The 288,358-nt window shown below is 37.9% G+C and overlaps 20 protein-coding genes and 1 long non-coding RNA gene across 35 annotated transcripts in view; 9 read left to right on the plus strand and 12 right to left on the minus strand.

Moving 5' to 3' along the window:
• Window positions 1-76,389, plus strand: part of LOC306989947 — a 261,084-nt gene extending 184,695 nt beyond the window's left edge. Inside the window, exon 5 of the long non-coding RNA XR_013795785.1 lies at window positions 76,104-76,389. This is a non-coding gene — a long non-coding RNA (uncharacterized lncRNA). The remainder of the gene's footprint in view (window positions 1-76,103) is intronic.
• hoxb1a (homeobox B1a) lies at window positions 6,574-8,929 on the minus strand (the record flags this gene model as incomplete). The annotated part of the gene is made up of 2 exons (XM_079621207.1): window positions 6,574-7,533; window positions 8,302-8,929. The coding sequence occupies 2 exons, from the start codon at window positions 8,927-8,929 to the stop codon at window positions 7,217-7,219; spliced, it is 945 nt and encodes a 314-aa protein (XP_079477333.1). The 3' UTR covers window positions 6,574-7,216.
• hoxb2a (homeobox B2a) lies at window positions 20,691-26,974 on the minus strand. Its single transcript, XM_079594909.1, has 2 exons — window positions 26,455-26,974; window positions 20,691-25,633 (listed from the first exon to the last, which is right to left on the minus strand). The coding sequence occupies exons 1-2, from the start codon at window positions 26,945-26,947 to the stop codon at window positions 24,900-24,902; spliced, it is 1,227 nt and encodes a 408-aa protein (XP_079451035.1). The 5' UTR covers window positions 26,948-26,974; the 3' UTR covers window positions 20,691-24,899.
• On the minus strand, window positions 30,770-80,149 carry hoxb3a (homeobox B3a). 7 transcript variants are annotated; one of them, XM_079594281.1, is made up of 5 exons: window positions 79,813-80,149; window positions 52,506-52,718; window positions 38,644-38,710; window positions 32,230-32,827; window positions 30,770-31,540 (listed from the first exon to the last, which is right to left on the minus strand). In XM_079594281.1, exons 4-5 carry the CDS (start codon window positions 32,717-32,719, stop codon window positions 30,780-30,782), a joined length of 1,251 nt encoding a protein of 416 aa, XP_079450407.1. In that variant the 5' UTR covers window positions 32,720-32,827; window positions 38,644-38,710; window positions 52,506-52,718; window positions 79,813-80,149; the 3' UTR covers window positions 30,770-30,779. The 7 variants fall into 7 exon arrangements, with proteins under 7 accessions (XP_079450407.1, XP_079450408.1, XP_079450410.1 ...); XM_079594282.1 differs by lacking the exon at window positions 79,813-80,149 and adding an exon at window positions 60,678-61,171; XM_079594284.1 differs by lacking the exons at window positions 52,506-52,718; window positions 79,813-80,149 and adding an exon at window positions 43,789-44,382.
• hoxb4a (homeobox B4a) lies at window positions 52,916-58,308 on the minus strand. The gene is made up of 2 exons (XM_079595175.1): window positions 56,815-58,308; window positions 52,916-55,768 (listed from the first exon to the last, which is right to left on the minus strand). The coding sequence occupies exons 1-2, from the start codon at window positions 57,236-57,238 to the stop codon at window positions 55,452-55,454; spliced, it is 741 nt and encodes a 246-aa protein (XP_079451301.1). The 5' UTR covers window positions 57,239-58,308; the 3' UTR covers window positions 52,916-55,451.
• Window positions 68,059-70,682, minus strand: hoxb5a (homeobox B5a). The gene is made up of 2 exons (XM_079595046.1): window positions 69,796-70,682; window positions 68,059-69,170 (listed from the first exon to the last, which is right to left on the minus strand). Exons 1-2 carry the CDS (start codon window positions 70,373-70,375, stop codon window positions 68,923-68,925), a joined length of 828 nt encoding a protein of 275 aa, XP_079451172.1. The 5' UTR covers window positions 70,376-70,682; the 3' UTR covers window positions 68,059-68,922.
• On the minus strand, window positions 71,223-76,081 carry hoxb6a (homeobox B6a). Its single transcript, XM_079595656.1, has 2 exons — window positions 74,054-76,081; window positions 71,223-73,012 (listed from the first exon to the last, which is right to left on the minus strand). Exons 1-2 carry the CDS (start codon window positions 74,481-74,483, stop codon window positions 72,756-72,758), a joined length of 687 nt encoding a protein of 228 aa, XP_079451782.1. The 5' UTR covers window positions 74,484-76,081; the 3' UTR covers window positions 71,223-72,755.
• A 2,058-nt stretch (window positions 80,150-82,207) lies between the features above and the next one.
• On the minus strand, window positions 82,208-86,546 carry hoxb7a (homeobox B7a). Its single transcript, XM_079623889.1, has 2 exons — window positions 86,010-86,546; window positions 82,208-82,957 (listed from the first exon to the last, which is right to left on the minus strand). Exons 1-2 carry the CDS (start codon window positions 86,431-86,433, stop codon window positions 82,701-82,703), a joined length of 681 nt encoding a protein of 226 aa, XP_079480015.1. The 5' UTR covers window positions 86,434-86,546; the 3' UTR covers window positions 82,208-82,700.
• A 1,088-nt stretch (window positions 86,547-87,634) lies between these two features.
• Window positions 87,635-90,519, minus strand: hoxb8a (homeobox B8a). 2 transcript variants are annotated; one of them, XM_079624627.1, is made up of 2 exons: window positions 89,566-90,519; window positions 87,635-88,777 (listed from the first exon to the last, which is right to left on the minus strand). In XM_079624627.1, the coding sequence occupies exons 1-2, from the start codon at window positions 89,987-89,989 to the stop codon at window positions 88,464-88,466; spliced, it is 738 nt and encodes a 245-aa protein (XP_079480753.1). In that variant the 5' UTR covers window positions 89,990-90,519; the 3' UTR covers window positions 87,635-88,463. The 2 variants fall into 2 exon arrangements, with proteins under 2 accessions (XP_079480753.1, XP_079480752.1); XM_079624626.1 differs by having other exon boundaries at window positions 87,641-88,780.
• Window positions 90,520-95,444: 4,925 nt separating this feature from the next.
• hoxb9a (homeobox B9a) lies at window positions 95,445-100,519 on the minus strand. The gene is made up of 2 exons (XM_079623879.1): window positions 99,860-100,519; window positions 95,445-97,349 (listed from the first exon to the last, which is right to left on the minus strand). The coding sequence occupies exons 1-2, from the start codon at window positions 100,371-100,373 to the stop codon at window positions 97,114-97,116; spliced, it is 750 nt and encodes a 249-aa protein (XP_079480005.1). The 5' UTR covers window positions 100,374-100,519; the 3' UTR covers window positions 95,445-97,113.
• A 4,653-nt stretch (window positions 100,520-105,172) lies between these two features.
• Window positions 105,173-109,301, minus strand: hoxb10a (homeobox B10a). Its single transcript, XM_079628804.1, has 2 exons — window positions 108,407-109,301; window positions 105,173-107,040 (listed from the first exon to the last, which is right to left on the minus strand). The coding sequence occupies exons 1-2, from the start codon at window positions 108,978-108,980 to the stop codon at window positions 106,769-106,771; spliced, it is 846 nt and encodes a 281-aa protein (XP_079484930.1). The 5' UTR covers window positions 108,981-109,301; the 3' UTR covers window positions 105,173-106,768.
• A 12,056-nt stretch (window positions 109,302-121,357) lies between these two features.
• On the minus strand, window positions 121,358-165,600 carry hoxb13a (homeobox B13a; the record flags this gene model as incomplete). 2 transcript variants are annotated; one of them, XM_079628787.1, is made up of 4 exons in its annotated part: window positions 121,358-122,038; window positions 122,418-122,963; window positions 162,969-163,025; window positions 165,369-165,600. In XM_079628787.1, 2 exons carry the CDS (start codon window positions 122,941-122,943, stop codon window positions 121,791-121,793), a joined length of 774 nt encoding a protein of 257 aa, XP_079484913.1. In that variant the 3' UTR covers window positions 121,358-121,790. The 2 variants fall into 2 exon arrangements, with proteins under 2 accessions (XP_079484913.1, XP_079484912.1); XM_079628786.1 differs by lacking the exons at window positions 162,969-163,025; window positions 165,369-165,600 and having other exon boundaries at window positions 121,665-122,038; window positions 122,418-123,081.
• Window positions 132,348-133,814, plus strand: eve1 (even-skipped-like1; the record flags this gene model as incomplete). The annotated part of the gene is made up of 3 exons (XM_079634294.1): window positions 132,348-132,372; window positions 132,812-133,050; window positions 133,386-133,814. 3 exons carry the CDS (start codon window positions 132,348-132,350, stop codon window positions 133,812-133,814), a joined length of 693 nt encoding a protein of 230 aa, XP_079490420.1.
• A 531-nt stretch (window positions 165,601-166,131) lies between the features above and the next one.
• atp5mc1 (ATP synthase membrane subunit c locus 1) lies at window positions 166,132-168,888 on the plus strand. Its single transcript, XM_079636350.1, has 5 exons — window positions 166,132-166,336; window positions 167,635-167,682; window positions 168,132-168,206; window positions 168,297-168,481; window positions 168,565-168,888. Exons 1-5 carry the CDS (start codon window positions 166,163-166,165, stop codon window positions 168,677-168,679), a joined length of 597 nt encoding a protein of 198 aa, XP_079492476.1. The 5' UTR covers window positions 166,132-166,162; the 3' UTR covers window positions 168,680-168,888.
• A 1,037-nt stretch (window positions 168,889-169,925) lies between these two features.
• On the plus strand, window positions 169,926-176,927 carry ube2z (ubiquitin-conjugating enzyme E2Z). Its single transcript, XM_079636315.1, has 7 exons — window positions 169,926-170,698; window positions 171,644-171,716; window positions 172,620-172,807; window positions 173,660-173,771; window positions 173,867-173,979; window positions 174,279-174,369; window positions 175,459-176,927. Exons 1-7 carry the CDS (start codon window positions 170,313-170,315, stop codon window positions 175,633-175,635), a joined length of 1,140 nt encoding a protein of 379 aa, XP_079492441.1. The 5' UTR covers window positions 169,926-170,312; the 3' UTR covers window positions 175,636-176,927.
• A 9,007-nt stretch (window positions 176,928-185,934) lies between these two features.
• Window positions 185,935-219,902, plus strand: igf2bp1 (insulin-like growth factor 2 mRNA binding protein 1). Of its 2 annotated transcripts, none has more exons than XM_079635952.1 (15): window positions 185,935-187,079; window positions 188,287-188,347; window positions 209,399-209,447; window positions 211,447-211,498; window positions 211,693-211,756; window positions 212,368-212,655; window positions 212,875-213,009; window positions 214,394-214,516; window positions 214,635-214,770; window positions 214,883-215,005; window positions 215,173-215,289; window positions 216,756-216,830; window positions 216,946-217,077; window positions 218,305-218,418; window positions 219,072-219,902. In XM_079635952.1, the coding sequence occupies exons 1-15, from the start codon at window positions 186,905-186,907 to the stop codon at window positions 219,216-219,218; spliced, it is 1,791 nt and encodes a 596-aa protein (XP_079492078.1). In that variant the 5' UTR covers window positions 185,935-186,904; the 3' UTR covers window positions 219,219-219,902. The 2 variants fall into 2 exon arrangements, with proteins under 2 accessions (XP_079492078.1, XP_079492079.1); XM_079635953.1 differs by having other exon boundaries at window positions 186,208-187,079; window positions 214,889-215,005.
• Window positions 219,903-225,878: 5,976 nt separating this feature from the next.
• Window positions 225,879-233,643, plus strand: LOC307003016 (uncharacterized protein). Its single transcript, XM_079621068.1, has 10 exons — window positions 225,879-226,035; window positions 226,879-226,975; window positions 227,458-227,581; window positions 227,666-227,823; window positions 228,068-228,124; window positions 228,266-228,408; window positions 228,666-228,831; window positions 229,424-229,563; window positions 231,431-231,593; window positions 232,313-233,643. The coding sequence occupies exons 1-10, from the start codon at window positions 226,013-226,015 to the stop codon at window positions 232,376-232,378; spliced, it is 1,137 nt and encodes a 378-aa protein (XP_079477194.1). The 5' UTR covers window positions 225,879-226,012; the 3' UTR covers window positions 232,379-233,643.
• Window positions 233,644-234,919: 1,276 nt separating this feature from the next.
• nr1d1 (nuclear receptor subfamily 1, group d, member 1) lies at window positions 234,920-242,725 on the minus strand. Its single transcript, XM_079635094.1, has 8 exons — window positions 242,241-242,725; window positions 238,441-238,755; window positions 238,267-238,355; window positions 238,015-238,159; window positions 237,026-237,741; window positions 236,748-236,933; window positions 236,425-236,635; window positions 234,920-235,847 (listed from the first exon to the last, which is right to left on the minus strand). The coding sequence occupies exons 1-8, from the start codon at window positions 242,290-242,292 to the stop codon at window positions 235,651-235,653; spliced, it is 1,911 nt and encodes a 636-aa protein (XP_079491220.1). The 5' UTR covers window positions 242,293-242,725; the 3' UTR covers window positions 234,920-235,650.
• An 8,110-nt stretch (window positions 242,726-250,835) lies between these two features.
• Window positions 250,836-252,185, plus strand: LOC307010531 (major histocompatibility complex class I-related gene protein). Of its 2 annotated transcripts, none has more exons than XM_079635316.1 (3): window positions 250,836-251,619; window positions 251,725-251,957; window positions 252,056-252,185. In XM_079635316.1, exons 1-3 carry the CDS (start codon window positions 251,511-251,513, stop codon window positions 252,071-252,073), a joined length of 360 nt encoding a protein of 119 aa, XP_079491442.1. In that variant the 5' UTR covers window positions 250,836-251,510; the 3' UTR covers window positions 252,074-252,185. The 2 variants fall into 2 exon arrangements, with proteins under 2 accessions (XP_079491442.1, XP_079491443.1); XM_079635317.1 differs by having other exon boundaries at window positions 251,377-251,619; window positions 252,059-252,185.
• msl1a (MSL complex subunit 1a) lies at window positions 251,983-258,013 on the plus strand. 4 transcript variants are annotated; one of them, XM_079635260.1, is made up of 9 exons: window positions 251,983-252,005; window positions 253,182-253,904; window positions 254,079-254,278; window positions 254,615-254,859; window positions 254,963-255,027; window positions 256,808-256,875; window positions 256,981-257,105; window positions 257,270-257,342; window positions 257,449-258,013. In XM_079635260.1, exons 2-9 carry the CDS (start codon window positions 253,293-253,295, stop codon window positions 257,537-257,539), a joined length of 1,479 nt encoding a protein of 492 aa, XP_079491386.1. In that variant the 5' UTR covers window positions 251,983-252,005; window positions 253,182-253,292; the 3' UTR covers window positions 257,540-258,013. The 4 variants fall into 4 exon arrangements, 3 of the variants coding, with proteins under 3 accessions (XP_079491386.1, XP_079491387.1, XP_079491385.1); XM_079635261.1 differs by lacking the exon at window positions 251,983-252,005 and adding an exon at window positions 252,089-252,185; XM_079635259.1 differs by lacking the exon at window positions 251,983-252,005 and adding an exon at window positions 252,446-252,568.
• A 995-nt stretch (window positions 258,014-259,008) lies between these two features.
• Window positions 259,009-275,875, plus strand: casc3 (casc3 exon junction complex subunit). 2 transcript variants are annotated; one of them, XM_079603865.1, is made up of 13 exons: window positions 259,009-259,269; window positions 260,116-260,140; window positions 260,370-260,425; window positions 263,378-263,584; window positions 265,086-265,231; window positions 265,389-265,565; window positions 267,019-267,851; window positions 267,935-267,996; window positions 268,750-268,858; window positions 269,012-269,128; window positions 270,589-270,794; window positions 274,411-274,572; window positions 274,903-275,875. In XM_079603865.1, the coding sequence occupies exons 1-13, from the start codon at window positions 259,084-259,086 to the stop codon at window positions 274,939-274,941; spliced, it is 2,325 nt and encodes a 774-aa protein (XP_079459991.1). In that variant the 5' UTR covers window positions 259,009-259,083; the 3' UTR covers window positions 274,942-275,875. The 2 variants fall into 2 exon arrangements, with proteins under 2 accessions (XP_079459991.1, XP_079459992.1); XM_079603866.1 differs by having other exon boundaries at window positions 259,048-259,269; window positions 260,373-260,425.
• Window positions 275,876-288,358: the final 12,483 nt, after the last annotated feature.

Consider the following 288,358-nt stretch of genomic DNA (forward strand, 5'->3'; position numbering starts at 1 on the left):
TCGATTGGTTGTGCTAAAAACATGACGGGTTTGGATAGTTGTGCGTTCTCATGCTCCTGCACTCCCTACTGTAGTTCAGCATAAGATGCAATTACGTGTGAGTGTATATGTGGTTGAAGGTCAAAGGCTGCTGGTGTGCCCTTGCTATGAACTGCTGTGATGGACAAGTAATGATGTCTACACGATTTTAAGAAGAGAGCACATACGTGGACTGAAGCCAGGTCCTGTTTGAGATTAGGTTTCCATCCTGTCTTCAGGTCATCACTATCTCATATACAAAAATACACTCCTACATACTGAATGTCAGAGCATCTGAAAATGAGAAGTCCCCCTCACACAGACACTATATCCTTGGTCATCAGTCTCTGGTTTGGTTTAAATGTTCCACGTGTCCGTCCTGTCCGCACCATCTCATCCAGACCTCTGATCTCTGGACCCACACACACCTGTGCAGACACACACACACACACACACAAATAATCTGGAGTCTCCACTGCCTCTTGAACCCCCTGCTCTGGTTTCTGACAGCTCTGAAGAGTTGCACATGTCTCTGATATAAGGAAGGCCTCGCTGAGTCTTGAATTTGAAATCCTGGAATGCGCACAAACATTAAAGTCGGCATGAAACGGAAGTTGCGACAGTCTTCTCTCCACTGTTGTGATGTATATCCAAGTAAAACGGCTTCTCAATCAAGAAAAAATGTTGGGCGATAACTTGATTTTGTCTATCAGGAATTGACTGATGGTTGTTGTTTGCTATTGCTGTGATGTCATGTGAGTGACAGGTTGCGCCGCCCTCACGCCAGTAAACACATCATCAGAGAAGAGATGAGCTGCAAGAGGGAGGAGAAGTTATTTTGATTAAAGATACGAAGGTGCATGAATTTTAAACAAATAATGATGTGCACGGATAAATAATTTATAATAAATACTGCAATAATCTATAAAAAATAGGAATTATCCATTTTGATTTCATAGTTACTTTAACACTGTTTTTTTTTTTTTTACTACTAAATCAATAACTCTGAATGCCACTTTGTTCCTTAACACAACAGTGTTTTAAGTGGCACAGCCTGGTACAGGGGTGTCCAATTCTGCTCCTGCTGAGTTCCAACCTCAATTCAAGGGACTTTGGAGATAAACTTATACACAGGACAGTGGCCTTCCAGGACTGAGTTTGGACACCCCTGGCCCGGGAGGTTCTTCACCATGTCCTCTTTTAGAAATTTCTTTCTGGCCTGTTATACGAGACTAAGCCTTTGTCCATCTTCACACTGTCATCAGTTTCACACGCTTCAGTTTCTGACTCATTCAGCATTTGATTACCAATTAAATCACGCTGACACACACACAGGCACATGTACTCCTGATCTCAGGTTGTGTTCTGGCGGTTACAGAAGAGTTTACAGTGATAACAGACACAGGCAGAGGGAAAGAATGACTAAGAGAAATGTGTGTGTTATTTTTGGAGAAAAGAAGTGGATGATAGAAAAAAACACAATCGTCATGGATACCAACAAACCTGTCAGACTTCTGCTATATATGGATTCCTCTTGTTACTGTTTGACTACACACACACATACACTGGCCCAAACACTCAGAGTGTAATGAATAGACAACTAACACACATTGTACCACAAATGTCCAATTTGTTTGTGTTTAGATCCACTGTTAATTACAGTAAACTACTAAACTGCTATTCTTGTACAGAGTTGTTGAAATTAAAAGGTGTGTGTGTGTGAGAGAGAGAGGTACTCTAATCTCCATTTGAGATATAAATACCTCATGACAACATGCTGTGTTTGTATGAGGTAAACTGGGCTATTGTGCAGGTCTCATTCAACACTCAGTCTGTGTAAAAGACAAGGGATGTAGGGCTACTCTTATAATCTAACTAGATTCGGATACCGCGGGCAAAGGAAACAAGACAAAAATGGGGCTGGGGAGTCATGCAAAATAACATCATAACTGACGCAAATTCCTAAACTGGCCTCATTCGCTTATCAACAAACATCTGATTCTTAGATGTTAGTCAAATAAAACGAATCCCAAATTAACTAAACATTCATAAATCTGTTTTAAGGTAATTTATTGCTGGTTTGCGCGCGGTTGACACTGGAATCTAAACAAAGACTTACGTCACAACAACATATCTATAATTTGGCTCGTAATATTAACGTGGTTAAATATATGAAATTATAACTTTATTATAGCCTATAATGTTAGTATTTTATCAAGTGCGCAATTTTATGAATGCAGCGTCCCTGGAAGAGTTTGTAAATTTGTTGAGCATTGTGTAACCTGTTAGAAGATTCCTGTGCTTCTGTTTGGTGGCCTGCTGGCCTTTTCTCTGGCCTTCCTCAAGCGTGAGGGAGGAATTTTTCTCTCCGATAACCTTTTGCTCTGAATTCAGCCAAGAATGTGAGAAGAAGCAGAATAGATGTCCTCAATCCTGTTTTCACCAGTTTTGAAACGGGCAGAACCCATTATCGTTAATGTTAAAAATGTGGTTTTATTTATTCATGTGATAAAAAAAAAAAAAAAAAAATTCCAGAACGATTATTCGACATGTAGCATATTAGGCTATTTATTATTATTAGATTCTAAAAAGCACCTGGTTGTGTTTTAACATTTTGCTTTAACACAGGTAAATTGGCGAATTGTTGGCATAAATTAAATCGTATAAAATGTTTCGCTATTTAGTCTATTAATAATTTCACGTTACAGAGGAGTCTCGTATTAACGCGTTTTTTTATTTTTTATCTAGATGAAATTTACGCAACTTTCGTCAGAATCCTAGTTTTCAGGGTGTTCTTGGGCGTCTGGTCAGCGCAGGGTCATGATAAGTTCACCGGCGTTTTTTAACACATTCAGTTGCATGAACCCTGACGGCCTGCTGAGTGGGTTGCGCTCCTTTCCACTTTTGATGGATTGTGAAGAAAAGCTTTTTTTTTTTTTTTTTTTAAGTTGGTCTTGCCACATATTTGACTACAGGGCAAACTTTCACGAAACTTTGCAGTTCAATGATGCGACGTAATATCTTTACGCGTTCTATATGGCCAAAACCATATTATATAGCTAACATTAATAACTTAATAATTTGGCTATAATAATAATAACAACGTGACTGTTAATGATTATTAGTTATTGTATTCTTGTTGTAAACAATTCAAATAATAATAGGCTAAATGATAGATAAATAAATAAAATTCGATTTTTATTTATAAATAATTGGTTCGCTATTGTTCAACTGAGACTGAATGTAAGCTTTAACATGCGGTTTTTTAAGTTTAATAAAGTTTTTCCCCATAGCTATTCAGAAGAGTGTTTCAGCTAAAATAGCAATACTACATTTATCACGAACAATTGCAAATAATACTAATAATAATCATCACAATAATAATAATAATAATCTATTTTTCAAATGCAATTGAAAGTAGCTGAATAAGTTACAGTTGCTAAAGTAGTAGCCTATTTAAAATTAAAAACAGACCTCGCAAAATTGAAAAGAAAAAAATGTATCTCGGGTGCCCTCATAAATAATTTAATGTGACCATATGGAAACTGCAAAGCAAACAGCCCAAAGTGTCACGTCAAGAGTAAATCATCTTCAGTTTACTCCAAATGTGTTTTTAAATATGAAATTTTTTCTGTGTAAATTGTGTATCTGGATAATTTGTTAATTTTTCGTTCATTTACCTGCCATTTTAAACACTTTTACTTTATAACCATGTTTGATAATGTAAAAAAAAGTGTTAAAACCATTCAGAATCTTATTAGAACAGATAAAAAAATATATATCCTTATATATGTCAATATTATTTGCGACATCCTGCTAAATGTTTTCTGTAGCTAATTCACGAAAAATAGCGATTATGCTGCATCAAAGGCCAAGACTCTAAACTATTTAAAAAGTTTTTTTTTTCTTCTTCTTTTTCTAAAAAGCATGCATTTACAGTTTGGTGAAAAGATGGGTAAATCAAAGGTGCTGACCGGGGGAGAGGGAAGACACGGGTGAACAGCAGTAAAATTCTAGAGAGACTATAAGTGAAGCCCCAGAACGGTGCTCGCGGCTCAAGACCTGCGCGTGACCCCAGCGAGATGGTAGCCCGTCCGCAGCTCCTGACAAGCTGACCTGCCTATTTCGAGTATTAGTTTGGGCCTGAACTCTGGGTGAACCGAGGCCAGGGGAGAAGCAGTCAGGGGATGTTTGAGGCAGGGCCCAGGGCAAACCTGTCCGCCTGAGCAAATATTGGGGTAGTCCGTCAGAGGGTCGTGGATGAAATGGAACTGTCAAGCCCGCGTAAACTTTGGGGAAGAGGTGAGGCCACAAGAGAGAGAGAACAAGGGGTGGAAAGTTAGGCAAACTCGTTTCCTTAAATGTTCGAAAAACGACCCCCAAACCTTTCCGACCCCCCTCCACTAGTTGTCTTCAGCACTTGTCAGCACCCTCCAGCCCAGAGTTCATTCCCCCAGTTATTTCACCGGAGTTTGCCCTCACTTGCTCACCTGCTTTGCTCTGCTTGTGTTTTTGAGGTGGCACAAAAGTAAACCGAGAGTTCCTAAAGTTTGATGTGTATAATTTGAACGAAAGTCTGGCTATAGAGCACTGATAAAAAAGCAGATGGTTATGTGATGCTCAAATGAGATTTTTTTCTTTCTTTATTTTACTATGAGCAGTGACTCGAAATTAGGTTACCCATTAATAAAGAATAATGTAGGCTATGTCCAGTCTTCATGACAGTCCTAAACAAATCATGTGGATACTGTATGTAAAACCATAATTTGCAAGAGGCAACAAGTCTACACAAATCTCAATAGGCTATACATGCTAAGTAGCCCTATTAAAATGAGGGACTACAAATTATAGTTAGTCTAAGAAACAACGACTGAAACGAATCGACTGTAATTAAAATACTTTGCTTTTGTTAATTTTTTGAGAATGTTATACAAGCATTTTGCTTTTCAAATGTTGGTTAATGTAATATCTACTTGCTATGGGACAGTGAAATAAGTTTTTTTTTTTTTTTTTTTTTTTTTTTGGTAAAGAGTTCAGGTAAAGTTAACGGTGACCTCTATTTAAACCCCCTACTGTAAGCATCACTTTACGTTTCAATGCAGAGCAGGGAGGTTGACCGCAGGGGTAGCGGCCGGATCAAAGGCCCGTTCATGGGGCTACAGGACAAACGTCCTGAACAGCGTGAGTGAAATCTGCACCAGCAGATGGTCCAGAGCCAATCATATAGAGCAATTGCTGTATCGTCTTTATTTCCTCTGTATTGATATACGTTGAGTCAACTCGTTATGATTAGATTGTGTAGCTATATTTTGTAGATAGGCTAATCATTAGCTCATCACAAAATGATATTTTTATGGAAAAAAATAAATCTTATAAAAAGTTACTAAAAGTGTCTTTCTTTCGTAATATTAAGGATATTGTGAATAATTTGTGGCGGATTCTAATGATATATGTAATAATCAAATATGATTATATTTTTGAACATTTCTTTAGCGTTGTTGCAGAAGTTAGTCTGTTGTCTTTCTTGCCACAAACACTCTGCCCTATAGCCTATGCGTTTCATTAACGGAAGCACCAGTCAGTTGGTGTGCGTGAATGCCCAACCCGGCATTGTCTTCATCTGAAGTGGACCTAATGCTACCAGTATTGCAAAAACCAAACTTGTCTGTCATGGCACAAGTTTAATTTTTTTTTTTTTTTTTTTTTTGCAGTAAATTGTATGTCTTAATAGCTATGTCTTTGTCAGTTACAATAATATTTTAGCAACCGATTTGGAGAGCTATAATGTGAAGTCGATATTTTTTTCTCTTTTAAGAATGCTTAATTTGTTAAGCACTCGTAAATGATAATTAAATGCTTGGACTATTCTAGTTTAATGAAAGTTTTAAAAAATGAATAGTTTTGAATGTACTAGGCAAGAAGTCAATTAATAACAAAACTCAACTAAAATGAGCCACCCACAATTATGTTTCGTTTAATTGAAAGCGTGTTTTTCCTTTAATTTGCTCAGGCTAAGTGCTATTTGAGCCACCCCTAAACCACTCAGTGAACGAGTCTGTTTGTATGTTTAGATATCCCAGAAGCGCAATGAGGTAAAAAGGTCATCGTGAACCACCCTGATTGCTCACCAACATTCCGTGCCGTGCTCCGAGCATCCTATAACACTACTGACTGGTGGTCGCTTTCTCACCCTCCAAGTGAAGAGGGTTGGTTAAACCCATGTCATCAATTACTCCATAGCTACTAACATTTTTTTCTAGTATGTTCATTTTTATATTTTTCTTATATTATTTACACACGCATACATGTAGGCTAATCTAGAGACTGGTTCAGTAAAATATTGTTTTTATTTGAGGTAGATAAAGAACTGACAAAAACATTTGATTGAGACATTTAGATTACGGAATCATGCAGACAGTAACTAATAAAACTCAGCTCGTCTGCGCATAAAAAATACTAGGCTAAACAATCTAATTCTGTAAATGTTTTAATAAAGAAAAGTAACACCCTGCATTGTCCTTTTGTTCTACAAACGGAACGGAACTTTCCCAAGGCGCTTGTCACATGTTCAATATCCAAATTTATGTAGTAAATAAGGCCTGACCGGCAACACAGTATTAATTATGTCTCGCTGTAAATTAACTGGAATATCACAGTGTACATTGAGAGGGAGTCGTTCACGTGTTCCGGTAAATTGTGCTGGTGTTCAGTAAAGGCCTACCCTGTAAACGCATAGTGCAAGGAGTCCGAAAACCCTTATAAGCTACAATCCACAAGACTCATGTATATGAAATGTGTACATCAAATAAATCATCATAAACGCGACAAAAACATCAATACATATTTTGACAACACAGTAAGCTCCCTGTAAATTCAGTTAGGTTCGTTCAGAGACTTGTAAACATCGTGAAAGTGCATTATATTCATAATCATTGTAGAAATACCCTGTATAACACACAACCATTTCCAATGAGTTTTGGAAATGTTGTTCTAGCAAACGGTGTAATATGTCCATTGTTGTGCTAAAAGTCTCTTTGCTTGTCACTCTTTTTTTTTTCTCAGTTTCCTAAAAACTAATTGTCCTATAATAAAAGAACACGAGAAAGTCTTTCTGGCACATTTTGGAATGCTTAAATTAATAGACTTTACGATATATTTCGAATCTGCTGTTCAATGCACCCACAGTTATTGTCCTCCGTTAGGAATCCGGACTTGGAGAAGCTCCAGGAGATGTTGAAGTTGAGTGATCAGAGTGATCCTCGAGGTCTTTAGACAGGGTGGATGAAGCAGGCGCGAGTCCCTCCTTCTCTCGCTTTTTCTGCTTCATTCGGCGGTTCTGAAACCATATCTTAACCTGTGTCTCGTTCAGCTCGAGCGTGGCAGCGATTTCGACTCTCCGCGCTCGCGTGAGATACTTGCTGAAGTGAAACTCTTTCTCGAGCTCTGTGAGTTGTTTGGTTGTGAAATTCGTCCGAATTGTGTTTTGCGGTCCCAGTCCGTACTCGGCCACTTTAGCTGCGAGGAAAAAGTGAAAGGATGGTTACATGACTGTTTGTCAAACAATTGAACACAGATAAATGAATCATTCTCATAATTATAATTAATTGCCTTATATTTATAGAAGAAGAAAAACGCCAACAACAATCAACTGTGCGCGTGCTGGTTGTTATTATCCTTAATTGGATGTGACTATTTAAATTGCAGTTCAACAAGTTATTCGGTATAGCAAACTTTTGCTGACCTTACCATAATTCCCCTGTCTGTACTTATCAATTTTGAAAGAACTCATAACGGAGTATATGGAATACATGTAATTCAATACTCCCCAAAGATGGCTTTATGACCACTCAATTTGTACAGTATGTCAAAATGGTGGCCCCTTTGCGTAAAAGTTGGTGCACTAAATCGTTGTGAGGCAAACACGACTGGGACAGGAGAGGGAAGCCTAAGAACACAATGGAGGCCAACAAAAACGAATGTTGCGCGGCGAGAACCGGGACAAACTAAAGATAACAGTGCTAGTGTATTTCCTATGACGAACGAAATGTATGTTTGATGCATTAACACAGGGGGAGACGGGTTGAAACTGAAATGAACAGGCCCGTTTTTAAAATGCATTTCATTTTTAGATATCTTAAGTAAAAAGTTTCTAATTTGTGTATAATGTGTTATACTTTGGTTATGTAGAGATCTGAAAGCTAATTTTCTTTATGTAAGGCATAATTTCTGTCGGTATGAGTGTACAGCACTATATATTTGCTTCAAAGAGGCAATTCAATCCACCTGTTTTAGGGGGGTTCCTTTTGACTTTCATCCAATCGAACGTCTTCCCAGGTGGCGACTGATCCGTGTCAGTCTCCCTCTCTTGGGAGGCCGATAAGTCGGCATAGGTGCCTTGTGAGTAGCCTCGCTGGTGGTCCTGGCCTTCGCACCCATGATGCTGATAAGGTGCGGCTGGAACGGCTCCCTGCGCTCCACAGTAGGCACCAGCCATGGAGCCATAGTGAGGACCGACATTTGAGGTAGAAAACCCCGATGAGTGATAATACATCCCATCCTGCTCAGGGTTTATGAAATACTGATGTTGAGCATAGTCCGGGTTGGCGCAGGCCTGGGTCCCATAACTAGTCCCCGTGCCACTGTAGGCGAGGCCAATGCCACTCTGATGCGTTTGGTGCTGGTGATGCGCGTAAACGCCGCTCTGGTGCTGATGTTGTGCTGTTGCTGGCTGGTTGCTCCCCCCTACGTAAAGTCGTCCATCAGCGTTATAACTGTCACTTGGGTGTCCGGTGAGGAAGGGGCCCGAGAACGCCTGGTCCGTGTGGTGGTATCCAGCCTTTGGCGAGTAGGCGTTCGTCCCACGGTTACAAATTGTGTACTCTAAGAAAGAGTTCATTCTGGAATTGTCCATGCGCTATTAATGGCGGAGGGTCAACCTGAGAGATCGGGAGAGCCTCCTGTCCTGCAAGCTCGTAACAGTATGTCATGCGGAAGGGGGGAAATGCTTACCTCTTGAGTATTTGCTCGTTCTTCCCTATACCACATCTTCACCTCAGCTGCTGGTCACGTGAGACGTCACGGCGCCAATGGTGAGGGGACCTCCAGAAGTTTGTCAGCGCACGGCGACCATCCATCACGCGCTTGACATTTGCATGACAAAGCCACTTCAATCAAACTAGCCCATCAATCTGATAACAGCTAGAATATGTCAAACCCTGCGTGAAAGGCTCTCCGAATGAGAGAAAGAGAAATAAAGAAAGAACGTTTCAGACTTTTGCATTGAGATTTAGGCCTTCATCTCTTCTCATCTCTTTACTCGCCATCTGCATTTAGTTTCTAGTTTTAATCGCGCGAGTTTGGTGAAGAATGCGTTATCTTCCTACTGTAATGTTTTGAAGTAGGCTAAGCCTATGTGATCTTGATTGTCCTATTTAATAAGAGTAATGCTCACTGTTGCCTTTAAGACTCGCCGAATGCAGAGTTCATTATGTGTGTTTAGAACGGAAATCTGTTTAACACTCGAATTGGAAGTGACGCCACGGTTCGCAGATCAGTCCTGGTTGGCTTTGGACCCGTCTAATTAAATCACTGAACTGATCTGTTACCTAAACGAAATTAGGTCGACAGCGAGCCTTCTGTTGAGTCCAAACAAGCAGGAAAGGAACGTCAACGAGTTATTTTGCTCTCTCTCTCTCTCTCTCTCTCTCTCTCTCTCTCTCTCTCTCTCTCTCTCTCTCTCTCTCTCTCTCTCTCAATGAATGCTGGTCAAAGTGTAGAAGATAGTATTTACAGTTTGTAACTTCAGTTTTAAAATTGTAAGATTATTAATCACGCGTTCTAAACCTAATCTCCCAAACTTTAGGGTTATATGTCAAACTAATGAGTTCGTCTGGTACATGCGGCTTGACGGGCGTTGGTGGACAGCAGGAGAAGAGAGAAGCTAATAATTAATTAAGATGACAATGCCGAGCAAGTCTTCCTCTTCATATAAAGCCCACGCTCAATATAGGGGGACTGAAGAAGTTCGAATATATTTGCTCATTAGTACATGGTGGTACAAGAGAGGGTAACAATATAACGCCCACAGCGATTTGTTATCTGTCGATTCACGTGCCAAGTGATTGTCTAGTTACGCAGCCCACTATTCCAATCGACTTTGAGCAGTTTTTTTAAGTACTGTTGCTGCTCTGTCCTACACTCAAGGGTCCTTGAGGCTTCAGGTCCCTTCGTTTTAAACGAATTCATCAGTTGATTGGTTACAGTGTTTTATACAGTTGAGTACCAACGTCATCACTGCGAGCAAGGCAAATACCAAAACAAACAGCAGTTTATGTTTCCACTTATCACAAACGAATGATTCAGATTTAACGACTCTTGCTAATGTCTTTTGACAAAAATAGTCTTGACGTTGCAACGATTTTTTAAATGACCTCACAAAACATACAAATTTATGAATTAGCAAGTTAGAATGTGTATAGGGATTAATAAGCAATAATGACAAAATATATGATAAAAAATTATAAAATAATTGTGACTTAAAAGTTTTTTTTCCTTTTCAAAATATAGCCTACAAGATAAAAAAAAACGTATAAAGGAGACTCCGTTTACAGTTGTTAAAATAGAAAAAAGGCATATAATAATAATTATTATTACACAGCAAAACGTTGTTTAGCCTATGTAATTGGCAATGTGAATTTAACACTGCAGTGTTTATTATTAGCCTATTGTTACGTGTATAATTGATACAGTAGGCTATTAATAAGTAAATTGTCATTAATTTAATGTTTAAGTAATTTAGTATTAAATCTGAACTATTATCAACTATTTGCACAAGCTTAAACGCTCTTCTGACGCAAAAAAGCACACCCTCGCGGATCGCTAGATGTATTCCTGCATAAGTGAGACTCTAGCAGCCAAAAACTAATGCGAGAAAAAAACCTGTTGATGATTTAAACATGAACAGGAGTCTTGGTTTTTACCTTAATTATTCTTAATATTAGCCTATATGTTACTGTATTGTAAATAGTCACGAGGCCGATGTCTTGATTGCGGTCATCAGGATTGTTCGCAATGGCTCGATTTGCTTATAAAATTATTTTCTTGATAATAATAAAAAAAAACTCTGTAAACTCAGGAATATCCTTAATATCTGTCGTTTAACTTTGATTTAGTTGTAGTATATGGTCGTGGATTGGTCGTGGATTGGCCATGGATTGGTCGAAATGGCGTCATTACATGTCACGTGTTTCTGAACCGTGAATATTGTTTGACTGAAATGACTGCAATACATTAAACAGTGAAACGTAGGCAAACGTATGTGATGATACACCACATATGTAATGTCAGTTGTGAATGATGCATGGGATCATTGCTATGCTGTTTAAAATGTAAAACTTTAAAACATATTTTTCTTCCTCAATTTATACACTCAGGCAGTTCTTTTCCTATTTTGATAGGCAAAACCTAAAATTGCAGCTCAGAATAATGGACCTCCCATCATAACAACCTTTTGAATTTTTTTTTTTTTTTTGCATGAACAAGTCATTAACTTGCATAATGAATGGCCCTTGAAGCCATTCAAATAGCCTATAGTTTTCTTTCTTCATTCCACACCACATGCTCAACATTGAGAGCTTGTACATTTAGCTGCACTTGTGTTAACCTTAACACCACAGATAACATCTTGTTACTAATTCATTTTACTATTTAACTTACAGTTCCTCAGCCCAGGCCTTTTAATATTCTCACTTAGATAGCTGGCTCATTTCCTTCACCCTCCAACCCTTCCTCGGTGTCGTCACTTGAGCAGCTGATGTGCGGTAAACCCATTGACACACACTGGCTTATCAACAGCATCATTTATTCATGTAGGTGGAGATTAAGATATTTCCATTGTACACGTAAAGTGCTTGGGGTGTTAAGAAAATCGCTATACAAATGAAATGATTTTACTCATGTATCCATCCTTTGAGAGGTGACACCTACCCAAAGTCAGTCACACCCTAATTTTCATATGCTACTCAGAGGTTAAATGGGCCGTCGGCTTTGTCTCCTAAATTATCCAAGTCGTCGTATAATAAACAAACTTAGGACATGCCGATTGTCTGAATTTTACTTCCAAATTGATCCAGATAATTTATCTCAATCCACTAGTGCAAACAACCAAATGGGTGATGGAGCAGTAAACAATGGCATCGGTTTGGTTTCTGCCAGATTATCTGACTTAAGTGCTCAAATGAGATTGCTAGAACTTAAGCCCCCTCTCCTCAACATGCATGCTATACTGTATATACTTCTCTTTCTAGTTGTCTCGTCTGACTGACTTACTTTTCCATTTTTTTCAAACATTCAGTGTAAATATGTGTGCGCACTTATTTTGCTAGTTCAAACATATTACCATAGCACTCAATCAATCAGTTTTTTAGCAGATGCAGGCACAATTATTCATCTTACTGTCCTCTTAGACAAACTATGCAAAAGATCTGCTGACATGATTCAGATACTGTGCAATACAGGCGTATCTAGAAAGAAAAATAGGAGTTTGTGTGAATACAAGCTGTTATTCTTTGTCATTCTTTGTTATTCTAATACAACAGGGCCATGCAAGGTCTCCACAAAGCACAGTCTATAGGTTGACCTTGTTTAGAGTGTCACAATCTGTTGTGTAAGGATTTGGCCTCGTTCAGGTTAGTGTCAAATGAATGCTTACAGTCAAGTCAATCTATCTATCTATCTTCAAATATCTCTCTTCAAATATCTCTTCAACTAAGCATTTCAAGCTCATCACCACCTTGAAAAAGTTCACAACCGTCTTCAATATGTTAGCTTTCCATTCTAAACAATAGCCCCCCCCCCCCTCCCCCCAAAAAAAGTAATTTTTGTCTTGCTTTCCAGTAAAGTAGAAATACATAGATAAATTCACTTGAGGCAGATTGTTTTTATCTTGTTTACTTTAAACAAGTGGATAAATCTGCCAGTGTAATAAAACAAAATATGCTGGTATTGAGTAATTCTCAAAACAAAAACAAAAAACGGGTAAAGTTACTTGGTAAGACACTGAAAGGAATTTGTTTCTTTTCAAGAATTTGTGTTTTAAAATAAACTGTGTTACAATTTTTAACTGGAAAACAGGTCAAAAAGACTTTTTCTTTTTGCTGTGAAGCATCCACATTATTTTTACACTTTTATTTTTACCTATGCATTACACAACACATCATTATACATATACTATTTAGAGTTTCTCCCCATGCAGCTATGTAAAATTAACCTCTCGCTGTCAAATCTCTCAAAGGGCACTCTCTCTTTGTCAACTATATGCAAATCAAATGTAAACTCTCTGGGCTGGGGTTGTCATTCCAGGTGGTTGAGTAGCAAAGTGGAGGTTGCCCATGTGTGACTAAATCTTAAGTACTTTTGCTAGATATGTACACACACATTTTCATAAAATCACTGGTTTAAAGTTTCATGTCATGGAGTCACGGACATATATGAGGTCTCGTATAGCATGCATTTATCATGTTATTGACCTCTATTCTCCTAATCAGTGTGAAGACTTTTTACTCATTTCTAATCTAACTTTAAAAAAAAACATTGTTGTAAAGGTAAAACATTGGTTTTCAAACAATAAATGATTTACTAATTTATAAAATTCCATTTTTATGCTCTTTAAATTGGCCTATGTTTTACAATGCAAGAAAGGTTATGGTAGTCTTATTAGCGTGCTGATCGGTTATTGAGAGATGTAACATGTACTGTTCCAAAAAAGATGTATTTGATATTTTGATGTACATGCATTACATGCTTTGTTTAAAATTTTGCATCACAGGCCTGGTTTCCTGACAGCTGGGGTTTAAGGGTCAAGTATGTAGATGGTCTATGCTGATGGTCTAGCTGGGTCAACTGATTTTGTAGCTCACAGTACCTAAAGCTCAAGTTTGATAAGTCATACATCCATACATCATACAGTCACAGCTGATGCCGTTACAAGATTAATTGATGTTTATGGCTGACACCATACATGATTAATACTAGAAATTAGATAGAATATACCACCACTAAAACTGGACTCGATTGTGAGTGTTTGGCGTGCATGCAGTTACGATTTGCAAGATATTGTTATCAATTTTGCACAATGTTCAGCTTCATGGAGTGGCCTAAGGGTAAGGCTGCTTACTCTGCGGCTTTTGTTTTATGATTAATTGAATTTTGTATTAAAAAAATATCAAAAGCCCTTATCTCTCATTCAGCATGATTGATATATGCTTATCATTGCATCACTACAGATTACAAACCGTCATATTTGTATAATGTCAACAAAAATCATTCAGGTCTATTATTTACTTTGTGTGATTGGGACACTTTCAGTGGCTCATTCAGGCGAAACAAATTATGAATTTTACATGTCGTAGGCAGCTAAATATGATAAGTGAGGACACTGTGCTCACTCTGGCCTAAAGCACTCTGCTTCTATTCCAAGCTTTCAGAAGGTCACATGACATTCTATATGTTGTTCATTGCCTCTTTACCGTATTGGTTGGCTGTCTGAGCAGAAAGCCATGGAATTCGATAGGCACTCTCAGAGTGGATATTCCATCTCCCACTTTTAAGAAGAGACTGACAATTGCATTAATGCAGAGCACTTTTCGATCCCATAGAAAAAGCAAAGCTCAAAAATAGTCTTTGCATAGTCTTTTCCACATGCTTTGCAGCAAGGTTGTTATTTGATCAAAAACAGTAAAAAAAAAAAAAATGTGTGAAACATAACTGCAACTTAATTTTCTTTATATTTTAATATTATTCTAAATGTAATTTATTCTTCTGATAGCATAGGTGAATTTTTCTTGCATCGTTCCTCCAGTCTTTAGTGTCACATGATCCTTCAGATATAATATGAAACATTTCTTATTATTATCAGTGTTGAAAACAGCTGTGCTGCTTCATTTTTGTGGAAACCGTGATATATTACCATTCAAAAGTTTAGGGTAAGATTATTATAATTGTTTTTAAGAAATTTTATTCAGCAAGAATGCATTAAATGTATCATAAGTGACAGTATTTATGGGACTTAAGGGACTGTTACAAAATATTTTTTTTTTTTTTAGATTTATGAGATATACTGTATATACTAGTTGTCACATTTTTTACTCATATCTTAGAGAGTGGCGATGCTTATTGAAAATTTCTTCATGAAGTCTTGACTATTTGAGACAGCCTGCCTCTATAGTGGCACATATGGGGTAATTTGTCACAATGCACCAGCAGTTACAGTTAATGTTGGTCTTTAATATTTAAAAACTTGAAGAAATCATGACATTGCCCCAACCTATAACATAGGTGAGTAAGTTTGTGTGTGTGAAGTTGGGTTATATACAATTAATTATTTTATAATTGTTATGCATGCCGATTTTACGATTTCTATCGTTTAGGGAACATTTCACATCAGCAAAATAAAGTGTAAAACAATGTGCTTTCTCAGGAAAACAACATTTGTTTTTAGTATTTATTAATGTATCAGTGTATCTAGTTGCAAAGCTTAATTATTAAAATAGTTGTTGGAGAATAAAATGACATCACATGATGCTGGTCACATGGTTTTGGCATAAACCATTTTATAGTTTTCTGGGAGTGTTTGGTTAGTAACATAGTTGACAGAATTTTTGTGGACATTAATAAAATGAAATTTTTTTTTTATTTGAAAGAAATGTTAAAAGATCAGGTTAAACTCAATCTATTTTTCTAAGGTCTTTATTGTGGAAATACATTTCTAGAATAATAAAAAATAATCTAGATAATCTTGATTTAATGGACTTAATGTTTATCCATTATTTTCAACTCAAGACCCACTCATTTCAAAAAGCAAACATTATAAAAACTAATTTAAGGGATATAAAGGCAATTTTATTCAAAATTAAAAACAGAGTGCATAAAATATTGGTGTGAGATGTTTTTGTTAGAAAAAAACATATCATCAATGGACAGGAAATGTACCCTTAATAATATAATTTCCCTGCTTATATTAATAGAAAGACTGCTAAAAAATATTCTGTGGTGAAGTAAATACTACAGTTTTTTTTTATATATACATGAAAAAGTTAGTTCAGGCAAGAATAATAAAAAAAGTAAATTCTACATTAGTACTCAATTCAAGCGTGCAGAAATGAAAACGTAAATATCAACATTATAAAGTTAAGTAAAACACACTCAACTTTTCTGATACTGGTGTCTCATCATGCACTGGGGCTTGAATAATTAATAAGGTTGATTTTTTTTTTTTTTTTTTTTTTTTTCATTGCTGTTGTTGTTAGGTTTAGTTACTTACATTTTGTGACATCTGGAGTTCATATACTCAAGATTTCACATTCATGCTCAAACATTATACTTTGAAAGTTACCGTCATTGTGTATTGTGTACTACAATGTTATATTGTTTAAGTAAAAAGTATTGGAAAGTAAACTTCAACTATAGAAATTACTCAAACTTTTACTTTTTACTTGCCAAGTTAGTCACTTATTTTCTTTGTTAATTGAACTTAACTTACTTAGAGTTTACTTAAAGGAGAACTCCGGTCAATTTTTAAGTTAATCTTGATCGTTATACCTTTGTGAGTACTGTCTATAGAAAAAATAGAATTGGTGCTTGCAACACGGAGCTGCTACCGCTAATGCCCAGAGCTCCCACTCAGCTAAAACGGCAGTTATGGGGGCATATTCATAAAGAGTGTTTTTGTGCCTCTTAACAGACACAAAATGCAATTAAAATGTCTGTCCAACATGAACAGGGTCCTTACATGACAACAAGATGTGTTTAGCAACTTAGCCATTGTTTAAATTCACCTAAATAGTGTTTTAGACGGCTAGCTGTAGTCTCGCGCGCTGAAGTCCCGTGGGAACTCCCGTTGTATTGTAGCCGGGATTTAATATAAAGTGGGACCTATTTTTTATTTCAATGAACTCAAAATGGTGAGTTATTTCAATGGAGATTGATTGGTTTAATCAACAGAAACTCAAAATATTGTTATCTGAACCACATTAAGTTAATTTGACAAAAGAAAAAAGGTTGCGATAACAAATCATGAAAATATTTGTATAGTGTACATTCTTGTAGGCCTACAGTTTAACCTAAAATCTTGATTAAAAATAATTGTAATAAAAAGTAAATAACTACTTAAAAAGTAGAATTGACTTAATTTTTCTTTTGCAAGTCTTTGCACTCATATTTTTAAGTAAATTTCACATTTAGGGAATTGTGTCAAATCTACTTAACTGAGTAAAAATGAACAAGGAATATGTCAATTTAACTTGGCCAGTTTGAGTAGTTTCTACTTTGAAGTTTACTTCGCAGTACTCTGTTTCAAGAACATTTTATTCTGAATCAAGCCATGCTTTTAAAGTGTATTCTTGTTACACTTGACAACATATCTACACGGTACTCAACCGAACAAAGAGACCCTTAATAATTTGTACACAATAACGGTAACAATCCATGGGTAGTTTTTGAGTATGATTGTGTCATTTTGAGTAGAACTCCAGATTACTAAACCTAACAACAAACGCAATGATAAAACAGTGTAAATGCAAATAGAAAACATCAGTGAAAAATGCAACCTTATTAATTTTCCATGCCTGATGGGAACACCAGCATCAGAAAGTTGAGAAGGTTTTACTCAATGTTATAACTTTGATACTTACTCAAAGAATCATTGTAAACATAACAAAATATTCCAAGTAAATACAAGTAATATAAGCTGCCTTCAATGGTGTGTCACTGGATACCTTATGTTTTTCGGTGACTTCTCTGTTGCTATAGACAAGATGACAGCATGATTGCTCCGAGGTATTGTCAGAACATTCTCTTGTTGGCGGGGTTAAGGGTAAAAATGTGTTATTGTTAGATACTGTACAAGTGTAAGTGAATGCCCCCTCACCCTCTGAAAGGATATGGACAGCTGTGAAGGGTCTGCTTCAAGCATACAAAAGCAAATATTCGCCTGTCTCTAATTCTGCTGTAGAAGGTTACCACATACTCCAGCAGTGTCATGCCATGCTGCTCTTCAAATGCTTTTGTCATTTTTACACACAAGGACTTTAATCCTTCTGCATTTGAAAATTCAGGTGAGCTTTCATGACCAAATCAACACACACAAATAATAGACTAACAAAGTTGATAAAAATCCTGCAAGTGCATCAGAGTCAAAAACAAGACATCAGTCTTAACATTTTGTTAAAAGCAGAAATTTGTGTAGAAAGACATGCAAGGTCTTAAGCCAATATCCAGTGTCTCATTCTTTGTGGCATGTGTTCATCACCAGCTGTCGCTGTCTTTTGAAAACATTTTGAAACATATATAGCCTACCATGCTTTCAGTGAGCTTCCTTGGTAGGCCGAATTTCGTTGTTTAAACGGTGCCAAAGAATAAATACCGCAAGAAATGTCTATGACAGACTATTCTATCTTGGCCTGTAATTAGAATTTGATCTTGTGCTGGCGATCTCATAAGAAAATGTATCTGTTTGTTTACAAGTTAGTTATTTCGTATGAATGTATACCTATAGCATAAAGGTCTACCCCAAACACCGCCCCTAAATCTAAAGGTGCCTTTATAGGCTAATTACCGTAACTATTCTGTTCCCCAAAACCATATTTCTAACGAACATTCGCAAACAGCATCGCAAATTTGTGTGGTTGGAACGACAGCTCTCGGCCTGTGGTTAGACGCATATTTTCTTGTTTGCATGACATATGTGGACTCAATAAATCCTTCTCTTGAGCCAAATAATCAAGCTGACAATTCAGTACAATCTCTATTATTTATTTAGAATACATAATATAATTTACGTCTTTTAGTTTGAGTCTTTTACATAATATAATTTACGTCTTTTAGTAAGAGATTTAACGCGTCATTTTTGAATAGTGCGCATGTGCGCGTGCTTTAGCCTATAGCCAAGAAGGAGCCTAGATTGAATCTGGAAGTAAAGCAAAATAACTGAGAAAAATGAGAAAGTCATCTGGTGCCATGTCCGTAATTTATAGAAAAACATCTAGGATTAATTTGACATCATTAACCAACGTGGTTGAACGACCAATTTGCGAGAATACGGTTTCGGGAAACAGTAGACTAGATAGTAGGCTAGATGTCTTTAACGATGCATCGTATTGGCCTACAATGGTAGTTAAGCATCTATAGGCTAAGTCCTTATACAGGAAACGCACCCCTAACTTGTAAAAAGCATTCACCTGATCGAATAACTTGTAATTACACCTAGACTCGTAATTTACTTGTAGCTATGCATGCGACCACTGCGGATTTATTTTGGAGTTAATAGCGCTGTGCAAGAAAAACGTAAATCCGAATACGTTGACGTTAACAGCTCTAATTTCAGTGTCATGTGTTGCCATATCTGCAACCGGTGTGTTTATCGTGCAATGTATACGCGAAAATGAGTTTTTACGTGCATAGGATACGCATGGGTTGGTTAGGGTAGGTTTAGTTGTGGGGTGCGTGTGCATATTACACGCAATGAAGTGCGTATCAAATGCACGCGAAAACTGCGTATCTTATGCACGTATAAAAACAAATTTTAGCATATAATTTGCACGATAAACACAATGCGTGCTATATAGACGTATTTTCATGAGATCAGGCTTAATGGTATGACATCCGTAAACGCAGCATAAGCGTCAGCAGTGGGGTGTAGGCTAAACCAACCCGATTTCACGGCAATTCGTACGTATTTTATGAGGTGGCTAATTCGTATGAATATGACCTCACTCGTACGAATTTGTAGGCTACGATTTTTGCTAAATCGTAGGCCTACATATATTTTACGATTTGCCCAATTCCTATGAATTCGTACGGTCACCCCTTTCGGCAAAATGTAGTTATATTTTATAAAAAAGTTTGTTGGTTTTTATCAGCCATTTCACCTATAGCGCTATCAAAATATATGTCCTTTATTTCTGTGAATATATTAAGCGATCAGACTTGATGATCTTGTTGAAAACCTTTGTGTCTTTGGATTAAAATGGATTTTATTGTATTCGCTGACTTGCTATTTGGTAGGGGTGTAACGTATTCAAACCAAACCGAAAAACCGCGATACACCACCTACGGTTCGAACCGCGATACTCTCATTTCGAACCGAAAGCGCCACGCCCCCTACTGCCCCGCCCAGCTCTCACTTCACCTTATGTCACAAAACTATTTTTTCTGACATTTGATTAAATAGTAGGCCTATTAGTAGCCTACACTTGTAACAACTAATGAAAGCTGTATTTTACTAAATATACACTAACTTTTGATTTCCAAGTGCATGTCACGTTATATTTGGTGATCGATCACGCTTGGCAGTTAGACTGCAGTGTTTCCCACACATAGTCTAATTCGTGGTTGGTGCGCCACACAAACACCGTCCGATATTACGTTTTTTGGCGGCCGCCAAAGTGAATTTTTATCCCGCCAAAGCCTTATTTGATCGGTGAGAGATGTAGATGATAGACTGCTGCGCTTGTGACAGGGCGCATGTTACTGAGAGAACGAGCAGAGAGAGAGAACATGGCCGCGCGCGCGCACTCGCACCGTAACTGTCTTGCACTCCCTCCCTCGCGCATATTAATCAAAATCTTGAATTGACAAGATGGTAAAAGGTCGGAAGACCGAAAGCTTCACGTGGAGCATTGGGAGATTTTTTTTCCTGAATTACCGGTGTGTATTGTGCTAAAAAATCGTTGCCTTCTCTGAAAAGCGTTCCGCACATTCAGCTGAGACAAACCACACTTTCAATAAACCTAAAAACCTATCCAGTGATTAAATGTTTTCTATGTTGACACAAATCTTGTGCAATGTCCTAAACTGCCGGGATAATCACACAACGCGTACACGTCCGCTAATGACACCTCCGATTCGCGCACTTATGACTCCTTTGAACCGATTCCATTTAATGAATGGATAAAACAACTGATATCAACAACTCACCAGACGTCTAAATCGGTAATACTTTACAATAAAGTTACATTTATTTAACTCTAGTTAACTACATTTAGTTAACATTAACTATTAATAAACTGCACTTCTACAGCATTTATTAATCTTTGTTAATGTTAATTTCACCATTTAGTAGCCTTATTAAAATCAAAAGTTGTTAACATTAGTTAGCCTAATGCACTGTGAAGTAACATGAATAAACAAAGGATGAACAGCTGAATTTGTATTAACTAAGATTAACAAAGATGAATAAATAATACAGTAAAAAGATAGTTAATGAGTTAAATTATTGTTATTAAGTTAAAAGTGAATAGTGTTCTTTATTCTTGCTTGTGCCCTGCCAGGAACCTCCTGCCCCCACAGCGAACCGAACCGAGGCTCCAAAACCGTGATATGAACCGAACCGTGGCATTGGTGTATCGTTACACCCCTACTATTTGGCCATCACTTTATCTACCTGCCAGCTTCACACCCATTCTGTTTCCTTTAGATAAGTTTAGAGAGTGTGTACATTCACAACCTTTGCCACAAAGGCTTTTTTAAAGTATGTTTCTCGTTTGTAAAGTTTCCTTTACAATTTGTCAGCATTTACTTTTCACTCATAAAATAGATCAAATAGAGAGACCAAGATAAGAGACTTATTATAGTTCTTTATTACATCATTATCAAACATTTATATAATGCTTATCAATCATGCAGTCTGTATAAATTTGTATGTGCAAATATCAACGTTTCATTTTTATCTGTTGTAGTGTAGGCTATTAAACATTACATTGCAGCTATAGGCTTTATATGGAACTAATATGTCTTGTTTTTCAGTGAAATGAGCTAAGAATGCATACCGAAACATTTCTGCGAATTTAACTGCTCAAGCTTTTAAATGTCACAAGAAAGGTTTCAATTGGCCTCATAATCACTCAAAAATTGTTTGTCTTCAGAGCATAAAGTGGTGCATCTTAGTGGTATTGTTGCATTAACATCCTTGGGGTTCATTTTAAATTACCATTTTGATCCATCTTCATATGATGCTTCATACGCATATGACCATACGCATAGTGGCAGCCTTATGAACGGAGAGTGTTTGCTAAATGAAAGCAAGAGTTACTACAAAAGGAGCTGTTTACAGAGCTCATAATCCAATACAATGTATTTACTCTGCTAACCGTAAAGTCTTATAAGGCCATTCTAAAATAAGCTAAGATAATGTTTTGCTGTTACCATTGTTATTGATGTTGCTCAATGACAAAGTACTTCGGTTTCCTAACCACTTCAGTGATTAAACTGAGCCTTCATGGTGGTTTGACTGAAATAGGGCAGGAGACATTTCCACTTTAATCTTGGCTAGTCCCCACTGCTTCAGGCATAGCAGTGCCCAGGATGCACCACTGTAAACATTGGCCCATTTTCTCATGTGAGAAAATCCCTATGCCACCACACCTCTTCTTATTTTAGACTTTGCCGGCCCACTGTGCTCTGCAAAATATATAAACAGTAAGAGCCATTCTGATAAATGCATAAGAGCTGGCAGACCACCAACCAAAGCATAGAGACTGAGATAAAACTCGACCTAGCCACACCTCAAATGATCAGGCTAATGTTGGAAAAATCAGCACCCGAGGGTTTAAAAAATAAATAAATAAATAAACCAAACTTGTGTGGCCTCAGGGCAGGGAAGAAGTTGTTTATCTTGTTTGGAGATATGTCGATAAGTCTCTGTCTCACCTGTCCCAGGTGATTTAAACAGAAGTAGGGCAGATGAGTCCTGTATGTGGCATCAGGATATTAAGAAATCCCAAACCAGGACCTGAACAAGAAATAACTGCATACTAAAAATCAAACTTGAGGCTTGACTCTGAATTTAGTGATAGATGCCAGCCAGACAAAATCACACTCATTTTTACTGATCAACAGTAGAGATATTTGCCTTTGTATCTATCCATCTGTATCTCATTCTCTCTCCCTCTCTCTTACACTCTTGACAACCAGCAAACTTTTCTTAAGATGAGATATTATATATTTTTGATCCCAGCACTATTTAGCACAAGCTGATGAAAGCAGGTGAGTTAATTCAATGTTTGGCTTTTGTACACATGCCGTTAAATTCTTAGCTCCCATATAGTAGCATTTCTATATGTGACCAGATCCACCTTTCCAGTAATATGAGCAGATGTTCCACACACACACACACACACACAGGGGTCCTTACCTTGTACTGCTAATGTAAACCCAGCAACAACAAACAAAATACCTATTCATATGTACAGAAACCTTGTTTTGCTGCTTTAAATTCATCAATGCTAAATGACAGAGAGATAACAGGAATCTGACCTGAGTGATGCAGACAAATATAATCATAATAATAATAATTGTTGTTGTGAATATTAATTTTATTAGCCTAGTTTTGTTGTTGGTGGTGTTATTGCGGCTGTTTTACATGAAATAATCACCATGTCATTGTAAGATTATCTCCCCCATAAGGGCTTGGGATAGATTCAGCTGTTACATAATTTGTTCAATATTTATTACAAGTTATAGAAAATAATAATACAAATATAATCTGTATTTTTAACTGATATATTTCTGGCCTGTGCTTGTCTAAACTGGTGGTTCAGCTGCAATGAGTCAGCTCGGAGCACCATGCTCGCAGCTGCAGCCCAAACTATCCATAATGGCTGCCGCTTTATTGTTCATATCCTTCATTGTGTTTCGAGCGCCATTTTGCATCAGGGTGCAGCTATGGGAACCCACAGCCCAGTCAACCGCTTGACCCCCCTACAGCTCATGTGCCCATTTTTTAAAACATCCATCTAATAAATAATATCCGTGCTGCTGCTTTTTTTACGTCTAATGTTATCAACCACAGCCCGTTTTATAAATAAAATAGCTTCATTTTTCAGATTAATGAAAATCACTGTTCTTGTTGCAGTCTTTTTTTTTTAAGTATCGTGTAAGAATTTTGGGAAAGTAGTATTTTGAAAATAGATTAAGAATATTACTACAAGATTTAGTAGCTTAGGCTATTATTTTTTCTTTTTTTTCCCCCTGAGCATATGCTGTTCCAACCTCTCTCTTGTAAGATTACTAATAACACAGAATATCAACCATCACAATATAATTATTACCAATTAATAATAATCATTATATTTGCATACTTTTAATAATGTTCTTCAAAAAAACATTAATTCAACCTATACGGACTGAATTGCATAGTTTGTTCACCATACAACAATACAAAGGAGAAAGAATAAATTCTGAAAAATGAATGTCATTAAAATAAATATCTATTACAATAAATAAATACAAATTTTATAATGAAAAAAAAAACGTTAAACCTTAGAGAATCAATCACACTCGCTCCAGCATATTTTATTTATTGTATTTTTATTATTTCAACTATGAAAATAACGTACAATAAATAAATTTGAAATTTACTATTAAAGAATCTCAATAAATAAACTAGTTCTAAAATTATTCAATAGGGACAACGCCCGCCTTGGGAGAATTCCTAAAAGCAGTTCAACTACCCTTATGTCTGACACAATTCCTGAGATTCCAATGATTGAGTTTCACTGAAAAAGTCCGCAACCATTCATCTGTTAGCCAAGATCAACTAAAATCCGAGAATCAAAAGGCAATAAAATACCTGAAACTTCGACAGGAGCCATTCGGATGTGTATTCAAAAAAAGATTACATCATCGTATTTTCAAAATAATGGACAATTTATTTCCGTGTAGGCTTAGCTTCACGCCTTTTTTGTTTTTCTTTTAAAAAAAATAGGTAATTTATTTTTCACTCTTTTTCTGTCATAGCCTATTATAGGAATGTTGCGGTCGAGAAGTATTCACAACCCTGCAATAATATGTAGTTCGATTGTTCTTGTATGCGTTTTGATGTCTTTTTTTCAGAACTGTAAATGTTGCAAATCTATAGTACAAAGGGTGCTCGTAAACAAGTCAAAATCTTCCTCGGAAAAGTCAACTGGACTGTCCAGTGAGCTCTGCAAACTCGGCGATAAAGCGTCCGAAATCTGTAGGCAGGAGTCCGTCGAAAAGAAATTCAAATCGGGTAGAGAGGTGGCATCCTGCGGCTCTGTGAACGAATGCTCCGGCCCAGCTGCTCGGCCCTCAGTCATTGTAGTGGGGTTATCTGCAGTAGGCGTTGGATACGGGGGGGAGTGAACCGCTGTGTCAGGAACAGATGCAGGCTCCGGCTGGTTCGCCTGGCCATCTTCAGGCGTGGGCTGACTTTTGTCCGCACTGTTCGTGTAGGAGGCTGTTGTCGGGCACGTCTCACTCTCGGAGACTGCGGCCGAGCCAGAACCAGATAATTCCACAGATTGGCTCGAATAAGGTGAAGCAGCGTCGGTTCCCTCCAGGAGCTCGAAACCGCTGGGCTCGCCTTCTTGCCCGTCCCGGTGGTGCGTAGTTTGCCGTTTGTGCTTCATGCGTCGATTTTGAAACCACACTTTGACTTGGCGCTCGGTTAGATCCAGAAGTGCTGCTATTTCAACGCGCCGGGGCCGACAGAGGTATTTGTTAAAGTGAAACTCCTTCTCCAATTCAAGTAGCTGCGTGTTGGTGTATGCGGTCCTCAGCCTCCGTGAACCGCTGCCATTATCCAGTCCACCTTGAGCCTCTGCAAGAATCAAAACAGAAATAAGTCCCATACAAAAGGCGAAGTCATCGAACTGTATGTGAGAAATTGTCCAGATGACAGTAAAATCCCAGTGTAGAACAGCCCTGCGGTTTGGGCTTGTCATGTAGCAATGACTGCAATGGTTAGGCATGTCTTGTGGTAATAGACCAGCTTGGTGTACAAGCGGTATTTCAGTAAGCCCCATATTTTGTAGTGTTCCACAGCATTCACAATATATATCCAAAATGGCTCCCCAAGCCATGAAACATGGTTATGAATGAATATCGAGTCGCAGCTGACATCAATTGCGATTAAATCGTTATTATAGATCAAGATCTACTATCTGCAGGATAGTAATCTTTCAGAATGTGCACAGTTGTGTAGCCTATATGCTAAGAAATGGGGGAGGGGTGCCTTTTTATATTTTTAAGACATTACAGCAACGGGAATTAAATGTGTATATATATAGGCTATATATATGCACAACAATCATCCATGCTTAATGGTGCTTGAAATGTAGACATCGAATGGAATTACACAAGTATTCCTAAATACAGGGAGCTCGTCAGACGTGAAATACTAGCCCATCCAAAGTAGGTTATACTGTATACATAACATATAAATAGGACAAAGAACAACTTCGACAGGGCTTTTTTTAAATTGTGTAAATATAGAAGCTTGAGAACTGTAATAATTATAGGTTATAATATAGGCAATAAGTTGTCGCTAGATCGACATCTATTAAGCCACGAATCATTCAGGAAAAATGTCCAAAATGAAGAAATGCAGAACAAACGCGGTCACTGCTTTGATAAACGTACCTGTCGGGGACTCCAGTCCCGCGGTTGTGTAGCCGGAGGATGCCTGAGAAGGGGAGGCTGCTGCAGCAGCAGTGGCTCCGGGCTTGGGGCACTTCTTCGAGGATTTTTTCTCTTTCATCCATGGGAACTCGTGGGCCAGGGGTGCACCACCCGACAGCGGGGCCGGGCCTTGCTGGTGCTGCGTCGGCGGTGCTGTTTGTGTCCGGAGCTGGAGGCCATTGGAGGCAGTTCGCTTTTGGCTCCTCGGTCGCGCCTGGTTGCCTGTGCAGGGACTCAGACTAGGGATGGTGTGCTCGAAAGGAGGTGGAATTGCTGTCGAGTCCTTGATTGATGAAGTTTGAAATGACTCCAGGACAGCGGGGAAAGACGTCAGGCACTCTGCAAGGGAAGGCTGGCTGTTGATGAACCCAATCTCCCTCTCAAATTCAAAATTCATCGCTTCGCCTGGGCAAAAAGGGCGTCCAGCGACACCAACATACGCAAAAAATAACATCCAAAAAGCTAGGATTTATTTTGCGTTCCTGCTATGACGGCATTTGCGGGCTTTAATAATTGTGTATATTGGTGATATTACTAGCGTATGGGGACCAGGGTCTACTAAACTGAAGACTATGGGCGAAATTGCAGCCAATTCCTGGTCACATGACTCATCTCAGCCAATCGAAATTCGGGGCCTGGTGGCAAAAGAAAGCAATATTTGTCTGAATTGATAAAAAAAAAATACAACGGGATATTATAATCCAGTTCTTATAGTAACATGGAAGAAATAATAATAAAAAAGGCTCCCGCTTGCCATGTGCTCTGACAGCCCAGTTTTGTCGTGCAGAGGTAAAGTGAGGGCCTCTTATGCTAGACGACAACAATCCAAATGCAGAACTACCGGTGATGTAATTCACAGGCCTTGTCTGATAAGCACATCCACAATATGGCTTCTTAAGTATTTACACTCAAGGGTCATTAATCTTAAAACTTTTGACAAGAGTAACAGACAAGAGATGTAGCTCTTGAAATATATTTTTTTTATCAAACACATAAATACGGATGTACAGGAGTGATGTTGAGATTGTCTGCCACATTTACCGAATAGGAGATTACAAACCATTGCCACACAAATAAATTATTTTGGTGTTTAGTTTTTTTTTAACGCTGAATTTGAAGAACTGCTGAAACCTGGGACCTTAAAGCGCGTAAGTTTGCACTAAATCCAGGTTAGAGAATTGTCAATTAATAATATGTTTCTATTGGCTATATTAATTTAGTTTTTTTTATTTAAAAAAGGTGTAGATAAGACATATAATACTGCACGAAAAAGAGTTTTCTAGGATGTGTTTGTATGTGAAACATTTATGTGACAACCAAAAGTTCATCATGAGGTCGCGTTTACAAATGGAAATTGCGTATCGCATTGAACACGTTCTATTGCAGATTGGACGACGAAAACAACAATATAATGTAACTTGATGAAAAACTAAGCAAAATTGGTTGCGTCAAAGTCTAAAACGAATGGGAAAAGGGGGTAGATATTTTTAGAGCAAGAGTAGAGAGGCTGCGAGGGTGATCAATCTTTTCGCCGGCAAAGCGCTTGACAGCAGCCACCCTCAAGAATTCGCCTTTTTCCTCCAAGATCACAACAAAGAAAAACCCCATTATACCCTCGTAGATTTGTGGATTTTTTTCCAGAATTATTTCTTTTTTTTCTGCATTGGAAACATTCTATTGGCGCGTCGCATTGATAGGATTATTAAAACTAAATTGTGTTTCAGCTAGCTGTAATCTGAAATTGACTTCGCAATAGTTCGGGATTTGCAACCCGGGCTTCTTTTCGTCGTTTTTCTCGTCTAAAAGAACAGTGGAAACAGATAAACCTGTGTGGGTGTCTGGGAATTTTAAAGGAAATACAAAGCAAGCTGTAGGCCGTGGGCGCTTCGGAAAGGCTTCAGTTTGAAAGGCCCTCCTTCACTACAGAATGGAGGTTGACTGCGATGGACTGGGACGCAATGATAATCTCTCTTTTTATTTGTCGTTTGTGATTTATGTTTATATTTCGGAGACTACTAACATAAACTATTATCGAGTAATTTTCTTTTTCTTTTTCTTTTTTCAACTGGATTTTTCCCCACTGCAAAACAATGATGTTCTGGGACGAATTGTACAACATTTTGCGTTAAATGCTTAAAGGAATTTATATCATCCGAGGGACATCGGGTTTTAATTCATTTCTTAAGATCTATCTATCTGGATTGCACGAAGTAATTTAAGTTTTTTTAATATTTGATACCTTAAGTTTGTACCATGTACCTTCAAATGTGACTATTTGTGCACTTTTCTTATTCTGATAAACGCGTTGATGTATTTTTATTAGATATTTATACACATTGAGGCATATAAATGTTTGTTACAGTATACAAATTGTAATCCAATACAACAATCACGTTAAATGTTAAACCGCTAAATGTGTATTTGTGTTTTGCGCATGCCATGGGAATTGTTTCATGTTATTATCACTGTTATTCTAATATATTTATTTTGTATTCACAAGGTTGCAAATTTCTGTGCTTTATTTTTTATACAATAAATTAATTCGTTTAGTTGAATCTAAAGCCTGGGTATGTTCAAATCAAATCTGTGTTAAATGAATGAGCTCATAAAGCAACGCAAATAATCGGTTGAGATTCAACAACCAGAAATACGTTTAGTCAGCATTTACCTGTATCTGTCTGGTTTAAATTTGGGATTATTTGTAATCATTTGTTTTAATTCCATAACCAGTAATACAGGGGTTCAGCGATTCCATTGGACCCCCTTCACGTGACCATTGCAGGCGCGGCCTCCAGGGCTCTTTCACAGGCCTCGAGGAACCCCCTCCCCCACCCCTTTCTGCCTTTGACTGTATCTGTTTGGTAAACTCATGAACTTATAGAGTGGAAATGAATAACATAACATTTTATTAAAGAATTGTTCAACAACCAACTCTTAACAAGGAAATAAAAGTAGTTACAAAGGACAAATGAAGTTCTCAAAATGTTTCGCTATATTTCGTCTAATTCTCGACTATGCGGGAACGGTTTGATTCCGTTCTTGCGCCCCCTGTACAAGTCAAGACATTATTTATACAAGGGTAACATAAACCTACATATCTCTAAAATACAAGAACTAAAAATTAATTTGTTACAATGACAAGAACACAGCGTCTTTTTATAACAGGTAGATACTAAAAAAGTACATTTTATCGATATAAATACATGGGGATAAATAATACAAAAAAGAAAGTATTTAAACTGGCTATAACAAATAAATATATATTTATGAATGTTCACTTGAACACACTTAGCGAAAGACGCTGATTGAAGGTCTTCCGATTCAAAATAAGATTTACTTTTCTTCCTCACCCATTAAATGTAAACTCTAAGTGCAACAATGATGCCCAGACCAGAGCGCATTAGGCGTAAACAGAGACGTCTGCGCTGTAGCTTGGTTTCCCGGACATGCATTTTTGTTCAAATATACCCTGTTTCCACGTTAAGTCAAGATATGAGACAATGTGGGCCTTTCATATTAGTTTGGACTAATGTAGGCAAACCCAAAGATTGGTAAAGATAGAGAACTGGGGAAGGGAGTATGAGGGAGAGGGAGGGGACAGCGAGTTGAGGGAATGAACTTTAATTTACTAGTATTCTCAACTCTTCTTTTTTACCCTGTGTCAAAGCCATAACAAAATTATATTTACTTCTCATTAATAGTGATAGGTAGCATAGTGTATAACGGACTTAAAAGAGATGAATATCTTTATCACCGTCTTGCTAAAGACAAGGTGCCACTCTGCTGCAGTTTTGGGAACAAGTTAATAAAAAATTGACATTTGTGTGACGTTTTAAAAAAAGAGGTATGTGAAATAAGGGTAGTGGACGAAAACAATCCAGTGGTTTTCTTGCACCATTAAGTTTAAATGTAGGGTATACCGTACCACTCTCCAAAGTGTGAGGAATGCAGTGACAATGCTGAAGAAGTACACAAACATTTAAGATAATGTAATGAGGTCATACAGCTAGACAGTCTATTCCTTGGCATAAACTAGCCACTTTTCACTTTTACACTTTTCAGTGTATCATTTTAAAGGGGTATTTAGACCTATGGATACTAAATTCAGGTATGTTCACGTATGAATGGAAGGACAACATTGACATAAACCGGTGTTCTAGTCATGGCAAGAAACCACTGGATCATCTTTTTCAACCCCATTGCATCGCCCCATGGGTTAGTCTGTTTCATTTTGTCTTCCTTTCATTTTTTTTTTTCATTTTTTTATTATTATTTGTCCAAACCTGCTACAGATGAGTCAACTTGGGTGCTTCTTGGATTCTACCCTGAGAAGGATGGTGCGCAGACAGATCCGTGTATGTCGGATGTGGGTCACACGGTCCATGGTGCTGGTTCGCCGACATCTGTGTGGCACCGTTGTAGTCCATGCTTGCCGACTGGTGGTGTGGTAGGTGATTGAGGCCATACATAGAAGGCCCAGTGGCAGGCATGGCATCAACATAGCTACCTCCCACATACACAGGGCTACCCTGCATGTTTGGTGTCCCGTAGGAGCCACTGTTACCCTGTAGCCCGTGTGGGTCATAATCCGGTGCAGTGTTTCCATACTTCTGTTGGGGTGGGCAACCTTTCATTGGGTTCTGATAGGCTGTTGACATGGCATATGCATTTTGATGGGGCTTGTTAAAAGATGGTGGGGAGGGAGCGTCATAACTGCCCATTGAGTGCATAGAGTTCATGAAACCAGCTGAGGACTGCATTGGAAGAGGTGGGCTTCCTGTGGGGGACGGCCCCCCTGAGGACGAGCCGATGCCTTTCAACTTTTGATCTTTCTTGTACTTCATCCGCCTGTTCTGGAACCAAATCTTGATCTGCCGCTCGCTAAGGTTGAGCAGATTGGCCATCTCCACGCGCCTCGGCCGGCACAGGTATCGGTTGAAGTGAAACTCCTTCTCGAGCTCCACCAGCTGAGCGCTGGTGTAAGCGGTGCGTGCTCTCTTGGAAGCTGCAGAACCCGGAGGGCTTTTCTCACCACCGCTGCTCTCCGCTGGGGTGAGAATGAAATAAAACATAATTACTCCACACGGAAATTGAATGCATCGTTCCCACTAATAAAGCCGGCCATGAAAAACTTATCCCCCTGATATTGGTTGTCAACACTTCATAACTTTGGCATTTATTAAGAGACGCATGCCCTTACATTGACCTTGTGTATGTAAATCACATTACATCTAAAGCCCAGGGCCAGAATCATACGGTGCACTAGGCAACGGTGTGTTTGCTACATGGTTTGTCTTTTAAATGGTTTACTGGGAGGATTAGAAAGATAGAAACCTCTATGTGCAAATTCAGAGGCTTGTGGGATAAATCTTCTGTTATCTGGACACAATAATTATGTATGACAAGTGATGTGGCATTACTGCAATCTAAAATCTAAACAATAATCTTTGTGTACTGCCGTTTCATCTTCTGCCGGTTTTATAGTCAAAGATATTCAGGGCATATAATCATCACAATTCTTAGACTTTTTTTTAAGCTGTACAAAAAACCTGGCTGGCCTGTCCCCTTGTTAAACATATTGAAAACTTTGAAACGAGCAAGGTCTGATTTAGTCCCACCCCTATTGTATCCCCTTTCAAGCTAATAATGTTGGCCAATATCTGTCTCGGTCAAGAAGGGTGAGAAGAGGAGAGAATAGAACAGAACAGAAGAGAAGAGGGGGTTTGGCAAACACACCGTTAGCTGAGCTTGCACTAGGGGAGCTGTTTTTTTGCTTGGTGTTCTGACGTGACTCCTTCATCCAAGGAAAGATTTGCTTCGTGAGAGTTGGGTTTGGGGCCAGAGAAGACGACTTGGATGACGATTTGGCTGTGCCCCCGCCGCCAGCCCCACCACCACTGCTACCGCCTGGCTGCTGGGTGGCATTTGAGGCAGCAACGTTTACAGCGTTCTGAGGAGGGGAAACCTGGGGGGGTGGGTGGTGTTCAGGTGGCAGACTGGGCCGCATGCAGCTGCCATTAAGCTCTTTCGTCTTGGCATGCTGAGGCTGTGGGGGTGCGCTGGTGCCGAGCGACTGTAGGGAGCATGCAGACCTTTGGTAGTCACCCTCAAGATGCGCTGAATTCTGGAAGGCTGGTGCCGGGGCATCATAGCCAAAACCGTTTGCCCCCTGGTACGAGTATCCTCCGAAAAGTGTCGAGTTGTCGTAGTAGGTCGTTTTCTGCATTTCCAAAAATCGAGTTACCGGCTACCAGGGTCCTGACGACCTTCTGGAAGAACATTGGCACTAGATGTCACGTGACGGTCTCTTTCCAATGGCCTCTTGGAAGCTGACCTGAAAGGTTATAAGAGGCACATAATAAGAGGGGCGCGAGGTAAATCCATCTTACTGCACTGAAAGACGCCATGACATGAATAGCATGTTCCCACAACACAGCCTGCAGATGCTCTCTCTCTCTCTTTCTCTCTCTCTCTTTACTCCCTCTCAAACTACTCATAAGGTTTTGAACTGGCATACTCCATTTAATAAAAATAATTGTTTGTTTGCATTGCATGTTATTTAAATTATACTTTAAATTACAGATTTATCCTGCCTTTGTTCTCCAAATAAAATAAACGTTTTGTGCTGTGGTCATTGTTCCTACTGATATGCAAGTATTTACGTAGGAAGGAAAATAAATCAATCAATAAATACATGCATACATAAATAATCTCTTGTCATAAAAATAAAGATGTTACAATTCACTGGCCAAGATGCATTTTAGGTGGTAATTGATGACACTAGGGCTCCATTCTAAGGTCTCTGATATTGTGTAAACACATTTCATATTTAATTTTTGCAATTGAAATAGAACTTAACAAACGCAATAAAAGACAACAAAGTAATAAACATTGACAAAACAGACGATCTCTGCGGACATTTGAGAGAGCTCTTGTCTCAAACACAAAGGGAATATTGGAGGGCTTTCTCGAGTTACAAACAAACGTATTTGGCCAACATTAAAACCTGACAAACCGGCACTCTGTTTCTTTAACGTCGTTGCTGGCCTTTATAGACGCAGAGGGAAAGCTTCACCGGAAGGTGTTATTCAGAATGGTCGCAGGACCAAAAATAGACAAATACAGCCCTTTAAAAAGCTCAAGACCTCGCAGCTTGGCTCTGGGGTTGCTGAGAGGATCGGGCGAAAAACGATCACTCAAACACTTACAGGCACCTGGCATTTATTCTCACTCACGCGCCTGGGTAGTAAATGTTATTTAAAAAAAACGAAGGCAAGCCAATAAATTGCATAAGATGTTTTAAGAAAGGACTACTAAGGCTTTTGCTTTATCAGATACTTGCAAGTTCAATTCACAGTGGGCAAAACCATTTTAACTATTTCGAGTCCTTTATCCATAGATAAAATTACCTTGGCATTTTCGATTAATTATGTGTACATTTCTATAAATGACACACAAATGTATTCGGATGACTGGAAGACCACATTAGTATTTTAATGCTGTCCTATATTTCGTTTGCTACACATGGCAATTATAATGAAGGCCTGATTTACATAAACCCTGTTTTGCGTCCTGTGCTTTTTTTCTATCGTTGTGAAAATCAAATGCAAAAAAAATAAAAATAAAAATGTTTTACTGGTTTATATGATTGTAATTGCATTTATCGTATAATAAAGTGTTCCAGAAAAAAAGCATGTGGTCTAACTAAATACTAGCTAAATTAATCATCCTTATAATTTTATAAAAACGTGTGTGTGTGTGTGTGTGTGTATGTGTGTGTGTGTGTGTGTGTGTGTGTGTGTGTGTGTGTGTTATATAATAATATGTTGTTGTTGTTTGTTTTAAAGAAAACTGGTTAAATATTTTGAAGCAACATTATGAGCTTTAGAGCTCACAAATACATTATTGCAGAAGCTAACTCAAAGAAAAAAAAATCCTTTGTTAAAATGGACTGGAATAGACAGTGAATTTGTCTTTCTGATATCTTACTGGTTGTAAAATGGACTTCCCTGCAATAAATGGATATTTCTAATTCTACGATTAATATTCTATTATTTAGAAATACATTTGTAAACATTGAGATGTTTGTGTTTCTGTTGAATAAAGCGTAAATGTGAGCTACAGCTTTTGGACATCAACTCAGTCTCAACACGTCACAAATGTCGGTCATTTATCTTCGAAGAGGACGGCCGGAATCCTAATCATTTACTCTAAGGAATTGTACAGGGGAGAGAAAGGGGAGAGGAAGAGGGGGATATAAAAACAGGCATAATAGATATGAAATCATATCGCTGTTCCATTTAATGGAACACGTAATGTCTTGGCCCTCTTGTTACGGTAACACAATAACCAACTTTTCTGTAGATCCAGCCCTAATACAATTACGGAGTCGAAAGCGGACGTAGTAGGAGCAGGACCAACCCATACGTCAACAAAAACAACACTGCTCGGGCGCCTCTTTGCTATTCGAAAATAAGTTACCTGATATTTATGTAAATATTAAACGGATAGCTTACATGTAACCCCCAAAAATATAGTAAATAGTATGTCGATTAGAGAGACCCACAGTCTTTGCATTCTGAAAGAACAGGCCTTAAACGTGCAAATTCAATATCAAATGAAAACACACATTGGTGCCAATCGAAGCATTTGCCGAAATCGTTAAAATCATTTGAATATTGCATACTGACGTTTAACCACGACGTTTTATTAGCTCGCGTAAAATCACCACCTCAGTCTTGAAAATAAACTCACGCTTTCCTACCAAAGCATTTATGAAAACAAACATCCCCCAAAATGATCTCCTTTGTTATGTAACAAAGCCAAAATTAGACTAGATAACACAATCTTTGGTGCATTTATTCAGAGGTAGCGAAAGAAAGCTCCAGCTTCAATGGAAGCTTAAAGCATTGTGAACTCTTCTTGAACCGCGTTTGGAGTCATACGGTCATAAATCACTAGGACACACATACCGCCATTCACAAACTGATAGCCTATTTCAGACCAGCTTACCTTAGCCTCTGACGAGAGACGCGCGGGCAGGCATCATATTTTCCACATTCGGCCACGCTGCAATCAATAAAGAAGCCCAAAGCTTATACCAGTTTCGATATTCCAGCCAGACAGCGCGCGTCAAACGCCGGGTATCTCGAGCACGGCTGCCCCGCGCCAGAGTGCGGGCGCTGCTGGACGATTCCCCTCGGCTCGCGAAAGGGGGAGACGGTCTAGCATTAAAGATCTGAGGTATGCGAGGGGGGCTGCAAATGGACAGGCAGCACTGCTCCTGGCCGCCCTGTCGACTGGTACGCCCTGCTCGCAGATAACAATGGCCTCAGATTTCGCCTTCAATCTCCCCTCGCCTTTTCCTCATGGAGCAAAATTGAACATCATAATCCGATGTGGGCTCCCGACTCGCCGAAACATCTCCCCGTCTCATGTCGGGGCCCGGGGTCTGCTCTCTGCTGGTATTATTTGCTCGTTTTTGCTAGGTTATTGTATGTAGTCAACACCAGGCCTTTCCAGCTATTGGAAATAACGGAGCAGGCTGGATGTGAGAGGCTCAAGCGTTAATCCCCATCAAACAGCGTCACCAGTGAAAACTTATGCTAATTGCAGGCGCTCGGGACAAGATAAAGGTCTACAACGGAAGCTGAAGAGTTTTTTCCCCGAGTCACTTTCACTTGTGTGGTTGAACTATTATCCTCTAGTAACATTGTTTAGCTGGCAACTATAGCAGAGAGGACCCATTTCTCGCTCCCTCTCTTACTCTACCGGTGTATATTAAATTACCAGGAAGTACGTTCTCAGCGCCGGCTTGCCTCTAGCTTGAGGCAGAAACAACATTCTATCTGTATTGTTAATATTTCATCACATCCCTGCCAACACACCCAACTATAATAACTTATGCGCAAAATATATTTAAAAAAAAAAAAACAATGAGGTGGGGGTGTAAGAACAAGAGAACAGACAACAGGCGGACTTGAAACCTGAGGGAGGGGTGTGAAAACAAATCACCAAAAAGAAAAAAAAAATGTTTTTTAATATTAAGAAGCTTTGTCGAGTTCTGGTCACACACGTCCTGCGAGTAGGCTATCATGGATGGCGCGTGCACGTTAAAAATAGACGAGAGAGTGTCATCTGTTTTTACTGTAGGCTATACATAATGAGAAAAATATCAACATATCCTTTAAGGGTGGAGGACAGAAGGGAAAAATACGATACGAGAATAACGCGAAAAGGAAACAAGGACGAAAGCCGGCGCGAGACCAAGATTGAAAAAAAGAAAAGAAAAAAAAACCACCAGGAAAGTGTTCAAGAGATATTGCTGCTACTTTCTCCTTAAGCCAAACACTACGTCTCCCTCTCTCTTACTCTCTCTCTATTTTTATTATTCAGGACACTACCCCCGTCGTTTATGGCTACGTAAGATTTATGACTTCCACCATACACAGGCAGCTGTAAACAGGCAACTTTAAAAAGATGCATTTCTTCTAGGTGCTTGAATAGAGAGCATCACCAACGGTGTGGGAGGAAGGCACAAGGCAAAAATGTAGGTGTCTGCAACTTTTTACTAAACGGTATTGTTCCTTATTTTGCAACCTTGCTAAAAGGATCCAATGGGGAGCCACTTAAAAGGGCACTAATTAACTAATACGTGGGCTGAGGCAACGAAATGCAGAAAACACTATTTCTACTCTTCCATTTTGCCATCTTTCAGCTGTGATGTAAACATTAACAAACTGTTATTGTTTAGACAGTGGGTCAAATTTTACAGTTCGGATTATGACGTGCTGGTTTTCATGGACTGGGATTCATATTGTTCATTTTCATAAAAAGGACAGCATATTGAGCTGCGCGGTGATGGATGTTACATTCCTCGTTCTTTTCCAATGGAATACAAAAAAAGACAACCACAGCCTCTGTGCATTATTCCATGGATGTACATCTCGAGAAACCAGGGAAAAAAACTACACTTCCGGACATTCTACCTCACACGGATACCTGGATACTCGTTTTAAAATTAAAATCAATGAGTTCGTTTAAATATATTTTAAATATAGCCTATTGTATGTTTGTGTTGGTATATTAAAGAAGTATTGAAATTGTTCAATTATACAAACAATATTTATATGCAGCTGTATGGAGCATTGTAGGCTGTTATTTCTACAAAATCCCATTGTTTTTTTTAAGAGTAGGCTAATAATGAAAAGTAAATATTGTTGCAAACCGTTGCTATAAGCAGTTTCATTCAGTATTGTTGGAACAATTTAAAGAGAAAATCGTTACGTTCGTAGGATAATGGTCTTTAAAAAATAATGGCATTAATGGAATTATTATACTTTTTTTCTTCAGAATGCTATGCCCCTGAAATTAATATGGCAAACAACAAGACAGCAAACCAGCTCTAGTAGCCTTTTGGCAAAACAATTAATGAGCTGCTGTTAATGTTGTTGTTTGTATGTTTATTTACATTGAAAAAAACATGTTGCGAGTGTTATTCTAGCGTGGGACTTACTGTGAGTTGCGAGTCACCGTTTGCTAAGCAATTATTTAAGGCGTCAAACGATTTCTCAAAGACTCTGCAAATAAATGTTACGCATGAACAGCTTCAAAAATAAAACAGCACGTAATCACCATCCCAATCCCTATAGTACTATATCATTGTAAACCAGATTTCTGTTTCAATCAGACATTAGCTGTTTTTTTTCCCCCCAGTTGCAACATTATATACATTTTAAAAACAACCTAGATGCAACACACTCGAAATGCGCATCGATCAATATAGCAAATAGCATAGGGGACAACAAAAGTTCACGATATTTGTTCCCCCAGTATGCAACGACATAATTGCCATCCAAATTTGGATCATTATATGCAATCAAACATGCATTTGTATGCTATTGCATTATATATTTCACATAGAATCCTGATGTTACACTGTATGCTTTGAAATGAAAACATTTTAATAAAGCATGGGAATTTTCTGATTTGTTTTATTCTTTGAATCAGTAGAAATATAAATTCAGATTTCATAATAACACCAATGTTTAATTTTTTTAAATGCAATAAGGGAAAAATAGCCTCTTTCCCAAACACATTACCAGAGGGTATAAATCACTGTCAAACTCAAAAAAAGATTGAATCACTTACCGAGATATTGTCCTTTATCACTTCTAGATTTTATGCAAGGATACAACTTCTTGATAACGAGAAGGAACTGTAGTAGAGGGACAGAAAAAAGAGAGATGCAATCAAAACGGGGTCGCCAAAAATCCAATAGAGAACACCAGACCTCATGTAGAGAAATTGACCTCGAAGACAATTTGATGGTTGGCCACTGTTGACCGACATGTTAACCTTAAATTATGTTCGGGAATACAGAGAGAAATTCGAGGCCAACGAAAATATTTACGCTGTATCCCAAAGTCCCTTACTTCTATTGATTTTCAACATGTATTGAATTAAGCATGATATTTCTAATCATTTAAAACAGAACCTTTGGCCCTCCTAACGGATTTACTGACAGCAGAAAGGGGTATGTTGAAAATCAAAACGATTCATTCTCAAAACCATACATGCGCTCTCATTTAAACACTTCAAAATACCCACAGATGAATAAAGGAATAAAAACGTAATAACAAGCATAACAAGCTGTCTTGGCCTTGTTATAAAGAATGGCCTACTTTTCTGTTCTGCAATATTATGCAATTGTTATTTTATAGTTATAAAACATATCAAGACAATTGACACAATAATAATAATAATAGACTAATAATAATAATATAAACATGTTAAAATACAACCATCATGCACAAATTACAAAAAAGATTGACAATAATTAAATAGAACAAGCGATAACGTTCGGCAACCATTGAGAAAACCATGAAGCGCGAGCCCCACCATTCTGGTATAAAATCCACCCATAAACTTGATAAACACAGCCCTTAATCCAAACGGGTGCCCTGGAGGACCGAAAATGGATATATACAGTAGGCGATGGCCTGAACTGAAATGGAATGAAATGGCCTTGCTGGTCTGCATAGCAGCGCTTATTAAAAGTGGAATAAAAACGTTGGACGGTTTCGTTCGCCGGCTCGTGACAGCTACCCCAAACACATAAATCAAAACGAGGATTCCCCCGACCTCCCCAACTCTGCGGCCTACAGCGCTATAAAGTTATTTATTGCATCCCCGCACTTACGCAGCCGTTGGCTCGATTCCATTCCCAGCACCCGGGCCCGTTTCTACCGCTGTCCGGGTATTTTTGGGTCGATTCGTCCCCGGTAACACGCCAGCGACCCGCAGCCTTGCTGGACTAACCTAAAGTTACCTATAAAGTGAAGGGTGCTCGTGCCCCAGCAAGCAGGAACGCTGCTGCTCTCAGAACAAAGGGAGGAGGCAGCTCCCAGCCAGAAGAGCTGATGAGCCAATTTTTAGTGAGGAAAATGGAAGAGAACGCAACCAGAGAGCAACGGCTTAGCCGAACCAGAACCAGCTTCTCCTCTGCTGCACGGAAAGCGTTCCAGTTGTGTATAATTATTGTCCAGGCTATCGAAGGCTCAGAAAGAAAACAACAGCCGGACTCACGTGCGCTCATTACTGCGGACTTTGCAACAAAGGGCTCCTGCATCATTTATATAAATGCATATTAAGTGGATACACGGGCAGTGGGAGACTGTGTTCGGTTTGTCAGACCGTTCAAATATAGCTAGTAGGAGCTACTCTCACACTCTGCATGGTTCACACTGTGAACTCATTTGCACCCATGTCTGCTCACTTCCAAAACAGTTATGCTACATTTTGAACTTTATTATCCCTCTCACCCTTGGATATTGCATCACCTCTTTGTATCTGTAATATAGTTCTTCGTTTCAAACATATATGCAACACGTATACGAACGTGGGAGAGTAAAACACGCGAAACTAAAAGAGGCGCGCGGCGTGGCTTTGACAGATTGGCACTGGGTTTGCAGCTTGACCTTTCCGTGGAGGTGCGATAACTCACCAGATTAATGATCAGTCAGAGGTACTTTGGAATCCCCTTGTAATGTCTTATATTTATGCATTAATCTCCCGTCCTGTACGTCCACAGGCTCTTGAGAAGCACGTATGGCACCTTCTGGAAGTCAGCGCAAATCCGACCTCATCCCATTTGTTGTGTAATTTACCAGGCGGTTGTGAACTGGCTATTTAGTAGTGACTGGGCGATACCATAAGGGCCCTCTCTCCAAAATCCAAAATAATGCCCTGAATCCTTCGCTCACGTGACACGCATGCGTCAGAATGTCTTTTTGAAGAGTTTTCCTGTCTTAATAAATCCAAAAATAGAAAATATGCATTTTCATTCATAATCCATTCAATCGCAATTAATAACTTCTGCCCCGTTTTCTTGAGTGCCACCCAGCAAAAAACACTGATATCGCTCCCCCATCACAGAATGTTGAGCTTTCATCAAGTCCGTTTGTTGGATTCCAGTGCTTTGAAAAGTAATGAGCTCGAACGCTTAGCATACCCAAATGCCGAGAGAGGAGGCTGTTTTAAGCTGGGAGCGGCTAGATATGTCTTCTTTTCTCTTGCAGTCTGGCGGATGACATCCAACTTTCAACACCACAAACTTCAGTGTGAGGCCGCTGGATGCGTTAGGCCTTCTGTGGCCAATCTTTGGACGATTAAAGGCGTTTCTGCTCTCGCAGGCTGTGGGAATGGGCAGGGGGCTTGGTTTCTGACACCCACGCATATAGCATCAACTAAAGATTTCTCGTTCGCCTTACTGACCTGTGCGCAATGCGCACAACAAAGACGCTCACCGGGAAGAACTTTTTCTCATATGCGAATTAATCATTATTTATTGCTCTGGACTGGGGTCAGGTGGTTTTCTGTGTGTACATTTTATGTTTGCGCTACTTAATCATATATTGTTTAATTGACTTGTCCTAAAGCTTTACCTTGATGAAAACATCGTCCAAGTGGACTTACTGGTAAGGCTAACTAAACGAAATACAAACCTGAAGATTAGGCATTACCGCGCAACGCCCTGTAACCCTCCATGCTCTAAAAGTACTCATTCAGATGGTCTTATATAAAAGTCAAACTTTCAGCTATTCTACCACAAAGTTAATTTTTAAGGACCATCTGTGCATAGGGTAGATAATGTTTAACTTTTTTTGAATGAAGACACTGACTGAGGAAGAGACAGGGTCTTTGGGTCAACCAAGGCCCATGCCCCCAGGGTCCCCAAAACTGCAAACTTCACAAATCTGACAAATGAGCAGAGAAAATAAAAATGCACCCTGTTAGAAGTGAAACAACAGTTGGATCTGATTTAAACTTTAAGAGTAAAAGATAAGTTAAATCAGTCATTCAATGATTTATTTTGTGGTCGCTGTTTAATAGGCGCTTTAGTAAAGCTCCACACACCACTGGTGTGCTATTGGTGCCCATGAAAATCACAGACTTTGATAATTATGACCGCAATAAACTATTCTGAGACTGGGAAGAAAAAAAGAAAAAAAATATATACTTTATATAAAAAGCGTTATGACCTATTTGACAGTCGCACTGTTCTTTAAATTGCTCTCTCTTACTGGTCCTCTCTCTTTACTGTCAGTGATTTATGATAAAATCAATTAAATTATATCCACTTCGAGTTTTGTGGTTTTATTCAGACCTGTGCGCTAGTTCACGGAAACCGCTGGTCACAATTTCTCTTTTGGGCTAACGACCATCAAGACAACAACAAAACCAAAAGTAGTACTTAGAGAAGAGATTTTTCAAAATGTGTCAAATCGCGCAGATTGACTCAGAGGGCTGATTCCTGAGCTTTTAGAAGCTTTTGATGCACATGTCTACAAGTGACAATGTAGTTTTAGCTTGTTTGATGTCAAACATTTGTGTCAGAACCTTTAAGTGATTTATAGTAAACATTTGTTAGCATTTAATTATATTATGTCCTCGTCCTATATGTTATATAGCCTATAGCAAATGTATCCTGTCTTAATTCAAACAAACGATATAATAGACAAACGTGTTACGGTTTTTTGTAGTCTCAATTATATTATATTATATTTATATATATATATATATATATATATATATATATATATATATATATATATATATATATATATATATGTGTGTGTGTGTGTGTGTGTGTGTGTGTGTGTGTGTGTGTGTGTGACTCGCATTTATTATAACTTCACCGTTTATCAGTAGTAAAATGTAACAAAGGTTCGAGAATGAAAATTCGTCGTTGTTTTTTCTTTTAAGAAATCCATGTTTAAACGACCAAGGAGCAGGGAGCACAGAAGAGACATTATGTTTCAATATAGCCGTCTACCTTGAGGCCACATTTGAATTATTAGCCGCTCTTTTATTACCTTTGACAGCTTGCGCCTACTATAAGTTGTAGGGACGCCACTCGTTTTACAAGCAGCAAAATTGAAAAATAATAACAAGAATAAATGGCTAAGGCCATTTTGGGATACACGTGGCGCGATCAGTGGAAAGCAAAGCAAATGTCGAAATTAGGAGCTGTTAGTAGAATAAGCAGCTCTCTATTTAGGTCATAAATCTGTCTTCTTTTTTCTCTTTCAGACCTCTGCGCGAATCTCCACACTTTTCCAATCAGTAAGAATTTGAGAAATTAGTCTAACTGATGAAACAAAGAACGTTACAGAACCACAAGAGTAATAAAAGAAATGTAGTGAGGTATGTGGGGAATGAGCCAACTTTTAGCCCTCATCGGTTACCTATTTGAAGGCAAGTGTCTCCGGTTGTTTGAAAACAAAGAAAAAAGTTTTCGAAGTCGGGCACACCCAGGGATGACTCTAGGTCACACAACGGATAATTAATGACTTGTCGGCAGAAGAGCTCGGGACACAAGGAAGAGTCCAGGCATGCGGCATCATTCGAAGCTTGCAAATCTTACCTGACATCCAGCATTCCTCCCGGTATCTCCGCCGAAGATGTGCCTTTGTTTTTTGGAATATTTACGCAAAACAACGGAACAGATTGGCTGCCGTGAAAGGATTGTTTTATAGATTTGAAATAATTGTTGTTCGATGAGAGAAGGTAACGTTTTATAGCTTCATTATCGATTTAAACGTTTACATAAAACAATAAAATGAGGCTACTTTGTGGATCACAGCGTATATAGGCGCGTTGGGAAACTGCTAATGCGCGCACAGCTCCACTCAGGCGTCCACAATCCCAATACTCCGGGAGCTCAGCGTTTTTCCTTCAGCCGAACCCCAGGCTTTGAGTCTTAGCGTGTGACTGCTCTGGAGCACCACTCACCAGCAGGCGAAAGATTCCACCTCTAGCCTCAAGCTGTCTGATTGCCTCTCGCTGCTTGCGCGGAGCAGGGTGGATTGACACGGTGAACTAGTGAACCAGTGGACTGACAGGACACACAGGGTGGAGAAGCCAACGGGGTTCGTTTGTCCAATAGGGTACTGCACGGCTACGGGGCCAACACATGGGCCATATGGTTATTGCAACCTGCAGGCTTCGGCAAGGGCGAACACGGTCAACCTCATTCCGATAATTGTTCCCTTTCCTGTCGACATCCAACACGTTTCTTGTCTCCTTTTTATTTTAAGGGAATTATGCCAAATTCCAATAGATATAAAAGGCGTTATAGGGTACTTGTTATTTTCTTGAGTTGAAAAAAAAATCATCTGGTAGGTCTGGCTTCAGTCGATTTTGCTTTACTATCTTTGCTCGAATGCCTAGTTCCTGCATTCACTAGCCCTACATTTCCAACCTCTAAGTTAAGTCACTGCACTTGGCTTTCGTTCTTCGAGGCTTTTGTGTGCTAGGTTGTACACTACCCACGCAGAGATAGCAGAAAACAACAGGCGCGTGCGCTCTCTCTCTCTCTCTCAGACACACACAGCAGACATAGATGGAAGTCCAATTATAACTATTTAAAAGTGTGATGATAATATCCATGCTATTCTTAGCCACTGCATAAAAAGGCAGACGGTGGCTCGAACATTTCCGGCTGAATTCTCTTATCGCGCTCCCCCATGCTCCTCAAATGGGTGAAAATCCCGCGTGTAGCCTCTGGATAGTGTTTCTCTGCTCATTTTTCATGTGCTTTCAATCGTTGCTCTGTGTAGACCGTTATGAATTAGAGAGAGGTTTGATATTGATTTATTTCCAAATGGGTAATTATTCGTGCATTAGGAGACAGGGGAAACACCTGGAAAACTCACCTAAGCTAACATAAAATAAATCGTAGCTACGTACAACTGCTACTGCTGGCCTAATAAAATGACGAATCCAATGAAAGACAAAAGGACTAAAATATTCAGTATGAGACCAAAACATCATTGTATTTAGCCACCCTGCTTAGTGATAGTTAGTTATATGTTCAACGATCATATCTATACTCGCTTTGATCGTTTAGTAATAGAAAATGCAGAACTAATCGTTGAACACCCAACTATGATCGTTTAAGTACAAATACACGACATTCATTTTATGTATTTTTATTTACTGCAGATGTCTAGCATTCCACTGAAAACTAGGTGGTTTATCTAACTTAGCCATGCCGAAGTTCTTTAATAATAATAATTGTTATTATTATTTATATTATTATTTATATCATCATTATTATTATTATTATTGTTATGTCTGCTCTATCAAATGTGGTAATGTTTGGTTTTAAATAAGTCAAAATTATATAAGGTTTGAATATTAAATAGCGAAACAGCAGCTTAGTTTATACATCGCTCCATCTTGTTAGTGTACATTTGGATGCAATAAGAGGACAATATGGCCGACATCCAATCCAAAGACTGAGGAAACTCGCTAGTGATGAACTATCGGAATACTGTCTGATAAACAAGGAGTAAAAAAGGCCATCAAGCATTAACACCCCCCATACACAGGCCAGTATCAGAACGCATAATAAATTGATATACAATTACCTGGATTTGCTTTCTTTATGGGCATTTAGATGGGTTTACTTCACGATTTCAATGCTGACATTTGCATTACTTGTAATATTTACGGCTTGCATACTAAGATTAAAATCTAGTTTTTTTTAGGCTATTAGTGTTAATATAATGTTTTAATTGTTATTAATTAAATGTACAGTGTGTGTATATATATATATATATATATATATATATATATATATATATATATTAATATATATATGGTTACAACATTTTTAGTTAATCTATATCACTGACACTTTTATGATAAACGTAACCGTATGACTACACTTGAAAAAAAAATTGTCTGCAAAGATATGGGGACTCTTAAGGTCTATCCAAACTGACTGGCATTTTGAATCATTTATTCAACCTCTGCTGTCACTAAACACGTGGAATCAGATATTAGATCCGCCTGGCGAGTCCCTGCACGAAAAAAATGTCCCATCTTTTCGCTCCCTGCGCATACTCCAAAATGAGCTCGGATATTGTTTTTGACACAGCGCCGGGCAACAAGGAGCGCTGCTGGAATTATACATTTTGATGGTGCTCGCCATGCCGGTGTGCCCATTAATATTTGATAGGAGCCAAGGAGTTATTCTAATTTTGTTACACAAAGGTTTGTACTACCCAGATGGAGAGGAGGTGAATAAAACAGTTGCAATACTATAAGGCAAAGGGGCAAATAACTCCATTATTATAATTGTTATTATTATTAGCCTATTATTATTTCTGTTGATCGGTTATTGCTGTTAACAGTAACATTAACAGTTGTCGTTACTTTTACCTTGAGCTCATAGATTACAGTGTGTTTGTGTCTTATGTTTGTGTGAATAAAACAATAAAAAAACGATTAACCTCTTTGTTTGTGGACGTTTTCTTCAGCGGCGCATGTGCGTTGCACAATTATTGCCATCTCTACGAAATAACATTAACACGTCATAAACAAGATTTACTACAGGTAAAGTCGCTCACTTGACAAGCCTCCTCCTCGTGCACAGATAAGGAGGGGGGGAATCCAGTTCAAATAGCATGCCAGCCAATGAGGCAGATTTCTGTGCTATTCTTTCAGTTTTCCTCGTATTAAAATCACTTGTAGAAACAATAGACTTGTAACAATAAAGTGGCTACTGAAAGCCTTCTGTAACTGAAGCTAATCGGAAATCCTAATCTTAAATCAGGCAATGTCAGTCTGTTAAAGTTTGTCCCACATAAAAGAGAAAATCAAAAGAAGGAAAAAAGATATTCTTTGTGTCAGTGACCCTCTTTTAGCTTAAAGGCAATTCAACCTCTGTCAATGTTCTAGTTAAGAATAAACTAAAGCAGTAGCTGCTCTTTTCTGCTCAGTAAGTACTCCAATTAGGTTTTTACACCATGAAGAAAAACAGCTGCAGTCCAGGTATGAGACCCCTGGCTATGAGTTTCCTGGCGGGCGCGGACACTTTTATGAGATTTACAAGGCGACGAGGCGTTCCCGTTTTGCCAAATTTAAACAAATCTTCCCTTAATTGGTAATTGCATATTCAGTAACTCAAGACCTGCAGCTACTTCATATTAGTCGCTGATCCATTGTCGTAAATCGTTCGCGATAATCAACTCGGGGGGCTTAAAGATGAGGGGAGAGAGGGCTAAGGCGAAGGGTTCGCGGGCCGTTTTCGAATCAGAAGTCGGCGAGCCTAAACGGTAATCCGGGGAATCTCTTCCTCGTTCCCGCATATCGTCGCTCGCCTATCATTTTCAAAGAGAAATGATTTATCGCGCAGACGGCCATAAACAACACAACTCCCTCACAAATACACAATGGCAGCCCCGCTGCCGCTGACACACATATCACTATAAATCAAGCGAAGTATCTGGCTGAAAAAACGGTACAGAGAGAGAGAGAGGGAGAGGGACATGCAAAGGAAGGGAGAAAGATGGTTTATGTGGGACGGTGAGGAAAAGAAGAGAAACACGCTGCTTTTCAAAAATATGTAGTAATATGAATGGAGCGCGGTGTAATGCAATGACATGTAGCATCACTCCTTTTGGCAGCTGAGTTCAAACGATGGAATGGGTTTGTGAGACATACATGCATGATGACAAGGGATGGCGAGGATGAGTATTTCTGGACGATATTTACCACAACACCACAAAACAGCAAATAAATGCAAGGAGTCGGGTAAGCCTGGAACGGTGGCGGCGGTCGAAGTGGCGTTCCCCGTTTCCTCGTATACTCACAAGCTTCGCACGGTGAGACGCTCCCCCGTCCGAATTTGTTTTATTGCAGCCTCCGTGAGGGTCTCTGCCTGTGCTTTTTTTCGCTCCGCTATAGGGCTTGTTTTTAAAAGGACAGTTGAATTTCACGTCAGACACTAGGAGACCATGTCTGCGATATTCCTGACGAATACATATCTATTCTGCAACCACTGCATTAATTATTTAATGAATCACGTGACCAGGAGGGGGATGGGGGCACCACGGCTTGCACGCTCGCGGGATTACTATGACCCAACTCTCCACAGCTACACTACATGCTGTTCTGTTCTTTTTATTCGTAATATGAAATTCTTCATACTATTCAGGACAAGGTAAATAAATAAAAAGTTTGTTACGGTACGAATGTGTGTGGTAAACGGTTACCTATATAGGCATGGATTATCATAATGGGGGAATTTTTAAGTGGTACAAGTTTTCTGTCTTTTATAACGCATTGCTACTACGGACATTTTAATTAAAATGTGTGTTTTATTTTCAGATGAGTTCCGTATTTAATTACGTTCATATGAAGCATCTTACTTTTGTAATCAGCATTTTATATTTAATTTAGTTTTGCTTGTTTTGCAGGAATTTTCATGTCCAATTATTGTCTTTAGCGTTATATTGATGTCTTGTTTTATTTCTTAATTGCAACACTATGAAAATGCATTAAAATAATGATAAATAAGAAAGAGACTCTCTGTGTGAGTATGTGTGTATGTGAAGAAATTCTTACGATAACAAGCACTCTGATGAATGGCTGTTGGCATTACAACTGATATCACATACCCAATTTTCATCACTGATTCTTTGCCAGCTTATTTAACTCTACAACTACGCGTTTGACATTTTATCGAAATTAAGTCAGTTCAACGGTTTAAACATTTTCAATGCAGAGAGCACATTTGCACCAAGTTAGTCGATTTATAGCTATGATTTAGCTCAAGTTTGCCTACACTTAACTATCAAACTGTTAATTTTTATTTTTAGTATTACTAATAATATTATCTGGAGTTGTTAGCTTGTGCAAAGACAGGTAACATGCGACAGATAAAGGAGGAAAAGTCTCTTGTGGAGACCCTGCCGTGAGCCCTAAGCAACAATGGTAGGGATGCCCTTCTGCACAGCGCTGAGGCAAAACGGAAACAATAGACCTGGGGCTGAGTCAAAAGAAACGGAGCAGTACAGAGACTTTGAAGGTCAAACAATAGCCTGACTTGCTGTGTGCTTCGAAGAAGTCTAGCAAATAATCTGCATCGTCTTTTCTATAGCTAATATCAGTCAAAACAGCTCGAAGGAACGAATAAAACGTGCGATCAAAGTGTAGCCAGCAGTGTAGCCTTAGTTTTATCAAATGCAATTAAACTCTTTGCCAAAGAATGTGAATGCAATAAAGATAAGCTTTGTGTGGAAATTAATCTCTGCAATTTTCGACGCCAATGTGCAATTGAATCCACGCATTTTCTCGTAGCCTAAGCAAGATAGCTGTGGCGGTGTAAATACAAACAAAAACATAGGATGAACTAGGCAATATGTGAATTACATCAATGATAACATTAAAGCACCACTGTCTATCAAAATTAAAGCATATGTGCCTCTGCGTTTGCTGCTTTGAAAGAATGAAAGGAATAATGATTGCACACGTGCAATGCTTTTGAAATATGGGACTTTGTTACAAATGATTCACGATACGTATTTCAGGTTTATATAAAAAAAAATATACGGGTCATTTTGTTGGGTCTATATTTCAGTAGCCTATTTACTTATAAATAAAATTGGGAAATACATGAAGGCTAATTCTCACAACAGAAATAAAAAAAATACAAATAATAAAAATCATTCTAAAGTACAACTCGATTGTTTTGTCTTTTGTCATGTCTTTAAATCTTTCAAGGGCAATGATTAGAGTTAGGCTACATTTTTTTATTATGGCCAAATCATCTAAAAAATAAATAAAACAAAATAACTGAAACAAAACAATTAAACAAATTAAATGTTTTTAAAAAAATTGCAATTACTTTCAAATTACATTATAATTAAAACCTGTATAGCTTTTAACAACTGCAGGTAATTAACCTTATTAGATGTAATATTTACTAAACATGTCAATATCAACAATAATGATAATAAAACAACTGGTTTCATACTTATTATTATTAGCCTATTATTATTATTATTATAGAAAGGGGGAGAGAGAGCTCAGATTATAAAAAGAAATCAGTCAATGAATATTCCAGATTTTTCAGTCGCTTAAGTAAACAGAGCGTTTGGCTAAAGGCTAGGTTTATACAGAGCGGCGGAGATTGATTTACGGCACTGACTGAGCATACCCTCTTTTATTGGGGACTGTAAATCTGTCAAAATCGGCAGAACGCGTGGTACCTTTAAAAAAATTATATTGTTTGATAGGGAGACTCGCAGGACAGTCGCTTGTTGAGGTCACCATGTGCATTTTCCATGTGTTAGTTTTTTTGTTTGTTTTTCCTGCAAGACAATTAATTAATTTAAACTAACCCATATAGCGTATTAAATGTAGCGTTATTATAATTATTATTTTCACTATTTTATATATATAGCCTATATTTTCAAGTGCTATCAGCCAACTTAATTGTTATAACTGTATGTTGAATCGCTGCAGCATGTGCGGTAGTGTTAGTTGCAGATTACATGAGAAGTCACGTTTTCAGAAGCCAAGAGTAACAAATAAAGCACCTGAATATTCCTCTTTAGTGAGCTGACTCATTACTCTTCGCTATCTCAGGAAATAATGGAATCTGTATCGCAGCAACCATTCAGTTAGTTAAATATTAATATCGAATGAAGAGAAGCCCGGTTGGAGAGATACGGAGAGTTAAAGAAATAAATGCACGCGTAATCTGCATTTTTCAAAACAAGAGATTAAACATATTTGCTGAATAGTTGTAGTAGGCCATGTGTAGATAGAGCGGGGTAATATTACAGTAATATTGATGAAATAGTAGATTAGTAATGCGGTAGAAAAGGGAGGGGTTGCGTTTAGCTGGCAGTGTTAACAATGGTGATTTGCCTTACTTAATATGTGTCTCTTTAAAACACACACACACACACAAAAGCGCGCGCACGCACGCACACAGGCTCTCAGCCCAGGCCCACAAAGCTGGCGCGCGCGGGCCATATATCTCTGTGACTATGCGGTGCTGACCTCCGCTCCGCGGCTTTTCACAATAATAATTCAGCAATGCGCGAGGGCTATTTGTTTCGCAATTAGCGGCGTGAGCTAAAACAGGCACCACACCATCACATCAGCGTTACAAGGCCAAGCCGCGAGCTTTCCAACAAACCTTGAAGGAGGGAGTGGAGACCAGAACAAGGAGAGCAAGAAGGAGGGGGCTTACATGATACAATGCGAGGCGTTGTCACACAAAATAGCCATCATATTTCTGAGGCGGAAGGCCCTCTTGGCCTCCCTCACAGTGTTACAGCTACTGAAATATATATATATAAAGGAAATCGTAAAGTAATCTCGCCGTGTGTATTCTGCAGGTCTTGACACGCATGGTGACTATTCAGGCCTTTCTCAAGCAGTTTGTGAGACGGGAGAGATGTTTAAGGATGGGTCTTTGCAAGGCCACGACTGCTGTTGTTTTAAGGGCCCCCGATAGTTTACTAGACTGTCTGAGGGAAGAGATAGCACGGTGCCCTCGGGTTACAGTGCCCCGGCCGCGCTGTTATGACAAACTCGCCCTAGGGCTTTGTTGACCATGTAACACGTAGCGCTGTCCTGTCCGCGCCGGGTCAAGGGTTTCAGAAGGGTCAGTCTGAGCCTTCGCAACAGACCTAATCGGTCAGAAAAACGTGTCCTCTAGTTGAACCCATTGCTGCCATTCTGCCTGCCTGCTGCAAGAATCGATTTTTTTCTGTCATCCCTCAACTTCCCTCAATATCGGTTTCTATATTTTTGTCTTTTTTGCCACGCTTCATGCCACACAGGTCCGCACAGGGAGGCGAAATCCGTAAACCAGAACCACTGGCCTTTTCTCCAATACGCACAATAGATTGATTTGCAGGGGTTAAATGGCGGTGAGCCAGTATCAGAGCACTCGTGCTCATCTAAGCACACAACATGCAATTGAAGCAATTTGCTACAAGTCGTTTGTTTTAGGCAAATAGTTGCTCTCGAGACATTCTCTTGTGCTTTTCATTCCTGTCTGACCAACAGACCATCGAATAATTTATTTTCGAGACCGGGCACTTTGCACCTGTGGCCACCCAACCTCTGTGATGAAATAAAAAGTCGTTTTAAGGTGGGGAAACACATACACATGCGCACACAAACAATATAAGGTATGCAAAATAAATAAAGTATCATTAACAATAGCCATTGGGGCAACATGTCCTATTCGCAGATGGGGGATGTCTTACATATTGCTTATCCAGATATTGCTCACATGTATATATGGCACAATGCAACTCATGCATATTCACAGTCTTGATGAGAGGCACATGCGCGTTCACGCGCACATGAACGGACAAACAGACGCTGACGTGCACATTCGATTTTTTTTCTTCCTTCTTCTCGATACCACTTCAGGACCAACACCCACAAATACACCATCTAACATTTCTACAGATGTCTTGCTCAAAAGTGAAAAGGAAAACATGCTACGAAGTTGTGATGGCACACACCTAAAAGTTATCGCAAACACACGACAGCCGGTTCCCAAATGCTACCCTTACTGTCAAAGCAGCCATAAAATCCATCCGTGGCACAACACGACAAATGTGCTTCTGCTACCCAACTGTGAGAAGGCCATAAAGCAATAAAACTCAAATAAAACAAAAGTACTTTACCTTGAACGCTGCCATCTCTCGTCCTGCGAAGATTCTCACTCGCGGTAACATTTTCAAGAGATTCTTCATGGGACATCCCTCGCCAAAAAAGTTTTCTTGTGGCATGACTTGGTGAATAGAAGATGGTAGAGAAGGGAGGGGGGGGGGGGGGGGTGTCTTCAAGTGCCCTTCAAGATTTCACTCCCCTCCTAGCAGAAGGTCCGAGCAGTTGTGCTGCCGAATGACAATAGGAGAGAAGACTTGTTTAAAGAGAAGCGGTGATTAATGATTTTTCTGTATAATTCTCGCATTTTTCTTTAGGCCTCTGTCTGCAAATAATAGCGGTGAACTTTTGAGGCCCTCAAAAGAAATCTGTTCACTCCTATTCAAACCACTGTGGCAGAACGTTTTTTTTTTTTTTTTTTCTAAAAAAATAAATAAAATATGTGTGACAACAATAGAATTCCAAGGTCTATACAGATGCCACACGCAAATGCCTCATTTTGAAGGGAGACACTTTTAAAATACATCTCAGTTTGGAAATAAGATTTGGGTCTAAATCACAAAATAATTTATATGTAGAGGCTAGCTATATCAGGTTTATTTAGCTGTAAATATTTATGCCACTTTATTAGCTCTCAATAAATTGCAGAAAAGTGTGAACATTTAACAATTTTACCTAGAGAGTGGACCTGATATGGTTTTACTGGCTCACATTTTTACTTTTTGAAGTGTTTGACGTTATGTCCAGACAGCATTTCATAAATAAAAGGGAGAAAACAGACAAATGGCTTTAGCTGGCTGTGTGGCGAAAAGGCCTCTCTGATATCAACAAGCAAGTAATAGAAAATCTTCACGATGCCACGGAATGCTAGCAGACCAATTTAAGGCCATACTTTTGTGTAAAGTTCAACGCCAGCAAACGGAATGTTATTTTCTCCGGCTCTATATTTTCAATACCTGCTCTGAGAAAAGAAAATGAAAATTAATACAAGGGCTGCGCCTTCCAAAAGAAGCCATTTGTCTTCTTGATTATCTATTTGGTTGTCAGGGTTTGAGCTATGGCACCGACCCGCTCCTTTGTAATATAAAAAACACACAGCTTGCGCTGGCAAACAGTCGCGAAACTGTTGTGCAAGAATTACACTCATTAAAGCATTAAAAGCCCACGAGCCGAGAAACTATTTAACTTCTGCTTTTTTTTCTAACATGGATCCATATTTTTAGGCGCATTCACGGCGTCGTTGAGCAGAGGGTTTGTGCACCGTTAAATTAAGGAGAGGCGAGACAGAAAGGACGGGTTTTGTGATTTAGAATAAGATTACAAGGCGTAATGTACCAGGATTACTCGCAATGCAGCGATATAAATCACCAGAGAGATATGCAGAGATCTCCAAGACAGGCGAGCGCTACAAGGCTAACGAAAATGCACAATGGCAAGCCAAATACAATTAAATTGTGTTTTTAGCAAAACACAATGGACGATGGTATCCACCTATAAGAAATATGCATTCAAAATAAGCATATCTGGCTTTAAAATACACAAGAAGACATGACACATGAAGAAAGATTATACTTTTCTGCCATTTATTAAATTTCTAGAGCTATTTACATGTAACAAAGGTAAACAGTGAAAGGTACAAGCAGAAAGAAGACAAAATACAAACATGTAAGAGGGGAAATGTACAATTCATCAGTGAGAAAACTGATCTTTGGAATGTAAAAAAATATATAATAAAATGTAAAATTGAAAGAAAGGAAAGAAAGAAAGAAAGAAAGAAAGAAAGAGAGAAAGAAAGAAAGAAAGAAAGAAAGAAAGAGAGAAAGAAAGAGAGAAAGAAAGAAAGTGTGGTATGTGCGCATGTCTACCATAAAACAAAAAGAGGGTGGTATAATGACATAAAAATAATAAACGAAAATATAGTATATTTTCTCATGCAATATACGCACCTTTTATCTATACAACCCTGGCCACACTTAACTTAAATTTCATTTAAACTTACAAACAAATGCTGAGATTAGCTATCGCAGATATTTGCCATTAAGTCAAAAGAACTTAATCTGATCACTTCATAAAACTAGACAAAAAAAATACAATTGAGGTAATTTAAATAGTACTTAGCAGTGCTCTCATTAAAATGCTTTGCGTTGTACCGGTTTTGGTTATACATATCTATCCATCCAGCTTCATTGAACCTTTATATTATATTTAAAACTACTAACAACTAATTAGTAATTTGCTGCTCTTAATCTGAAATGCGCTAAACAGGCGAGTGAAACAAGTCCCTGTATTTGTAATGAGCGACAAATGGACCACACGCAAAATAACCCTCAGTCCCATTGGCATTGCATTCGTAATGCAAATAGCAAATGCAAAATAACCTAATTGCTACAAAATACAAAACTTCATATCAGTTGAAAAACACTCCGCTAGTTATTTTTAAGCCAGTGGAATAATGGGAATTAGAAAAGGCTTCTTGACAAAACAGAGCGACTCATTTATTAAGCACAACGCTAGACGTCGAGGTAATGGGCAGGCCTACGGTTCATCCTTTGTACCACAGAGTAAACATGACAAATGGGGCCGAGTTTGGCGTGATTAAAGATGAAACACGGATCCATCTTCACCCAATCTGAAAACTATCTGCCGCCTTCTGTGCTTATGGAAGGGGCGAGTGAGCAGGAAAGGCGTGCGGGATAAAAATGGGAACTAGACTGGGAAGGCAACCCATAGTAGCATTTGAGTTCGAGTCTTCAGTCTCTTCACCCATTTTTAGTGTTTAAAAGATGAACATGTTCTTTGCTCCTTCCCCCCCCCCCCCCCCCCCCCCCACATCTTCCTCGTATTTTATCCTTGTAATTAGAGTGCAGGGGAGAGTCAGGAGACACAACGCGGGTAAAATCCACGTTCTACTCTCCATAAAATTAGATTTTGTAATTGTACGTGTTTTGGGCAAAAGTGGAGGGCTATAGACTTGACGGAGGTCCGCTAGCTCGGTTCTGATTGCTGCCCAATATCGGGCCGCCGCTTGGATTAGTGTTGGCAGAGTTGCTGCGTATTTTGGTGTTGGGAAGCTTATGGTCCTTCTTCCACTTCATGCGCCGGTTCTGAAACCAAATCTTAATCTGTCGTTCGGATAGGCACAGTGTATGGGCAATCTCCACCCTCCGTCTGCGGGTCAGATAGCGGTTGTAATGGAACTCTTTCTCCAATTCCAGGACTTGCTGCCGCGTGTACGCTGTGCGTGAGCGCTTTGGTTCACCCCCTGAATAGTTCGGGCTCACTGTTGGGATACAGAGAGCGACACGTTACAAAAAAGTATAACACTCGCGCGCGCACAGCCCCATACACACTCACATGTACATAGATATGTACACTCCAAAATCACACACACACACACACACACACACACACGCACACACACACACACACACACACACACACACACACACACTACAATAATATAGTGTAGTATAATTTTTATAACTTGAAAAAAATCCGCTCGTATGTGCAAGTGTACTGTGTGACTGTTAAAAGATCATTTTGTGCAAAATGGTAAACAAGAACAAAATTGTGGTTATTGTATTTAGAATAAGCAACTGAATAAGTGTCGGGACAGTGACATTCAATTCCAGACTTCATGACTCAAATTAAGTCAATAAAGCAGCACAAAATACAACAATAGGGATATTGCATTTTTGCATAAGAATCCTTAAAATAAATACATATTCAGCAATTACACTACAAGGGAACAGCATAATCTATAGGTGGCTAATGGGCGACTAGTGTTAACCCGTGATTTTGCGTTTGCCCCCTTTTCAGCGCACACCATGGCAGCTCTATGAGTACATGCACTAATTATCGCGGAATAATAGTTCATAAAAGAGTTCGACTGCTTGTATTACCTTTAATGTTTTATTATCGTCCTCATAACTATGAATATTTTAGCTCTTATAAGTATTTTTATACTAACAATTGTGAAGTGGCAGTGTAAAGTAGGCTACACATTAATCCGTCCAGTCACTTAAAATCAAATTACTAAAACATAAAACTTAACTTATGGATTACACGAGAACTCATAAACCTCTTCTCGGGAAGAAATTAGAACGAGAAAGTTGCATAGACACCGAAAGAGCTTAAAGAAGGAGTGCAATAAAAATTTATGGAGGGTGTAATTATATTGCCCTGCAAACAGACGATCGTAAATCTCGACCAAGGGCAACTTCATAAGGGGAGCAATAGATTTAACGCCGGACATTAGGCTTTCTAAAGTGGCTGAGCTGTCTGCGCACGGAAACGCACAAGTAAGAGAAGTTTAGCAGCACTTACCGATGTTTACGTGGACTTTTTTCATCCAGGGGTATACCACGGGATCTTTCCTTGAGGTGACCGTTGAAGTGTTTTGGCTAGTAGGAGTCTGACCGCAGGCAGGCGGAGGGCTTGGAGTTACCGAGTCGCAGTGATGGCTTGGTTCAGGGAGAGGAGTTGGGAGTGCGGTTGTGGGTAGAACGTGACCTCGTGGAGAGATGACCGCGGCAGGCTGCCCCGGACCCTGGCACGATGTGTAGGCTGGGTCGGCGCAGCCCGACCGCTGGTGGTAGATCGGCTCATGCTGAAACGAGGGGTCTTGCCTCTGGGCGCTGTAGTAGTCCGGAGAGTGACTGGGTAGGTAGTCGCTCTGGGAATATTCCTCGCAGGGTGGAAATTTGGGGTCCACATAGTTGGAGTTGATCAAATAGGAACTCATGGCCATTAATTTCTTTGAATTGCACACAAAATATACTAAAATTTATATGTATCCCTTTACTCGTTTTCCTGTTTCGTAGAACCCTCCTACTTTCTGTCAAGTGAACAAAGTTAAGGGTCCATGTGACATCGTCAGCCAATGGCGTGGATCTTCGCGATTCCCGGATAAGGAAATGGGATTAGTCAGTTTGGATCGCGCTCATCAACTCGCATATCGGAATAGTCCAAAATTCCATACTTTCTCATACGTTGCCGTGCGCTTGATGAGATAGTGAGTGAATCAAAACAATAACAAGCGAAAGCAGACACAGCGAAAAGGCATGCTGGATTCTAGCAGCCCCACAGAAAGTCACGCCCCCAGTCCCCCCTAGTTCATCTGCACATTGAGAACATGACTACACCTCTATAAAGAACTGTTCGGATTTGGCGCACTGAAATACTGCTAAATTTTGGCTAGTGTTCATGAAACGCGGTACCAGGGGAAAGTGATGCAAGGAAATCGCCTTGGCCAAGGTCTTAAATGCTCTCGCTAATAACGGTGAGAGAATGGTTGTGGCGTGAGCAGCGTGTCAGAGATGAATCTGGGCTTGTTTAAGATCGATAGAAAATTCATCAACTAATTCAGGTTACAAAGCCTCCTAAATCACAAAGGAGACCTTCTGCATTTAAACGTAGTCTGCAGTCATTCCACTCCAAAGAGCGCGTTTATCCTGTACGCCTAATCTACACACAATGAATAGTAATTTATGGGCTCGATTCACTATTAACACCAGCAGCAAATATTTCTCGTTGTTTACTCATAGTGATGTTAAAACACGGCATTCAGATGGTTATAAATCAGTGCAAATCTCTATATTGCTCTTTTCGATTTCTTTAAAAGTCTCACTAAATATGTGACCTCATAAAACGCCCTTCAAGTCCACACCACAATTTACAGAAAAATATAGTAGCTAAGAGAAAAAATATTTCGTCCCTGCTACAATATTTCCAGTACCAAACAGTCGTAATATTAATAACAATGATAAAACAAAAGTTAAAAAAATATCATCTTCTTTGCCCGTTGAAGTTGAATGTAGCCTATACATCAACTACATACTCCCCTAGATACGAATTTGTGACTGTGCGTCTGTTTACACAAATCCGGATCTACAGGGTATATATAGATGACAGGTATCTTCTTGACAGGTATTGAGAGAGCCTGCTCACCTTGACAGCGCCTTCCCAGTGTCAAGTTGTTGCACCTGGAACAGTCTGCCTCCAAGGATATCAGCAATCTGTCTCGCCACTTAATGGATCGGTGCTTCTTTTATAAACTTTGCTAATGGTTTGTGGTAAACACTGGAGTTTTTTTTATTTTTTTTTATTTTTTTTTTAACATTTATCCCCTAGATAGCAGCTAAACACACACATCTTAAGAGAGTAAAATTGTCTTTTTCCCCCATCTGTGGCCCAAAAACAACATTTCCTACCGTCGAACTCATGGTCTTTGTCTCTTCGATACTGAACAGTCGAAGCGCACAACTTTGTCGTGTAATATGCACGTTTCCTGTCAAAAACGTTTAAAAATCTGAAAAAAATAAATAAAACAAATGTTAAAAATTAATAAAACGTAATAAAACGGCTGGGACTAATACAACAATATAATATATATTCACGACAGTCTTGAATTTTGAAAAAATGTCAATGCGCATACAGGCCAGAAAGTAAATGCGACCACGACAGATCTCAATAAAGGTCAAAGAAAACTGGAGCAGCCACTGGAATAAAACATGTGGGGTTTATGGCAGGTCAGCTCTGCTTGCTACCGGCAAACACCAGTCAAACGGCGAATAAATAGAGAGGTGAGAGGGTATAAAACAATAAAATATGCACAGGACAATACCAATAGTTCTTTAACCCCCTGACACCAAACATTTTATGACTCCTAAAACAAGCGTTTCTCCCCCAAACACTCGACCCATCATTTCATGAAAAACGCTCTGAAATAAAGAACTTCTAATTCATTCTATGGAGTTTCCTTTTGTTTTAGGGATGCACCGATAATTTCAGGATGTTTTTTTTAGCTGTGCAGAAAAGGTAAGATTTCCTTATTTAACTCTACCATTAGAACGGAGGATAGTGTGAAAGTGGAAGAAAAAAAAACTAATAAACCGAAACCGGATTACATTTTAAATATTATAATTGTAATTTAAAATAATCGACATTACCTTATTTATTAGAGTAGCCAGCAGTATGTCTCGTCATTAAAACATTTTGTTTGCCACATTTCATAGTTTAGCGAAAAACCTACTGGAGTATAAACAGTGAAAAAATATGATTGTGGCCGACGAAATTGTCATTGCTTCACATCCCAAAATATATCAAATTAACTACAACCGAAACACAATTAATATTACCGTCGAGAGCTAAAACAATAGGCTACCAAAATGCGAATTCAATTACATATTTAACATTTTATTTGTATTTTAGTGATGCTACAATTATAACTCAGCAAATGTCTATGTTTATACGAAATTTTAATCTACAAATCTTAAATCTGGAGGGTGTATGGTTTTGAGTCTTTGTTCTGCTGCGGTTTAAGTGACAAAGGCAAACACATAGTATTAAATGATTATTAACTTGATTCCAGAGTATGCACAAATTAATGTTTCAATAATTGTATCAAAATAACATCGAATAGTATCGAAATATTCTAGAACGAAGGAAAATCATTTTTCATTCACTGAGCAGTTATAGAATGTGCATAAAATCTTGTATCATATCAAAGAAATCTGTAGCACCCCTAGCGTTTGGCAGTCAAAGCTCTGGCAATTTTTCAAATGGGCCTCTGCCATTTTCAGCTCTTTTTTCAACTTGCCTGACTCTTTTCTTTACTCTCAGTTCATTTTGATTGCTGCTTGGTATTAATCGTGCCGAACTTCTTACACTGAAGCACATTAGCATCCATGTCCTGTAGAAACTATGAAAAAATGTAACGCTTAAATGACTCAGCTTTTATTTCGCATGTAATCTACACCTTATTTCACATTTTAGCATTTTATCTATTGTAACAGCAAAGGAGAAAGTTCAGCCTTGGTGTCCACTCTAACCCTTTCACCCCCTGAAGTCCCCGACCTCGCCTTCACCCCCGTGAGCCATCTCCTTCTAAAAGCCATAGGGACCTCGAGCCATCTGCCTCATTATGGGGTTAATGTGTACACCGACAGGCATTCAAAGCCGCGGCTCAGAGACTATAGCCAAGGTAAATATTCACCATATAAAACCCACACACTCAACAGTGCAACTCCGTGGGGCTCGAATTCAAAGTCATAACTCCGTTATGATAGGAGGGGGGACCCGTGCTCTCGCCACAGTGTGCGCGAGCACGTGGTCCGCGTCCGCCCAAGCAAACACCTGCAGAAGACAGCACGGCGATATGCAAATGAAGAGCCTTTTTCTTTACTTACTTTTTTTACTCTGAGCGTCGCACCTCGCATTTCTGTAGTCTCTCGCTCGTATCTCCTCTCCTTTGCGGTACGCGCTCGTTGCAGGGGATTGTCGCCGCTCCAAACCCTTTCTTTCCGTTTCAACCGTTCCTATGCGAGTCCCTCCGTCTAAACCCCCCCTCACTCCTTTCTCCAAAGCCACAGGTTTAGCCCGTGACCTCGCCGTGATACCTTTGTGTGCTCAACTCCCTCTCATTTCCGTGGGTCCCCTCGAGCTCATCTTTAACATCACGCGACGATAACAGACAGGCAGAAATTAGAACATCCAAGAAAATCCTCAACCGACTCAAGAGCTCAGAAAAGCAAAAATAAGAAAAAAAACACCGAGCCACCAATTTCGACAACAGGAGTCATCGTGCCGTAACTATTTTCCGTTGTGAGGCTTTATCTTGCTGGCAACAAGAAGGGGCTTTCCCCACACAACGCAGCCATCTCTGTCCTAAAACAACTAAAAAATAAAATGCACGTTAGCCTCAAGCCGCTGTGAGCTCTACAATACCATTGGGCGATATAAGGCATTTTGTTGTGGACTCTCAAGTTTTCATATTAATCTCGCACTTTGGCAGTCTTTGTTAAACAGCGAGGCGTGTCACGAGTCCCAGTACATTTTAATATTTGTTAGACGCGCTGACCTCCGGTTCACCCCTTCTCTGGGTCTCTCCCACTCTAAAGTTCTATAGTAATGCATGCATAGTGTGTTCGCTCATATTGAATTGTGCCCAGGTCATTACTTTGAAGAAAAATGGCTCGAGAAAGGGGGGTCATTCAAAAAGGCTTTATAACCCACAAATCAGTTCAACCATAGAGCGATTCTTTATTTTCCTAGTTGTATTCACAACACTAAAAGAGATGTTCAACGTGAAAAGTCCAAACTATAAAACGAATTTACAATTTACAAAATATTAAAAGTTCGTTAAGTTTTTTTTTTTTTTTTACTATTTGTGTGTGTGGGTAGCCTAATCTATTCGAAGGGTAACGACAAATACCATCCTGACAAAAACACACAATCCACATTTTTACAAATTAATTCTATAATTTTAATTATATAGCCTAAAGTTTTATTTAAGATATTAAAATGTGTAAATATAATATAGGCTATACAATATACACATTTTATTAATATATAGCCTAGTTATATTATATATACAATTTTGACACCAAAATATTAACGGTTGATAACATTTATTTTTTTGCGAACAGATGAAAAAAAACTATCCAAAATAGGCTACATTTTTATTTCTAGAAACGCCACGTGAACACAAAAAATATATATATAATGCAGGGTACAACACTGCCCAGCAACGGCACATGTTAGGATGGAATGAAAATTAATTCGGTGAACTCCATCTGAACTCCAAATGGGACGAGTTTTCTAATATAATTATTCACCACTTACGTACGTTGTTTCTCAGAATATCAAGCCGTTCAGCATCACATCATCCTGACTCACCACCATTAGTCTTAATGTGCGTGCCAATAAATTAATATTCATGACCAAATTATCAGTTGCCCAGTTTCTAACTTAACATAGCTACTCCAAACACGCCGATAAAATCAATATTTTATTTATCTATCACATAAAAATTAAAACCAATCTAGATCTAATCCCAATATCTAAATAAAGATTTCATGTTTTAAATAGTTTTATTGCTATTGTTATCGTGAATATAATTTATTTCGTAGGCTAAATGTTTTAGGCCTATATATATATTTCATGATGATTGTTTGAATATGCCACTAAATCTGGGTTCCCTAAGAAGGGGAAATGTGATTCTTAAGCAAATGTCCTTAGTTTGTTCGAGTTGTGTGTATAGGAAGAGCAACTTGTCTACATTTTAAACATGTAAACAAAATACCGCAGGTGGTCTTCCGTTTCGAACGCAATTAATGTGATCAACAAACTAAAATGTGAAATACAATAGGCCCTATAAAAATAATGAGAATGGCATCGCTTAACTAACTTATTTCTTTTACAATAATTTTAAGCAAATATTTTATTTGCGTACCGTTTAACACGCATCCAGCGCACTCAAAATCCCAGGCTCAAGCAGTAGACCTAAGCTATACATTTATTTATTTTTAAATGCTAGATATAAATGTATAGGCTATTTATTATTCTGCTGTAATCACATGAAGATTATTATGAAGTAGATGCTAGTCAGAAACCCTGAAGCAAACTTTATTTGTAATTACAAAAAAAATAAGGTTTACACAATTCACATAAAGCTCTGAACTTATTGAGAAATTCTAAAGTAGCTACAAAATAAAATTGAAAATAGCCTAATGTAATCATTTTTGTTGTTGTTGCCGAAAACAAAGTGAAAAAATAACAGCAACACTTTTTTAACCGGTAACTGTCGAATTGATTGTCATTTTACTATTTTTTTTCAGAAGCCACGTTTCTAAAGTTCACAAAGAAATCAAAAGCTTGGTTAAAGGCCTATTTGCCTTCAACTGGCCTTACTTGTCTATAAATAACTAAGCCGCCTCGTCACAAAATCCATGGAACGCAATAAATGCAATAAAATGCATCAATGAATTAGATAAATTATGAAAAGATTCGCAACATCAGGCCTTTTCGTTGATGCCCTAAACCTCAAGATTCGATTGTCTTTTTTTCTCTCCCCAACACACCCTTTCGCGGGAACGTGCTTTGTTGCAAAGTCGCTCTCCTCAGTTCTGCTCTTTCTATCATTTTTCTAATCTTTTCAAAAGAGACAGTCTGAAACCCCTCACTCCCCCTCTTTCTCCTTCTCCCACTTTGCCATTGACATCCAGCGATTGGTCAAGCGCAGCGAGTCGACAGCCAACGACCGAGTCACGCACTACGTAAACTTTTGACCCCTGAACTTTTTGACCCCACCAAATCTCGCGCCATTTCTAACGAGACTACGTTCACCTTCACTCGCTCTTCTGGATTAAACGTAGACAGAGAGAGAGAAGGGAGAACGAGCCTCTCTTGTGGCTAAGCCATAGCTTTAGCCTATGCTTTCTGGTACGACAAAAAGCATTTAACTGGCTCACAATGTAAGCTTCTTCAGGCAAAATGCTGAATCCGAAAAGCACTAAAATTGGCACTATTCCGATCACGAAAAAAAAATCAACGAAACGTTGTCGGTGGAATTTACGATAGTATTCTATGATCATTTTAAATTGCGTATTCCGAGACGTTTCCAACCCCTTTAGTTTTTGGAACAGGGCGACAAGCAGACACCAGCATCCTCAACCACCGTGATCTTGGTCTGAAGCGGGCTCTGCTGGCGACAAAGGAGAGCTACATCTGAGAAAAATCCAACTCAAGCATTACGTCTGGAGGAGAAAATATATGTAGCCTATTTGTATTGATAAAAAAATAAAAAAATTATAGAGTAACTCACAATAAGACACGTTAATATATATTCGCTATATAATTTGAATAAAATAAATAATAATATAAAATAAATAATTTTACTCAATTTGCCATAAATGTTGCCTTCAATTGTGTTTTTTCAGTAATGATTAAATTTTTAATCCAAATTATTTTCCTACGATTTGATGTTTATATTAAGATTAACGGCTATTATAGAGGCTATATAAGGCTGGCAATTATAGATTAACACGTAGGCCTATATGCTATATTAAACAAGATGCTATTTATAAATGTGTTATTCAATATGCTAATTTTGATGAATTTATTATGTGAGTTACGTATGAGTTATGTTATATGTAAATGTACATATCCGCACATTTAGTCTTATCTCTTACTCTAAGTCTAATAATTGTGTACGTAGCCTAAATTAACAATAATAAACCTATTATACTAACACTTTTAGCCTACTATATAATTAAACGTTCAAAAAAGTTAGCAGAATGTGTTGCTATTATTTAATCATCAGGGATTTTCTATTATCTAATTCATGCCATTTTTAATACGTCTTAAACTGGGTCATATAATCAAGCCGTGGTTTAGTGGTTAGCCCAGCTATGGCGTGCATGCGGGCGACGCGAGTTCAAACCCTGCATGTATCATCTGCCAGTCCTGTTCACCCTTGTTCTTCCTGTTCTCATATCAAAGTGCCAAAGAGCCCAATAACACATGCAGAAAACAACACACTTTAAATGTTTGTTTGTCTGTTGTTTAAATGTTTTGTTTGTTGTCTTGGCTTGCTCGTCAGATATTGAATACAGATGTTAAAATACAATTGCATAAAACATTCTCAATCAAGAACCTCTTTTTAGGACAAGCATCGCATAATTTCGCTTTATGCACTATTGTTTCGCGCTTGCGCCCTCGCAGCAGTGCCCGTCTGCTGACCCCTGGATGATCCCGTCCCCATGCATTATGGATGAGAAATGCTCACAGATTGCCCCTATCAATATGCAAAACGCATTAGTCTTAAAATTGCTATTTAAACGTTCGAAATTGCTGCGTCTACGTGGTAGAGGGCTTATAGAAATCATAGAAATTGATTTTTAGTACCAGATGCTCAATGAACATAGAAGGCTGGAAACTTCAAAGTCGAAATTTCCTGCTAAATAAGTTATCTGAGCCTTGGTACATCAATAAAAATATTCTAATTCCAAATATCCGTATGTGTCTTTGGGCTAACCTTTAAACCCACATTTATAGACTAGAGTCTTTGATCCCCTGAGTTTGTGTCAAAACTATCACACACACCCTGCAAATATTTCTCTGACGCACAAACACACCTAGAATTAACGCCCAGTCGCCTTAGTGACTCACACACATATAAACACTCAAGGGATATTACTATTCCTCTTTTTGCATTGTCTTATATTTGCATTGTATGCTATAAGTATGGACTTTGTGATTGTGGTTGACCTCGATTGTGGTTGTATAGACGCTTGTCTTTGTAAGTGACTTTAGAGGAATGCGCGCATTTTTGCTTGCAGGCCGGAGCCCTCCCCACTCATATCATTAAAAAGGAAGCTGATGAAAAATTAAACGGTAGCCCTCGACTCATGCTCACGACTACAATTTCGCCTTCCTGTTTACGGCCTGAAACTTCCTTACTCCGTTGCTCGGACACACACACACACACACACACACACACACACACACACACACACACACTCCTTTACTCTCTCTTGTGCGTGTGCGCGCGCTCTCTCTCCCTCCTTCTCTCTCTTTCACACACACAGAAATGCCAAATGGAGGGCTATAAAATCTGTAACACTCATTGAAAGTAGGCTGTAAAACACCCTGAAAGCTTAACATTTATTATTTTGGAGGTAATGTTGATGTTTAATGCAGAGGAGCCGGAAAGAAACAAACACGTGTTTGATAAGCAAAATAAGCAAAAGTTTTAGCTTTTTGTATAATATACAATGTGTTTTTAAAGGTTAAGATCTGGCAAATATAGTCAAAAGCCAGTAGGCTATGTCCAACATACGGTATTGCATTTACATAGGCTACATATTTTTTCAGTGCCGTTTGTATTTAAATTATGTGCATTTTAAATGTTTATGACTATTTTTAGTTGGCTAGTTCAAAAAATTGCTGGTGTTATTATCCGTTGAATCATTTAGATGATTACATTTTTTTAGGTAACTGTTGTCGGAGAATATGTGGAGCTCATTTTAAAACCATATAGTGTTATACTGAGGTTTTCGTTATCTTTATAATCCCATAACGGTTGGTAGTCACGGTAAACTTTGGTAGGATTTACAAGGCATAACAATTAATAGCAAAAGCATATTCTTGGTTTCCCTGTTTCTACAGATAAAATAAAAAAAGCAAAAATGTAATTCATGCTTCCTTGAGTGTAATATAATGATACTTAAACGGTATACTTGAGTTGAACTCGAGATAACCTGAGGCGACAAAAAAAGATCTAAAAAGAAAAATCTAAAATATTTATTCAGAAAGTATAATTATATTAACCAAATACTTTGCTCTAGTTGTACAACTATGTTTTCCTTACACGCTTCCTCCCTGAAAAATACAGGGGCGGGGAAAGAACAAAGCTTTACTTGTAGAACCTTAGGGAGGCATATTGTCATATTGTTGTGTGTGTGTGTGTGTGTGTGTGTGTGTGTGTGTGTGTGTGTGTGTGTGTGTGTGTGTCAGTAAGAGAGAGAGATCCAGTGAGTTGTTTTCACCTATTCGTATCCACTATTTAAATATGTATGTAAACAGAGTATACAGCCTATATATATATATATATATATATATATATATATATATATATATATATATATATATATATATATATACTTACACATATACATATTTTAAAATGGCCAGTGCAATTACTAACAAGTTAATTATGCTAATTCTATTAGTAATGTACTGGTATACATGACACCTATATCACAGATCTCATTTCTTCTTGCCGTCATAGAAACAAAATGATTGACACTTATACTTGAGACATACCCCTCCTTCCCTTCCCTTCCATTCCCTTCCCACATCTTCCTAGATCAAATCACCGGCCATTGCAGCCTTAAATTGAACTTACTTTGAATGTGCACGGTCCACTATCCATATTTCCGCCTCCAAATGAGTAGAACCGGAGAGACATTGCACTGACTAGACACTGGCACTAGTGGCCTACTGGTACGCTCTTCCTCTCACAACTGACCCTTTAGAATCCCCTCGAAGCAGTTAAACCGTCACTTGCATTCTAGAATGTGAAATATATAGTACATTGTCAACTCCCCAAAACCATAAAACTAACTTTATGGACCCCACGTGACTTTTGAGAGCCAGTAAGGGGTATCTGTCTGTGGCCTGGGCGATTTTTACGATCTAACTTCAAGATAAAACGCTCATCCGTTTGACATGTAAATGTCATAGCTACTTTTTGTATAGTTTGGGCAAAGGGAAAAGCAAAATTACAAAAGGCAAGTGGCCGTTGGTACACTGCGGAGACCTCCAGCCGGCTCTCAAAACTTAGAGGTAGAGAAGAGTTTGGCACGCATGGTAAGTTTAAAGGCTCAGTGCTTGTTTACTAGGACACAGAAATATAGGGGTAAGCTAGCGTTTGTAAATTATATAAACATTCTGGAAAATGTGTGTTTGTAGCCTACTATAGAAACGTCTTAACTTGTGTAGTATGCGCCAGGTTTCGGTGAACATGTCTCCTAATGTCTGTTTTCGCTTAATAGTAAGTGCGGTTTAGCGTTTTGCTATTAGTGTCCAAGTTGTGTGTGAACTGTCAATATACAGTTCACGAATCTGCATTGTGGCGTAGCAAAACGTTTCTCAGTAATTTAAGGGACCGGACAGATATTTGTGTTTCAGATAATATTATGAATGTGTAATCTATACCTGTCAATCATTGCCAAGAATTAGTTGTCTTGATTGTGCGTAAATTGAAGAACTTTCAAGAAATGTATTAGATTTGAATATGAGGAACTTTATTTTTTTACTCCAAGTTAAACTACAAACAAATACAAAAAGCTTTTTGGCAAAATGCTAACAGGCAGTTCAACATGACATTTTTTTTTTTTTTCGCTTTCCACACGTTTGCCGTTCATTCTGCCTTCTACAAATAGCCAACTGATCACAATAAAAATGTTCAATATGTACATCCTTTTTGGAACATAAACATGATCCAGTAATATACAATTACATATTTGGAATACAACTATACACACGTATGAACGGGTACAAGAATTTAGTGAGGACTATTTACACATTTCCTTTTTTTCTCTCTCTCAAAAATAATAGAAGAGTTTGAACACATGACAAATCGAATGTGATTATTTAGACAATTATTAAACAGAGGACCATGAAACATACAGAGGCTTCTGCTAAATTTACTGCAGTCACCACTAAACTACAGCTTCACTTCATACAAGGGCAGGTTCGTTTCTAAGCTGTAAACTCAAAAGGTATACACGTATAGGTAAATAAGTTATAACATTTAAGAGCTCACATGCTAACTCTCAAGAAAGCATTAACATAGCACTTTACACATAAACAATATTCATAACAAGAACAACAGGCGGTATATTGAGAGCTTCTTTCCCCTTCAGTTTTATTTACTTGCCAAAATTATAGTCACCTTAAAAAGAACAACATGTGAACACTAATTTTCGCTTCATTATAGCAGTACCACAGTAGAATTTTAAAATGCCTAAAACATCCATAACATGCCAAAAGGTGCCGCGATGTACAGTACTTTGTAAGTAATGTTTTGAGACCTATTTTTCCTCGTAATTTTCTTTTGCACACCACGTAGTAGGACTTGGGATACAACTATGGCTGGAAAGCGCTGCCTGCGGTAGCCAGACTCATGCTCTTCAGTTTATTGTCCTTTTTCCATTTCATCCGCCGGTTTTGGAACCATATCTTAATTTGACGCTCTGAGAGGCACAGAGCGTGGGCTATCTCTATCCTCCTCCTTCGGGTGAGGTATCTATTGAAATGGAACTCTTTTTCCAGCTCTAGCGTCTGATAGCGGGTATATGCAGTTCGGGCCCTTTTGCCGTCTGGTCCAGTCATATCTGAATAATGTGGACAAAACGCAAAGGGGAATAAAGATTAGCGTAAATTGACCTGCACATCATTTCAACAACAGTTTCCAACAACTTTTTGTTATAGATACACATGAGTGACACGATTTACAACTGAATGCGTACAGGGAAATCACCAAATGGTACAGTGCACAGCGCCTCACGTTTGGTTCATGGTGTTTGTTTTTGTTTCGTTTTGCTACTTAAAACCTCAATATTTAATACAACCTTAAATATTCGCAGTTATTATATAATCCCTTTTTTTCCCGCTGCTTGTTTATCAATCCCACTATCATCGCATTTTCACCCCGTGTTATTTCTCTCCGTTTTATTAGCGGTTCTCCAACACTAAACTAATCACATTCCCACACACCATAAAGCTGAACTTTTCACAGAAACAACAACTTGTAAACCTTCCTGCCTCGCTGCCCTCTCTTCCACCCCGCTCCCATTCTCTCCTCTACAGTTTGCGAGGCTCCACACTTGATAGATTTATGGCACTTTCACGGAAATCTAAAATAAAGACTGTTATGACGCCACACTGAATTTAAATCAGAACTGAACACAATACGCATTTGCTAACAAACAAAGAGACGTAAACATAATACGTGTGTACCATGGCTAATATGTAGTTTCCTCATCCAAGGGAATATTTGAGGAGCTTGGCCATCGGACGTCACCGAGGTAGTGGAGGTTGCCGTGCTCTCTTGCTTCTGTTGTGTCCGAGGTGCGGAGTTGTTCGCTCTGTGAGACGCGTCCTCGGTCTCCGAAGAAACGCTGGCTTCGTCGATTTCTGTGAAATGTGTGTTGTTGTTGAGATTATTACCCGCAGTGGTGGTGCTTTGGTCGGAAGGGGGCGAAGAGCATTTGGGTCCAAGGCTTTCGCTGTTGGAACAAGGCAGCGGCTCCGGAGACGCGAGCGAGCAGCTTGACGGCTGCCGGAATCGCGTCTCCGGGGCTGGAGACTGGAAGACCCGGGAGTTGTCCCCAACCGCCCCAAAGTGGCCAGTGCTGGTTGAACGATTGACGCTTAGGTCCATTCCATTGTAGTTGTAGCCGTAAGAGCCTGAATGCATGGTGCCGGAGTCCCTGTACGAGGCGTTCATAGCGCTGCTGCTAGTTCCATAATTTAGTAACTGATAGTCAGGGCCATTTGGGTAGCGCCCTGAGAACGAGTTTACAAAGTAAGAGCTCATTTAGGTTGTTTTAGAGGGCTTGATTTGTAGATCTTGGTCGTTATAACGCTGTGCTTCACGATTTATGATGTATTAATGAATTATAGCAATGCACTGTACTTCGTTTTTGCTATGTATGCGGCCAAATATGGGGGTGGGGGTGCGTTTGAGAATCACGTGCTTTTGTTGACCAGTCGTAAATTCTCACTGATGACTTCAAGAGGTAATTCATGCTCTATGGTTACAAATGATGACGAGACGGGGAGTCGTTAGACTCGAGTCAACGTGTACCTCCCTTTGCAGGGATTTGCTGCATGTGAGCAGACAGCGTCACCTACTGGGAATGAAATTTATTGCACGATGGGAAGATATGTTGAGCGCTCAACGATAGCCTACTTATTTCTCTTTTAAATGGCAATAAAAGTGATTTTCGTTGTAGTTTATTGTAATATTAATTAACTTAAGTGTAGTTATTGACCCTTTACGCATACAAAAATTGCCGAGAATCTACTATAATGCGTAGCTACTTGAAATGCAAATATTAATATAAAGGTTAACTGTCACATCATTTCGGATAATAAACACACACACATACAAACGTATTATTAAAACCTATAATAATTTATATGTTAATAATGAATAATAACACACACATTTTAAGAACATTTCAAATTTAAAACATTTAAAACATTTAACATTTTAGTTGTATGATGTGAAACCCTACGGCCACTCTGGTAGTAGCCTACTTTAAAATATTATAATAATTATGAAAAAAATTAAGCACTGGTGGCAACATTAACTAGGCTACATTATGAATACATAATAGGCTATACAATATTAAATATACAAAATTCAAACAAATCGTTAAATTGCGCTAAATTCCAGTGAATCCTATCGTTGGTCTTACCACAGATGTATTTTTTCAATCCTAAAAAGCAATCTAACTTTTTAGTAGACGTCTTCCAAAGATGAGTTCCTGTTCGCACAATGTATGGACAACAGAAGGAATGCGAGATCGTGATTTATGTTCCAAGATGATATATGGTTTGTTGACAAAACGCCAATTGCTGCTTCATGTATGTGCATGATGTAAAACTGTACTAAACTTCTATAGACGTTTGGTTATGTTAAAGCCGAAAAAGGACCGATGAAATACCTCAGAATAATATTAACTCTTTATTTGAGCAATATTTAATTCCCTGAAAATAGCAGAATTTAACAATAAGTAACAGATTTACAACATTTTAGCCTGCGAAGAAGCGTGAATTTCTCCCACTGTGTTCGGTGAACACATATTCATGTATAGATGCATGTATCCTCTGGTTTGTAGATTTTCTTTCATGTAAATTATGTGTCTGATTTTGGGTTGAATTTTGTTGACACAATTAGGAACCTCCACTTATTGTCCCTTAGCCCTCCAGGCTGAGTATCTCAGGGTGAGTGACCAGCGCCCACAGGTCAGCTTTCTCTTTTGGTTATCTATTAAAACCTGCTGAACCTTTTCACCTCTCACTTTGTATGAAGTATTTTGGAACCAAGTGGGCAACGTTCGGCCTTTTAGTTGTACAAAAAGCGAAACCAAATCCCAAACTGAAGAGTTTATGGCCTTTGTACCTGTTTCATGAAGTCAGAAAAACACGCGACCTAAAATATCATACACACATTAGTAAATGTATCATATATTTACATATATGCCAGCAGGTACTGAAATTTCATATTATTTACGCAGCAATATTATTGCGTTGCCCTTCAGACTTCATTTTCGGTAAAGGCTGTATTTTTTACAAAAATAAAAAGAATAAGGGAAAAGCAGGTGTTTCCGCAATGTGGATCCGTCATTTCATATTATTGGCCAATAATCAAATATAGCATGAGAGGTGCGATTTTGTCTGTTTAATTGAAGGCTTGAATGACTAACAAAAAACACGTAACATTTTTTGACTATTGTAGACTTTTGTGTGTGTTCCTACTATGTTTTTTTCTAGGATTTCTAGCTGCTCCAGTCCTTTTTCACTCAGACTCAATAAATGATGTCATGTCTGAACATTTAACTTACGAATAAATGAAAGATAGCAAAACGTTTTCCATACAATGGGAATTTATTTTTATTTTTACACAGCTTAAATATAAACACGAATATGACACAAATTTCAAATAGCTTCGTTCAACATGGACATTTCAGTCATAAGAGCAAATCTAAATTGAATAAGAGCGCACAAAACCACATGTGTTAAACGTCATGTAAAAAAAAAGGAAAGAAATCACAAAAGAAATTACATTGAGTTAACAGGAATGCTACAGTTGCTAACATGATGGAAAGTCTTCATTTGTGTTATCATGGTGTCTGGTGCCCTCTATGCCATAGCTTTCTTTTGGTGGGGGAAATTTTTCGTTTAAAATTTCATTCTGTCCTCTTCTCCTCCTCCTCTTCGCCACTGGTTTGTGAGCAGTTGATCAATTTGTTCTCTTTTTTCCATTTCATTCGCCGGTTTTGGAACCAAATCTTTATCTGACGTTCTGTCAGGCACAGTGCGTGCGCAATCTCAATGCGGCGTCTTCGGGTCAGATACCTGTTAAAGTGGAACTCTTTCTCCAATTCTAACGTCTGGTAGCGAGTGTACGTCTGACGACCCCTTCGACCAGCGTTACCGAAGGTCCCTGTCCATGGGATAAAAGAGAAAAGTCAAACATTAACACAAAGATTTTTTACAATGATAAATGCGTCCGGAGAAAACAGCTCGAGGGTGACATAATGACAAGAAACTCTCAAGTCAGTGCGAAATGCATGCAGCTAAAATACAGTCGACAACATATCACATTTTTGCTGTCCTGCCTTTTTAGCACATTTAAATATATTTATTGTGTTGCTTTTTAGTTATGTTGTCCCCATTTAAACCTATGTGCAGACAAACTGAGAGGTCGAATACTGTTTTATTGCGATTAGGGGGAAATCTGAGGAAATGTGATTCTCCTTTTCTTTCTTTTTCGTGACAGATATAAACAAAAGAAACCGGTCTATATTTGTGCTTCATCTGAACAGATGCAACGCGTCTAGTAATAGTTTGAGCACATGTCAAAGTTGTGTTTGTGACTGAAACGTGTACAAAGATATCCGTTGATATTCATGCTGCTGAACTTAAAAAAGTGTAACTACTGTAAACGGACAGGGCTATAGGCAGCGAATAAAATCAAGTTACAAAAAATGCACAGAGTATTCAGCTTCTATTGTTCCTTGTAGTTTCAAGGACTATATTGCATAGCCCAATCATAATATATTTCGTGTTTTTATAGCCTACTGCCATGTACTTGTCACTGTATCACAAGAAGGCACAAACAGCAACAGATGTATCAAAAGAACAACAATGATAATTTAGTAATAAGACATACGGTGATTCAGCAGCTCTTCTGTTTATAATTAGACACGCTTCTCTAGTGATTTAAACGATATGAGCCTTGCGGCGAACATATTTCCAAATGTCCTCCCTCAAAAACAAGTACAGTACATTTGAGAGATTTCACAGAACTTAACAGGAGTGGCTTTGCTTTCAGTATGACACTATGGTGGAGACGAGCGTATTTGCACTGTATTGGGCTTCCGGCATTGTACAGTGAAGCTGTAAGTCACGTAGGCTATAGCACGCTCTTGCTTTATTAGCGATGAGAAAAAATGAAGGGCAAAAAAAGACAACATGAACTCACCGTTACACGAGTTCATCCGTTGCATCCAAGGATAAACCGGCGCTGACGGCTTCTGGTCGTCGGCCTCGGGGTAGATGCCTTTCCCCGTCGATCCCGTGCAGTCTGTCTTGCGATGATCCTGACTGAGCACGAACGAGTGTTCCTCTATGCTGGCGAGGGCGCAGGCAGGGTCCTTTTCCCTGTAGAAGCTTGCTGTCGCATAATCGCAGGGACCGGCGGCGGTTGCCCTGCCGTAGGCACCGTTCGCTTGTTGGTAAAAAGAGGATGGGTACGCCTTCTCTTGGACGCTGGAACCTCCATAAGCAGCACCGGGATAGTGTCGTAAAGGGTCTGTGTATCCGGAGGAATATAACGGTATCTGTCCCAAGAACGACTCCTGTCCTCCGGGCAGAGTCACTGGGAAAGTTGAGTTTACAAAATAGGAACTCATTGGGAGGGTACGGCTCTTTTGCGTGGTTTATGATTTGTTGTGTTTTATAGTCCAAGTGGTTTAGCTATTAGTAGTTTATCGGAGATTGGGTTTTAGATGTGGGGGGGGGGGGTGGGGGGGGGTGTTCTGGGTGGCTATGTGCCAGTGCGGGACAGAGGGAAACCGTACCATCTGACCAACCACTGACCAATAGCGAGCGGACGTGCCTGCAAAATAGCACCCTTGAGGGGGGCTGTGATTGCACGCGCCGGGGGACCCCGGAGCAGAGAACTAGCTTTTTTTAATCCCTTCTCCCTTTCCGTTTCTTCCAATGAGATTGCACAATGCGAAACACATAGGAATTTTAAAATGCGAAAATTGAATTCATCGACACTTTGTGCCCCCACATAGCCTACAGTCGGGCTTAGTCCTATCATACCACTGGAGAGTAAAGTGTCAACATACAAGACCCGGAATAGACGATTTTCTAAACACACATTATTACGTACAACATTCAATCATTTCCCATCCTTTATATTTCAGATGGGTAATTTACTAGGCCTTATCGCACAAGTAGGTCACAAAAGATAACATGACATATTGATGATCGCGGCTTCAACGCTTTTTTCATCACTGTAATTTCATAGTGATTTATAAATGGTAAACGACGTGTTAAAGAAAACCAAAGCCTATATATAAACAGTGCAAAGTAAATGAGCCTGAGCAAAAGTATTTAACAAAATCTAGTAGGTAACAGATATGTTGCTGTAGGCCTATATATTAAACTGTTTATTGATAATATGAATAATAAATATTCATTGTGACACTTAATGACAGCACAAATACTGTATGTGTGAATATAAAAGACACGTTTACCACAATTTTTTGAAAACGTGTGTGTGTGTGTGTGTGTGTGTGTGTGTGTGTGTGTGTGTGTGTGTGTGTGTGTGTGTGTGTGTGTGTGTGTGTGTGTGTGTGTGTGTGTGTGTGTGTGTGTGTGTGTGTGTGTTGTCAATTTGTTTTTCATTCAACAAAAGTTTTGTTAAATGTATTTTCTATGCGCATTAAAAAAAAATACAGCATTGCGCACAATATGTTTCCTCCTTTGCTTAAATTAATGAATGGTTTGAGAATGCCAGCAAATAGTTCAACAGTGTTTTAGTTTTTTGTCGGTGTTGCTCTGCTCTGGTCGAGCGTGTGTGTGTTTTTCATTAACCAAAAGTACAGTTATGGTGGCCGGGTATCCTGTCGCTATACGGCCAATAAACCATTTGCGGCACAACAAGTGGATATTTTTAAAGGTGGCGCACTGGGGGTTGCGTGCATTTTACTTTCATTTCAGTTTCCTTAGACTAGGATGCTGCGTTTCCTTTCGCATTGCATAGTTTTCTGCGAACGGAAAGCATCTATTGTGTTTCCATTAGTAGAAATGAGCAAGGGGGAGAAGGGCCAGGTCAACGTTTGTTAATTATTAATGAGAAATAACTACCATTACACGTTCTATAAATTCTTAACCAAGACATCTAGAGTTTGTGCTAGGCATTTAAATAAGTTTGTGCTAGGCATTCTTTCCTCAAAAAGCTCGCGTTTCATGGTTAACTTCATTATTCTTTTCTCTCTCTTTTTTTTTTTTTTTTACAGGTATTTCTTCCTTGTCTTCGAAGAACCACAGAAGCCAGCGAGACAACTGGATTGCAGTGGACTAATAGACAGTCAACTTTTCTGTGGAAGTCACTTATTTAGTGATAATGAGTAAAAGTGAATAATTTCACACCCATTTGGACATGGGGTGACCTGTTATGAACTTTTTGTCAAGAATGCTATAACGTTCTGTATTCCTCCGAGTCTAGTACATGTGAGTAGGCTATGTTAAATATTTCAAATGTAAAACATGCTATGTAAAATATGATTTACAACTCTGTAAAAGGCGCGCCTTTATAATAAAATATATGAAAAAATAACTCAGTTCATTCTTTTAATGCTGGTGTCAGATATTTGTTAAAAGTTACGAATTCTTAAAACTGAACATTAAAATGACGTACAGGCCTTGCTCCAAATGCCGTGTTTCCTTCGTGTAGGCTACAATAGCCTATGTGTTTTTACATAAATTATTAAAGGCGCTTTTAAGCTTCCTTTAAATTTACGTAAGACTGTGGTTGCCGCATTTATACTATCATATGCTGTCTTCATACGCTTTAATTTAATTGCATTATTTTCACGATAATTATGCTCACGGTTTCGCCGTTTATCTAAAGTTTGGTTAGAAATTGATTTTATATGTGTTGTTTGTATTAAATATATCTGGTAAATAAATATTCTGGTAAAACAAGTTACATTTAACAAATGCGCATGCAGTTTACTATCAAAAAGTCAGGGAGGGGGTGATCCGCAAACTCTTGCCTTAAGCCTGCTGTTAATTTATGAATGCTATTCTACCACATGCTAAACTTTAACATGTGGTCAAAGCAAAGTGCAATAAATGCATGGCATTTAGAGCTAAACGTGCGCGTCTCGTAAAAATGTAAAAATCCGAGAACTACATTTTAGACAACATACAAAACAAATGGAGATGTCAATTATAAATTAGTAAATCAAACACACTTGGCCTAAAGAAAAACGGCCCGTTCTTTATGTATTTTTACGTTCGTATCCGATTTCACTAACATCATAAACCTAAGGGATAAAAGCCTTATTGATTTTCAGAAGCTTTTTCAGCCACCCATAACAAGGGATTTTTGAGTTTGTAGATGGTAATTATGCCTAATGTTATCTGTTTTCAACAACAATAATACGATTTGTTTTAAGTTGATCAAAGAATAAAACTAAATTTTATTTTATTTTAAGCTACTTTGAACTTATACATTTATACGTTAACAATAATTCAAAATCTGTAATTATCCTTGTTCTGAAATATAAACCACTGAAGTTGTAAATGCCACAGCTATGCAAATAAAATGAGAGTGACTGTACTTTTTTACATTATGGAAAATAATTGTGACTGGAATTGCTTAGAAATCATATTACTTAGGTGCAAAACAGTAGAGCCCTGAAATAAACACAAAGACAAAGAGACAACCCATATCACACATTCACTCTTTATGACATTAAACAGTCATACAATCTCCAAGCATTCCCTCCCCTCTCCCTCTCCTCTCTCTCTCTCTCTCTCTCTCTCTCTCTCTCTCTCTCTCTCTCTCTCTCTCTCTCTCTTTCTTTCTTTCTTTCTCTCTCTCTCTCTCTCTCTCTCTCTCTCTCTCTCTCTCTCTCTCTCTCTCTCTCACTCTCTCTCACTCTCTCTCTCACACACACACACATACAAACACACACACTTTTTCCTCCGGTTACTATGCCCACTACCAGTCCAAATAAACACTTATTGCTTGGAGTATGTACTTCCTAAGAGAGAACGCAAAAGAAATAAAAAAAGGTCAGCATGACTTTAAAAACTGGCGAAGGATGTAGGTTTTGGCGAGGGCACACACAGCTCGGCTCGCACGTATGCACTTCATTCCATGTACAATGGAATAACCTTGGAGTGGTCAAATGCTGATATTCTGGTTAGATTACAAGAAGCAAGAAAGCAGAGATGGAGGAATATAAGCCCTTCAGGCCACAGATTTTTTTCAGTGAGTGCATGTGTGCCACAAATCTCCCCCAAACGCAGACACTTCAAAGAGCAGCAAGAACAGCTAGGAGAATTTACAGCCCCTACATTCTTTTACGTTTCACTGCCACCGGGCCGAGAACCCCTCCCTGTCTTTCCTGTTATCTGCGGCTGCAATGTGTGTGCTTTGCTGCATACAACATTTAAGAGGTTTTTATAAATATTTAAAAGGGAAAGCACACATCTGTTGGTGAGTGGCGAATGCTGGTGTGACTTGATAAAAGTGGAAGAAAAGATACTGTGCGCACACAGTCGCACAAGCACTCACACGGCAATAAAACGTGCTTTAGAAGAACACTAAAACACATTCTCACACTGCCATAAAACGTCACGTCACGCGCTGGCGTGCGCGCGCGCACACACACACACACACACACAATACAGCAAACAAATGCGCACTGTAATAAATTATCGCTCTCTCTCTCCACACACACACACACACACACACACACACACACACACACACACACACACACCCAGTGCAATAAACACACCCTCTAAGTAGCCTGTGTTGGCGAAATACAAGGATGAACGCTAGATGGCGCCAGATAGTGGGGAAATGGCTTGTGTGCTTGGATTTGTGTCAGCAGCTCTCAACAACAGGCTTACCAGATTCATGCACCTCGGAAGATAAAATTAGGAAAATGTCAAACAAGTTCATTAAATGCACGTACACGTTTTGATATATAAAAAAAAAAACTAGATATTTAATCGTAGGCTATATTGGATAGATAGATAGATAGATAGATAGATAGATAGATAGATAGATAGATAGATAGATAGATAGATAGATAGATAGATAGATAGATAGATAGATAGATAGATAGATAGATAGATAGATAGATATGTTTTGTTTTTGCATAAAGTGGTTCGTCATTCATTTCCAACATTAGCATATCCTTGTTCCGTACAGTAAACGTTATCGTGTTAAGAAAAATGTGTATTTGGACAAATGAACACCGAAACTCCAAGAACCGAGAGAGGAATCATTACGTCCCTACATAGAATAACCTGGAAGGTTTGTTCCTCTGATCTGGAAGTGAAAGACGTCCTATTCAGAACAAGAGGAGACCCTTGGGTATTTTGAACATATAATAGTCTATATGTTTCACATAACTCTAACGATTCAATAGAGGCCTTCTTACCCTATATTTTAGCTTATATTTTTGTCTATCAGTTTTTTTTTATGTGTGATATAGAGCGGTAATAAAGCATTTTACCATCTATGTAACTTTTAATGTCATACTGAATAAAGCATTTTACTTAATAAATGACTATAGGTAGCCTATATAAGGCTAAGATCCGATTGGCAAGACAACAGCTTCTTCAAACCTCGCCCTCTCGCCGCAGCCATGACTGCGCTCCATATCATAAATACAGTAATGCAGTGGAAACCCCGAAATCAGCACTGTTCAATCTCTGTAAATGCACACCATGCATTAGGTCTAAATACCTTGCCGCTGACCAGAAGAAGAAAAAAATACATGGAAAGGCACCAAAACGCTGATTCCGCTCCACCCAAGATGGAAATGAATAATTGGATTTAGATAAGGTGTTTACTTCTAAGCTGCTGTGCACGCGCGGCTTATTAGTAGAGTAGCCTACATCCATCAGTGCGCATGATTAGGCTTGGTCGAGTTCTTACCTCAGAGAAACGAAGCGGTTGCGAGACAATGACAGACTTACCTTTGTTGATAATTCGTCACCCAGCACCAGGACAGAGAGGCGCAAACCTCTCGCCGTAGCCCGCGCTCGGTAAGTCCTGTTGCTCTTCTCGGTCCCGCCATTAGAGCGAAGCAGTGAAAATGACAGCGGCACCACAGCTTCCATCCGCTTTAGTCAACAGGAGTCAGACCCCCGTATGAAAAATTAGATGAGACCCTACTGCGTGTCCAGATCTCAATAAGACTCCATCGCAGTGGTTATCCCAATCACAGGCGGCCACATTAGCATAGCAGAGAGGAGAGGAGGCTGTTCTCTCCCTGTTCCATTTGAGAACATCAGCCTGAACAATGCTCTCCGACTGTGGATTTTCAGTGCTAGCCAAAATATACTATATAAAAAAGAGCTAGAACCTTTAAGGAGCACAGTGAAGCTACATTAAGTGCCGCGGCCAAAAGAATGCTGCAATATAACCACTTGGGAAATCATAAAAAGTTCATGTTCACGGTTACTCGTCCACATGACCATCCTCGGCCAATCCCAGGACCCAGGCACTCATAAAGTTCTATCACAAAGTTGTAAATTTTCATAAAACAACAAGGAATTTATTGCATTTCTTCATGACTGTTTTAACAGCAGCAGCTCTGCCGTCGCCATCTTTTCCCTATACAATCGCAAGGAAAATCTAATATTTTTCGTGTTCGTTTCCATGCACTGCTTTACTTAAGCTAGTTGAAAAGCTTATTAGTCGAACGTGTGAGATATTAGACTTGAACATGTGTTATTTGTGTTTTTGAAGCCGAAATATAACACCAATGCGGTCTGACATTTAAGGCAATTTGCAGGCATGAGCTTTAATATGAAATGAAGCCATCCAAAACAATGTCGCGAATGAAGGGAGATCAAAGTTACAACAGTTAATGGTACGGAGCTATAAACTGGTTAGTGACTAATAAAAATAATTAGTTTTTTTTATTTTATAGGATTGGATATAGTGTCTAACTAAAAAAAGAGGATGTTTTATCTTTATTTGTAATATGCCCCATCTAAGGATTACGTTCAAACAGAGCCATACAATCATACAGTAATATGAAATACGAAAAAAATATTAGCCGATTAATATCATTATTATTAATCATTATTTATTTGAGATTAATATTTAATTAAAAAAGAAAAAGGAAAGAAAACAGTCTGCGATTCAAACAGAAAGACTTCCCGTTGTTATACTACCTTAATACATTTTATTATAATTAAAAATAAAAACATTTTCAGAACGAAATATTTAGGACAAAAACATTTTGTCGCGTTATGGCAATCGTGCCTGCACTGTATAGGATGCTACACTGCACCAAACTACCTAGGCCTTCACGACAATTTCGCAATGCGACAAAAAGCAGATAGCATCCAAAAGTTTGGGGATCGCTTCAATCAAAATAAGCAAATAAAAATATGGATCACGTACAGTGTTACAGTTTTGTCTAAATCGGAAAAGGTATTGTCACAAACTTTAACTGCTGCTACCAGATCTGAAGCCAGAAAAGACCGGCCGCTTTCCCATTCTACTGATTTTTTTTGTCCCTTTTATGGCGTTTCCGGCTTTTTATTGATGCACTAAACACATTAGTTTACAACCCCATAATATAAACGCCTTCTTTTGGTCTCACACGACACAGAACCTGTCACTTCTCTACAAGAACTCGGCTTGACCTGAGGAAAAAAAATTAAGTCACAATAAACAAAAACTATTGAATTGATGTTCACGAGGCAACGACAATGACGAACCAAAATAATATTAGGCCTATAGCCTAGATTAAATTAAACAGTACACTGGTCCTCATTTTTAAACTGCTTTGTGAGATAACTGATCATTAGCCTACGAAATCGGATACAGTATTGCTAATTTATATTTAAAGATTTAAAACGTAAATATATATAGAAATATATATTATTTAAATGATTAGGCTATAATACTATAACTATTGTAATTCACAAATAATCCAAAATGATTATTTGGATTATTTGTGGAAAAAGCAAAATATTTTAGTAGCCTAATTGTCAATGTAGCCTAACTGTTAATAAATAAATAAAACATATCGAAGATGTTTAACCTTGTAGTGAATGATCAACTAATAACTAACCACCTTAAAAATAGACAGACAGGCAGGTTGCTTCTGATTCTGTTTCTGAGATTATTATTATTATTATTATTATTATACTACGGAGTGGCAGATTTCCGCGAGTCTTTTTTAGGAAAGTTTTTAAAAAGGCAGGGGTCTTTATAAAATATAAATGTATGCTCGTGGTATTATCACATTCAGTGTTATTTGGCACAACATTATTGTGATTTTACTCCGACTAGAAACGAAAAGCAAGCAAAGAATAAAGAAAAGAAAAAAAGGGGGAAAAAAAGAAACATCTTGTGGTCAGCAGTACAGTTTATTTGAACACTTATGAACAGGGGGGAAAATGCTTATACATACAAAAATGTACACAGATAAGCCTACATAACAGGGGTATATCAAAATTAGAAAAAAAAAATAGCTTCCCTTCTGTGATTCACCCCGCAGTGACTAGGTCGAACTTAATAGGCACAAATTATATGATATATAGTATTATTACCATTAATATAAAGCCTATATATAGCCTATAATGTAGGCTATACAGTATGAGTATAGGCCTACGTATATTATATGTCTATAATGCGTTTTAAAATTACTTGTAGCCTAATGTATTACTATATTCACAAGTCTAAGACATTAACATCTCTAACACAAGTTACTTAGGTAAATGACATTGACATTTTGCCCACAGTATTCTAAGTAGCATTTTTTTTTCCAACTCAGTGAATCCTGAATTAAAGCAGGTCGAATCGATAGTATACAGCACAGTCTATTTGTATGCCACTGGCGTCGCTACTCATCTTCCTCTTCCTCGTCGCCCCCGATTTGATCAGCAGCAGGAGAGCTGCGGCCCGTGGATTTGTTCTCTTTTTTCCATTTCATTCTTCTGTTCTGAAACCAGATTTTAATCTGGCGTTCGGTCAAGCACAGGGCGTGTGCAATCTCTATACGCCGCCGCCGTGAGAGGTAACGGTTGAAGTGGAATTCTTTCTCCAGCTCTAATGTTTGATAACGGGAATATGTCTGACGGCCTCTTTTCCGGTCCGCACCTGTGGGAAATTCGAGAGGAGGGTCAGAAAGCGTGAAATGTTTACCAAAAACACTAGTAAAAAAGAAAAAGAAAAATCAGTTACAATCAATAAGAAGAGTTCGAATGTTTTTCGATGGTTAAAATGAAAACATGTCTACCTTTGTGAATCATCATTGGTCTGGATGAAAACGAAGGATTTCAAGAACTAATAATACTGGATGAAAACGAAGGATTTCAAGAACTAATAATAATTTATTAAAAGCATTAAATATTATATTATATAGCCTAATTATCGATAAACCACTCACATTTAAGCTAAAGAAAGTAGGCTACACTTCAGTTTGTTAATGTAAAACGACAGATTCGACATATTTTAGTATTTTCAGCTAATACACACTGGGGGGAAATGAGACTTCAATACGCATAGCTGCTTGATTCTTGTATAGGCACTTATGTTATTATCTTACCGTAACAAAGCGGTCAGTCATTATACAAACACATTTTATGCTATTGAGATTATCGATTGCAAATATTTAGATAGGCCTACGACTTATTTTTTATTTTATTTTTTTTGCACAGTGGTGAAATCCATTATTAAGGAAATATTAGTTATTAATCCTGAGATAAAAAAAAGTGGTTATAAAACGTGTCTTGAAGTCTTCTAGATTTTATTTTGGTTCTTTATTCATTACATGAGGTTACATAAACTATAGTAAAAATAGCAAAACGAAACGCACACATAGGCCTATAGAATTTCATCGTGCGTCTGAACTGTTACGCATTAAGATTAAGATACTACACTGTCGAATTAAACCTTAACTTTGAAAGGTAAAAATGCATCTTAAATATAAAAGTGGAATGTAATTCAAAAGCAAAATGAAAGTATACAAATACCCCTGCTGTAAGTGTATTCTCTGGCTTGCACGCTCCCGTGACTCTAATGGAGCCCTGGCGTTCAGACTTCCTTCAAAACACGACCAAAGTCAACAACACGATCTAGTTCCCTTACACATACGCGCTGAAGTGTTATATCCATCTAGATAAAGAAGCCATCTACGTAAAGTATCCATATTTTAGCTGCACGTTTGAGAGAAGAAATCTAATTAACCGTTCACAACCTTGCCCATGCACGGTCAGTGTCTTTCTGCTGTCCCTGCGTTTCCGTTTCCAGCAGACTGTCGACAAATGGGTAATGCGTTGTGCTTTTTGAACTTTTTTTATTGCACTCTTCAGTCGTTTGTATCTTACTTCCGTGTTGTCGGCAACGCCGTGACACTTCTTGTTGATACTATACTATCTAGCACAAACTGTGCAAAAACATGAAGAATTTGGGTGAAAAACAGAAGGCATGAGAGAGAGAGAAATATAAGTATTGTATTTAAATCCAAGCAGATACCGCTATTTCGTTCTTTCGGGGGTATAGTGCATCATGTCTGTCCTCGCAGAACGAAACGCTTTTACACGAGTTAAAACAAGGACAAGCATTGTGTTCGGTCACTGTTCAGGGTCCCTGACGTACACAGTCTCCCCAATGATAGACATGGCAATAGAATTTCATCTGGTCTGTGTGAATGTGTCCGTCTATGAATGGTGAAAGAGAAATAAAGTGAGGGACAGAGACCATCTATGTGAAATATCAAACGAAAGCACGAAATCAACCGAAAAAGCAGCTGGCCCTATAAAGACATAAAACCTTGAGGTTGGGGGTGCAAGGCCCACCATACATGTCTGATATGTTAAAATTTGTAAAAGCAAAATGATTACCTTTTTTGATATGTGTTTATGTACTCATAAATGTTTATTATGGCCTGGTTTCTTTTCATGCAACTGTCTACACAGCGTTGGCTTATCAAATATGTGGCCTTTAAAGCAGGCATGGCAAGTGGACTAACTTTTTTAACACACAAAAAATAAACGAATGAAAAAAATGTGTAAGTATAAGGAGCTTCCCTTTTTTAAAAAAGAGGCTTATTCGTGTTAAACATCAACATATAGGCTACAAAAGTAAAATATCTGACGTTATTATTAAAATTAAAGTAATTTAAAATAATTAAAAGAGCTTAAAATGTCTCTCTGTACTTACAAAGTAATAGGCTATGACACATTCGTTGTTCATAAAATGAAAATGGCATTTCACACGTAGAACGAATATGTATACACCATCGGCTAGCAATGACTGTCTGCCAGTAAATGTCAACAACTTTGCTAATGAGGTATCTGTTTCAAAACTATTTATGTTGTTGTATTTTTACACTAGGAGCTAACAAGAGAAGAAGTGCCCTGCGTTGACAGTTGACTGATAGGAACGTCGGTGCTCGTGGGGAGTGTCTTGAGAGGCCGCAGAAAATCATTAAAAGAGAACTTGTCGACCTTCTTTTCAAATGCGTCAGCCGGGACGTGTGGTGGCTACACGCGTGAAAAGTGCTATTACTACGAAACGCAGACGATTTGTTAAAAACCCTTGTTAAGCGAATAGTTAGTCGGTTAACTTGGACGCATATCTTGAGTCGTATGTTTAGTAAAACTTCCAACACATGGCCAAGCACACGCACGCAGACAGGCACATAGATGTACAACAACATACTGCATATAAAACACACACACACACACACACACACAGTTAAATTGAGAGTAATTTAAAACAAAGGCCCACCCAGCAGTAACATACCCTAGCCTAGAAAAACAAGGCCCCGCCCTCTATATAAAAATATAAGGATATTTAATGCAATTGCTTGAGCACATACTAACTTAACGATGGATTAATCTTCATAACTAACTTAAAGATGGATTCCATTCCACCATGATATCACACTGTCAGCAGAATACATATTTGTTAAAGCTAAACCTAATTCATCCAAACCTCTCATACCGTCCCCTCCCTTTTTCCACAAAACGCGAAATACTACGTACTGGGATGTCTTGAATTATGGCGACTAATTAGTCGTAAAAAAAGATCTGAAGAAAAGAACACTTTTTGAAATGACTTAGTCGCTCCCCTTAACCTGTTTCCCTCCCCCTCAGACATACATACGCACACCCCTGTCCTCAAGAAACATTCAGTTTTCACAGACCTGTGCTCCTCATCCACGGATAGATTCGGAGGGTGTTTTCGTTGTTTTGATGGTGGCCCCTCTGCTCTTCCTTACCACTGCTTTGCGCTTTACAGAGATCGCCAGCGCTCACCATGGGTAGATTCGGATGGTCAAACAGAGAGCTGTGCATGTTCAAAGAGACAGCTCCCAGCTCATACGCAGTGGGGTACATGCCTTGAGTCTGGCTGGGAAGACTAGCACCGTTAGTGTACATGCTCGGCAGAGAGACAGAAGATGTGGAGGAGACCGGTGCACCGGTAGAAGCCGAGCCGTAGCCGCTGGCCCGTTGCGAACTGCACGAAAAGGCGCAAGAAGTTTGCTCGGGAAACACGCCACTAGAGAAGACTGAACTCGCCACTTGGTATTTGGAAAACAACGCGTTCGCGTAATACAATGAACTCATAATTTGAGAAGTGATTTATATGCCAAGAAGTTTTAGTGTCGGTTTTACGAGGTCCAATGATATATTACAGAATTACAGTCTAGATTTACACCAAAAATCACCCCTTTTTCCTCAGGGGCCACGTGATGGGCAGCACGTGATGAAATATCCTCCAATGGGTGTACGGCTTCCCAGAGCCCTGTCTAATGTGGCGAAGGGCTGCGCAGCTGACCATCCACATAAATTTGTTAAATTATTCACTTACAACCAACGGTACCTACAGTCAACACAAACGCACGGGAGAACACACAAATCGATAGGCTATTGAGAAGGTTTCTGTAATCACCAAATGCGCGCCAAGCAATAAATTATTGTGGGTTGTACAAACTTATAAATGAGTTCAGGTTGTCCAGATTTAGGAACATGCCTCCTGTTTGGAAGGACACCACACAAATAACAAGAAACCTATTTATTTCTGTATTGATTTTCAACACTATTTCCTCTTGTCATCGGTGCAGTGCCCCAATCTCATCACTGCATTTTTGCAATGTCTGTACAGTGTCCGTGTCAAGAGTAGCCTATGCGGTGACTCTGGCCCTTACCAGTTTCTGCTTCATAGCATCCCAATAGCCTAAGCAGTCACCACCAACTATAGCCATTTCCATGGCGACGCACTGGTTCAGTGCATCCCAAATAGTTTCCCTACATGTTATTACTAATGCATGTTCACGCGAAAGCTCTGAGTCTTGTCGTGAAACCTCTCTGGGTGTTTGAGAAGCCCACACACTCTTACGACAGTAATTCACCTGACATGCTGTGCTACCATAACTCAAATACCCACATTTAACAGAGTTCAGCACGATGAAATTTCGTTTTAAGAGATTTTTTGATGTAGATTCACGATAATACATAGTCTGTTTATGTTTAGTGGCATATTAAAACGTATCGTTCGTGTTACGGTGTTGGTCTGACAAAATAGTTATGAGGTTTTTCAGTTGTTGTTTGCATGCCGCCTCTCTTTAAGTTACATTATCTGACTATAAATCAAGAATCAGACCACACTACAAGGTATTTTTATGAGATTTGTCATCATTAACAATGTGTGCTAATCCATGTTTGAGCTTATAATATTCTTATTTCTAGAGTTGTTTTTTTACTGAAGCGGACCTTGGAACCGCACATTAACGTGAAATGATGTTGAGGACACATGGTGTCACGGATTCTCGCTTGTAAACTTTATTGTGTCCACTTTCTTCCGGTGCTTCCAGTTTTAGACATTAAAATACAGTTAAGAATGACAACAAAACATATAGTCATCTCATAAACTACTTCACCAGCAAACAATGATTGTAAACAATGGGTCACATGACATCATTTTAAAATTTATTTTTTATTATGTTTATTCATTTTTATAATCCACTGTGCGCATGCTTACCCCAAGAAAGGAAGACAACAAAAATACCATCGATTTAAGAAGAACCAAAAGAAGTGTAAAAAGAGATTCTACGGCATAAATAGGCAGTTTCATGTTGTTGGAAGTCATTAATTCTACATCATCATCATCATCATCATAACATATAAGTGAGAACAGTTAAAAGTGCACCATTTAACTTAAAACTATACAGCTGCCAAGGTAATTGTTAATGACAATATCCTAACAATAGAAACATAAGTTTCACGATAATTATTTCACAAAGAAAGGAGACTAGCTTTAACACTATCATACTCTGGACAACAGGTAAAAAGTAGAAATGCTTCATGTCCTTCGTCTTCCTGAAGTTCTGTGGTCACCATATTAAGTGTAGCCTAAAGTAATTTGTCTAGTCCCAGTCATTTTTTTTCTGTTCCTTCCTCGAGTGAAAGATGTAACAACTCGACCTGATTAAAATGTCCCTGTGAGACAAACCTCCCATGCAAACACCGTTGTTCTCTTCATCATTGTCTGTGTTTTATTTTCCTTATTTATTATTTGCCGTTTCGATTGAATGGCACACGTACGCACACACACACACACACGCACACACACACACACACACACACACGCATCCGCTCTACATTTGTTTTTCCTTGTCGCAGTCTTCGCCGGCCGACTGTGTCCCGGATGCCTGTTCTTTCTCCCGTTTCTCTTTTTCGATCTGCTCTTGTTCAGACTTGCTGCTTGGAAACTTGTCCTTGTTGTTTTCCTTTTTCCATTTCATGCGACGGTTTTGAAACCAGATTTTGACTTGTCGTTCTGTCAGTCCCAAAGCGTGTGATACCTCAATTCGTCTCTTGCGCGTTAGGTAGGGATTGAAGAGAAACTCTTTCTCGAGTTCGAGCGTCTGATAGCGGCTGTAGGTCTGGCGGCCTCGCCTCCGTCCGGCAGCTACTGGCAATAAAGAAGTTTTTAGATGTTAGTCAGAGCTCAAAACACCGACCAAATCGTAATTTTAGAATCAAATTCAAACATATTTGTGAACGAACAATCTACAAAGGCAGCTTTCACGCAAAATTAACATCTACTCCAGAACATACTCGCGTTACATTATTAGTTTAAGTGTTTACATGGAGACTCCCCAGTCTAACACAGTAATTAATGTAAAAAGCTCCACCATTAAAAAATATAAGTATCCTACCACAATACTTACAAACAATAATGGGCAACACTAACCCCGCAGTATAGAGTCGTCAAAACCAGTCCATACTAGCCTATTTCACATGTTCAAAGGATTAGGTACAGCCATAAATGACATAATCATTGTGAAACGACCACTGTGTAGTGAAATAAACTAGAGGCTCACTGTAAGTCGTTAAAGGCTGCAGTAAAACTTTGACCTGGGTGAGAAGTGAGAGATCAGCTGTGGGGCAAGGTCTCACACATGGAAACAGCGAGAAGAGAAGGGGCTTTTCTCTCGCCCTCTTCTTCCTCTCTCCCACACTCCTGCCTTTCTATGACGGGGTCATTAAACTGTAAAGTGTTTCACAAGTTTTGAACACCATAAAACAATAAAACCAGCTATTGTCCCCCCTCTTCTCGTGCACACAGGAAATGCAATTCTAAACATAAACTGCACTGATTTTCTTTCTTTCTTTTTCGTGAGGCAAAAACGATAAGGTTTTATGTCACTTCCACAGACACACACACACAACGCGAGCTGACCGGCAGAGGCTCACCTTGAGGTCGCATCCACGGGAACAGCTGTGTGGGCGACGGACTCTGTTCTGCGTTGTCCGTCTCGTCGCCGATGCCCCCCGTGGAGAGTTTGCAGTCGCTATACTGAACCAAGTCGGCGTCTTGAGCACTGAAAAGTGTTTGCCTCTGGAGAGCATCATATCCGTAGAAGTTTCCCGGCTCGCCGTGACAAGTTACCGCACAGGGACTCTGCTGGTAAGGCGCTGCGGAGAGCGTGGACGCGCCGTGGTGGTAAAACTCCTGAATCTGAGGGGCATGCTGGAAAGTGGCCCCAGTGCCTGGACCGTACACGACGGTGGGTCTCGTCCCAAGGTCTTGAGCAAATCCGCACTCGTAATAGTTCGGTCGTAGAGTGTCTCCACTTTTGTATTTAGTGAAGAGAGAGTTGACGAAATATGAGCTCATCTTTTGATGTTGTTGTTGGTGCTGATTTTGTACAAGAGTTTGCGTTTTAATGTCTTTATATCAGCGCTGTTGCTTCAGAGAGTTGTCAGTTTCACAGTTACTGAGGTAACAAACAATGCAGCAGCAAAGCGTTGAGTTTCAATATCTGAACGGTTTGCGTTCGTATACCTTTGTTAAAACAACTTATCTAAAGCTTCCATAAGCATGCTCCCACTGTAGAGTTCCAGCATCACAATCCTGGTGAATTCCGGTGCCAGTTCCCAACCAGTTTTCTATGATTTACTCGGCTGCAAACGAGTAGTTTCATATTTTGCAGTGTGTTTTCAGGATAATTTGCATCTTCTATCGGATCCTCGTTCCATTGGCTTCTCGCATCCCCACACGGACACCGCTCTGTGCGATTCTGATATGAAGGGAGCGGGAGAATGAAAAAGAGAGAAAAAGAGAAAGCGAGTGAGAGAGCTGAGAGGGATAGAGCGCGAGGTAGCAGGAGAGAGAAGGGGGGCCAAGGGAGAGAGAGGAGGGGAGAATATGCACATTAATATGTTCAAGCGGGCAAGTTAATGAGAAATCTGCCTCTTTGCATCAGATCAAGTGCATACCCTCTGCCCCTCCCCCACTCAACTTCTCCACTCCAAACCCCTTTGAAAGATTGATTTTTTGCATGTTCATCACAGACAACCTAAAGTGATGCATATTTAGTCGTTAATTTCCAACTCTCTAACGAGGTCGAGTCTCTTTTTTAAAATGTCAGGGTCGAGACGGCCAATTTTAAAAGGCACACCATTTAATTAGTATCAGTTTAAACATATCTAACCGTATAAGCACGCGTAATATTGCAAAAGCATCCTCTGCAGCGACTGAAGCTCGCGCATAGAAAATAAGCGAAATGGTCATATTCAACATTTTGATCATTTTATTTCCATAAATATATTTACAGAGATATAGGGATGTCGAAATGGAACTGCACGTCAGGTGTAATGGTGGTGTAAATGGTTTAACAAACTATGAAATGCAATAAACGCCCCTACTGTTTGTTGTTGACGTAAAGCATCAAAAAGCTGTTAGGTTTTTATGAGGCTCCGCGACCAGTGCTGTAAATGCTTCACTCTGAATTTCATCCATACAGTAATTGTCATTTTCGTTTTTTTTGTTTTTTGTTTGCCATTATGTTTAGAACAAGTAAATCTGATTTACGTTATCTAGGAAATCCAAGGGGTGAAAAGTAGCGTGCATATATTTTTCTAATAAAAGCAAATAGCTTCACATAAATAAACAAACAAACCATATATTCTTCGTGTTTGTAACAGTTTTAAATGTTTCTGGATTCGGTATGATTTCGGGGGGAATTATAGAATTCGAATTATAGAATTATTATTTATATAATTGTATATTTATTCATTTAAAAAAAATCTATTTGCAAATATTTAAAACGTATCCGTATATAGCCTACTGATTAATCATGGTCACATATAACGCACAAAAAAAGTTCTCTATTTTTCATATCTATATGACACTAACTAATGCTGCTGCTTCTTGACATTTTACAACTTAATTTGCGTCTATAATAAATTACAGTCGAGGATTTATAACCAGTTTTGTTAAATGTGATGAATTCTATTTCTAGCGGATTATGTAGGCTACATTTCAACACATGGGTAACATACAACGTTAATGTGTCTATTTTACGGGCTAATCTTAAGCACATGTTGTTTTTACACTTATTAAACGTTTCTTCTCTTAAAAAAAGACAAAGAGTTCACCAAGCGTGAACCTCCCCGTTTGACTAGCAAACCTCGAGTCGGCTTTACTAAAACCTACATACAATTTCGCATGCTAAGTTCTGATGTAAAAGTCACAAAATATCATTATCAAAGCATGAGAGACATTCTGTTGTGAACAGTAAATATGAAATTAATGGTGTAATTTATTGAACATCACACTGTCGTATGTTGTTGTACATTTTCTTGTTTCAATGCAATAATGTTTTTATTGTCAATAAACCATTTTCTAACCCAAGTTTTGTGTGGTGATATCTTATTTAAATCATATATATTATTATTTAAAACAATTACCGAAACATCACATCTCAAAAATGTTGGGGTCATATAAAAATGGAACAGATAATAAAGTGATTTAATTAATCTCAACATTGCTCCAATATTCTCAATAAGCTGCAGCTGAAAACTTTTAATAGCTAACTATTTTGTTCGGGTTTTATAGAATAAAAAAAGTAGCATAATCTTGATTATTGTAATTAAGTTTGTGTATGCCTATCCTAAAATGTAAAGATATAGGCTGCATTTGTTAGTAGCCTACACAAAGAGAAGGAAAAAAATGAAAAGAGAGTCTACTTGTTTCTCTGGACCTTTATCAGATTAAAGAATCCTCTGAAGTTAATGTTCTTCTTTCCTTTCAAAAGCTCCGCTGTAACAGAGGGAAATTGTGTGAACCTTACTTTAGTCAAGTGTAATACCGCACATGTCTGCAAATGTTTTGGCCCCAGTGTTTCCGGTTTGGGGGTGGAGGGTGGCCAACCTTCTCTTTTTGATGGAACAACATTGCCATCAAGTGGCAATTGTGTGTTACTCCATGAGCAAACTCAGCTGTAATGAGACGGAAGTTCAAAAGCTAATGGTTCTATAAACAACGGACATAAAAACAGAATGAGCGAATTAACAGCTCAGTAAGTGCAAATTCAATGATGTAAAGTACTTATTTTAATTCTCTATAACAAGGAATCCATTTAAAACCGACCCCTAGGATCTAGTATTTTGTGGTTTTTCAACATATCTAGAAAAGTAATTTACATTGGATTGAAACACTAATACTAATGTTAAACCATAAAAAGAATGGAAGAAAAGTCTCGCTGCTTTCTTACCAATATTTTTCTTATAGGCTATATTTCTTTCTTACCAATATCTTTTTTATAATTTTCATAATTCAGAATTAGGCTCAAATGTAGTATTCCGTCCGTGTATGATATTTGAGACTTTATTTTTTATTTGGGTTGCACTCATCTTATTCATTTTTATGCACCAGTATTAATAGTTCCACCACCAACATACTATAGCCTAGTTATAGCCTACTATTATCACTAGCCTACTACTAGCCTACTACTACTACTACTACTACTACTACTATAATAATACTAATAATAATACTAATAATAATGTAATTGTTAGGCTATAATAATATGTTGATGCTACTGCTTTTTAGTTTTAATTACATACACATTGTTAGAAATAAAAATAGTTTAATATTCAGGCCACGATGAAGCATTTCCATGCATAAATCCTTACTTTTCTTATTTGGGCTGCGCACTTGTGCACCAGCATCATCACCAACATACTTAAATTAGCTTAGGCCTACTAATCATCATCATCATCATCACGTTTACTTCCCTTTTTTAGTTGTCAATACTGACTGGCTTTAAGCTTCCGACCACAGAGATCAATAGTAGATATTAACTTTGTTAAAAGAAAGAAAAAATATTTAGATTTTTCTAAAGTTTTATTGCATGGTTATTTACATCATTGACAACGCATTGCCTACGCACCCAACAACAAAACTACACATTATTACCATTTCCATAATTCTTCATATTCTATTTATGTTTATAATTCAGCAACTAGGCCGGTAATAAACACAATGACCTTTATATAGCCTATACATAGCTAAAAATTTAATGTAGCCTAAAGGACGGTTCTGTATTAGAGAAATTTAAATATTTGTTCTATAGCAACCGGCCTTTGTTACCAAGACACAATCGGATGTGTGCCCACAAAATGGCGAAGTCGAGCCCGGTCCCAAAGGTTGTAAACAAATTAACGTTGGTCATCCCAGACGTCTCGCCAGAAATCCTTTTTGTGGCAGTTTATGGCCCGCTATAAGGGCTGCAGTGAGTTCGGAAATGGAACAAAGGGTGGGCGTCGATTGAATTGGACTCAGGGCTCTCATGTGGAAGTCCAGATCTCACCCATCCCGACCCCCTACTCTGTAAGGAATCTGGACGGCTGAAGAACAAACGCTGTTCACAATAAACGACAAATGCGAGAAAGGAGAAGAAGAAAAAAAACCCGACTCCCCCAACGGGGACAGAGTGTTTACGCAAATTATTTTGCCTTACAGTTATTAGAAACTTGAAACGTTTTTCAAATTTTCTATATTTTTTCTCGCGTAGTGTTTGCTTTACAGCCATTTAGTTCTTAACCTTCAGAAATTTATACCCTATAAAGTTTTATTACAGTCATATTATTTTATTGCGGCACACCACATTGAATTTCTTTCTCTTTTTTTATGACAGTCGACTTCCCATTTCCTCCGAACATCGAGCGCACATCCTTTCTGCAGTTTGTTTCCTTTCAAAACACCAAAATAAAGGGCGCTAATGGTGTGGCAGGACTCAAAATAACTCCTCACCCCCGTAATCATCAGGACAGGCTTATGCTGAATTAATATGTGACGAATAGGCATCCGTGAAAACATCTGGGAGCCAGGACAATGTCTTCAAAAATATTTAATGGTTACAATCTGTTGAATGCCGTCTCCGTTCCTCTTCCAATTTGCAATTGCGTCAGTTTGAAATCTATCGTAAAATCTGTTTATTTTTTATTTTACAACAAATGCTCCAAAACTGCATTCACAGTGTTTCTCTTTTGTTGCTAACAGTGGGCCTCGGGTCTTACATTATTGAGAATCTAGAACTTCAACCCAAAGGGTGAAAAATATAGGCTAGCCCTAGCCTACCTTATCCCTTTTAGTTTACATAATTTATTATACGTCGCAAAATATCCTTCTTGGTTCTTGATGCATAGCTTGCATCTGGAGGATGCGGTATAGCCAAATATAACACGACTAATATCACAAGGGAATCAAATAATACGTTAAGAAGAGAGCCAAAGCAAAGATGAGTCATGGTTCTTCTCAGTCATTCTTCTTTCCACATATGAGCTGCACGTTTCTTCATTTTGTCTCCAGATGAATGCTCGAGCTCAGATAGCATATTTACAACATATGACTCGCATTATAAAATGCAGTAAACATTCAAATGGAGCACTATGTCGCTTACTAGCCTATAGCACAAAAGGACGAGATAGAACTGGTTTACAATCAAAAGCATTGGAAAGGATACCAAAGAGTGTACAATTTGTCAGATGCTTTAAAAAAAAGTGGAGAATACTTTAATTTAACCAAAATGTATGTACAGTGGCCTATATATATCCATGTGTCTGGGTAGTATCGGGATAACATATAGCCACGTACATTTGTTTTAATTGAATTAAGGATTTTGGGGTTTCGAGAGAGTTATTTTTGCAATGGTAGCCAGATTACAAAATGTGCACTCATTTAGAAAAAAAACCCTTTAAATTAGCCTATAAATCATATTGTATTTGAGTATCTTTCACCAATGTGCCTATTTGTTGTGTCCATAGAAATGACAATACCTGTGTGTGTGGTCTATATGTAAACTTTTAATGAGTCCAGCATCAACAGTGCAATAGCACAGATTAACAACAAAACAAGAACACAAAAAGAGACAGAAGCAGTCCTGAACAAAACACAATTTAGATGTTGTGTTGCGAGTAAAAGAAGGTCTTTGCATGTTCTTCAAAATCTAGCGATGTCTCTATTTGTCTTTTAATAAATGATCAGAAACCAGAAAAAAAGCGTTAGAAAATAGCACAAGAAGCCTGTGTGTGTTCCTGACTAGACGTGCGTCAAATAAAATGGGAAAAAGTTGAATTAATGGCCAATAAGAATTGAAGGAGTTTTTGACATTTGAAGATAGACTCGCTCATACAAAAACATAAAACATTTCTCTAAAGCAATAAAGCAATAGGAAGGAACGACCAAATACAGAAAAAAAGCATCACTGACAATGTACAACGGACATGATTCTGGACATACAAGGAACGTGTAAACAAAATAGAAAAATTAAAAGGTTACGTGTATCAGCTCATTCAAGTATGAATTTTTACAACATATAAAACATTCCATTGAAAAGCAAAAAAACTATTAACCTATTTACAATAAATTAAAATTACAATCCTTAGACTGCACATAAAACAACTTCGAATTAATACTAGCGTTTCCAATAACACGCACATAAGAAAACTACACAATACGAGGCATGCGCAAATTTATGTAAACAACTGCGACCGAATCTGTATTAAAGGTTGTTACACATTTAAGCACGAATTAATTCTATGGTTACTGGCACTCTACAAATACATAGGCTACAGTCGGAACCTGCACTCTAATTCTCAAAAGGATTATTTCGGGATATTTGAAAATGATAAGGTAAAACAACTCAATTCATTTGTGTTTAATTACTTCAGTTTGATTCTTCATTTGAACCCCAAACGATATAAACACTGTTGAACCAAGCTAAAGATCTGAGGGCAAATTTGGAAATTATTATTATTACTATCCTTGAATTCTAATCAACCAACAGATTTTATGTGCATCTACCATAGATCTTTGCACACACGTAAATGTCAAGAGGAAAGTATTTAGTAAACTTCAAAGGTTTTTAAAACCTCGTTAGCATATGCACGCTTTAATAACTGCTTCGCGATATAGACTAAACGAGCAAACGGCTGTTTTATTCTCCTCTTATAATAATAATAATAATAATAATAACAATAATTAAAATGTAATTAACAAACAAGTGAACATGCTTTACTGATAAGCAGAACTTCCCTTGTATATTGAATGAGGCTTATGTTTTTAAAATACATTATCAGCACACGTCCATGGCAAAAGGAATGATGAAAAATGCAGAATTATGGAGAACAACTTTATAAAAGCACAATTTGTCAGCTGTTCTTATCCTGTTGAAACCAGTTCCTTATCACCTGTTTTTTTCCTGACGAAGTGTTCGTTTCTTTCACACGAGTCATAAAATGCAATAAAAGTAGGGCGAGATGGCACGACGTTTCCCCCCTCCTCTGCATCGTTTCACCTCTTCCTTATACTCTATGCTTAACACTGTCCAGTCATACGGAAAATGGTGTGTGCAGTGCGTTTTCATTTTGATGCAGTAAAACACTCTTGCATCAGCTTCCAGATTTAAAAGACTCTTTGTAGAAGGCTTGCACGCCTGGCACCAGTCTGCGTTATCATTCTTTGGGCTGGTCCTTATTCATTTTCTTCATTTTCATCCTTCTGTTTTGGAACCATATTTTTACTTGTCGCTCTGTCAAGTTCAGCAGGCGAGCTACCTCGTGCCTCCGGTCTCGCGTGAGGTACATATTGAACAGAAACTCCTTCTCTAACTCCAAGGTCTGATATTTCGTGTATGGACATCGCTTCTTCCGGGAGGATCGGGCGTGTAACCAGTTGGCAGATGGGTCGTCTGCAAATGACAGTCAAAAACAAGAAGCATAGATCATAATGTTAGTACAGATTCCAATTTGAAACATGAAACATTTCACAATGCACTCAATCACGTAGACGATCAATATTACTAAAATAAAGTGCTCTGGGCGCCATCCCCGATAAATGCATGAAAACCAACACTTTGATTTATGAAAATAATGAGGAAAGCAATACAGTTTCAAATTATTAACTTGAGATTTTCATAAAATTACTCTAGCCACCACCATAAGCAACAACTTTGTGCAAAATACTTTGTACAACTTTGCCATAAGTCTATATAATGCATATCCCTGCAATGGAGAACGTCAAAGAGTGCATGAGTTCATTTGATAAGCAAAGTTTTTCTTTAAAAAGAAATAAATAAGAAAACGACTCAGAGGAAAAAAATATTGAGTTTTGAACTCTGCTGGAGTTTAAGCATACTGGAATGCACAGTAAAATGTGGCCACAAGTGACATTAGATTATCTCCTTTTTAGGGAGAAATGTGGGATGAATTATGGAGGAAGAGCATCTCTAACGAGGCGTCTTCTCCCTCAGTGGTTTGCTCGGGAATGCAGATGGGAGGCTAAAAAAATTCCGTTGTGCTGGAAGCTTAGAAGCTGAATGTTACAGTGACTCGAGATTTGCTACAATGACAAAAATGAATGTGTCACCTTGTGCATGTCTTCAGTACCTGTGGGTTCAGTGACGTCAAGGGAAGATTTTCTGAAGCACATGCAATCTTCTAAATGCGTGTGCCTCACACTAATACCGTTGCATGAAAAACCTTCAACTTTGGCACATAACTAAATTTTCAGGGCCTCAACCCGTTTTTGAAGGCGAATGCTAGCAGGTTCGAAAAAGCCAAGCATCCCCATTAAGCACTTGTGGATGTTTATGCGCCGGTAACTCCATTGCTTCTGCCTCAAGACACACACGTCACATGTAGGCTATCAACTTCCTAGGATATCCTAAATCTTATGACGCAATTGTATTTTTATAATGATGGAATGACATACACGCTTATAAAACGATTAATGTTTGTGTCATGTCAACTACAGGCCTTGCGGACAGATATGTGACTTGCGACTTACGAGACAGGTCCGAGACATGATCTTAACAATGCTACACTAAGAGGGTCAGGCTATATGATGTGAAGTGACGTGTGTTTCCACAAAGAAAAATGAACCAAAATGCACCAGTTACACAAAGTTTAGAGATTAATTTAATGCCTCATAGGAAATTTGAGCAAAAACGTTTTCAAAGACAATCGACCTCTGGCCTTAGGGCCCTTTTTAATGAATTTGCCCATGTTTGGATTGAATCGTATTAACGCAACATTTCCCAAAGAGCTCAGTACGATTGATGGGGATGTTGGCTCCTCTGATAACTTAATAAACTCGAGGGCTATAACTTTTTCTTTCTTATAGGCAGCCATGAGCACAAACGAGAAATGTGACTCCCAACATCATTGCCTTTGCCTACAGTTTATACTGGAATGCCGCCCGGGGTACATTGGGGATTTCTATTGCGCACAATTCCATTAGTTCACAGCCTATTTCATGGATTAAAATCAATAGCTTTTTCTAATTAATCCAGACAGAAAACGATCGTTTAACAAATCTCTAAGATTTTAGCTGCATTTCTAAACTTGCTGGAATACTTTAGCAATAAACATGCCTACATGGTCATGAGCGAGAATTATGTTTTGGATTATTCTCTACACCGGCTCAACCCTTGAGGGAGCTCAAGAACAGGCAAACAGGTCTGGGGGAAACACACAACCCCCAGAAGCCAGATATTTATTTAAAAAACAACATTAGTCAAATTTATTTTGTGGTGTTTTAAACTAGCCAATACCTGGTCTTCAGAGATTATACAGTCAATATCCGCATAAATAGATTTAGATCGATTTACTTATTTAAATAGATTTAATTCTTTAAGGATTCAGATGAAACACGAATAAACGTTAAAATAGCCAATGCTCGCCAGCCAAGCGCTACTAAACATAAAACAAACATTTGCAGTATTTAGTATAACCAAGAGACTCTTTGGCGAGTCACTGCACAAAAAAAGCTATTTACAGCCCGACCTGAAACTGCTTGGTGCACTAAAGTGCACTGACGCGCAAATAAGCGACTCTAACAGAGACAGAAAGAGAAGGAATACAAGTTACTTAAGAATGAAATAAGCGCAGATAATAAGATTTAGTAACATGAAAGGTGATTTTATAGTTGTGTGAAATCTCTCCATGACTCCAAATGGGCAAAAATCAAAACAGTCGTCAGCGGTGCTATAGCATGGCTAAATTAGAGCATGCTATACAAATCTGGGGAAAACACAGATTCGATTTGAAAAAGAGTCCCTATATGCAAGCGAAAACTTGAAAATCCCACATGATCATACTTGGCTGCGTGTGGTGTCTGTTGCTCTCCGTTGCTTTGTTCTAGTTTTATGACAGCATTAAACGCTTTACAGAGTGTTCACTTCCTAGGTTTATAACTTACTCTGATCCGGTCCCTCTTTGTCCTCACTGCCTTCGCATATGTCCTTATTGTCTTCAAATCCGGCGCTGTGACCAGAATTCATCTCCCGTGCTGTAGAGGACTCCAAGATAAACTCATGCTGCCCGACGAGTTTTGGTGGTTCCCCGAGATGTCCCAGGAGCGGCTCCATCTTGACCTGTCCTTGCCCGGGTAGCGGCTCTGCTCTCGGTGCACAGTCGAGCCATGTGCGGAGGTATCGAGTATCCGTTGAAGGCACTGGCTGCGTCGGTATGTAGGGATGGTAGACCGCGGGTAAGCCATTGGACGCGTGGGAACTGAATGGACTCCATGACGAACTGAACACTGGAGGCTTGGGCTGAAAGCTACAAGAGGGGAACTCGGGATGCTCGCCGGGTCCCGGTTGTCTAGCGCTGGAGTACTGTACATTGGAGAAGCGGGACGCGTTCGGATCTTCTCCCTCATGACTTATGATAGAATCGACATAGTAGTTGCTTAGAGTTCCAGAAATGGACATTCTCGGACATTATATAACGTACTGTTCATTAAAGGGAAAACATGTACAATAGAAATGTGCTTTACTCCCCTCTTTACGGTACTCCTCTCTACTCGCTCGCCAACAAAGTAGAGCCGGGCTGCTATGGTGTGCGCTCCGAGCGAACTGATTGGTCAGACTTTTTTCGCGAGCCTGATAAAGCGTCAATGGGGTGTAAATCAATCCGCCAAGAGGCTGCACGAAGCTCTCCTCCTCTCGAGCTCTCTATATTTCCCATCTAAATAAATTGTCTTGTTTATGCAATATGCAAAATGGGAGTGTGTCCATATATCTCCAGATATCTACAAGCAGTCGAGAAAATGTCAGCTTAAATTATGAAACGTTTTTGATGTTATGTATAAAAATGCATACGCGGTGTACAATGGCCCACAATAAGTAAGATAACATTGTTTCCCCCAATGAATTGATGTGGTATTACAATGTGATCAACATCATTCGAGCTGAATGGAAGCTTTATCATATTTACTTGATAAAAATGTATGACAACAAATATTTCATTAAAATTTATAGAGATTTTAAAAGGAATTCACCAAAAAAAAAAAAAAAAAAAAATTAAGGCAGTAACGTCTGCTTATAAAGTTTTTTTCCCCTAAAATATTTTATACCCCCCACGTGTTTAAACTTGTAAACCTCCAAGGAGCAAACCTCTTCCTTCTTGGAGTAATAGGAGTACGTTGAGATAATGAACAGCTTTATTGGGAAATTAACAGTCATTTTTTTCTTAACGAGGGTATTAAACACCACCGTGCGACAATCCCCTTGTATTTATGGAAGAAACTACTTGAACTTTTTTGGTCGTTTAATACTATAATAAAATACTACATCAGGCAGCTTTGGTTTTTATAGGCCTGATATACTGCCTGTGGCGAGGACCGTGAACAACTCCGCTGCAGTATTCCATCCAGTCGCTCAGTTCACACACTCAAAATAAACAGGTTTTTTTCCCCTATTTGATCACTGTGATGCTTCATTCAAATACACACACGTTCATTCTACTCTCTCTGCAACATTGAAGAAATTCTGAATTACGCTTGTAAAAAGGTAAAACGTTTTTGAGAGGATTTCACTGTCTGTTGTGAATGTCTTGGGAACATCAATATAATGTAGTGATTTCAGCACTTGCTTCTTGGTCGTGTCCAATAAACAAGTTTTCCCTTTAAAAAAAAAAAAGAATGATCGAGTCTAGCCTATATGGTGCTGTTGTGCTTCAGCAAAAGGACCAGTAGCATATTTTGTTTCTGAGTTACAGAGCCATTAGATATAGTTAAGTAAAAAAAAAAAAATGCAAAATACAAAATAAAAAGACAATTAAAGCATCTTACCATCTTATTTCTTTGTGACTTTAGATAGGCTATACTTGGCTTTGTGCTAATTTTATTAACCCCATGCTTAACCATGCGTAAACAAATTGCATAATGAGATACATTTGTGCAATAAGTTCCGCTATAGAATGACTAAAACCACTAAAGGGGTAATTACACGAGGAAAGGCTATATATACTTAAATCACAACCTAGCCGTTTTCAAAAAGCATTTAACAACACCCAGTAAAAAAAAAAGGGGGGAGGAAAAAAAACATCAGCGGCGCATTGCCACACGTTATGAATTCAAGAAACTCTGCCTTCTGTTGGAATAATACAGTGGGAAACACAATCTCAAAAATTGACATTGAGTGCACTTTAATACTAAATCGATTTAGATCGCATTTCATTACATAAAAATGAATCCGGAATAATTAAATACTGTGGAACATACCAATTGCTATCAAGCTATTTAAAGTGTATGAAGTGATATTCTAACAAAATGATATCTAAGTATTTATTTTAGTGGTGCTGAAACTTGTGTTTCGAGTAGGCTATGTGTCTTCAGAAAATATTTTGTTTCATTATTAATATAATGACATTTTATTTCATTGTTTATATTCTATATACTCCTGTAAATAAATAAATAAATGAGAGACTATATCTAACGTATTTTACGTTAAGTATTTTGCCTCTCAATGTTGCTATATATTTACATTTGATTTAAGTATATATATATATACACTTCAATCAAATGTAGCAACATTGAGAGGCAAAATACCGAGAGCACGAATACGCAAATATGTAACTATTAACGAGACTAACATGTAAAGAGTATTTTTTGAATATCGTTAGGGAGGGTTAAGTTACTTTAGTTGTTGTGCATGACTCAGTATCTTGTCCAGAGTCTGGCTATGTTTGATATTTTGTCCTTAGATTTATTCAAGCAGGCCTACTCAACGCATCATCAAAAATAGATTAATGTGTAGGAACCATGCAAAACTATACATGCCTTAATATTAACTCTGTTGCATAACTGTTTGACAACATGTATCTTCTTTTATTCAATGTGGACCTTAACTGGAAGGTCAAACTGCACGTCTCAGCTTTAACTGATGCAGAGCTTTTTGTGTGGGGCTCCAATTGTAAGCATTCGCTAAATAGCCTAAATACAAATTCTACAGTTTTCGCTTGTAGGCCTCTATCAATGATTTCAGCAATGATAGCCTATTGACTAATTGTCATAATATTGTTGGCCGCAATTTTTTTTAGCCACCACAAGCAGGCACTCTGCAAACGTTAGCTACACAAACTGAAATCCTTACCAAATGTGAATGTAAGAGGATTTATATACAAGTTCTTCCAAACTGCTCTTATGAGTTAATAAAAGTTATTATATGAAAAAGCCTATGGCAAACATTCTAGTCATTAATTGTGAATTTCTTAACACAACAACCTCCAAAACGACAGAAATGGTATGTTCTAAACGTATTTTATTTATAAACTTATATTACACATTTCTAAATATTTCAGTGTTGAATATTACGTGTGTGTGTGTGTGTGTGTGTGTGTGTGTGTGTGTGTGTGTGTGTGTGTGTGTGTGTGTGTGTGTGTGTGTGTGGATTGTATTGTTTTATCAAAATGATTGTTCTCTGCAAATTAAAATGTAGGCCTACATTTTACAATTATTGGTATTTTGGGAGGCAGTAGGCCTAACGTAAAACATCTAAGCTTTATGTGAAAATACACAAACCAAAGAGACAGAGACAGCAGTCAACAACTCAGATAAGTACAAAATATACTCACCTAAACCTACAAACGTAAACATATAACCACATTTCACATATGGTAGTATCGTGTTTATATATATATATATTATATATATATATATATATATATATATATATATATATATATATATATATATATATATATATATATATATATATATATATATATAGGCTAGGCCTATATCAGGTGTTTGGGAAAAAATATATATTATATAATTTGTTTGCGTGTAGCCTATGCTATTATATTCAGAATTTCACAGGTGAGTGGTGACCACAATTAATTAACATTAAATGTTCTAAATATTATATTATAGAATAGTCTAACATATAATTGAACATTGTATTAGAATTTATATAACTTACATGTGTTTTTAAATGGTTCAGGACTCAACTCGCCGCGCGGAGTAAAAACAGACCATGTAAAAATGAAAAACTTTCGCAGAAATGCTGCTGTGGGTGAAATGATTTACATTTCTACTGCTTGTAGCCAAGTGTTCATCATTTAAAAAAATGCATATCAGTGATAATTAATGAATATTCTGTAAATGATGCTCAAAATGCCAGGTATTTGGTTTGGAATCTGTCAAAGAAAGAAACAAAACACGATGTCTTGCTGCAATATTAGCATTAGCATGATCCGTAAGAGTCGCTCATTTGCAACAATTAAATCAGTGAAGGTGACATTGTATCCTCAGTCCATGTCGAACGGACAATGGTGCGTTTAACTGGAGCAATTCAGGCAGTTTCAGGTTCCTGTGAAATTAAACGTACAGCCCAACAACTTGAAACTACCTAAATCACAGACCAGCTTGGTCTTCTCCGTGTTCAAAGGCAAGACCCTGAAAGGCTGCCAACAGTCTAGCGTCCAAAAGTACTGAACCAGATGAGCACTCATATTTCAGTGCTATATGTCCTTTCACAGAGCAGCGTTTAACTGAGGAACCGTATTAGAGGGCACTGGAGCTAAAATTTCAAGAAATCAACTGGAACATCCTGACCCACGGCGGAGAACAGAGATAGGCTACTGCAATTGCGAGAATTGTTTAAAGACGTTGCTTGAAAATAAAGTAATTTAAGTTCACAAGCATATCCGGTTCTCTCCAGACTGTCAGCAATAAAAAGGTCTATTGCCCCCTGTTGTAAAAAGAGGCCCCTGCCTGCAATGACGTTGGGGATTGTCCCATCTCAACATGGCGGTTCACCAAAGCAAAGACTCGCTAAGACAAAAGGGGAGGAACTGTATTAAGTCAAGCAATATCAGCATATGTTCAGGATTAGCCTATTTGCAGCCTGTTCTCACGCAAATGCGTCTCTATAGCACGCATTGTGTTTATCGTGCAATTTATACTCGAAAATGAGTTTTTACGTGCATATGATACGCAGTTTTCGCGTGCATTTGATACGCACTTCATTGCGTGTAATACACACGCACCCCACACCACTACCCCACACCACTACTAAACCTACCCTAACCAACCCATGCGTAGTATGCACGTAAAAACTCATTTGTGCGTATAAATTGCACGATAAACACACTGCGTGCTATTGAGACGCATTTAGTGTGATCGGGTTCCATTTCTTACGCATTTTAAACTCTCGGACAGCATGGAACAAAAGAAGAAGAAGAAAAAAACATTACATCTTCAATTAATGGAGACCTACAAAAATATAGCACATCTCATAATACAATACACATTTAATAATAAATATAATTCACAGTGCACATTAACATCCCAAACGTTTCCAGCATCCATGCCTATCGCTGACATGCTTTTCCATTATGTCCGGTTAAATCTTATTATTTTTCGGCCATCAAATGGAAACCTGAAATTTTTGAATCAGTGCAGATGAAAGCAGAACGTAAAATGAATCCATGTGCGTAAATATAACTTTAGCTTAATTTTTAAAGTTCAAATGCCATTTGAAATTGATCCCATGCAGAGACAACATCATTTGCATCTGTGATTCACTTACGTTATATATTATCTAGCCTAGTTAAAAATGATGTACGCTAGCTTAATAAAATGAAAATATATATTAAAAACTATATACTTTTGGAGCCAGTGTTAGGACAACAACTATCTATCAAATTAAATTTCAAAACATTTTGTCCTAATAAAACTCAAATGTCTTCTTGTCTGTTATAATCTATTTATCCTAGATCAATTAGGCCTAGTCAAAATCGTTTTATACATATCTTGATATAATAATAACAATCAGCTCAAAATCGTAATTACAGTTATGGAATTGTTCTTTTTATACAATTGCCAAATGCCTTCGTATTTAATTGTAAGGCTAAAGATAACGTAATGAAATGTTGTTCGTCTCTTCAAGGTTGTCATGAATAATTTCTTGAATTGTATAAAACAATATTGAAAAAATAAGTAGGCCTAATTTAATATTCAAAGCTTGTATTCTATTTGAAAACCTTTGAATTTGATCAGTTTATGTCTACTTTTTTCACAACTTCCTGTCACATCCACATCACATAGCCTAACTAAATTAAAACACTGCCGATGCAATAGCCTACATAATTAGTAATTGGATAATTTTCAAACTGGCCACGGTCTTATACCGAATAAACGTTGTCACGTAGGGCAATATTTTATTTAAAATGCACAGCTTTTCAAAATACAGCAATTTAAAGTATCACAGTTTAGGTACATTCAACCATGCGAAGAGCATTTGTGCCTTTTCACTCGAGCCAATCTAACGACTAGACAACAAACAACATTAAAAACAAAACAACAGTTGCTACCTGTGCTTGATGTAACAGCTCCTCTGACAACGGAATCCCTTTTAGAAGTTTTGTTTACTCGTGTGTGTCCGCAACTATTCTTAGCCTACCTATAGGCTTCTGTCTAAAGAAGAAAACAACCGGTGTAACACTCATAACCTGTAATAAAATAAAAATAAAAGATAGCCTATCGAAAATTACAAAATATAAGGTCGTTAAAAAGTAGGCCAGAACTTAAACGACACCAATTAACTGTGTCCAGGCCTGTGTGAATGTGACAAGCTTACACAGAATGGCCAAAGACGTTATCCTTATTTATTTACACTTTTTTGTTCTTCATGCGAGGTATTAAATTGATTTCCCTTACATTTGCCTTATAGAACACGCATTGTTGTGAAACACCGTAGTAAGTTGTGACTGATCACTTCCTCTCGTTAATCCATCAGAAGTAGCAGTTGCATCATTCCACTTGCAACGAATGATAGCTGCAATGATTTGTGCGCTCTTTTTAACCGTCTTACATAACATATTAGACAGTGAAACTTGTGCCAGGGTCCCTTGTCCGGTGTTCTCGAGTCATTCTTTTCATTTTCATCCTGCGATTCTGAAACCAGATCTTAACCTGGCGGTCGGTGAGGTTTATGCTCCGGCTAATCTCCAGACGGCGCTCGCGAGTCAGGTACATGTTGAAGAGGAATTCTTTTTCCAGCTCTAAGAGTTGGTATTTGCTGTAAGGACATCGCTTCTTCCTCCCTGCTTTCGCCGACAGCCAGCCACTTGCAGCGTTTTCTAAAGTCACGTCTTCAGATAAAAAGAGAAAGAGAGACAAGGCTATTAGCTATTCGGTCGCCCTTCACACTGAGCAAATAGCCACTGAGCTTGACGCTCGCGGCCATTACCTGGCTGTGTCCGACATTTTATGACAGGAAATAATGTCAGCACAGACTTCGCACTGTGTCTGTGTTGCTTAGTGAGAGGGGGAGAAAGGGGAAAGTAACACATGAGGAGAAAGAGAGAGAAAGATGCGAATAGATGCGTTAACGATTAGCCTAAACATTTTGTATACAAGTTATGTAGCATATCTCAGCTAAAGTGATTTAAATCGTTTATATTTTGCAAAAAAAGAGAGAGAAAAAAAGGATGAATCCTAAGAAAAAAAGTAAAAAAAAATGTTTTAATTAATTAAAAGTAGGCTATTCACGTTCCACAAGCTTTAAAAGCAACTACCTTTCACCTTTAAAACTTTCATATTTATAATGTAACTTTCAATAGCCTAGTTGTTTCTTCAACTGTTTTAATAACCCCATTTTTTTCATCATAAAAAAAGTAATAATTTAAAAAAAATACTGCACATTTTGGGCAAAACAAATAAACTGAATGCATAACAACATATTCAAGATATATATGGGGGAAAGAACTGTCAAACCTAAACCAACCACACACACGTTGTGATTTTTAATGTTTTATGGGGACTTTCCATAGACATAATAATTTGTATACTGTACCCTACACTAACCCTACCCCTAAAACTACACATCACAGAACACTTTCAGCATTTTTACATAAACAAAAAACATCACTTAGAATGATTAATAAGCTGTTTTCCTCTATAGGGACCACAAACAAAATAATTTTTGCCCCCATGTGTAGGGTTTGCCAGGACACACACACATAGGCTACATTAGACATTTAGGCCTGTGCCACGTTTTTTAGTCCCTAAAACGCAGTGATGGCTGTATTGGTCTAAAAAATATAAAATATTATTTAAATGTCTGTTCTCAGTCTACGTTAGTTTATCTTTAGATTAATATTGCTATACCTAATTATATAGGCTACTAAACAGCCAGTTCTGAAGCCAGAAGTGCCTTATTTCTTCTTTTCACTTCAATAATAAAACATGTCTTAAAGCAATACCACACCTGGCCCACACTACAGTTTCTAGTTGACAATGGATCCTTCCGCTGTTTTGATGTTCTGAGAAACGACGTGCAATTTAGTCTGTCTAGGGTAATTCGGTGCAATAAATTCATTTTCGAGCCCTGGTTCTCTTTGTGTCTCAATGGCTACACCCTTCAATTGCTTTCGGAAAGGAAAAAATAAAACCTTGTTTTGGTCTTTGACGGGCTTGCTTTTTCCACCGCTGTCTCTTTTAACCTTGTTTACCCACCTTGAGTCTTCTCTTTGTTAGTTTTATCGCGCTCGGTAAAGTCTGTCTGGAGATTATTCGGCTCTATGTCGTCTCTACTTCTCTGACTGATGCGTAGTGTGGTGATGATGCTCCTGCTGGTTCTGCTTTCAGTCCACTGACTTGGGTATTTAGTGCTTTCCATCGCTAAATAATGCGCAGTATCAGGCTTATTGTCAGTTTCTGACCAGGATGGCGCGGAGAAAGACTGACTGGGCAACTGTTGAGAGTCTGAGTGGGAAGACTGCGTCGGGCTCTCTGGATCCATGTCGGTATTAAGTGATAAGAGTTTGTGTCCGGAGTAAAAAGACGGTTCTGGGCGATGGTTGTCCGTACCATTCAGAGAGCCCATATCTGTCACGAATCTGCTGAAGGAGGAGATGTCGAGAGGCTGCCTGGCATGCCCTGTCGGGTCCAGAGTAAAATAGAAAGGGTCCTCTTTTCGACCTGAAGCGGTGAAGGGGCACGCGCTGACATGAGGAACCTGGACGGGACTCAAGTGCTCTCCATCCCAGTTCACAGCTCCATGAAGAAACTGGTGACGCGGCAGAGCCATGGCTTACAGAACCGGGGATGTCTGACTCTGAATCTGCTTTACTGTCTGGAGGAGGCGATCGAACACACTGGGGTGGTCCCGCTATTTTGGACTTGGCAGTCCAGCTAGGGACGTGAGCCTCCGTCCGCCCCACGCAAAGGATCCTTTATACCTGGGCTATCGAAAGATTTCCCTTCAGACAGAGTGACAATCACCGCAGAGAATCTCTTGGAGCATGACATTGCTGGAGCATATTTTGGGCCAAGGCAACAGTGTCCCCTACAATTGGCTTTTCAACCATGGCGCTGTACGTTTCCTTCTGCTGCGAGCTCAATGGAGACTGACTGGGGTTCACGGGCAAGCTCCTCCCCTTGCAGAACTGCTTAATTCAAGTGCTTCATCAAGCTTCCATCCCAAATCATTGCGATTTCACCTTTTTTTTTTTTTATAAAAACAAAACAATAGCCTACTACACCATGGGGAAATTTTGGGTACAAGAGTCCGTGAAGACAGTCGTATTGAAGATAAACATTAGTCAAAGCGAGCGAAATAGTCAATTTTAGTACTGTCTTTGCAAATTCTAGGTTAACCTAGCCCTATATGTTTTAAAAAAAATTCTGGGTTGAGCACTGGGGTTTGCGGGAGATATTAGATATTGTTCATAAATATTTAACCAAATATATTCATATAATTTGCTGATATCAAAAGTAAAATTATTGGCCTAGCCAAGCCTATATTTTTTAGACAGTCTATAGACTGTATAAATTAGCAACAAAAGTAGACACAATGTTATTTTTATTATTTACAGTAAAAATATATATTATTAGCTGCCGATATTTAATAATATAATAACAGCATAATAACAATGATGATGATAATAATGATAACAATAAATGTATGTTACTATAATAATAATAAATAAATGCTGTCAATAATCAATTAATTTGGTTTCTTATAGCTTTATGCTTATTACATCTATGTTACTATATTTATTTGACAAATTAATTAATATTTTCTGTAAAACGAACAAAACGGTTTCTACAGGTAAAATAACCTTCCTTGGTAGCGTTTATTTTTGGTCTTTTTTTTCCAGTAAAATGGTTTAGTTGAATCTAAGTTTTGTTTCAGAAAAACAAGATACTCTGACTGAACAAAATATTAGAACAAACGCTCTGTAAAGTTAGAGCTTTAAAATATTAAGAACGAGTTTGTTCTAACAATCTAATATCTAGATTCTGATAAACAATGTTAAATTCATTTTTTATAGATAATACGAGATGTGAAGTCGATAAAAAAAGAATGTTGATAGACAACTAACCATTAGGCTATTTAAATGCGTCGTGAATAAAAATAACATCAAGCCACAAAACCATAAATGTTACAATTGGTAAAAATAAATAAAAATAACTACATCTTATTGCAGCATATAATATTACAAATAATATTATTATTAGCATTATTTTAAGAATAATATGCTATTCCGGCCTGGACTCTCTCCTTGCGCACTAAAAGCACGTGAACCTCAAGGCCAAAGCACGTGCTTCCTCAACTTCAGGATTTGATTTTGTGACCAAATTATTTGCTTATGACACAAACCACTAGATATTAGACATTTCATTATAGTTTCTGGTTGAACGAAACCCGTTTCTGGATAACTGAGGTTCGTGCGTAACGTCAATTTGTTTAAAAAATAAAATACAAATAATTTACTTAATATTATCTAAAGCAAACCTACTGGGTGTCATTTATGTTTTTTTAGCCTACATGCCAAATATCCAGCAGTCAGTATTGCCTAATAATATGTGTAAACCAATAATGTAGCCTATTGCGTAATTATTTCTGTGCAAAAAGATAATTCAAGAAAATATTTTATTTAAAAAAACGTTTTAAACAAAAAAGGTTTAATTTGACGACGCAAATGATACACACACACACAAATTTATCTCAAATGTTTAAAACCGACATATCCTCATAATCTTTCTTAGCAAATGCATGTTAAAAAGGTAAATAGCTGGATGTGTCATTTACAGAAGAGCAGGCCCACATTTATAATCTGGACATGGCAACAATTGTAATATATTGTAAAATATTGTACTATACAATAAACAATTTACAAAACAGTGCATGTAAAAATGTAGCCTACACTTACATTGTTCTTAAGACGACCATCTTTCACAACTGGACAAAAATAATGGAAAACAGGAATAGGTTTGCATAAATCCAAATCGTTTCTTCGGCGCGAGAAGGCCTTTGGCTTTCCATGTCCCTCTAATGATTGCTAGCAGGTTTGACGTTGACATCACCTGTCTTGAGCAATTGTTTACTTTTTGTCTGGCGTGCTGCACTAAAATATTAAAAAATTTCTGACTGGCATGCCTTACGCTTTTTAAGAACATCCCAGAGACCGTGTGCCTTTCTTCATCGACTCCTTTCCACTAACAAATAGCAAGAAAAAGAAAAAAAGGGAACCTTGTCGAATTTTCCTATATTCTACACATTCCAGTTTTATAATCACAACCAGAATCGCTGGCCCCTTCCAAATGGTGAGAGGATCTTCGGTCAAACTCGTATAACTGTAGCCATGACAACCAAGCCACTCCATTTGCTGTAAAGTTTTACTGCCAAGCCGTCTCTAAATAGCATGTGTCTGGTGTAGGGGAGAGGGGAGTGAGCTAATTCAGTTTTTTCCTCTTAAAGTTCAAGATTGTGGTTGAATAATTAACAGTCTCTTTGGTCGGATCAGCATATTGTTTAAGGTGCAGGAAGAATGCGAAATATCGACTGGACGATACAAACTAATTTTTAATAAATGGACTAGCCTAGCGACATGACTGTGTTGAACTTCGAATCCACGAATCATGTTTTCGTGGCATTATAGTGTAATTTTATAAATAACCTGCACCTTAATGCAAGACTGATACCCACGCACAGGCACACACACACACACACACACACACACACACACACACACACACACACAAAGCTGTTACCTCTCAAGCCTTAACTTAAAAACTGCGCCACAGAGTAATTGGCTGCGAGGAAGGATTTGTTTATGTGAATCAGAAAATAATAATAATTTCAGAAAAGATAATTTCCCAAACATCTGTGCAGAGGCTGGAGACAAAACGTTGACCGTTTAATGCTTTTCAAGATGCGTAGCGAATATCTTAACGGTGAGACAAAACTGTGCGAGTATCCATGCCAGTTCTGCAAACAATTACAAGTTCAAATGCATTAAGCTACATCTGATCAGAGCAGCATGTTTTCACCTAAGAAGGCTAAAACGTATTTTTGCAAAATTAGAGGGGAAAAAATAGCTTTGTATAAGCTTCATGCGAGGTTTGCTTGTAATATTGGGTCAATTGTGTGTAGGCTATAGGCTATATATAGGCTATATCTCGTTTTTAAACGCTTTTGAATTAGTACAGAGACGTTCAACAAAATCATTAGGGCGAATATTGTGGCAATTATTGCAAAAAATGGAACGTATGTTGTTGTTATTTTTATTAATTATTATAATTTTTTAAAAGAATAAATTAATTAAACAAATATAAGCATATAAGCACATATTAGGTTTCCCCATAATGTCTTAGCCTACAATTAAACAGGTAATAGTAATGTATACATTTATAATACAATAAAATAGTGAATAGTGTAATACAATTGTAATGTTACTCAAGCGATATTTGTGAAAATCAAATGTTTAATTCTCGCACTGCAGAATGTTGTTCTCTAAATGTGCTTCTCATAAATCATTCCCTTTTAAATGCTAATCTTTCTGACCTTTGGAATCAGGAAAACAGTTACCTTACACTATTGGTTTATGACATCGTGTATTTCATTTTTTCATCCTACGATTGTATACACCTCCGAAGCATAGGCTTGTTGGGTTTTGACTTTCTTTCGCCAGTAGGAGGCAGCGTCATCACAAATAATCGTCAAGATGGTGCTTATGTTGCGTGGCGCATTATGCTTTCCAAGCAATGTGAAACAAAGTCAAATTAAAACCAGATACGTGAAGATAATGTTGACCTAAAACGACTGGAATCTTCCAATAAACAGTTCATCTGAATGTCTAAAGATAGTAATCAAACCCTATTCTGTTTCTTTCTCCACTTTAAGTGCACTGTTGCATAGAATTTTTAAACAATAACATATTCATGCCACTCTGAGTTGCTGCCAAGCTACTGAATGGTGCTAAAAGAGTTGTGGGAAACGAGCATTAAGCCAGTCAAGACCCTCTATTGACACAACTGGGAAAAAATGCACTGGGTGCCTCCCTCTCTGCTGGATGTGAACATTTATGATTTAGGATGCTGCGGACCATATCCATATGCCAAAGAGAAACTAAACACTGCTCTATATTACCACCACCTGTGACCAATGCAGACATTCCCTAACCTCATCACTCATGTGTCAAGCTCTAAACCAGATAACTGGCCTTTTTAAATGATTTAAATTTAAAAGGTATCACAGATCTTTTCTGTCTTGTTGTGCTATTGATAGTTGAATTTGACTCAGATAGGCCTAGTCTGCCTATTATGTCAGTAAGTTTTTGTATCCTTGTCAAAGATTAATAAGAAACCAGTGCTTGATAAGTAGCATGTTCGTATAAGAGGGACTGGTTCTAGATGGCCAAACATACACCAGACACTACTGCACGATGTCATAGTGGCTAAATGTGTTAAAATGCATGCAAAGCAGATGTTAAACTTTTTAGTCTATTGCAATAATTCGAATTATTATTACTACGCTATTGCTACTGGCATGATAGACTATGTGCAGTGCTTCTATGCTTCTAATATAGCCTATATATATATATTTTGGAAGCAGAATAAGTATGGAAACTTATTCTAAAATGGAATGAGAATAAGTAGCCAAGCCTATATATTTAAAACACTGGCAGATGCAACAGCCATTGGAGTGGACACGTCCAAAAAGCTTATAGCCTACTCAGCATTCCGAAAATAGCAGTGTCATTTCGTATAATGACCACAAGATGGAGCTATTGCACTATAATTTCAGTTAAAAGTTCTCTTTACGTTACGCAAGCACGATTACAAAGATGAAGACAAAAGGAAAAAGTGAATATTTCCTGTCAGCATGTTTCTCAAACTGTATTATAATGTCATCATTTGACTTTATACACGTGGAACAAACGTGTCGATGTTATGATGATCTGAATCTCCTTTTTGTGTTTTTAAATAGTTATCAAATGAATACAAGTACTATCAATGATGGAAAAATAAAATATAAAACAAAAGTCTTAAAAATCGGAGTTGTGAAAAATTAGCTCTTCGGCTGATCTGATCATAGCCTAAATTAATAATTGTAAACATGAGTTTTAAAAAATGCATTTCTAATAAAGCTTTGGATTTAATATTTAATTTATATGCGAACAGACAATCTCTATCAATGGACATGGGTGAAGTTTTTATTATTGTGTATTTCAGTGACGCTTTACAGCCGCCAATAGACAATTAAGTCAAAGAACACACGCCCAATGTCCTGGATGACTATCAGAGCGAGAACAATTCAATAAAGAGGCTTCCCGTAAACCCCGCAGTGGGTGTCGTCACCGAGAGACTGAGCGCCTTTTTCAGAATCGTAAAATTCCAAGTCGTGTTCAAATCAGAGGCTCCACAATGAAATCTGGTGTGACCTTGCTGGACTGTGAAGGGCGAACCTCCAAGAATTCATCTCTTGACTACTTTAGTAGCCTAGAAAATATATCCCGTGCCCTCTCTCGATGTAGCTATATTAGGCTATAGTAGATGGCAAATCTACGTTAGTCACTTTCAAAATTAAAATGAACTGACATTGCATTCCACAACACAAAGCAAAGCTGTGTTCATTAAATCTGAATGAGACAACCTCAGCAGTAACAATCTATTACCAGCAGATGTCAGCAATGTTCACGCAAATTCATCAACATTGCACATTCCTCAACTTTGCTCTTAAATTAAAGAGGAAGGCACACAGTTTAATGTCATCTTACGTTTATACGACTTTCCTCCGAACACGTAGCCTATAGATCACGTGTTACAAAAGTAGAACTTGACATTTAAATTATGTCGTCATTAACTCAACATCATTTAATTCCAAACTTGTAGGTTATGGCTATGCATTGTGTGTCTTCTGCTGAACACAAAATAAAGAACATTAGGCTATATTCTTAGTCCTATAATATGAGTGCTTATAATGTGATTCACACCAGGAGAACCCTGAAGGTCACCGTGATTTTGCCATGGTTCCTAGATCAACATATTTTGTTGACCCTGGAAATACATTCATCTGAATTTAATCCCTATAAACCTAACCCATGACGTATCCCTAAAATCGGAGGGAAATGATGGGTGAATAGCACAGATGGAGATACCCTTCATAAATATTGCTGTTAATTTCATTACAACTTATAAAAGCTGCCCAAGATACATGTTCATCCAACGCAATCTCACAGCAGTTCGTATTTTAATTCGTATGTTTTCGTATTTTGTCTACTCTAGACCCTATATTGAGGTTCAGGGGCGAGGTTAGGGGTGATCCTTATTCCTGGTGACGCTTTTTGAAAAATTGTAGCCTATACTGAAATCTGAAATACGTGATTAAAAAAAATGCGATCGAGACGAGGTCAATTAGCCATGGCTTTTTAGATCGACACATAACTAGAGATGGTAAGCGCGCGGATGGTCACATCTGGATCGCATCCTTGGAATGCCAACGGGCTTATGCAGTTGCCCATTACAGATCCCTGCACAAACCATTCGGGTGTTCTAACGTCTGAACTTCGAGCCGGGAGCAGTTATATAAAAATATGTGGATATATGTGTAGAATTAGCGTGATGAATTTACTGGACCTCAGGTCAGCAAGCCTCGCGAAACCATAGCAGAAATCCAATTGGGCCTACACAAATTCATACGGTTATAATACAACAACAACTGAGGGAGTGTTTTAAACCACACAAATCAACCAACATGTCTAAGAAAAGAAACTTCGTGTGTAGCAATGCCCCTAAACCAATTGTGCTCGCCATAATGATTTCAGAGACACAGAAAGTAATGGAATAAATTAGAGCTCACCGTATATCAGAGAACTCTGTTTCTTCCAAAACTCCGATTTATAAGGTCAGCATAATTGTAGTGGCCTGTAAAATTTCACACATGAGTTGCATGTTGCATGCCAATACATTTGGTTATTTTACTGCCATTCAGATATGTTAAAGACTGTTTAGACGTGTTGGTTTTTCTCTCCACTAAGAAAAGAGCTATGACCAAGCATCATATGTTCAGTAAGATTATCATCACTAATCTAAATAACTTTTCATAGCCCTAAAATGAAGAATGGACTCCTAAACAATTGTTTAGGCAGTCATTTCGTTCACTAAAGACACCGCTATTTTGTGACTATAAACTTCTAATGAACGAAGAAAGGAAAAGAAAAAAAGAAAAGAAAAGAAACCATTTGATTTGGAGATGAATAAATAAAATGAGTCATATGGGCATAATAAGGGCATTGCCATGGACCCACCTTTTCACGCAAACATCCCATTCTTGATCAAATACATAACCTGTCCGTCCTTTCTCACTACAACCCCGTTCACAGAACTTTCTAAGATAACCAAAAACTAAAATGTAAATTGATTTATTTTTGTTTGTAAATTTAATTTAATATATAAGGGGTATTGGGGTTTTATTTGGCGTGATAGAATTTCTCGGAATTTGAACCCTTTAACCAATTGGTCTAAGTCGTGGCTATCCAGCTGCATTGATAATGAATGAATGGAAAAGGAGGCTCGTAAATGGTTCTGTTGACTTCAAGACAGAGGAAATTAAGTAGGCTAATGTAGGCTATATTAAATGGAAATGTTGGCAACACGGAAGAGTGCTCAATATAAAGACATATACAAATGCAACAGATTTCTTTTAGTTTTACCAGATGGATCAATTTATCAAATTGAAAGAAAATCTCTGGGACTTTGATTTGCAATTTTAACTGCTTTCCCAGGCATGATGAAAACTGGAGAGAGAAAAATCATATAGTTTGCTAATGGTTCAGCATTTGGCTCAGGCAGTAGTTACAACTTGACATTTACCCAAGTGGCCTACGTCTGTTAAACTGATTTCGTCAACGTAACCCTGCATTTGAAAATCCTCGCCTCACTGTTGGCGTCAGAATCATCAAAATAACCCGGGCAAATAACGACCGGATTCTAGGCTACTGAATTACAAATTAAATAATAAGTAACTCTAAAATAGTTGGTTAAAAGTGGTAGTCTGTCATTTAAAAATGTTTTCGGTATAAAAAATATATATACAAGCAATAGATAGATTCTCTGCAAGAATCTGAAGAATTCTGAATACGAAAGTGTCTTTGAGTGTATATTGTAAAAAAAAACTGTACCCCATTTCAGTAAAATTTTCATCCGATAAAATACATTTTGCTTGATATTAAATGCCCACTATCTTCTTTTCACCCTTTTCTGTCTATTTTTACTCTCTCGGATAAAAACATGATAAAAATGGTCAACCCTTTATAGACCCTGTAGTCTCGCATTAATTAACACGAATGTAGACATGTGTTTATGTTTTTGCCTAAGGGTGTGTTTGCATAATTAAATAGCCTACATGTAGGCCCATACACTCTTATGGTGCGTTCACACCGGACGCGAATAGCGCGTCAGGCGCGAGTCATTTCAATGTTAAGTCAATGCAAAGACGCGTTACACACGTTTTACGCGCGTAACGCGTCTTTGCATTGACTTAACATTGAAATGACTCGCGCCTGACGCGCTATTCGCGTCCGGTGTGAACGCACCATTAGAAGAAAAGGTTCTATAGGCGCTTCGTATTTGGAACCCCTAAAATGTTCTATATACAGAACCCTTTTTAAGGGTTTTTAAGAACCAAAAGGGTTATTTCTTGTCATTATAGAACCTTTTTAGCATAAAAGGTTCTTTGGAGTTGAGTAAAGAACCCTATGGTTCTATATAGAACCCCAATGAACCCTTTTTTTTCTAAGAGTGTAGAACCTTGGGTTCCAAATACGTATAGAACCTTTTAAGGTTCTATATAGAACCCTTTCTTCTAAGAGTGTACAGGTTAAAAGAGAGCATCTATTCTGAAATGAAACAATAAAGATTTCATCTTAACCATCCATACAGATTGGGTTGCTATTCCTACAACGAAAGTATTGAAACAACCTATTAAAATGTGTTATGTTCAGTCATCCTGAAAATATAAATTTCATAAAATCTTAGGACATAAGAGAAAAACTGCAGTGTAGAGAACAGTTCCTTACAGAGACCACTCGGAACACCCATTTGTTAGGAAAACCTGTCAAGTTAACAAATAATTGAAAAGTAATTAAGTCATTGAGAGAGGCATTGAGATTGACCGCTAATGCAAATATTCTAACCAGCGTTTGGCTGAGCGCTGATTAAATCAATATATCATGACAAAACTGGCAATATATCAATCAACTTTGACCGTGAACATTTCTCCATCTTTGGGGGCCTTTCGTGTGAAGTTGTTTCCTCTCCCCTTTTTCCGGAGGCCTCGCGTTACTCTACATGTCTATTGACAACCTCTGGCCAGACAAGGTCCAGACTACTTATTGTTTACAAGATGTCTCAAGTTCAACTGTGAAGTCCGCCGCTTAACAAAAGCCTGTCCGAAATGCAGACGTGGGGGAAGAGTTGTTTTAGGGCTAGAGAGGCGACAGATAACGTGGAGGAGGGGAGCTGGACGTGAACTTGAGGGAGATGAGTCTGACATTCCTCACACAAATAGGTCGCTTGGCAGCAACTGCAAAATCTCGTCGCAGTCTTGTCACATTTTTTGTTTGAAAAATATTTGGTAAAATAATAATAACATTTTACACACACAAACATATATATAGGACTACGTGAAGCCTAGGTCAAACGTGTTATAACGCATAGGCTACCACATTAAAAAAACGAAACAAAAATTAAATCTTTAAAGATTCATTTAGATTTTATGTTCACCTACATTTGGTTTTGTTGCAGTATGAGTATATACAGTAGGCTATATTTTATTACTTTTCTCAGGTTTTACTATTTTTCAACGTATAGGCAGAATTTAGAAAATTCCTGTCCTCATGTATTGATGGATTCTCGATCCACGTCGACCCCTCAGAAAATAAATCCTATCTTATTTAGGACGACCTTAAACAAAGAATTTTAGTTCTCAACAAAAGTTGAAGTTTTATTGTTTGTGTTGAAATTGGGCGCGGTCTGGGCTTTGTGAGTTTTCAAAAGAGAAAAAAAGAGCCGCCATTAAATCACAATGTAAACTCCAAAGCAGACGCACCGTTTGTTTGAATGCTTTTGTCAAGTTCAATGTTAACTAGAAGTGGAAGGAAGGACCTAGATATTTTATGGCCCCCTGAGCTGTCTGAGCAAGGTACAAGTTACATTTATCAATTTGTGTGAAAATGATATAATTCCTACGACGTTTCACTTTCTTTGGCAAAAATAATAATTATATATATATGTATATATTTATAAACGATTAGAAATCCTATAATTGTTAGACTTTCGTGTGATTATCTATACCACGAATGTTAGGTTTCTCGTGCCATTGAATACGCCAAAAATAGTATTTGCTTGCATATGATACGCAGTTTTCGCGTGCATGATACGCACTTTATGGCGTGTAATACGCACGCACTCTCCACCCCTAATCCTACCCAAGGGTTTTCAGTGCGTATAGCATAAGCACGCAAAAAAGCATTTTTGGCGTATAAATGGCACGAAAAATAACATTCGTGGTATAGATACGCGCTTTCATGAGATCGTGTTGGTTATGCTCACAAAATTTACACAAAATAACACCAGGAGCTACGGCCTTCGCACATGACCCCTATGCATAATAGTCTATTAGTTTGCCAGAAGCTTAGACTTAGATTGAACCAGGAAGTTAATGTTAAATATTAATGCTCAAAACTTATTTTTTTTTAAATGCAGATACCTATGCATTTAATGCTTGGATGAGATCCGAACATTATAAATTGTGCATTTAAATTTTGCGCCATGCGTATAACCACTGCAGAACTTTGCCATAGGCTACATTCATTCCAGAATTAAAATTAAACCAGTATCAGCATCAGATACTTTTTGCTTAAATTGATGCACGTAGTATATAAGATCTTTATATGCCGAGCTTTAACAGCAGCGGATGTACACTGAGCAAATAAAGAAGGAAAAGCACAACTTGAAAGTGGATTAAAGCTTGCCGAAGGTGACAACGTGAAGCCGCTGAGTAACGACAGACCTTTTACACCCTTACTAATCTAGACCGACATTAAGTGCAGGTTGCAAAGGCAATAGGCTGCGGATCTGTTCACTGTCTGACAATTAAACTGTTCGGACTTGAGCAGAAACGTAAATTAGGCTGGCTGGAGACTATAAACTAGATAATCGTGTATAAATCTGCGAATGGTGAGGACAGAGGCAACTTTACATTTCTGAGCGCAAGAGATAATGTAGCCTACTACTTAATATAAAGATTTAGCCTATAACAAGGCACCTTAAGTATGATATGTTCATTACTGCATGCAGCACCAGAATAAAATCACTAGCGTTTAATTTGGCTTGAGGGAATTGACAGACAGTTGCGTTTAAACGTGAGGATCCCCCAGGCAAACTGTGATAGGAATATGTTGCAGTTTGAATGGTATTCTTGAATTTTAATAGTTTCAGGAAAGACAAAAGCTATTTCTTATCTTTAAGCATGTGACTTTCAAGGTCAAGGTTAAGGGTTAAGAGCTGATTTAATACCTACATCTTCTGTAGTCGAGCGCCCCCTCCTTCTCTGCCAACATCAAAACACTCCCGCTCTAGCTCTAACCGTGAGGAGGAAATCCCATATATTACCATATAAGTTTTGAAACCTGTGTTCATGAATATATATGAAATTGTAAGGATACATAAGTCCTCCAAATTTTATAACATTTTGTTTTTTAATCTTAAAGAAAATTCTACGGCGCTCTGAGTTAGCCTACGTGTTGCATTCACATTGTAAAACAATAAAGGTCTTACATTCCCAAAGGCTCCAATAACAAGTCATATTTCTGCTGAATCATACGAACACATTTGATGTATAATGTCAAGAGATTAATGCTAAATTTAAATTCAAATAAAACAAAAGTTGTCTACACACATCTGCCTAGAAATAACGAATAACGATAACAAAATGCTATTAAGTGCTGCAAATAGTCTTGAACCAATTTCAGAAAAATGGCAGAAATTGTTTGTCAGTTTCATTCACAATGTCAGCAATGACATCAGTAATTTGACAACAGAGAACTGAAAAGAGTCATTGGAAGACGCTCAATGAGAATAATATAAATACACTACTTTGCTATGAAAACACTGAATGGAATTAACATATTTATTAAGGTTTGTGATAGATATGTTATTATGTTTTACAAGCAATATAAACAGTATATAGGTACTGACAGGTATTGAGTAATAAGGTATAGGACTACAACAACAACGACAACAACAATTGGCATAGCCTACCGAACATTTAAATGCAAGCTAAAAGAAGACTAAAATACTTCAAACGAACAGTTACATATAGGCAGGCACGTGCGTTATATACAAGCTATATTGTCCTTTCATGTTTTCCATTTATTAAGATTATTTATTTTTGAGTCCCAATCTTTTTTCTTCTTCTTCTTTTGGTGTAAATGCGCTGGGAAAAGAAAAGATTCAGCCCCCAGTCCAAAAATACGTCCTCGCGACGACTTTTTTTTGGTTGCTTTTCTTAATTTGAAGTCACCGAGAAAAACAAAAATGCGGCTTTGCTCTATGGCGCACTGTTCTTAACTTTGGCAATGAATTTCTTTTCCTTAACCCTCCTGTTTTGAAACCAAATCGTGATTTGACGCTCGGATAAGTTGGTTGCCGCTGAAATCTTTCTCCTCTTGTCCTTTGTGATGAATTTGTTGGCTGCATATTCTTTCTCCAGTTCCTTGAGTTGTACTTTTGTGTACGGTATCCGCTTCTTTCTACCTCGACGGAATGAGCCCCCGTCATGTTGGTGGGCCACAACATCTGGAACGAATAACAAAAAGGTTTATTAAATAATGGGCTCATTCATTGTCTACCTAAACTACGTTTCAAAAAATGTAGCATTTGTAGATTTTCGGAGTTAATCAATTTAACAATGTAAACATATGCAGACGTTATTTGATTAGCAATTTATATCGTTCTTTATCTAAGCGTGTTGTATTTGTGTGCTTTAGAAAATGAAGTCACATTGGTGCTCTTGTTTCTGAAATTTAAAATAGCCTATGTATCTAAAATAAAAAATGTCTTCTGTCTGACCAGAAGAGTAATATCTTGGATATTTGTGAGAGCTTTGGCTATACCTTAACGTAAAAAAAATATTTTGAGCACCCTCATTTCAGACGAAATATAGTTTAAAACGTACCCGCTAATGCAGACTTCCAGAGGTGGCCAGCCTGGCTCTGGTCCTTGGAGCAATACATCTGACTCCCCCATCCGTTAGCCAGAGCCCAAGGTTGATAGCTGTCCATAGGCAGGAGACTATCGTGTCGCGGCTCTCCCGATCCAAGCGTCTGTACCACTGACACGTCCAAATAACTGGCCATGGACTGGTAGGGACTGGGGTAGCTGTGGTAAAAGGCGAACTCTTTAGCCCTGCTAGGATATTCTTCAGATGTGACCGGGGTATCCATGTATTTTTCTGCAGAGTAGCTGAGCGCACTCGGCTGCGTGCAGGACTTGAGGGAACCCCGCCCCATTCTGCAAGGATAATAGCTGTTGCCAAAGTAGCCGTACGGGATGGGACCGGTGGACGAGGCCTGTGGAACCGCTGGGCATGGTGTGCACTGCTTGCCCGGCTCTGCAGAACTTGAAGTCGATACGTCCACAGTGGAATAGCTGGAGCCGTGGACGAGGCTAGACGGGTGGCCACTCAAAGCCGAGTGGGCCATCAGATTCCTGCACTGGTTGGCTGCAAAATTGCCACTTCCAATCAGACCCTCCATGTTCTTCAGCTCATCCAAGTTGTTTTCATACACAAACATAACCGTGTCCGCCCAGCGAGGATTCAGGACCAGGGAGGTGGTCATAGCACGCTCACCATTCGGACGGAAAATTATGTTGCAAAGACTAAAGTCCGAAGCAGGACACTCAGTTACATTGGTACAGCTGCATTGACGCAATGGACTACAGTCTGCATTGCAGTGCCTTCATTGGATAAGAGCTGTACCACGTGCCGCATAAAATAAACCTTGACTGAAGAATGTCAAAGATTTTTTTTTTGTCAAGACCGAAGTAAATGCGTAAAAGTTGCCTTTATGCATTAATCCACTCTAATACACTTTTTGTTCTTTAACTCACTGAGCATTTCATCGCATCTTTGTTTTGTGGGGGAAAAAACGTATGTAGCGTAGCCTACGTCTGCTGCTACCTGTTATTTTAATGTTAAGTCATTGAAAGAATATACATTTTGATTTAAATTTTGTTGTTCAACAAATATAGGCTTTTTATCACAATATAGGCTATGACGAAGGGATTTTGTTTTTTATTTCTTATAGCCTACATGCTCATGTCATATTACGCACTGAATATGCCTATATACGCGCAGCGCTACGTAGCCTACTTCCTACATGAAATAATATAATTTATACAGAAATATTCATGGCAGCTCCCTTGCTGATCATCAAATACTATAACGATTTCTCCCAACATCTCACTGCAAAAAGCAATAGCAATGTTTAAATGGGTCATACTTTTTTATTTAGGATTTAATTACACATTGGCCAAGCACGTTGAAATGCCTTTAAATCATTACAGACATTTTAAAGGCCCATAATCAGCAGTGCCAGATGTATAAATTATTTATCATTTCCATAAAAAAATGAAAAATCATAACTTGTCTCATACATAAGATTGAACAACGCCTCGAAACATTTTATGAAATACTTGACACAATCCGCTGAAATAAAGAGGCAAAATATCTACTGTCAAAACGGTTCCCTCGGTTGTTATTCAAAAGTATCTGTCGCTAATATAGAATGAGAACTGCAGCTGTACAAATCACAAATTATAGCAGTTATTATTACAGTTTGCAAGGTGTTTAAAGGTTTTTAGATAAACGAGTTGTGCGCCTATTTTTATTTCACATTCTATCAGTGACTGTACGTTACGCTTAAGAATTTTTCTAAAGAAAATTACTAAAATCGTGAACCCTTTTTTTTCCTTTATTTTTTCTTCAAACAAGACACTCGCTATCAGCATTTTGACTCTGGAAACTGAGATCCGGTGAAGAAGATAAAACAATCGAAAAAATGTTTTATCCAAACTTGAGTGAGATTCGCATGTAAGCAAAATGTAAAAGTATTAACAAGAAAAATGTAAATAAAGCAAATAAAGAAAGGTGACTGACAAATAAATATAATGATTTTTTTTTTAAATAAACACATATTTTGCTATTATCATATAATGTACTTTTAATATGTAAATTATCCAGGTTATGTGTTGTTTGTTTGTTTGTTTGTTTTTACTTTCCCCCTCAGAAATACCCTTAGATTATGTGCATTTATGTATGCTGATATTTTTTTATATTTTTCAGAGGCTTAAAGCGTAATGCAAATGTAATTGTGTGTGGAAAATTCAGGGAACAACAATGCTTCCCCTTTAATCCTCCTTCCCACACACACACATCCCCAGACTGCTGTCTTTACATAAAGGTCAGGCAAGGCCCTCAAGGTCAAGGCCAAGTTTAAAGGGATGAGCCCTCCCTGAAGGGCCTGTTTAGGAGGCAATGATAGAAGCAGTCCCTCCTTAGACAAACTATCCAAGTTCAAGGTCTCTGAATCCAGCAGGAATAATAAAAAAGCATACAGGCAAACAAAATTGCTCAGATTTCAAAGACATGACTCAACCCATTATATTCAGAGTGTAATGTAAGTTACTTGAAATTCAAAAGATCTATCCAAAATAAGACGATATTCACTGTATGCTTTTCATGTTGTTTAAACATTGTGAATCATCAACGCATTTCCATTACCACTAAACAGCTGTTACTCTGGGTTCAAGCATGATAATTGTGTAGTCAGGGCTATAAGAAGCCTCACAACACATGTTGTGCTTGTGCAAGGCTGCTACTGTACACAGGAAATGCCTTAATGGTTTAATTGTAAAAAGCCCTGCCCACATGCAAGAGGTCTTACAAGAAACTCTGTACAGTCTGTCCAGCACGAATTAACTTACATCTTCAGAAGACTGGCACATATTCATTAAGGACAGGGTAAGTTGTATAATACAATCTTATTGATAACATATTTTAAACAATTTGTAAACGCAATGGAAGCAGTAAAAATCAAATGATAGATAGCTAAAGTGAGGTGATAGCCTACCCCTACCACACGAAAGCGAATTTAATATAGGCCTACGTTTTGCGTTGCAAGTTTCACGTGAATCGATGTAAGAGTTCATCAAATCAAAAACAACATTTATTTTAAACGTAATACGCAAGGTAGCCTATACCCTACAAAATGTGGTGTTCCGCCTTTCTTTATCAAATATTTTACGTTTACATTGAAGACGACGCCTACATTCCTAGAGGTTGTTCATGCGACGGGAACTGCAGTATTGCACAATTACACACTTACAACGTTATTACGAACATTTCGGTGCAAATTTTCAAATGAAATGACACGACGAAAAGTGCAAGTTAATTTCTCTTAATTACCTTTTTGATACATATCCTACAATAAATGGTTTAATTATTATTGAAATATCATTAAATATAATTGTTTATGCACGAGAGTAGCCTATGGTTGACGTCCGTTCAGTGAAATGGTAAACAATAAAAACTTTTAAGAAATCCTATTACAAAACTTTTTAACGTTTTTCTGCATACTTTTTATTTGTACACTAAGCAATTATGTTTCAATAAAGCGTGATCAACAACATGATCTATATACATGAAAAGTTTAGTGCGCAATGTGCAATTTGCCTTTCTATACTTCGTGAGTCAACCGGCTAAGATACATTATGGTATACTGTCACTTATAAGCTACTCTCAGCACTGTTATGTCCTCTCGAATTTAAAGTTCACCGAAAGTTTTAACCTATCACTAATTTGCTCGTCCTCGTGTCGTTCCAAACCTCTATGCCTTTCTGTAGAATACAAAAAAACATATTTTGAATAAAGTTGTGGTCCAATCGACATTGGACTTCATTGACTTGCAATGAATGGACAAAGACGCACATTTTTTTCACCCAAATATCTCCTTGTGTGATTCACAGAAAAAAGAAAGGCGATTTAAGTTTGAAACGACATGAGGGTGAGTAAATGATGACAGAATTTTCATTTTTATGAGAACTAATCCTTATTATAAAAAAACCTTAAACAGCTACAGGAAGCACACGGTGAGTGCATATATATATATGCTGACAATGGCTGGTTTTCCCAAAGCTCTTAAGCGAAAAGTTTCACGCAACCTATATCGTGTATATCCAAGCATAAAAACAATGCGCATATTAAGGAGCGCTCTAGACCACTCGATATTGCAAATAAAAAGGAACTATATACTCTGACAGTGCATCAGAGACAGACAAATAAAATAAAATAAAATATTCGATATTAATGACTTGTGATTATTACCAAGGTACACAATATCTAAGATTTTACTCTATTTCAGTTAATGTAAATGTAATCATGTCACATGAAACATGATAATGCAGTAGTGTAAATAAATAAGTGAGTGAGTGAGTGAACATATGTAAATTAGCTTCTCCCACTCACCATATTCCTCTAATGGCAGGTTCAAATCTTCCCAAGTAACCTATCCTGTTGCATGGCACATTGCATATTTTTTAAATTGCATATTCACAACAATGCTTTGACCACTCAAACCAGATCTAAGAAAAGTCACATATGCATGTAATGGCGTTATTCTCTGCAGTGAGGATGCGGCTGTTGGTGTGCGCATATATTAGCTTGTTCTTCACAACTCTAAGTATAGGCTAATAACGCCACTATTCATAATAATAAAAAGTCCCATGGCATCTTAATCACTTTTACAATTACAGTTTAAATTCGTACCAAAATGCAGTTTCCGACATATTATTATAAATACGTTTAAATGGTCAAATGTACAGAACTAGCTATAAATCAAATCATGTGATGACAATACAATTGGAAATTGTGTCGTGAAACCATATAATTTATTATCGCCTATTAATTTTGGTATTTTGGTAACACCAGTAAGGGCTAACAGACCCACATTTTTAAAAAATAAGCTCCCACCAAAAATTGCATCCAGTTAAATCATATGATTGATTGCCTACTCTGATTGCCGCATCCTTCAATGGGGCGCTGGTGTCTTTCCGCGTGAGGTGCGCAACAATCTACAGGGAAAAATCATTAGCAAAGGTTTAATGCTCAAACACCTTATATTTTGAAACATTGATTTACAAAACAGTTGTCAATTTTGCTGCTATTCATTCCCTTTTTCAATTATAAAAAATTACTACTATGCATCTCTGTCCCAAAGGCCAATTCGTGTAATATACAAATGGCCAGTTAATATATTCACCTACTCAGAATCCAGAAGGGGTGAAATCAGATCTAAAAGGTAAATGCATGCAGTTTGTGATAGCATGATTATATAGGAGACAAGGAAATATTGAAAGACTAGTGGTAATGTGAGGACAATGTATCATTAAATCAGGATAATTATGTTGTTTTTGACACAAACATAGGCCTTTGTGAATTTCAGAACACCAGGTTACCATGTAAAATGCTGTTATGTCCCTATGACTCTATAAGAATAGTGGTATCTGTTGGAAAAAACTGCCTTACAAATAAAAAAAAATTGGATATTTCTTTATTTAGCACCAATCTCTGTATAAGTTTCAGTGTAATAAAAAAGGATGGTATAGACAAACAAGAGAGAGGGGAGAGTTTACCTCTGCTGTTGTGACCAGAAAATATTAGCATAATAACAATTATTTAAATGATTCATTTATAATTTGGAAAGACTATTTTTGTACATTGCAGAGTTGGGATATGGGCCTCAATATTTTTTGGAGAGGGGGAATAAGACTGATTCTGTGGAAAAAATAAGTATATTGCTATAAGAAATAAAAATTTGTGTCAAATTATCTGAATTGTACGCCTTAAAAGCTCTTTGATATCTGTGCAGAATGCATTTTAAAATAATGTGCATTTAAAAATAATGTACATTTTAGTGAAAATCTGACTGCACTTGTATGGCTTTCAAAATGCCTATATATTAAAACATCATAAAATCACATGCATCCAAACTGTCACGGCTTTCTGATAATGAATGATCTTAATGGCAATCTGAGAGTGTAGGATGCACATTTCCAAAGCATGCTATATATGCACAAAATAGATGCTAGTTAAGAATGCTGTCTAATCATTATGGATTGCATGATACGAAACAGCACATCACTACATTAGGATAAATGTGTAAATGTGGGTCACATAAGCTTAATCAACTTCATAATTATGTTCTTTCATTACTTAAACTACAACACAAATACAACAGCACACTGTTACAACAAAAATGTGCAAATAATTTACCTTTATAGGGCTACAACTGATTGTCATTGTCACAACTTCGAAAATATGCATATTTAGGTTAAAACCATTTGCTGTCCTTTTGCCCTGATGGTTTCTATCTACTTATATCCTTTATTTTATAATTAATTTAAGTGCAGCACATAATAGGGCTGATATTTGCAGTTCAACACAAAAAACAAACAAACCTGAAAACTAAAGTTTTGTAAAGGGTAATACATTTTTTCCAAACTAAAACAAAGATTTAATTAACCAAGTAAATGTCTTATTTCTGATGTTAGAGTTCAATGGAGAAGAGGTATAGGCCAACTAAGAGAAGTTTAAACTAGAGTTATAAGCATAATTAGCATGGAATATTGAAAAGTTCAAAAGACATTTTCGATCATTGTGGAGATAAAAACTGTAAAAATCGAAAGCTGCACTCAAATATCATTTTAACTAACTTATCATTTTAATAACTCCGATAAGATTTGCTCATATAATAATAATTGTTGTTGTTGTTGTTGTTAACAACACAGTCATTGGTAATTGTTTCGAAACAAGTATGAATCTGACGCATAGATTACTATTTAGGTATATCCTGCTTTTTGTACAGTTTACATTTCAGTAATTATGATCAGACACCGAAAGAGCGCATCAGGACCTTTCCTTGAACATAACAGCCAGGTGTGTTGGAGCAGGAAACTATAGCTACTGTCTGCAGATCAACCTTGCGGTACGTTATAATTTCACGTAAACGTAAAGCCTTGTGGATCACTGCATGCATTATACAAATGAGACTTATTGATAGCAGCACTATAAGCGGTTAAGGAGGCATGGGTAATGAGTCCTGTTTTAAAATGAGAAATATGGGAAATCACATATATCCATATGTGAAACTTTAAACATAAAACCGTTTTTAAGAACGTCACGATCAAAGTATATTAATGCATTAGGAAGAAAGAGTCCTGCATCAAAGCAATACAGATACAAATGTGCGCAACCAAGTTTGTGTTCAACACTAGAATCTCCGTTAACGGTTTGATCAGGTGCACCTGATCTGCCCCAATAAAATACAGCTTTATAATATTGTGTGGTTAACATTGGGCATGGGGAATAGATTTAAACATTTAAAAGAAGACGAAGACGAAGAGGAGTGAAAGCAAAATGACACGCATACCTACTGCAGAGCAATGAAACGCATCTAACAGACCCTAATTTAAATATCTTCAGTTTTTCTTATTCACATAATAATAATAATTTTTAATTTGTTTGCCCTTTATGATAAAAAAATGAATTGCAGTTAAGCTACTTGAACATTTCAATATTTTGAATAATAATATTGAAAATTAACTTATTAATGGAACCTAAATAGGCCTGCGTAGTTTCATCAAATAAATGTATTTTATACAAATGCATGTCAGCATAAAGAGCACTAATATAAACTACAGTAATAAAAATAGTTTCAAAACAATATAAAAAGACAAAAAAAAATGTCTATTTATTTGTATTTATTTTCAAAAGTAAGGGAAATAGCTTGAGGAAAAAACTGCAGTATCTGCTGACATTATGTAGCCTATAGATTCTTGCAGTTCTGTGCTAAAGAAAGACCCAAACGGACACGCCCACAAACAGTGCATATCGTGGTCATTTTGTGTAGCTGATGATCAGTAACGGGACTTTTTTTATCAACAATTTTCAATGCAGACAGTGTCGTTTCAGTACAACTAAACTGAGCAGCCTATACAGACACACAGTTTTGTCTGATAATGGAAGCGCAATTTTTGTCACCCCTACGCGATATCTGCGCCAGTCTCCAGATACAGCCCTAGTGGAGCCTTTCCCTTAACTGACAAGTGATCAAAGCACTGGTGTATAACAATATACCCATTGGTCAGTTTGATATCAGGCTAATCTGAAGCCCCACGGATGGGAGCATGTGCTAGTCTGAATACGGGAAATGCAGGCTACTCGAAGTAGGAAAGTGGGGAAAATGCCAATAGCCTACTCCAGGGGGATGAAATTGTTGTTGTCCACCTCGGTTGAAATTGTTTTACGGGGGCGGGGCGGTCAGAGTACGCGGGCAATACGTGAGAAGTGCCGGTAGCCTACGCAAAAAAAAAAAAATGTGAATGGTGGCCTAGGTGCGTATATACCGGGCCACTTCGATCACTGGATATAGGCTAGCCTATGCCACAGTCGTGAGATGGAAAGAAAGGGAAGCTCTCTTTGTTGCTAAATCAATAGGCCTACGCAATGTAAAACAAAACCTGAAAGCTTCAAGTAGCCTACTAACGTTAATTACGCACCTCATTCTATTCAGAATCCAAAACTGCTATTCTAAAACAGGAACTGAATGCTAAATGGCAGACAAGGTTGCCTATAGCCTAACTTTATGAAAATATACTTTTCTGGATACATAAATGTTAAAACATTATATCTGAGTGAGTGACATATGACCTTTACTTAAGTTTAGTGTCCAAACAAGCTCAACCACATGGTAAACTGCAGAAGCGTGCAGTCACGTGACATTTGTATCTGTATGCATCACTGCTGTGTCATTGCTGTGTCTTTAAAATGGTCTTAAAGCCACAATAATTAATTAAGAAACTAAATGTAAAATATTAATCAGGCTAACTTCCTATATTCAATCGCACTATACCGTGCCTTCGTTCAGCACCTTTGAGCCTGACCAATACGATCTCATGAAAGTGCGTATCTATACCACGAAAGTTAGGCTATTTCTCGTGCCATTTATACGCCAAAAAATGTTTTGCGTGCATATGCTACGCACTGAAAACCCTTGGGTAGGATTAGGGGTGGAGAGTGCGTGCGTATTACCATGTCATAAAGTGTGTATCAGCTCGCGAAAACTGCAGTTTAAAGTGTAATTTATAGGCCATATGCACGCAAAAACTATTTTTGACGTATAAATGCCAGAAATAACATTCGTGGTATAGATACGCACTTTCATGAGATCATAACGATGCACTTAAAGCAAGATTCACCCAAATATGAAAATGTTGTCATCATTTAGCTACTCACCCTCATGTCGTTCCAAACCTTCTTCTGAAAGTCTTCTGCGGAACACAAATGAAGACATTATGAAGAATATTTCCACTCTTTGTCTACACTGATAGTAGTTCCAAAACAACGTTGGACTTTACTGATATTATAAAATAATCATATTTTTTGTGCATGCCGCAGAAGACAGAAATGCATTCAAATTTGGATCGACATGAGGACGGCTAAATGATGACAGAACTTTCATTTCTGGGTCGGGTGAACAGAAATTTCATTTCATTTCTTTGGCGCTCTTCATCGTAAAATAAGGTAGCCATGCGACACTTATATTGCTTATTAAGCAGTGTCAGCATATTCTGTCTGGCAACGTTGATTTTTTTATTATAAAAAAATGAGTTAGTTCAAATTCTCTGACAATTTTCCAATTAATTGTCGTTTTAAAATAAATACATTTTCCTCACATACTTGGGCCTATGCGGCACTGTAACGCTTTCATCTCTATTATAAACTGTAGACATCTGCAATTTGGGGACATAAGGATTCTAATGATTGACTTCCAAAAATACAAACATCAAACACCAAGGAACAATCAGGGTTGGCCTATCTCAACGGGGAAGCCACTGTGACAGTATGCAAAGGGAGGTCGATCTTAATTCTCCATAACAAAAAAGTACAAAGGCCGGTTGGAGACCAAAGACAATTTAACACCTCCCTCTGTCCGCGCGCCCCGGCGGCGCCTCAGCGGATAGAGCGCGTCTCTCATTAGTACACAAGATGGGACGACCTGAAAGGTGCAGAGGTGAGGGAGGAGGGGGGTGGACAGCGACTACAAAAACAACTCATCTTTTCCTTCATAAACGAACTTGGCTCGGAAGACAAGTGACGAGAGAAAATTCCTTTTTTTGGGTAGGGCCTGGTCTGGGACTGTTTTGAGGACTATGAAAAGTGTGTGAAAATCCATTTGGGGAATATCTGGATTGCGGACGTGATATAAACGATAAAATGCGTAAGTAGCCAACAACATCCACATTTCAACAGCAAGCTGAGAGGAACCTAGGCTACACATTTTTTTTTCATGTCGTTTAAGGCCTGCTGCTGTACAAAATCAACATCTGTGTAGCGAGTTCATTTCATTAGGAAATTAACTTTGGGCTTTACTGAAACCCCCCTTCTTTCTCATTGTAAATGTGATGTTCGCAAAGTAAACGAATACCTAATGTGAGGTAAATTTTCAGTAGCAGAGGGCAGGGAGTCGCCAGTGTCTACTGTTGCTCATGCTGACAGTGATCAAGGAGAGGAAGAGTGCCCTCGTATTTCACTACTGAATGGGATAGACCAGAGTCGGCGGCACCGGACTGCTTTCACGAGGGAGCAGCTGACCCGTCTTGAGCAAGAATACTGCAAAGAAAGTTACGTGTCTCGACCCAGACGATGCGAACTGGCGGCAGCGCTTAACTTGCCCGAGACCACAATAAAGGTAATTCACTGCGCAGACCTTTTCATGCCACACTCAACCTCTGGCCCAACAGGCAGCATTTAAACAGTTTGCTATAAAAAAAAAAGTGTTCATTTAAGAATAAATTTGAGACTAACTTCTGCAATCCATGAAAATCTACTGAAGTAGAATTTTTTTATTTTGAGTTTAAGAGAGGATTGTTTGTGTTTTGTGAGACTGGGGGTTACAACCATAAAATCAGACACCGGATCTCTTTCCTTGCTGAAACTGAAAATTTGGTTACATCTGCCATTACCTAATCCCACCAACATGCTGTGTCCTTCACTAAGACCCTTTATCACTCTATTTCATTATAGGTCTGGTTCCAGAACAGAAGGATGAAGGACAAGAGGCAGCGTCACAGTCTGCACTGGCCTAACCCCCTGGACCCAAACCTGTGTGCCTTCATGGTGAGTCAGGCGGCTGCTGGACTCCCTTACCCACTGCTGCCCCGCTTACCCCTTCATCTATACTCTCATCTCGGCATGGGTAGCCTCCCCGGTTTTTCAAACCCCTACAGCGCCACCACAAGGCCAGTGGACACTTTGCACCTCCCTCCTTCGACCTACCCCTGGCTAGGTGGACTTCCACAACCGGCTCTCTATTCCCCTGTCCAGACAATGCACCATCCCGCAGGATGCCACTGTCCCCATTGCCTGCACTGGAGACCGGACCACCTGCTTAAACCTAGAGGGGGAGCTAGGACAGGCACGCAGCCCAAAACCTTCGGCAGTGCTTCAGGATAATGGGATAGAGGTGCATTTACCATGATAAAATGGATAGTTCACCCAAAATTGAAAATTCCATCATTGTTTACTAAACCTACTTGACTTTTTCTACAGCAGGATACAAAAGAATATATTTTGAAGATTTTTTTGCCCATACAATGACATTTCTAAGGCTATTTTGTATGTATGCATCTGTACAGTTATTCAAAATCTAGATAATGTCACTCTTGAAAAACTTGTTGTTTATCGTACTGTAATATAGATAACAGTTTGGTTTACTTTCTTAAAATACCTGATCTTTTGAAGTTTGTTCAACATTTTTCATCTATTGACATTTTTGCACCTGAACACTGTGTACATATATGCTTTCCAAAAATATATATGACAAAATTGACTATTAAAAATATTTATGGAAACATTTTACTTAATGTATTGCTGCATTTTTCTTAATAAAAAAATAATAATTAACAATAATAATGGGACTATGCAAGGTCAGAAAACAGTTAATGCTCTACTCATTAACATCCTCAAGAATTCATAGCTGAATTTACACCAGCACTTTTGTCATTGTTTAACACCAACCTGTTGACCAAACCACACTGTAATCTTAAAGACTACTTATCAACTTACAGACACAAAGCTCCTGTCATTACACTCCTTGCTAGACACAGCCTGCTGAATTATGATCTTGAAAATCTAAAATCAAACAGCCTGTAACCAGACAAAACATCAACAGGTGGACAGGGATGTCTGAGACTTCAGAGCCTCAAAGATCTTGCTCTAATATATAATGTCTGCAAGTGTGCAAGTAAAACGCCTGAATTAATGCATAAAATGACATACAGTGGCAGCAAGCGGACTTGCCACAATGACTGTCTTGAATTTATGAATACACATGATTGTATACATATATACAGTTCAAAAGTTTGGCGTCAGTATTTTGAAAGAAAATACTTTTACTCAGCAAACATTTAATTGATCAAAAGTGCCAGTAAATATATTTATAACATAAAAAACCCACTATTAACCAAAATTACATTTCCACATAAAAAAAACTTTAAGCAGCACAACTTCTTTCAACATTGATAATAACAAGAAATGTTTCTTGAGCAGCAAATAATCATATTAGACTGATTTCTGAAGGATCATATGGCACTGAAGACTGGAGTAATGATGCTGAAAATTCAGATTTGATCAAAGGAATAAATTACATTTTAAAATATATTAAAAAAGAAAACATTTATTTTAAACTGTCATAATATTTCATATTATTACTGTCTCTATTTTTGATCAAATAAATACAGCCTCGGCAAGCATAAATCCCACGAACACCAAAGTTTTGAACGGTAGTGTATGTTCATTTATTGTTTAATTCACTGCTACCATTGTCTATGAAATTATGGCACTAGTCATGACTTTTAAGAAAAAACACATACACACAACCAAACACCCCAGCTTTCAACACACTCCACTGGAAATTAAGAATTAAGCAGTTCGAAGGTGAACATACCCATATCCAGGTGTGTGGGCTTATTTTACCTCCACCTGCTACAGGTGAACTCTAGTTGAAAGGCTTCTCAATCTGTGTCTCAGTGTAAATAAACCAGCGTCTGGCTTGTGTCATGATAACCCTTACAAGAACATGAGCTGAATGCCTTACATTCAACTTTGTAGCTACCAAAACAATTTATGTGATGTAAAAACTTCAGGGTTGCTGCTTTATATGGATGATTTTTAAAAGTATTTTTCTGGTATTTGTCAGGAATGTCATAGCATTGCTTTAGACAGAATGCATTTAAAAACATGGTTTGTAAAATAATAGTAATGTGTCGTCATTATGAATGCATGTAACATTGCACATCTATGCATGTTTAGAGGTGTAAAAACCAACACTTTGGATGCTTAGATCATTAGAGGCATCAGCAGTACCCTTGTCTGAGTCTGACAATAACTCAATGGGTGACGTCTGCAGTAAAGCCTTGGCAATAGGTGGGAAATGACAGTAAAGAAGAAAAAAAACTGCTCCTGTGAATTGCGAGTGATGTGGTAAATTGGGACAGACTGTAAAGAGATTCTGCTCTGGTGACTGTGGGAACACCGATTGAGCACACAGTAGCGGATCCTCTTTTGTCTGGAGAGCACTACCGTGTGATTTTTACAACTTCCTGCTCCTAATACTGCCTCGGCCTTGAGGGAGTCAGAGGTGGACAGGTTGACATGACTGCAAGTTCTCCATAAACCTTCCTCATTACTTAAAAATATGCCCCTTCTTATCTCCTTTGAAATATTGAACATTGTACATTTGTACAAGAACATTGTATATTTAATCAACGCATGCACATTTAAAAAAAAACCTCTTAACAGAGTTACAGGAAGTTGCTTCAAAATGCATCATACGCAGATCAACAAGTTTCTGTTAAACTTTTAATATTGGGTTGTTCAGAAGCCACAGAAGTAGTTGCATTTGCAGCAGTTTCACAGGATTATTTCTATTTCAAATAAATTATGTTTGTTTGAACTTTCTATTCATCAAAGAGGCCCAAAGCAAAAGGAGAGAAAGGACTGACTGGAAAGAATAGTTGACTTTTTGTGGGTCACACACTTCATAACTAAATACAGAAACGTGATTACGCCACAATAAGTGGCGGTTTGTTTAAAAGGAAATTAAGTCAATTATTAAGTTAATTAAGGAAAATGAACTCTCAGAGACACATTAGCACCTCGGGGGAAACCAGCAGTCTTATACAGTGAAACAGATGTTTCACAAACAGCTGTAAGAACCAAAATTTGTAAAAGTGTAACATTTACATGACAATCAAGCATATGCACTGAGCTTTATGTATTGCTAGCTGAAAGTGAGATGAGCAGTTGAATGGCATGTAGTGAGCACAGAACGCTTAGTTAGGTTCAAGAAGAAGCCACACTGAAGCTGCTGTGTTTGCCAACAACCACAGCTGCATCGTCTTATGGACGAATGATCGCCTGAAGCTGCCGAAAACAATTAGCCTATAAATATGCAAGCGTTTGTCCCACTAAACAACTTCCCTGTACAGAGAAAAAATCCTAAGGTTATGACAAACTCTTAAAGGGATGGTTCGGAGTAATTTCAACCTTTGCACCATGACCTCGAGCCAAACACCCCCCCAGAAGCTTTTTTCCCCTTGGTCGAACATTATTGAAGTTAGAGCATATTTAGAGATATCATCCGAATGGCTTAGTGCAGGCGCTAATGGATCCAAGGTTGTATCTCGTAAATTACCCCACTAATAATGCCCGGAATGGTACCAAACTTCTACAGTAGTACATATAGGTTCTGTACTCACAAAACGAGGCATTGTAAAGTTTGTAAGTAGATCAGGAGTTTATTTAAATAACACTTGCCTGATGGCTTATGCTACCGCTAACATGGACGTCAAGGTCACTTCATTGATTGTGCAAAGGACCCTATAAATTACTCGGAACCATCCCTTTAAATTCACAAAATTATTGTTCAATATCTATTGCTATTTAAAGTTTAGCTGTTTAATTTTAGCCAAAGTATCTTACAGTAGCCTATTGCAAGAACAGACACAGACATCCTTACAGTGGACCTATTATGCCCTGACATGATACAATACTTGCAACTTAACGTAATGGGTATTACAGATATAGAGAAGAACTCCCTTTGGAGGGACTTGCAGACCTTTTTGATGCTCAAACAGCCACTAAAGAAAGTTGAAAATATATTAAACAAAAACTTAATAGGTCCTCTTTAACCACTAAACCATGTCATCTTATATTTTAATTTCTCCATGGTTTACAATAATTGTCTGACCAGATAGTGCTATATTAATTTAAGTAAACTGCTAATGATGTTCCCGAATCAAATACTAGAAAACACAGTTTACATCATCACCGAATCATCCCAATCACTTGAACAAATGAAAATCTGACCTTGTTTCTTCTTAAATAATACTACAGGATAGCTTCAGTATTGTTCTCAGTTCTGTAATCTCGTACCATTTGTGATAGCATAATTAGTCATGGTCATGCTGACATACTTCTACCGGTAATATAGAAAAAGCAAAGGAAAGCAAGCAATAGAGTTATAAGTATGTATGATGTATCTATATTGTTGCTAGGACAAAGCTTTATTGCAGCAGTAAAATCTACAGGCTTGGCCTGTGTCAACTGAAGCTATTTAAGTACTGTAAAACTCAGATATAGAGTGATGAAATCTGTCTGTGTCAAATTGTCTGTCTTTTTTTTAACTGTCTTTTCAGAGTGAGTAAAAATTTAAATAGTGAATCATTCAGTCAGAACATTTTTGTCCTCTCGGAGAAGACGCTGAGAAGTCTATTCTTCCCTATTGTGATGTTCGAGTGAAACAGCTTCTCAAACAAGAAAAAATATAGGGCGGGATTTGATTTTGTCTATCGGAAATTGATTGAATGGTTGTGGTCTGCTATTTCTGTGATGTCATGTGAGTGACAAGTTAACCAGCCCTCACGTCGGTAAAGACGTCATCAGAGAAGAGATGAGCTGCAAGAGGGAGAGGAAGTTATTTTGATTAAAGATTGTGAGGGCACATGATTTAAATAAATAATGATGTGCATGAATAAATCTCTTATTATAAATAACGCAATGTTACATAAAAGGAACAAGAATTGTCAATTTTGTCAATTGTCATTACATTTACAATTTAAAAATAGCTGACGCTTTTATCCAAAGCAACTTATAAATGAGAAGAGCAATAGAAGCAATCAAACTAACAATATGTTGGCAGTAATATGCAAGTGCTGTGACTAGTCCCAGTTAGTCTAGCACAGTACACGTAGCAAGGTGTTTTTAAAAAATATATATACAGGTGCTGTAATTAGAATATCATGATAAAGTTTATTTAATTCAGTAATTCCATTCAAAAAGTGAAACTTGTATATTATATTCATTCATTACACACAGACAAGTGTTTCAAGTGTTTATTTCTTTTAATTTTGATGATTATAACTGACAACTAATGAAAATACCAAATTCAGTATCTCAGAAAATTAGAATATTACTTTTTTTTTTAGAAATGCTGGCCAACTGAAAAGTATGAACATGAAAAGTATGAGCATGTACAGCACTCAATATAGTTGGGGCTCCTTTTGCCTGAATTACTGCAGCAAGGCGGCATGGAGTCGGTCAGTCTGTGGCACTGCTCAGGTGTTATGAGAGCCCAGGTTGCTTTGATAGTGGCCTTCAGCTCTTCTGCATTGTTGGGTCTGGCGTATCACATCTTCCCCTTCACAATACCCCATAGATTTTCTATAGGGTCAAGGTCAGGCGAGTTTGCTGGCCAATTAAGAACAGGGATACCATGGTCCTTAAACCAGGTACTGGTAGCTTTGGGACTGTGTGCAGGTGCCAAGTCCTGTTGGAAAATGAAATCTGCATCTCCATAAAGTTGGTCAGCAGCAGGAAGCATGAAGTGCTCTAAAACTTCCTGGTAGACGGCTCCATTGACCTTGGACCTCATAAAACACAGTGGACCAACACCAGCAGATGACATGGCACCCCAAACCATCACTGACTGTGGAAACTTTACACTGGACTACAAGCAACGTGGATTCTGTGCCTCTCCTCTCTTCCTCCAGACTCTGGGACCTTGGTTTCCAAATGAGATGCAAAATTTGCTCTCATCAGAAAAGAGGACTTTGGTCCACTGTGCTTTATTAAATCCAGAGTCAACGCAGCTGTCTACCAGGACATTTTCAGAGCACTTCCTTAATTTTCCAGCAGGATTTGCACCTGCCCACACTGCCAAAAGAACCAAAATCTTGTGTCTCTTTGGGATGGTACCACAAGGTGCCATACACTTGCAGAACGCAAGCTTCTGTAGGGCACATAAGTTTGAAGTAGTGAGTTTAGGTACAGGGGTGCAGAGCCAGTGGTTGTTCTATAGGCAAACATCAGTGCCTTGAATTTGATGCGAGCAGCGATTGGCAACCATTGCAAGTTCATGAGGAGAAGTGTGACGAGTGCTCTCTTCGGGTCGTTAAAGACCACTCTGGCTGCAGCATCTGGATCAGTTGCAGAGGTTTGACAGTGTATGCTGGAAGGCCTGCCAAGGGAGCATTACAATAGTCCAGTCTGGATAGAACAAGAGGTTGGCCAAGAAGTTGTGTAGCATGCTCCGATAGGAAGGGCCTGATCCTCCTAATGTTGTATAGGGCAAATCTGCAGGACCGGGCAGTTCTAGCAAGTTCTAGTGTAGATCAAATTATCATCAATCCCAACTCCAAGCTTCCTGGCTGTCCTGGATGTAGTTATGGATGACTACTCCACAAGTAGCTCTGTCTTCACAGGGTTTAGTTGAAGGTGGTTGCCCTTCATCCAGCAAGAAAGCAGGCTGAGATGAGAGCAGCTACCGTCAGATCCTCTGGCTGGAATGAGAGGTAGAGTTGTGTGTCATCAGCATAGCAGTGATAGGAAAAAACATGTTTATGAATTACAGATCCTAGTAATAACATGTAGATGGAGAAGAGAAGTGGTCCAAGCACTGACCCCTGAGGCACCCCAGTAGTTAGACGTTGCGACTTAGACACCTTACCTCTCCACGACACCTGAGAGGTAAGACTTGAACCATTGGAGTGCGGTTCCGGAGATGCCCTTTGTTTTGAGTAGTCAGTAGTCATGTGAAAGCAATAACTAAATCAGCATACTATCATCTGAAAAATATTGCAAGAATAAGATACTTTGTTTCCAGTCAAGACTTAGAGGCATGCTTTCAACACCAGCAGGGTGGATTATTGTAATGGACTCATCACCTGCCTTCCCAAGAAGACCATAAGACAGTTACAGCTCATGCAGTCGCTGCTGCCGGGATTCTGAGCAGAAGCAGAAAATATGAACATATCACACCAGTCCTTTACACTAGCCTTCCTTTACAGGTCTTTACACTGGCTCCCAGTAACATTTAGGATTGATTATTGATTGATTTAAAGTATTATTACTGGTATATAAATCATCCAATGGCCTAGGACCTCAATACATTGCAGATATGCTCACTAAATGTAAACCCAACAGATCACTCAGATCATTAGGATCACATCAGCTAGAAATACCAAGGGTTCACTCAAAGCAAGGAGAGTCCGCTTTTAGCTACCATGCCAGCCGCAGCTGAAACCAGCTTCCAGAAGAGATCAGGTGTGCTCTTACAGTAGTCACATTCAAATCCAGACTCAAAACACATCTGCTTAGCTGTGCATTTAATGAATGAGCACTGTGCCATTGTTCGTCTGACTGTTTGTACTGTATTTCATTTTATTTTTTATTCTAAACTGTTTTAATTCATCTTATTTCAATTTATTCTATGTAAAGCACTTTGAATTACCATTGTGTATGAAATGTGCTGTAAAAATAAACTTGCCTTGAGGGTTGACAGGAGGATCTGGTGGTTAACTGTGTCAAAAGCAGCAGACAGATTCAGCAAGATAAGAACTGAGGATTTGGAAGCTGCTCTTGCCAATCTCAGAGCTTCAATAACCAAGAGCAGGGTAGTCTCATTCGAGGCTGATTACTAGATGATATAGTAATTGGTTTCTTGGGGTTACGCAAACCTGCTTAAATGCTGTGGGAAAAGTACCAGTGTGAAGAGAGGTTTTGATGAGTGAGTGCGGGTACAACTGAAGAAGAAATGGCTTGAAGGAGATGAGTGGGGATAGGATCAAGCGAACAGGTAGTAAGGTGATTGGAAAGGATGAGTTTTGAGACTGCCTCTGAGAACGGAGAGAAGGAAGGCAGAATGTGTGTGTTTGAGTGGTAAGATGCACGTGTCAAATTGTGGAGTGGAAAATTGGCCGCTGATCGTGGTGGTTTTATTTATGAAGAATGTGACAAAATCGTCAGCTGTTAGGGTTGATGAAGAAGGACGTGGAGGAGGGTTAAGAAGAGAGGAGAATGTTTTGCAAAACAATTTAGAATCAAAGGAATTGTTCATTTTGTTGTGGTAGTAAGTCAGGTTAGGGTTAGGGTTAGACTAATAGGGTTAGGGTAGCAGTAGAGACATTAGCAGAGAAGGAAGTGTGACAGTTTCGGGACAAACCCACACCGTTTGAATTACTATCAATGAATGAAACGAAAATTACCAATCAGGAGAACGACTAAGAATGAAGTGAAAGGTATGAAAAGGAGGGATTTTGGAGGAGGGATTGATACAAACAAAGGTCAGTGGGGTATTTCGATTTGCGCCACTTCCTCTCTGCAGCTCTGAGTTTAAATTGATGCTCCGAGGAGACAATCAGATAACTAAGGGGCCGAGGGGTGGCGCGGGTTGGCCTAGATTAAAGGGGGCAAATGTTGTCTAAGCAGCACGATGTTAAAGAAACACTCCACTTTTTTGGGAAATAGGCTCATTTTCCAAACTCTCCTAGAGTTAAAGTTGAGTTTTAGCGTTTTCAAATCCATTCAGCCGATTTCGGGTCTAGCAATACCACTTTTAGCATAACTTAGCATTGATCATTGAATCTGATTAAACCGTTAGCATCTCTCTCAAAAAAATGACCAAAGAGTTTCGATATTTTTCCTATTTAAAACTTGACTCTTCTGTAGTTACATCGTGTACTAAGACCAACAGAAAATGAAAAGTTGTGATTTTCTAGGCCAATATGACTAGGAACTATACTCTCAATCCTGCGTAATAATCAAGGAACTGTGCTGTCATGGGTGCAGCAGGCGCAATGATATTACGCAGTGCCTGAAAATAGTCCCCAGCTCGGTAACTTCCAACGTGACCGGCACTAAGTTTGTAATATCATTGGGCCTGCTGGTACGGCAGCAAAGTCCCCTGATTATTACGCAGGAATGAGAGTATAGTTCCTAGTAATATTGGCCTAGAAAATCGAATTTGTTTATTTTAAGTAAATTTTTTACACTGAACTATACAAAGCACCAATCACTTTCTCTGCAAACTGCAATGATGTCTGCAGTGCAGACAAGCACAGCTACAAAATACCATGCTATAAACTTGCATATACGCATACTAGGTCTTGGGGAAGATATGATATTATTTAGGAAAATATTAATTAATTTAAATGTTTTGGACCAGAAACATATGTCAGTCATTACAAGGAAATGGATGAATTCATCTTCAGTAGGAGTGGGTACAACATCAACACAACCTCAGAGACCAGTTCAATTAAAATTTCTACTAGAGGGAGAACAAACAAGTTGTAACAATTGCAAGTAAGGGGATGATTTGATTTGCTCAGGTTTCAGGGCAATATTAAAACTGTGGAACAAAGATGTAAACAATCAAATAAAAAAAAATCTGTGCATCACTGAGTCCCTGCAGCCTGTTTAATCGGTGAGCCGATAATTTTCACAGCTGTATTGCATAGCTTAAGGGAAATGTACCAGCACAGTAGTGGATCCGGTTGACTAACCTAAAAGCTGTGAATGTTAATCTGGTACTCCAGAGACAGGACAGGTTGGTCCTGAATCATTTTCATTGGTTCAATCTAGTGCCTCCTTCAGGCCTTACGGTATTTTTGCCCCATACTGTAGATAGAAAACAGAATGGTCAAATTCATGCATGCAAATTAGAGATGCCTTACTGTCCGTTATTATCTGCTAGATCAGAATTACTTTTTATGGTTCTTGTGTTTTCCACAACATAATGTGAAATAAGATGTTTGAAGGATGCATTTTGATCATTGCTTTGAAAATAGTAAATCCAGCTATTCATCAAAAGCATAACCATATATTGGTTCAAAATTAAAATAACTTACATTCTAGTTTCAACAGAATTTACTATTTGAAAATGTTATATCAATTAAAGTGACTCTTCAACCCTCTAAAGCCTGATTCCTTATGAAATAATATTGAGAAATATAGATTTTTTTTTAAATGGAAAAGTTTATTGAACCTTTAGAGAAAACGTTTAAAAAACGTTTTTTGTTGATTATCATATTTGATATGTCAGGCTGTTATGGCTCATATACGATAACATGGAGCGCCTCATACTTAAAGAGGGGGAAAAAACATAAAAAACAAGTTTTTCTCAGAGGCCCAAGAATATGCAATTTCATGCATTTACTGATATTTATATGACAGAAAAAGTAAGATGCTATTTTCTGATAGCTTATAATGTAAATCAAAGACCGCTTTATAGCAGACTACTATAAAGAGCATATCTGTTGTCACTCTATCTGCCAATAATATGCCTTAGTAAGATAATATTTTAATGCTTAGCCTAGTTTATGATCAAAGCTCTGTGGGTTTTTTTTTGTGGGGGGCAAAACATATAATGCAATGCAATATAATGATAATTGAGGGAGGAAAAAATAAACGTTCCCTTTGAGGCACATTTTAACATGATTTTTCTTAAAAATATGTCTGTGTAATCAAGTAAATCTACATTGCTGAAGTCCAATAAATGTTCATCTGGAAATATTATTAACAATAGGATATATAAAAGTTATTCTTACATTTGGTTTATAAAATCCTTAAACATTTCACAGCAATTGTGTTACTTAAGTTGAAGTCGTTTTTTTAGAATTACACTAAAAGGCCTTTTACTTGCTAAAATAAAGTATAAAACTATTAATCTGACAACAGAAAGCATGCAGTAGATTGTGTACAACAGCTTTCTTTTTCAAAGATTTGATCATGTTGACAATCAAATATGACAGAAGGCTTTATAAGGTTAATGTACAATAGGAAGTATGTTATTAACAAGAAGTCCCAAATGTTAGTTTATGCGTCTAGTTTCACGCTGAGCTGATTAACGGTTGGGAGACCATTATTCATGTCTTAAGCTTGTTAATATAACTGCTTGCACCCTTTTACTGTGGGTTAATGTGCATACAGAGTTGTGGTTGTGTCCTGTGGTTGACGACACATGCCTCAAAGCTACATCTGACTTCTGTCAACCTGTAAGTGCAGCCGCAACCTTATCTGTTAAAGGTCCATGATGGCATATAAACGGCAAGATATGCATGTCAGTGGGAATATTTGCAGTCTGGAATGCTATAGGCCAACTGATGTGGTTGTATACTACAGTTGTTGATGTGTGTTAAAAAGCAATGGCTTCTGTGTTATCAGTGTGTGCTACGAACTGGTGAGCTGGAATCAAACACACCAGTAACTGAATCTAGAGCCCGCTTGTACACTGCCAATGAGACATGCCACAATTTTATGGGCCATCACAGAACATGAGGATCTCCCAGGGTCCTAGAGTCTGAAGCTATGCACCATCTACTGTTTGCTGTGCACATGAATACAATACTTTTGGATAAACTCAGTTTCACTAAGTCTCCAGCTGTCCAATCTCACTGGTTCTTCCTGGTCATGATACCTTTAATTCTGTGCTTTAACATTTTAGGAGTGTTTTTTTTCTTTTTCGGAAAACTACACATATGTTCAGACCAACTTCTTTAAAAAAATAATTTGACCCTTGCTCTGCATGCCTTTCAATGGTCTTTACTAAGCCAATTGGTTAGTTGACTGATCATATTCTGATGTCGGATATCCTTTAGGGTTTCTTGTTTTGTTGAATAATATGAAGAACAGTGGAAAAATTAGACAATAACAAGATCAAATAGTGTGACACCTGTGGCAAGAATACTGGCATATTCTAATAAACATTCAATAAAATTATGCTATGAAAAACATTCAATGAGATAATTATGGACTTAAAATACCTTAACATAAATAAAAAGGAAATGTAATATTACTTTATATCCTTATTTTAATGATATCACCATACAATAATGTCATTATTTAAAAATAAATATGTTAGCGTGCACTGAATATAAAAACCCCCACATATTTTCCAGTTTACAAAACCTTTTTGAGTCTCACATGTAATGTAATTTTCTTAAACTACATAAAAACCCATGCCATGTCAGACCATAAGAATTCCCCCAAATGTTTTCCCAACTAGTCAAACACAGTTGTCAGAACAAAGAACTTCATATTGCTGAAATGTTAAGGGGTTAGTTCCCAGCATGAATAATTTGTGTTTTATTATTGTTTTGTTGTTTGCGGACTAAATATTATTTTTTCTTATTTTGTCATTATTGTTAGTTATTTGTTGTGTTGTGTGAAGAGCTCTTCTTTTTACATTTGTTGATTGTTACTATTCTTGAGTTTTGTATTTGAGTATGTTCAATTATTTAAAATTATATCCTTATATTTGCTTTATTGGACGATTCTTCCTTTACAAACAAAGCATAGTTCACTTAAAATACAATATTTTAATTTGTTGTGTTACCAAATGAAATTTAGCTGAACAAAATATCTGTTGTTGTCATAAAGAATTGGTGTTATTTGGGGAATGAGACATTTTGTATTTAGTGAATGAACAAATTCAAATTGACAAAACAAAGTAGTGTTACAATTATTAAGACCATAGTTGAGAGAACTTAAAAATCTGAAGGCATCAAGTTACCTTGCTTTATATAAAGTAAATTTGCTCTATTAAACAAACAAAAGCTGCAGGCCAGCATGCCATGCTTAACCAAAAAGGGGATGTAAATGTTAAAAATTGACATTTTACACTAAAAATACAAAATAATGTAACATAATAACAACAACAAAAAAGGGTCAGAACATGTTGTGGGTTATGTAGGCCTATCAAATCACTAATCGGTTGGTTGGTTAACATTAGAAAGAAATTAGATGGCTGACTATAAGTATGATACAATAAACCAATGTTCGTCACGCAGATGACGCTTCTGAAAAGGCAACTGTCAAGTTGATTGTCAAGGGTGAATTAAGTGATCACCAATATGAGCTGTAGGCCTACTCACTCACTGTGGATGGCAGAACACTTTAAGTGAGTAAACTGAACGGTAGCCTACACTGTAAAATAATATTTTACAATATTCAAATATTAAAACACTAGAAAAAAAAAGATTACCATGTTTTACGTCTTGAGAAAATATATATATTTCCACTTCAGGATATCATGTTTAATTCAATTTGAGAAATGTAGCCTACTATAGCCTAGAAATTTCTGAGTGAAATTTGTTAGGAATATATAGCCTTAGTCACTTTCGGACTTATAGCCTATAGCCTATTATCAAATATAACTCCTTTATTCCTTTAATTAAAATGTCAACTTATGTGCTCGTGTCTTCACATGGGGTTTGGTAAAACAAACACATATCCTATGAATTCCTGTTCAATTTAAATACCACCATATCAAAAAAATGTACGGTTGCTTATTTTCTTTTGTACTTAGTATCGCCTTGGCGCATCTCCATTGAAAGGCGCAAAAATGCCGATTTGGACACGCCGTGAAATTCTTTCGCAATGTTTTATGGGACAAGAATATTACTAGGCTAACACTATAGGCTCTCTCTTTTCAAATATTTTCAAAAATGTCGTAATTTAATATTGGAGTTGTTAATTCAAGACCTTGAACACTGTATTGAAGAATTTTCAGCAATAGCTATGGGGAAAATTAATGGGATAATTAAACTTCCAGAAAAGCCAGGCCTTTAGGGCGATCACGATTGTTGCAGCGATTCCGGTTTGTGTTATAGGCTAATACTTCTGGTATTTATGATTTATGATATCTAGAGATATAATTTAATTACATATGCCCATGTATTAAACGGTTTATGTTTTTGATGAAATTAATTAGGGTTTTTTTTTATTCTGTAAAATTCTGGAAAATTACATCGACAATTGATCTTGCCAAGTTTGAGAGTGCATAGAATTACATTTCTAAAGCAGATTTGAAGCAGGATTTATATATATAGGCTATATATATATATATATATATATATATATATATTAGAAGTATTATTAAGTATTAATACAATTAAATATTGTTTGGCAGCTCCGTTATGAAAACTCATATATATAAAAAGAGTCTTACATTGTCCAAGTGGCCATAACTGCATTTTGTTAAGATATTCCCCTATAATGTAAACAGCAATTCCAATTTCAAATGTACTTTATCGACATGATTGTTTTGCATACAATATTTCCAGAGAATGATGACACAAAAAAATGATGCAAAGGAAATGTTAAAAATGTCTGCTAATACTGATCAATTATAATTAGGGCTGTCAAAAGATTAATTACACCCAAAATAAAAGTTTGTGTTTACATAATATATGTGTGTGTATACTGTGTATAATTATTTATATATATAAAAACACACACAATCATGTATATATTTAAGAAAAATTGGTTATATTTATATATAATATAAATGATATAAATGTATATACAGTATATAAATGCAAATATTTCTTAAATATATACATGTGTATTTATACATAATAATTATACACAGTACACGCATATATTATGCAAACACAAACTTTTATTTTGGATGTGATTAATTGTGATTAATCTTTTGACAGCCCTAATTATAATACAACAGAACTGAATAAAATAGACTTTCAGCAAGGACATAAAGACAAAAAATATTAAATTGCTGTGACAAATCCTCCACCAGACACCTGCATTTCATTTCAGTTTGTTTAGGAAACTGTGAAAAGAGTGTTTAGACCTTTTTTGTGAAATATGTGTCTTCTGATTATTACAGTAAAGGAGATGCTCTGGAACCCTATTTTGCCTGTATCAACCTTTTTCTAGACATGGACTTGTATTTGTCTCTGGTTTGAATCTCATACAATGAAGATTTCAGCAAGATCATGTTTGATTAGAAATTAATAAATACATGTAGGCCTACATAGATTTTTACTTTCATTTTTCAAATAGCAGTGCTGGCAGAACGTGATAGGATAGGATACTATGTGTTAGTGTAATCTGCCTGTTTTAGCGCTGAATGCATTTGCTGATGTTCTCCTTTGAACTTTTAGTAACAGGTATACTATTACATAATAATACTATACAATGTGATAGAAATGTGACAGGAATATCTTCAATATCATAAAAAACTCAATGCCTTTTCTTTTAGTGCTTATCAAAGCTTCCTTAAGTGCTGATTTTTAAACAGTTTTTTTCACAATATACACTGCTGCCTAATACTCATTTCACATAAATGATGTACATCACTGAATTCGCTGGTGTATGATGCTGCTTTAAAAACCAGCAAACACAGAAGTCCTGTGCATTGTGCACACTGTCTCTCATGCCACCTACTGGTCAACAGCACACATGAAATCAGATTCGTCCTTGCAAGCATATTTAAATGATTGACACCATTGTCAAAATACATAATTGCCATTATTATTATACAGCATGGTTTCTGAGACTAGTATCTTTGGTTTCTTCCATGCCTTTGGTATCTTAGAAACTGTAACAATCAGTACAGCGAAATCCGTGGCTAATGGGCTGGAAATGGAGAACTGTCTATTAACTCCATAAAAAAATAATTTGAATAGAAATTACATTCAGTTCTATTAACGGTTCTTGCGCATCAGATTCTTTCACCAATGGAACAAATACTGTTGCTCCTGACATCAGACTAAAACCTTTTTTGGTTCGAAATGTAAACTTTAATTTTTAAAATTGCAAGGCAAAATAAATTATGTTTTAAATAGTCACTCAAAAATGAAAATTCTGTCATCATTTACTCGTCCTCATGTTGTTCCAAACCTATCATTTGAGTAAATTAATAACATATTTTTTTCCATCCATGTAATGGAAGTCAATCGTAACCTAAACTGTTTGGTTATCAACGTTCTTCAAAATATCTTCTGTTGTGTTCCACAGATCAAGGCATACAGGTTTGGAAAGTTCATATTTTTGGGTGAACTATCCCTTTAATGCTTATGTCTTTCTATATGATCAAATTTCTTTAATCTGCATTTCACTTTTGATCGCTTATAATTTAGACATTTGTTTTGTGCACTGCAAATAATGTTGGGTTTGATGACAATTTTGTCTGTGATGTTCCTCATTTGAACGTTGCTTTGGATAAAAGACTGAAAGACTAAAATAATACAAAGACAATTATGCACCATAATGTGTTGACCTCACTGGTGAAGATCTTACAGAATAAATTCAAAACACCAACAAACTACATAAATAAACAAATAATCCTGCTATGCTTTGCTAAAACTGTCAGAATAAAGGAGGCAGGATTAAATTGAATTGTGATCGGCCTGCCTGTAAAAATCATACACCCTGATAGTAATTAAGCAAGAGGGCGATCTGACTTTCTGCGGTAGGGGAAGTCTTAAAAAAGGCTCAGCTCTTGTAAACAGCATCAGAGGGGGCTCATTCAGACCAACCTGCATCATTCACATGCCACTTATTACTCATTCCCCAACCGTTAAGCCTTCTCTCTGCGTTGTAAAAAAAGGTGTGCACCAGCATGCAGTAAAGAAATCTGCAATAAACAGCCTTCACTGGAACTACACAAGAGCCCGATCTTTAACTCCACTGGCTCTGAGTCCTTCAGCAGCCTCTTGAATGTCATGGGGAATGTGAGATATTTTAACAGGGCTTGAGCTGGTGCGTTGGGTACAAAGGGATGATCTTAACCCTTAGGAGACAAACATCTGTGATTACATCGCACAGATTCGCCTGTAGCTTCTGTTAAAGAACTGCTTATACTATAACTGATGGCTACAGTTTGATGACATTAGACATAATTTCTGAAAGGAACATTATATCCATATAATTCACTTCTAATAGCTGAGCTACTGACCAGGCCTTGAACGTCAAATACATAAATACAAAAAAAAAACAGTGCTATTGTAATGGTGAGTGATATGTTTAAAGGGCCCTCCCGTGAGTTAAAGTATCTCTGTGCAAATTTCCATGCACCACCCAGGCGCAACTCACCCGTATTTGGGTGCGAGCGCCCCTTAACCAGGCGCAGACATCAAACGAGGGCTCATAAACAGGCCGGGTTTGTAGAGACTGCAACCTAAGACATGGCTTTCATCGTTGGTACTATTTGGGGGGAACCCTGGGGGGTCTGGAAGGAGAGGGATCCTGGACACGGGAGTGGTTTTTATAGACAGGTACTGTAACCTGAGAGCACTGCTCCTGCCTGCTTCAGCGTCACCCGCTTTCTTTACAGACAGGCAGCTGGCCATAACCAGAGCCTGCCTCCGGGCATCACGCACTCACTCTCCCTCGGCTTGGTAAGCAGGAATAGATGGTGATTTGGACCACCAGACCGATACACCGTAAATCTGAATAAGCTAGCATCAAATTTGAGATAATCAGTTACATCACAATTTCTTAATCAAAAGTAATTCAAAGTTTAAGTAGAACTGTCAGATTAGACTGTCCGATGTTAATATTGCTCTTAACTTGAAATATTTGAGTAAGACAAAGGAACTCACACTACAAGATAATCAGGCTGATTTGGGCCCAATTCGTCCCTTTTCAAAAAATAATTTTGGTCCCGATTGTCTTGATGGTTCTACAGATCATCTTAATGTTCCTGTGGTGTGAGGTGTGTTGGGCCAGCCTCATACATTTAGCTTAAAATTATCTCAAGTTCTCAATATTTGTATAAGTTTAAACATAACTAGCTAAATGCTCGCATGCATGGTAGCACAATCCTTTGATTAGCATAGTAATTGCTGAATGAGTAAGGATATATAGAACGTTTAACATACCTGTTCTCAAACTAAGATCATACTCATCATCATTATGTTTTTTTTTTTATTTGTCTGCTCACCAAGGCTGCATTTACTTGATCAAATATTTTTTTATTATCACAGTTAAAAATGGTTCTGCTGCTTAATATTTTTGTGGGAACACTTTTTTCAGGATTTATTTGAATTAAAAAAGTTACAAAATTGGAAATGTCTGTATTGTAGTTTTCAATCAGTTGTATGCATCCTTGATAAATAAATACATTTTCTTTAAAAAACAACTTTTGAACAGTAGGCCTATTGTATTATTTTCTTTTCTTTTTTTGAGCCATTATAGGGACCTCCAATGAAAATTAGCATGTGCTAAAATCACTATGTGTGGTCTTTTTTGGTGTTTTAGCTATGATGATGTGTTTTTGAACTCATAATAATAATAATAAATATAATAAAACATACAAAATTCAACATTTGTATATTCTTTTTACACACAGAAAAGTATAATAGGCCTACTGACGTATTTACAGCACTAAAACGTAAAACATTTAATAATTTATTTACGTAGGAACAACTCTACCGACGTACAAATTTGAACGTATTCCTATTTAAGCATATTAAAATCGTGGCATTAATGTTTTGACTCTTGCATTCATTGCCTTATCTCATATAGCCTAGGCTATAGCCTACTCATAAATAATAACATTTAGCTCTTTTCGTCCCTTCTGCTGCAAACTCGTTTCGGATTAGCCTAATTTACATGGTTAAACAAGAATAGCTACACTTTAAAACATTAAAAATACATTATTTAATCGTTTAACCATTTTAGTTTATTTACCGTGAGACACAAAAGGCGTTTTCTCAGAACCATAATACAGTGACTAAAACACAACATAAATTCACAAAAGACATACATTTTATTAGCTTGATGTAATCCTAATCTTTAGAATCCATACGTTGTTTGCAAGAAACAGATCCAAATTCAGCCCTTTATCCAGCGATCTTCCTCTCTATTATCAGCAGCGACCGAAAACGTCAAATCCCGCGCTCGTGATGAATTCAAATAAAAAAAATTGCGCCCTCAAGAAGCGTTATGACATGTTTACGGCAGTGATATCAAACGCTCATTGGCTCTCTCGCCTCTCGTCGGTGTATTTGAAATGGAGAGGCGCGCGCGCCTTCACAGAGCGAAGCCGGATTAACATTTTCATGGATTAATAACTTAAATTCTGCTCCGTACCTCATACAAAACTATTATATACTGCCAGATAGGACTGCAACTGCAACACATCGTCATGTTAACGACTTTTGGTACCGGTTTTGACATTTTCTCATTAAAAAATGATTACACTTCTGTCTGTTAATGTTTTTCTTCATAATTTGTAGCCTACGTAGTTTTAAGAAATTGTTACGGGTATAGGTTTAGGGGTAGGAGTAGGATTAGTGGCTCAAAATATATTTTTACACATCTCTGTCCATTATGTTTTATAATTTTTATATTTTTAAATGGGTATGTTTAGGTTTGGGAGTAGGGTTAAGGGATCTTACATTTATCTATAAAATGGTATAAGGGAAATTATACAGATATCTTTTTATATGAAATATTCGTAAATAGTTAACGTTTTGTTGCTGTAAAATCGTAATAATGTTACGTATAAATGTTACAGATACATCCATATTATAGGTTTCAGCATCTATCCATACGTACAAAAAAGTACGTTTTCTATCTTTGAAAAGTAGGCCTATATTAATACCTAGGCCTACGTATTAATAATGAGACCAGGCTGACCAATTAGTCCTAAAAAGAGGGGTGGTTGTTGGTTTATTTAGTAGGCGATGCTGCCCCCTGGATCAAGAGGGCTCTCATTTCAAAAACTGAGAAGCAAAGCCTAAAACATAGGCCTACTTATAAAAACATATTTATAACATCTAACGTTACATCTATATAAAAATGATCTGTTTGATGTTTGTTGATTTTTAGGACCTATGGAACATTCTTATCTCTAAAAGAACAGGATGAATAGGCAGATCCTATACTTTGCATTCAGCTTAGTGAGCAAACATTAGACACGTTTAATAACAAAAGCTGGTGCCACTGTAGTTTATTCTTTAACTTGCCTCATCACATTGTCTGTAAGCAGACAGCTAGAGATGACAGGATTCACTAATGTTTCCTGTACGGAGTAGAAGTAAATGTTACCTGCAGACAGAGCCGTCGCATAGGCTGTGCGAACTGTGCAACCGCACAGGGCCTCGCGCCACTAGGGGGCCTCGCAATCTTGCGTTTTTTATTATTACTAGGCCTATTATTATTTTTAATTTTGTCTTTTGTGGTGGAACACGCAATGTAATGCTATATAGAAATATATAGTTTGCATCTTAATTTAATCTTTGTTTTATCTTTGTTTTATTATTTTATTAGTTCATTAACTAATTGTTAACTCAACTAATTTAACGTAAAGAGCTGGATACTAATTAAATAAATGTCAACTAGCCTAAATGCATTGATTAGAATTTCCATAGAATAAAGATTTTTATAGTCGACTAGTAGTCATTCATTTAAGCAATTAGTCAACTAATCTCACGTTTATATTAATTTCTGCTTAAATAGGCTACTGAGTGCATGGAGGAATAGCCTATTCCGCGCTCAAGCAGGCTAATGATAATATGTCTGAAAAAATAACGAGGCATTTTTATTGTTTATTAATAAAAAATATATATATTTAAATCAGTGTCGGCTGCAAACATATCTATATACATCTCCGCTGTAAAGTGGATATGCCTTTAGAGAGAAATGCACCTTATGGATTAGCCTAATCAGCCGGTATTTGCTTTAGATTCGAATTTTTTCGTTTAAAAGCGGACATTTCAAGCTTTATATAGAAATATTCATCATGTTTTTGAGGCTATACACTGTGTTTCAGTTCATTTTTGAGACGCGCTCCAGTTTGCGCATTTTTGAGATGCGCTCGGCCCTGTTTGTTTTATTTTATTTTACAAAAGCACAACGTGTTCTTGTTGTTGAGAGTTGACACAAATAAAAGTACTTGCGACTGATGCATTAATCTTTTCTGTATGGCCAGAAAAGATTGAGTAGCCTATTTAAAGTTGTTTCCACTGTTGATAGGAAAATGAAAGTGTTCGCGCCGACGCCTGCCGCAGTGCGCGCTCCACGTCTCCGCACAATCGCTTGGATATGCACCTATACTAGCGAACATTAAGGCCTATCTAGGTTAAAGTTAGAGCGAGCTGCCATGCCAGACGGATAATTCCTTTTCATGTTTAACAAATAAAATCATGCATTTTCTACCTACAGCGAGTAAGCGCTGCACCAGTTTGAAAAAGGTAAAAGCATAACGAGCGTAGCGAGAGAGGGGCCCAACTGAGGGGGATGCAGAGATGTTGCTGCGTTTTTATATTAACATTTCTGATTGTTTAAATTATCAGCCCTCGGTAGCCCCCTTAAAATGCGGGGCCCCAGGCAATAGTCCGTCTTGCCTGCCCTATTGCGGCGCCTCAGACTATGTTCATGATTATGTTGTATTATTCTACTTGATAAAAAAGTATTGCAGCGAGTCGAGCGAGATTATGCGTGCAATAGAACTAGAACAGTTATGCGTGACTGTTCCACATCAAAGAGCAGGGCCTCGAATTTCAAGTTCGCACAGGGCCTCGCACCCCACCTGCGACGGCACTGCCTGCAGATCAAAACCTTTATCGGTCAACAAGAGTTTTTTTTTCCCCCAGTTATGTTTTCCATTATGAACAACAACAAAACAATCTGTTTTTGTATATATTGTCGTTCAGCTGAAACTATTAGGTTGGGTAAATTAATTACATAATTTAAATTAAGAAAACAAAACCCACTTTGATGGATTAATCTTGTACAAATCATGAAGTTAATTAACTCTAAAAGTTCATTAATTCTATCATATATTCTTGATTCCTTAGAAAAAATTGATTTCATAAATATAAATATATTTATTTCTTTACTTATTTGCTTATCTATTATAAATTGGTGGTGGTTGAGGAGATTCCCCCTTCTACGTAAAGAGTGCAGAGAAAAACGCTACATTAATGTAAATAATAATTATTATTATTCAATATTTTGTATAATATACATTTTTAATATATTTGTATTTATTTATCTATATTATAAATTGTAAAGGTAATGCAATTAAGGCATTAAATGAATGAGATATAAAAGTGATAACAGTGGCCAACATATGAGACTCTTAGTAACACCACAGGGGGCAGTATAGAGTAACTAACAAAAAACATTCAAAACAGCTCTTGTGTTTTTTTCAGATTCAACATCTGGTCAGCATTGGCCTCAGTGTGCAAATTTGACTGCAAATGATAGGAACAGTAAAGGGAGGATGATAATAAGAATAAAGCAAATTATGTTTTATGAGCAGTATTTGAGTGGACCATCCCTATAGTGATTTTTTCCTAGCAGTATTTTTTTATTTTATTATTATTGCCTTAGAATCTACATCCTGTGGCGTTGGATGAGATTACTAACATACTAGACCAAAGATTGTTAAAGTGTCAGCCAACCTGAAACCACCTCATCGTGTCTCCAGGAGCAAGGTGGCCATTTTCTCTCCCTCTTCTTCTTCTGAGTGAGACCTATAAATCAATACACACCCTGCAACTTCCCTCCTCCCTCCCAGTGCTTTCAATTAATCCAAATGATTTCTACAGGAAATCCGAAGGGCCAATCAATTCACCTGCACATTTCAATACTCTGCCCAATCCGTCCGTGGCTCGCGCACGCCTCCATTGCTCTTGTAAAAACATTATTAATTGCTGCTCCAGCGAGCCATCCATCTTCCACGACCTCAGCAAGGGGGCCAAGCAGGCAGTGCGCAGCCCAGGAGTGTAATAATACTTTGAATGACTGCTCAGGCTCTTCACATCCCTCTCAGCCCATTAAAAAAACAGCAGCAGCTCCTCGGGAAAGCACTTGCTCACGGCGCTGACAGGGATGAAGCTGATGTCTGTGAGAAAAGCTTTGTGGGGGATGGTTGTGAAAAGAATCGGAGGCATTAGTTCTATTGATTATGTGGCTTTTCTGTATTATTTTTGTGCTATTATGGAGTGGCTGAATACTTCCTGAGCAGCGGTTTGGAGGTTTTAAGCTGTTTGATCCCCAACAAACCCGTCACTTGAGTCCGACATTCGATATTCGTTCATGTAAGTAAGTGTATCTAATGTTCAGATGTCTGTGTGCGCACGTGTGTGTGTGTGTGTGTGTGTAACATCAAAAGGACGGGATGAGCCTTATTTACAAGAAGCTGTAACCAAGTGTTTCCCTCCCCCATCTGTCTCTCTTTCTCTCGCCCTCTCGAGCCAAAAACGAGCAGCTGGTCTGTGGACTCAAAAGGTTTTCTTTTTCTAAAGCCCCAAAAAAAAAAAAAAACACATAGACTCACACACACACACACACACGTCGTCTGCACTGTTATCCATAAGAATACAACTACAGAACAATCATAAATATTATCTATCAAATTAAACCTGTGTACATATCCCACATCTGTGTGGAAATACAACACTTTCATTGTTCTTTCAAGGAAATAAGGGACGGACGGACATATTTCATGCATACACACACACACACAGACAGACAGACAGACAGACAGACAGACAGACAGACAGACAGACAGACAGACAGACAGACATACATACATACATACATAGCCCATCCACTCAGTCACAACTCCTTTGTCATGCAACATGTTCGTGTTACAGTGAAAGATTCACGTGACTAGCTGAGACTTGTACTAAAATTAGCCTGTGCTTCACTCCGTCACCAACTACTCAGTCATAATGATCTGCCTCCCATATACTATCTTCAGTATCGACAGTTTGTCCCATGAAGATGATTCATGGACATGATTTGATGTGCTAAGAGCTGGCTCAGTGCAGCAGATGCAGTGATCAACTCTACATACTCACAGGCCGTGTTAAAAGATGGTTTGCACAGTATCACGCAGAGAACATTGTGAAGGCTGTGCCAATCAATTAGCACACTGCCTCGTTTGTCAAGGTTCAGGCCGGGAAATAAGCCTAGCTGGCCTGTTAAGAGCCTATTGATTTTATGCTGCCTATACATTCAGAGGATACTGGGAATAGTGCAAGAGCAGATGTAAGAGCAGAACGTACAGTGTTGAATGAAGTAGCATTTGCAGCAGATTTGTGACCAGTTTTGTGATTTATGTGACAAACAATTGAGTGTAAAAGTACTAAGTAGTGCTGGTCATAGATTAGCACAAAATTAATGGGCGTGAAATTGCATAGATAAGCCACGCCCATTTTACTCTTACTAACAGCCACTCAGCCGTGCCAACAACTTCATCTTTCTATGGCCACCACAATACATCTGTGCCTTCAAAAAAACTGCTCTTTGACCTTGCGGTGCAAACTTCTCACTACCGAAATGTTTAACTGTAACTAATGATACTTCCTCATGTAATTATTTTTACTCTGTTTCTTATTTGAGATATGCAATATACAAACTCACATAGACACAGCTAGGCCTACTCTGTGCCTATGTATTTATCCCAACACTACATATACATATATGACTTTAGTATTTTATTTTAGTAAATTTATTCTTGTTTTCCAGTTTGCAAAAGACATTGAAGTAAGATAAATGTACTTGAGGGGCATCACAGCATAAATAACACGACTTGTTTTGATACTTTACATCTTAACCGTAAGTGTAAAATCTGTCCTGGAATTGTTTTTCCACTTGCCTCCATGTATTTTAAAAAGTGATACATTTGCCTATAGGCAGTAAAACAAAACAATTGTATTAAAGTATCATTTTAACAATAATTAATATGCCATTTCACTTCTCAGGTAATTATTGACATTGTGAAAGTTTCTTAATAAAACTATAAAGAAGTCATTTTTGTAGTGAAACAGGCTACTTTAAAAAAAGAAAATATTCAAGTCTATACAAATATATTTAAATGTACAAACAATATTGATAATTTATATGAAAAACAAAAACATTCATTAGTCATTCTGCATTTGTGTGGTTTGTTTTGCTCATTTTTTAATACCGGTAAGTCACAAATGGGTGATTCAGTCTTCATCATGTTTAAGATGGTGCATGAGAAGTATTATAATTATGTGACAGAGTTAAGTATTTAATAAAAATAAGAATATAATTTGTATGGTATGCATTTGATGCATGCATGCAGCTCCAGTTGCTCTCAACTCTGCAGTTCCGAATTGCTGTCAGGCAGGGTGGCCTGAAGGGAACCTAACACCCGTTGAGCAAACTGACACACCTTTTGGTTCACTATATGTCCTGTTTGTGTCAGCTGTCAGTCATTCATAAACAGATCCACAAGTATGAAGTCAGACTCATTAGCATGCAAACAGGGATTGAGTATACCTTCCTCAAGGACAAAATTTTGATATGATCTTAGTGAGATAAATTCTGCAATGTTTGTGTTCAGCACCTCTTCAAAATCACATTGTCCTAGAAATCTACATGTGTGGAAAACAGTATATGAAATACCACCTTAAAATGTTTAGGCCTCCAAGATGCTGCCCTTGTTTTTTTTGTTTTTTTACACACACACGCTAGGACACATTTCTCAATACTTGACACACAGCAGTTAATTTCACATTCAAAACGCACTAAAACTTATAATTCACTACGGTATATGTTACATGGTCAATGTTTGCATTACAGTACAAAACTATTCTTAATTGTTCCTCTTTTGAATGCATAAACTGAAAGACACAGCCTAACACTTGTGTTGGTCAGTTACATCTAATTGCTTTGATAGTGTTTGATTTTTTAGATTCAGAATATATTTCAATATGGTATTATTACTGTAGAATGTAGCCTATGGTGTTTGTGTCTATGATAAAAGAATTCAAATTGAAAGATGTTGTCTCTGAATAGAATGGAATAGATTTTGTGCCAAACCAATGATAAATGATCCACAGTTTATCCCTAGACTGCTGTTGTGATCACTGTGTGAAGAGTTCTGAAAAAGTGATCTATTGAGAGATGTGTCCTAGCGATTGTAAAAAAAAAAAAAAAAAAACTGTAAATGTTATTTGAGCCTATAGCAAAGTGCATCACTCAACAATCATATGGTATTGCAGAGGCGCCCCTTACTGGCAGAAGTAGGGAACTGATGCAGATCAAGGACTCTACTAGTGTGTGTGTGTGTGTGTGTGTGTGTGTGTGTGTGTGTGTGTGTGTGTGTGTGTGTGTGTGTGTGTGTGTGTGTGTGTGTGTGTGTGTGTGTGAGAGAGAGAGAGAGAGAGAGAGAGAGAGAGAGAGAGAGAGAGAGAGTGTGTGTGAGTGAGTGAGTGAGTGAGTGAGAGAGAGAGAGAGAGAGAGAGGGAGAGAGAGAGAGAGAGGGAGAGAGAGAGAGAGGCTCGTCATCCATAACTCCATCAAGATCAGCCAGGAACCTTGGAGTTGTAATTGATGACCAATTGAATTTCACAGACCACATCGCTAGCACTGCCCGGTCATGCAGATTTGCCTTGTACAACATCCGAAGGATCAGGCCCTTCCTATCAGAGCATGCTACACAACTCCTTGTTCAGGCGCTTGTTCTTTCCAGATTGGACTATTGTAATGCTCTCCTGGCTGGTCTCCCAGCTTGCACTGTCAAACCTCTGCAACTGATCCAGAATGCTGCAGCTAGAGTGGTCTTCAACGAGCCGAAGAGAGCACACGTCACTCCTCTCCTCACGAAATTGCACTGGTTGCCGGTTGCCGCTCGCATCAAATTCAAGTCACTGACGTTTGCCTACAGAACAACCACTGGCACTGCTCCCCTGTACCTGAACTCATTAATTCAGACTTATGTGCCGTCCAGAAACTTACGCTCTGCAAGTGAGCGGCGTCTGGTGGTGCCATCTCAAAGAGGCACGAAATCTCTCTCTCGGACCTTCACCATGACTGTTCCCTGCTGGTGGAATGATCTGCCTAACTCAGCCAGAGCTGCTGAGTCTGTAGCCATCTTTAAGAAACTGCTGAAGACGTATCTTTTTCGGCAGCACTTGAGCACTTGATCCAGTACTACTAACACTAACACTTTCTTTTCTATTCAAAAAAAAAAAAAAAAAAAAAAAAATTTGTACTGTGAAGGGTTATAGCACTTACATACTGTTGTCCTACTGCTAGTTTAATTGCTTCTATTGTTTCTCATTTGTAAGTCGCTTTGGATAAAAGCGTCTGCTAAATGAATAAATGTAAATGTAATGTAAATGAGAGAGAGAGAGAGAGGGAGAGAGAGAGAGAGGAGAGAGAGAGAGAGAGAGAGAGAGAGAGAGAGAGAGAGAGAGAGAGAGAGAGAGAGAGAGAGAGAGAGAGAGAGAGACTTTTCCAATAATAAAACAAAACATGGGAATGGTTTGTTATATATAAATAAATATATTTATAAATTGTGAATGTCTTTTTTGTTTTGCTTCTTTTGCCTTTAAGGACATTTGACATACATTTGAGGCATTTGAAAATACTTTAGCTGTGCGTTTCCTGAAAAATAATAATAATAATAATAATAATAATTTGCACACCTTATTTTAGTCAACCAATCAGAATCAAGTATGTAACAGCCCGTATAAATGAGCAATATCACACAGAAGTGCCAGGAGGCTTTATCAGCAAGACTCCGAACAAGTCTTAACAAATTTTCAAATGCTCTATGTTTATAAGAGAAATGCTGTGAGAAATGCCAGTAGGCTAGAGCCGGCAAAAACAAGTGAAATGGTACAATTTGTGAAACGGTTTCCGTGTGATAGGCCTATTAGTAATATCGCATGGCTAGAAAAAGCTTTCAGCCAATCAGATTTGAGAACCAGAATTAACTGTTGTATAAATATTTTTAGTATTTTATTCTGCTCTCTAAAAACCATTAAAAAATCATGAGATGAATCACGAGAGCCATAGTATTCACCAGTACAAAATAAGTGGTAAATAACTTTTTTTTTTTTTTGGGGGGGGGGGGGGGGGGGGGGGGGGGGGGGGGTTGTTGAGTTATTTTGTTTGTTTGTCAATATAACATAATCAGTTAATCAGTTACAATCTTTTGTTGATTTAGCAAGTGTATTAACCTATAGGCAAAGTATACAGCAAGGTCCTGTTTCTATTCACACAGTGAAACTTTTTTCATTTTTAAAATGTGTATATGTATTGATATGTTTGTTGATAAAGCACTTGACACATGTGAAGTGTGTAATTACAATCACTATGGATATCATTCTGAATGTGCCCATATAAGTCTATGCCTGTGCTTCATGCAGTTGTGGCTCTTTGTGGAAAACCTCGCCAGCTTTAGCTTGTAAAGTTCTGTAATTTATTCCCCCTGTCATCTGTAAAACTTATCAAATCTACCTCCTGCTGAGAGAGCGGCTAAACTCTTAGAAAGGGTCTGTTTCTGGAAATGTATAAATATATATTATATATATATTCAAATTCCAAAAGGATGCAACATTAAAGGAGTATCAGTTAAAGTTCACATACAAATGAAGGCTTTTATGAAATAATGCTTTCTGTTTAAATCCTCAGAGGAAATCTTTTTAGAATCCTTTGTTTTATCTCACACTGAAATCCTTTGATGAATTGCAAACTGTATCTAATGTCTTCAAAGCATGCTAAAAATCTGTGGAAGCTTTGGATGAATTATTGTGCAGTGAAACACATACTTGAGGGATGTGCATGTTCTGCTTCATTTTCTGTTTAATCAATGACACAAGGGCTACATTGTGTGAGTGTAATCTAAGGCTATTTCGGTTATTAACATTCGCACAACACATGCACATAATGGAAATCAGAGACATTTGATATAACTTGTCAGCTATAACTAAACCTGAAATGAATGACAGCAGTAAAGTACAAATTACATTTTTATATGCATGAATATCTATGCATTAAAAATTTAGATCAAATAGACTAATAAACCATTTCAAATTCATTTTCATCTGTCATTCATTCAACATCATAAATCAGTTCTAAATTATGTGATTGTGTAGCACAAACATGTTTCTGAAGGCAGGTTTCCAAGAATTCACAATTCAGCCTTTAGAGTTTCATACATGGACATGGAGACCAGATGAAAAATGTTAGAGAATATTTTTTGTTTTCTTTTCCAAAAGATGAAGGAAAGATTTCGATTTGATTTATCATGCCCATAATCCATAAAAGGTCTTGTTCAGACAGGCAGTTAAAATGATATAGACGCACAGGTAGAGTATAAAGGAAAGTTATATAGAGAAAGGTGAAGTTCACACCAGACAAAGGTATGCAAGTCTCAACCACTAAAAGAAGCTGTCAGATATAATACTGCACATCGCATGAATGGAGAAAGACTCAAACGTATGGGGCATGGCCAGGTTATATCCTGAATCTTTCTCTAGTGAATTGTAATAGAGTACATCCTTGTAACGGGCGTGAATTTGCCAATATAAATTTTAATGTAATTTTTTTTATTTAATTTATAATTTGAGCCTTAGTAGATCTTGACTGTATATTGCTAAATGCAAATATTTGTAAATGTTTTACAATCGTCACAGGATTAAAATACATAATTTTAAGCAGTTATCTCTTTCAAGACTTGAATTTTTGGGGAGGGGTTTTGGGGCCCAATTTAGTACCAATATTGCAACAAATCTGCATTGTTCCTACCTGAACAAATGTAACAGCCTCCTTTAGGCCAGTGGCAATGTGGGTCCTGTGCAGAAACTGATACATAAACAAAACACAGACCATAGATTAGCCAGCAATAATTCAAATTGACCTTGACTGACAAATTTACACATTTGTGAATACTAAATTTAGCTACATAAGCAGCAGATTAATTAGATAAAATGTACTTATTATAAGGCATGTCGTAAGAGACATAACCAAATAAAGGTATTCAAAACACACTTAAAAAGCTGGGCCAAAAAAAAAGAAAAAAAGAATGAGGACAAAAACAAGCTGAATGAGGACAACTACAAAATAAGCATGTTTGCATGCACTGTAAAAACATTTTTTACCTCTCCAAGTCAAAATATTCTGGTCACATCTAAATTTTTAAATTGGCCCAAGTGAAATTCTGTAAAATAAATTTAATTAATTGTTGCAATAGTCTGTTAACATTGGCTCAATGAGAAATAATATGTCAGACTAAGTGAAAAATTTAGATGTTATCAGTCACTAGAACATTTTGACTTGGGGATGTAATTTTTTTTTACAGTGAAACCACAAAATGTACAAAATATGTATGTGATATCAATATCACTATTAAATCTGTTTAGAAAATAGTAATTGCAAGGGTAATATTTATAAATTAGTTTTTAATAAATTTCTTTGATTTTATTTGTGATTAAATATTTGAGGACATTTCCAAATTGTACTCCACAACATACCATCAACAGAGCCATTCCAAAATTATACTGACAATATTTCTTTGTACAAATAAATAATATTATATTTAAATCGGATCTAATGAAAGTTACTTGTGGTGTTCCACAAGGTTCGGTGTTAGGCCCCTAGTTGTTTGTATTGGATATAGCCTAGATGATATTTGTAAAATGTCTAAAATATAAAAAATGGTATTGTTTGCTGATGACAAAATTTGGAACAGCTTCTGAATACAGTGGAAACTGAATTGATGTTCTTAAAAAGATGGTTTAATGATAATCGACTATTAGGCCTACATATCTAAAAAAAACAAAGTTCAGAATATTTAGCAATCGGCAAAGTAATAACAAAGCTATTAGGATTAATAATGAGGAAATAGAAAGAGTATACATTTTTGGGTGTTATAATAGATCATTAATTATGCTGGAAACCATAAACAAAAATGTCTAAATACATTGCAATATTAAATAGAATAAAACTATTTTAGAAACTAATAAAAATATTTTTAATGAAAAATCATTATATTGTATTGTTCGATCATAGTTCCATACACTATTACATAGTGTGGAGGTCTGGGGTCATATAAAACTAATATAAATTCAATATATAGCCTATCCTATATTACAAAAGAGAGCAATAAGGATTGTAAAACGGGCTGACTATTGTGAACCATCAAATATGTCATTTATTAATTTACAAGCTTTATTTGTTGATTTAATTGAGTTTTACACTGCACAGATAATGTATAAAGTAGCCTATATAACAATAAGAGAAAGTCAGTACTAAGAGGAATGTGTTAAAAAATAAGGGCAATAACAAAAATAGATGTATATCTGATAGATATCTGTCAAAGGGGTAAACCTATGGAATAATTGTGATAAGGAATTAAAATAGTGTATTTCACTCTATAAATTCAAGACAATGTTTAAAAACAAGGTGATACACAAATTATTCGTACTGTACATTTTGGAAATTGTCTTGTAACTGTTTGTTTATTTTGTATCAAATCCTAGAGAGAAAAATGATGCTCAAAAGATAAATATGTATAAAGGGTTGGCATAATAAGCAAATGCTTTAGCCTACACCTTATTCGGTTATTATGAAGCCTATATTTTTTGTTATGTGTGAGGACAGAAATACATTTTTGTTTAATTGAAATAGAAAAATACAATAGCTGGACAGCCTGAACAAAACGATCATTATTCCTAATGGGGGAAAGAAAGAAAAACAGATTCAGTATCAGCAGGATCCAGTATCAGCAGGATCCAGTGTGAATGTAGAGAGAGCTGAGGACAAGCATTTTTACACCAGAGGGGGCAGCATTCAACTATACAGCATAATAGACTGTAAAAAAAAAAAAAATAGGAGTTTAGGAGTCCCACTGACTCCCACACTTTAGGAGTGACTGGAATATTACATTTTGAGATAAATTAAGAACAGGTCAACATAAGACCTTCATGGTTATAGGTGGCTTACCAAAACTAAATCAAAACAAAACCATTTCTCAAGAAATAAAACCGTAGAGTTATACAAAACATGCTTATTATTCCAGATAAAACACTTGTTTGGTGAGTAACGTTAGCTAATTGTGTTCCAAGAAAGAAGAATCTGTTTATGAAAATTAGATCGTTTAAAAAGGAAATTTGGTAATGAGAGCAAAAGGAACTGAAGACCACCAACCTGTGAAAAGATAAGTGAGGTAACGTTAATGTTCCAGATAGATGTTGTTTTTAAGAAATTGCTTAACTTAATCCAGATAACTTTGAAGGCGTGATTAAGGGTTCAAAGTTCATTCCTCCATTTTCAGTTGAGTTCATAACCACATATTTCTTAATGTAATGGGCAAAGTTATCCTTGCTCTACCCTGTACTTAATCACAGTTCACGCAGAAAAGAAAAGTACAGGTCGCCCTCTAGAGATATTCAACGGCTATTGAAATGCAATTCTTCTTCTAGGGTTTATTGGTGGTTGGGGAACAACGAACTGGTGCATCACCGCCTCCAACTGGTATGGAGTGTGAATGTCTACAATAGTAAAAAAAAACAAAAAAAAACTATATCCTCTCACTTAAATTAGTTATAAGATATTGAAACAATAAATTACAACACCTATTTTAACTCTTTTCGCAGAAGATCTATTAAATCAAAGCGTATCTCTCCTAATTTTTGGATCAAATGTCTTCTTTCTCTTTCATATTTCTGACATTATATCATGACATGTTCTACTGTGTATTCCTGCCCACATAATTCACATTTCCCCGAGTTATGTTTACATATTTAATACAGTGTTCCAGTTCACCCCGTCCTCTAAAATCTAAAAAGGCGGGATTTCCACCCAAAGCATCCAATAGAAACATGGGACACGGGATGCGATTCCTGACTTTCCCGGCGTTCTTCCTTAAATCGTTTAAACCAATCACAGAGAGGCCCGCCCTCTTGCCAACGCACATCATAGGGTATGTATTATGTATTGACATGCCTCGTAGCCAATCAGAGGAGGACATCGTGACCCTCTGCCCAATCACAAACGAGGACGTAGTTCCGAAGCTTATAAATGACAAGGTGACAGTTTTCACGGCGTACTACTCATTGCCTTTAGCTGCAAGCTTATCCCTGTTACCCCGGGCCCTTGTGTGCTGGATATTATCGGTGAGTCAGGTTATCTCTGCATTTATCTAAAGAAACAAACTGGGTAACTTCGTTTATTAAAGATAGGAAAATGTGCGGAAGTTTCTGATCCGGGTAAAATAATTGCAGCTTTCGGGTGCCGTTCAGTGAAGCGCGTTGCTAAAGCTCCGCTAGCCGCTTGTCAAAGTCATTTCAAATGAATGAATGAGTCAGTCTACGATCACGTCTCAAGAACTTAACCCAAAGAGCAACTGGTAAACAACGCTAAAGCTTCTTAGCTTCATGATTTAGTATTGCATTTTAAATGCACGGAGGTTTATTCTCATATTGTTCGTGACACTTGCAAAATGTCTGACTCGCGCTGGGCCCGTATCAGCCTGAAAGCTCGCACTGCGCCTCAGCCTTTCAAGAGCAAGCGTTTTAATACTTTAATGGCATTCAGTTGCAGTTTGTCTGCTGTCACGTTAAACGGCATTTTATTTGCGTTTGTTTCAAATAAGTAGCCTACCATTCAAAGCTATTGGTGACCTTCACTATCCAGCTCGCCCGCGGGAGCTTTCTGCGGCTTAGAACTCAAATTAACCTTAGACCCGATTATTAGTCATTTTGTACTATATTATGTATTTTTAGGCAAGTAGCATGGGCCTTGTGCTCAGGCTGTTAAAAAGGTTGTCCAAAAGGTGACCTGAATTAAGTGAAGTCAAAATAGTCAACCAAAGTAAGTTAACTATGAATATTTTTAATTGAGCTTCCACTCAGCCGACATAAAGTACAGCATTTTTTTTTGATGGACCGTTTTATCATGCTCCAATAACCTCAGATTTAATGGCTGACTTTATCCCTCAAGTCTCTGTATCTTCTTGAGTGGGTAAAAGCTTGTTGGCTGTTTTCACTACAGTAGTACAACATGACCTTTATGCTGCCATATGTTTGACCACTGACTTAAAGGGGGTGTCCTCTCGGCCTAAGGAAGTTTTGCATCCACTGTGGCTGGAGGTTTTCTTGTCAAGGCAGGTCTGGGTCCCTTATATGCAGTCAGACCATCTGTCGTTTGGGTCCTACAGAAATTATGAAACTTGTGAAAATATTTACTTTCTCTGAACTCTTTGTGGGGTGTTGGAAATGCACTGATGGCTTGGCTTAATTAAGAAAGCCCTTCAGTTGCAAGTGAGTTATAATCATATTCGATAACTCCAGTATTGATGCCACAAACTTATGCGCTCTTGGTGCATACGGTTCTTGTTGCCCACTGTGCTTTAATCTTAGAGAAGGTGATGCATGGCCTGAAATCTTATGTTGAACATCTTTCTTCTCCACAGGCTTCAAACATGTACGCGTGTGCTAAGTTTGTCACCTCACCTGCTGTGGTATGTATTCCAGCTCTAATAATGTCACAATCCATTGGCTATTTCAGAAAATTACCTTATGCCATCGTTTAATGTCTTGTGTGTTCTTACTTCAATGTAAATGATTGTCTACAATTATATTAGTTCTAACCACATTTATAATCATGCATTTAAATGCTTCAATCCAATGTTCACTTTTACCCAAAACAACAAAAGAGGACCGTAAGCAATTCCTCACACAGCAACATTCATAGTGTGTGATGCCAGGTTTATTCAAAAGCTAGAGCAGAGGAAAATTACGGATCATTTTCTTTTTTCCATTGTTTTGAGTAATTAAATTGGTCAAAATGTACACTGGATCCTTGCACTGTCAGAAAATATTTGAATTTGAAACATGGTTTGGTAATAGAAAGCATATGCATCATATAGATGTTAAATTAGTTCTGAAAGTTTGTTCTTTCTTCCTTTAGATCCGTGGAGGATCCAGGGTTTTGGCCCGGCCTGTTTCAGTCGTGTTCAACAGACCTGAAGCAAGAACCGAACAGGTAAAAAAATAAAAAATGCCTTATGTGAATGCTCTGGAGTACTTTGCCGCTTTTCTTGCACATGCTTACGTTTCTTGCCCTCCCTTTCAGGCTCTTTTGCCAGTCAGCGAAGCGACCCTTCTTAACCTAACCCGGGGTTTCCAGACCAGCGCTGTATCCAGAGATATTGACACAGCGGCCAAGTTCATTGGTGCTGGTGCTGCCACGGTGGGTGTGGCCGGATCCGGAGCTGGAATCGGGACAGTGTTCGGCAGCCTTATTATTGGCTATGCCAGGTAATCAAACTTTGAAATTAGGCTCTTACAATGGGTTTGTTATACATGTTGCTTGTGCCTAAAAGCTTTTTCTTCATTTACAGGAATCCCTCCCTGAAACAGCAGCTCTTTTCCTACGCCATTTTGGGCTTCGCTCTGTCTGAGGCCATGGGTCTGTTCTGTCTGATGGTGGCATTCCTCATCCTGTTCGCCATGTAATTTGGATGTCTTTTCTTCTGAGCAGTTCGACTCCCTTGATCTGGAGATTGGAACTGACATGCAGCTTAGGCCGTGGCACCGCCATTCCAACAAAACTACAAGAAACTCTCCCTTTTTATGTTCCCCTGTACTTTTTTTTTTTTTTTTCTGAACGTTTTATGTAAGAACTCACCTCACATAAGACCATCTGAATAAATGGTTGAAATCTGTTTGCTTGTGTTTTTTCTGCAATAAGAATGTTAAGTATGTTGAGGGAAGGTAGACTAGCCTGGTATTTTTTTGAAAATATATTGGATTTGGGTTGACTGACTTTAAAGTCACTATCTAAATCTTCTGACACCTTGTAAAGATTTGCATTGCGCTCTAACATTTATTTAAATATCTCCCATTTTAGTTTTCCAATTTAAGCACTTCATTTACTAGCTCACTATGAACCTACTGATTAAGCAATATTGAGATGCACGCAAAGCACAAATAGGCAAGTGTTTAACTGTTACTTTAAATTGGTATGCACATTCTGACTGGTTCTTAGTTTGTGGTGCACTCCTGTAAAACAAGTTAATATCAATATTTTCTCATGTATAATACAGTGGTTATCAGATTAATTAAATTGTGATACATGACTGAAACCATTGCTCAAAGAAATTCAATATTTTTGAAAGATATTACAGAAGCAAGTAGTACTAATGTTCACAGAAGGTAACTACGGTATGTATAATATAACAAAACTTAAATTGCACATCTCAGCTTCACTAACTCCGCTGGGGGAATAAACAGTTTAAAGCAGCTTTGGTTGGGTTGTTTTCAAGTTTTTTTTTTTTAGAAGCACCTATTTTCGTAGAGCTCAATGTCAATGTTAAGAGAGGTGGTGTTGGATTTTATTTGGCTCTCTGCGGTGAGCACAACTTGGAGAAGTCTGACCGAATATTGACTCGGTTCTGAGCCGGTTCTTTTTTTAGTGAATCAAAAACATGCAGCGTGACCAATGTAGTCCAATTCCATTACGAATGAGTCTTATGTAATGATTCATTTTAGCAAATCAGTGCGACCAAATGTCCGATTCCCAGTTCTACTACTCGCTTACTGAACTTTTAAAACATTTTGAGTTTTCTTGTAACCAGATATAATTAAATATGAATTCATTTCTATTATCAAGATATTTATTCAATAAATGCACAAAAAGAGTCTGAGTGTCGCGATTTTGGAACCTGAATCGTTTAAATCCCTCACAACTCCCATCCGGCTCGAATCTCCTTCAGGAGTGCACCGCTAGATGGCGCTGCGTCCTTCTTGAACGAGGAGGAAGTGAAGAGAAATGAAACAACATAAACAGGCCAGGCCGAGCGAGGGGAAACTACGTTTACGTGCGTTTAAACCTTAAACTCAGTTATCATTAATGTGAATGTTAAATGCTCAGCTAATTCGACTGATACATTCAAATTAGCGCTGCTTTCGACACAGGGTGTTATAGTTGAGATCGGTTGAGGGAAACGGGAGAATATGTAGGAGTCATTTCTCTCTTCCTGCCCTCCTCTCCACTTGCCTCCGAGCGAGGAGAAACAGAAACTGCAGAAGAAACTGACTGATCTGACAGCTTGTCAAACAGTTCGCGGCTGCTTCGCTCTCATCGACGATGGCGGATAGCGTTGGGGAGGAGAAGGCCAACGGGACGGTGCAGGGCCACGGAGCGCAGTTCTCCGCGAGTTTGGGTAATTCTGTACCGGGGCATTCATCAGCGTCCCCCCCGGCTCTGGCAGAGACCGGCCTGTCCGTGGTCGCTCCCGGGATCCCGCATACCATCATTCCGTCCGTGGAGAGCGGACTCGGTCTGCTGACCCATGCGCTCGACTCCACGGTCCCCGGGGCCCTTCCTCCATCCCTGCCGCCCGGTATCGGATCAGGAGTCCCGGCCGGAGCGGGCCTCCTGTCCCAAATTCACGCCACCTCCTGGGATCCCACGTTAAGCACCGACTGGGACAACGAGAAGGCGTCTCAGCAGTGTATTCTTCGGATAAAAAGGTAATTTTTCACTATCCTATAGGATCTGTATTTGTTTTGGGAAGTGTAAGACAGCTTTTTAAAGTTAGCCTGCATGCAAACAGTTTAATAAACTTACTTTCTAATCCAAACATATGGTGAAAGGAAGCATGTCAGAATGCTGAATGCACTGAATTAGCCGATTTATTTTTAACTGGTAACGGTTAATTGTTGTTTTTGGTTCAATATTGAATTATAATTGGACTACAAAAATATAATGTTCATTACATTAATGCAATTTTTTAATTGCAACATTAATTTAAATTTGTTTTCATCTTAAATTTGTATGCAATTCTTGCTTGAGAATTAAGCATACAAAGTTGAGTAATTTATGTTAACAATATGCACTTACTTTACTCACCTCAGTGCTGTAATTGTGTAGTTGGGTATCAGACATCCACCAAATTATGTTTCCTATCAGTAGAACCTTTTTTTAGTTATTGATTATTGGTAAAATGATATATGTGTACATTTTATATTTTATGTGTGTATATATATGTGTGTGTATATATTATAGCCTATTATGTTCCTTAAACCAATGACCAGTCAATCTCTACTAGCCTGGCATTCTCAAACCTTTTCCAAATGTTACAATTGTATCTGCAGATTAATAGGTGACTATCTTTTATAAGGCACAACAATGTTGCCACTCTCGGGAATTGCAGTGACTTTCTCCTTGATCAGACGTCCCCAGCGGACTAATATTGGAAACACTCAGTTACAATGAGTCAGTTGTGTTTGTGTAGTTTGGCTCTTGTATTACAGGCATTCGGTGATTGATGATTTTCTTGGCAGGGTGTGTACTGTGTGTGGCTTCTGGTTCCTCCTTGAGCTTTGACAAAAATGGCACTGCCACTGATAATTTCTTCATGTGAGTTATGCCACTGTTTTTAACGATTCTAAACGCATTTTTTTTTTTTCATTTAGAGACATTATGTCCATCTATAAAGAACCTCCTCCAGGTATGTTTGTGGTTCCTGATCCTCACGACATGACCAAGGTAAGCATCAGCAACAGATGTAGCTGAAATATCACCATAATTGTGAGGGACTTTTCCCTCCCGTTCCCTCCCTCTATCCTTCCTTCTATTGTTATATTCTTACTAAACAAAGAAGGCTTTGATTGCACGTGCACAGTTACTGCATTAGGTTGCATGAAATAACAATGAACAATACTTTTACAGCATTTATTATTCTAGGTTAATGTTCATTTCTACATGCACTAGTGCTCAAAGTTTTTTTATGTACTTTTATTCGGCAAAGATGCATTAAAGTAAATAATTTTACATTGTTACAAAATTAATGTATTCCAAGTAAATGCTGTTCTTTTGAACTTTATATTCATCAAAGAATCTTAAAGAAAAAAATGCATTACCGTTTCCACAAAAAATATGAATCAGCACTACTGTATTTAGCATTGATAATAATATAAATAAACATGAACCGATATGTTTCTTGAGGATGCAGCAAATCATCATATTAGAATGAGAGTATGCGAGTAATGATGCTAAAAATTCAGCTTTGACCTCACAGGAATAAATTAGTTTAAATGATATTCAAATTAAAAAAAAGTTTAAATTGTAATCACATTTATAAATATTATTGTATTTTGATCACATAAATTAAGCTTTTATGAGCATAACAGAGACTTATTTTAAAAACATTTATAACTTTACAGAGCCCAAACCTTTAAACTGTAGTGTTCTAAATAATATATATGTGTATATTTGTTAAAGTTTTATGTACAAGCCGGAATTAACAATGAACAATAGTATATTTAGAAATTATCCTAAATTAATTAACGCTGTAAAAAATATTGTACAAAAAAAAATCATGGAAATTGCTGTAGTTGAATGTATGTCTGTGGTTGTTCTCCCAATTAAAGCCTCCTCCTGTCTCCACAGATCCACGCCCTCATCACCGGCCCCTTCGACACACCATATGAGGGTGGCTTCTTCCTCTTCCTGTTCCGCTGTCCCCCGGACTATCCCATCCACCCTCCACGCGTCAAACTAATCACTACAGGGCACAACACCGTTCGTTTCAACCCCAACTTCTACCGCAACGGCAAAGTTTGCCTGAGCATCCTCGGGTAAGAGACATTCCATGTTTAGGCTTTGATTGATTCTCACAGATATTTTACTCAACTCTGAAACTAAAAGTGGCCAAGGCCGCTTATAAAGTAACTATAAAGTTTTGATAATCATTCTAATTCTTTGAGAAAGAGAAAGTCTACACCATAACTATAACAATAATGACACAGAGGATCGATATCATTGGAATATCATTATTTTTTTCCAGCTGATAAACGATAAAAACATTAACAGCCAATCAAAAATCCACCCGACTGACAGAGCTGAAGCATTTAAAGTGGTAGACCGCAGGGTGGTGTGGACGCTAATATAGTTATCGTTGGAATCAATTTCAGAGGATTATCTTTTTAGATGATAAAAACAATGTATAGTTTAAATCGTTTTGTCTCGATACGATCTGATATTAATTCTCTTAACCAGTGATGCATATTTGCAGATACACCAAAACAAATCTGCAATAGATTACACCACAACAAAAATACACTGTAGTTTTTTGAAATGGCTGTATAATGTCACACATGAGCTCAATAATCTGATAACAGTTTATAACATGACAACAATCAAGAAAGTATTTCAGGCTTCTGTGATACAATGTGCGATGTCTAAACTCTAGTGAAAATCCTTATTAGGGCGTCATAACCCCCCCCTCTTACAGATATATCGGTATTGGTTATTTTACACACACACACACACACACACACACACACACGTATATACATACACACATACTGTTAGTCATTTATTTAATATTGACTTATTACCCTTAGTAGACGCTAATATAGTTAGCTTTATAGTTCTCGTTCTTGGTATGAATGGGCTTTTACTCAGATCCTAGCTGTTTCTTTCTACAGCACTTGGACTGGTCCAGCGTGGAGTCCCGCCCAGAGCATCTCCTCTGTTCTCATATCCATACAGTCCCTAATGACAGAGAACCCTTACCACAATGAGCCAGGCTTTGAGCAGGTACGACTGCTCCCACGTTCTTGCTGTAGAAGGTCCCTGTGCTGTGTTTTATTTGGTTCACAGTGAATGCTATAGTTTATTCGTCTGTTTGCTAGGAAAGGCACCCAGGTGACAGCAAAAACTACAACGAGTGTATCCGTCACGAGACCATGCGAGTTGCTGTGTGCGATATGCTAGAGGGTAAAGTGCCGTGTCCCGAGGCCTTGTGGTGAGTGATGATCCCTCAGCCACTTCACGTAATCATGGTCCTTTTTAAAAGGCTTGTAGGCCATACTGTACTTTTTATTAGTATTGCCATTTATTAAATGGTTTGTTTTCTTATGTTATATAACTTAGTTATATAACTCATCAAAAAAACAAAGTCTTTTTTTAATAGTCAGTCCTGAATCCATTTTAGAGATTTTATCTATAAGCGCTTTTTTTTTACTTGTATTGTTTTTTTTTGTATTGCTTTTTTATAACTTTATAAACAACTATTTATTAAACGCGTTGTTTTTCTGCTCCTAGGAGCGTGATGGAGAAGTCCTTCCTGGAGTACTATGATTTCTACGAGGGGGTCTGCAAAGAACGCCTGCATCTCCAAGGGCAGAACATGCAGGTGATGTCTGTTTGCAAATGTGCTTTGCTACATTTTCACGTTGTGCCTTGGGATTTGTCATTTCGGTTGTTTTTCTAATGTTATGATGACAAGCTTATGCAAATGTTTAGGTGATACCTTATGCACGTGTTGTGATATTACACATGTTCCTATTAGCTGTGGTGAGTCATTCATGTCAGCATTTACAGAAGACCAACAAGAACAAAGAATCTGACGTACTGCCTCAACTCCTAGTTAAGAGTACTTGAGTTAAGCTGAATCACTGAGTGCAGCTTTCATTCGCCTGCAGCCATTTCTGTGGGATTCCCAGAGTTGTTATTGTCCTCAAGTGAATTGTCCTGCTATGAATCAGTATTCAGGCATTTTGTAGTCGTGTCACACATGACTGCTGTGGAACTGTTATACAGACCGTGGTTAAATTGTATTGTCTTTTGTTTGATTTGTGCTTACTTTCTCTATAGTGTTATGGTTTTGTGGTGTTATATATATATATATTTATATAAACAGTAATCGTTTTCACTAATATCCTAAATGTTGTTCAAAAGTTTTGGATCGGTAAGAAAAGGGTGTATATATGTATGCTGATAAATAAATAAATAAATATATATATTAATATAATTTATTATTTTATATATATATATATATATATATATATGTATGTATATACTGAATAATTCCTCCAGTCTTCAGTGTCACATGATCCTTCAGAAATCATTCTAATTATGATAAAAAAAAACTGTATTTATTTGAACTAGAATGTATTTGTAAAATTATAAATGCCTTTACTGTCACTTTTGATCACTTTAATGCATCCTTGATGAATAAAAGTATGAATTTCTTTCCCAAAAATAAGAGTATTGTCCCCAAACTTTTAAATGATCGTGTGTATATATATATATATATATATATATATATATATATATATATATATATATATATATATATATAATATATATATATATATATACACACACACACACCTTGTTTGCTGTTTTACAATTTTATAGTTGGTACCTGAGTGTAGTTTAATATCCTAAACGTTTTGTTCCTTCCCTTTTGTTCCCCGTCAAATGTATGTATTTCTTGCAGGATCCTTTTGGGGAGAAGAGAGGTCGTTTTGACTACCAGGGTCTGTTGACCCGTCTCAGAGCCATCCAGAGGCGATTGCGGGAAAAGTGCCCGCCAGAGGTCAACGACGCCGACTCTGACTCGGACACCAGCTCTTCCGGCACCGACCCGGACAGTCAGGGCAGCTCACAGCCTTAGAGTGCCCTCTAGGGGTGCGAAGCGAGCAAAGGTTAGATCGTTTCCCTTTACCTGCAGCTCCGGACTCCTCAAGCGAGCACAGATGCAAGAAGAGCCGGAAAAAAACCTGGAGAATCTGCTCACGGAGAGCAGAGATTCTGTTTCTTCTGATTGGTTAATATGTTTTGCTCTTGCTCCTTGTGTGCTGGCCAATGACTGCCTTTTGTTTAGCTGTTTATTTTTTTCCCCTGATGGAGAAGAGGTTCAGGCAGGGCAGGAGGGGGAATGAGGGCCTTGCATATAGATGTATGTGTGCGTGTGTACATTTGTAAGTGACAGAGATGTATACGCCGGCTCCTCAGCAGGTCAACACAGCCTCTACCTTTCGAGTCCATGTTTCTCTGTCTCTTGCTGCATCCATTGTAAGCTAAAAAGAAGTCGTATGAAGTCAAATAATTCATTATAATAATAAAATTACTCTTAAAACAAACCAGTTTACTTGCAAATGCACACCTTTATTTTTTGTTACACTGTTTTCCTTAGTCTAATCATTAAATCGTTAAAAAAATAATAGTATGGTCATAAATTGAGACATGAATTGAACACTTTAAGAGCAAGAAAAACGGATGCAACTTTAAAGAAATGTACATATGATTATATAGAGAACTTTTATTTTAATGTTCAATGTTCTTAAAATGCTATTGAACTGGTTAAAGTAACAGCAGCCTGCCAAGCACTCGTGGGAAAGGTTGCCTTTTGAGTGTCGGTTTCGTTTGGTGAACTTTCGTCTGTCTCTTATTGTGAAGCTGTTGAGTGTCAAAAGAGACATCTGTTCTGTAATTGTTCTGGGAATAATCCTGAATTTTTAACAAGACCGAAACATACCTTTACATGCTTTTTGTTGTAATTTCACAGCAGTTCCACACCAGCGTCTGCTCAAAGTGTCCCTCGATACTGCTACAAATGTCCTTCTCTTTACCGGGGATACTGTGGTCACTTGTGTCATCATATGCAACGGGATGAAGCTGCCTAGTACAGATTTGGAGAAGAGGAATGGGATCATATTCAACCATTTCTTGACACCGTGGTTCTATCTATGCTCCGATTAGTTTTCATGAGAGTGCACCGATTCCATCTATTGAAATCCATCCCTTTAAATAGCAGGCATAGTTTCCCACAGCATGCTAAACACAACCAAAATGGCAGCCTTTACTTTTCTGTATACATGTACATTTATAACGCGTTCTATCCATGGAAAAGCAGATTACATTTAAGACCTATACTGAGTGATTACACACACACACACACACACACACACACACACAAAACAAAATCCTTTAGCAAAGTTTTACTTTTTCAGTTGGGCCAAGTACAGTTCTGAGGTTTTTGCATGTGCTATCATTTGGTTTCTCTTGAGTGAGAGAGAATATATTCTGGTCTAGGACATCATATGTTGATAAAACAGCACTGTTAGGTTGCTTGACTCTTAAGTCTATGTGTCTCTTCTAGAACGCCCTGCAACAGGAAACAGTTCCTTAACTGTGAGTTTGACTTTGTGATGTACTAATGCTTTCCCCTTGTTAGCGAAATGAGAATGAATTATGTAAATAATTAATGTATCAATCAATTGCAACTATAAGGAAAAATATATATAAAATTGATTCTGATTACGTGCTTCTCTTTGATTGCTTTTGTTTGTTTGACTTTAATCATTCGAAAGGACAGAGGGAGTGCATATTATATTTCACACAAAATATTTCACTCATGGTTCTACTAATTTTCTGAGGTTTTTTTCCTTTAATTATAAAAGTAATAAAATAAATGCATTCTATGTTCAAACTGATTCATTTGACTATGTGGGATTTTCATAGTAATTGAAAAAATTTTTTTAAAAAAAGACCACTCTAATTACAGTACATTTAAACTTTTATGAATTTAAAAGTTTGGGGTCACACAAAAAATGTATCACGGTGTCCACAAAAATATTAAGCAGCACAACTGTTTTCAACACCGATAATAATCAGAAATATTTCCTGAGCAGCAAATCATTTTAAATCATTATGTGACACTGAAGATGGGTTATGATGCTAAAAATTCAGCTTTGCCATTACAGGAATAAATTATATTTTACAATATATTAAAACAGTTAATTGTAATATTTTTTTATATATTATTGTTTTACTGTATTTCTGGTTAAATAAATACAGCCTTGGTGAGCATAAGAGGCTTTTTTTTTAAATCTTACTGACCCCAAATTTTTAAAGGTAGTGTATAAAGCTATGGTTAATATAAAATGCTGTGAGTTTAATAATGTAATGTTTCAATCAGGTTTTGGTGTTTTTAGGTCACAAATATGACACGTTGAAATATCCCTTGCTATTAACTTTCAATCAGCTTTATGCAAAGTTTTGGGGGGGAAACTCACGTATTCATATAGTTCTAAAACATTTTTGGACTGTGACTGATTTGTACAATTAGGATTTTAATTTAAATTTCTTGAGTTTATCTGTTTAGTGCACATTAGATCAACATTAGATCAACACAAAAAAAATACTTTTTAGTTTCAGGGCAATAATATAATGTTATTTTAAAATGTCAGCAATCTTACGATATAAAAAAAGAATGTATCCCATAAATGAGCACTTTTAATGCAAGTACGATCGCCCTTTTCTTAGGTCCACTGCAACAGTATTGTTGAGCGGTCATTAGGGGGCAGTAGTGCGTAGTTTTTGTCACCACAGCAGAGCACAATCCAACTGGCTCGTATTGAAAAACCTGTTGATCATCATGTGAAAGATTGGGATTACTGCCAAAGTTCTGAATTCTTGATGATGTTTGGTAAATTGTTAGATGTGCTTTTATAGAGGCAACTTTATATGAATCCTGAAGTTATATCAAAAAGTTATATCTCTGTTTGTAAACCTAATAGGCTATGTGAATATATGTGCAATGTAATGCATTAAAACATTGACTGCCTGTTGTGGTTTGAAATGTTAGCATGCTGTTTTTATATCCTCTTTCCATTATACATCAGAAGACATTAAACTTTTGACTATAAGAGCAGCCTCAGATTTGACAAGCTGTTTGACTAAGATTAAAATTGTCTTGGTCAAAAAATATTGTTGGTTTACCTTAAAAGTTAAGTTGCCTGGTTGCTTACAATTTTAAGTTCATTGAAATAAATAAAAAATAGTTAATAAAATGAAGAAGATTTGTTTAATCAACAGAAACTCAATATTTGAACCACATTAATTATCTAAGTTGATTTGACAAAATAATTGTTTTGACAAATCATACAAAATATTTTTTTACAGCGCGGAAATGTTCAGCTCTTACATATCTTCACCATATCCAGCAGTCCTCCTCATGAAGTCGTGAGTAGCCTAATCACTTGAAAACTAATTTTCAAGTGAACTAATTTTCCTTTAATAATTTGCTGTGCCCTGCTTGGTAAAAATCTCTTCTAGTGAACTGTGAAAGTGAAGCAGTTGTTCTCAAGCATGAATAGGCTACTGTAAGTTAGATGCACATAACTGAACACAGGAACACTTTTTGTGTAATTGTGATTACTCAGGTAGCCTATCTCTTGCAAGTGAGCTTCTTAGTTCTCAAAAGATCTTTGGTAAACCGAAACACATTGCGTTTACAAGATTCGGTTGTCAGACAACGTGGACCTTCAGCCCTTAATCGAGTTCCATCGGTTTTAAATTCGTTTCTCTTCAAAAGGAGAGCCACATATGCTTTCGTAATGACGTCACTCATATTAACTCTATGCAATATGAAATACTATTTCACCTATATATCGCAAGTGTAATGTATTGTAGGTGTCTTTGGTTTTGCCACATTACTGCCTCATGAATTGCCATTGCCCCCCACCCGACAACATCAAAACATGACAACATTGGAACTCCATGGGATGGGAGGGGCAATAAAAGTTAACGTTTCATTACGTCACTATCTGCTTAGTTTTAAGCAATCAGAAATTCTAAGCAAACTAACCAATAGGCTACAACAACACACGCATGCAATGCACCAATACGAAAGTTAAACATGACGACAAAAGTCCCCGCGATGGGCGGAAAACCACGATTATAACTAACAAACAGCAGTTCCGTTATAAAGGAAGTTCTCAGAGGAAGTCGTGAGGTTAGATATTGGGAGTGTCTTTATGGTTTATATGCTTCGTAAATGTAAAGAATTATGGCAATTAATTGTTTGTGCTATAACAAGGCGTTATCTGAACCACATTTGTATTGCTCTGAAAACACCCTGCATGTGAACAGTTTGAGTTTTACACTTAATTCGTTCATTTATGAAAAAGCTTTATTTTCTAAGATAAATTATTCACTTTAGAAAACTTATTTGACTGCATCAAATTCTATTTGACTAGTCTTTCGTTATAGCAAACTGTTTATTGAATTCATACAATTATTATAAAGAGGTAAACTGTAAACTGGTGTAACTGATTGAGTTAGTTTGCACCACCAACACATTTGATTAGCTCTTTAAATTCGCAGAACACAAATAAACAATTTGATTGGTCTTGTTTACGGTCTGGTTTAAGATAATCCAACGTAACATTTATTGAACTCACAATGTAGCATATAGCCTATTATTAGCTAAATATGCCATTCTCATACTTTTTTAGTATTTGTTGTTGTCTTTAGGCCTATGTGTTTCGAGCAGCCCAAATAACAAACTTGGCAATGATGAAAAGATTCCGAATATAATGTGTAGCTATGCTAGAAAATTATAAGAATTAAGCACACAACAATAACACAATATTTCGTTTTACTTCGTTTGTTCAGTTGTTTTTCTATTCTCTAGCGTTAAAAATCGCTATGTAGAATTTCTTTAAATCGCTATGTCTTTGTCAGTTATCATTTGTACACATGACCATATAAATAAATTCAATACAGCCTACACGAACTTTGAGCATCAGTTATGTGTAACTCTTGTGCAACACAACTGTCGTATCCATGTGACATATTATGAATGAAATGTCCGGTAAACAACACCATTTTAACATCGCAAGTGACACCAGTCTTGCAAAAATTTAAAGTTAACGAAATTCACAATGATTCGTACCCGAAGACGTATAAAGTATTTATCAGTCATTTGGGATTTGCTCCCATAATATTGCTAAAGAACATGTCACTGTTGTTCGCAGGAAATCTGAATTGTCTCATCATAAATTAATGCTGTTAATGGAGCTTCATGTGGTCATGTAAATAACTGCAAGAAATAAATTATAATGTGCAGTATAAATGAACACTTATAACACCTAGAGTGTTCAATTCTCTGAGAGTCTCAGTTCTCTGGAATTGCATTATCTCAAAATGCCCACTTGGTGGAAGCAGCCACGTGCAAGTCATTGCCCCAGTGGGCATAACATATAGCCTATTCAAACACCAACATCATACCTATAGCTATCGGTCTATTTACGGTTTTGAGCGTTAAACATAGCCTACTTTGTTTGTTTTGTTTTGACAAATTTATACGGAGAGCTGTCGATACAACAGTTGATATATTAAATATATGAAATGAGAGCTAACCAACGCTGAAAGCTTTTTTTCCCCAACGCTCGCGCTCTCGCTACATGTAAACCTGTCTCATTTTACATTTATTAAAGGGGCAAAAATGCTTATTGTGTTCATATGCTCAGTAGGCTACTGTATAATTTCTTCAGATTTGTTGACACAAACAAACATTGATAAACGTGAACAGAATGATAGGCTAAGTTATACGGACTAGGGGAATACAACAACTGGTGTTGAGTGTAATTGTTCACGTTGCACGCGCGCAGGGGTGTGTTATGCACGTCACCAGCTTAGAGGCCAAGCACTGTTCTGATTGGACACACCCTCCCCCCCTCTCCATTTTGTGGTAAATCGCATATATGCTTCAAGTTGCTGATCATTTTAACTGTTTCTTTGTCGTTACAAAACGGATATCGAATATTCAATGTATTATCTTCGAGAAGTTAAACACAATAGAGGAACTGATGATATGAATCAGTCAGGTACTTCAACAACAGCGCGTGCATTGCACCTGATGAATTCCTCTTTCTTTCTTTCTTTCTTTCTTTCTTTCTTTCTTTCTTTCTTTCTTTCTTTCTTTCTTTCTTTCTTTCTTTCTTTCTTTCTTTCTTTCTTATTGTAAGTGAAATTCACTCAGTTTTAAAACCTGTTAACAAAACTTTATTTGTCAAAAAAAGCTTGCATGATTAAATCTTGCAGTGGTATTTTTAATTGTGCTAATTATTTATCTTAAATGTGCTTGTATTGTGCGTGTTAATTAGCCTACATATTTAAATAGTTATTTGCTTGTATTTTGTGCTATAAACTACTTTGATTTAGTTGGAAATTACTCTATAGGATTCAAATGTTGTTATAGCCTACTCTTAACTTGCCCACTATGTATTTGTAAGAAAAAGATATGTCTTATTTGATCAAACTTTAGTGACTTATTTCATTGTGAGATTAGATTATACTTAAATGTAGCCTATATTAGATTAAAATGAACTATAGAAACATACTTTTTTGCAAGGGGTTGGATTATATTAATACTTCCATTTTTTAAACATTGAAATTGGATGTAAAATGAAACTGCTTGTAATATAATGTAAATAAATAGTATTTATTTATTTGCACTCAGCTTTCTCAATCAAACATATTTTTATAAACCCACAAATCTCTTTGTGGGGTGGATATACATTTGCTTACTGTTTAAGGGACATCTCTTTTTTAAAAAGATATCTTTAGATGGGCTAAAACTGGGAACATTTTTAGATATTTATTTATACACATTTTAGAAATAAAAGTGAAGACCGTTTGAAACAATTAATTCTAAATTCACAGCGTATAGATATGCTACAAAACTGTTTTAGGAGTAGAAAACAACACCTAAACATACCGGGTATTTATTCATTGTGGTGGCTTACTGCTTAGATTAATAAGGCTGGATTTACAGGGTTTTACAAATCCAGATTATATTGTGTTATTGCTAAGACAGCAGAGAGGGTCTCACATCATTTGAGCGGCATCATGGGAAATGACAGAGAACTGCCAATCATTCTCAAATTCCTCCAAGAGGGCAGAAATTACATCACTCTTATCAAGTGTTTAAATAATCCAATCTGCTTTCAAGTTGTTAAAATATAAAACATTATTTGTATTATTCCAAGAGAGAGAAAACCTCATTTCAAACTTTGAAAACTTTGAATCAGCTTTGATGCTGTTGTTATTTTTGTGAAGTCATGACTGCTTAAACTAAGACTGAAATCTTCATGTTTTGATTACTTTTTGTAACATTTTTTATTCATATTTGTACAGCAAGCGTGAATTTTGACAACAGTTTCAGATATTTAAAAGGGATAAAATTATCTATTTTTAAATGCTTAATTTGAAGTATCAGTTTAAACTAGGCTACTAATTAAATATTCCACATCAAAACATATTTATTATCCACTTGTGTTAGTTTTCCTCAATTTAATTAGGCTATTCATTTACAATCAATTTAAAATTATTTATGTTAAGCAACTAGCTATATCTTCAATCAATGTATTATTACATTTAATCTATTTAATAATTGATAAAAAGTCTGAAAAGTTAATAATGATCTAAAATTGTTTTCTTACATGAGGAGAACTGCATAGATGCAAGCATGGATAACAAAAGAAGCAGGCAAACAGTTATGGAAGAATTCACTGAAACCATGAAGTAATGAAGTCTCAATCTTCACACTGCTAGACCTTCTTCTGCAAAAGTTTTCAGTTGATCATGTGAGTTTAACAAATATGACAAATCTGCCCTTCCTTTGATGGAAAAGATAGACTTTAGATTGAATAAAAATAATTTTATTCTCTAATAATTCTACAATAAAATGAAAGTTAGTTACATGCAATAATGTTGTATGTCTGACCCTAAACTGCATTTTCAGTGACACAAAGTCTGCCATTGGTTATATGCTTCTTTTTTTCATAGTTATGTAACATTTCTTACTTTTTTCTTTACGTAAAAAGGCTGATTACATTTCCACTGATAACGTAAATAATAATGAACTGTCTATATGTTTTTCAGCTACAGTCTTCCTTTTCCATGTTTACGACTGACCTTGCCTCTGGTCTCTTTGCAAATGTTGCTTTCCAAATATTAACTGTTTGAAAATGTCCTTGCCTTATAGGCACGTCAGCCAATCAGACAACCATGGAGTACAGACCAACACTAAATTATTATTTTTCCTGCATTGAACTTTATTTATTGGTATGTATAATTTTGTCTTTCTGAAATTAAGTTACACCGCTCATACTTTCTCCTAAAAGTAACAAAGTTACTGAAATCAGTTGAATAACATGTAAATGTAAATAAACATATTCACACTATTCTTAGTCATACTTCTTTTCAGAACTTCCTTCCACCATGATTTGTTGTTCCTCAGAGCAAGAAACAGAGCCTTTTTATGAACAACATGATGCAAGTGAAAACAAAGCACTTGATCATACCTTAAAACGGCTGTTATAAATAAAACAATTATTTTGTCAAATAAACAGCATTTTGCAAAGAATATCAAGGGACAGTTTTCACTGATGCACCATCAAACTCTAAAGTCCTTGGTGTCCTGGATGAGCTCCATGCCTGTGGTCCCCCTCACCCAGAAAAGAGATGCCCTACCCCCACACCAGCCACCCCTCATCCCCCTCACAGTGTGTGGTCAGGTCACAATCTCAAATCTCAGAGTCCCTCTTAAACTCACAGGGGGTTGTATTTACATGCCAATTCCTTCACAGGACCACAAACTGCACCCCCTTGCAACAGTTTCTCTTTACAGAGTGTAACACACAGGACTATAAAAAGAAATTCATTTGCAATGCAAGATATGACAACTGCAGTATCACTTAGCTATTGTTGCAATTAAAAAAATATGGCCTACACATAGATTTGACCTAGTAACTTTAAAGCTGACTCTGTACAACCACAAAAATGCAGCTTCTAGCTGAGTTTAGACAGAGGCCATCAAAAGAGTGACCCCTTTATTTCTTAATAGTTCTACCTGGCATGTCAGATGGTATTACAACAGAGACATCAGCATGATGTGCAGCTGAATGCTTAGTCTGTTCACATACGTTTGCTGATAGACTGAAGTATGGCCCTACTAGGCACGACAAAGCGTGTGCGTTTATGAATTGTGGTGGATGTAGCCTGTATAAAAAATAGAGAGCGTAATAATCTGGAACAATTTTGCACGATGCAGTCTTTATTTACATAAATTGCAGGAAAGCTTGCGCGAGATTCATGGTTGCGCATTAGGGCATACTTAATATTTATCCAGACAATAAAAACGCTGATTTATCACAGTCACTACAGACGTATTAATCAGTTCAGACATGCATACAAATACGCCTCTTTAGTCAACTCATCGTAATCATCCTTGAAACCTTGCGCCCAAGTTGTGCTTCGTTACGGAGTGGCCACGCCATGAGTGATTTAAACATGCGCGTAGCTCGAGGGACAGAAGAAATGGGTTTTATGCAGAATCTGCTCCTTATGTGTTGGTTAAAATACTCTTGGTCAAAATACTCTTGATTATGCACCAGTTATGAACTATTGTAGACTGCCTGCGAGACGTGAATCATTCATCATCCTTGTTGTAATGGACGGGAAGCCATTTTCTCACAGTGAGCAGGTCCTGCCGCCACGTGTACAATTTCAGACACACGTTACAAAGTAACCGCTTGAAATTCCCATCTGATTTGCGTTTAACTCATTTGAATGGGGATTTGAGGTCGGATTTTTCTGACCTGAGTATATAGCTGAAAAAAAGCCTCGCAATGAGACCTCATATACACGGGGTGTATACAGACAATAGGCAAAGCAACAGTTGCTCACTTCCTGTTGGTAGGCGGTATCCTCGACTAGGCCCTGCTGTCTCAACAACACCCCCATTTTGAATCAGTTGTTGGACCTTCTAATGTCTCGGTTTGGCGCAACATGGAGGTGAGCACGAGAACTTTCGAGATCTCGGTGGAAATGTGTCTGGTGAAATAATGTTTTGGAGCTGACCTGTTAAAGTAAAACTGGATTCTGCGTTACCCGCTCGGCCAAGTTCCCAAGAGCCGAATTAAAAAGGATACAGTGTTTCAATAAAACCATGCATTGAATATGTTTGTTACTGCTTCGCATTTATTCCACCTCAAAAATGTTTGCCATAAACTTTGGTTGTAAAACTACTCTAATTAAATATTTTACTTCACCGCCCTGGTCGTGACCCACAGCTAACAATGTCATGTACATAAAGGCTATTGGTTTTAGTATTAGAAATACGTGTTTCGTGATCAACTTCAGTCACGAGACTGCAGACTAGCAAGCGAGTATGAAAAGGGTAACTACCACAGCAAGCCGATCAACATCACATAGGGGTTTTAATTGCACATAAACCCACACAAAATGTAAAGTTACACTAAATGTTTTTTTTGTCCTGCAAATTATGTCTCAGTGGAATCCGAAAAATTCAGATGAATGTAGAAACAAAAGGTTAAAAGAAAAGCAGTTCTCGTGACATAAAGCTCATAAGTAAATCTGGAGCATATGTGTGGGCTAGTGTATGTCTGTAAGAAATGCATACATGCAGAGAGGATATACGGTGCAATGTACAGAGAATGTTCCTGTCTTTCCAAGCACAACCAGCTTGAGAGAGAGAGGGGGAGCGCGCGCGCACGAGAGAGAGCGAGCGAACGCGGAGGACCGGCCCCTTCTCTAGCTACTCTGAGACCACGTGGTTTCTTCTTTGCAAACAAAAAAAATTAGTAAATTCGACTCGGTTTTAGAGGCGGTGCCATCGCCAAGCGGTAGGATCTGTGTGACAGTGCAGGGTACAGCTTTAGGTTGAGGGGCAGTGAGAGGAAAGAATTTCTCCCGATCCCGCTATATAGGCTACTCGCACCACTATTCCATCGTAACAAACATCAGCTTAATTCAAACTGTTATCATTTCTACAGCGTGCTGGGGATTCGAAGGTTGCTACAGTGAAGAATATTTACCACTCGCCTGCAGGACTTAATCAGACTACAACGTTACTGTTAGTCGAACTTTCCCCTTTTTTATTTTGGATTGCCTTGCTGTTAGATTTTTTTTTCTCTACACGTTTTTAATTCCAACCGGTTGACATTTGCACGATTTCATATCCTATCTGCGGGTGTCCTGGTCCTTTTTCAAAAAAAAAAAAAAACGTTTTTACGGAAAGTTTTTATTTCATTTCTATTTTTTGGGGGGAGCGTTACAGTTTTTCCACGATGAACAAGCTGTATATTGGAAATCTCAATGAAAACGTGACCGCAGAAGACTTGGTTAAAACCTTTGAAGATTACAAGATTCCATACTCCGGACAGTTTCTCATGAAAACTGGCTATGCGTTTGTTGATTGCCCGGACGACCAATGGGCAATGAAAGCGATTGAAACATTTTCTGGTGAGTTAATTGAATTTAATGGGCCTTTCTTTAATGACTTACTCTTGTTCACCTCCCATGAGCGTTTGGGTTGTTTATAATTCAAATTCTACTGTTTTACTAAAGATTTCGAGAATATTGTGAAAGTAAATTGATGCTTCACTCGTTTTGCCATATAAGTCAGGGCAATGTAAGGCTCTATAGTGCAAAGGTGCCTGAGATAGTGAACTTTTTAAGTGCAGAGTGTTTGCAGACACTGAAAGCATTCATGCACACATCAACCACGACTTACTTTCTTTGCTCTGACAGGTTTAAAACGTGCTTTATATTTTATTCTGATAAATAACTGTAGCCTACATTTAGCTTCGTTGTGGTTGTAAGCTGTAGAACGTAGTTTTCCTAAACTCAGTCTTTAGGTTTAGTCCAGCCTACCCGGCACAGCTATAGAATCAGGTCTCACCCCTCCCCCTTTTGGCTAATAGGCCAGTGGAGCTAAAATGAAACATGTTTCCTGAAGCACCTATTGAGACAGGCACAATACTGAGTGATACTTTCGTGTCTTTAATATATCCGACCATATATCATTCGTACATGCTGACTTCAACAACGCAATTCCACTGCATCTGTCCTACAGGCCACAAAATATCTCCTCGCTTCTCCACATATGTAGCATGTGACGTGTGCTCTATATAGCAGCACGAAGGTCGCCATGCCGATAAGGATCCAGTTAAAACTATATCAACCACATGAAGTCACGGTCAAAATGAATTCATCTTCACCTGGTCTTTTCATCGCTATATGCCTCTTAGGTCTCAGACAATAGGCTACACATAGCCTATGGATTCTGCCATACACTGTTGACGCAAATAGTTTGTGTAGCCCTGAGCAGTGACCCTTGAAAGCGTCCTACGAATTCTGTCATTTAACCAGTGCCAACCAAAAAACAATAAAATATTAGTTTAATTACTTTTTAATAACACGTAGGCCTACCCTTTGCAACCTCGAAAGCTCATTAGGCCATTCGCAAAGCAAGTTGTACAGTAAAAAATACGTTCTCTTCACACAGGAAAGTAGGCTACAATAAAAATCTTTAAGGCACACATTCAATCTTTTAATGCAACGTGATTTTTAAAGTTGACTTTGTGTGGGCCTGTTAAGTAAGCTGGTTGCATCATTTGTTAGTTGTGGTTAAAAAATAGAAAAATAATAATTTGTTTCCTTTTTCCAGGTAAAGTGGAACTTCACGGCAAACGAATTGAGGTCGAACATTCTGTCCCTAAAAAGCAGAGGTATTTGCTTTCTCATTCAACAATTGTTTGCATACTGTATGTAAAAGCTGAATGTATGTCGTGGCGGTGGTAGCCTACAACTGTGTGTAGCCCTACTATGTCACCAGGATTTCGCTGTGTGCTTAAATTGTGGATCTGTTTGATTGAAACCGTAAAGTTGCTGTTACTTTTTGAAAGTATATCTCTCTATATGAGAATATTCTTTGTTTCTTTTCACGTGATTGATGTTATAGGCTAGTGCTTGGGTGTTCAAGTGGCATATGCTCTTAGCGTTACACCACGTGCTGTTACATTCATAGTTACTACAGCGCTATAGCACTCGTCTCCCGCGTTAGGCATGCGTGTATATTTGTCAAACATATGCAATGCTGTTCTCCGTGTCATTTCAATCACTTGCTCCCTGTTGATTAGGCCTTGGCCTACTGCAAAGGCCTAGGCCTCGGTGCTGGATTCGTTTAAACGGTTCATGCTACACAGATTTAGTTTTCTAGCCCGCTGTGGTTTAGAAGCTGCTATTACTTTGGAACACCATCGTTGTTGTTACTTTTGTGCGGATATTTAAATGATAGACTTCGTATGGAACGCCGCTTCAGGTCAGCGCTGGAGAAACAAAGCGATGCCTATGTGTGTAACATAAACTGGACAGTTTTAAATAATTGTTGCCTAGACGATCATCTATCCGCATTTCTGACAATAGTTATGAATACATCTGTATGTCAGAGCACAACTTTTGTTGTTTGAAATTAAAATTATCTTCAGAAATATATTTATTAGTGCTCTGGGTGTTTGCATGGCGCGCTGAAGACTGTTAATGTGGAACAAAAAGGTCTCCCCTCCTTCGTCCCCACCCAAATCAACTCTCCTTCTTACCCCTTTACAACCTAAACGCATTTTTATTTAACGTCCTAACTACACCTGGCGTAATTCGCGGGTATAGTGCTTTAAAATGTTGCATCACGTGAGGACAATAGGTTGTGTTAAATAATATAAATAAACAATTTGCAGTTAATATTCGTTTTCTCATATATGTTTGGATTATTTTGTGGTAGGTAGCCTACAGTTTATAAATTAATGTTTGAGGGACCGCTTTCAGGGGAGTTGAACCATGCAGCGCTTTGTTTGTGTTCCCCATTTTTACGCATTTTAGCTATACATTTGTTTACTGCTGACAGGCGTGTTGTGAGAAAACGTATGATATGCGTTGCAACCATAGATTGCAACAGTTACGGAAGGCCTGATATTACATGGATGTATAAAAGAGCTGGTTTTTATTTTTGTATTTTTTTTGTATGTGTGACGCAGACGCAGAATGTGTATCCAAACGTATAGCTACTGATCAAGCGGATTTTTTAAAATCGTTATTACTGATTGTGTAACTAATACATTTTGTAAATGGACCTTAATGGCATACGTTGTGATTGGTGTTGGGAGGCCAACGTTACACTGATAGTATGACACGTGGTCGCCATTAATGTGAAGAGTAACCAACGTCAGCAATTGAGAAAATGGCGCACAATGTATCCCTCTGTCGCAGGCTCCGTTTGAAAGCACTGGGATATTCATATGAATGGGTGCAAATGCATAGCATATACGTGTCCATTTGATAGCGCCTTGGAAAACAGTTTGCTAATCCGTGAGATGATCCTGGATATAATTGCTAGGTGATATATTTGAGCTAAAACAAGTTTTGCTCTGAAACTCGCATATTTTGCCATTTACGTTTATACTTAAGGGACTTTTTTTCCCCTGTGTGCATATGCTAATTTTAGAATTCGTATAGTCTGCCTTAGTGAGACGCTGTGTGGTTCTTTTGATTTTTGAAAATTCCAAGTAACCAGAACACACACACACACACACACACACACACACACACACACACAACACACAACACACAACACAGAGTTGTGGAAAATGAATTAGAAATGTTAATTAGAGTGGAACTGTTACTCGTCGCCATCTTGATAAACCTTTTTTTGGGGCTGGCCTCTGAGGTGCGGGACTTTAAAAAGCAATACACACCCCCAAGTCAGCATGTTGCTTTGACCCTTTGTTGTTTTGTATGTTTATTTTCTGGTGAAATTGCAACTCTGACCAAATCAGTTTTTTTTTCTTACATATTTGTGCATTCACATGTTCAACTGCTATAAGTTTAATTTGTTGGTTTGAAAAAGTGTGAATGCAGGATGAGTAACAAGATTTGGGGAGGGGTAGGGGGTCAGAGCAGATCCTTTCCTATTGTGCACACCCCTTGCGTTTGGTAACATGGGGTCTGTCTTATGTAAGGGCTCATACATAAAATCAGAAATGTATTTTGTTGAAGACATCTTATTGTTGCAAATAAACAAATAATACTTGTCAAAACATCAAGGCCACCAATAGCTGGTATTAAGAGCATTTTTTTTATCTAGTTGTTTAAAGTAAGGTATTTGTTGGTAAAACTGAAGTTAAATGTGAGCAAAGAATACAGTGAAGACCATAGAGGTAGTAGTGAGTAAGCCATAATGTTTTGTGCATAGATCTGTGTGGGCGGCTCCATGTCTCACACTTTGAGTTTCTCCCTGCTTTATGTAATGTTGCAATGGTGTGACGGGGCCATTTACAATGGGTTGATGGGCCACTTTTGAAGTTCTTAGGCAGGAGAGATTTTTAGACAAGGGGAAGAACCACACCTTTATGACAATACCGGGTGTTTAAAGTGTAACAATTGCCCTTCTTCCAAATGCAATTCTGCACGTTCCCTTCCCCTTGTAAACACCTATATCAAGATCCAGAAAGCAACATGGGTTTTGCTGCCTTTAAAAAAATGCTCATAGTAACAGAACAAGGTTGTATATTGGCAATTTTTTTGTGTACTAAACAATGCAGAAGAGGCCAGTATAATGCAATTTCATAAATTGTTTGCATAGAACTGCAACCGAAATGTGTATTTTAAATATACTATTAAAACTAAATGAAAAAACTGTGAAAAGTGAATTATTTTCAAACCAGCAGTCTGAAACAATGCTGCACATCTGATTTTATGTGTGTGTTTGTGAGTAGTAGGAAAAAAAATCCATTACTGATGCTTGTAGAACTAACTTTTTTTTAGGTTAATGGAAAAATAGTAATAGGAATGACCTGTTGAAGTGTGTGTGTATGTGTAGCGTTGGTAGGTTCTCCCTGTTGGGATGTTTTTGTCTCATGATATTCCGTATTATAACCATTCAGTAAAACTCTTTCAGGTGCTTAAATTTGGAGAAAGCTAGAGAATAGAATTGACCATGGCCCATGTTTGCTGTCACACCTACTTTGATTAAATTAGAACAAAATTATCATTTTAAAGAACAAAAATGGATTGTCTGCTGTCTAGCAGTTAGGGAGTGCTGCAAATAGCCTGTTTTATGTGGTCGTTGCTTTTCTTTAAATACAAAGCAATGCACCCAGTATCTAACAAATTCTTTGGTTGATTTAACTGGAGGAAAAAACTACAGGCTTACAGCAGGGTATCTTCTCTTTGAAATAATAGCAGTTTTGAAAAAGCAACTCCCATGTAAGGATTTGTGCATTTAAAGAAGCTACGTCTCACCAGACCTTTGCAAAGTGGATTCAGCGAGAAAGGGGAGGAAAAAAGAGAAAGCTTCGGATTTGAGTCGAATCACAGCGTTTGGCTGGGTAAATAAACGAGTGTGTTGCGATTGCATGCTCAGGCAGTCTGAAGCCACACTTGCCTGATCTGTCCTCTCTCCCTCACTCGTTCTCTCGCTGGCTCCCTCCCTCCTCTTCTCTCTGTCCTTTTCTCTCCATCTCCGCTTGTGACCGTAGTACTACAGAAGGCAGGGGGAGGGGTTTTTACGGAGAAGGAGGTGCGACCAATCGGGGGCCAGGAACACCTGTGTGCAGTTTCTCAGAAGCCGTTGACTGTGCTGCACGCGAGGCAACCTCGTTCTCATTCTTCTTCGCTCTCTCTCTCCCAGCAGCGTGCTTGCTTGCATGCTGTTTTTTACCTTTTCTTTTCCTGGCTTGCACTTATGCTCTGTCTGTCTCTTTATTTTTGTTCTTTCCCTCTCTTTGTCCCTCTGTGTTGCATATGCTGTCTTTCTTTCTGCTGCAAGACATGCATTTTTGGTTGATTCCCATATTTGCAGGGTTGCAGATTCAGAATGTGCAGGCAAACGCTTGTGTCAGTTTGGTCATATGACGTCCTACTTGCAGGGCTTGCCTGAGCAGGAAGAGGGAGGAGAGGAGGAAAAAAGAGAGGAGATAAGAAGAGAAGAGGGGGTGGGGATTGAGGAGGGAATGCACAGCAGCACTTCCTTGTGGGCTTCCCTTTTTCTGCCGTTACGGAGAGCGATTCTCTCAAAACGGCTGTTGTTTTGAACAGAGAAAAGAGAGATGGAGAATGAGGGACAAAGGAAAAATGCTCATGGCACGTAGACATACTAAAAATGTGAAGGATAAGTGTGTGCTGTGCCTTTAAGAGCACCCCTCCCATTTTAACCCCTTACTAATGTGTCCTCTTCTCTCCCCCTTTCCCAGTTTTGAACCATCTGTGCTGTGTTATTTGAAAAGGATCGAAGTCCCTTTACCTCGTCTTTGGACTATTCATTCAGTTGCACAAGCACACCCAAGGGCTTTTAGTCAAAAATTAGATGAATTTGTGTAAAGGGGTTAAAATAGGCAATGAAAGTAAGTGTTTGTATTGAGAGATTTCTCCCAATAAGCATTTCTTATCTGTATAAGCGCCTGTGTTGAGGAAGGATTTGGATAAATAGAGTAAGTAAGAGCTGGTTCTTGTTAACTCGAATGTCAAGGAACTAGTAATGGAGCATAAGAACTTTTTCTCCCTCACTTTCCATTTGACATTTGTTCGGATATGAATATATTAACCGCAGAGTCTTGCTGTCACAAGGCAGCGTGAACAGGTGGATGGGACTTGGCTTGAAGTTCAAATCATTGGTTGGCGCCATTTTGCAGCATGGCTGCCCAAGTTGCTGTGGGACCGGTTTCAGGGTCTTGCCTGATACATATTATTTTTTTAGTTTTTTACAGCATGTTTAAAATGTTAATTGTTATATTTGGAACAGAATTGGAGCATTTACATATTTATTTAAATTGTAAAAATGGAATAAATTTGACTTCTGTAGGAGCAAACAAAAGAACTTCACTTCAAGTTTGAACTGTTGACATTTCTCCAACAAAAAATGCTGCTTTGATAGGCTTGATGTTCTGGATAAGAATTACTTACAAATTACTTGTAAAACAAGTGTTTTGTGTTTGTCTTGTTTTGAATGTTCAGTTTGCATTTTCTCTACAGAACGGTGCAGTGTGGCATTACAGAGCAGTCTATGCATGTGGCTTTGTATTTTTGTGTTTTGGTGCGTGTGGGAGAGATGTGAGACTAGGGGTGTTTCCCAAGGGGGAAAAAAAAACTTCATGGTGGTTTAGCCCTCTGAAGTATGGGCCCCCTATTTGAACCCCCCCCCCCCCCCCCCCCCTGAAGGCGTCACCATCATAAACACTGGTGAGGAGGGGGAGGGGGGGGGGTGGTCCTAAAATTCTTTACATTTTTCTTCCTTCCCTTCCCCCCCAAAATGGACCAACGTGTATTGAATGCCTGGGTTCATAGTACATATGATGTTGACAGAATGTTGACACAAGCGCCTTGAACTGATTAATATTCATTCAAGTTCTCATTGCATATTTAAATATGTGCTCTGCTTGTTTAAGAGCGAAAAGTGTGTTCCAAATTGGTTTTGTTGCACTGTAAATAATGAAGCTATTTTGCACATTGTTCTTCTGCAGGATGTGTGTTAAAATGCTGCTGGCTTAAATTCCTGTGCTATTTGTGCTCCTGATCCTGCTTGGGTGAAACAAACTCATGCACAAGCAGCAATTAAAATGATTGTTATTCTACATATTATTTAGACAATATTTTTATATTTAACCTCTCTATGTATTTGAATGATTAGTGTAAAAACTTAAGTGAAAATGATAAAAGATACTAGCTAGTTGTTGGGATTCCTCTTACTCTGTGTGCTTTTAAAATGTTAGTTTAACAGCACGCTCAAGAAATGTCTTCATCTTTTTTTGAAATGCAGTCTCTCTCCTTATTTACACATTCATGTGCTTTTTTAGTTATTATATTAAAGAGACAGATCACCCAGAGCAGTCATATTTTCCAGAGTAATTTTTTCTCCTGTTACTGAAACATGGCCTTACATTTATAGTATAATTTCTGTGGAATTGCGTTATAATAAAAGTAAACTGGTCACCGTCATAGGATGGGGAAATCTTGGCTTATTGCATTTCTATGTGGCTTCTAATCATTTCTTGTGAAGTTGTCATCTTCCAGCTCAAAAAAACAACAACTTTTCTGCCATGCATGCTCCTATTAATACGCTTTACTCTTTTAGTGAACTTATCAAGCAAATTATTGTTCCTTGCACCTACAGATAATTCTCAACTAAATTAATATCCTATTAGGTTCCATTTGTTTTTGTACATTGCAACGTAACAGCAACAGAAAATTTAAAAGCTCTTTCTCTGTTTCATTAATAATTCAAATTGAGAAAAATCCCAGAAAATTTAAAAATGAGGATATGAGTCAAGTCCTACTGAATCACATTACTTTTGTATTAATCATCACAAGAGCATTAGACCACATATTAGAACAGGGAAAATGTAGCTTAGTTTCTCTTTAGTGACTATCTTCCCTCTGTCTTTGTACGTATAAATAATGTATGCGTTTACATAATGAATGCATGTATATAATGTATGTTCTAGAGAGCAGTGTGCCAGTAAAATTATATTAATTTGATGCTGACCTGCCATTGCTAGCTGTTCACACCTAATAAACAGAACATTCTGTGAACTGAATTCTACTCTTGAAGTCAGCATGAAATGAACATTCACCATCTTTTTTGTAAATGCATCGTAATATAATTGTGAATGATTCATACATGCTGTTTTTGTTCTTTTTTCTTCTTTTTTTTTTACATAACTTTCCAGTAAAATTAACCCTTTTTTTTGGTGAAATGTCTTTCTGGTGACGGATGCTAAACTTCATTCCTTTCAAAACTTCAATCATTTGGTACGCTTGCACCCTGTGTAGTTTTGGGTGCAACATCTCAAAATCCAATCAACATCAATGGATAGATGCAACAAAGTCCCCGTCCTATTTATTTATTTTTTTGCAATGAACCATTACTCTGTACATTACAATATGGAAGAAAAGATCTGTCGCTACCTTTACCTCGCGACCTTAATGTTTGTTTGCTTTGAAATGAAATTAGCCTGAACACTAGGTTGATTTTGATGTTAGTATTATTTTCAGTCCATATCGGTGCTCCTCCATTAGCTGAAGAATGGTTACTGTCTGTGCAAAATTATTAGTGAGGTCCATATGCTTTTTTTTGTAGTTCAATGCTATTACCAGTTTTAGAGCTAGTCAAATGTTAATCTAAAAAATGAACCGAAGTTTACAGTTTTGTAATTTTTTTAAATTTAGCTATTCACCATAAAAATTCGCTATAGGTGTGGAAGCATGAAAGTGGAAGAGAATCTATGGCGTGTTCACCCTTTCCCCCTCCTTGAGGCCATAGAGATCAGTCATCACTGTTCTTCTCTTTTTTTATGCTATTCTCTCTCTTTCTCTCTATATCCCTCTTCCTCCCCCATCTCTTCCTCCACATTGCAATTCCCTTCTTAGTCCAAATCACTTAAAATGGAGCCTCTAGATCACATGACCTCATAACAGGCATGTGCTGGTATGGTCATGCTATCCCCTTTACACACACACACATGCATTTTAAAAGCATAGAGAGGGGGAAGGGCTGCCAATACCCTTAGACATGGAGTAATACCTTCCCCTTAATACAGAAACATGCAGTGTATCCTTCTCAGGTGGAGGAGAGCAGTGTGTGTGTATGTATAGTTGACTAATATTTTCAGATAAGCTGGCTGATAGTGCTTCTCATTTGGACATTGATGTGATAGTATTCAGAGCAACATTTCAGTGGACTTTATGAAAATTGATAACTCAATGCAGTCAAACTGATCATTTCAGTGCAATCAAGCTGTCCATTCAGAGACAACATGGGTGTTGTGAAATAGAGCTGACCAGGAATTGATTTAAAATTGAAAAAGTCTCTTGCCCCCCCCCCCCCCCCCCCCCCAAAAAAAGCAAAGCTTTTGTAGATGCCATGCTATTTTCTCTGTACAGATAAAAACGCTGTTATTTTTTTCTAGATTATATAATACTGTTTAATATAGTAGTATATAGTCTTTAGTAAATAAATTGTGATCGCATGTTGAATTTGTTACTTTATTGTTTAGACTTGTTTTCTTATGACAACTTTGTTTAGATTTCCCCCACAGTATCCTCTGTGTTTACTCATGAGGTCCCTGTTCTGTGGACTACTGAGCATTGTTTAACTGATTTGTTTTTAACTCCTTTGAAGAAGTTTTATACAAACAGGAATTATTATTCATTACTGATTTTAAGTAAATGGAAGAAGTGAGAAAGGAAAGATAGTGAAGACACCAGTGAGGAGAGAATGTTGTCAGTTGCTTCCATTCACCAGAGGTTCACTTTCAGAGTTAGGTGAATTTAAAAGAAGCAAATGAAAAAATTCTGTCATGTTTTGCAAAGAAGAGGGTCTTTGAAGTGGAGAAGGATGCCAACGTGTGTAATAGTTGTGACTTGTATGGGGAAAAAACTAGAAACCAATTTATTAGACACTTATTTATTATAGCTACAAATTGTTACATTTTATTTAGTGGTAAATCATTGTTTTGGAACCTTATATTTGGAATGCTATTTATTCCCCCCTGAAACATGTACAACTGCTGTCTGTGTAAAGATCCTGAAAAAGTAAGTGTCAGAGAGAGACAATTTAGATTTTTAGCTCTCAGATTGTTGCATTTAAACTGCATTAATAAAATAAACTTAAAGACAACATTTCATTTTCAGAGTCCTTTATTTTTCTTTTATTAAAATTGGTTTACTGCTATTTTGTTTGGTTTTATTTAATTTAATTTTCCTTAAGTTTAATGTTTAATTATTTGTTTGTTTGAATTTAACAAATCTGTAAAATTAATTTACATTCAAAGCAAAACTGTTGCTACCATGCAGTGCAAAGTGCACACTTGTATTTAAATGTTTTGTTTCTAACAGTGCAACAAATGAAATTGAGCAATGAACATTTTTGTGAATTTACTTTTTTAATTTGTTAGACAACGTTAGATTAATTGTAAATTAGGACATTTTGAAAATGCTAAGTTTTAAATAAAATGTATAGGAAGATTAACAAAAGTAACCATAAGAATTTGATAGTCACATGAATTTATTGAAAAACACCTGGTCTTTCTTATGAGTATTTTTCTCTCTTTTTTTGGTATTTCTTTTATTTCAAATAATTCAGAAACTTTGAAAATAACTTAAATTTGCAAACAGTGTCTGTGTGTATAATGATGCAGGGTTTTGTTTGTTCAGTTTATAAAGATGAAGTGGGAAATGTTTTTTGTCTTTCATGCAAAGTTTCAGTTTTAGCCGTACAAAAGAAGAAAGTCTTGTTTTATATATGATGGGGACATTTACGTAAACTATGCTAATTTTCATTCATGTTTATAATAGCCTATCAAATGTGGGATCAAGAAAAACTTCTAGAGATGTGACCACACATGTTTATGCTTGTTTGACTGACTTGTTACGAAATATATGAAAGATATATAAGAAAAAATATTTAAACGCTGCTCCTATGCAAGTATGAGTAGGCCTTGGGAAAATCAATGTATGTAATAGATAATATCAGACTTTTCCATACATGGGGCATGTTCATTCACATTTTGCAATCTTTTAGATATGTAGACTGTTACTCCAGTGAGTCAAATTATCTGACTTTTCCCAAGATTTTTCCCATCTTATACTTCGAGTATGAAATAATAAATTATTTATAGTCTTAGCCTAGATCAAAATAATCATGTTAATTTCATAATCTAACGAAATACTGTATTGTAAATTATTGGCATGCTTTTTATAGGGTGTTTTATGAACCGAACATGATGGAAACTAATAATTTGCGAATCTTAATGGTATAGCACGGTAAACCAATAGGCTACTTTAATAACAAGCATGTGCTTTTAAAGAGGATCGTGACAAAATCGTTATTAAACCGTGCTGAGTCAGGTGCACTGCATTGTGGCACTTATAGCGTGGATGCACAGCTCAGATCTGTAAGAGACAGTTTCTGTTCCGTTACACCCCCCATTTCCTCGTCAACGTGCAGCTCTCCTCTTCTCGACCAACCCCCTCCGTTGCTCCGGGGTGGGCGGTACAGTGACTGCGCGCACCGCCTCTTTCACGACGCTGTAGTACTCTCGAGTAGCCCGGTGACTTTATGAATGAAGCTGAAGCCACCGTAAAAGGGGAGTGATCCAGAAGCGCGAGTGTCTGCTTCTGCTGCACTGCAGGCAGGCAAATCCTCACAGTTCGATGTGGCTCCAATAAATGCGCTGGTTATCGCCGTTTAACGTGGAATAGTGCACTTTATTGTTGCATGAACTGTAATGCAATTCATATGCACGTTGATCTCTCATTGCATTTACATAACAACGGACACTATAACGGTACAATGTAGCCTAGGTTCAAATGGGAGCATGATTTAATCAAATAAAATGAAAACATTAGCTACAGCTGTCCTTTTTTTACGGTTTTAGGTTATTTACAATTTGCACATGCACTTCTTGTTTTTTATGCATTTTTGCAATAGCATGCTTACAACACACCACATTTCGCTCTGTGCTGACATGGATGGTAATCCGGCTCCTATATGTTACCTATAGTTTTCTAGCACATTCTGCGCCTGCCCATGTGACTGAGGTTCACATTGTGGTAAATTGGGCGTTGTCAGTGGAAGATGGCTGACTATACACATGGTTGAGATGTATATCCAGGCCCACGTTATTCTCAGATCAGATGTCCGGCTGGTTTTGTATCCTGGTGTGATGAGAGAATCAAATGTGCTTGTAGGCTATGTGTAGCTTGACTTGATCGTCTTGACGTATGGTTACATGTGCGCATTGTGTAGGCTAACGTAAATGCTTAACCAACAACAAAATACATTGTTTTAAAAGGCGGTGTGTTTTCGTGTATTATTGTAATGTAGGCTACGTGCCACAATTCACATTTGTGTAGCCTATTATACAGTTAAAGATTGTTTTGTCATGACATCTCATTTTTGTCTTTATTGAGACTGTTTTTTTATTTTTTTTATTAAAGCCATCTGGTTAAAATTGTTATGGCCTGTTGGTTTTTGTTTTGTTGAAACACGCTCTTCGAGCAAAGTCCGACCTATTAATAAGCTAATACACCTTTCCATTCGTAAAGTCTTATTTGTCTTAGCCTGTGTAAAACATTAAGACTTATTATTATTATTTTTAACACTTTAAAATGTAGCCTAAGTCACATAGTGTATAATTAAATGTGACCAATTTAAATAGCTATAGACTGAGTGAGACTGCTTTATTAACTTTGGAGCTGGTTTTTTTTTGTTGTTGTTATTTTTCCGCCACCGCGAGTGAGTGGCAGTAGGCTAACTTAAATCAAACGGCATAGACGGAAGACACTTCGAAAATCAATTAACATATGGGATTATTTGATTAAATTGAGCTTGTGAATTTTCCAAAAGCAGCTCAAATGTGACTTTTGGGGCTGAACAAGCGTGTTTCTTCCTGTGTTCACTTGGCTCTCATGGAACGGCGAACACACGAGACGAAGAGAGGGAGAAATAATTTTATACAGATTTTAGGTAAACCATATTCAACACTGGAGTCTCAGGATAATTTATTTCGTTGATTAGCTTACAAAATCGATTAAAGTACAGGAGTCCTTTACAGCCTGTTGTGATTTGTCAGATTATGCCTCGTTAGTGGAGCGTAATCTTTTTTTATTCTTATATCGTGCGATTGTAAAATAACTTTAAATGTGGATCTACTTAATATTAATAATACAAATGTATTTGGTCATAATGAACTCAATGCATGTCTCTTCCTTTCATTTTCGTCAGTCATGCTGTCCCGTGCTCTACTCCTGAGTCACAAAATGGAGGCGCACAAACGCTTCATCCATCTTCTGCACGCTGAGTAGGGCACAGCAGAGCCAAGCGTGAACTTTGACCCAAAACTAAGGGTATATAGCCTTTGTAAACTCAACGGATCCCGGAGTTGTTACTGTCTACAGTTGTTTCTCACACACCACCCCCCCCGAACCAACCCCACCCTAGGGGGAAATGCCTGTACATATGGAGTTTTCAGAAAGGCGCAAACATGCTTGAGCGTCTTTTCTCTGAATAGCCTAGATAGGCTATGCCACGCACTGTTTACATAAATAGTATAGTACAAGTTAAGTAAGGATTATTTGCAACAATTATGTTGGTGTGTTCAACTAATAAAACATTTAGACAGTGCCTTCTGTCATTGCTGATGAGTTATGATTCAGACAACGCCCCTTTTTTCAACAAGCCCATTTACTTGCCTAAGGGCCCTGCTCATGTGCAAAAATTAAAAAATATATATTTTGATTTCCAAGTTTGTTAGTTTTAATGCACCACAATTTAATAAAGATTTTAATATTTGCTTTTATGTCATGTAACCCCCCACCACCTTTTAAAAGAGTATGCAGCCTCTTTGAAAAGTTCAATTGTTTGCTAGTAACCCCAGCCCCCTGCCCTGCCCTATGGCTCTTTTTAAAGTCCTGGCCAAAGCGTTCCTCATCCACATTGGGGTCAAAGGTTGAGATGCAAGGTTGAGAACTACTTGCAGAAAAAAACTCTTTGTCCATGAGATGAAATCTCTCTCGCTCTCTCGCTCGCTATTCCCCATGGCTCCTCGTCTCACTCAAATGGCCGAGAGAGAGGGAGAGGATGACGGATGAGAGGGAGGGGTGTTTCACATGATAATGTGCAGGAAAGGACCTCTGGTTCTCTTCGCTTCACCCCCACCGGCTGCCGTTTCAGAGGCATTACATTCCTCAGCTGAGCATGTCGCTCCTTGCATACTTTGACATGCTTACAAATTTGCAGTAGAAAGCAGAGTGGTTTCCCTATACTAGGATCTATCCTGTTAGACTCATGCAAGTAACAAATCATTTTAGTACTACATTCTAAATACATTTTCAAATCATTTGGATTTACTCTCAGTGATTTAAATTTGCCTAATGATTCTGAACCTTGTATATATTTTTTTATCATCTTTCAACAGTTTGGTATATAAATAATTTGCTTAAATGGTATGGTAATTCATGCATTTTTAGCAGACTTGAATAATTTTGCAGTATAGCATTCAAATGCTTTTTGCTTGTGACAATAAGTGCAGTCTTAAATGTAGTATATATAATATTTTTTTAAATTGCAATTATCCACTTCTCTGTGAGTTCAACAGGATTTAATATAAAAAAATTGTCCATGCACCAAGTGTATGAATCTTCAATTTCATTAGAGAAGCCATAAGCTTCAGACTAAACTTTGCAAAGGTATTATACCGTTTATGTGTCATCACATTTAGTGTATTTCTTTCTTTCTTTCTTTCTTTCTTTCTTTCTTTCTTTCTTTCTTTCTTTCTTTCTTTCTTTCTTTCTTTCTTTCTTTCTTTCTTTCTTTCTTTCTTTCTTTCTTTCTTTCTTTCTTTCTTTCTTTCTTTCTTTCTTTCTTTCTTTCTTTCTTTCTTTTCTAAATCAGTTACACCTTTAGGAGTATTATACCACAGCCTGGTATATGTGGAGCAAAGCAATCTTGGGATGTAGGTTCTAATGAAAGTCTCTTGCTTTTTTCCTCCTTCATTGCTTATAATATTTGTATAATTCTGATTAAATTTATACATCTAATAGCAAAACATTTGGTCGTTCTTTTACGTTCTTGCAACTGTTTAGATGTCTGTGTGTCCATGAAGGTTTGAACTTAACATACCCTGCAGCTTCTCAAATCTTTGTGTTTGTCAAAAAGACACTTTACAGTCACTGGTCACTTTTGTATGAAGATTGTATTGTCTTAGATCAATTTAGCACAATGCCAACGTCCTCTTCTCTCCTGTTACATTTCAATGGTTTGAATGGCAACAGATACATTTCTATTCTCAGTAAATGTGTCACCAAATTGTGCAGTTGCAGCGTTGTCATTGTTTTTTAGACTGCATCTATTTGCATTCATTGATTTATCTCTTTATAATGTGATGCATTTGTAGTTGAATATGAATACACTTTCTCCTACTAGTGCTTGCTTCATATTCTGATCATATTTCCTGATTTTAAATACAAAAAAGTTTGAGGACTTTTTTTATTATTCTTTTTGAGCAGCTATTTAATTGAGAGGAAAAACATCACATAAACATTGAAAACTTTGTCTTTTCAGTGTATAAAGCTCAAGTCTCAGTTTTGGTTTAAGACAGATTGTGTCCACCACTGCCATGCTATTGGCCATCACCAATGTTCAATGGGCGGGAGATTTATTTTTATTGCTTTCATTGTTATACGACTGTATTGCTGGGGCCGGCCGTAAGCAATATATCGCCCCCTCTCGCTTTCTTCTTCTGGTATGTTACGGGTTGCATCAGCATGTGTTGATTGCTAAGCTTGGGGAGTGACCTTTCACCTCTCGGAGGAATAGGGCAAGAGGGGAAAAAAGCAGAGCGGCGAGGGGGTGGGAAGGCCTATCAGGTAATGCAGAGCAGAAAGCTCCACAGGGAGGAGTGTAGAAAGAGGGAACGAGAAACCGAGTGAGAAGAAAGCAGGAAAAAGGGGGGATGGGACGTCTGTTATTTCTGGTAAAGTTGTCTCACCATCTCTGCTACTCTCTACACCACTTTGATTTATGGCTTAACCCTTGCTGTTCCATTCACCGCCTGGAACCAACGCATCTGGTCCCCCCGGGCGAGAGGGTATCTCCAATGGCTCTCTACACAGCCAACAAACTGAACTCTGATCCTGGCCCTTAACTTTGTTACGAGGATGTTTTTATTGACTTGAGGAACCTCCACGTCCATCTAGACCTTAAACAGCTTACAACGTCCCTCCGCGGACTCGTTGTTACGCAAAGAGCGGGAAAGGGAGGTGTGTGTAACTTAGGATCCGCCCCTTCCCCTCCCACACTTACCCGCCATTTTCAGTGATGGCTCCAGAGGCCTTGCTGTATGAAGCTTCACTGGCAGTTTACTGACTGAACTTCTGTTTCATGTCGTACCTCTGTAAACCACAGTGTGTCATGTTGAAGAAGAAATTGTATAATTTCAGTTATGGCTGTATATCCTTTTTTTTACATGCAATTTCATTATCATCAGTATAGAATATTATTTTTTTTGCTTTCAGGAGAATGCAGGTTAGATTTTTAAATGCAACTAATTCGTACAATACAATAGTTATTTAAAGTAAAATAAGATTTGCTTATTAAAAGGGAAAAAAAAGATTTGTTTTTGCTAAAAATGAAATATTTAGTGCTGAAGGTACTTCTATTTACACTGATTTAATTAGCCTAAAAATAACGCTTCTCAGAATTTTTGTGTTATGTGTAGCAACCTTTTTTTTTTGCAAACTTTATTGTGCTTTTATAATAATTTTATATATTGCTTACCTAGTTTTTACCATATTAAAAATAATATATACAATTCGGTGCAGTGTGACCTTGTTTTCAGACCAGCAGTATTTTAAGCCCAAATTGGAGGTTTTAATAAGTCTTTTAGTTTTTATGTTTAATAAAGTTAGCGAAACCTTTAGAAATAATCTGGGATGCCATTTCATTTCAGATTAATTTCATTCAAGTTGATATTTTGCTACTTGAATATGTGGACACAGTTTAGCTGGTAAGTTAGGTTGATTTACTGGTCAGCAATGTGTTTTTTTCCCCCTTAGATGCATTAAAAACTTGTCTACTTTTTAGTTTAACTTGAATCATATCTCATAATCTGTGTGTGTGTGTGTGTGTGTGTGTGTGTGTGTGTGTGTGTGTGTGAGAGTGATGGAGGAGGGGTTAAGGATGTGAGTGATTAAGTTTCTTTGTGCATATTGTTTCTCTCTCTCTGTTTTTTTTATTTATCAACTTCACCTCTGATTGGCTGAGGTGGAAATGGCTGAAAGCAAGACAGGAAGTTGCTCAATGAGGGTTTTGACTTCTAAAGGTTGATTTTTGTTTTTATATTATTTTACTTCCTGTGCGCTTGGTTTCCTGTTGGACCTCATACAGTGGGCCTGGAATTGGTTAATTACTGTTAGTTCACTACATTTTTTATTGTAAACTACAAATCGCATTTACCTCGTTTTTGTCTCCATTAAATCTCAGAAGTTGTTAGTTTCAAAAAATTGTAGTTTGCTGTATTTAGTTCTGACCCTCGTGCATGTCTTCAATGATTTCTTAATTTCTCCCAGCTCCTTCCTCCAACTAGTGTTCTTCTGTTTAAAAAAAATTCCTAACACACAGTTGACAGAAAAAGATTCCCAGTGTCTAAAGCTTTCAAGATGATTGCATGGTAAGACTTGTAGAGCAGACACAATTCAGTTTTTTTAATACAACGTATCCGTTGAGACTAAATGGAGTGCAATGGTTTGGGAAGCACGTTTATTATCCTCGACAACATGCATTTGTCTTTCAGATTTGTGTCTTTTCTTCTTCTTTGACAGGCCTATGCTCATCAAAAGGGGTTTGGTGGATTTTAGCGCTTTTCACACAGACCTAGGTTTTGCATGCACCTGTGTAGTGCTTACGGTGTAGGAGTCTGCCTGTGTGTGTGACACATTTGTTCTTCTCATAGGGCTGTTTGTTTTAAATGTTGAGTGTTGTTGTGAGTGTGTTTTGTATATGTACGCAGATTTACTTATCGCTTGATGATTTTTATGTATAAAAATGTATAACATATTTTACTGTGGTATCTAAAAGTTTTAGATGCCACAATAAAATATGTTATACTGCATTTTGTTGATTTATCAAATAAGACAAACTAACCCTAAGGCACATGTAAAATATTGTCAGCAGGCAACCTAGGTGAGTTGTGTGTGTGTGTTTGATAATCCAGGGATTCGGAGTGTGTTTTTGAATATAAGATAAGATGTGTCTCTGATGAAGATTGTCCTGCTGATTCCTCCAAGCCAGCTGAGACTGGCCCATCATGCATCTGGATATGTTTAGTGAAGAGGGTGGTGGAAGTGCACCTGCTTTATATGTGTGTGGGTTAGTTGTTAGCTAAACAAACACACTCAAAATCCACATCTAGGCATAATTAACCCAAGTTTTAAAAAATATATTGATGTTAAAATTACACTGAACTTTAATATTTTTGAATTGGTAATGATGAAATCATTTATTAAATGTAAATTAAGTTATATAGCATATATTTAACAAAAGTATACAGCTGTAATATTTAAAATTACAATTATTTTTTTATATTATAGCTATAGTCAAATCTAAATTATTTTCACTACCATTCAGACATTTGGGGTCAGTAAGATTTTTTTTTTTTTTAAAGAAGTCTCTCATGTTCATCGAGGCTGCATTTATTTGAAAAAATATGACAATTTAAAGTAACTTTTCTGTTAATAAAATGTAATGTAGTCCTTTGATTTTAAAGCGGATGCTTAAGAAACATTTATCTACTATCAATGTTGAAACCAGTTGTGCTTCTTAATATTTTTATGGAATCTTTTATTTTCTATGGAACACATCCCCCAAAAGATCATATTCCTTGAAGATATTTTGTAAATTTCATACCGTAAATATATAAACCATTCATTTCTGTGAGTGAATGCAGCACAATCGCGAACATAAATGGACAACTCCAAAGGCGATTTTCTCAATGTTTCGATTTTTTTGCACCCTCAGATTCCAGATTTTCAAATAGTTGTATCTCGGCCAAATATTGTCCTGACAAACCATACATTACCTGAAAGCTGAATAAATAAGCTTTCCATTGATGTATAAATCTCAATTTAAAAAAATTTACCCATGTGACTGGTTTTGTGAATACATCTTCACCAAGGATGCATTAAATTGATCAAAAGTGATATATGTGACATATCACTTTTGATCAATTTAATGCATCCTTGGTGAAGATGTATTCATTTCATAAAGTGAAAAAAGTGTATGGTATGGCCTCATTTAAAATGTGAGGTTTGTGTGTTTGCGTGGTATGGAGGAACTGAATGTTAACTGTGTCAAGACGTATAGTTCTTGCTTTTTTGTGCTACTGTGTGTGTGTGTGTGTGTGTGTGTGTGTGTGTAACGGATAAAGTTTTGCTAGATGCTCCAGGTAGTATGAATTTCAGATTTCTTTACTAAAAGACCAAACAATTGTGGATTTTTTTATAATAATAATAATATATGCCTATTGATTAAACATTCTGCTATACATCATTGCAAATGTCTGCTATAGTCTCTTGTGAATCTTGTCTCAAGAAAAGCCAGGAACTCACCTAGCCTTAAAAATAATCCAAATGAGTCTAATTAGGGAAATGCTCCAAAAAAGGCTTTACACACAACAATGAAGAGGAACCACCAATTTGCAAGATAAAACACTGCTTTAATGAAAACGTAGCAAACATTTTGGTTACATGTGACCTCTCTCAATGCATAGTTGAGAAAGGTCACATGACTGAAATTTTTGCCTCCCCCCCCCCCCCATTCATTTGGAATCTTATCTCAAGCCAATGCATGTCTACTTTTTCTTTCACTTTTACAAGTTCAAGATATAAGTAAACTTCAGTTATGCACTGCTGACGCTCTCCTATAGGACACACACACACACACACACAAACACACACACACACACACACACACACTCCCCCTAATGCTATTCGCTTGCCTATAGCGCCCTCACCTTTGACCCTTGTAGGGTGTGAATCTCTTTTTTTTCTTCCAATCTTCTCTATCCTTGTTCTTTTCTGTTCTTGTTATCTGGTCTTTTTATTCACATTTTGATCATATTTGTAGTAGTGCTGTTTGATTTGAAATTTCTGTTTCAATGCGTGTCGAGATTCCTGTTTTAACAAAAGCCAAATCTAAACATAGCTTTTATTTGCCACGCCATAAAATACAGAAAAAACCCATGCAACTCTTTCTGGAGAATTTGAGCATGTTAACAGATTTGTGGTTAGTGTCCCACCATCCACTCCTCCATGGCTGGACGTAAGGCCTGCAGCACTACAGGTCAATTCAGAAATGTTTTCGTCTCCAAACAATAGAAAAAGAGACCGAAAGGGGTGTCAGTCCTCTTCGCCTCTTTCATGTGGCCGTAATTTCCATTCCGTTGACCAATCAGATTGTTCAGAGACTTGGTGGGACGTGACATGATGGGTTTAAATGGATTCAAAGGTGCCAAACAAGAAGCATGTTTTTCAGCAGTGGGGGTGGGGATGAAAAACTCTGTTGCGGGTTTGTAGTGAGTGTGGGTGGGATGCGGAAGCGTCAGGTTGGGGGATGGGTTCGGGAACAAGGTGATTGATCAGTGGGAGAGCGAACAGATTGGTGGTGTTTGTGTGGCCTTTGCCTTTTGTTAACATTTGTTGTATCAATCTTTAGGTGCTTTTCTGCTCTTTATTTACGTGAAACACACATGTTGCTTTCATCTTGAACTCTGAATGATGTTGGAAGCAAGCAAAAGAAGAAAGTACATACACTAACATCTTAAGCAAGTGCTCGGAGGAATGGCCTTTAAAAAAAAAAAGATTTGACAATACATGATTTCATTTGGTTTTGTCTGGCCTGGCCACGGTCGTATTGCTGATCTGTGTGGTATGAAACACCCTTGCATGATTCTTTTTTCCCTGATTGGCTGTTTTGCCCGCCATTTGCATGAAGGGAAGTAGAAAGTGAGGAAACAGCGCCATTTTCTTTGCTTGTCAACCAGTGGGCGTCAACCTTGTAGAGTTCAGAGGTCTTTAGGGTTTCTGGTCTCAGTCACCAAAACAGGGTTTCAGGCCCCTCCCAAATAACCCCTGGCACTCATTTCCCTCCTTCATCCTAAACACATGCATTGCATCAGAAGGTTGCCGCTACGCCCCCTAGAGGTTGCAGAGAGCTCCAGAATGTGTAGGTTATCTGGATAACAGTCTCCTCTTAACTGTGCCATTGTTATGGTGATCGAGCAGTGCCATGCCACAGTTCTCAATTGGACTTTATAGTTGATTCACTTGTTTTTCCTTTCTTTTCTTTTTTGTATCTCTTTTTATTCATTGCATTGCTTTGACATTGCTTTACTTGCACTTCTTTTCCTCTCTCTCCTTCCCGACCAATGATTTTGGAAGCTTCCGGGGCAGCTGGCATTAAACTACATCAGTGTCTAGTTTCAATATACACATTCAGTCTCTTCTCTCCCTTTTCTCTGCTCATTCCGCCTCATTTCCACAAATGTCGAGCAGGACAGATGCTCCCAAGCATCTTTATAATGTTTAATCGACCCAACAATAAATAAGAGATTCTCGAATCAGATCACTTTGGGATTTTTTTTCATTGACCTTACATGTTCTGTCCTCGATTTTGAGAGGAAACTACTGTTTTAAACTAGAACTTCATTTTTATTCGATTGATGCATCTAAAATTAATCAATACCTTCAAATGAAAAAAAAACAACTGATTTTTAAGCACATACTTTGCAATGTTAAAAAATAACTTGATATATATCTGCTCACTCTTATGGCATGTGAAAGAATAAAAGTATTAATGTCAGAGCTAAAATTAAGTACCCTTTATGATGGAAGTTACTGTTCAGATGGATTTATCCCTGTTCTGACTTTGACTTTCACCTTTCCGTGCTTCTCTTGCCACATCATTTAGATGTAGACCAAGACCGGGACCTTTCTGAACGCTAGCCGCCAGCGTAAATCAGAATTTGGATGACGTTGAATCACCAGATGTCATTAGTGTAATTAGTTTTAATATGATTGTGGGTGTAAACTTGAGCAGTTTTTGTTGAAAATGTCTGTGGCTGTGACCGCTCCTGACAATTTGTATTGGATATATTGATGGCACTTGTTTCATCAAGCAAAGTTTGTAAGGGGAACCTTTTCTAAACCTTGTTTTCTCTTCATTTCTTCCTCTGCAGGACCAGAAAACTCCAGATCAGAAACATTCCACCACACCTACAGTGGGAGGTGAGTCTGGGTGTGTCCATGTCTGTTCTGACAGTAAGATCTTCTCAGCTTTTCTTAATCCACACAATGATGCTCTTCACCCAAATGTTCTACCGAAGTGACCAGGGTGGCTCTTAAGGATGTGTTTCCAGACATAGATTAATCCTAGAAAAAAATATTGTGTGCTTTTCTCCATTCATAGTTTCAGACAGTATCTTAAGTTTGACCTAAAAAAAAAAAAAGCTCGTACAACGTGTCAAGCCGTTTCTGCAACTCACGTCACCAAATTTCAACATTTTATTTTACATTGGTCAGACAAACATAATCTCGCCACAAACCAATTATGCTGTTTTATGATGGTTGGGATGCTCAAACAAATCTATAAAAGCCAATCGGATGCCAACTGGGTTGTAAAATGTGAAAAAAAAAAAAAATGTTTTATATGATGAAATTAGTCCTGTTGTCAATGTCATACTCAAAATACATGGCTGTTAATTTAGTTTGAGAAAATTAAGCTATACAAATGGCGTACTTATACCTGTCTGCACATTCTTCCAGAATACGAGAAAGCATTTAAATATTTTTTACATTTACTTGAGAAGGTAAATGACGTAAGATGTTCAGTTTTGTTTTCTGCAAAAAATCTAAAATGTCAAATTAAGTGAGTTTATGCTTAAAACAAGAAAATCGCTGTCTCTGCACATTCTGTTGGAATACGAGAAAGTGTTTCAATATCAAAAAAATGTTCAGCCTCTTCCAAAAAGAAACATGAAACAGCCTTTTTAAAATGTAAATGTTCTAATACTTATGTGGACAAAACTGCATCTTAATTATATAATCTGTGCAATTCTGTCACCTTAGTGCAAATTTCTGACTCTGAAAAGCGACGTTTGAACTTTCCCTACATGTTCTGGCAAGGGCAGTGCCCTGTGTTAGTTTAAACTCAGAGTTTTACCCATGTCATTCAGGTTAGGTGATCTGTGTGTGATTATGAGATGATTACACCATCAACATACAGTGTCTGGGGGGGTGTGTGTGTGCGTGCGCGCGGGCCGCGGGTGTGGCACTGTGCATGTTTTATCCGATGGTTGTTGTACTGCCTGACTGTTGTTCTTGTGGGGCGGGGTCTTTCTTGGCACGTCTCCAGCAGGCCCCACTTCTGCCAGCCACTTGTGCCAATGTCAGCCACTAGGAGGCTAAACCCCGGTGCCAAAAAACAATCTGATGCCAACTGGGTTTGGTGTAGTCCTGTTTGACAGATGTTAACTTCTGTATGGAACTTAAGCCTGTTATTATCATACACAAAATCACATACCTGATTATTTTCGTTTGGGATGAGACAAGTTTTAATGAGTTTGAGAATTCTGGGAGGTCCTGATAGTTTAAAAAACGTTTTAAACTACAGATGGCTTGTCCTCTTGGCTACACTCTTAAAAATGAAAAGCTATAAAAGGGGGTTTTCACAGAGATACCATAGAAGAACCAATTTTGTTTCCCCAAACAAACTGTCAAGGAAAAGTTCTTAAAAGAACCATTTTTTTTTCTTTTATTAATCTAAAGAACTTTTTCTCTTCATGGATCCAGATATCATTAAAAAACCTTTGTTTTTAAGAGTGTAGCTTCATTAAACAAACTATACACTGGTACTTAGAAAACAGAGCTTTTGAGTCACTATTTCTTTTGTGAAACCAATCAGTTGGAGTCTTCCCGAAAACGGTTACAAATATCTATTACTTGAGAAGGAAAAATGTGCACAAAAATTATCCTGGTTTCCCTTTTAATTATGTTTATTTTTCTTATCTCATTGACCGATAGTTTTTCTTGTTTTAAGCATAAACTCACTTAACATCTTAGGGCTTCTTTTCTCAAAAATGTATTACAATTAAATCATTTTGCGTCCTAAATAAATGTTTTGATTGTAAGAATAATGAAAGGGAATTTTTTTTTTTACTGGAAACCGAGGCAAAAATACATAGTAAATTTTCCTTGCGTTCATTTCGTTCTGTTTTATCCATTGTAGGTTCTTGATGGTCTGCTTGCCCAGTATGGAACTGTTGAGAACTGTGAACAAGGTAAATGAATACCTGGAGTTTTCATTTGTTTTGGATTGTGGACATTGAAGGAAATACTAATGAAATAATACAACAATTTGTATTACTGTGACAGACTAGTTCATAATGAACACTTAAACGTGTTGCTAATTCTTTTACAGTATCATTAAGTCATTTACACTCTGCTTCTCTCTCTGCTCTTATTTTTCCCATAGTGAATACAGAGAGTGAGACTGCAGTTGTGAACGTCACATATGGGACACGGGAGCATGCTAGACAGTGAGTGTACTTTGCCCTGTAACCTTAATTTAAAGCTTAAGTGTGTAATTTTTCCACTAGTGTCACCAAATAGAATGTAATTTTGTCAAATAGATTTCCCTGTCTGCCATTGGTCAGACAAACAGATAGCCCCTCCCCAAACTCACACCTTTGTTTGAGATAATGTCGCTGTGCTGGGTTGGTCTGCATTCTCAATGTTTTGAAAAAAGAAAAAAAAAACTACAACTGACTGCATTTTAAGATGGGATAAACTATTTTAACACAAGTTACTCATTTCTGCTTTATAAATGACTTGTGGTGGTTTAATTTGATATTACACAAAGACAAGGCACACGCTTTCTCATTGAGATTTTTGTCTTGTTTGAGGCTGACACCTACTGGCTAAATATGAGATGTGTCAGCCTGGATCCTTCATCGGATTAATTCATAATGTTTCTTAACCTTTAAGGCAAATAACTTCTAGTGAACTGTGAAATTATCCATATGATTTCATCTTTGTGCATTTAATCAGTTAGCATTCATCCACTCCACAGTGACATTTTCTCCAAAAAGACTGTCCGTTACTATAAACCCTCAATTCATGCATATTATTTATGCATTCTGTCCCAAAGAGCTATTCAGAAGCTCAACGGTTACCAATTTGAGAACAACGCCCTGCGTGTGTCATACATCCCCGACGAGAACTCTGAGGTCGACTCTCAACGAGGCCCAGACAACGGCCGTCGTCCTGGATACGGCCCACGAGGAAACCGCCAGATGTCGCCTGGTTCGGGAATCCCCTCCAAACATCAGCACGCTGACATCCCTCTCAGGCTGCTGGTGCCCACGCAGTACGTGGGTGCCATCATTGGCAAGGAGGGCGCCACCATCCGTAACATCACCAAGCAGACTCAGAGCAAGTGAGTGGTTGACTCAAAGTGTGATTTTATGGTAAATGTTTAATGGAATGGAACAGACATTAATTTTATATAAAAGAAGAGTTCACCCTCATGGCGCTCCAGACCTGTGTGATTTTTAAGATGTTTTTATTTTATTTTGCTTGTGCCTTTGTTATGCATCAAACAGTGAATAAAACCTACATTTACAACACATCCCTCTCTTCTCCTCTCATCTCTTAGGATTGATGTGCATCGTAAAGAGAACGCAGGTGCTGCCGAAAAGCCCATAAGTATCCATTCTACCCCAGAGGGCTGTTCATCTGCCTGCCGCATGATCCTGGAAATCATGAACCAGGAGGCCAAGGACACCAAAACGTGAGTGATAATAAGTTTACACACTTAGTCAAGTCCAGAACAGTGATTCCTTACACCTTTCATTGCAAGTGCAGTATACACTACCATTCACAAGTTTGGGGTCTTAAAAAAAAAAAGAAGAAAATCAGTTGATTAACTGACAGACTTTTATATTGTTACAAAAGATTTATATTTCAAATAAATGCTGTTCTTTTGAACTTTCTATTCATCAAAGAACCCTGAAAATTTTTATCAGTTTCCACATAAAAATTAAACGGCACAACTCTTTTCAACATTGATAATATAAATGTTTCTTGAGCAGCAATTCATCATATTAGAATGATTTATGAAGGATCATGTGGCACTGAAAACTGTAGTAATGATGCTGGAAAAAAAACAGCATTGCCTTCAGAGGAATACATTAAAAAAATTTAAATGGAAAAGTTAAATTGTAATATTTCACCAAATTACTGTTTTTACTGTACTTTTGATCAAATAAATGGTGAGCATTGGAGTCTTTCAAAAACATTTAAAGTCCCCCATATGTGGTCAATAATTTTATCCCTTAAAACTCATCTTTTTGATCACCAAAATTACACATTTAAATGTTTTTTCCTGTGAAAAAAATGCATTCATGCCTTAAAATAGCTTAAATATAACTACTACACCCTTGCTTTATCTAGTATATGTTGATCCATGAATATGCAAATGAGCCCCGACTCCACTCGCTCGTCTACAAGTCAATGTATCAGAATGAAAATGCGTTTTATGTATCGCTCTCAACACCATTGGACACATAACACTAATTAATATTATTAGCCTTTTGCTTGATTGTGTTTTCAAACAGCTAATAATGTATTACTAATGTTACACAATGTTACGCCATCTCAGAGTCAGACAGCTGCCTTCTAACAATCAGCATCCGTAGAAACGCTTTGAACAACTCCCTTGAACAACAAAGACATCTTAACCTCATATACATAATTCACCCGCTATATTGCTAAATGTACCAGATTTATTATATCAACAGAAAAATGTCCTTTGATAATCTGGCTTCTTGAGACTCCCCAGTTTCAGAGAATAGTTAATGATATGCTAAAGCCCGCATATAGTTGTTGACGTGATTATGACAAGGTAGTTTGACGTCAGAAACACCAGCGATTTCAAACTGCGTCTTTAGATTTTTTAAAAGAGAAAATACTCTGCAATGGTGTTGACTTATTTATTGTACATGGTTTGTCTTAAAGCATATTAAAACACCACATAGACATATAAACAACATTTAAAAACTTGATTTTCACCACAGGGGGTCATTTTCTTCAAAACCTACAGTCCATTGGATTGTCAGTGCTGGTTCATGTCTGCTCTCAGATCTTTATTAACAATTTTCATTCATTTCTGATAGTGCTGATGAGGTGCCTCTGAAGGTTCTTGCTCACAACAACTTTGTTGGCCGTTTGATCGGCAAAGAGGGACGCAACCTAAAGAAAGTGGAACAAGACACTGATACCAAGATCACAATTTCACCGTAAGCAATAAAAAGGACACAATAAAAAAATGAAAGGAACCAACCAGCGGCCTAATTTTATACTGAGCTGCCTTAACACGATTGGTAGCATTTATATTCTGAATGTCTCTCACTGCAGACTGCAGGATCTGACCCTTTATAACCCAGAGAGGACCATTACAGTGAAGGGCTCGATCGAAGCCTGCTGCCTGGCGGAACAGGAGATCATGAAGAAAGTGCGAGAGGCATATGACAATGACATCGCTGCCATGAATGTGAGTTTACGTAAGATACAAAAAAAAAAGTATTTCCTTGTAAGTGTAACTTACTTGGCCATGAAACATGAGTTTGAAGCCTAATCTGAATCTACATTGCCTTTTCATCCAGCAACAGACTCACCTGATCCCTGGACTAAACCTGGGAGCCATTGGCCTCTTCCCGCCGTCCTCGGCCATGCCACCTCCTTCCCTCGGAAACTCTGTGCCTGGTCCTCCCTATGGCCCTATGGGGGTACGACCAATTTTCTCATTATTCATTAGTTTTCAATAACTTGTTCACATAACTTGGCTTCTTGTGGCATCTTTACCTTATTATGGTTTGTAAGCACAATTCTTTATCGGGGTGTTCACCATATGTTGTTGCGATGTGATAGTTATATGTTTTGTGTCTCCCTACAGGCCGCTGAACAGGAGACCGTCCACGTGTACATCCCAGCCCAAGCAGTGGGAGCCCTCATTGGCAAGAAGGGTCAGCATATCAAGCAGCTAAGCCGTTTTGCTGGAGCGTCTATTAAGGTAACTCTTATGAAAATGATTTGTGGTTGATCTCTTTGGGTTCCCATGCTTCCAGATTTTTTTTTTTACTTGAACCCTCCTAATGTATTAAAAAACTGTAAATACACCTTTTGCAGTCCAGGGTCTGTTTGGATCTGGTGTAACATAAGCTTATAAAAAAAGTCAGAACTTAATAACTAAAATGATATTGTATCTAATCAGTAACTTCTCAATGAGTGAATGCACAAAAGTTTTGAACGTTACCATAGATTCCGGAAAATACACGGTTTGATTTGGGTTCATTCACACTGTCAGTTATTTTCCGGAATCTGTGAGTGCGTTCACGCACATCCCGTAAAGACACGTGACGTGTAACGTACGCGTCGAAAACATGTTGTGGTTTCATATTGAACATATACTACAAACATATTGACATTGTCATTTTTTTAAATTTCAGAATTATTGTGCGTGTGTTGGAAATAGGCAAATTTTAAACAAATCTTTCTAATTAATAGATGAAAAAAAATATCAGCATTAATTTAATGTGTAAAACCACAGTTTCCAAAAGCAAAAGGTGTAACAATGTGGTTGAAATGGTAATGTCTCTTACAATTAAAAAAAATCTGGAGCAAAAAGTTTTTGACAGTCTTAAACTCGTAAAGATTAATCTTCGCACTAAAACCTATGGATTTAAAAACCGAGTCAAAACGGACATGAATGCATGAATAGGAGAACGAGATTGTTACCCCCCAAAATTAAAATGAATCTATTATTACCCTCATGTCGTTTCAAACCTGTTGCAATGTTTTCAGTTTGTGAATGAGTCAGTTGTTTTTATTTTTATGAATAAAACATTATTTTTGCTTGGAGCTTTTCAATGAAATCAACACACTGGGCTATTTTATGGATTCAGGATTTAAACTTAATTTCTATGGACTACTTTTATGGCATTTTATGATACCTCTGCATACATTTTAAGTTTAAAAACTGCCATTCATTATAATTGCATGGAAAAGTTCAATGTTTCACATTCAAATGTTTGGGCTCTGTAAGATAAAAAAAAAAAAAAGAAAAAAAAAAAAAGAAGAAGAAAAAAAAGTATCTTATGCTAGTATTTATTTGAACAAAAATACAGTATTATGTACACTAGGTACATTTATTACAGTAAAATATTATTATAGTTTAAAATATATCTTTTATATTTGTATATATTTTAAAATTGAATTTATTTTTCTGATAACAAAGCAGAATTTTCAGCATCATTGCTCCAGTCTTCAGTGTCACATGATCCTTTAGAAATCATTAAAATATTCTTATTTGATAATAATAAGATACATTTTTGAGCAGCAATGTTGAAAACAGAAGTGTGGCTTAATATTTTTGTGGTCACGGGTCGTCTCAGATCAAATATTTTGTTTATGTCATTTAAAATATTGAGGTTTATGTTCCCTTTTCCTGAAGGACATCTCAAATGCATTTTTCCTTAGATTGCACCAGCAGAGGCTCCAGACTCGAAAATGCGAATGGTCATCGTGACGGGGCCTCCTGAGGCCCAATTCAAGGTTTGCATGAATGCATGGTTTGCAAATTCATTTCAGATCAAATTTTTTTAATGAATTTGTTGTCAGGAAGACCGTCAGTAGATACACAAGTCATTTAACAAGCCCTGTGTTCTAGGCTCAAGGCCGAATATACGGTAAGCTGAAGGAGGAGAACTTCTTTGGCCCCAAAGAGGAGGTGAAGTTGGAGACGCACATCAAAGTAGCAGCTGCAGCAGCCGGAAGGGTCATCGGAAAGGGCGGGAAAACTGTAAGTCATGCATCATTAACATATTGCTGATAGATGTCAGATGATGACAACTCCTTAGAGGAAGAGTATCCATAAAGTTACTTCATGAAATGAAATGTTGGAGACAGATTATTACAGAGAAAGTTGCTTATTAGGGGTGCACAATATATTGCACACAGTATGTGGTGGCTGATTTTACTTTGTGTATGATTACATATGTTTAACCCAACGCTATCTCACGACCAATTCGTACGAATTTGTACGAGTGATTAAAAGGTGGCTAATTCGTACGAATTTGTACGACCTCACTTGTACGAATTTGTACGATTTGTCTAAACCCACGTGACGGTTGGGTTTAGGGGCGGGGTCAGGGCTAGGTCATTCGTATGAATTCATACGATTTTGGCAAATCGTAAAATATGTACGATTTAGCAAAAAACGTACAAATTCGTACGAGTGAGGTCGTATGAATTGGTACGAATTAGCCACCTCGTAAAATTCGTACGAATTGCCGTGAGATCGGGTTGGTTTAACCCGATGAATCAAGAAGTTCAAGACAGGGTTGCCAGATTCATGTTTTTACAATACATAAAACGTTATTTGTAGCTCACCTCCCATCTAATAATCATAAAGAGCTTTGTGCTTTGTTACTTCTGATAATTCTCAGCTTTTATCTTCTGCCCATTTTATCAAGAAATATTAATATTAAAGGGTCCTGTATGTTTGTATATGTGTGTGTATTCCTGTGATGTCAAAGTTGATTTTTCAGCATCATTACTCCAGTCTTCAGTGTCATATGTTCCTAATAAAATTATTCAAATATTGTTGATATGTCATTTAAAATATTGAGGTTTATGTTCCCTTTTCCTGAAGAACATCTCAAATGCATTTTGCTGCTCAAAAAAAATATATTATTATTATTATCAATGTTGAAAACGGTTTTGTTGCTTATTTTTGTGTGGAAACTGTGATACATTTGATAAAATAGAAAAGAAAGTTCAACAGAAAAGAATTAATTTGCAAAATACAAATTAAGATCTTACAGAAATGACTTTTGATCAATTTAATGCATCTTTGCTGAATACATTTTCATTTCTTTAAAAAATATTAAAGTATAGGAATACATATATAAATGTCATTTAAACGCATCAAATTAAGCAAAAATGTATATATGAGAACTTTAGTAATTAAAAGAAAGAATTGATGGAATGTACTGATCAAGACTGTGCTGTGGATTTGATTGATCAGGTGAATGAGCTGCAGAACCTCACCGCTGCTGAAGTAGTGGTTCCCCGAGAGCAAACCCCTGATGAACACGACCAGGTCATCGTCAAAATTATCGGCCACTTTTACGCAAGTCAGGTGAGTTGCTTATCTTTCTGTATTCTCTGCACAAATGTACTTCACTAATGGCGCTTTTCCACTACACAGTACCAGCTCGCCTCGCCTTTGTTTGGTTTTCCACTGTGTAAAAGTTGTACCGGTACCTGCTTCCAGGTACTTTTTTTTCGTATCACCTTCGGCGAGGTTCTAAGCGAGCTGAGGCGATACTAAAATGTGACGTGAAACACGGCAGACTGCTGATTGGTCAGAGAGAATCGTCACTATTCACTGCGTCATCATTGCACGCGCCAGACGGAGTATCCTGAATAACCCTCGACATTTTTAAATAGTTTTGCCAGAGATTGCGTGATATACCCATTACTAATATTATGTAAAACAGCATACACTCGATTTCCTTCATTGTCCTGTGTGTGTGTGGGTAGCGGGTGTGTGTCGCGTCACTATGACGACCAGGTACTATTATGGAGGTACTATCTGCAATGGAAAACGGAGCGAAACGCGAGCCGAGTCAAGTCGAGCTGGTACTGGTAATGGAAAAGCGCCATTAGTTAGGAGTGGACCCCCCAAAGAGCTTGGTTGACATTTCATTTGGCTAGAGTGTTACAAAAACTTGGCACATGGCACAGCAGACAGTGCTAAAATGCTGTTTTTGTTGTTGTTGTTTCCTCTAGTTGGCACAGAGGAAGATCAGGGACATTTTGACACAAGTCAAGCAGCAGCAGAAAGGAGGTATGGGAGGCCAGCAGGGGCCCCATCCGCAGGTCGTGACTGAGCCGGGGTCCCCGCAGGGACTGGCACAAGAACCCAGGAGGAAGTGAGAGGCCGGGGGCGCTACCCAGTCAGACGGACAGACAAATGGGAGGACAAACAAGCGGACTGACTGAGAGAGAGAGAGAGTGACACAGACCCAGCGGTAGACGGGGAGAAATGATCAGCAAACTGAGAGGGAATTAAAAAGAGAGCAAAAGACAAAAAAAAAAAAAAAACATGCCTGAGAGAGAAAGAGGACACAAGTTTAGTGAAAATGAACAAGAAAAAAAAAAGAGTGATTTTTCTAAAGAAGAGAGATAACTAGAAAACAGAGACCAGATGCCAGGCCAGGTGGAGTGACTGAGGATGGCGAGGAGGTCCGTCAGAGCGGAGCGCCCTCTGGTGAGAGCTTTTATACATAGCCGCTTATTAGGAATAGGGCATAATGAAGGTCCCGCAAAAGTTCAGCTACATAGGACCCTCAGCCATCACCAGTCACTTCAAAATTTTAACTGTTTTTTTTAAAGATAGAGATATATGTATAGAAATGTTTATTCAGAGGTATTATTAATGAAATGCAGTGAGGTAGAGATGGGAGAGAGAAAGAGAGCAGAGAATCAGTCCAATTTATTAGTGGGTGTGGTCACCAATCAGGTGACTTCTCCCTACCTATCAGAGATGAGGGGAGGGGCCAAAGTTGTTAACACTGCTCTTGAAGTCCCCCACGCTAAACTGTGGGGGTGACGAGATGAAAAAAATATGAAAAAAATGAGGTTGTAAATATAATCTTCATGACTTTGAGTTGATGCTGCATGTTTAACCGTCTGCAATCGCGCACCTGGTTTTCGGAGGGTTGCGGCATTTGTCGAAGGCTTCCCTTTCAGGCCGCGTGCCGTTTGGCCGACGGGACGTGCGGCAAGAGTTCAGTAAGCGTGTGGGCTAAAGGTGACCTCTGCAGTTGTATTGCAGTGGCTCAGCTTTGATGTGCGGATGCCCAACAATCCCGCCCTCAACCACGCCGGCGATGATCGCTGCAGCGCCGCCCACACCCAAACGGCATATTTTATATATATTATATATATATGATATGTGAGTTAACCTGGCCCCTCATTGCATTGGAGCAGGCAGACGATGAAATGGAGCGTACCGTAATTTCAGAAAACGAGACTTAGAGCATCTTTTTTAAAAGCGTGTTCGCTTTTTAATAAAAGCATTTGTCATCTGTAAACCTGGCCTTCAGACGTGGTGTTCTGTTTTTCCTGAGAATAAATATACTGTAAAAATATGCCGAGACCGAATCAGCTGAGGACAGTCGTCCTGAATGCCAGGTTTGATTGACAGTGTACAGCCTCCACAAACCTGCCTTTTAGGTCAAAGGTCACGAACAGGGGACAGCAATATGGTTTCTGTGCTCTCTCTCTCTCGCCCACTTTGTTCGACATTTGCCGATGAGGTTGCCAGGGTCCTGGCTTTTCTCACTGAACCTAGAACAGATTAGATAAAATGAATTAAGAAAAAAACAAAAAAACTACCTCAGGGTATTGTTACCTCAGTATTCCTAATTTCGTTCTTCTTTTTCTTTTTGATTCCCCCCCCCTTTTTTTGCTTGCTGGTGTTTTATATAAAAGCTGATAGTCTTGAATATTTTATTTTTTTAAGGAAGAAATATTTTAAATTTTTTCCCATTATTTTTCTCTTTTGGTATGCCTGTTTGGGAGAGTGTAATTGAGTTTTTTTTTTTTTCTCACCTGAGCTCAGAAGGACTCCTAGGAAAAATTATGAATTTTGTGAGTCTCGCAGCCAGCCTGGGGGTCCTTGAAGAGTCACGCTTGAAATCACTGGCCAATGGGACGTAGGACGGATCTTACCATCTCTTACTGGTGCATAATGAACGTTGCCAAACCACAGGAATTAAATTTTGACGCTAATGCGTATGTTTGTTGTACAAGCTGACTGTAGAAAACAAAACAATGGCCTTTTTCCTAACTTGTGCCATTTTATTTTTGCACCTGTGGTGTGATCTTGTTCATTCTGCACTAAAGGACTTTGACATCATTGGTTGGCTTACTTGAAAGGGCTTGACTTTACTCGCCATGCTTAAAAAACGAAAGCATGTCGACCATCATCGGCCCGAAGACACTGAATGTGAACCATTTAACATCTTTCTTTTTTTCTTTTGGATGGAGTCTCGTCCTTCTCCATTGTCCTGTGCAAGTGTGCGTGAGTGCGTTTACTAATTGAGTTTGAGTGTTAAATCTTTTTTTGTTGGGGGAGTGGTTTAGGTGTTTTAAAAAGGCAGAAACATAGAAAAAACACTCTATGGCCTCGGTCATACTCATTTTTTTAAAAACTGACTGAGAACAAAAGGTACCTTTTGAAAAACGGGAGCCAAAAAATATTCACAAAAAGAAATCAATAAAATGAAAGCATTCACATCTCTCAAATTTAAACCTGTAAATAATTTGTTCAGCGGAACAATCGGGGGGGGGGAATTATCGTTTGTATTTTTTTAGAATAAAATACTAATTGGATAAAGGAAGGAAAGACTTTTAGCCGTTAAAGATGGATGGACACTGCCAGACCGCGTTTTTTCAGGTTCCATTCAGACATCTGCGAAGCGTTTGCCAGCATGTTCATGTGCTTTAACAGATCAAGGTCTTTAATTTTAGTTTTTTTGTTTTTGTTTTACAAAAGCTTCCCTTTTTCACACCAGTCTTCTGATTTCTGCTTGAGGATTGAACTTGACCTGTCAGTACATCCTGCTCTTCAGGCAGGAAAGAAGCGTCTGTCCTGTTCCAGCCCATAGATTTCTGTCAGACACCAAGACACACTCACACACTTCTGCTCTGTTCAGACTGCAGCAGCCTTTTTGTTTTTACCTTTTTGTTTTTCTTTTAGACAGCAAGCTTTATTTGGACATGACATCTGGTTGCGAACTGTTTCATCAATAAAAGACAAAAAAAAAACTAAAAAAATGTGAGCGAGAATTATTAACATAACCGCAGATCTCCAAGAACTAACATAGTTTAAAAAAACAACGAAATAGTAGATATGTTATTGTAATTGCATTTTTATTATTTTGTCTTTTTTTTATTATTATTATTCTTTGGGTGAAAGGTATAAGCGATGAGATGGAGATGCCCTGGACAGATTCAGTGGACATTTTGTAAAGGTTTTAGATGTCACATTTGTCCCCCTCTTCTTCTTCAACCCCCCCCCCCCCCCCCCCCCCCCCCCACTCACCACTCACCACTCGCTACCTTCATCCGCTCATTTTTGTTTTGCGTTAGTAGTATCCGATTCAAGAGACATTAGTTCTGGAATAGAACGCCCTCTCTCACGCTGGCCTCGTTTGTGACCGTTTTCTCTGTTCAGTTCAGTCGTTTGATGTTGAATTTCTTTGCAATTTATTTTTACTCATTCGTTTTTCTTCTCTCAAATTGTCTCCATTTATGTAGTTTGGATTATAGCTAGGTTTCTCCTCGAATAGAGTTCTTTATGCACAGACACCTCTTACACTGCTACTAGTTCATTTGAAATACTAACAAATGATTCATTCTTCATGTAATTACCTGTGCCAAACTGGGGTTCTCTTTGTGTTTTGTTGTTGTACTCCAGAAAAACGGAAGGAATAAGACTGTACGCAGTCAGGAACGGATGCAGTGCTATATATGAGATACACGGTTCCCTGAGTACCGCGAGTCGACTTCCTGTTTGGCACTTGGAAATGTTTTCTTCTATCCTTTTTATTTCGAGGTCCTCTACACGTTGTTGTTGTTGTTGTTGGTGGTGGCGAGGGCTTGAACAAGCAGTAGAACCGTTTCACTAGCATACTTGAGCTTAGGAAAAAAGATAGTATGTTGGTAACTTATGCAATTCTGTGACGAGTCAAACGAATGGCTGTCGTTTGTCACACGGACTGTTAAGTGTCCACTGGGAAAAGTTGCATTGCAGTGCATAGATTTACACGTAGACCACAGGTTGAAGCGCAGCTTATAGTTGGGTGTGATTAATCATATCGACGTTGCATGCCACTGTTGTATCTCACCGTGTTAGTTTCTGGCCTCTCCTTAAGGAAAACATTTGGGTGCTACAAATGACGACTCAAACCTCACATAACTAGGAACGCTACCTCAAGACTTAGCCATAAGATTGTTTTTATCAAGCAGACGAGAGCGAAAGTGCATGTTACATTTTTACTTTTGAGTTTTAATTTATTTTGAGCTTTTCATTTCTGTAGACGTTTGGATAGAATAGCCTATTACTCCAGCTTCGAGTTGGGCGAGGTGGCAGGACGGGAAACGGATGTGTGGTGTAATGGTTTGCACGGGAGGAGGAGGAACCTGTGAAGTTCGGTTAGTGCACAATTAAGCTCAATTAGAATTCTCCCCACATCATGGCACTGGTAACTCGGCCAGCATTCGTAGTGTGACTGAGGAAACACACAATCGTGCCTGTTGCGCTATCTTCTCTGTGTCCTTTCCCACCTCGATGGCACCACCACTACCTCCACGCCATGCAGCCTTGTCCCCAAGAACCATCCTTCCTGTTTAAAAGCCCTTTTCTCGCTGGTCTTAAAAACGGTCTTCACTTTCTTTTTTTGCTGAAACTAGATTTAAATCGGCAATAAAATGGCAATTCTGCCCGGAGCTTCTACTAACTTTCTGTCCTAATAATTTTGATTTCACAGCCTGAATCAAAAAGGCCTGTAACCATGTGTTTTTAATTTCTTTTTTTGGTTGATCTACCTCTTAGAATAAAGACAAACAGATAGGACATGACATAAATCTTAAAAAAAGGACAAAAAAAAGTAAATTTCGAATTAATCAATAATAATAAATGACTTGAGCAACTGGGTAGAAATATCTCCACATACCGATAGGAGTCTTTTACTTCCAAAGATGATTTTTCTTCAGTTGTTTTTGAAATTGTTCAGGATGAATTTGGAAATGGAATATATATGTGCGAGGGGAAATAACATAAAAATATGTCAATCTCACTATCCAGTCTCTTTTTCTTTTTTTCTCCATTATTATTAAACTGACTTTTTTTTTAACTTACAAATTCTTCATCTTTCTATTTGATTTATATTTCTGATGGCTTTTTAAGAAATGACATAGGATTGTATCTCTTATGTTTGCAATAGAATCTGTTCTCTTTTTCTCTGTGAACCGCAACATAGTATCTTTTCAGGCCACACAGAGCAGCATGATGTTCAAATCGTTTTCATTTTTATTGTTTCATTTCACCTGTAATAATGCAACAGGAGAGTAAAGGTTGGTTGAATTAAATAGGGCACATTTTAGGAGGATGAGAGAGGAAGGAGACTATAACTTTATCAGACTACCTTTATCCCTTCACCCTTTTCACAGCAGGTGCCACAGACATTATCGAGACTTTCAGCCTCTGCCTGCCTGATTTTCTTTGATTCTCATCCACTATTGGTTTGAACTCCTTGTAAAGAATACAGAGCATAGATATGAATGTGACAATAAAAGATGAGTAAACTGGTGTCCTCTTGTGTCTGGACTGTGTTTGCGTTCACTTGGGCACTTCTAGCTTTGTCTGACATTTTTTTATAAAAAAATACTGTTTGATATAAAGTTTGTTATAAAGCTGAATTGACTGTAGAGACAGTTTTGTCCATGAAAAAAATTAATTACAGTTTGACACTTAAATTTATAGAAGAACACAATACAAAAAGCAGACACAATTAATTTTTATGCTGGTTGAGGTATAAAATTGACATAAATGCAACTAATTTTTCTCAGAAAGTGGGTCATCACAGAATCAATGTAAATTATTTAATCCAGGATTTGTTGTAATTAATCTATTGTTGGTCCAATTGCAGACATTTTCTCTATGATTATATGTTTTAGTTTTAAAAAGCTCTTGTAGATACATTTGACAGAATTCTGGCATCCAAACTACCATATCATATTTTTTTCATATTGAGTACTGGTAAGTATCTTAACATAATAGAGACAACACAGATTTATACTGAGGTGTTCTCAGAATAAAGATTTAAAAAAAAAAAAAATCAGGGTAAATTGGGATTATTTTTTACAATAAAACAATTCTTCACAAAAAAAAGTTATGAAAAATGCAATAAATTTATAATGATTTGTAAAAATGTTGCTGAAAAGCATACTAACGGGTTCCCACTATTAGGAGTCTGAGCTATGGTCTTCTGTTAATCTAATGAAACATGCATTGACGATAGAAAATGTATAGGCTAATAGGCTATTCTTCATAATAATAATAATCTTTATACCTTTTAAAAGGTTGTACCTATTAAAACCTGAGCCTGAATCCAGTAATAATGGAAATTTGCTCTCCCCCGGTTTAATTGTGGAGTAGAATTCGTTATCGTCATTTTTTGTCTAGCATTTATACATTTTAGCCTATTCATTTTTCAAGTTTTATTCAACTAAAAAATCGTAGGCTAATGGTGAGCGACTGAAATAGAACTGGTTAACTGTCTTTAGCTACTAAATGACAACGCTTTTGGTATATTCTACATATTGTTATACGCTTTACAATTGTATTTCTTTAAGTCTTTTTTTCAAATAGGCTAAATCAAAGTAAAAGACGTAACACAACACAGAAACGTTTTTGTTTTGTTACAGATTATGAAACAAATAGATTAAACAATGTACAAGATTCATTTTTTTTTCATCTTATGAATATATTGTAAATAAATACACTAATGTATTGTTTTTTTGACTGTACATTCCATAGATTTATAGCATGGTAAATTCAAGCACGTGTTTCATTCATGGACAATGATTGGTTGACATTTGTGACGAAGGCCTCGCAGTTCTGACCAATCAGCGTTAGGCGGGTAAATTTCAAAACACAAATGGCGACGGTGAGAGGCGAAGCGTGAGTATTATCTAACAAACTATAAGGAAAACGGCGTTTATTTGAACTAATGTTACGGTGTTTTATACTTTTTAAATTAGGCCGATGCTATAAGAATAGAGGGTTCACTTGAAAATGGTTTTATGTGTGTGGTGAAAGTACAAAGTCCTGAAAATGTGTCTTTCTTACAAAGTCACCGTTGTAATTGTAACGTAGTTTTCAGATATTTTTGTTACAGTGAAACGATGGTCATTTAGTATTAGCCGCTGCTGTCGTTACGTGTATATTTAAATCACTGTCAACCATTCAGGGTTTGGTGTTGTATCCAAACCACCCATTCTCATAACTCTGTATCAGGGATGTTCAACTTCGGTCCTGGAGGGCCACTGTCCTACAGAGTTTAGCTTCAACCCTGACAAAAACTCTTTTCTAGTAGTCCTGAAAACATTGATTAGCTTGTTCAGGTGTGTTTAATTAGGGTTGGAGCTAAACTCTGCAGGACAGTGGCCCTCCAGGACTGAAGTTGCCCATCCCTGCTCTCATCTATGTTTGTGACAGCGTAAATTCTGGCTTATGTCACGTCACTATTTGAAATACACTGAGGAACTTTCACAAGGTCATTTGATGAATTAAATCATTTCCGTCATTATCTAAGACAATAGATGTGCACGAGAGTGTGACAACATTAAATGCATGTCCACTTCAGTTAATTGATACTTTTGTTTTAAAGTAAAGTTTCCTTTGAGATCTAATAATTCATGCATATCAGAGGGTGATCGGAAGATTCTGAAAGCCTTTTCCCCCCATGGTAGTTTTTAAAGGCAGAGTATATAATAAACACTAATTAATAGTCTCTAATTTCAGACTTCTGGAAAGGACTGACCCTTCCTTCTTGAAATCATGCAACACCACCGAACTGCAGGAAACAGGAGAGGGAGAAATTATGGCTCCTTATCTGATGGTAAATTTTGAGTTTTGTTATAGTAACTGCAGTTTATGACGACATCCCTTTAAAAACCATAATCTAGAATTTCCTTCTAATTATGTAATAAAACATTGACGTTTTAAAGTCACCATGAAATCAGTATATTTTTTATTTTTTTATATTGCATTCTTTTTTATAAATGATTTACTCATGCACATCACTATTTTGTTAAATTCATCTGCCCCTGTAATCTTTAATCAAAACAACTTCCCCTTCCTCTTGCAATGACATCTCTTTTCTCTGATGATGTTTACTGGCGTGAGGGTGGGGCAACCTGTCACTCACATGACATCACAACAATAAACTAGGACCATCCAATCAATTCCAGATGGACAAAATCCCGCCCTAAATTTTTCTTGTTTTCATGCCTTATCACTCGCATATACATCACAAGAAGGAAGAAAAGACTTGCAACTTGCGTTTCTTGATGACTTTAAGGCATTTGTTTGTTTGCGTAGGACTGCAGGCGAAAACAGAAGCATATATTCAGGCAGCTGTGTGTGGTGTATGACATGATCCAGCTGCTGGCAGGTCTGGAGTCAGTGGATCAGCTGCTGAATGAGCCATGTCCCCAAAACCCAGGTAACACGTGCATCATGGATTATTGTACATGACTTTTCATTGGTAAACAAAGCAGTGAAATTAATGATTGATTTGGGTGCACAGGTAATGAAGCTCGTTCTGCATGGAAGGCTTTAAAAGTAGAATATCAGGAGAGAGTTCAGGAGGTGGAAGGGCTGATCAGTGCTTTCCAGGTCCGCATGGAAGAGCTTCAGGGCAAACGGGAGAAACTGGAGACTCTACTGTCCACTCTGCAGATAAAGGTAATCAGACTTCTTTCTTTTATCAATACATGAAGAAAATGGATTTTTATCTGATTTATCAAACTTATTTGATTTGAAATTAATTTGATAAAAAAAAAATTTGTTTGGCTGATTGTTGTTGCCCTTAAAAAACTCCCAATAATGATAGAATGAGTGACCAGTTTTATGATGTGTTGGTTTTATGCAGCTTCATACTAGCATTCTCATACAGTTGTATTGTACATTAAATCTCGTTCTCGTTCAGAAGGACGAGTGCAAAGAGAAGGAGAGAATCACAGCTAAACAAAGTCAGAGAGCTGAGGTAAGACATCCATTTACTTTATACTTCTTGGTTTGGCTAGTTAACTCCAATAATTTCAACTTTTCTTCACTGAAATGAAGCTGTGGGACAAACTGGTTGAATCAAATTGATGAAATTCTCATTCCTTTCTCTCACGCACAGAAACAAATCAGCTTTCAGTTGGAAGATTCCCTCCAGGCAGCCCAGAACGCCTTGAATGTGTGTGATGTGCATCTGTCTAAGCTCAAGGATGAGTTTGAAAGACAGCAGGCTCGAATTGGTGACTGGACTCTATTAAGAGACAGGTGAGTCTGTATATACACTACTGTTGAAAAGGTTGGGGTCAGTTTTTTTTATTACAGAAATGAATACTAATATTCAGCAAGGATGCATTAAATTGATCAAAAAGGACAAAAACATTTATGATGTTACAAAATATGTCTATTTCGATTAAATTGTTATTTTTAAATGTATGAAAGATTCTAAAGATTGTTGTGACTGATTACACATATATATCAACACAATAAACCCTTTTTTTTTCATTTTTTTTTCTGTATCTCAGGCTACAAACCTTGGTCACAGTGACTCACAGAAACATGCAGTATAGGCTGCTCTCAGTGAGTCCCTCTGAGCTGTGCCTTGAGCTCTTGCCTCGTGCTGCCGAAAAATCACTTGATCCGCTGCGTGTCTCCGTCACCATGACAGCCAGTGACGAGTTCCATCTTCAGGTACTGTGTCTCTCTGTGAAGTAAGGGATGAGCTGCCTGATTTCAAAAGAGGAACATGCTTCTTATCATAAAACATATATACTTTGTTCATGCATGTAGTGCAGGAGATAAGTTTTTTGTATTCTTGTTCTAGTTAACATAGCTTTATAAATGTGTAAAAGTTTGTGTGTTATGTATGTGTATATATATATATATATATATATATATATATATATATATACATATATATAAAATTTGAGATTCAACTCAAGCTTTTTACTCACATTGTTATGAATATACTATAATTTGTACTGTTGTAAAAAAATGGCATATTTGTCCTATGTACAGTACAATACTTTTTTTGTGCAAACGCTAAAGCAATTTAAAGCTTTTATTCACCAAGATTGTATTTACGTAATTATAAAAATATTAAATGTATAAAAATATTTTTTTTGAGTGATAGTGATCATATGGTGGTAATAAAATTATATGACTAAATCTTTGTCAGTGCTTAGAGCTAATATTCCTCTAGAACTACATTTCTTTTAGATGTTACCTGGTTTTCATTTTGTTTCATTACATTATTGTGAATGTACCTCTTTCCTGTCTGTAGGTGTTTCAGGGAACCGCTGGCCTGGTAGAGGAGGCGGTGAATGGCCCGCTTAGGCAAGTGAGTGCCGCCCTTGTAGAGGTGATGGAGCGGTACATAAGTCAAGGAGAGATGCTGTCTGAGATTCAGGCTCTTCACTCCAGGTACATTTTCTTAAAGTATAATTAATCATATCAAACGCTGATAAAGAAGAAGGTTCATAAAAACCCAAAGACAGGGCTCCCGCGGATCCTTAAAAGGTCTTAAATTAGATTTTTAAAATTCAAGGCCAAAAAAAGTCTTATTTTTACTTATGAAAGGTCTTAAATTTTAGATTACATCATACAACTCAACCTCAAAATGAAAATCTTCTTACTGTAACCTGTGAAATCTGTGACAACTGCTTAGTCTTGTCTTCATTCAGCATGTTTTAAAAAATTTGGCTCAAAATACAAGTGTCCTAATACTGATAAACAGACACTATTTGACGGACAGGGTCGTCAATATATATATATTTTTTTACATTATAATTTTTTTTACCATGAACTGACAGGACATACATATAGGCTAGATTATACATTTATTTATTTATGCAGAGAGCAGAGACTGTGAGTCACTTTTCATGCTCAACACCAGAGGAAGTTTTTTCCCCGCAATGACAGCAGAGTGCCACTAAAATCCCGTTCACTCCAAGGATGATAACGCTAAAGATATAGCCTAGTTCTAAAAATCGTTCTTAATAATAAAAAATGATCCACACCACAGTTATAATGATAACGGCACAGAGAAAGATATCATTGAAATCACTTTCAGAAGGATTTTATCCAGCTGATGAGCGATAAAAACATTGACAGCCAATCAGAATCCATCTTGCTGTAACAAGCTTGTGCATTTAAAGTGACAGACAAGCACTCGCTTAGAATAAACAGAACAATGTTGTCCGCTGGTGTGGACGCTAATATAGTTGTCTTTATAGTTAGCGTTCTTGCTGTGAAGGGGCCTTAAAATACAAGCTTTTGTGACTGAACTGGCTAATATGAACTGTGCAATATCGTGACCTTCCTAAAATAATTGGCCAAGTCATGCAAAAAAAACAAGTTTTTGTCAAAAAATAAGTCATCTCCTCATGATGCTGGCCACCTCTGGTAAAATCACCTACATCCTCAGTTGAACAGATCATGCAATTCTTCCCCTGTAGTATAATGGCCTATGTCAAGAGTGGACTTAGGCTGTTTCAGGTTTTTTTGAGAAACCTGAAAAAAATGACTTGGCAATTATTTTAGGACAAACCCAAACCCTGTAACAAACCCTCAAAAAGTGACAACTTTAACATGCTATATAAAAATATCTGTGGGGTATTTTGTGTTAACTTCACACACACACTCTGGGGACATCAGAGATTTATTTTACATCTTGTGAAAATGGCATTTTAACCACCCCTTTAATGTGCTATCTATTGCAATACAATATCGTCACACTATAGCAATGCTCTCCCACATATTTTGCTATTATAACTGCACTTATTTCCATGTTTGGTATAAGTAGAAGTGGGTGGTAATAGACAAGAAATGTTCACTTTTCTACCATCTTTCTGATAACGTTTCTTTAGTCATTCGGCAATCCTGAACCCCTGTAGTGAAACCACCCTGACTGAGCCTGGGTTCTCCCAAGGTTTTTTTCTCCATTCTGTCACCTGATGGAGTTTTGGTTCCTTGCCGCTGTTGCCTTACCTTCTGGCTTGCTTAGTTGGGGACATTTAATATTCAACAATATTATAGATCTGCCTTAAAGGTGGATGATGATGAAATTGTTTTTTTTGTATTATTTTCATGTTATCACTGTGAAGCTGCTTTGATACAATCTGTATTGTAAAAAGCGCTATATAAATAAAGATGACTTGACTTGACTTGACTTACACAACACCGGAAGTCAGCATTACTACTTTACAGCAATAAAAGGGGAAACTCATCTTAAATGATTAATAATTTTACTCCCTGTATCTCATTTGCAATTTTTCGTTTGTGTCATCAGGTTTGCGATTGATTGGTGTCCTGCTGAAAAGCTTCTGATCTTTCTCAAGACTGCGACCACCGTATGTCACCTGAGGGTTGAGGAGGGTTACCCATCACACGGTCGAGCTACTCTCTTGTCTGTGAGAAAAGACGGCAATCTGTTTGATATCACCAATCTACAGGTACGGAAGAGTGAAAAGGTTTGGTTTCAATTTGCTGATCCATGTTTTTTTTATTTTATAATTGCGATTCAAAGCATCAAGATAGGAAAATGTCTATGTCATTGCTTTTTGCTGCATGGTGACCTTATGTTTGCATCATATTCAAACTTTATAAATATTGTGCTTGTTCTTAGAAGTGTTCTCTCTCTCTCTCTCCTCTCTCCTCTCTCTCCTCTCTCTCTCTCTCTCTCTCTCTCTCTCTCTGTATAATTTTTTTGTGAATTTTTAATTTATAGATATCATTACTTATTTTACAACCTGAACTAGCCATGCTTTGTAAAAATATATATTATTTACCCAATAAATAAGTGTAAAATTACACCAATCTACTTAATGTTGTTTATTTTAATTTCCTTAATTTAACTGTGTTGTAGAACTGTATTTTTATTTTATTATAGTTTTATTGTGATATTAGAACAATTGTATCATCCTGACATTTTTGACTGTATGCTCCCCCGAACAATATGAAAATAGACTTTTTATATATAATCTGCTCATCATAGAAGAGATGCATTGAAGTCATTGTATGTATGAATTGCATTTTCTAAATGTCACCCAAGCAAGTAACTGGTAAATCCACTATTATAAGAGGTCAAGATGTTTCCAGCTCTGATCCTTGTTTTTTCCTAAGTCATTTCTGAGTTCAGTAAGTTTGTTCATTCATAAGTGACTCTTTTCAGCCCGCAGAGCAACATCCTGTCCTGACAGAGTGGCTTGAGTTTCTCTCCTCCAATCCGAACATCTGATGTGAATGTCAAAATGTACTCCTGCCCTGACTCAGAAAGGCAGATCTCCATCACGTATGTCATGTCCTGAGTCAGAGTCTATTACATAACACTTACACTCTCTGCGTTGTACAGTTCTAGTTGCGTTGTTGATGTATAAATGAATATTTGTATTGTGTCTGTGTACGTATGAGTTATAAAGGGATTTCAGTCTTTATCTAATCAACCCAGACTGTCAGCATACAATTGCTCTTCACCCATATAAACGTATTGAGCATTTAAATTTGAGGCTCATTACATGTTTTCATGTAGAAAGGAGCTCTGTATTATTCTGTCAGTAATTACAGTCACATGACTCTCAGCAGTATAGTTTGTTTAAATGTCATGTGTAAATAAAATTAATCTAAAATGTATTAAATGGCATCTAGTTTGAATTTTGCACTTCTACTCTTGTTTTTAACACTAGAGGGCAGCACTTTATGTAAGTAGCACCGGCCACATGCACATTCCATATGCTGTTGTCTGACATAACAGGTTAGGTAACGAGTTAGACTCAAGCTTGTTCTTCTGCTGCATGGATATTTAATCCTCCCTGTTTTACTACACAGAGTGGTATAGAATAAATTTTCACTTTTAATGTGGCATACATTTCCATGTAAAGCTCCTGTCACGTTGGCCTCTGGCCAGACCCCGAGCTTGTTATGAAACCAGATCAAATTCAGTCTTTTTTTTTCTTCCAATGGTTATTCTGATATACTTGGCACTTAGAGCATGACTCCACTTTCTGTACCAGTTATCCGCCCTCTGGCTCTACACAACAGGAGCTGCTCTTATTGGCCAAATTAGATGTGAGGTTTGTTCTGGATTTGGCCAATAGGGAGCTGTGAAACTGGTTATGAGGGCACAATGACCCAGTTCTGGGTCCATGTGTGCGGAGAGCACTCCACATATTCTCTGCTCATTCTGCTGTCGGTAATGAGATGGGCCTGGACTCTGTGCTGTGCTTTGACAATTGTCTTTGTAGATCAGACTCCATTTCTATCAGGGAAAAGAAAGACGGGTCTTGGCAAATAATGATCTTGTCCGTGGTATTTGCTTGCATAGCTTGGTGAACCATATTTTTCCCTCATAATTTCCATATTCTTTCATATGTTAAAAATATTATTTACTGTTAAACTTAATTCACATTAGTGTATGTTGATTTATATTTACTAGGTATTGTATTTTTTCCCACTTGCTTATCATTTTCTATTTACTTGTGTTGATTTACTATAATTAAATATTTTAAAAATATAATAACCATTTATATTTCTTTTAAACCATCTGTAGTACTTGTATAGTTTTGTATATTTTGAAGCATATTTTTCTGTATCTTTGTTATCCTACTGATATAGTACCCTTGTTAATATATATATATATATATATTTTTCTCTTTATTTGTATTATCTTAATTATTAATTAATTTTTATTTACTATTATCATCATTATAATTATTTTTATCTATTTTTTTCTTACTGGTGTAATGGCTGATTGTTTGTCTTCGTCATTTTGTATGTTTAAACGAGATTAAAACAATACAAATTTGATTAAAAAAAATAAAAAAAACATTTGCAAGAACTTTTAGATGCTTTAGCTATTTGAATTCCATTGTCAGAGTAGCAGTATTATTAAATGTCCCATTCATTGTTGTAAATTTCCAGTATTTACTATTTCCAATGTCATTCTATTATTTGTTTAATTGCTGTTTGAACGTAAGTCTCATATGCTCACCAAGGTGGAATTTATTTAATCAAAAATACAGTAAAGACAAAAAAATTTCACAATATTATAACATTTCAAAATAATAAGTGAATTGTATTTATTCCTGTGATGACAAAGCTGAATTTTGAGCATCATTACTAAAGTCTTCAGTGTCACATGATCCTTCAGAAATAATTTGGTGTTCAAAAAAATATTAAAATTAATGTTGAAAACAGTCGCTTAATATTTTTGTTGAAACCATTATTCTTTGAATGGGAAGTTCAAAAGAACAGCATTTATGTGAAATGGAAATCTTTTGTAACATTATAAATGTCTTTACTGTCCCTTTTGGTTAATTTAATGCATCCATGCTGAATAAATATATATATATATATATATATATTAAAAGTCCTACTAACCCCAAAACTTTTAAACAGCATATATTGAACTAATTGAATTACCTATTGTCAGATAACTACTGTCCTATTCAATTGCAGCACTTATGGGAAAGATTTGGCATAATTCTATATTTGTTCACAGCTCCCACTAGTGGACACTGTCTTTAAGTTTATTATTGAGGACAGAAACGATACATTCTGCTTATTACCGGTACTCTTGACACTGAAAAGAAACGTATTAGTGTATATATAGTAGTATACTATATATATAATACTTTATATTATAAGTACTGTATATATAATTTCATTTGTTTTTATACATTTTTATTATTTTACAATAAACGTGTTCAGTACACGGGTAAACCAAGATTTATTCGACACAAATGAGATTTTTCTTCTTGAAAAAAGACAACACTCAGCACTCTTGATTCATAAAATGGCTTTATGAAGTAAAAGACAAATGAAATACATGTTGGAAGTTTTATAATATGTATACACTCTACTTATATGTCTGTGCTCATATATTTATATATCATCTGCGTTGAGCATGTGAACTTTACAAAAAAATATATATTAATCATTTATATCATATTTACAAATATTTTACAGTGTCACAGGGATGTGAATATTCATGAAGGTTCATACCACGTATAGCTTGTCATTTGCATCATAGCTAAAATGATTTGATCTCCGAGTGTGGGTGTAGCGTGAACCCAGGCCTGGGTATGAGGAGACGCTCTGATCTGCTGCTGTCGTCGTCTCTCTGGAAGTGGCCTGGAGATCTTTCTGGCCTGGCTGTGAAGCCTTGCAAGAGACATTTTGCACTTGTTCCCTATGCAGATGCAGTCTGAATGTGAGTGTTTTTGTCTGCTTCATTATTACCACCTATTTCAAGTAAGCAATGACATGTGGCTCAAAGACCCTTTAACTGTCCTAAATATGGCAAGCTAGCCATAAAGGCTACTGACCGACCATTAGACACCAACGCATCCCTTCAAATGTGTCATCAAGCGCTTTTAAGTGCCAAATGCATCGGTTTGTTTTCTGGTTTGTTCTCTTGGAACGGGTTCTAATGTTTGTACCCTTTTTTTCTTTCTTGCAGTCAACCAGCGGTGACCCACTTTAACTGGCTTCTCATGGCAGTGGTTTGCAACCTCAGACGTCAATCCGGAAAGAGAGCAGTTTCTCCGAGTGCATGTTGTTCAGCGTGCGCAGGTCAGGAAGTTTGAGCAGCAGCTTGGTGAATCGGGAGGCGTCGCAAGGGGCTCTCTTGCTGACGAGGGTTCGGAGAGCCCGGATTAGACTTTCCTGAAGCATCTCCACTGAATTCACATTTTCAGTCCCAGAACGGTCTGTACAACAGAAGCAAACGATGAGAGACCAAATTAATTAGTGGATCAAACTAATGTACTTACTATATGATATATATGTAGTGTCAAGCCATTAAATGGGATGGTTGACCCAAAAATGAAAATTCTGTCATCGTTTATGCATTTCTTTCTTTTGTGGAATATATATAAAATATATATATATAATGTTCATACAGTGAAAGACAATGGGGGTCCGATGTTGTTTTGGTCACCATTGACTCTAATTATATAAACAGTATTTCAAAACATTTTCTTTTTTTTTTACACAGAAGAAAGCAAGTCATGCAGTGAAGATAAATCATCATATGAAGTGATCATATCTCTTCACAGCTTGATTCCTATGGATTCGTTTTATAACACCATCATGATCTTTTTGTATCTTCTACCTGGACTTCCAGCGGAGAGACAGAAACCTCTCGGGTTTCATTAAAAAAAATCTGAATTTTTCATTATAGGATTAAGTAAAGTCTAATTTGTTTGAAACAACGTAAGGTTGGGTAAATGATGACAGAATTTAATGATGAGTGAATTATACCTTTAACACTAATATGCAACCTACCTGCAGAAACCAGCACCACTGCAGTGAAGAGTCCCAGTTCTTCTGCTGAGAGCTCTAATGCGTTGAGTTTCTCACTGAAGTCAAACATGGTTCCCAGCAAATCACCCATGCCCATGCTTTTCAGGGCCTCCAATCTGTAGGTGGCGCCTGAGATGAACGTAACAGTCTTCTCTTTTACGTTAAACAGCGAGGAGAAGCGTACCATGAGGACCTGCAGGAGAGATTCAAAAATAAAACGTACTTAGTAAAACCTAATTTGGCATTGTGGCCTTTTTTATATTTGACGAAAGTCTGATGTTTTAAATTAAATGCAATTGACTTACCTCAAATGTTCCGGCCTTCAACAAAGTGACCTGGTCGTTTTGGGATAGAGTGCTAAACCCCGGGATGTGTTTGGCGAACTCCACCACCTCTCGCACCGCTGGGGTGAAGCTAAGAGAGAAGTCTTCCCAAATTTCCTGGGGTGTTTTGTTAGGGTCCGAGTAAGGATGCATGTTCATTGGACAAGCCTGGAAAAAAGAAATCCGTTCAAAATCAAAAGTCCAAGACTTCTTTACTTGGTACTAAGAAGAACATATCGTTAGAATACCAAAGGTCTTACCAGCAGAATCTCCTTGCGTTTTTTCCACGGACAGTTCTGACCCTGTGAGCTGCTGTTTAACTCCTCACTGTGGCTTACGCCGTAGAGGTTACTGTTTGGAGATCGCTGGCCGTTGTTATTGTGCTGCTGATGTTGTCCAGGTGCTTGGGAGGCTTGAAAATGGAGGCCGTTTTCTGGTGGCACCTCGAAGTTGTTGCAATGATGAGCGACATTATTATCATGGTGGTAGATGGTGTTGTGGCCATTGAGGTGGTATCCAGCCATGCAGCGGTTGCTGCTACGGTTGTCCAGCTCGCCGTTGTGATGCAGCAGCGCTGAACCTAACTTTTCATGAGCGTAGACAAAGGTCTCGCGGTGTGCCCGGGTTATGGCGGCGATGGTTTGGTCTACACCTGGGCTGGAGCACAGTGGTGGAGATGAGGTAAGAGGTGGGGGGCTCTGAGCCGGTTGCACCGATGGGGATGTTGGGGCCAGGGGGGATAAGGTTTGTTCTACGGCCACTGCGGGGGGCTGGGGTTGTGCCCCCACTGGAAGGCCTGGGCAAGGAGATGAGGAAGTGGTGGATGGGGACGAAGAAGAGCAGGGGGTGTTTGATGTGATGCTCGCCAGCTGGAATTCATTCTGAAGCTGGTTGTTCACCATGTTGTTCATGGCGTTCTGCATCTCGGCCAGCATACGCTGCTTCTCGCGTTTGGGGATACGACCGAAACGAACAGCTGGGGGTTAAAGAAAGTACAGAAAATGTCATATTGATGCATGTATGCCAATATTCTATTTAGAAACCTTTCAAGGGATGTAGGAAGTATTGGTACTATATCTGATACTGGGCGATATTTTAGATTTTTTGATCAATATCTGCTGAAATTGGATATGCTCATTTCCACCCATTTAAAAATGTAATAACAGTCAGAATGAATATCAGTGCGTCCCTAAACTTTTTTGTTATTGTTTCTCTGTATTTATCCAAGCTTGGTTGTCTAGATACTCACCGTCTCGGGACATTCCCACGGACAGACACTTTTTGAAACGGCACTGCTGGCACCGGTTCCGGTTGATCCTCATAATGGTACAAGTTTCATTCTTCAGGCACTTTTTGTACTGGATGTTCTGCTGGATGCTGCGTCGAAAGAATCCCTGTGGACCATGCAGATAATGTTAATTTTTGGTTTAAACAAAAGCTCTAATTAAATATGCAATGTTTAATAAACTTTTGTACATGTAAACAGATGCTATTTTCTTACCTTGCAGCCCTCACAGGCATGGACCCCATAGTGAAAACCAGAAGCCACGTCGCCACACACTTTGCACAGCAACACCATTCCATTCAGCTCTGGAAAGAAAGTAAAATGTTATAGTCGTTCTCCTGGATACCATACTTTCCATTGATCAGGTAAAGCATGGTTCTTATCACTTACTAGTAAGGGTGGCAACTGATTTGTTGGGTGAATTGCGTGCACTTCCAATATCATCACGGCCTCTTGGGGATCCACCAGAGCATGATGAGCTTCCCTCCTCTCCTGATCCAGAACTCGAGCTGCTGCTGCTGCTGCTGCTGCTGATGTACATCCGTGAGGAATCATGGGATCCATTGGGGGATGGTGGGAATGAAGAGCCAAAGCAGGGTTGCGTAAAGGACTGCAGGCTGCTGTTTGAATTCTCACTGTACATGGACACGGGGCTGGTGCGGTTGGGAGAGCCTCCACACGATCCGATGTATGAGATCACCCCACCTAGCGATGAAAAGAAAAGCACATTTACTAGATTGCTCCCTGTTCGCTGCACAGTGCGAAAACAAAAAGTGAGAGAGGCCCACCGAGAGGGAGTTGAAAATGTTCTTAGGTTTTTTTTTCCCTCCTCCCTAAAATGGAGGATGTCTTGTGGGTACATCCTCATAAAAATGTTCCCATAAATACATCTCTCCATTACACATGGAATTTCACTGAAACAGATGGTGCTGAGGAAATGAGGAAGCTTAGAGAATCTGTCCTGGTGGAAAAAAGGGATACTTTCTAGGAATTGTTATTATAAACTGGATGGGGACATTAAAAAATTCCAGCGGCCACTCCTTTTTTTCCTGAGCTTGTGTCTCAGAGGGCCTTTTTTTTTTGTGGTTTATAGTTTCACTGGCACCGGTAAAACCATGTGAGCCAGCCACATTTGACTCATGACATTTCTATGTATCAAATGCACAACTCCGCATGATGGTGTTGGTAGCACATGCCCAGACATGTGCATTGATAAATAACATTTACAACTCTGTTTTTGTTCGACTTATATCCTGTTATTAGTTTACATCATCAGCTCAAATCAGATAAGATTAGTCAACTTTGCTCTAGAGGAACTGTGCAGTGTGTTAGAGTTTACACTTTGGCATTGACTCTAGCATGTATACTATTCCCTAGAGTCCAATACTTCCTGCTGCCTTTCCTAACCTTTGGTCCACTGAAGTTAAACTCAGTATCCATCGCTCATGTTTTACGGTTTCCTCCTGCGCACCAAGTCACTGCGCTTGATGGAAACTACATTTTATGAAACTAGTCCAGACCTTTATTTCAGTGAAAGTCTTTGGCATGTGCTGGAGGAGACTTTACAAGATTGCTGGACTCTTGCATTGTCAATGTTAGATCATGACCAAAAATTGATGCACCTCTTGATGGAAATAACATCACAACATTTATTTTTCAAAAAGAAGTATATAAATTTTTGGTAAAGATCTTGTATTGACAATGCAAGATCAAGCACTCTGTAAAGTGCTCTTATTTCAGTGTTAAGTTGTGGATATCAACGTGTTTCGCAAGTTAATCTTTACAGCATTTTAAATGGCAAAGGCAAACCAATTAGAAGTTACATAACAAGTGTGCACTAGCACAAAAGGTCAACAAGTCACTGTATCAGGTGGAGCAACAACATGGATACGCTCCTGTCACAAATTAAATTAGATTAGATCCACTAGACTGATTTAGACTAGACTTTAACTTAGTGAGTTCACTGTTATAGTTACATGGCAATAGTGGTTTTGGATCTTCACCCTGCTTTGCTTCTGTTAAAATACGTGCTTCCTCTGGCTCCTAATTGTTTTTTAATCTAAATACTTAAGACTTTCCTAAACGTCTGTCAAAGGAAATACTTGTGTAAGCACAACAGGGGCGCGTGTGAGCTGTTCAGGCATCATTGGGGGAGAGCACGCCTCCCCTCCACGTGCGCCACACAAGGACAGCCCTTCAACGAGACTCCGTTCATTATCCACGCCTCTCAAAACACACCCGCGCCGCTTTTTTAAACGCTTCACCATTCATTCACGCCCACATGCAATGAGAAAGCTTTTTTGCTCTACATTAATACTGCTGTCAGTGTTTACATTGGGTTCAGTATATTTGTCTCTTAAGCTCAAAACTGTGCGTAGCAGTGAATTTACGACAGGTAAATGGTGAGAGTAAGATTAACTGAATTTCCCCCCACTTACCCCTTCCAACACAGCGATTAATTATTATAAATAGTTGCTATTTGTAATATTGTTACTGGTTTACTGGGGAGTCATACGAGAAAAAGAACACAAGCACGGCGATGTAGGATTTGCAGCACATAGCCTACATAAACAGTGTTGCTATGGGCATAGGGCAACAGTCATTATCAATGAATATTTGACTTCTGAATGAACGACTGACCAATCACAATCGAGCATTCCAGAGCCGTAATAAGACATTGCAGTCAGACATTTATCAGCATTTTATCGAACGTCTTCGAATCATGGATTCAATTAATCTGGAGTAGCCTAGAGACGAAACATCCGAGTCATAGCGACAAATAAAAACCAATTTAAAAAAATATACTTAGCCTACACATTTTCCTCTTTAGGCTACATAATAAACAAAAGTTAGCCATACTATTCTGTTCACAATCAAAGATCTAATAAATATGTTTAAACACTAGGCTAATTCGATTGAATAGGCAGGCACGGGGATATTTTGTGACGTATTTATGTCAGAGCAAAGGGGGGGGAACTGTTACGTTAAACTGGATCAATTTCATGTCCCAGTTTTGAAGTGAACACGTTGTTAACGTGATGCCCACCCCCGCGTCTCACTCTTCGGACCAATCGCAGCGCGCACATGGCTCACACTGCAGCGTCACACACGGGTTCGCGCTGGGAGGACAGACACGCACCGCAAGGCGGAATTATGTAATGAGCGCCCAAGCTTACCAATAGCTGTAGGCGGAGAGAGAAGAATGAAAACAAAAAGCACATGGCTAGGCTCGGCGGTCCATGTGAATCGAATGAAGATTCGACGCTCGCCTGCATCACAGGGATGTCCGTACACCTGACTTCTCAGTTATGACCTAGTTCCCCGAAATTCACGAGAACACTGTGTCTTAACCCGTGATGTCCTTGCCTTCGTCTGACATTTACATTCTATCTATATCGCGAACTTTTCTCACGCTAGAAATTACGCATAGCCTACCTGAACAGTCGTTTCACACACACATGAAGGCACTTTTATCAAGGAATAATGAAATATCTAGGCTACACATTCGATATATTTTTTTATGTCATTAAACATACCTTCGTGATTATTTGTTTCAGAACCATAAAAAATAAAAACGAGATAATTCGGCGAGCCCTGATAATGCGATTTACTGTCAAGTCCGGCAGAAATAAATATTATATAGCTTATAGATAGCCTATGTGTGACGTTTCACCGCACCAAGCAGATTATAGCCTACATTTAGTTTGTGGACCGTTAGCCCAACAGTCAATGGTGCGGATAATGCAACAAATTAATGAACATGCAAGTTGATAATGATTAAGAAGAGAGGTGAAACAAATCGCTGAACCAGACTGATTAACAAGACTGATTCTTAAAGGGATAGTTCACTTCAAAATGAAAATTCTTTCATGATTTACTCACCCTCAAGTTGTTTTAAATCTGTATTAATGTCTTTCTTCTGCTGAACACAAAGGAATATATTTTGAAGAATGTCAGTAACCAAACAGTTAACTGTCCATTGACTTCCATAGTATTTTTTTCTTCTCTACTATGGAAGTCAATGGGACCAGTTAACTGTTTGGTTACTGACATTCTTCTAAATATCTTCCTTTGTGTTCAGCAGAAGAAAGACATTAATACAGGTTTAAAACAACTTGAGGGTGAGTATATGATGACAGAATTTTCATTTTGAAGTGAACTATCCCTTTAAAGCATCCAGAGAGTCTTACCTGTGTTGTTTGTGTCTACTGCTGTCGACATGTTGAGGTCCTGTAAAGTCATGCAAGTTTTTGAAAATCTCCAATGCAACACCCAGAGTGGAGATGTACTCTCTATAGACGCACTTCTGTTTTTCTTCTCAGTTCTTCTTTACGATAAAGTCATAACTGCCAATAATGGCTCTCCTTAAATCGCAGGAAATAGGTGCGTGTCTGCTAAATGCCGATAAAAGATGTTAAAGGCTGCGCAAAGACGTCAGTAAAATGTGGATCATTCAATGAAAATGTATCACAAGCCGGTGCGCCTGTCCTGTCACTCGCCCAATCTGTGTCGCTCTGAACTGTTCTGTCGAGTCGGCCCGGTTTTTCTTAGACCGCCTCGTTCTAAGGAGCATGCTTGGATGAGACGAGCGCAGGCGCACCCACTTCCCCGCCGCTGCACGAGGCTCGAAATGTGTCCATGTGACCTCCGCGAAAACCTCGTGGCCCAGTGACACACTTTCTCCAGAACACATTTCGGTACGAATTTTAAAACTCCCAGCGCACGTGCCTGCCTCAAGTCAAAGAGTTTGAAATCGCCTGATGTCAAGAGGAATTGTTTGTATTACTGTATCTGCTTGCGTTTTACGCGTGGAAGTGTTTATGTATTCAGTTCAAGGGATTTAGACTTCATGTAGCCTAAGTTTTTAAAAAGCATTTTTAGAATCAAGATCTTTGCTCCCACTACTCAAACAATGCAATAATTCATGACAAAATATCAGTGTTGGATGAAATGCACATCAGCAAAAGTACAGATACATTATTACTCCAGTAAGAGTTAATGTAGCCTACTTGTATTAAAAGTAAAAGTACTGATCGATCATTTATTTAGCCAGGACTAGTCAATAGTCAACAACACTAATAAGAAAGATTAGTGCAGACATTTATTTTGTATTGATCTGCGAATAGGCAAACTTTTTATTTTGTTGCCAAAACTTCGTAGACACTCAAATCCAGACATGTCAAAGGAATAGTTCAGTGTGATGTGTGAACCAACCAGGAAAGAATCAGCACATTTACGAATTCGGCTCTTGCTTTTCAAGGCATGGTGAAATAATGATAATAATGTTATGTTTTTACTCTAAGCTTCTCTAATGTTTTTTTTCTCTATGAAATTCAGTGGAGTAAAAAGTACGACATGCTTTGGAATGTAGTGAAGTAAAAGTTTCCAAAAAATAAAACTCTCTGTTGTTAAATAAATATAATAGGCCTATATATTTATAATAAATATTTTTTATTCGTTTTTTTTTTGGCGACATGCTTTCTGTGCGCAAAATATCCATTTTACGCACTTCTGCTTCCGTTTAAACAGGTAGCCTACTGAAGGTGACACTGGGAACAGAGTGACACGCTGGAATATCATTTTAACTGGATACCAATAAAATGTGGACACATAGGCCTACGGCCAATTACGGGTTTAAACCATTGAGTTTTAGGTAAGTAGGGTAAACTAGCCTACTCTCTCACACACATCATCTATATAATGCATATATACTGTCCTAATTATTTACTTGTGCTCACCACGTTTACGATGCTCGATCGATTATAATGTCTAAAGTCGTGTTTAGAAGTTATTTTGGCACGTCCTGTGCTTTTTCAGCTTTTGAGGCTATTTTAAGTTTATTTGCAAAACCAACGATTCACTCCCAAAATTAGTTCTCACTGTGTCCCTGATAGAGCGTCTACCCTAGTAGAGAAAAGCTGACCAGCTTTTGGAAGGCCATTATCCTCTTTTCGGGGCTCCGGCAGGCACGTGTCTTAGAATAAAATCGTGCTACTTAAAAAATAGACCATCTCGCAGCAATAAGAGTCGCGTCCGTAACATCACTTATGGCTGCACGAGCCACTTGTTGCATTCACGTGAATCTCTCGGGTGCCTTATTGCAGGTGTGATTAATCATTCTCACCTGTATAACAACACTGCGTGACACTACACGTGACAAACAGCGCAGCGAGTGGAAAACATCAACAGATGAGTCATTGGTGTGGCGAAGAGCTGTTTGCACCAAGAGTTGCCTGATTTTGTGAACTGACCACGCCTGTTGCTTCTATTTTTGGACCAAAGCTTTATGGCAATTTTCTGAATATTTGTGGTGGTTGTGTAGTAGGCTATATATCGAAGATGGGATAATAACAGTGCCACTGCAAAGGCGAGATGAAGTTTTCGTCACGTTGGCACATCACGTTACCTGCTGCTACAAACACCATGAGACCGGGCGCGCACACCACTTCGCATGAGTGGACTTAAAGCTGCGCACGCAGACTCCCGCGTCTCACAGCAAAGGCACGACTGAGTTTGACAAGTCGCCGAGTTCACATGCAAAACCACTCTGTCCGCGCACCGTGCCCGTTCTGTGCGCGCGCGCGCATACACACAACTCACATGGAACGTACCGGTGTACCATATTCCGACCAGCAGGGCTGTTGTATCTTGGTCAGTGGTACTAGATTAAAAAATAAATAAACTGACCTGATACCATCTGTAGCCTAACTCTTATATCAATAATATTGTTTTTGTGTGAACTTCGAGTTTAGGCTGTGCCATAATGCAAAGTATGAATTAACATTGAGTTATTTTGAGTACAATTTTGAAGTTATCTTAAAAGTTTTTAAAGTTATATTTTAGTTTTGAAGTCACGCCCAATTGATATGTTTAAAGCTAAAGGCTAATTGAACAGCATAATTAAAGTATGTAGTATGTTTTATCATGATTTTGGGTTTTAAGAAGTCATGAACATGATGGTAAAGCCATGGATCTGTGTAGCCATACCATTTGTATCATATTTAGCCTACCGTACCACATCTAGCCTATGAACAAATATATGATCAATACGTTATGACAACCATTTTCAACTTTCAACTTATACAAGATTCCATTTGTTTTTAAAGTTGAAATGACTGAAACATCCAAGTTGATTAAACTTAATTTAAGGCAGCAATTTTGTATTAAAAATATATTTTTAGCCTATTCACATTCCCTTGCATTGCATATAACATTATGGCTATATTGTCTATTTATTTTAATTCACTTTTATTATCCGTGTCTTGTCGCTGTCATTCTGTCACTGGAAGCTTCTTTCACCAAGACAAATCCCCTGTGTGTGTAAGCATATTTGGCAATAAAGCTCATTCTGATTCTGGTAATGATAAACGCATTAAGTGCTGAATGCGTAACGTATAGGCCTACTTACCAAGTTTTTAGAACAGTCTCAGATAATGAATTTCAGTAGGCCTGCTATATTATTAGCTTGGTACTGCCTATTTACATGATTTACCTATACAAAGTTCAACGAATATTCGATGTTCAAAGCCCGTGTGTTGAATGGTAAGCCTGCCAAAAACTATTGTATTAACTTCGTTAATATTTATTTAATATTTTATTTATTCCTAGTGATTAAGAATAAATAAATAATATTTATGCAATAAGAACTTGTTTTACGTTATTAGCCTACTGTTTGTTTTAAAATGAAGGTGACCCGTCAAAACCTTAATTATAATCTCGACTCTCCTCCAGAAAGCACCACATCTTGTCACCCGTGCATATTTTTAGCAATGACGATTTACAACGTGCAGTATCATTGATAATCATCATTGGACTCACAACCTGAACTGTTCTGAACTGTAGTTTACTTTTATCCATGTGCTATTCGTCCTCTCTGTGTTGTCTGACTGGCGCAACTGCTCGTGCTCGACCACGTGAGGAAGTCACACTCATTAGCCTCTCAACATTGCACTTTCCCTCCCACCTGGGAACACCAAATGCGGCAGCAGAGCCAACACTGTCTAAATGTGTTTGTAAAATATTGATGCATGTCTTTACAGTGAGCAAACCCGGAGAACACAAACTCGAATCAGTCACACAACCAATTCATTCAGAGCTGTTTTAATCAATATAGGAATTATTGACACAGAGCTGTTTGATTTCTTAAAATGAATGTTTCATGTAATGTATTACAGATTTTAACAGGAGTTTTAAACGTTTCAATAATCACAAACGTTCACAAAGTAGCGCTTATAGCCCTATTTCACGTGGGAAACAGACACTCGCCAAAGGGTCCACATGAGGATGTAACCATGGCAACAGTGGGCTGCTCGTGCACTTCTCAGGATCTAACTGAATTGAACGAAAAAGCCTTTAGGTAGAATGCTGTCATTAGGCATATAGCCTACACACTCCTGGGCAAAAAAAGGAGACCCAGCCAAAATATTTAGTGGTCTTAACCATTTTAATCACAAACCAGGAAATTAGCATTAATTGCACAAATAGCTAGGCCACTGTAGATAAAATTGGCTAACTTTGCCCAGAATCCCCGACTTGCAGAAAGATTTTTACAGGAAGAAGAGTCATTGTTGTTCTTCATGAGTAGCTGAAAAATGCCTTTGTGTGAGTTTAATGTGATTCACTATCTTGTTCAAATCTGGACTCTGACCAGGCCAAAATGAGCTTGATTGACTTGTTTTCAAACCACTTCATACTTCAGAGTTGTTTTTGCAATCTGATATCATCTTATAGATAACTTTTCATTTTAGGGACGCAAGCCATTCAGCAATATTCTCCTGCAACAAGCAAAGCATTAAATGACTATAGCTCACACATAACAGCAGCTGTAAAGGCTCCCCACAAAATGACACAGTCTCTTCCTCCATGCCTTTATTATTATATTTCTCAGCCTATTCGAAGACAGCGCTGGAGCATCATGCAACTCGTGTTTCGTTGTGAATCATCACCCCACACCCACGCACAACTTTCTCCCGAAAATGTATTCTGTCTGATGTTTTTCTGAGACCAATGGCTTTATAATGTCTTGAATTTGGCTAATTTCCTGACCAATAATTTGTGGTTAAGACAATTAAAAGCTTAGTTTTTAGCCCTTTTGGGTTTGACCCCCCAATAAATTCCTGCTTGGTCGAGATAAATATATTTTCATATATTAGGCTATGTTCTTTTATAAATTCATAAAATTATGACAATAAAGATAAGCACTGGAAACAAATACTGTATATACCTATAACAAGGCTATATCATCATTACAATCACGTTTAAAAACGCGAAGACTAACTAAACTGCAGCGTTATGAATGTAGGTCACTTTGAGCCACCTCATAACCTACTGTCCGCGTGACTCAATAAAGCTCCAGCGACTGCTTTCTTTCTCACAGTTGCTGCTTTAATCCCATATTCCTAAATAATTACTTCACTTGGAATGATCCGGTGTTCGAGTTAATCCTTTTCTCACGAGGCTCATTTTAAGGCTGGAGTTCTTTGGTTCTGCAGAAACAACTTATTTCGTAGCATAACGGAATTTCATTTCATGATGAAAACTTTATAATAGTCCTACTTTAAACGACCTTTAGTAGTTTAAAAGCCACAGGAACGTATTTAAACAGCAACTAACGTGACATCTAGCCTATAACGACTGATCAAATAGCGACTGATCATTTGCTTGCTTCCCTGTTTTTCTGCTCGCTGCAGTCGCAGGGTCCCCGTGCGCCATGTGAGTTGTCCCGCACTTAGGACAGCGCTGCAAGCACAGGAGCGTGATAGGGGTGTGTCGTCACCGAATGTACTGCTGCGGATGCGCGCGGTCACCAGGCTGGTCCACGTGCGGGGGTGCTGTTACGACTAAAGTGGAACAGAGTAAAGTGGGCGTCGACCCGGCGGTCTGTTTTCGTGGAAAGCGGGTAGTCTCGGTCAACCATTCATGTAAACATCCCAGCGGTCTGAGGGAAACTATCTATTTAAACTTGCATTCATACAGACACACGATGTATGGTATAGTATTATAGACATAATTTGACTTTTTAAATGAATCTCTAGGCTACTATCCTTAGGCTACATTGTTTCAATCTAAAAAAAATATATTGGTGGACTTGTTCAACAATGCATGTTATTGTCAACAAGTAGACTAGCCTATTCATGCACATGTGTGACAGTAACATTTTGACTTGGCATCTCATGCTATGAATTTACCTGTTGCCTTTCTTTACAACTACTCGTTTTCTAAGCAACTTGGTTTTCCTATTTTGTTCGGCATAATATGTGATCTCGTCCCTAAAAGTGATGATCATCGTGGTCTTGTTCTTCACATTCAAGTGGCTACCTCTACTTACTATTTAGGCTAGCTGTATTTTTCTGTTTATACAAAAAAGTACCAAAATGATGGGCTAAAAACAAAATATAATAAGTTTCAGTAAAAAAGAAAAAAAGTAGGCCTATATATATATATATATATATATATATATATATATATATATTTATTCTGTGTAGTTCACAGAGGTCAGTTTTATCACATGGACCTAACTGAACTCATACTGGCATTGACATAGCATGTTTTGCACACACCATTATAATATTGATAAGTCTTATCATGATATATTATATGATAACTGCTATTCCGGGGATTTCTTATCCACTGCTTAATTACCCTGTGGGAAGTTACAAAATAACATTATCATATAAGGCAAAGACACCTTGTTTATTAACATTTTTACAAATCTGTACACTTTACTTTACAAATAAAGAATCTTGCGGTTTACACAATATTTTAAAGAGTCCTACTTGAGTACATGTGTGAGGTTCAGTGTTGATCTTGTAGTAGGCCTGCTGTGAATGACAATAGCATTTACCTGGCAGAGAGTGCAATCTAGTGGAGAAGAATGATAATTACAGTTCTATTTTTGTCCTCAAGATCTCAAACTCCCAGTTCACATTCTAACTATTTATATCTATACGGTACCTACTGTATTCACGCTATAGACATAATTTTCAGTTATTCCCATGCAGTCTATAATTCCCAGTTCTCCCTCTCATCAGTCTGGGCATCAAAATAACTTTGCTGGTTTGAATCTTACCTTACAGGATGGTCTTTCAAATTGGCCTTGGGGGAGGTATCCAAAGCACATCAACTGGTCTCGGGGGTTCCTCAGGGATCAGTTCTTGGACCTCTCCTATTCTCCATATACTACATCACTGGGAAGCATTATGCATGCACATGTTTGTGCAACCATTTCTATGCTGATGACACACAACTCTACTTTCATTTCAACCATAGCTGCACGGATCCCTGACTGCCTGGCTGAAATCTCGGCATGGATACATCACCTACAACTCAACCTAGCAAAGACAGATCTTCTCGTCTTTCCTGCCACTCCGTCTGTACAGCACAATTTCACCAGCCAGCTAGGCTCATTAACAATAATCCCATCAAGTTCGGTGAGACTTTTTGGGGTAATCTTTGATGACTAGCTCACCTTCAAATACCACACTTTAGGACAAGCACGGTCATGCAGGTTTGCACTGCACAACATCAGGAAGATTGGCCCCTTACCTAACTAAGCATGCGGCACAACTTCTCGTCCAGGCCTTTGTCATTTCTTGGCTGGACTATTGCAATGCTCTTCTTAGCTGGATGTCCATCATATGCAATCAAACCTCTACAAATGATCCAGAAAACAGCAGCATGACTGGTTGCCAATGAGCCCAAGTGAGCCCACATCACATGTTTATCTTTCTGCACCGGCATGGGAGACGGGCGCGCTAACAAGGATGCTAAAGATCACAGCCTCTAGCATCAGTTGCTAGCGCGCCTCTTGAGAAATAGGGGGGTGAAGTTTACACACACAGCTCTTACTGGCCTACGTTACACTCACCCCCCTAAACCTCACTCCCATCTCCTATCTAAACCTCACTTCCATGCATGGCACCAAATATACCTGGTCCTACTCGACCCGCTCGGGATTTGAACTGGTGTGGAAGGCGGGCGAGATCGCAACTTATAGTCAGTCGCCATAGCGCGCCTCTTGAGACCAGGGGAGTGAGGTTTTTATGGCATATTATAGCATATATTTACCAGAATATTGCCTTTAGAGTCAGCCTGAAACTGATGCTATGTCTAATTTTGTAATTAGGAAATATTTAACCTTTTCAACACCTTGTAAAAGGCATGTTTTATTTCATAATTGCAGCGTGTATATGTAAGCCCCTGTGTTTTCTGAATCAGGTAAGCAAGATCACTCATGTTTTACAGCACTAACTAACCCTAGAAGCACATGCTTTCTAGTTCCTTATATAGTCTAATAGTTATCATCATCTGAAGCTTCTAATTTGCATGCTCTGCACTCTCACCTTTAATTTTTTAATCGTCCTTGTTACTTTACATGTAGTTACTAAAGTAATAACTACAAATTATGCATAATTACATGCAACTTACCCTAAACCAAACTCTAATCCTAACCCTTTAGTAAATATATAGTTAATTATTTTACTCAGTAGGCTACTTAAATGTAGAATTGCACTGTAACAAGGTAACCTTAAACAAAGTGTAACTAAAATCTCTGATCTAATAGCCAACTCTACTCTCTTACAGGGTCACATTCGCTATGGGTCTTTGCTACATTTCTGACTGGAGACAGTGCAGTCCCATTCCCAGAGTTCACTGCAGTTATAATTATGCAGGATGATATTGTCATCGGCCACTATAACGCAGATGAGAGAAGTTTTGTCCCAGCATCAGCACAAGAATCTGTTAATGTCACTGTGCAACTGACTATATCAACAGTCTGTAAAGGCATACACGAGGGCATGAAAACCAAAGCATACCACTTGATTGATTACTTAAATTATAGGCCTAATTATTCTCTAATGTCTTGTGTTCTATCCTCTTGAGGGTGCTTGGAAAATCAGTATTTTTATTCAGATCTGTCCATCATGTTCATATTCAAAAGTTAGAAGTCAGTAGGATTTTAGCCTAATTAATTCAAATTCATTAACTGAAAAATCAGCTTTGCATCACAGAAATAAATTACATTTTAAGACATATTGAAATAGAAAACAATTATTTTAAATTGTAATAATTTCTCTCAATATTACTGTTTTTACTGTATTTTTGATTATATAAAGCCTTGGCTAGCATGAGAGACTTCTTTCAAAAACATAAAAAAAACCTTTCTCACCTTAAACTTTTGATTGGCAGATAACCATATTCTATCAGTAATTATAGAGTGTTGTCAGCTAAATTAAGTTCAGCTTTTTTGCACTGTGAACTTTGTGTTCATGTCATAACAAGGGTTCAATATGTGCATCTGAGACTATTTCTTTCCAAGGCCTTCATGTGCAGCAGAAGGTGGTTGGATGTGAACTTCTCCACGATGAGCCTGGCCAAATGATGACTCTGGAGGCCTTTAATGGTGAGAGTGGCTTTAAACGACGCTATACCGTTCAGGGAGACCAACACACTCACTGGAAATGGCACAGCTGGAGTATGATGCATGGCTATATGCCCACTTTTACCACCCTTTGTGCATTAGCCAGCTTAGGAAATATCTAAAAAAGGAGAAGCATGTGATGGCAAGAGGTAACGCAGTTAATTTAACTTTCACAAATGCACTTTTCATTTATTTGGATTGGAAAACATGAATTATGTGCTTCCTGCTTAATGTGTTCTCTCTTTCCCTGACAGTAAAGCCCAGAGTGAAAGTGATTAATCCCTTTTGTAATGAGACAGGAGTAGTTCAGATGACCTGCCTGGCAACTGGTTTTTACCCACGTCACATTAATCTGACCCTGTTTCAAGACGACCAGCCTGTTAATGAGGAGAGGATCACGGGAGAACTGCTTCCCAATGCTGATGGAACATACCAGATGAGGAAGAGTGTGGAACTCAGTGTCAAAGAGAAAGGCACACCTACACATGTACTGTGACTCACCTTGGTGTGGAGAATAAACTTGACATCAGTATAGGTATTAAATTGAGGGCAACTCACCCCTTTTTTTTTTTTTTTCCTCCTCAGCAGCTGACCAAACAATAGAACAACCACAGATGTGACATCTGAAGAGGCACAACATTATCTGTTCACATTTACAGAATGGACACATTTTGTATTGATAAACGACTGACCCGAAAAAGAAAGAAAGAAAAAAGTATAAAAAACAACCCACCCTTAATGTCTACCAGAACTCAGCATTATTTATTTAATCAGGTAGCTACTGTACCTGATTAAATAAATCAGGTTTTACCATTGAGCTTATAAACAAACATTTGTTATATTTTGTTCGTGAATTCATCATAATCTCTCGGTTCATACTTCACTCATATTTGCTGTAATTTTGCAACTGGCATGTAAATCTGCAGTGCATCTCTGCATGATGTCATAATGCAAACCCCTCAAACCCAACCCGACGCGCGCGCCACGAAATGTTGTTCTCCACGCATCCGGCGTCCAATCAGATTCCAAACGCACCGCGCACGCGCTGCGTGCGTACATTCAAACAAAATCGGAAAGTGGGCCAAAGGATGGCTATAGGTGAGTTCGGGCGGGGTCGGGACAATTTAAATAACATTGATGCCAATAGATAAGGAACTATTTTGTCGGTGGTTGCGATATACTCCCTATATTTAAATATGCAGCATGATTGCATGACTTAAAATGGCGTCATCGTACCTCAAGAGCAGACGAAGGGAACTGCTGAAATTGATTGTATTTTGTTTTTGCTGTAACGTTAGATCTAAAATTGTGGACAGTGCCTGTGGCCAAATAATTGCTCATGCATGTCTCTGGAAAATGCCCTCCCCGAAACAAGTAAACATTATGCATGGGATGCATTTATAGACACCAACAATGCACATTTAAGAGATGGTGCAGAAGGATAGCTTATCCTAACCATATGCAATATAGGAAGTATGATCAGACATAATGTTTCTTTAAATTACATTTCTACTCTTGGATGTCAAGCTATCATAACCATTAAGTCACATTCAAGCAATACGTCAGCCCTTTATCACTCATTGTATGCCTATCTTTCCATTTTGCTTTGCAGCCTATGTGTCTTATCCAAATATAAGATGTCTTACCTTGCTGAGTAAAATGCATGGTCAAATTCTGCAATAAAATACCTTATTTTGTTATTTCCTCCTAGAATGGCTATAGAAGAGGGGCCTCAAAGACAAATATCCAGCCTGTCACAAATCCTCATTTGTAGAGGTGGGTGTTGGTAAAATATCTCCAACTGGAGCAAGTCGAAAAGACTATGCAATCCACTGTGTTCACAAGTGGAGGACACAGACTGGACACAAGCCTCAGCAAGAAACCAGCTGGAGCCCATGAATCCCTGGCTGTCCTGAAGAAGGAAAGCCGCAACATCGCCACCAACGTGCTGAGCACAATCCACAACAGTGTAAATCAAAAGCATCACCTACACAGCCAAGCAAAGATCAGTCATCAGAGCGTGTTGAGCTGCCCTGACCAATCTCCAGCAGGGAACCTTGGGCAGGAGGAGAACTGGGAGAAGCCGGAGGCCTTGACACTCCTGTCAACCAAGCAGATGGGGGCCGAAGGTTCCCCGGTCAAGAGCAAATCACTTTTTTGTCAGGCCAAACACAACCACGTAGGGAATATGGATCCTATGGAATCAAATGGCAGCAATCAGCGGAGAGATGGAGGGCAAGTGGGGATACCCTCACCAGAGAACAGTCCCGATGGGAAGCGTAGGAATGTGAGGAAAAGCTCAGGCCTTGTGGACACGCAGACCAGCTGCATCCGACAGATCCTGCTGCTGCAACTGGGATTGATTGAACAGCAGCAGAAGCAACTGCACAACAAGAGCAAAGAGATTGATGACCTTAAAGCTGAAAAAGAGATGGTATGCTAATAGTATTGCACTAAAGCTTGAAATAAAAGCTTAAATAATGTGCATATTTAAATGTTAAAGTGGGCATGTTCAGTTTTCCACTTTTCTTATTTTGTAACACTTGTATAGCTTTTTTACCTAAACCCAATGCTTAATACGTAGCCTAACACAGGTGTGTGTTTGTAGCTAATGGCACGAATCGAACGCATGGAGCACCGGCTGCAGATGGTGAGAAAAGATGGAGCACAATCCCGTTCTTCTCAGACTCCTCGTCGTAGGGAACCTGAGGCCGAGGCCACTGCCTCAGATGACGTCCAGCATTCTGAGGGGCGGGTCCGAACCCCAAAGCAAATGCACTTTGGAAGAGGAGGAAAAAGCCTGAAAAGGTATGATCATGAATTTTTTGTTGTTGAAATATTTTATTAAGTTCCAAACCTGTATGACTTTCTTTCTTCTGCAGAACACAAAAGAAGATATTTTGAGGAATATTGGTAACCAAACAGTTTTGGGTACCATTGACTTCAATTGTATGGACAAAAAAACACTGAGATATTACTCAAAATATCTTATTTTACACGAGGGTGAGTAAATTATGACAGAATTTTCATTTTTGGGTGAACTATTCCTTAAACATTTGTTCAAACTAATGTGCTGTACCTAATGAAGTTCTTAGCATTTAATTGCTAAAACTAAATACATCCTAATTTTTCCCCCTCTTGAAGGAGGTTTCTTTTCCAAGACTCTCGGATGGGTAGGTCACGTCGTGGGCAGCCCAGGTCACCACCACCACCCCCACAGGATGGCCCAGATCTGAAGGAGGAACCCCAGGAAGAGATGGGGCTCGTATTGTCTCATTCGGAGGAACTGCCCTATCTGGCTACCACAGAGATGTACCTCTGCTGCTGGCATCAGCCGCCACCATCGCCGTGGCGAGAATCCTCACCTGTACATGAGGACACAGTTGCAGGTGGGAAGACATTTATGTAATCTCTCTGTGAATGATTTGAATTATATATTGAAATGAAAGTATATTAAAGATGTTCAAATGTATCATTATTCTCTGTATGTAGTTCCATCCTGGCGGGAGAGTATCTTAGAGCCTTTAGGACAGAAAGAGTCGTCAGACATCCCTGAGGTTAGTAAGAGAACTGTGAGCACCCCAAAATGCAATGTTTCATTCAGTGATGCATAGGGCCGCACAAAAAAGATATATTATTATTATCATCATCGTTACTATTCGCTAAAAAGTGTGTGTGTGTGTGTATATATATATATATATATATATATATATATATATATATATATATACTGTATGTCATAAGAAGTAATACTATCACAATAATGCTATTTCAATGTTAAATAAAAAGTCAAATATTTAAGAAAAATAATATAGTAATGCGTTTTTATAGCAGTTTTTTTTATATTTTACAGCACAACTGTAACATTACTATACTAATAGGTGTATGGCTGTCCCAGATTTTTAATTTTCAAACTTTAAGCCTTGAGGCTGAGATATACTCACGGCAAAGTTCTTTTTCATTCTTCGCTTAAACAAAGGGTTAAATAAAGTTAGAAATGTATGATTATCGATACACTGTTAGCGAACATCCGACGCCGCCCACTCTGCTGAGAGCGACGTTTAGATTAATTAGTAGATATGCACTGCACGCTTTCCTCTCAATAACACAATAAACACAGAACAAAATTTTTGCCACACATTTTTTCTTATAAAGCATTACAAAAGCATCTGATCATAGCAACATGGATATGTTGCACAAGCTCTGCAATTTGGCACTCTAAAAAGTAAAGATGTTTATTATTTATATAGCACTTTATACAATAGATTGTTTTTCATGTCTAATATGGTAATGATTTTACCATATACTAGCTTGATTTTAATCACTGTGAGGACACCAGCGCCGGAGAAGAGAATGGCATCCACCGATCACACAGCGCTCACTCACATTCTCCGTCTTCATTAGTTTACGATCTCTGTCAGTCTTATCTAATACTTTATTAGACAGAACTGGTAAACAAAGAAAGTAAATGGTATGCGAAAAAGTAAAGCGTTTGCTTTTATATTATTTGTAACAGAAAAGGCAAACAATCAGGCTAAAATACTTTCTCATCTGCCGTCAACATTCCGCAAATGCGCATCTACACCATTTAAACAAATCTCTGAATTTCACAAACCTTGCAGATTTAACTGAATCCAGCTGTGATATCTTGTGAAGTGTGAACAAACGTGTCTGCGAGTGATGGTCGGTCCGTGCGAAGTAAGTGAATGCGAACAGAAGATCAGCTTCACAGGAGACGCGATCGAAAAACTTTAAAATATTTAAAAATATTCTGTGCTATATCCAGTTGCCAACTGTTTCATATTCATATTGTTTTCACTGTGTGCTGTATGTAAAATGAGCATAACCTTGTCTTTATTTGAAATAATATGATTAACACTGCGCACAAAATTACCAGATAACTGAGGGCCCTGTTAGTGTTTACAGTGCCAAGATATCGGCATCGGCCATCAAAATAACGATATCGGTCGACCACTAGTGTCAGTGTCTCATTTGATCAGAAGTACAACTTCATTTTCCACTATAAAGCAGCTCTCCAGTGTGTTCATGTTTTCACTAGGTTTGGTTTGTGGCACTGTGTTCCCAAATGCACATTATAAGCAACCCAAACTCAGAGCAGATGAAAATGGAGCTGCATTTTCTGCGATCCGATCCGCTGTGAGATGCTGAAAGAAAACACTGCAAAGTCATGAACAAAGTTCTGCACATAAATGCATTTAATCACATTGCAGCTTTTGTGAATTGATAATAGCACTGAGTCATATAGTTTTCATTTTTTTCAATGAATCATTCAACCCTAGGAATGCATCTAAATACTCATACCTTACTTCTGTGCAGTGTCTGGATGATAACGTCTTTCTGAAAAGACATTCAAAGCTTGAACTTGATGAGAAGAGGAGGAAGAGGTGATGCTTGTTTTTGTTTTGTTTTTTTCTTTTCTTATGTGTAGCATCCAGTAGACAAGAGCATTGTGAATCTATTTATCCTTTAATTTCATTTCTCTTTTTCAGGTGGGATATCCAGCGTATTCGGGAGCAGAGGATGTTTCAGCGCCTGCAGCAGAGGATGAACCGGAGGAAGGTCATTCAGGAAAGCGAACCAGAGCTGCTCTCCTTCTATCCAGACCTTGAAGATGGTATGTCAGCAGAGGGATTCTCTCTCCCCCCCCCCAATCCCCATCCCCATCCCCATCCCCATCCCCATCCCATCCCCATCCCATCCCATCCCATCCCATCCCATGTGCCTTGAAAGTATTTGGTCCTCTCTTTTAATGTGCTTATTTTTTGTGTATTTCCTCAGTGGAATCTGTTATGGTGACACCCTTTTTGCCAGTGGTGGCTTTTGGAAGACCTCTTCCCAACCTGAAACCGCAGTAAGTTAAAAATGTTTTTTGTTTTGCATAATGCTAATGATGTTTATTTTGATAACTTGATTTAATTGCAATATATAAAAGTAATTATTTCACTGCATTTTAACAGAAACTTTGACTTGCCCTGGTTGGATGAGCGTAGTCGATTTCGAGCAGAGATGACCAAGAAACGGACGCCTCATCGGACATGTCGCAAATGAAACCATCACAAGGAAGCTGCCTCATTCGTACCTTCCTGTGCGCTGAAGCAAAATATTCTCCTTATGGTCTCATCTCTCATACTCGCCTAGATTGCACTTTGAATTTTGGGGGGTTTGGGGTCTCCCTAAAATCCCCTGCTTGGTATCCATGAGAAAATGTGTTTTGCTCTGTAATGCCTGAGAAACAAGCTCTACCAACCACACACCTCACTACACTTCAGTGTTTCACGTTCACGACCTAAGCTTACCCTAACTCATCAAGAGCTGCCATAAATATATATGTCAAAACTGTACATGCTGCAATTTTATTGATTGTGTGTGAAGCTCTCAGTCACATAAAGGCAACGAAAGAGGGAAAAATTGTGAAAACCGGTTACTGAAGCATTTGTTGTAATATAAGGTTTTGTTCACAGAAAATGTGTAAGATACTTGTAGCTAAAGATATTATTTCAAATATTAAAATGTCATATTATGGATGTGCTTCACGGCTTTTGTTTTTAATGACTCATTGTTCTGATGGCTAAATTACAGAATTCTTATTGGCCTTTATGTTTTGCCAGAACAAAGTGTACTGGAATGGGATGCAACTGGAAGCCAGTGGAATGAGATCAGAAGGGGTGCAATGCGGTTTCCTCTTTTTAGAGACATTCTTGTAGTTTAAGAGACTCCAGACACCCACTGAGTTTATTTTTAAACGATTGCTGTTCTTTAAACAAGAAATTATGAAGAAGAAAATGTTTATCTTTTTTCCATAAATTCCATATGCTCAGCTGGAATGTCTTGGTTAAACAAAAAACAAAAAAAACATGCTTTACATCACTGCAGTCATCAGTTTTAAAAGTATCAACCACGTATGTGAGATATGTGTGAAATAAGATATAGGGTTTCCTTACAAAAAGAACTGTGGCAACTAATACCACCATGATGCATAATAAAATATATCATACTAAATGGTAACCATAATTGTGTGCTGTGGTGCTCCAATGAACTTCAAAGAACACTATGGCACCTTTCCTAAATAGTATTTTATGATCTTTCCTTCTTTTTTTTTTTAGCTGGCTACAATGTTACTTAAAATGTGATACGTACTGAACTATATGTCTACAGTCCAAATCAAGGCAGTGCCGTGGTGTATTTTGTCCGGGGTTTTGCCTCAAAAAAGGTAACAAAAAGGTAAGATACTGACTTATCTACATTTTTTACCTTGATACTTCAAGATACTGAAAATAAATGGTACTTTATTGTTATCATGTAACTTACTTACCTCAAAAAATCGCAATGAATCAATAAATATTTCACAATGAAAGGAAAACAGTGATGTAACATGTTTTTTTAGACTTAGAGCCGCATTGTGTTTGTTATTACAGGCCGTGGGTAACTTCACAAAAACGAAACCGCGCAGAATGAATTTCTCATTCGTCACGTCACTGACTGAAGTACCCACTTGCGCGCGTCTCCTCCTCTGACGCACAAGAGGATATGACGAACTTACGAGCCCCCACAATTCCCCGCGCAGATCCGCTTTCCCTTCCTTGAGAGTTAAGATGGCGGACCGGCGGCGACGGAGACGGCGCGCCTCTCAGGACAGCGAGGAGGAGGACGAGTCCGCCTCGGGCTCCGAGAGCGGGAGATCTTCCTCGGCCAGCCGGAAGCCTCGCGCAAGAGACCCCGAGCCGGTCGAAGTGCCAGTGGAGCGCGTCGCCACCAAAAGAGACGATGAGTCGGAGTGTGTGAGTGTGTGGCTATAAATCTGCTTTTATAATCAGGGCCGATCTGAGTGTGTGCGGACTATAGTGTTTCAATCGCTCTAAACACTTTTAAATGTGGGTTAAGGCGTGATATAAACGCAGACGTTTCCGTGGGGTTTTCGTCTCCAGCCCTTGATGTAACGTTAGATGTTCAAGTGTGTAACAGTCGCCTATTCCTAGTGATTTTACAGAGATCCTGTGCAATCCCTGGTGTGTTTGTGTGGTTCTGTTTAAATGTTAATTTAGTGCTGATCTCTTTTGACCTTTAAATGACTAGCGTTACATCATTTAACCCAGTGGTCCTCCATCCTGGTCCCGGAGGTTCCCTTGCCCTGCATGTTTAGATGTCTCTCCTCTATCTTACACCCCTATCTTAACTCATCAGCTTAGTAGGCTCACTAAACAGAATTGAATTGGGTGTGTCCGGTTAAGGAGACCCCTGAGATGTCTAGGACCTCCAGGAGCAGGGCTGAGAAACACTGATCTAACCTGATACTTACTACTTGTGTGTAATTGCAAGTACATCTGGTTGGCTTGAAGATGCTGCATAAGACATTTAGGTTTTTGATAAGCAACCGGATGGCATTTGAGAGTCCTAGATATTTGGCTTCTGATCTGGTCTGTCACACTCTGACTCGTTCTGCAATGAGAAGAGAAAGATCTGCGGACCATAAAGAGGAAGTTCAGTATTGTTTTTAAACTGGATGTTGTGAATGATCAAGTTTGCCGTTGTTGGTAATTCTTGGGTTGGAGATGTAGACAAGGCTTTTGTTGATTTAAGTGTGCTTTGTTTGGCTGGATATTTTATTCTGATCTCTTTCTATTAAGGAAAGTGAAGATGGCGTTGGTGAAGGTGAGTGTATATCTTTCACTGTTTTTTTGTTATTGTAACCACAAGCTCGCAAGTGTCTGCTTTCAAATTATGCCTGTAGTCCAATAGGTTCATGAACTGCTACCACTTTAGTGTGGATCTTTGATTTCATGTTATTAATTGTCACTCTTGATGACTAGTTCTCTAGTCATATGTTATTTGCTCTCAGAAATGAACAGACTTGCTGAAATGGCTGACTTCTTTTCTTCAGCAGTGCTATCAGACTATGACAGTGCTGATCTGGAGGAGAATGGATCGCACACGGAGGTAAGTCTCTATGGCAACACAGTTTAGGGGGCGGGGGCACTCAATTAGTTCTGTAAAAGACAATGCCGGCGATGAATCCGTACAGATCCAGACTGGGCTGTCGGGCTGCTTGCTGGGGTGTGTGTGTGTGTGTGTGTGTGTGTGTGTGTGGGGGTACAGAATGTCTCCATTACAGGCAATCTGTTTAGTTTTTTGCTCAGTCGTTGTGAGAGCACTACCCTTTCTTAGTGGATAATTTGGATTTGAGAGAGTGATCATGGTTTAATTTATTCGTTTTAAATGTCAAGCTTGAAATGGACCTTCCTAATTTATGATTTAGGAAGAACTGATTTAGAAGAGACTCAGCTGGGGAGATTTTCGTAAGCATTAAATGTGGTTTGCTCCTCTCTCGGGACATTATGAGCACTGCCAATGCCGAACCCCATGCTGTTAGTGCATCTGTAGTCCTAGTCTAATTTTAGTAGACCTGGAACGATGCACCATCCACACTTTTTGCTACTCTTCCTCATGCAAGTAGCATTTTGATGAATGCAGGACTGGTCATCAGGTAATTTAGGCATATAATTAGAGAGCGCTCGGGTTCATTGGTTGTGGCCCCTGCCGAGTGGTTTGTAGATCTCAGCTCATCGGGTTCAGTCTTGGATGCTGATGTTCGCTCCACTTTGTTTGGTGTCCTAGCAACCCGATCGTTCAGACCTACGTAAAGCTGGCTTTCTTTCACTGCAGACAAACACAGACAGCTCACGGTTTCCGAGCTCTGTGTTTGGGAGAGATTTCATAACTGGAACAACCATGGATTTTTTTTATTCTTTTAAGTTGGGAATGAGTTTGTTTTGTAATAACATACTGTACCATGTCTTGTGGTGCAGATACTATATAAATAGTGAAAATAAACACATGAGATCAAGAACCTTTTGTTTGTGAAGTATTTAATTTACAAAATTCCTAAAAAATAAAACCATATCTCTCTATATTGTCCACACCTATTTCTGATTCCGTGAAATCAATTGATGATAATAGGATTTAGCTTTTATTTTTATATATTTCAGTTTTTTTTGTAATTTTTATTTAGATTTTAATTCCAGTTTTAGTAATTTTGGTACTTGAACATATTTCACTTAGGCAACATTTCTAATTGAATTTTTTATTTATATATATTTTTTTCATCCTTGTTCAGTTAACAAAAACGTTTTAAATAGGTTTACATTTTTTTGTATATTTTTTGGTTCAAATGTGCTGATATTTACGGAGCCCCTGAAGGGACCTTTGCAAAAATAAAAAATATACAGACTTTCGCGTGCCCACAAGAAAACGATCGCGCACTCACGCGTTTGCGGTTTGCGTTATAGTGTCAATACTACAAATGTGGGAATAGGGATGAGATGAGTGTGCTTGGAGCTGAAGCATACCTCCAGAGATTTGTCTTATTATAGGGAGATGAGATGGTCTGTGTCTCTTACCATCGAAGAAAGCATAACTGCTTACTTGGAGGCACATCTGCCAATGTAATGGCAGTGACGTCAGTGCACGCAGTTCAAAGTTTTATGACCGTCAGATTCTTGTGGAATATTAGAGTGTTGGTCTTGTGAATAAATGTTCTATGTTTGGTGTTATATCGCTAGTAAAGGTACAGTAGGACTGCATAGTTTGTGGACTGTGCATCACTTTATCTCTATTAGCTGCAAAGTCATTGTAGGCCGCAAAAAAACTACATTTAAGATTACACTAAACACTTAATTGTAATTTAATACATATTTAATTTATTAAAAATATTTTTATACCATCATTCATGACAAAGCGTTATATCATCATCATTAAGCACACAGCAGTTGACAACACTTCATTTATTTTAATTAAACAACATACAAATATTTATAATTAAATTCATGTTGTCTTTATTCATTAAAATGCATAATATCAGAGTTATATGCATACATGCAGTTACAATTCAAGTCTTATCATAACTGGTAAAACCTGAAAGTCAAAAAAAGAAAACATCTGTATTTTATACTTTAGACCATATACAATATCACTAAATATTACTATTAATATAGTATTAGAGTAGCACTTTTTAAATTTCGTTGTGACTATATTTTACAATGACAAATAAATTATTCTGATATTAAATACTATGGTAATGTCGCAAATGGATCCTGCCTGTTGCGACATTCCCTTCTTTGCATTCTCTTATAAAAATAACCTTTTTATCATAGTAAAATCTACATAGCATATCATTCCCAACAAAAGTATTGTTTAGCGCAAAACATGTTGAAGATTAGTGGACAGGCTGTCGATTCATTAAATAAGCTATTTATCCTCACATAATCCTCACAAAAAGGGTTCAGTGAAGCCTTCTCCATCTCCATTGATATCCATAAAAAAGTCAGACTCTGGTCTCCTTTCCTTTTTTTTGGCCGAAGGTTGCAGGCTTGTCTTCTAGTGGCTTTTATGCATCCAACTGTATCCATACTCTCATCTCATCCCTTTTCCCACGTTTGTAGTAATGACACTATAACGTAAACCGGAAATTGTAACGCGTGAGCATGCAAAAGTCTGTATGTGTATATATATATATATATATATATATATAATTTTTTTTTGTTGTTGCAACGGCCCCCTCAGGGGCTCCGTAGATATTTCTCTTGTCATACTTTATTTTAAGGTTGCGCTTGTTAGTGTAATTGCATTAAGTACGGAGTAATATTAATTGACAATGTGTTCTCTGGTTAGTTGCTTGTAATTATGCATAATTCGCTGTTTCTCTAGCAAGTACATGTAACGTGTAACAAGCACACTGTGAAATAGTGTTACCATTTGTTCTTGTAGTTTTATAGCTTTGTGGTTCTAAAAATTGTGAACGTACTTAAATGGAGATTGATATGCAGTGTGAGCATTTTGGTTTGTCTTTCCTGACCTGGGAATTTGCTGTTATTTGCCATTTGTGTTCCTCAGGGAGGAGAGGATGAGGAGGAAGTAGAGCACTTTAGCGACGACGAAGCCTCACGTCCTGCTGCAGAACCGAAGCCCGCTGCAGATGCCCCGACGGAAGAGCTTGTTGAAGCGGAGGAGAGGGATGAGGAGAGGGATGAAGAGGTCAAGGAAGTTAAAACGGATGAGAAGGAGAATCTAGCTGGGGAGCGACAGAGTGGGGACGGACAGGTATGGAAGAACAGAACATTGCGTTTTTTATAAACAATATAGGATGAGGCAATACCGTTTATGTTGCTATACAGTAGCCTAGCGAAGGACACCGAGTGAGCTGCTGCGGGGAAAGTGCACGATCCAATTTGTGCTAAATATGAAATATGCTTTATATCAAAGCCTTCAAAATAACTCGTAAGATTTAGTTAACGTGTATATTTTAACGCGGCTTGCCCCGTCAGATTCTCTGACAGATACATGTGCTAAAGCGTTTGAGGTGTGGTGTTTTCCTCAGTGTATAACTTGCATTTCACAGGTAGGTTCTCCATCTTTAAACGTTAAAGTCTCCACTAAACTTCACAGACTTTAGTGAACGAAATGTGAAATGTAGGCTAATATTACTAAGCTCAGATGAATGAATGTATTCTTCGTACCTGTTAACATTTAGTCTGTGCATTTGTTTTTTAGTTTCAAGTTTAATTTAGTGATTCTAACTTCTGCTTTAAAATGCATTATTTTTTGTTTATAAATTAATGTGGTTACAATAGAATGTAATGTGATTTTAACCCATATGCACATATGGCATAGATTGTTACATTCGCTATATTTGCTTTAATAGCCTTCAATATAAACTTGTAGGACAATATAGGGCAGAATTTCAAAACTTTTTTAAAATCCGAATACTAGAAAAAAGAGAATATTAGGGCTGTAACAATATATTGTCACAATTTAAAGCAATACAAAAATGCAATGATATGTACCATAGATGGTGAGAAACTATATTGTGTAATGTGTATAGTTCGCCCAAAATGAAAATTAATGTGTGAGAAACAGTTCAAGTTTGCAGAGTTTTAGTGTCTGTACTGCATTAATGTAGTATAATGCAATGCGGGAATATTTATGGGTCCTTATAATGCCAAATGTCTTATGTTACCTGTAAAAAGTGGCATATATTATTTTAAATATATTTAGTCGGTGGCAGAGAGCAAGCATTTTCGTCTACAATAATTCTGTATTTTCATCTTCAGAATCATGAATATTTTTATTCTGGTGTCACTATTGCTTTGGGTTTCCATCATCAAATTTAAGCCTATTAATTTCCACCCACAATGTAATACAAAATGTAGCATTTTAATCAACTGTGTAAAACATTTTTTTACCGTTTACCATATGTCCTGGATCGTATTGTGACGAGAGTTACAATTATTGTTGTAATTATTGTTACACCCCAGAGAATACATAGAGATGTATAGCGTATCTCTGTATTATTGAGGTTATGTTTTTTTTTTTGTTGCCCATGTTGTCCAGCCCTCTCTTTCCCTAAGCTAAATTTCTGGCAGGGTCCAGTTTCAGTGTGTGTGTGTGGCTGGAATGACCTTTAGTTTGAAACAAATAATTAAAACAGTTCTTGCACACAATGCCACAGGCTGGACCAATATGATGCTAAATCACACTGATGTTCTTAAATGTAAATAATTTGTAAGCCAATACTGCAGTTAAGACTCCTAAATGATTACAGGAAAGCACAGAGGACCCTGAGAATAAATCAGAAAGTATAGGCCAGAAGCTGGATGATGATGAGGACAGGAAGAATCCAGCCTACATCCCTCGAAAAGGCCTTTTCTTTGAGCATGACGTGAGAGGCCAGGCTACAGAGGAGGAGAGGTGAGAGGCCAGATGGATTCTTTCAGGGAAAATATACCTTTGCTACTATAAAATCATATTTTAATGAATGGAATTAGTTTAAGATGAGTTTCAAGTGTTGAATCTGATGCAAATGGTTGGTAATTCTCTCTTTTTCAATGCACTCATCTGTCACCAGGCCTAAAGGCAGACACAGGAAGTTGTGGAAGGACGAGGGCCGATGGGAACACGACAAGTTCCGTGAAGAGGAGCAGGCGCCAAAATCCCGCCAAGAGCTTATCGCTCTTTACGGTTATGATATCCGCAACGGCGCGGGGCAGAGTGATGGACGATCGTACCGCTCCCGAAAACCCAGGTGAGGTCATGTTTTATTTATTTTTTATTACTCAGTGGTTTCCTGAACAAATTGTGTCTGTCTTTAAATTGATTCAGTTATAATTAAGTTTCTTAATGATACATTTTTTTTTTATCTCTGCTAATGCTGTAAACTATATAGGGAGAATATAATTTACAGCATTAGCAGAGATAAAAAAAAAAATTGTTTTCGTTCAGTTGCTATTTATTTTTAGATAAATTAAACACTCAAATAACATTGTATGCAAACATGTAAGCTGCACATAAGGACGTTTTTGCATTAACTTCTAAACTTATGTTTTTACTCCAATTTGTTGTTAAAATATCATAAATAAATAATATCATAATTTTTATGACCGATATTTTAAACGTACATTTAATAAAAAAGACATCACTTACAGGTTAAGTAAAATATAATTATTTAGGCTGATATAGTGCATATTTGGCGAAAGAGTTGATTTCTCTAGCTGAATAACAAGCTGTGGACACTGAGGTAAATATAATGCTACGTGGGATATTGTCTACACATTTACTGTCTTTCCACAGTTGAAACACAGCGATTACACAAGATATAATACGCTTCAGTGTGTTGTACTGTATCTTTCAACATGCCTTCAGATGTTCATGTTTATTAGCAAGAGATGATCGCGTTCACATGCGCTCCACACGCCCCGCTGTTTAAACTAAGGCGCCTAAATAGTGATCTGTCATGTCACATTAAAGAGCGTCAAAATGGCATTTGTTTGAATTTCATGATAAAATGTTCATGATTTGAAAAATGACATTGTTTCTTATCGTTTGGCTAAAACACTGTATTCGTCTTGTACACATAAGATACGAAAATGTAATAAAACGTCAAGGAAGAAAAATGTTATGTTTTGTGACATAAGTGAGGTCTACCTCAACAATGGGCCAGGGCTGGGCGGGGCAGCAGGAGGCGTGGCGTGTTTGGTATGAAATGAGAGTATCGCGATGCGTACCGTGGGTGGTGCATTGTTTTTTTGGTTCGGTTTGAATATCGTTTCACCCCTAATATTTATATACTATTTAGATTTTATATACATAACATTTGTACATGCAAAGATCAGTAAGATTCAGAGGTCTTCCAGACTATGCTGCTTTTTTTTTTTTTAAGTAACTTCATACTTTTATCTATTAAGTATGCATTAAATTGGTCACGTAAAGTGCCAGTTACATTTATAATGTTAAAAAATGATTTCTATTTCAAAGGTGATATTTTTAACTTTCTAATCTGTCCTAAAAAGTATCAGGGTTTAAAAAATAATAAAGTAGCACAACTGTTTTTAGCATATTAGAATGATTTCTGAAGGAACATGTAACACTGAAAAGTGAAAATTCAGCTTTGACATCACAGGAGTAAATTATATTTTAAAATGTATACAAAAATGTTTTTTAAATTGTAATAATTTCACAATATATATATTTCATTGCAGATATTCTGGTTCACCCAGTCGGGAGCCTAGGCGCCACCGTGACGGAGAGAAGTCTGTCCGTACAACATGGCAGGGGCCTCCACCTGGCCATCGCAATAGCCCTCAGTCTGTTACCCTACAGTCAGGTCCACCTCCTGCTCCCCCTGCAGCACCCAAACCCTTCGGGCGACCCTCGACTCAACCTCCGCAGCGCAGCTTCCAGGGCAGTCGAGCCTCGGCGGCCCCCCACAGGACAGAAGGTCGAGGATACATGAAGCCCAGTCTAGACTGCCCGCCACCTCGAGGTGTGCGGCAACAGCCTGTGGAGGGTGAAAGGGGCCCGAGGCTCAGGGGCCGTGGCTCACATGCTGTTCATGCTGACCGTAGCCCAGCCGTGGTGGTGGAGGACATCCGCAGTGAGGAAGAGGAAGAGGGTGAGATTCCAACAGCCACGACTACATACACCGCTCACCACTACAAGACTGAGAGAGAAAGGGTTCCATCACCACGAAAGCAAGATCCAGGCCCAGTGATGGACGGGGGCAGTGCAGCCAGCCAGGTGCGAGAATCGTCTCCGCCTCAGGAGAGGCCGGTGGAGAAGAAATCGTACTCTCTTGGCCGGAGGGCGACGCGAACGCGGCCGTCTGATCTCAGTAAGCAGGCGTCGTTGGATGACTCTTCGCCCACGGTCCAGCAAACGCCAGCGCCAGCGAAGAGCGAGTCGTGGCAAGAGCAAAGTGAAGCAGGAACACAAGGTGGACTAACAGGGCTCGACCAGGACCTGGCCCGCCTTAGCCTGGCAGGGCAGAACTGGGCCCAGAGCCCACCCTCCTACCTGCAGGCTGAGATGAGAGGTAATTACTTTTTCTATAATTATGTTTTACAACCATTTTTAAGAAGAGTGGTTCTACATTTCCTGCATTTTTGTCCCTAACAGGCATCCGTGGTTCCATGCACATGGCAGGAGGCCCTCCACAGTACGGAAACATGGAGGATATAGTGAGTTAGCTGGTCCATCAATAATTGCCTACAAAGACTAAATAGAATTAGAAATCCATGTACCATATTTTCTGGATTATAAGTTGCATTTTTTTTTATCATCTAAAGGTGCTGTAACTTGCATTCCAAAACTTGTATAATAATTTGTCGGAAAACATGTGCAAAGTGCTCAGTTGGATTTGTTTCAATGCAAATAAATGTATTTAGGCTTTGTGTTTAATGAATGGCACTATAGCTAATTCAGTTCTGAATGCTGTTAAATTTAAAGCATTTGTTTTGGAGTGAGAGGAACTCACAATTTGTGTTTAGTGTTTATGATGTTTGTAAACGTACGACACAGCAAGCTCTTGTTTATCTGCGTCCATTTTGAGTGCAACGCCTACATCTCAAAATTTGTTTCTTTTTCGAAATGTCTGTTGCACTCAAATGAACATCACAATACGGAAGAAAACATCGGTCTCGGTTTCCATTTCATCACCACTTTAACACTGATCCTAGATGTTCCTCAGTAAAGGCCAATTCAGCAAATGTGTTTAGCAGTGAAAATGATTCGCACCTAGATCAATGCACAGCTGAAATGTACAAAGGACCTAAATTATAGAGTACAATTAAAAGAATGTTGCAGGGTGAATGCACACTTTGCATTTTGTGTGTCTAGGGATTCATTAAAATATCGTTTTTATAAAATAAAAAAGGACGCTGATTATAGATAAATTACAGCCTTGCATTTCATCAGTTATTTCTTGTTCTCAGGGTGTTGGTGGTGGCCGGGCTAAGCGGTATTCATCACAGCGCCAGAGGCCAGTTCCTGAGCCTGCGCCCATGCACATAGGAGTCATGGAGGGCCATTATTATGAACCCAGTGAGTGCAGTACTCCTTTTGGCCTGTAGAGGGCAGTTCTAATTTAAATGGGTCACCAGTGTGTCCTAAATTCACCTACTGAATGTAGTAATATTAATTGATTTATTTGTATGATTATCATACATGTAAGATAACTATCATGTCTTTGTGCAGTGTCTTTCCAGGGACCAATGTACGCGCATGGGGACAGTCCAGCAGCCCTGCCCCCTCAAGGCATGCTTGTTCAACCTGAAATGCACCTGCCACACCCCACCCACCCCGGACACCCAGGTGAGAGATGTGAACATCTGCTTAAAGTTGACTCTTTGCTAAATGCGTGTTACTGATCTTATTGGGAACAAATCGTCCATCCATGTTATTTCTTGATACTTTTGACTTAAAAGTTAGGGGCGATAAAACGGTATCGGTATTCATCAACGGTATTTCTTTTTGCTGTATCAAAAACGTACCGAACCGTGAATTTTGTGAACCATTACACCCCTACTTACAGATATTGCCTTGATTGTTCTACGTTTACGCCTTTACATTGCAAACATTTTGTAACATTTTATTTAAGTTCAAGAGTTTCTTTAACACTTTCTTTTTATCTTAACATAAGACATAAAGATATTTGTACTTTTTGACTGCTAAAACTAATATAATTTGTTGTTTGCCTTGTCTTAAAAAAAAAGGTTATAAAAAATGTCAATAATTATCGATACTGAACAATATGAAACATTATTTGGTGATTCATTGTTTTTAGCTATATCGCACAGCCCTACTTTAAGTCCCCCTGTGGTGAAAGTCAAGTTTTTAATGTTGTTTATATGTCTATGTGGTGTTTCTAATGTGTTTTAAGACAAACCATGTACAATACATAAGTCAACACCATTGCAGAGTATTTTCTCTTTAAAACTGCAGTGAATCAAAGACGGTCTTAAAAACAGTTTGAAATCGCTGGTGTTTCTTACGTCACAAACTACCTTGTAACCAATCACGTCAACATACGGGCAGGCTTTAGCATATCATTAACTATTCTCTGAAGCTGGGGAGTCTCAAGAGAAGCCAGATTATCACGGTGTATTTTTCAGTTGATATAAAAAATCTGGTACATTTTAGCAGTATAGCGGGTGAATGATGTATAATATGTTATGATGAACTAGGTCTTTCTCCACTGACGTTCTGAGTTGTTCAAAGCGTTTCTACGGATGCTGATTGTTAGAATGCAGCTGCCTGACTCTGAGATGGCGAACGGGAACATGGTTTGTGTAACATTAGCAACACATTAGCTGTTTGAAAAGTGAAGCAAAAGGCTAATCAAATGAATTACCGTTATGTCTCCCTTGTAAAGAGCGATACCATTGTGCAGCGTTTACCTCAGTAAGTTGACTGAGCGAGTGAATCTCTGAGCCTGTATGATTGTGGAGGTGGGGCTAATTAGCACGTTCATAGTCATTTCAAGATCAAGTTGACATTTTGAATAAAAATGCAGACTTCTCTCTGGTGATGTGTACAGGAATTCTCAAATAATTGTATCTGCTTAAACCCTGCCCCTTTCTTATAATCGACAGCAAGCTCGCATTCAGATCTGCCTTCATCCAAACAACCAACGGATAGAGCCAAGCCCATAAATTTAGATTTGTCTGTCTCTGTCATTTATGTATGATTCCTCATTCGTGTTGATTTTAATACCCCAAAAGGAAGCTTTGATGTAATTTCAACATTAACGTTTCAAATATTTTCTTTTTTAGGCTTGCATCCGCACCAGTCGGGAGGGCCCATTCCCAACCCGGCTCTTTACGCTGCCCCACCCGTTTCTATGTCACCCGGGCAACCGCCTCCACAGCAGCTGCTACCTCCACCCTTCTACCCTCCACCAGGTGTCATGACCTTTGGGAACACCAACTACCCGTACCCAGCCGGAGCTACGCTACCTCCAATGTACCCAAACCCCCAGGTGAGCCTGTTTGACTAAGTGTTATTTGCTTCCTGTGATCAGTGCTGGGTATGGGTGGAACGGTACACCGAAGTCTCGGTTCGGTTCAGACATCACGGTTCGGTACAATGGAGGGAAAAGCAAAACAAAAATGCAGAAGGCAAATTTTTTTTATTGTGCATGTCTCAGGCCAAAGAGCCATTTTTTCATTTTTGGTTAATGCATTTTTTTCCAAAAGAGCCACAGTAAAACAATTATATAAAATTATTATAAAGACATGCTTTTTTTCAATAAAATTTCAACCATAGTAATAATTAGGTCCATAGACGACTAAAAACAAACAAATATTCAGCAAACAATAAATAAGTTGCAACATGGAATTAATTGTGCACAACTTTCACTGTGAGGTTGAGTAACCAACTGATGAGCATAAATCATCTTCGTGTGAGAGAGAGAGAGTGAATGCACACAGTTCTTGCATCTATCGTTTACGTGAATACTCGACTTGGCATTTTGATATATTTCTGTTTATTTGGCCGTTTAGGCGCGCAACTGAAGACAAAGGCTACCATGCTTGTCCGTGTTGCGCTCGGAGTGCGCGCACAGCATCCTGTCAGTAGAGTTCAGTTCTCTTTCGCGACTTATCGCGCTTTTAATATTTCTTTTCAATATAAAGCACATCCTGCTCTTTTCTTTCTCAATCATTCGTTTTGTTATTAATAACTTTAAACAAAATCATCAACTGAAATCTGCACGGATTATCAAAAATAGGCTATGACACATTTATAGGACATAAGGGTCTCTGCGGCAAAAGTGAAAGTAGCCTACCAATGAGGGAATGTTTCGAAATGTCTCTTTGCAAAGCACCAGTTTCAATAAAAGGATATATTATATTTTAGTTTATAAAGCCTTTTACATTTTTGCTGCTGTTCTAAAAATCGGCATCAGTATACCTTAAATTGCAGCTGCTTGAATCCCAGTGCAGGAGCTGTAACATAGTGGTTAACGTTAGTTGATATCTGTGGTGACTCGTGACACTCGCGATCAGCACTGAACACGTACTTTTGCCAGTACAACTCAAATATTATCACACTTTTCATTAACTTCGGTTGGCTGTACAACAAGGGAATTGTAATTGGCTGCATTTTCTGCAGAGAGCCGATCTCGCGAGTTTTATTTATTTTTATACCGTGTATTCTCTGTGTAAATTCATGCACCGCGACGCCCATACCGTTTCGGTTCAATACAAATACATGTACCGTTCCACCCCTAGTACTGGGTGAATTACTTCAATTTATACAAATTACATTATGACAAATCGTAGTAATCTATTACACATTTTAGGTAATATAATCTGACTACTTTTGGATTGATTTTAGATTACTTTTAACCTAAGTTATCACATAAGTTTGAATAGGATAATCTTGTACCATAATAGCCTAAAACAATTTGTCGAATAAATCACTCTTTCTGTACAACCTTAAACAAGTTCAGGCAGTTAGACACCATTTGCAAATCACATTCCCTCTTTTTGCAAAGCTCTAAAACACATTCTCACTCACTAAAATGCATATCGCACTGATATGGACTTGTGTTGCAAAAAGATAAACAGACTGGCAGAAGTTAAACTACTACAACGGTTGTCATCGTTTACACACAACGACTCAAGATAGTTCACACTTAATTCTAATGATGTCATCAAAACAAGTGTACAGGTGCACTGAATGTTGATAGAAACAATCTGAGAGCGAGATGAGGACGAGAGCGAGATGAGGACGAGAGAGCGGGACAGTGTTAATCCAGCACAGCAGAGGGTTTTTCCTTTACCTGGCAAGAGACAACATTGCCTGTGATGTGGACAAATACCCCTTTTCCACCAAGGCAGAGCTGGTGCTGGTTCGGAGCCAGAGCCTAGTTTCAAATTGGTTCTTTGTTTTTCGACCACCAAAGCACCAGCTCCGAACCAGTAAAAGTGGTTCTTAAGTAGCACCAAAACATTGCTGGGGTAGAAGTAAGAACCGCTTGCGTCAGGGGCTGGGGGCGGGGTTAACGTGACCAACAAGACGAACAGAAACTTGTGACCGCCATTTTTGAAAATAGCTGCTAATCGAGCTAATAGCTGCTCGATTGTAATCTCCGTCTATGCAAGTTACGGCGAGCTGCACGAACGCGTTTGATTCGCAATTTTTGGATGCTGATGTAGGTTCACAAAGCCTTGAGCATGAATAGTAACGCAAAATCGCCATTGTTGATGTAAGACTTGTTCGAGATGCATCGTCGGAGCGGCGTGGACCGATCAGAGCTCCGGGAGTGTTTGGAGAACATACGACTCCTTGTGCTTTTGGATCGCTTTCGCAGTGCTTTGATGTCATGCGGCGATCGGTCTGCGAGAAGCCGAACCATCTCGAACAAGCCTGGTGTGTTCTTGTTTGGCGCTGCTGCGCTAGCGTTGCTGGGCAACATGAGATGTATACACAGTGACGTCAGATCTGGCTCTGTTTTGGCGCTCTAGCCTGTGGAAAAGCAAACTGGTTCTTAGAAGACCCGTCAGTAGAACCAACTCCGAACTGGCTCTAGCTCTAGCTCTGAACCAGCACCTGGTTCTTGCTGGTGGAAAAGGGGTAAAAGTCCTCAGGATGGAGACGTGATTCTGAGGCAGAATTAATCTCACTGATTTTGATTCGTAGTTGCACAATTCTTTTTAGTGTACTGTAACAAAACTTTGACTTTTGCATTTGGACTACTGTATTTTTTACAGTAAGCAAGTGGTGAATATACAGACATTCAGTACAATACTATACTTGCAGTGTATGCAGTATGCAATTTATTAACCTTACTACTGTAAGTTGCGATTTACTACATTGTTTTACGAAATTGCTAAATTTGTTTACTGTTTCAATATACTTTTTTTCTGTAACTGCATGCTTTGGATGCTGTTCTAAAATTGTATGTAGTGTCTAGGCAGTTTTCTGTAGTGTTTATATTTTGACTGGCTGTGTTTTTGATTTTGAGCACAGATAAAATGGTTTTGAGGCTATTTTATTTTGCCAGAAGAATCAGATGTAGTTTAAAGATTTGGTTTTGTGTTTAAGGTTTTGAGATGCGTTTTTAGCATTTCAGAAAAACAGTAATATAAAAACACAGCGAGACGGAACATTTATTCCATTCTTTATTAACATGAGGTGCATTAAACAATATTATGTCAGGGTTTCTCAAACTGGGATTTGTGAAGGTACTGCAGGTTTTTTTTAAATTGATCAATCTTAATAATAAATGATGATAAATTAAATCTTAAATGATAAGTTAAAATAGACAATCAAAAAACAAAATGCTTTACTAAAAGTATGAAATATTTTATTTATGCTGTGGCTACTCAATTGTGTAATTATAGCCGTCTGACTAGAGGCGGGTCTGTGTGTGCCATTTCAAACATGAATATTAGACCTATCTGGACAGAATAGGCTTTTTTTATACATCAATAAAAAGTAACTAGTCTTATGATCATTTTAAAACGTAGGCTAATTACAAGTATTTTCTTTTGTAATTTGAATACATATAATCAGTCTCTACCCCAGTCAATATCTCGATGTTTGTGCATCTGCATGATTGACTTCCTTCTGTGCGTCTCTCTCTTCAGGCACAGTCACAGGTCTACGGTGGTGTGACGTACTACGACACGATGCAGCAGCAAGCTCAACCCAAACGCTCCCCGCCACGGCGTTCCTCTCACCCCGTTACAGTCAGACCTCCCCCTCCGGAGGTAACGGCATATTACATTCAGCAAGGAGAGCTCAATCAGGTGATTTCTAATGCACATTGCTACCATATTGCCTGCTGTATGTATTAGTTTGTTCAGTATTGAATATTTAATGAATGATTATTTACTCTGCTTAGATTAACTAAAATGAATATACATTTTTCATATTGTACATTTCAGTCACAAAATACAACTTTGTTTGCTTGCACCAAGATAAACTACTACTACTAATAAAAAAATATATATGCAACATTTTTATATATGCATGTATATTTACTAATCTATTTTTTATAAGTGTGATCAAAAGGGTTGCCAGTTTACATTGCATTTCTGTAGAGTATTATATTAACAAGCTGATGTTCCATCCATCAGGACCAGAGCCGAAATCCCGCTGAGGAAATCCACTCCTAGCTGCCAGGGGGACGAGGAGGCCACGTGTCAGGACCAGCACCGCTTTTGTATAAATTGAATTCATCATTTAGGTTTTACCTTTTTAGTTTTATTATTATTTTTCCGCCTTGCTTAGTTTCACTGTCTTCATCCAAGGTTCTGTTTGCAGGTGGTTCCTTCCTGTTGTACTTCCATTCATAACCAGCTAAGTGTTTTACCGTTGTTCAGCTAGGAATGAAATATGCAGTCTTAAACAGCGAGACATTTTATTTTTCATTAGCTCCTGTATATCCCTGATGTCTCTGCTGACGGGCTAATTGAAATTGTGCCAGGCAATTTGACCTTTGAATCGAGTGGTTTAGTTGATTCTCTTACTTTTAAATTGCCTTTTGCTCTGTGCGAATGTTTTTATTAAAAAAAAGGAGAAAAGCACTACAACAAACTTGAGTATGTGAAAAGATGGACCCGCATTTTTAATTCTGAACCAGCGGTTAAGAGTCTGAAATCAGCCAGCGGACATCTGTCGTACACCTTCAAATGCACAAATCAAAGACCTTTTTGGGTCAGATTAAATCCCTTTTGCATGTTTGTCAGTTTAAGACTGTATCATTCTGACTGCTTAACTTGCCGTGATGGTGCTAGTCCCACTTCAAACTGGGCCTGAACCCCTCAAACCTCTTCTTTCCCCGTCAGTCTGGCTGTCCCTTGTATCTTTAACATTGTACTGTTGAATTCATTACTGTAAGTCTATCGGAGCGAACCGTTGACCTTGCCAGATACTGACCTACTTGACAGTGGAACTTGCTTGATTAGCTTCCTATTGTAAGTGTACATATTAAAGTATATTAAAGCCAGTGGTTTAACGAATAATACTAAGAACTAGTCATTTACGAAATGCTGTCAATATGAACAAAGCAAGCAGGGAAACCTAGCCAAGCCTCTTTGACTTTGAGTTTGAATTAAATTTTTTAAAATTAATTTGCCGTTATTTTATTTTAGTTTTTTTTTATAAATAGTTATGTTTGCAATTGTTTCCTTTGAGGCACACTGTACAGGCATGCATGGTTTTATAGATATATTTCTTTTTGCAATTCTTTGGCTGTGAGCTGTTATTCTTTGCCCCACTGTGGGAGTGCTATGGATGCATCTTTTTCAATCGTTCCCTTTATGATTGTGTCCCAAATTAAATCTAACGGTATAACTGAGATGTCGTCGTTCCCAGCGTTGTTCAGACATGGCTTGTAAAGACTATTAGAAGATGTTGTATTACTTTCTATGCCTTAAAGAGTTAATTGGTTTGACATATCTGTTTTTGTTTGATTAGACCTGACAACACTGTGAGGGCTTGTATGTTTCATAGATGTTTGAATAATATTAAGCGTTTCATTTTTTTTTGTTTTGTGGAGCAATGTCAGGAGATGAAATTAAACAAGAACTGAACATTCAATTTGTCCTGGCTATTTGGTTTGTTAATTGTGATTATTTTTTGTAACTCGGGATGCACAATAAATTGCATACCAGATTGTTTTTTTTTTAGGGTTTAATTTAAGCAGTGTCTGAAATTGTATAATATTTAAATCCACTTGTAGTATTTGAAAATGATAAACCAATAATTTTTAAATATCACAAGTTAATTTGTTGGTTTGTATTTATTTGGACTATCATTTTACAATTTTAATATCAGCCGTTTGTTTTATCCATAATTATCAATCTACATAGTTTTGCCTAGTTGTTGTTCCTTTATGCGGCTTCTGTTAAATTCTGATAAATGTCATTCAATTTTTAAAGACATTTCAAAATAAAGGTAACACATTTGAGTGTCCTTGTTACATGTAGGCTACTCACCATAATAACAGTAAATTATGCATAATTACATGCAACTTACCCTCAACCAAACCCTAATACTTACTAAGTAGGCTACATGTAGTTAATTAAAATTACTCCGTACTTAAATATACAGTTACAGTGTAACAATGACACCGTTAATTTAAATGAAGTGTAACCAAAATCAAATATGAGCAATATTATCAGTGGTATAAAGCATTCTAGTTTGTAAGAGAATGCTGGACTCTGCGTTGCCGCCTGTGGTTGTGTGCTAAACTCTGACTTTGCCAAAAGCGAAGCGTCGCCTTCTGCCGCGACCAACCCTGCCAAGAGGTGAGTGAGTGAGTGATGCTGCTGCCGCTTAAACGCCTCAAAAACACACCAGCCAGTAGCCTACGAGCGCCATAGTCGGGCCGTAATTTTAATATTCGTTAAGTTCATTTGACGTTTTCCTTTTGATGTATTGTATTTAACTTACAATAATTGCGTTATTAAAAACTGTTATTTAGATAAATAAATAAACCTTCTGTTTTCCACAGGCTAGACGGTTTGTGTTCACCAATAAACATACATGGCCTTTTTTCTTTTTATATACGAGAAAGACTTACCGGTAATCAGACGATTTCAGCAGTAGAATGAGAAACCAAACCGAGTTTTTTTCCCCTACTATACAGGAAAAGTTTAGCGGCGTCGTTGTCAGTGCTTCAGAATGTCCACTTGAGGGAACTAATGGCTTTATTCTTCAGCGCTGCTCTGTCACACTTCTCACACACACAAGCCGCATTCTCAGACCTCAGTCTTCAAACCTACAATAAGTAATGCATAGCTGCCTGAACGTTTTTTTCTCTCGCTCTCAAATCCTTTATATATATTTACCATAATCGCCTGTAATAACTTCTATTTATTCGTTTTGTAGAATGTTTTAACATAAATGTAGTAGGCCTACTCAAATATGAGTTGTAAGCTCGTAGTCAAAATGTAGGCTACCGTCTGTCAATGAAATTGAAAGTTGAAATTGTAAAACTAAAACTATTCAAAATTGTCATTATTCGAAATAAAGCTGAAATTATATAAATATGAAATGAAAAAACAACTAACTCGCAACTACTGGTAACTGAAATCATTTTAAGTTACTAAAATCACTAAAACTGAAATAAGCGAAGTATAAATATTTTTAAGAAATTAATAAAAATGACAAAAGCAAAAATTATTGAAAACTTAAGTTTTATATAAATATAAAAAGTGTTATATAAAATAAAAGCTAATTCAAAATATTAATACTATGATTATATAAATCAATACTAAAATAACACTGCTGTCAATGATCCTAACAATCTATTAATCTAAAGCCAGGTTCTTGGTGTAGGCTATGTTTGATATTATTCTTCGCATTAATTTTACATTTTATTTAGTGTATGAACTCATGTTAACAAATGAGACCTTATTGTAAAATGTTACAAATGAATTAAGTAATGAGTATACATTTTAAAGGGGGGTGAAAACGTGAATAGGATGATGTCCACTTTTTTATATATATATATATATATATATATATATATATATATATATATATATATATATATACACACACACACACACAGTATATTTACTGCCCTTCGGAAGCAATAGAAGATGTTTGTTTCCCGGAAGACAAATTGAGTAGGCCTACAATTTACCTCAATCTTCAAATTCTCAATGTTTTCATCCCCCTGGCTCTTAATGCATTGTGTTTCCTTCTGGAGGATCAGTAAATGTTTTTTTTTAATACGGTAGTTGTGTTTGAGTCCCTCAATTGTCCTCAGTATGAAAAGATGGATCTCAAAATCAGTCACTGCTGGAAAACTGAAGAATTTGCAGGACCTGAAGGATTTTTCTGAAGAACATTGGGCAGTTTAACTGCTCAGGCCCAATAAGGGACTCAAGAACAACCATCATACAACAAAAACAGTCATGGATCATCCAGGTAACGACACACAGTATTAAGAATCAAGACTATGCAAACTTTGGAACAGGGTCATTTTTTTATAAATTCAGCTTTTTTTTTTTTGTCTTGCGGATTACATGTAACCAACCACATCTTTTATGCAAAATATCTTATTCGGGACAGTACTAAATAAAAAAATATTGCTGCAAGCAGCAATTATCAGGGCCAAGCGCAAATAAGATAAGACATGCCAACATGGCTGGGAGTGTCAGACCAACTGTAACAATTAAAAACCTTTAAAGATGATTTTAGGCAAAATGGCTGAAAAATCATATATACAGTAAGTAAAAATATGATTTAATGGATTATCACTTTGCGACCAAAAGGGGGCACAGTTACGAAATTGATGTGGTGTGGTCAGAGTGAGGTGACAATGACACATACAAAGTTTGGTGTCAATGTCAAGGCATTGCAGAGATAAAGCCTGAGTAGTCATTTTGGCTCAACTTTACTGCTGCGGTACACGAAAACGGTTTTGTCTATCGACACCACATCCATAATTTAGTAATAATTAACGGTCAGGAGATGATACGATTCGATTTTGGTGAACATTGGACAAACAGTCTAGAAGGAGTCCGAAAAAGTAGGTATTGAATGAAAATCAAGATGGCGGACAGGAAGTTCAGTGTTTGGTATCTAGCTATATGTTCGCGGAGAAACCCAATAGATATATAAAGACCAGTTTCGTTGCAATAGGCAAATGTATTCAAAATGTATTACCTTCAAGGCATGGTGCTGATGACTATACAATACTATATTGAAGTGTTGAGTTAGGGACTCCAAATTTGCTATGGTGACAGTTCAGACGGTTCTCTGGGCTGCCATAGACTTCCATGGCGGAAGAAAAGAATAATAAGAACGCCAACTATTTCAAGAGGTGCCTATACGCAATTTCAGTCCTTGGCCCCTAATAACATGCATTTTGTATGATCCTTATTTTGTTAACATAATTAACATTTAGCAGATTCTGCAAGCTCAGAAACACTGAGTAGGTTTGAACCTTTGACTTGTACTCTACATGAAAGTTATCAGCTTGAAAAGATTCAGCTTCACTAGAAGTCTATAAATAGTCTCATTTCTGAATAACCCATGGCCTTTAGCAGGAGTGTCAAACTCACACGGAGCTTCTGTATTCACACTCTGCTTTCTGAAACCATCAACTGCCTCGCCAAACCAAACCACACTTGCAAAGGGACTCAGTTTGGAGCAACAATTATATTAAAAGCGATCGAATTGTGATGATCTGACTGGTTGAAACAATGGCTGCTGCATCATCTTGACTGCTACACCCCAGCAGAAAATACCCTCTTCTGCCTTGTGTTTGTGAATAATCATAATGTGATTATTATGCACAGCAGTTGAAAGGAACAGTGAAAGTCTCACTGACCTACTTTTAGAAGTGTTTAGCCTGCATTCACTCTTTTGTGATGTATGCTGGGTAGAAATTACGCCATTGTATAGGTTCATGCTGCAAAACATGTGAACTGCTGAGTGACAGCCCTGTGTCACTGCTGAAAGGGTAAAAACAGGAAGTCAAGGGTTTTGAGTTAAGATAAGATAAGAATGATAAGATAAGAAAAACCTTTATTTGTACCACAATGGGGAAATTACGGTTTGCAACAGTAGAAACAGGACAGAGATAGATAAGTGTACAAGTAGCATTTCATAGACAAGACAAGTGTCAAACAAAGAAACAAAGAAGGGCCGTTCTTACAAAATAAAATCAGAATTTCTGTACAATAAATAAGACTAAAATAGACTATGCCGTATACAATGTCCAGCGGCATAATAAATAAATACTAATAGTATAAAAAATATCGTAGAAAGGCACTGCACATAAGTCAGATATAGCAAACTATATGGCACATGTGATATATAGCCCAGAGACAGAGTCAACAGTGTTCGAGTTACCAGATTTCTTAATTTACCAAGGTGCATGTATGAATAAAGCGTACGAAGGCACGTATTTCTTAGAATGAGGATTTGTTTTAAACCAGTATTAAACTTTTACTATACATTCAGTGATACCTTAAATCAGGTTGGATCAGCAGGAAAAATGCTCTTGGACTTTTACCCCGCAGAAAATATTGTCTTGCATTGAAGGATAGACCGAGCCGACCGATCAAAATATTCAAGATTATTACTATTAAAGTTATTTTTTCATCCCTCTCCTCCTGTTTCCCACTCTTTCATTGACAGCGATCCACATGCATACATCTTCTCCGAGTGACCTTGTCTCTCCTCTGTGGAATCTCTCATTCTGTCGGCCAAATGTGATGGGGCCTCAAGTTCTGAAGGGTTCCCTTTTTTTTTGTTGCTAAACAATAAGCCTTGATATTTTTCCTGCCAGACTGAAGCAGTGTTTCCAAACACACTCGCAGCAATGCTTTCCCACAGCACATGAAGGATGCTGATCACGTGGCTGGATTGGTTTGTACGCTGCATCCGAGTTCACTGAAACGTGGTCTGATTTTGGCTTCAGGCCGCAGATGACCTGCAGAAACCTGACACACGTCACAGATTCTTTTAGAGTCACAAGCCCAAACTCATTCCAAGTTGTTGTGGGGTAAACATTCAGCAGGACCATATTTGCTTAAAGATGTTATTATTTTTCTACAGTTTAAAACATCCATTTACTTTTTTTTTTCAGGTAAAATATTTTGGAATGTACTGAATGGCACCGAAATTAGGTTGGTTTATTTGTGTATATATTATATACAATAAGTATATACTCTGTGTGTATATATATATATATATATATATATATATATGCGTGTATATATTATATATACAGTATATATTATATATATGTGTGTGTGTGTATATATATATATATATATATATATGCGTGTATATATTATATATACAGTATATATTATATATATGTGTGTGTGTGTGTGTATATATATATATATATATATATATATATATAATAAATATATGTGTGTTTGTGTGTGTGTATTGACGTGTGTATGTATGTATGTATGGATGTGTATGTACGTATGTGTATATATATATATATATATATATATATATATATATATATATATGTGTGTGTGTGTGTGTGTATAGATAGATAGATAGATAGATAGTTTTAGAACTACATGAGAGTGAATACAATAGCATTTTAGTTTCTGCACAAACCTTTCCTATTAGTATTCATGGAAGAACTTAGCCATGGATGAATCTTTGTAAACTAGAGAAAATGACCCTAAACTGAACCAGAACTTTAGGATTTCAAAGACCCAGACAAACTGAAGAACTCAGAAAAACCTTGAAAAAGCCCTAAATCTGACACACATTTAAAACTCATGAAGTCTGCACAATTAGCGAGCCTTCTTTGAGAGCTTTTGTCACCAATGCATTTTTAATGCTTTAAATTGGCGGTCTCTGCATATTTAACGTGTCCCTTCTCTCATCCATTGTTTTGAGAGATGCACATGGCGAGGTGGGGTCTCCCCCTCTGGCTCTTTGTGGAGTGACAGTAACCAAACAAAGCCCCCTGTCTCTCAGGGTGATGATGTCATTTTGGGTCCCCATCCCCCAGCAAGGTCCAGGACAGAGTGTGGTGTCATTAAACTTTCACATGATTCATGGGAGCAGTTAGGGAGCATCCATGCATTGAGACAAATGATGTGCATGTGAAATGAGAAGTGGATGTGTATTTGTATAACACTCAAGTAAAGATGCGCACTCACACAAACTCATCAAAAGTGACTCATGCATCTGAAACCCATACACGCTGTCCTTTCTTTTGATTGATTTTCTCTATTTTCGTTTTCCTCACTTTCTTTGTTCATGATGTCTTTTTCTCACATTCTCTTCACAGCTGAGAGCAACACAGAGGTGTGATATCACAGCCAAGGAAATTGCTTTAACCTGCATGCATCCCTAGGTGAATGCAAGAGAGAGTGTGTCTAATGTAACCTTGTTCTCCACAATTGTTGTGTAAGAAAGGAGTCTCACTATTTCTGGCTATTCTATTCTCTCTCTCTTTTTTTGTTTGTTTGTTTCTTTCAAAGAGAAGGTTACATCGTTTTTAATGTTATTTTTATATTTAATCCGTGTTTATTTACCCTTTATATTGGTCACGGCCATTATATATTTAAAACAGTAATATCCTATACTAAACCTAAACCAATATTGACAAACTATATATCATTTGAAAGCTTTTTAGAATAAAGATTTTTAAAATACATTACAGAGGAGCCGTAATTTATCAATTTGCAACAAGAATATTTTCATACTCCTAAGGCGTGTTCAGACCTTTATTTTGAAATAGTGATGAAAAATCATGAAAGAATGGTAGAAATGGTTTGTTTTCATGCCAAGAGTTCAAAAGATAGCATCCATTCAATTGTTTTTTTTAAAAAAGGTCTGAAAATGTTTTAAATATAAAGAAAAAAAAATCTACTTTTTTTCTGTTTAACTGTCTTAATTTATTTAACTTCTACAAAAATCTGCCAAGTGTCGTCTTAAAAACAAGACCAATCGTACATCTGTATTCCAAAGCATTCTTGAATTACAACCATTTAAGTTTGGAATGTGCATTTTCATGTCTATTAAAAAAGAGGAGGGCGCTTGATAAGGGGTTAAAGGAATACTTCACCTGTAAGACTGGAAAAACTGGAAGAGAGGGCAATCTGTAGAAAACAAAGGAAATTAACATTTGAACTCTCTCTTGTGAAGTTAGCATTACCATTTGAGACGCAAGTCTCACCTCAGAAGACATCTCTTTCCCTCTTCCCCCCCACTCCTTCTCTCTCACCCCAAAATAAAAACGCTGTCATTAGCGTTGGGAACCGAATGATTTTTTAATGACGATTTCGTTAACAGTTTGTGCACGTGCATTTTGCGCCAATGCAGTCTGAACACTAAAATACTGTAAAAGAGTGTTTCCTAGATTACTAGTGCGTTAAGTTCAATCAGATTCACTGGCGAATAATTTTTATGAGTCCTCTATTATAAATCCAACACAGCCTACAAGACTGTATTGCGATTTTCGCACGAATAATTCTTGCGACGCTACCACAACATAACTATAACGATAACGGCGTAACGATAATGAACGATAAAAACATTGACAGCCAATTAGAATTCATCCTGCTTTAAAGAGGAATTAAAGAATAATTAACAGAATAATATCACCCACTGGTGTGGACACTAATATAGTCATTGTTATTGTCTATAGTTAGCCTATAGTTATTGGTGTGAACGGGCCAGGCTTATCTGAACTGCAGCGCTACCAAGGCCGATTCACAAACAAACAAACAAACAAACAAACAAACAAACAAAGAAACGACTCAAGCCGATTAAAGGAATCGTTCACTTAACAATTAAAAATATCTCACAATTAACTCAACTCTCAAGCCATCCAAGGTGTAATTTCAATCGAACACAATCTGAGCTTTATAATGGCATTGAATAGTGCCCGAGTTTTTAAAGCTCCAAAAGGCGCATCCATCCATCATAACAGTCATCCATATGACTCCAGTGGGGTGATAAATGCCTTGTAAAGCAAAGCAGTGTTTTTTTGTAAGAAAAATATCCATATTTAAAACTGTATAAACTATAACTACTGTATAATGGTTTTCGTGCATAGAGAGTCGAGTTCTGGTGGAAAGGTGACCTGACGACCTATTCAAAAACTCGGGCACTATCATTGCCATTACAAAGCTGGGAAGAGCAAGGATATTTTCAAATATAACTCTGATTGTGTTCGGCTGAAAGAAGAAAGTCATATACACATGGCTGGAGGGTTAGTAAATTATGGGATCATTTTCATTTTAAGGGTTGCACTTTATTTTAGTTTGTGCACTTATGTGCACTTACAGTGTACTTACCTAAGCAAGTACTGGTTAATATAAGGTAGGTTAACTACATGGGTTAAGGTTGGTATAGATATTTACCCAGTTATTATAATAAGTACACAGTATGTACATCGAGAACAGGACTGTAAAAAAAGTGCAAAAGACGTTGCAACATTTTTGTTTTGTTTTAGACCTTTATTGAAGTTGATCCCAGCATTTGGCTACCAAATTCTTTTTTTTTAGTTTGCCAAATATTTCTCAAATTCAAAAGAATTTTTAAGATAAGTCACCTATCTGGTGTAAGGTCGTAAACAGTAGCTACACATTAAGACATGTATAATGCTTCCCAATTGATGCCAAGCTAAATGATGTGAAGCCTGAGGATCACAGTGAAATAATAGTCCCATAAAAGTGTGTTTTTGAAAATGTTCTTCAGGGGGCACATTACCATCTTAATCTGCCAGACTGACTGGGAGGAGGGCGTCTGCGCTGGGGTAAGAAGACAAACGGCTCTCCTCATTGAATTATGTGTTTGGATATGTACAGGGATAAGAATAGGGGGGGGGGGGGGGTGGGGGGTTTCTATGGGGTTTGTATATCATATTGCTTAAAAGTGGGTCTGTTTAATGAGTTAAAGATAATCTCCTTGAGGCACAAAGTGTACACACACACACACACACACACACACACACGCACACACACACACACACACACACACACACACACACACACACACACACACACACACACACACACACACACACACACACACACACACACACACACACACACACACACACACACACACACACACACACACACACACACACACACACACAGCCTACAACATTCATCTTAGTTTCTGTGTGTGTATGCGTGAATGAAAGAGTGTGTTTCCACATGAAGGCTTCTGTCTAGATTTAAAGGGGTTCCCAGTTTAGTAAAGTGTTGGACATGATGGATCTATTGTTTATTGTGAAAATAAAAGGCTCTGTCTCAGTATTCTGACTAAGGACATTAGCGTGTTGTTGTGTTTATCCGCCCGTACAATACATTACAATCCTTTTCACGAAGGAGAATGACAACATAGTGTGTGCTTGAGCTTGCGTGTTTGTGTGGTGAATGGTAACGCATGTCATAAGGATGGCGTTGTGTCAGCAGGGAGGGGTGATGGGGGATGTATTTAATGAGTCATCGCAGATGTGAGCTCTGTTCTCCTCACTCCAGGGCAAGTGCGTTAGGCTCCTGAGGTCATCCATCATCTGAGTGTGTGTGTGTGTGGGTGGGTTTATGTAGGCATATGAGGGCTGGTGGGCTCCACTGCCAGGCAAACATATTAGAGAGTCATGTTCATTACAAAGACAAATCTGCTTATGGAATTACCATGGTAATGGCTTCTTTCGCTTTTGTGGAAATACTGCTCTGTTTTTGTTGGATTTCTAGGAGGAAACTAATATAAACATGCAGACACAAAATGTTTTATGAGTAGGGATATACAATATGTAACTCTATATTGGCCAATTCCAACCATTTTCTTTTTCTTTTTTAGCATAAATCTGAAAACACTGATATTTGAAGCAGATAATATTATCAGGACTTATTTCACCCAGTTCAAACAATAACTTTTTTTATGCCAGGTTTCAAACGTGCTAAAGAGTTATTATACGTTTTTATATTATGTTCTGGTGAACTTTACATAAATAAGCTGTAAGCTTACACACACACACACACACACACACACACACACACACACACACACGCACGCACGCACGCACGCACGCACGCACGCACACACGCACGTTAATTGTATGTTATTTTTATTATATTTTAAACATAAATAAAATGTGTTCTATTTTGTATACTTTTTAAAGATCAGACTTCTAATATAGTATACAAGTGTATGCTTAAAAATAGATTTGCGTGTATGTTTGTCTCTCTCTCTCTTTTTTTATTATTTATTACATTTGTTTTCAATATAATATATCATATAGAATATATAAAAAACAAATATATTAATTTACATACTTTACTTCAGCTTAAGCTGAAACATTATATAAAACATTAAATAAACATATATAATACAATCAGTTATCACTCACAAGTATCGACCAATGTTTCCATGTCTGTACATTCCTAATTTTGCCATTCATTAATGTCATTCCCAGTTGCAGGACCTCATCTGGCTTTAGTGGGAATTTATTTATGGGTTCATTACCCCTTAAATTCTCTTGTTGAGAGAACAGAAAACATTATGCAGCCATTTACAGCACTTTGATGGCAAGTCTAATGGTGTTATGGGGGTTCTTGTGATGAAGTCACAGATGTTGACATCATGTCAGCCATCTTCAGAGAAGGTCATATGACTAAACAATATGACAAACACATGACTATGTCATTCTTTTGACACACACACACACACACACACACACACACACACACACACACATCCACATCGGACCACTGCCCTAACTTCCCCATTCAAGCGACCACAGAAACCACAGAGGTGGATGTGGGATATATCGAGGAACGACCTGCCGTGAGACACACGGGGGAAGCCACTAAGTTTATAACGGTGGAGAGAGTGAATGTGTTCTGTGACCAGCGGATGACTGCAGTGGTTCACCCCATGTGTGATTTCCACCTCTCTGCAGCAAGGTTTCACTCTCATTTCCATGGTGACAACGAGGACCTCTACTGACTGCAGAGCTAAATTTACACTTTTCCCCGCCTGCAGTTTTGAGCTCGCAGACATGGCTAAGTGAAGTCACACAATGCTCAAAAGTCAACAGGATCATGTAGGATGTATCTGAGGTGCATTACACCCAGCCTAACTTGAACATGTTTTGTTTGTGTGATGTCACAGAGGGCGGAAATTCCCATTCTGAGGTTTTGCCGTGCGCCGGCATCACATATGATGTGCGGAAGAAGCTCTAACCACAGTAGAATGAGTTCATCAGATGATTCCCTCTTCTGTTGATCAGGGACCATTTTCACAATAGAAAAAATAAATGCAGCTTTAATAGAGATTACTGCTGTACAACATTATGCTCTTAAAAGAAAAAGTTATATATAGAACCTTAAATGGTTCTATCAGGCGCTTCATATATTGAACCTTTTAAGGCTTACAAGGTAAACAGACTATCACTAGAAGAAGAAAAAAAGAAAAAAACCTGTTATACATGAAAGCATTATGCAATAATTTAAGACATTTCTGCCAATTTAGAACCTTTATGGCATAAAGGGTTCTTTAAAATTGAGTCAAGAACTCTAGAGTTCTATATAGAGCCCATTAAACCTTTTTTCTGCCTAGCAATACAACTAGTTTTATGCAATATTTTTACATTTGTTTTGTGAGTTTTATTAAATAAAGGTCATAATAGTTTAACGTGTTTTATAAACCACATCAATTTTTAAAGCATTTTACTTTTAAGCAAATTAATTGGTATTCAATTAAGTGCCCAGCATAGTGCGGTCACCGATGGTCACCGGATCCCATATTTACCCCTCATAGGTGTCTTGGGATACTGTTTCCTGACAGACGTTTGAACAAGACACCATGTATGGCCTGCCAAACGTAACTTAATACTGATAATGAAGTTGCTTACAGTACTCTATTGGCTCACAACTATAAGCCACTCGTACCTCGACCATGCAGGCCCGAGGTCTGATGGTGTCGGCATGTGTCTACTAATAAGTGCCTTTGATGAAGACACTTAAATGCAGTGTGTGTGTGTTCATGAAGTGGTTGTGAAAGAGATAACCCCTTTTGTGCTTTCCAGCTGGGCAATTTGAAACCATACAGCTGGCTAACTGTAGACCT

This window comes from Phoxinus phoxinus (assembly GCF_949152265.1).
Source record: "Phoxinus phoxinus genome assembly, chromosome: 1".
NCBI lineage: Eukaryota > Metazoa > Chordata > Actinopteri > Cypriniformes > Leuciscidae > Phoxinus > Phoxinus phoxinus.

What these genes read in the sequence shown, in the direction of transcription:
- hoxb2a (XM_079594909.1), bottom strand. Translation starts at nt 26,947, where the DNA reads ATGTTATTTTTTGCGTATGTTGGTGTCGCTGGACGCCCTTTTTGCCCA. An exon ending in GGGACTGGAGTCCCCGACAG is followed by an intron (nt 25,634 to 26,454) that starts GTACGTTTATCA and finishes TGATTCTTGCAG; the next exon opens with AGGCTCAAGGTGGACTGGAT.
- hoxb3a (XM_079594281.1), bottom strand. Translation starts at nt 32,719, where the DNA reads ATGCAGAAAACGACCTACTACGACAACTCGACACTTTTCGGAGGATAC. An exon ending in TAGTGCAAGCTCAGCTAACG is followed by an intron (nt 31,541 to 32,229) that starts GTGTGTTTGCCA and finishes TTCTCACCCCAG; the next exon opens with CGGAGAGCAGCGGTGGTGAG.
- hoxb4a (XM_079595175.1), bottom strand. Translation starts at nt 57,238, where the DNA reads ATGGCCATGAGTTCCTATTTGATCAACTCCAACTATGTGGACCCCAAA. An exon ending in AAAAGTCCACGTAAACATCG is followed by an intron (nt 55,769 to 56,814) that starts GTAAGTGCTGCT and finishes GTATCCCAACAG; the next exon opens with TGAGCCCGAACTATTCAGGG.
- hoxb5a (XM_079595046.1), bottom strand. Translation starts at nt 70,375, where the DNA reads ATGAGCTCTTACTTTGTAAACTCGTTCTCAGGGCGCTACCCAAATGGC. An exon ending in GAAACTACATATTAGCCATG is followed by an intron (nt 69,171 to 69,795) that starts GTACACACGTAT and finishes CACATTATTCAG; the next exon opens with ATATGACTGGACCAGACGGC.
- hoxb6a (XM_079595656.1), bottom strand. Translation starts at nt 74,483, where the DNA reads ATGAGTTCCTATTTTGTAAACTCAACTTTCCCAGTGACTCTGCCCGGA. An exon ending in ACGGATGAACTCGTGTAACG is followed by an intron (nt 73,013 to 74,053) that starts GTGAGTTCATGT and finishes TCCCATGGACAG; the next exon opens with GGACCTTCGGTAACGCTGGT.
- hoxb7a (XM_079623889.1), bottom strand. Translation starts at nt 86,433, where the DNA reads ATGAGTTCATTGTATTACGCGAACGCGTTGTTTTCCAAATACCAAGTG. An exon ending in TCCGTGGATGAGGAGCACAG is followed by an intron (nt 82,958 to 86,009) that starts GTCTGTGAAAAC and finishes AATTTCCCACAG; the next exon opens with GTGCGGACCGGAAAAGAGGC.
- hoxb8a (XM_079624626.1), bottom strand. Translation starts at nt 89,989, where the DNA reads ATGAGCTCATATTTCGTCAACTCTCTCTTCACTAAATACAAAAGTGGA. An exon ending in CCCGTGGATGCGACCTCAAG is followed by an intron (nt 88,781 to 89,565) that starts GTGAGCCTCTGC and finishes CTTTATTGCCAG; the next exon opens with TAGCTGCCGGACGGAGGCGA.
- hoxb9a (XM_079623879.1), bottom strand. Translation starts at nt 100,373, where the DNA reads ATGTCCATTTCTGGAACTCTAAGCAACTACTATGTCGATTCTATCATA. An exon ending in CAAAGAGGGACCGGATCAGA is followed by an intron (nt 97,350 to 99,859) that starts GTAAGTTATAAA and finishes TGTCATTTGCAG; the next exon opens with ACGACCCATCTGCCAACTGG.
- hoxb10a (XM_079628804.1), bottom strand. Translation starts at nt 108,980, where the DNA reads ATGGCTCTGCCGCGTCACCAGTTTCTTCATGGAGCTGTGAACTGGGAT. An exon ending in TAACAAAGAGAAGACTCAAG is followed by an intron (nt 107,041 to 108,406) that starts GTGGGTAAACAA and finishes TTTTATCTGAAG; the next exon opens with ACGTGACTTTAGAAAACGCT.
- atp5mc1 (XM_079636350.1), top strand. Translation starts at nt 166,163, where the DNA reads ATGCCTCGTAGCCAATCAGAGGAGGACATCGTGACCCTCTGCCCAATC. An exon ending in TTGTGTGCTGGATATTATCG is followed by an intron (nt 166,337 to 167,634) that starts GTGAGTCAGGTT and finishes TCTTCTCCACAG; the next exon opens with GCTTCAAACATGTACGCGTG. An exon ending in CTGAAGCAAGAACCGAACAG is followed by an intron (nt 168,207 to 168,296) that starts GTAAAAAAATAA and finishes CCTCCCTTTCAG; the next exon opens with GCTCTTTTGCCAGTCAGCGA.
- ube2z (XM_079636315.1), top strand. Translation starts at nt 170,313, where the DNA reads ATGGCGGATAGCGTTGGGGAGGAGAAGGCCAACGGGACGGTGCAGGGC. An exon ending in ATCCTCACGACATGACCAAG is followed by an intron (nt 171,717 to 172,619) that starts GTAAGCATCAGC and finishes CTGTCTCCACAG; the next exon opens with ATCCACGCCCTCATCACCGG. An exon ending in CCGTGTCCCGAGGCCTTGTG is followed by an intron (nt 173,980 to 174,278) that starts GTGAGTGATGAT and finishes TTCTGCTCCTAG; the next exon opens with GAGCGTGATGGAGAAGTCCT.
- igf2bp1 (XM_079635952.1), top strand. Translation starts at nt 186,905, where the DNA reads ATGAACAAGCTGTATATTGGAAATCTCAATGAAAACGTGACCGCAGAA. An exon ending in GAGGCCAAGGACACCAAAAC is followed by an intron (nt 213,010 to 214,393) that starts GTGAGTGATAAT and finishes CATTTCTGATAG; the next exon opens with TGCTGATGAGGTGCCTCTGA. An exon ending in CTCCCTATGGCCCTATGGGG is followed by an intron (nt 215,006 to 215,172) that starts GTACGACCAATT and finishes GTCTCCCTACAG; the next exon opens with GCCGCTGAACAGGAGACCGT.
- LOC307003016 (XM_079621068.1), top strand. Translation starts at nt 226,013, where the DNA reads ATGGCGACGGTGAGAGGCGAAGC. An exon ending in TTATGGCTCCTTATCTGATG is followed by an intron (nt 226,976 to 227,457) that starts GTAAATTTTGAG and finishes TTGTTTGCGTAG; the next exon opens with GACTGCAGGCGAAAACAGAA. An exon ending in TTGATATCACCAATCTACAG is followed by an intron (nt 231,594 to 232,312) that starts GTACGGAAGAGT and finishes GACTCTTTTCAG; the next exon opens with CCCGCAGAGCAACATCCTGT.
- nr1d1 (XM_079635094.1), bottom strand. Translation starts at nt 242,292, where the DNA reads ATGACTTTACAGGACCTCAACATGTCGACAGCAGTAGACACAAACAAC. An exon ending in AGTAGACACAAACAACACAG is followed by an intron (nt 238,756 to 242,240) that starts GTAAGACTCTCT and finishes TTTCATCGCTAG; the next exon opens with GTGGGGTGATCTCATACATC. An exon ending in ATGCCTGTGAGGGCTGCAAG is followed by an intron (nt 238,160 to 238,266) that starts GTAAGAAAATAG and finishes CATGGTCCACAG; the next exon opens with GGATTCTTTCGACGCAGCAT.
- LOC307010531 (XM_079635316.1), top strand. Translation starts at nt 251,511, where the DNA reads ATGGCACAGCTGGAGTATGATGCATGGCTATATGCCCACTTTTACCAC. An exon ending in GAAGCATGTGATGGCAAGAG is followed by an intron (nt 251,620 to 251,724) that starts GTAACGCAGTTA and finishes TTTCCCTGACAG; the next exon opens with TAAAGCCCAGAGTGAAAGTG.
- msl1a (XM_079635260.1), top strand. Translation starts at nt 253,293, where the DNA reads ATGCAATCCACTGTGTTCACAAGTGGAGGACACAGACTGGACACAAGC. An exon ending in TTAAAGCTGAAAAAGAGATG is followed by an intron (nt 253,905 to 254,078) that starts GTATGCTAATAG and finishes GTGTGTTTGTAG; the next exon opens with CTAATGGCACGAATCGAACG. An exon ending in ACATGAGGACACAGTTGCAG is followed by an intron (nt 254,860 to 254,962) that starts GTGGGAAGACAT and finishes CTCTGTATGTAG; the next exon opens with TTCCATCCTGGCGGGAGAGT.
- casc3 (XM_079603865.1), top strand. Translation starts at nt 259,084, where the DNA reads ATGGCGGACCGGCGGCGACGGAGACGGCGCGCCTCTCAGGACAGCGAG. An exon ending in GGGCCATTATTATGAACCCA is followed by an intron (nt 268,859 to 269,011) that starts GTGAGTGCAGTA and finishes GTCTTTGTGCAG; the next exon opens with TGTCTTTCCAGGGACCAATG. An exon ending in CAATGTACCCAAACCCCCAG is followed by an intron (nt 270,795 to 274,410) that starts GTGAGCCTGTTT and finishes CTCTCTCTTCAG; the next exon opens with GCACAGTCACAGGTCTACGG.